Raw genomic sequence first — 268,296 nt, forward strand, 5'->3', positions numbered from 1 at the left:
CACCAACACACACCCGCTTAGCTGACGGTGACAGAGAATCTAACGAGATTAAATGAGTTCCACATAGAAACAGCTCAGAACAGTGCCCAGCAAGTAGTAGGGGCTTTTAGTATCTTATAAGTGTCAGGTACTGTACTATTATTGTTAATCAAACATCCCTTTTTACTGCTCTGCAATCAGCCGAGGGAAGGCCTGCATTTCTGGGGTGGGTGGGAAGGGAGGAGGTGGTTTCTACCTGAAAGATGGATCCCACCCCTGGATCCGCCGCATCACCACCCCACTGGCCAAGGAATCCTCCCAGCCACACACCCACCGCCAGTCACATCCCTCGTATCGAGGTCCGTGTCCACATCTTTCCATATCTGCACACCCGCCCTGCGCCCAGGTACCGTCTCTGAGGGCAGGGAAATGAAAGGCAGTCTGTGAGACTGAGAACTTCAACTTGAGCTATCAGGTCTGTACCTAAATGGACACTTGCTGACTGGACTGAATCTCATTGTTATCACTTCCTCAATTAATAGGAAAATTTTTTAACTACATATTTTCTGCTAATAAACAAAAAAGTCCCAATGCCCAGGCTCTACCGCAGAGCAATTAAACCAGAATCTCTAAGGGTGGCGCCCAAACAGCAGTCGTTTCTAAAGCTTTCCAGGCGACCCAGCGGGAACCAAGGCTGAGAGCCTTGTAAAGGATGATCTCCAGTAAATGTAAATATTCAATTTCCAATCTGGGAATGAGCATCAAAAGCCTCCCTCAGAAAGTTCTGTTAGCCTTTGGGCCAGCAATTTCACCCTCCAGAGTTTACCTCAGGAAAATAACAATGATTAATGTGGAAGGACGTTTATCACAGTATCATTTATGTGTAAGAGCAAATTTATAATATTGCAAAGGAACCGTGCGTGGGAAGGACTCCTAACCGCTGAGGCGGGGGGAGGCACAGAGTACGCACAGAGGTTTCAGCTGTGTCTGAAAGGACGAGGAAGCGTGTGCCTGGACAACGTGGGGGATGGCGTGGGCAGCAAAGGCCTGCCCCGGGGTTAGGACAGGGAGGAACCTACTGGTGTTTTTAGCCCAGATGCAGGGATCCAGCTTGTCCAGAGAGTGCCAGCCAGAGACCAGGACCAGGAGGGCAACCACAGCAGTTCAGGCCCCCAAATGGTAGATGGGAGCAGGGCAGGCTAGGTGAGACGCTTCTCAGACGCGTTGGAAGCGCAGACCCTACCCTGGCTGGTGTGGCTCCATCCCACTCAGGGCACAGGCCTGGGCTGTGGGCCAGGTCCCCAGTCAGGGGCCTGAGAGACTCAGCCCATCCAACTGATCGATGTTTCTCTCACAGACTGATGTTTCTCTCCCTCTCTTTCTCCCCCCCTTCCCCTCTCTCTACAAAAATTAAAAATAAAAAATCTTTTTTGTAAAAGTGCAGATCCTGAGTAGGTAGGTCTGGGGATGGGGCGGGGGAACCTGACATCCTGCGTTTCTAACAAGTTCCTAGATGCTGCCGCTGCTACTGGTCCTCAACCCCACCTTGAGTGGCAAGGGCCTGGAATTAATACAAAGAAACCATTCCCACCCACCTCCCACCCCAGAAAAGGTTCTCAGGCTAATGGAGAATCAGGGAATGGGTTTCCTAGGGGGAAAGCAAAGCAAACCTGAAGTCTAAAGTCAGGGCTACAGGACATCGAATGCTACAGATCCTCTGCCCTAATAAGGCCAACCGTTGTCTCAAGGAACAAGATCAGAAACCCTCGGCCTGGGCAATCACACATACCCAATTTGGTTCCCCGAATACCTGATAAGCACCTTCCAGGCCAGGCACTGGGAATACAAAGACCTTCCAGTGTAAAATTTAAGTGCTGACTCGGAATAAAAATATCCTCAGAACAAGGCACCTGGGAGATGATTTGGGACTTTGGGGAGTGTGAGAGAACAGGTCAGAGCCGTAAAGCCAGGAGTTTGTTTCAGCAGGGGGCATTCTCAGGAAAGCAGTAATCAACAAAGTAATTCAAGCCAGGGCTCTAATTTTTGGAAACTGCAACATAAGTATGATAGGTGTGTAATGACATCCTGCAGTATGGAGAAAATTAATTAGAAAGGGCTGAAAATGATAAACTGTTACATATTACTTTCAATTGCTTTTAGCTAAACAAATGCAAATGAGACTTTTTTTTAACAGCTCCATGCCTTCTTCAGGTAACCACAAAATGATGCAGAAGAACAAATCCAGACCCCATTCCCCTTTCTTTCAAAGTTAACCACTGAATCAGATCCAGGCCCAGATGCCAAAGTCTCCACATTTTTTCCTGTAACTCATGTAACTTGTGTCAAAATGAAACCTGAAGTGTGTTTATCTCATTCTAAGCACGTGAGCACGCTCCCAGAGGTTGTACCAGATTGTGCCTGGAGAGTGGCCTTCGCCTGGGTAGCTGTCATTAGAGCCATGCCTACAGACAACCCAGAACCTCTATGGCCCAGGCTGGGTTCCCTCATATGGCGACAGAACAAGCTAGCAAGAATCTGTGTTTCTCCAGAGGCCCTTGAAAGAAAGGGTGTGCTATAGAACCAGCACAATGAACCCCATGAGGGCGACAGGCTGTCCCTCTAGAGAAGGTGGCTCTTTGGGGCTACCTGCTGCTCTCTGAGGAATTATAGATACAGGAGGACTGGTGTGCCCCCAACTGAGAGCACTGATACCTACAGGGAGGGATGTGGGGTAGTGTGAGCTCTGTCAAGGGCACTTTCATTACTCGGTTGGTATCATATAAATTTTTTATAACAAAAATATATTCAAACATTACTTGCATAACTAAAAATAATTCTTTAAAAGCATAAACAAAGCAAACCATTCCAAAGCTCCCTTTGCATTTATCCCCTATATCAAACACACCTGCCTAATTCTTCTGGCAGGAGGAGAGGCATGGAGCATCCAGTCCGCTTGGATGTTTACAGTAAAAATGAATGAAGTGCACAGTGGGGCACCATCTCTGAGGAATACGGTCCCTCTGACTCCAGTCTCTCCTGGACAGATCCCTCTCTTACCCCGCCACCATGGGGGTCTTTCAGAAGTACATCCTGGATCTCACCAATGCTACCCTCTGACCAACGACACAATCTACACACCTCGGCAGGACATGACAAGCCCTGTACGCTCCGGCTGGCCTCCTTTTCCTGCTCTCCATAAGAGCCACACTAGAATACAGACTTGTTCTTCTCAGTGAGCTCCTGGAGTCTGCCCGTCCTTGCTGCTCCTCCTAGCATGTCCCTGGTTAGTATCCCCTCACCCCAGCTCAGTGCCAAGGGCTGGGGTCCCTGCTCTGGGCTTCTCCATTGTATATACAGGCATACTTCATTTTATTGCACTTCACAGACACTGCATCTTTTACAAATTGACCAGCAAAAAGATTACAACTACTTTATTTCAGCACTCTGGAACCGAACCTGCAATATCTCTGCGGTACACCTGTACAGGTATTACACCACAGTACAGCTGAGCACATTGTTAACCTTGCCACGGGTCTTTCTGTATCCTCAGCACCTGGCCCTCAGCAATGCTCCATTAACATCTATTGACAAAAAGGTAGGGTCGTCCCCAAAGCCCCAATACCACAAGCTCACAAAACTGAACACCTGAATTTACAGAACAAGTTGTAGGGAAAGTCAGTTGGTTTGTCTTTCTCTGACCTCCCACTCCCTGTACCCTGAAACACCTGTGCATGCTGGTCTAGGCCTGAGGTACCCTCCACACATCCCTAGCCTGGGCTGCAGTGGACCAGGTGGGGGCCAGGCCACTGGGCCTTTGTCCTTTGACCTCCTGGAAGTAAAACCAAGGAGGGAAACCAACACTGACCACCTCATCAGAGATCATTCTAAACATCTCCTTTAATCTGTTCATGTGGTTCATAACACTGATTGATTTTCAAAGGTTGAACTCATTTTGCATTTCTGGGATAAACCCAACCTGTCAATGAGGAATTACTCTTTTTATACATTGATTCAGGGTTCTAATATTTTACAGAGGACCTCCACATTTACATTCATGAGTGGCATTGGCCTGTAATTTTCTTATATCATCCTTATCAAATTTAGGTTATACTAACCACTTTTCAGTATTGTGAAAGAATTTATGTCCGGCTGAAGTTATTCCCTCAGTGACTGTTAGAGCTCACCAAAGAAACCAGCTAGGCCTGGAGTTTTCTTTGAGTAAATTACTAATTCAATGTCTTTAATGATTATAGAATACTTCCATTTTCTATTTCTTATAGAATCGATTTTGGAAAATAATATTTTGCTAGGTAATGCCAAACATTTGGATTACAAAGATAACTGATACCTGGAATGCTAAACCTGAAGTGAACGCTGCAAGAAATTAAGTGCTTTGTGAATCATTGCAGAAATAACAGCTCACAGGTGTACTGTATGTTATAATTTATAACAGCACTGCCCATATATTACCTCATTTGAAGATCAAGGTGTAAGTGGGGCTTTGGTTATTTTTGGTGTCTTGAGTATTTGCAAAGGGTTGTTAACTTCCTATTTGGTGAGTCAGCTGATTCAGATCAACACCCTGCTGCTGGCCACACTGGGAAATCTTGTGGAGGCTTCTGTAGCTATTTAATTCCCCACTTCACTCTTGGAAGTCACTTGTCATTAACAAGAGGAAGCAGCCACAAAGTGCCTTGGTAGTTTGACATTAAGGCGTGAGTGTGTGTGTGTGTGTGTGTGTGTGTGTGGTGGTGGTGGTGGCAGGTGTTCTTAGCTCAGGGAAACCTTTCCCAAGGCCAGGTTGGGGGCTGGCATGGTTACTAACACGGGTTCCACAGGACACGTGGCATGGGAAGCAGTGGACAGCTCCGAGGAAGGAAAACACACTCACCAGGGCCTCAAAGTCCTTGCAGTCATGGCGGGTATAGGATGCGGGAAAAGGCCGCAGCGCGGAGTCCCGCTTGTAGCTCTGCAGGGCCGAAGTGAACAGACTGCACCGCAGATCGGCGGCCAGCGAGTCGCGGGCCACCGCCTCCCTGACGGCCGCCCTGCCTGCCGGCTGCATCCTGGGTCGCGGCGAGTTGCCGGGGTGGGGAGGGGCTGGGGGGTTGGGGTGACGCAGCGGTTCCAGAGCGAGCGGGAGCCTGCGGTCAGCGCGGGGCTGGGACCGGGGACAAAGGGCCAGAGGGGACAGGGCCTAGGGTGGAGCTAGGCAGAGGGATAAGATGACCCGAGTGAGAACGTGCTGACGAGTGTCTTCTACGTGGGTCTCGGCCCGGGCGCTCGCTGCCCGGGGAGACGGACCGGTGGAGGAGAGGGACAGGACAGGGAGCTCGGGTCAGCACGACGTGGGGCTGAGAGGTGGACTGGGAATAACGGGGCCGGAGCAGCGGGGCGGGGGTCCCAGGCCTGGGGGAGGGGCTATGACAGGGGATGAGACGACAGCGGCAGGGACGTGCTGAAACGTGTCCTCTGGAGGGGCCTGGGGCTGGGGGCACACCCAGGGGGGACCGTGGGCAGAACCCCCTCCCCGCGCGGCCCGAGGCTGCTGCGCCACCGGTGCCTTCCTGTCCCGCCTCCGGCCGGGCGCCGCCAAAGCCCCGGCGCTCGCCCGGCTGTCCTCGGCGCCGCCGGAGTTCGCCAGCTGTGCAGGTCCCCTCACCGTGCCCGGCCCGCGGGAGGGACTCCGCGTCCCGCGCGCACACCGGCCTACCTCCCCTCTACGCGCCGCGCTCCCGAGGCTGCTCCGCGCTCCTCCCAGCCCGGCGAGACCCCACCCCTTCCCGCGGCCGTTCCCCGCCCCGCGCAGGGTGTGCCCGCCCTTCGCGACCGGAATGGCTCCCTGCTGCTCGGTGTGCGGTACTAGCGGAGTGCTCCACGCTGCTGCGTTTGGTTCTCACAGAAGCCCAGAGTAGAAGCTGACCCAGGCGCCCTTTTGATCCGCCCTTGGACTTGCCTTTGTCCCAGTTCCGCGGACTGTGATTAATCTCACCTGGCGAATCGCTACTACCTACTACCTCCCTCTTAAATAATTTCCTAAACTTGCTGCGCAGACATTCACCACTCAGGGAAACTGAGTCTCAGGGCGCTGCAGTGCTTGCCCAGGGTCCCACATCAGGTTAATCTGGTAGTCACACCCAGATCTGAAAACCAAAAGACCTTCCCTCTGCCTTTCACCCTCCAGAATTCTCTTCATTGCTTAAGTTTATGGCCTCTCATGCCAAGATCCTCCTTGGGGGCCCTCTCTGAAAGGGAGCCCGGGGGAGCTGACCTAACTGCAGGAGGCGAGGGCCTAGACTCCCATCCCCTCTTCCAACTCACAACCCCATTAGAGAGAAAACCCCAAAGTTTGCTCTGGTGGTCACACGGAAATTTAAGCCCAGGATCTCCCTAATATCTCGACCAAGAAGCCCCTCAATCCCTGCCCACACTGGCACACCGCATCATCTTCAAAGGGAAGAACTTCCCCTCCTTCTGTATCCAGGCTGAGCTGGGCCCAGGGCTCAGAGGAAAGGTGGTCTATACCATTGGATTGTATGACCTTGGAGGAAGAGCAACGCTTGACCCCTGACACCACAAGGCTTCCCAGGCCAGGCAGCGAGTGCTGGCTGCTCCCAGGAGTCCAAGTCAGACCTCTGGTTTCTCTGAGGCCTGGACTGGTCCAGAAAAAGTGTCCCATTGTACCCAAAGTCCTGGGGTCCTCATGGCACCCAGGAACTTGAACATGGCTGCTGAAGGTCAGGCCTGGAAAGGCAGAGCCTACAGCAGCGAGGCAGGAGGCCTGGGAACCCTCCCTCGTTTCACCTCATCTTCTCCATGGGCCCTCATTCCTGGCCTCAAGGGTTGTTTGTTGGATGCATAGTGAAAGTTGCTTCCCTGAAGCACACAGACAATAGCATGTTAGTGATGGGGCACTGGGTGCAGGGTGTGCATGAACTCGGTGCTAGCTTCACAACTTTCCCATAAATCTAAAACTTTTCCAAAACACAAAATCTATTTTAACTACATTATGGCCAAGTTGAGGTTAGGCTATAAATGCTGGGATTTATATATTATAAATTTATAATCTATGAATATAATCTTCCACATTGTTAAAGAGGAAACCACAGGCCCAACAGGGCATCACTTGTGCTAAAATCCTATGATGCCATCCCTAGATTTAACATCTTACCTAACTGCAGTTTCAACCTCTCCCAAAAGTGGATGTCCTTATTTTTAAAATTGTTAAATATTGTATTTATTTTTCAACGGGAGAGGAAAGGAGGGAGAAGGAGAGGGGGTGAAACATTGACGTGAGAGAGAAACATCAATTGGCTGCCTTCTGTACACACATGGACCAGGAATTGAACCCGCATCCTAGGCACGTGTCCTGACCAGGAACCAAGCCTGCAATCTGTCAGTTTGCAGGATGACGCCCAGCCAACCGAGCCACGCTGGCCAGGGCTAATGCTGTTTTAATTGTTAGTGATTTTTTTAGAGAGAAGAGAGAGAGAGAGGTAGAAGGCAAACATCAACTTGTTGTTCCACTTATTTATGCCTTCATTGGTTGATTCTTGTGTGTGCCCTGACTGGAGATCACACAACCTTTGTATATGGGGACGATGCTCTAACCAATTGTTTAATTTTGGGCCAGGGCCCCAAAGTGGAATTTTAAACGAATCAGTCTGGAATTTCCTGATCCACATCACTGAGGTAATCTACCTGTTAAGACCCTCTGCCTCCCCCTAAGGAAGGTGTCCCTGCCTGGAACAATCCACTCTCAACTTTGTCGTCCTGCCTTCTTTCTGCCTATAAAAACCTTCTATTTTGTACACCCCTTGGGAGCACCCTTCTAGTTAGTTGCTAGAGGGTATGTTTTTGATTCATGCATCACTTAACAAACCCAATTAGATCTTAAAATTTACTCAGTTGAATTTTGTCTTTTAACAACATTAATTGATGAAAAGGGGAAATTCATGATGCTCTCAATACCTACCTATGCTATTAGAAAAACATATATCTATACATCAAAGCAAACTAGGACTAGACTTGGGGTGGCGAACACACAGTACAATATTCACATGGTGTATTATAGAACTGTACACCTGAAACCTGTATAATCTTATGAACCAGTGTTACCACAATGAATTCATTTTTTAAAAAAGGAAACTAGGAATAAAATGGGACTAGCTTAATCAAGAGTGTCTACCAAAACCCTGTTGAGACCCAGTACAAAATAAAGATATAGAACCTTTGTTCAAGAATTATTAAGAATTTTAGCCCTGGCTGGCGTAGCTCAGTGGATTGAGTGCAGGCTGCGAACCAAAGTGTCGCAGGTTCGATTCCCAGTCAGGGTACATGCCTGGGTTGCAGGCCATAACCCCCAGCAACCCCACATTGATGTTTCTCTCCCTCTCTCCCTCTCTCTCTCTCTCTCTCTCCCTCCCTTCCCTCTCTAAAAATAAATAAATAAAATCTTTAAAAAAAAAAGAATTTCATGAAGAGTCATAGCGGAGCTGAAGCCCAACGAGCACAGGACCCAGTGCAACTGGGTGTGCGACCTTTTTGCACCTGGAGAGGTCTGATGACACAGCTGCAAAGACTCTTTGCCCACATAGCCCACCTGTCTCCAGCAAACTTACCGTGGCAATCCTTTCTTGCCTTTCTTTTTCCCCCTTCCATCCTTCCTCAGAGAATTTAACAGAAGAGCCACTCTAGTAGTTAGGATTCTGCAGAGAAACAGACCAGGCTGGAGAAGGAACAGAACCAATAGGTTATATACAGATATATAGGGAGACTCATCATACAACTCTGGAGGCTGAAAGGTCAGTCCCATGATCTCCTGTCTTCAAACTGGAGGCCCAGGAAAGCTGGTGGCACCGTTCTAGCCAAACCTGAGAACCAGGGGAGACAACGGCCTAAGTTTGGTTCCGAGGCCCCGAGGCTCAAGAGCCAGGGGTGCCAGGGTCCTTGGACAGAAGATGAAGGTCCCAGCTCACACAGAGAGTAAATTTACCCTTCCTCCACCTTTTCGTTCTAGCTGGACCCTCCAAGGATTAGATGATGCCCATTGCATTGGTGAGGGTGATGTCAATGCTACTGATTCAAGTGCTAATCTCTTCCAGAACCACTTTCACAAGCACACCCAGAAATAATGTTTCACCAGATCCTTGGGCATCTCTTAGTCCGTCAAGTTGACACATGTAATTAATCGTCACAGCCACCCTCATCTCTGAGTTTCATCCTCATAACTACCCCATGTGGAAGCAACTTGGTTCTCTCTTTACCGCTCTCAGACCCAGAGCAGCCTGCACTGCTTCTGTCCGGAACCGCAGGTTCAGTTTGCTTGTTTCTCCTTGAACAAAAAATCCTGCCCAGTGTCTCCTTCTTGGGTGGTTTTGTAACCGGAAAAGACACCGGCGTTCAGGCTGCCTGTCACTACCAAATCCAATAAGCAATGACAGTGACTGAATCTTTTATAGGCGCTTTATTCAGATGTCGGGCGATCCGAGAAGATGGCGGGTTCATACCCTAACAAACCATCTCCCTCTTTCTTTCCCAGCCAGATCTTTTATAAGGGGGTTGGGGGAGGGCAAACAAGGTGTCAGCGAAAGCCTTTGAAATTCAACAGTTGCCTCCAAGGGGGAAGGGTAGTCGCTTGCTTCTTCCTGGTACAGACGTCTCCAAGAGGTCACCTGTTTATTCTTAGGCGCCAAGATAGGCCTTATCTGTAGTTACTGAAACGAAAACTTAACATACATATTACTTGCTAGATTTATGACTATTTACCTTAAGCTAAATTTTCCCAAGTCTTAAGCCCCTATCAGTTTCCCTCCAAGGCTGGTAGCCAGGCCAAAAGGGTCTGTTTACACCCAGGGAAACGGCTGCAGGGAGTGGTGCAGGCCACAGGGTCAGAAGGGTGGGCCTGGACCGCCATCTGCACTGCCTTTCAGCCCTAGGAATTCTTCACATTGCCTTAAGATTTTGCTCTCAGATGTCTCAAGATTTTCCTTTGGGGTCCTCTGTAATGGGGTTGGGATGAAGGCTAGGGATGAGGGATACTTTGACCTATCTTCAGAAGAGAAAGGCCCAGAGTCCCACCTCTTCTCCCTCTTAAGAGAAAACCCAACAGTCCAGTCCATTGGTCAAGTGCAAAACCCAAGCCAGGACATTGCTGAGATTCCCTAGCTCTGCGCCATCCAATATGGTAGCTGCTGGAATGTACTGGGACTTGAAGGATCTAAGCCACAGCCCTATGCAGGAACAAAGAGAGTTTTACCAGCTAAACACCCGACCTTGAGATTCCCTATTATCAGAAGCAACTGAGACACAGCCACCAGCTGAACCCTCACTTCCCGTCCCCTCTCCCTCAAGCTTTTTCCCAGAGGCAAGGCCCGTAAATCTCCAGGACTTTCTGTCCCCAATCAGCCATCTCTGAGCACAGGACATTGTCTTGCAAACGCCTGTGCCCAGGACACCTGGGGCAGATCAGCAGGGTGACCCACCCTCCCCCAGGGGTCTGCTATACACCCTTAAAAACCGGCCGTCCTTTCCCTTGCTACTACAGTCTGCTGGGACCCAGCCCACCCGATCAGCACTGTCCCTCCTCGAATAAAAGCCCTTAACTGCACCTTTTTGCCACCTTGGCTACCTAACAGTAGCCACTAGCCATATTGGCTGTTCAAATTTGATTAGTTTAACTTAATTAAAAATTCGGTTCCTTAGATGCACTGCTCACAGTTCAAGCGCTCAATGGTCACATGAATTGGTGGCTGCCATTCTGGACAGCCACAGAACACAATAATCTCCATCACTGCTACCCTAGGCCACGAAGCTCCCAACATTCCACACCCAGGACTAGAATCACTGAACAACCTCACCTCCACGGAGGGGCGGGGGCGGGGGGGTGCTGGGCTGGGCCTGGCCACACAGGGGAGGTGGCTGCGTGAATGCCCGACTTAGGGTGAGCTGGGGAGGACTGCTTTCCTGCTTCCGTTTCACTGATCACCCTTCTCCTGCTTCACAAAATAAAGGTTCTCCTGTCATCCACCCAATACCTTTCCCAGATGCAGCGCTGGAGGATCTGAACTTGTTCAGGGAGGGCACCCAATCAATGTCAATTTAAAATATCTTCAGTGGGGATGAGGGGTATAAGGAGACTAAATGTTAATGAAAAAATACAATACCAATTATTTTAATAAATAAAATATCTTCAGGCATTTTGAGGAAGTGAATGAGTCTGGATAGCAAATTATTTTGTAATTTAAAAGATTTCTAACTTTTTTTCTTTCAACAGAATTTAAGGAGGATTTAATTCGTTGTCACCTGATCATTCACTGAATGAACTCCTTCCATCTATTGATTTATGGCAACAAGGGTGTTTAGGTTAGCCATAAAAATGAAAAAAATAGCATTGGGACTAAAACCCTGTCTCCTCTGGCAAAAAGTAATATGTATATATCTACTTAAGAAATGCAATTCCAATAAAAATGATACTTTCATATTTAATAATTATAAAAATGTGTGGTATATTTATAGTGGATTAATAAAGCATGTACCACAAATAATTGTAACAATAAGTCAGTCCAGAAGAAAATCATTAATGCATAAAACTTTAAGTTCAAAGAATGTGGGAAAAATTTAAAAATTCAATTAATGTACTTATTTTGTCATAAAAATATGATTGAGTAATTAATAAAACACTTCCATGTACAAAAAATATATTTATATTCATATCTTGGATAAATGCAAGTGGTAAATAAGCTCAAGAACAAAAAAGAATTATGTAAAAAATTAAAATTAAGAAATTATGATGGTATCAACTCTCCTGGGTATTTACCTTCCATTGTTTACACTTAAAAGTGATGTAACCACTTAGAATGTCAATATTTACAATGCACAAAATATTCATCCTTCCCACCTACTCAAACGTATGCTATCAGCGCCTCAGCCCCTGGCCAAGTCCTGTGCGGTACAGCTATTACCATAGGGTAGGAACCTTGCTTCTCCACGGGTCTCTAACTTTCCATTACATTGTGAAATGTAGCAAGCATGCGAAAGAGTATCAAAACAAATGTTTGCATGAATGATCCTCACAAACATTATGCTAAGGAAAAGAGGCCAGTCACAAAGGTCAGCTTCCACTTAAGTAGGCCAACCAAACACTGATGGAAAATATTCAGGAAAAAATGTTACATTGTTGCTGATGTGCACAAAGTAGTTAGGCCTACAATGGTTGCACCTACACTAAACATGTACAGGCTTTTTTTCTGGTCATTATTCCCTAAACAATCAGTATAGCAGTTATTTAAATAGTATTTAACTTGAGCATCTGGGAACTTTGGTATCCATTGGGCACCTGGAACTAATCTGTGGACACAGAAATGACCAGATGTGAAATGTCCAGAGTAGCCACTTTAGAGACAAAAAATAGATTACTGATGGCCTGGGTGGGGTGTGGGGAGTAACTGGTAGTGAGTTCAGAGTTCCTTTTTGAGGTGACAAAAATGTTGTAAAATTGGATTGTGGTAATGATCACACAACTCTGTGAATATACTAAAAAACACTAAATTACACACTTTAAATGGGTAAATTGTAAGGCAAGTGGATCATATCCAATAAATTTTATCATATCCAATAAAATGTACTGTATTAGAAAAATTTAAATCAAGTATATGTCAAATATGATTGACTTGTTAGTAAAGGAACCAGCAAAATGTGCCAGCACAGGAAGTGTCAAAGTTGGGAAGCGGAATGTTTGCATAAGCAGCCAGAAGTAAACAAAAGAAAAAGAAAGAAACAAGAGTGCCACGTGATCACAGGGAAGCAAAAAAAAAAAAAAAAAAAAAAAAACAACAACAAGGAAATACGAGACCATAAAGCTATGGCAATGCTTAGTCTGAGAGATCAGAGGCTTAAAGAAAAGAATAGATTAAAACCTAAAAAGAAAAGAAAGAAAAGAGATCCCTATGCACTCAAGAAAAAAGAAGTCCCCCAATACTTTTCCTGCTTATTCTATCAATGTAACACACAACTGGGCCCACCTTACCACACCCTGGTTGATACCAACTTTTATCAACTTTTCCACTAAGGCTAAACTGGACTTTGTGCAGGCAATGATGGACTGTCTCTATGCCAAGTGTAACCTTTGTGTAACTGACTGGCAATGGCTGAAACTGAGAAGTTGTGGCAGAAGTATCGAGTGACTCTAAGGACCACCAAGGATCCAAAATTTGAGTGATTACCATGCACACACAAAGGAACCTGTGCAGATGACTGTTTAGTAGAGAGAGTAATTCAACACAAGTGTTAAGTTGTGGCCACAGTTGACTCAGACCTTAAACAGAGAAATCAGGAAGATTCCTGGAGTTCCCATCAGGTTCATGCCTAATCACAGGGACAACACTGAGCAGATGCCGGATGATTATGTAACCCCAAGGTTTTAATACTTAATAGACAAAGTTCCTCTGCTTTCCTTCAACTAACTTTCTCTGTTGCCAGTTTATTAAACATGCCACAGAATGAGAAAAAAGAAAAGAAAAGAAAAACAAACAACAAAAAAAGAGCTGCAGTTTCCCTTACCAAGGTTGTTCAGGTACCATGATGGACCTGCATCAATGAATTGTTAGGGAGGCCCATGTCGTCTGGTTGGATCTGGCAGCTGAGCGCCACAGAGGAGAGAACAGCGCGGTTGAAAAGCATAGGGTGAAAAGATGGGAGGTCTGAAACACGAGTACAAGATATCATTTGCAACATTAGCGTCCAGCTGGAAAGGAAACCTGAAACCGAGCAAGCAAGCTCCAATTTTAAGCAGGACACTGCCAGGAGTTTTTCTCAAATGGCAAAGATGCAAAATATTCCAGAGTGTATACCCTGGAGGTGCACGGTTTAAAAAAACAGCAAGCCAAGCACCCGTGCGCCCACCCTGCAGCTTAAGAAAAAAGAAATTGTCAAATTTTAAAACCCCTCGGTGCCCTTTCCCAGACACACCCCCAAATCCCCGCCGAAGGGAGGAACCACCGTCCTGAATTTTGTGTCAGCGGTTTATTTGCTATTTTTTTTCATTTTCAATTTAACATCAAAGTCCTTATTTAACAGACTCAAAATCAGGTGTGTAAATACGTAAAACACAAAAAAGAAGTCTCGTAGACAAACGCGGCGTTTAGATCCCATTCCTGGAATTCTCCGCTTCGCCCCCTAATGGTGACACAAGGCACCGTGTGAATAAGATATTTCCCGAAAGAACGGTGACTGTCCTTATTTACATACCCACAGTGCACTGCGCCACGTCCAGGTTTAAAACAGCAACACTTTAAATTTTCTTCCACTTATATTTTCTGAAAACTAGACTTTAACTTACAGAGTAACCCGTAAACTTTTATTCAGACACTGAATCTTGGCGTCAACTAACCACCGTCAGTGCAATAGAAGTTTCTTTTACTCGAGGTGTGGATTACAGAACACTAACCCATACTCTGGTTTCTCTTCAGATCGTATAAATCTTTCGCCTTTTACTAAAGATTTCCGTGGAGAGGAACAACTCTGAGTCTTAACCCAATTTTTTGAGGCCTTGTTTCGGCAAGGCTAATAACTGTGTCTTAAAAAAAAGAATGTTTAGTTTCCTAACAGTTTGATGTGTGAGAGTATATTTTCTCACACTACAAGTCAAATTTGCTGAACTTATCTGTCTGCAACGTTAGTCGTTAAAAACACACTAAATTTGTTTAAGCAGTTAAGCAAGAAAAGTGCTTTTCAGTTTATGGCATACGTAAATTTTTTCATTCTGAGTTTTACAAATCCAATGTATGCTTTGCACTTAGGTCATACCTAGCACTGAGCAGGCGCTGACGATCGAGGATGTCATTAGGAGAGCCGAACTCTACAGAACAGACTACAGTTCATAAGTCCATTTTCCCTTACCGGACGACTCACCCCACCCCACGTGCAGACGATGCTTATTAGAGTGATGTTAATCATGGTAAGCAAGTGCAAGATACTCTCTCTGAAGTGTGGGATGAAATCATTGCATCTAGAGAAGGCAGGTATAATAATTTTTCTCAAAGTTGAGTGTACCCATTTATGCTTCCACCAATGGCTTCCACCATTGCTTCTCATCCTCACATTCCCGTGGTATGGTGACTTTAATTTTTGTCCATCTGGTAGGCATCAGGTGATATCTTACAGTGGTTTTAAATGTACATTTTCCTAATTACTAATAAGGTTCAACTTTTCAAGGTTTTTTCGGACCATTCTTGATTTCTCTTTTGTGAAGTGCTTATATGTGTCTTTTGCCTGTTTTTTTCTTAGATTGAAAATCTTTTTCTCAGTGATTATAGGAGTTTTTCTTACACAGCCTCTAGTCTCCAGACTTTACATAGTAATTCTTTGTTGATTGTATGCCCCTTCTCCCACTTTGGGGGGGTCACAACCATTCAGTCTATTGCAAAACCTAGCTTGGTCATATTATATTTTTAAACATTGCTGGACTTTGCTAATATTATGATTAAATTCTTATGTCTAAATTCTCTAGTGGAATTGGCCTATAAAATATTACTTTACTATACTATCCTTGTTTTACTATCAATGATATAAAACTCATAAAATAAGCTGGAAAGTATTTTCTCTGCAGTTTAACTTTCATTGGCATATTGGCACACAGTTCTTAACATTTTTTAAGGTTATTAATTAATTTATTTATTTATAGAAAGAGGAGAAGAGAGAGAGAGAAACATTAATGTGTGATTGCCTCTCACGTGGCCCCCACTGGGGACCTGGCCCACAACTCAAGCATGTGCCCCTGACTGGGAATCAAACTGGTGACCCTTTGGTTTGCAGCCTGCACTCAGTCCACTGAGCCACACCAGCCAGGGCAGTCCTTAACATTCTTCATCATTTAGGGCTCTGCTGTATCCATATGTCCTCTTTTTCCCTCCCAGTATTATTTATTTCTTCTCTCTTTCTCTCTCTCCCTCTCTCTCACTCTCTCTCTCTCTCTTTTTTTTTTTTTTTGCTTATAAATCTTGTCAGAAGTTGTCTATTTTATGAGTTTTCTTTTTCAAGGAACCAAATTTGGAATTTGCCGGTCCTCTCTAGCATGTCTTTTTTTTCCCCACTGTTAATTTGTTACACTTCAATATACCCTCTGCTTACTTTCTTTGTATTTTTTATACTGTTTTAAGAGGAATTTCTGTAGCACTCAGCAAGCTGATTTTTAAATACATTTGGAAAGGGAAAAGATGTAGACTATCCCTTTCTGAACCCTCCTCACAGTGATATTTTAAGTCACCACACCCAGCTTCTCAGGTTCTGCTGGATGATATCCTTTCCTGCCAGCCCAGGTGCTCCGCCCAGCAGCCTCAGCCTCCCTCTCCTGGCACCTTTGGCCAAGGCCGCAGCAATGGTAGTAGCAGGTCCCAGAAATGTGGAAGGGAGCAGCAGGAAGAAAACAGTCTCTCTTGGGGTGCTCTCAGGAGGAGCCCATCCTCTCCATGAGAAACTGGAGGTTAAGCCTCGTCCTGTCAGCAGCATAGGGTATGGTGACAAGATGGGAGGTGGGTACCAAAGGGAAATGTGTAAAAGTGATATGCAGAATAAAACATTGCTCTAATCTTCCAGAACCAGACAGCAACACAGAGGCTTCCTGCAGAGCCCGTTCCTGTGTCTTCAGTCACAGGTGCGGCCTTCTCCAGAAAAGCAGAGGCCCTCCATTCAGTGACTGCCCCCTCGCTTTGGGTGTCTTCAAGGGGTGAAGGGACCCATGCTCACCTGCTGCAGAGCCAAGAAAGCAGCCCCAGCCAATCACACTGTTTCCTTGGGGCCTAAATCAGCACTGTTGGGGCTGGGAGGGTCACCGCTCAGCCAGGAACCTCTGCCCCCAGCCTTCCCAAGGGTCCCCCAGCAGCACGTACAGCTGCCTGTCCTTTCAGAGCTACCCCTCAAAGGACCCTTTGCCACCCAACCTTTCCAGGGGCAGCCCCGGGATGCTCTCCGAACACATAGGAATGCTAATTACACCCCCTTTCCAGAACAGTTGGGTTGTTGTCCGGGGGAGCCCCTTTCCTGTCATAGAAAAGCCTCTTCATCTCCTCAAAGATAATTTACCTCCTGAGGGGATGCAGAGGACTCCTCGGCCTTTTTTGTTTTGATGAAGGGACCAAAAACCACTCAAGTTCAATCTCTCCCAGGCTCCTCTTGATACTGTCAGCCTTCATTCCTCTGTTCCAAGACATTTCCAAGACTTTCATCAAAGATACCATTTGTAATTTTTTCTCATGAACCCCACCTATTGTAAGAGTTTTGCCCACTGCATTTATCAAATAAGAATTTATTCATTTTCTATTTGTAATGAATCAAAAGCATATCTGGCCACCAACTACAGTCCAGGGTGAGGAGGCCAGAATACTCTCCCAGAGCGGGTGTAAGCCTGGTCCCAGGTGGAAAGGGTGGGGGAAGGGCCCAGTGTGGACATACTGAAGCAGCTCCCGACTCCCAGACACCTTCTCTCGCGCAGAGCGTTCTCACCTGCAGCCTGCCTGGAACCGTTGCTCTGGCATTTGCAGACCGTGGAGCAGACACAAGTCCGGGCAGTGGGGTTGTGGTAGGAATGTGAAACTGGGTGCGGGGTGTATGGATTCTCATCCCAGCTCTGCCTCGGACTGGCTGGGTGACCTCCAGGCAGAGTGCCCTCCCCGTCAGGGGAGGGGCTGAGTTGGAGAATCTCCGGATTTCCCTCCAGGCTCTGACATTTTACAGGATAAACTCTGGGCTCAGGGGAGTGGAGATAGGAGCAGGAGGAAGACACACAGCACTGCCGGGGATCAGAGAGCTCTGCCATCAGTTACATAGCCGAGCCGTCAGGCCCCTCCCTGTGGGGATGAAGACTCAGCAAGGCCAAAGTAGGGCTGCCTGGTCGCACCAAGATGTCCAGGCTGGACACGCTGGCACACGCCCTCACAAACATGCACAAGCACAAATGCACATGGCACATGCATGCATATATGCACTCACACAGTGCACCCCACACATGTAAAGGTACACATGCAGAGACATGCATGTGCACATGCTCACACATACAAACATGCATGCACAAACACATCCATCCCAAGTGCTGTATACTACGCAGCACTACAGGGTCTTGTAGGCCTGCCCACTTCTCTGCCCTAGGTCACCAGCTGCCATTTCTTGGGATCTATGAGGCTGGTTAAGGGGCATTCTGCTGGCCCAGATGAGTCTGCCTCTGGGTGGGCTGGATCCACAGGACTGCAGCCTGGCTTTCCAGAGCAGACAGCGGGCCCGGAACGCAGCCTTCCTCTGCAAGCGTGCTGCCCTGGGTCTCTGCTGCTGCTTCCTGTTCGCTCCTGTCTCATGAGTCTTAACCCTGCTCTGGTGTCTGCCACAGGGTGATGGAGGCAGGCAGAAAAGGGGCTCTAGTTGCTAACTGGGGCGGGAGAAGGGACAGCGGGACTGAGAAGGGTGGATGGACAGGCACAGGCAGAGGGTAGGAGCTGACTTGGTGTTGGCCCTCCCAGGGGAGAATTCCAACATTCACATCTGTCCCCCTGGCACTGACCACAGAGGCTGGCACCTGCTGGGTTGGAAAAATGTTTCTTGAAAGCATGAATGGATACCTGACTAGGTAAGGGAGATAAGAAAGTAAGATGCTAGGGAGGAGGGAAGCAGGTGGGGAAGGGGAGATGAATAAACAGAAGTGAGTAGGGACAGGCCCAGGGGAGTTTTCCTTTGACGTCTTAATTAGAGAGGGGCTGGGCTGACACTGCAGAGTCTGGGAAGGGCATTAAACTGTGGACCAGGCGCTTCGTTTCCTTCCTCTTCCTTCTTGAGATAAAATCTGTCCCTGTCGTGCTGTGAGTCTGGGTGATCTCTCTCTGAGCCCTAGTCATCCCATCTCCAAGTCGGGCCTACCTGTCCCTCAAAGAGTCATTAAGAGGTTCAAATGAAAGAACAGACTAAGAACAGTGCTTTAGAAAACAGGTCTATAAATAAATAAATAAATAAATAAATATGGAGGTGTAGGTAGTAGGTAGATACACTTGCCTCCTTGCACAAACCCCCAAAAAAGGACAACAACAAATTTAAAAACAACAAAATAACCAGAACTGCAAAAAAATTGAACTGTATGGGAGTCCAACGACCAAGAAGTTAAAGAAGAAACATTCATCCAGACTGGCAGGAGGGGCGGAGACGGGCAGCTGGGGTGAAGATTCTCAGCAAGGCGGTGGCTGCAGGACCGAGGTGGGCGAAGCCACAGCAGCTGGCGGACTAGATGGTCCCACATTCTCGTGTAGGTAACCAGGAGGAACCACTGGGGAGCAAGACAGAGTGTGCAACCCAGGGTCCCAGCGTGGGAAAATAAAGCCTAAAAAACACTGACTGAAAACACCTGTGGGGGCTGTGGTGCCAGGAGAAACTCCCAGCCTCACAGGAGAGTTTGTTGGAGAGACCCACAGGGTCCTAGAACATATACAAACCCACCCACCCAGGAATCAGCACCAGAAGGGCCCAGTTTGCTTGTGGGAAGCGGCGGAAGTCACTGAAAGCTGGTAGAGAGCAGAGCAAGCCCCACTGTTCCCTCCCTGACTCCTGCTCCACATACAGCATTGCAATGCAGTGACGTGTTGCCCCACCCTGGTGAACACCTAAGACTCCGCCCCTTACTATGTAACAGCTGCCCAGGACAAAGAGATATGGCCCAAATGAAACAACAGATCAAAGCTCCAGAAAAAAAATACAGCTAAGCAATGAAGAGATAGCCAACCTATCAGATGCACGGTTCAAAACACTGGTAATTGGGATGTTCACAGAATTGGTTGAATATGGTCACAAAATAGAAGACAAAGTAAAGGCTATGAAAAGTGAAATAAAGAAAAATGCACAGGGAACCAAGAGTGAATGGAAGGAAACCAGGACTCAAATCAACAGTTTGGACCAGAAGGAAGAAAGAAACAGTCAAACAGAACAGAATGAAGAAACAAGAATTCAAAAATAATGAGGAAAGGCTTAGGAACCTCTGGGACAACTTTAAATATCCCAACATCTGAATCATAGGGGTGCCAGAAGGAGAAGAGGAAGAGCAAGAAATTGAAAATTTATTTGAAAACATAATGAGGAGAACTTCCCCAATCTGGCAAAGGAAATAGACTTCCAGGAAGTCCAGGAAGCTCAGAGAGCCCCAAAGAAGTTGGACCAAGGAAGCACACACCAAGACACATCATCATTAAGTTCCCCAAGATTAAAGAGAAGGAGAGAATCTTAAAAGCAGCAAGAGAAAACGAGACAGTTACCTACAAAGGAGTTCCCATTAGACTACTAGCTGATTCCTCAAAAGGAACCTTGCAGGCAAGAAGGGGATGGAAAGAAGTATTCCAAATCATGAAAGCCAAGGGCCTACATCCAAGATTACTCTACCCAGCAAAGCTATTATTCAGAATGGAAAGGCAGATAAAGTGCTTCCCAGACAAGGTCAAGTTCACCAAGCCAGTATTATATGAAGTGTTAAAGGGGCTTATCTAAGAAAAATATAGAAAATATGAACAGTAAAGTGACAACAGACTCACAGTTATCAACAACTGAACCTAAAAAAAAAACCAAAAAAACAAAAAGGAACTAAGGAAACAACTAGAACAAGAACAGATTCACAGAAATAGAGATCACATGGAGGGTTATCAGTGAAGAGGGGGCGGGGGGAGGATGGGGGCAAATGTACAGGGAATAAGAAGCACAAATTGTAAGTACAAAATAGAAGGGGGGAGGTTAAGAATAGTATGGGAAATGGAAAAGCCAAATAACTTACATGTATGACCCATGGACATGAACTAAGGGGGGGAATGATGGTGGGAGGAAGGTGCAGGGCAGAGGGGAAAAAAGAGGAGAAAAAAAAGGGACAACTATAATAGCACAATCAATAAAATATGTCTTTTTAAAAAGTAAAAAAGGAAAACAAATATATGTGCCTGATTGCTGTTTCTCTCCTTCTCTTTAGTCCTCCCTTCCCCTCTCTCTAAATTCAAAGTTAAAAAAACAAATATATGTGTTTAATTTAATTAATTAATTTATTTTTAGAGAGAGGAGAAGGATGGGAGTAAGAGAGGGAGGGAAACATCAATCGGCTGTCTCTCCCACGCCCCCACCTGGGGACCTGGCCTGTAACCCAGGCATGTACCCTGACTAGGAATCGAACCTGCGACTCCTTGGTTTGCAGGCCCACACTCAATCCACTGAGCCACACCAGCGAAAAACAATAATAATAATAAAATAAATTTTAAAAAGAACAAATATATGTGCCCAATGATGAGAGTGGTATGCCCACGTTAAAGCTTGAAAGGCAGCATGCACAGTGGTTACCCCGGAGCCACACTGCCTGCATTCTGATCCCAGTTTTCCTACCGTGTAACCTGGAGCCAGTTGCCTAAGTTCTCTGAGCCTCGATTACTTCATCTGTGAGGCAGACATGATGATAATAGTATCTACCTCATAGGTTTAGTGTTGAGTGTGTTAACGTGGGTACTTGGCCCCTCAGCTGTGCTGTATCAGGGAAGCTATTAAATCATTTCTAAAGCAGTTCAGATTGTTGGAATTGAACTAGCTGTCCACCAATGGGCAAAGCTCCTGGATCCTCTCTTTGGTCCTCAGAGCAGCCTTAGGAGATGCAGAAGCTGCCCGTGTGAGACCAAAACCATCCTGGTCCTCTGAGAGACTGGTGGTGGAGGGCACAAATGCATAGTCACTTACTGGGCTCACTCAGAGGTGGTCAGAGCCACAGCACACATGCCCCCGAGCCCAGCAAACCCTCTTGTCCCTTCTCTACAGAAACACAGGCTGATGAGCACAGGGAGCCGGTGTGAGGATGTCCCTTGTCGCACTGGAAGTTAGAAACACTTTGGAAATGTAAATGGCATTATTTACTATACCATGTATTTGATTTAGGTGTGTATGAAAGTGTGTAATTACATAGAAAAAGGCCTGGAAGGACATCATTAGCTCATAAAAATTACCCAGAGAAGAGACTGGGCTTGGAGTGGTTGCCAGAGGAAATAATGTAACATTTACTTTTTTTTTTTTAAGGAGAATGATTTTGTGTATTGCTTGTTTAACTTAAATTAATAAAAAAAAATTTAAGACATAGAGTTACTTGAAGAAGACCCAAATTGATCCTCATGGAAGAGGGATTTGGGCAATAATGAGAGAAAATCCAGGGTAGACTGGAGTTGGGGAGAAAAAGGGAGGTTTGAAGGTGCAGGAGGGGCCACAAGCCCCAGGGAGAAAGATGGGCAGAGAGCACTCAGGACTCTGGTGCATAACATCTGACGTAATTCATCCTCCTGTGCCTCTTCCAGGCTATTCAGCAAAGACTTAAACAGCTTTTCAATTCGTCTTTGGATGCTGGATTTTCTTTCAAATGTAAAACTGAGATTGATTACAAGGCAGCCTGGTTTTCTTTGAGTTACAACTTTTTTGGCAATATTTATGGAGAACCTTCTACGATGGGCACCGGGCTGGGACCTAGACAGACCTAAGGGAGCAGTAGGAGCCTCTATTACATTGAGACAAACCATGTGATGAGGCAGAAACTAAGGGTTATGGAAGCAGAGAGGAGGAAAATAAAGGAAATTGACTCTGCCTGAGAGTCACGAAGGTGACCGAGCGGGGCGCAAACCCCGTGAGAAGACACAGGAACGTGCATGGCAGGCTGTGCTGGGTGGATTTCCTCCCAAGGTTCTAGGTTGCAGCCGGTGGGGTTGGAAGAGTCCCGGAGAGCACGCGCCTCCGGCGGCTAAGGCTCAGGGCCCACCCACGCGAACCGTTCGCACTCCTCCCCGCCGCACCGCACCGGGCAGCCGCCAGGGGGCGGAAGAACAAGCACTGGCCTTTGGCTGGAAACCCGTCACAGAAACAGGGGCTTCATGGGCCTCCAGATAGGATGCCCTAAAATGTGCACCGTTCATGGCAAAAATATTACCTGCCTCCCTAGTCAGGAGGCCACATGAGACAAATCCACACTGTGGGTGACTCTGCAGGACAAATGACCTTGTCCCTTTAGAAATGTCAATATCAGGAAAAACAGAAGGCCGTGCTGTTCTGGAACGGGAAGAGGAAGGAGCTGTGACAACCAAGAGCCTGGCCGAGTCTGGGTTGGATCCTGAACGGAGACAAAAAAAGCTGAGATGAATGTTGTGGGACAACCAGGGACACTGGTTTATGGGCTCTATGTTACATAATAGTTTTCAACCATTTTTTCTTTTGACAATGGAAAAAAAATGTACAGTGTTGTTTCCCTGGGGTGAGAGGAGGCAGGGAAGAGGATCCACGGTTCGACCAGGAAAACAGAAGCCGGGACTCCAGTCCTGGCGTGCCGCTTCCCACCTGTGATGCCTGGGACCGCCGTGTGACCACTCAGAGCCCGCTTCGTCATCCAGGAAACTGGGGTTACAATAGTGTCCACCTCCCGTGGCTGCTGAGGGCCGACTGAGCACCCACAGGAGAAGCCATGGCCAGCGGGTCATCTCAATTCAGCCAGCAAGGAAGGCTTGCCGGGACTGGCCGAGGGGCAGCGCCCGCGGAGCCCGTCCCTCTGGGCGCCTGCCCCGCAGGTGGGAAGCAGACTCGGTGGGGAGGGGGTTGTGTCTCTTTTGTCCCTCCACCTACCCCACCCCACCCTGTTTCCCAGCCAGCCCTGTAATAGGTGCTCCCAGCAAGATTTCTCAGCCGCAGGGTGCTCAGATCCTCTGTGTTGGTTTCTAGCAAATTAAAATTTATCTCTCAGGGAGGAAATGAGGGGTCAGAAAGGGGGGGTGGGTTACTTCTTCTTAATGGGCCCTGATGAAGGAAATGAATGCAGGGAAGGGATCAGAAATCCGATCCACCACCAGCCTACTCGGAAAGGTCTGGGGGCTCCCTGCGCCCTCAGAGGGGCAGCTGGGCGCAGTGTGTTTTATTATGTAATTAACCTTGACCCTTCTGGGTTCAAAGAGAGAGTGTAGTTGGAAATAAATCAATAGTCTGGTCTGGTCACTTCAAAGGCTTCAGAACCCGCTGGAAAATTCCATGTTGATTCAGTGTGTAAATTAGAATAGGGTGTGCAATTCTTTCTGAAAGGTGGGTGGGGGGTGAGTCTCAAATTGAAATTAATTGTGTATCCGCTTCCTTTAATCAAGCAATCAGAAGTCTTTATTGTATGTCTTGTTGTGGGAGGAGGATGGGGAGGCCCAGGAGAAAACACCATGTGACCTCTGTGTAGCCCCCGGGCCAGGCACCAGGACAACGGACATCTCCCCGAGCTTAGGAGGCGCCTCCCCTCCCCGACAGTGGTCAGCTTCTCATGTCAGCACGTCTGGAATGCTTGGAATCACTGAGCCATCACCATCATGTCACAGCATTCACTGTGGACCAGGTGCCAAGGATTTTCCAGCTATTTTCTCATTCAGCCCTCACAACAACCCAATTAGATAAACACCATTATTATCTCCATTACAGATGAGGAAATTGGGCTTCAGAGAGGCTACATAAAGTCCAGAGCCACTTGGAGGTTTGCAAAGTCCGTTTCAATGCCACGGCTCAAGCAATGAAAATAAGGGCGTGGAAGAGCTGCCAATCATCCAACACCTCCAGTCTCCAGGTTCTTTCCCTGAAGTCGCTGGCAGGGCGATGGGGCCAGGGCTGCTTTCTCTTAAAGTCCCTCTTGGCATCATCTCTAATTCACCTTTCATCCTTCTCTCCCTTCTCTTCACCTTTCTTTCTCGCTCCTTCCCCCCTCCGCCTCTTTGTTTTCCTTGTTTCCTTTCCACAGGCATGTTCCGAGTGTTCAGCCCTGCTCCATGACAGCCCCAATGGGTCATACAGGGATGAGACACTGCGCCTGGCCTTGGGAGGCTCACATCCGAAGCTCTCGGAGCAGGGATGACGGAGTGCCTTCTGTGCCTATCGTGCTGCAGAAGGAGACCAAGGGCCAAGCCAGATGCAGAGGAAGGACCAAAGGAGAAGCGGTTCTAGCTGCAGAGAGGATCAGGAAGGGTCAGGCAGAGGTGATGTTTGGAAGGAGCTGGAAAGACGGATGGTGGAGCGCTGTCATTCCAGGGTGAAGGCACATCTTTCAGAAAGGCCCGGAGGGACACTGTGCACAGCATGTTCCAGAGAAGCCAGGATCCCAACTTGGAGGACTGGAGTCAATGACAGGAGCTGAAAATTAAACTCTGTTCCTAATAATAATAATAATAATAATAACAGCAGCAAGCATGATCCTAAGTGCTTTACATAACTGACTTGTTTACTGCTCAGAGCAACCCATAAGGTGGGTGCTACCTTTACCCACAGTTTATAAGAAGGAAATGTGCTCCAGAGGTGAAGGGATGTCCATTAGGTCACACAGCTGGACAGCGGCTGCGTGGCGGTTACAACCCCACGCTGCTACTTTTGACCACTGCGCCACACTGCCACCCCTGAATGGGCCCTGAATACCAGGCCGAAAGTTTTGACTGCTCTGGGGGCAGTGGGGAACTATGGCAGGTTCCTAATCCAGCCTGCATTTTAGGGCGTTCCCAAGCCTCCTACTCCAGGGTCAGGCATTCCTGGGTCTCTTCTCAATATTCAAAAAGAATATCTCTCTATTGGCCAATATAGACCAATCCCTCCCTCCTTCTCCTGCCCCCACATCCTCCTGCCCCTTCTCTTCTATACACAGATAAGTCATCAGAGAGCACGAGCTTAGAACAAGGAGGTCAGGTTCAAGCTCCAACTCCACCACGTCACTTCTCTGGGCCTCAGTTTGCTCATCTGCTAAATGGGAGGCTGACGGTAAGTCCAGCCCTGCCCAGCATAGGGCTGTGAGAAGACTCAGACAAGGTGACATGAAAGTATTCTCACACACCACGGGAAGGAGTGACAGAGGTGTCATCACTAACATGGGGGCACGAAGGACTCCCTAGAGGCTCTTTCCCTCCCCTGAGGAAGCTCTAGGCACTCTGACCCTCTTGCTGGGTTCCCTTTCCATCTGGTGAGCCCCAAACGGCTTTCCTCAGACACATCGCTCAGCAAAAAGCATATGCTCCGGAAATCCGGTCGTCATTCATGTATATCTGTGTTGAGCACCTACCGAGCGCCGGACCCCACGCAGCCAGTGACGCCTCCCGGCCGCTCCGTGACCTCACCATGCACGTCACACCTGCAAGCCTTTGCCCCTGCGGTGTCGTCAGCCTCGGACATCCTTTCCCCCTTCTCCACTCCCCTTCAGAGGCTTCCTCAATCCTGGACTTCAGGGAATCACGTTTTCTTTTGTTTCTACAGCTTATTGCTGGTAGTCAGACAAATAAGCATATAGATAGATTGCAGTTATTTTTTTTCAAGCCTCTTCTGTCAGTTGGCTGGGTCCGTCTGTCTCCTGTAAGGGGCAGAGCACATGTTCACTGCTAGCTTCAATCACCTATATTGGGTAGAGATCAGGCTGTTGTCCCTGTAGCTGTAATCTTCAACAATTCCACCGGGTGGCAGCAAAGCCCGCCAGTCACAGCCCTTCTCCCGGAAGCACAGAGCGGCCAGGCTCCCTCAGCCTGGGGCAGGGCAGGCCAGGCGGGGTGCAGAGTTCCCTTGGAGCGGACTTTCTACTTTCTCTCGCCCCCACCCTCCGCTTGGGTCACTGTGCCTTCCCCACCCCAGTTTCTCTACTTGTAATAATGGATCACTGGAACACTTAAATTGCATACTTCACTTATGAACTCAGTGAGTCCTCATTAGCAAGGGTTTTTTTTGATAGCTTTATCAAGATGTAATTCACATACCATACAATCCACCCATTAAAGTGTGCAATTCAGTGGTTTTTAGTCTATTCACATCATTCTGTAACCATCACCACAATTTTAGAACATTTTCATCACCCCGAAAGAAACCCTGTATCCATTAGCAGTCACCCCTCATTTCTCCCCAACCCCCAGCCTAGGCAACTAACTACTAATTACTTCAGTCTAAGGATTTGCCTATTCTGGACAATTCATGTAAATGGAATCACACAATATATGGTCCTTTGGGACTGGCTTTTATCACTTAACATAATGTTTTCAAGTTTCATCCATTTTTTTAAAAAAATATTTACTTATTTTTAGACAGAGTGGAAGGGAGGGAGAGAGAGAGGGAGAGAAACATCAGTGTGTGGTTGCCTCTCACATGCCCCCCACTGGGGCCCTGGCCAGCAACCTAGACATGTGCCCAGACTGGGAATCGAACCAGCGACCCTTTGGTTCACAGGCCAGCACTCAATCCACTGAGCCACACCAGCCAGGGCAAGGTTCATCCATTTTAATGTTAAAAAAAATTAATCTGTTGTATGGATATGCCACCAGCTGATGGACATTTAGGTATTTTACAATTTTCATCCATTATGGATAATGCAGTTGTGAATATTAGTGTACAAGTTTTTGTGTAAACATGTTCTTAGTGAATTCCTGGTGATGCTGAGTGGGCTAACTCGGGGATCCCAGGTCCACAGGGGAGGTGAGCCTGAGGTCCCCAAGACTGGCAGATGATGGCTGTTGCCACTGTGGGCAGCACTGATAATGCCAATGGCTTAGCTGATGCCAGGAGGAGCATGTAGCCCTTACAGGGGTTGCCTATCTAGGGCGTCTGGTTCGTGAGATTGGCTGGAAGTGCCAGGCAGTTACAGCCACTCCAGAGGAGAAGAGGAAGAAGTCCCAGATCTGTTCCCAGAGGATAAAACAGCCCATGAAGCTGTGGAAACAGGCCGAAAAGAATGTGGAGAAGAAAATTGAGATACACAGAGGTCCTCAAGGCTCCTGGACTCCTGGTCTGAGTCCAATAAAATTGACTGTTAATTCCTAAACAAACAAACAAACAAACAAGAAAAAAACAAAACCATGTTTTCATTTGTCTTGAATATATATCCAGGAATGGAACTGCTGGGTCTTGGGTCTTACAGTGACTGTATGTTCAGCCTTTTGAGGAACGGACAGGCTGTTTCTCACAGCAGCCGTCCCATTCTCTCATTCCTGCCAGCAGTGTGTGAGGGTTCTGATTTCCTCCACTTGCCTGCCAACACTTGCTATTATCTGACTCTTTGATTCTAGCCATCCTAGTGGGAGTGAAAGCCTGGGTTGTGGGCCAGGTCCCCAGATGGGGGCTCTTGAGATGCAATCACACATTGATGTTTCCCTTTCTCTTTCCCTCCCCTTCTTTCTGAAAATAATAAATAAAATGTTTAAAAAATATTTTATTTATTTACTTTTAGAGAGAGGGGAAGGGAGAGAGAGAGGGAGAGAGACATCAATGTGCTGGAGACACATGGGTCGGTTGCCTCTCGCTCGCTCCTTGCTCACGCCTAATGGGGGCCGGTGGTCAGTCCACAGAGCCACGCCTGCCAGGGCCACTTGTGAATATTCTTTAGAGAAATGTCTATTCAGACCCTTTGCCCATTTTTAAATTGGGTTACTTGTATATTTATTATGGAATTATTATCAAATTATAAGGGTTCTTTATATTTTCTAGATACAAGTTCCTTATCAGAGACATGACTGGCAATTACTTCCTCCCATTCTGTGGCTTTGCATTTTCTTGATGGTGTTACTTGACGCACAAAAGTTTTAAATTTTGATGGTATTCAATTTATCTATTTTTTTCCTTTTTTTAAAAAGATTTTATTTGTTTATTTTTAGAGAGGAAAGGGAGGGAGATAGAGAGAGAAACATCAATGTACGGTTGCTGGGGGTTATGGCCTGCAAACCCAGGCATGTGCCCTGGCTGGGAATCGAACCTGCGACATTTTGGTTCGCAGCCCGCACTCAATCCACTGAGCTACGCCAGCCAGGGCTATATTTTTCCTTTTTTGATTATGCTTTTGGCATCACATCAAGGAACTATTGCCTCACTGAGAGTCAAGCTGGGCTGTGGGCATTTTCGAGTGAGGGCCAGGGCCAGACCCTGCATCGGGCAGTGGGCACAGGCCCAGGGTGGCCAGCTGGAGGTCTGTGTACCCAGGAGCTCCTCCGGCCCACGCCCCTCCTGAGCTCAAGAAGCAAGGCACCTCCCAGCCTGGCTCTGCCCTCAGAGCCCTTCCCAGCCTCTGCTCTCCCCACGCCCTCCCTGCCCCGGGTGGCTCTTCGAGGCCGGCCGAGGCTGGGGGAGCAGCAGGACTCAGGACCAGTCCTTGTAACACCTCTTCATGGGAGGGCATGGGTTTTGATGTCCCCCTCCCTGACGCCAGCCTGAGTCCAGAGCTCAGGACAGTCCCTCTCATCCCTGGTGACTCCCACTCCATTTCCTGTCTCCAGCCCAGCTTCCCCAGACCTGGGCAGGGGGACTGCCCTCACTGCCCCTCCCAGTCCCCAGGTAATAAATGCCTGCCCTCCGTGTTTGAGCCGGCCCCATTCTCCCCCTCCCCTCCCTGTGGGCTCTGACTGGGCCCTGGCCAGGCTGAATGGAAAGGGCTCAGGTAGGGCGGGGGGGGTGTCCTGGGCTCCACCCCTTCTTAGCTCTGCCTCTAATACCCCTGTGACCCTCACAGATTCCTACCCCAAATGGGCCCTGTATTGCCTTGTCTGTCTCATGAGGGGTCCGTGGTCCCTTCTGGCACTGTCATTCTGGCATCTACCATTCTGGGAAGGCAGAGACCTTGGGCTTGCACCAGCTCCCCTTCCCTTGCCCCCCCCCACCCCCCCACTGTGTGAGGAGAGGGAGCAGGGAGCAGAGAGCAGAGAAGCCCCTGTCCAGGTGTTCGCAGGAGCCTGGTCCCCCTCCCTGTGGCCTCGGGGCTGGACCCCTGGGCCGATGGTCACTAATAATGGAGATGACCCACAAGCAGTAGTAGGAGTCGGAAGCATTCCCTGTGCTGCTGCTCCTCCTCCTCCTCCTCCTCCTCCTCCTCCTTCTCCTCCGCAGCCTCCGCAGCCCTTTCGGGCTGCACCTCCCCTCCCCTCACTGGGGCCTCTGGGGGGAGCTCTCCCCTGGGCCCAGCCTCCTCGCTGACACTCTCCACCTGTCCCTCCGGAGTCGTCCTGCGGTAAAACACGTCTGCTCCTCTTCTACTGTACTGCCATCAAGAAGGGGGATCTAATTCCCTCCCCTGGAATATGACCTCCTTGGTGGCTTGCTTCTAATGAATAGAACATGGCAGAGGTGACACTGTGTGACAACCAGGGCTTGAAACGATGACACAATTTCCACCTGGTGCGAGCACTCCCCTCCCGCCCCCCTCTCAGAACGCCTGTCCTTCCATCCCAGCCACTCTGCTGTGAAGATGCCCAGGCCACATGGAGAAGCCGCATGGAGGTGCTGGGCCTGGCAGCCGGCATCAGCTACCAGATATGCGAGCCAGGAGCCTTCGGATGAAGCCGGGCGTCAGGATGCCTTGCCGATGCCGATGCTGAGGGGAGCAGAGACAGCTGTCCTGCTAAGCCCCACCCAAACCGCAGAGTTGTGAGCAAAACACGTTAGGGTGAAGCGTGAACTTGCAGGTGGTTTGTTCTGCAGCAGCAGCTCGTTGCAGCGGGCCACTGTCGGTTTCTGCGCAAAGACAGTGTGCATGCATTCCTGTGTCTGCACATGTGCATGTGTGCCCGTGAACATGTGTGTGTGTGTATTGTGGGGGTCTTCGGCCTGAGGCCTGCAGATTATTTGAGATCTCAGGACCCAGTCTCCAGCTGGGCCTCTCAGCTTGGACATCCATTTCTGCTAAACTCCTAACTACAACCCTGCTTCTCCCTCTACTTCGGCCCAGTTCAGCGCCTTGTTAGAACAGGCCCTGCCTGCATTTGATATAACTTGTGTGCAGTTTGCATACACCTACATGAGTCATATTAGGTGGTTTCTAAATGTTTACCTGATGCCTCCAGGAGGGAGGTACTGGCATCTCGGACGCTTCGAGGGGACAGGGGTCCTGGAGGTTACCTGGTCTATTCTCCCACCTTTGCAGGGTCTGTTTGAACAAAGGACAAACCCACCACCTCCCCAGGCAGCCCTTGGATGGCTGGAGTTGTTGAAGAGTTCCTGTGCTTGTCCCTTCTGTGTAGAGATGGGTGACGTAATCTGTCCACATTTGTATTTAGCTCTTTCCTCAGGGAGAATCAGGCCAAGTCCACCATTCCTCTCCGGCCTCGGCACCCCCGCCCCCAGAGGTACAGGACAGGCAAGGTGGCCTCAGGCTCTCTTCCTTTGTCTAGTGTCCACAGCACCATCCGCTCTGGCCTGCCCTCAGCCCCAGCCACCCCAGCAGCCTCTCCCAGAAGCGCCAGACCAGGGGCTTTCCAAGTTCTTTCAGGAGCAGAGCCCTGTTTTCAAGTGAGATCTCACGACGAGGCCAACACAGAAGGCAGAGGAGCGTGGAGCTGCTCCGGGTGAGGGTAGGCAGGAAGAGCAACGCCCCCCAGACGAGGTCCCCAACACCCCTAGCCACAGCCAGGGAACCCAGCTTGCAAGCCATTGTCCTGGTCTGCTCCCCACCACAGGTCCTCTGGGGTGGTGAGCCCCGGCTCTCCCTATCTGCAGCAGGGGGGCATTGCCAGTCTGAGCAGTGGCCTTATAACATGCCACGCAGTAAGCCTGAGGCCTGCTGAGCCCCCAGACCCTGGTCAGCACAAGCACCTTTAGGCCAAGGCTCTCCACCTGTCCTAGGCCTCAGCAGCCCCAGACAGCTACCTTCAGGAGCCTGGGCTGAGGACTGCACAGGGAGGAATGGAGAGGCCTGGGCCGGGCTGTGGTTGTGTGCCCTGGAAAGAGTCACTCACTCAGGGCCCCAGTTTCCTTCACTGTGGGGAAGGAAAACAGCCCCTCCTCGCAGACAATGCAGGAGAAGCACACGGCCCTGCCCAGCGCCTGGCTCCATGCTGGCTGTCCATACAGAGCTGAGGGCCTGGCCTAGGGTTTCTCTCCGCTGGCTAAGGAGGCGTGGCACGCAGACGCTGGCCTGGAGGCCAAGCCTGATCCTGCCATCACTGGCTTATCCCTTCTGTAAAATGGAGACGATAATAACTAGAATATCTACCTCTTGGGGAGGTTGTGAAGATGCGGGAAGCATCCCCACCCATGGAAAAGACTCAGCATGCATGGTGCCTGTCGGTGGTGGCGGGCAGCCGCGACCCTTCAGGGACCTGGCCCCGTGAGGGTCCAGCCCAACCTGCACTCACACCCACTCCCCCAGGACCTGACACAGCCACCAAAAACCGCGAGCTTTACTTTGGCAACAGGACTTTTATTCAGTCAAAATGAGTAGCGTGACAAGCGCCAGGCCAAGTCAGGCCAGGTGGCGCCCCCGGACCCACCCTCCCCACAGGGGCGGGGCTAGATGATGAATCGGGGTGCAGAGAGGCCAGTGTGGCGTCCAGGGGCCATCTGGGAGCCTTGGGGAGCTCTGGGGAGCCCTGGGCCTGGGCCCAGCATTTGGGAGAAGGGGCGGACTTCCCTTCCGGGTCCGCTCGGACACGACTCCAGTCTTCTAGGAGAACATCACAAAGTCTACCTTCTTCAGCTAATCAACTAAGGTTCAGGTGAGGGGGTTCCTAGAGGGCTGGGGGTCAGGGGCGTCATTATAGTCTAATCTCACACTTCAGGAATACACTTAATCTTTTTTTTCATTTAAAAAGAAGTTTTCTTTCTGCTATTTAAAAAAATGTTTCTGAGTGTAACCAAAAATAGGTATTTGTTTCCTTGGTTTTCTTTTTTCTTCTTAACTAAGTATTTCAAAGAACAACACAACAGAAAAGAGAAACAAGAAGTCACAAGAACAAAAGAAGCGTTAAACACACCTCGTATAAAAATAGTTTCCGGCCACATTTGCTGACTGACAGTGGTCGTCCCACTGTCCAGGGGGTGGGCCGAGCTGGCTGCATCCCACGGCACAGAGGCCCAGGGCACCTCTGCGGGGGATCCCCCACCCCCGCCCCCATGCGCGTGCGCAGTACATTCCAGGGGGGCCAGCCTGCTCCGGGGCTCTGCGTCTGGGCGGGGCAGGAGGCAGGCTTCGGGGCGACGTCCCACCCTCCCGAGGCCCAGGAGAAGAGAAGGTCGCAGAGAGGGTCTTGGAGACCCCAGTCAGGGGTGAGCTGGCTGACAGGGTCAGAATGGGAGTGGACATACAAGACGAGACAAAACAGCACGGGCAGCGTGCTGGGAGGTGCCTAGTCCGGAGCAACAGCTTACATTTTCAAGGAACGGATTTTCCTCTCGTATTTGGCTTTTTTTTTTTTTTCACATTTTCTTTGACCAATTCCATCTTTATGTCTCTAGGCCCCGAGAGGCCTACCCTTGGTGACTCAGCCTGTGACCTCCTCTCCGGGGAGAGACACGGGCCTGGGCAGGAGGAGGGGCCAGGGGAGAGGGTCCAGTGATAACCGCGCAGGCCCGGGAGCCAGTGCGCCTTGAGGTAGATGGTTTCTTTCACACCTGGAAGTAGGGAAGTGCTTTTTTTTTTTGCCTTTTTTTTTTTTAAACTCTAGACAACAATGTGGGGAGGGGAGAGGGGCTGCCCATCAAGGGGCTTGAGGTAGGAGTGCATTCGGGGCTCTGTCGGGGAGGGGCCTAGGGCCAGGCCGCTCCCCCAAGGACATTCATTCCGGCTGAGGTAGGTGCTGAGAACCAAACAGCAAAATCCATCCTGAGAAAACAAGGTCAGTGGGGGTGACAGTGTCGGGGCCCGCCACAGCAGGGGCATGTTTTTGGAGTCTGATTCACCTTCCTCTCTCTTTTTTTCCATTTTAAGTTTTTTTAAAGAAAACATCAGTTCAGTTCCAAGTCATGTGGGCACCAGGCAGAGGTGAGGGGGCACTAGCCCAAGGAGGGACTCCTGCAGCGACCCCTCCAGGTGCCGGGGGTGGGGCGGGGGCGGGGCGGGGGGGGGGGGGGGAGAGCTCCCTGCTGAGGCTTCTTTAGGTCCCAACGACGTGCGGGGCAGTCAGAAACGCTGGGAAGCCCCCACCCGCGTCCCACATGACAGGAAAGTCTTGCCTTTGACCTGAGAATGAGGGGGGTCTCCCCCTCCAGAGCGGGTGAGACACTGGCTACTGCCCCGAGAGAGCGGACTGGGCAGTAGCCTGGGCAGTAGCTGGTGCCGAGCGAGTCGGGGCAGCGTGTCCTTCACTGAGGAGGCCGGAGCCTTGGTCCTGGGGTGGGGGCGCTGCTTCGGGGCCCACGCGGGGGGCCTTGGCCTCCGAAGTCCTCTCCTCCCGGAGGCCGAACCCCTGCAGGGGCAGCGTGGAGAGCTGGGTCTCCTCGCACAGGGCGGGGCCCACCAGATCCTGCTGGAAAACGGGCCAGACACACAGGCATCAACATGAGGGCCAGGGGCCCCCAAGCCCTCTGCCCAGAGGCTCAGGCTCTGGGTCCAGCCCCACTCAGGGCTTAGGGTCTTGTTTCGTGTCTGGAGAAGACCTGGAGTTGGGTGAAGGCCAATGGCCAAGGTAAAGAGAGGGCAGGATCGGGAGGTGGTCAGAGCCTCCCGGGAGGTAGGGACACTCACCGTGGGGCTGGGGCTGGGGCTGGGGCTGGGGTCGGGTTGGCCTGCGGCCCCACCCGGGGGGAACAGCTGCTCCAGTTCCTTCATGTCCACTCGTTTCTCGTCTTGGCTCAGGTGGCCTCGATCTCCTAGTCTGGCCCCATTCAGTGCCAGGACACCGGGGTCTCTCTGGCCCCGGGGGCCCTGAGGAGGGGACAGCTGGTTTTCTACGTCCTTACACAAGAGGACCCTAAGGGGTGAGCCAGGAGTTAGGGGAGGGATGTGGAGTGGGGAGGACAGAAGGACAGAGACAGTGAGCCCGAACTCACCTCTCCCCCCAAAGCTCCTCCTGCTCCAGGCCGCCCCACCCCAGGTCAGTGTAGCCCCTCTCCCAGGCCCAGCACCCACCTGCCCCTTTGGCCAAACAGGAGGAAGAGGACACAGAAGATGATGCAGGTGACCCCGATGTGGATGCCGATGACGATGCCTGTGGTGGACATCTGGTTGGTGGCTTCCTCCTTCCGGCAGTCACATGGTGGGCTCAGGGCTGTTTGCAGGGGGGGGGGGGGGGGGGGAGTGGGTTGTGGGCTGTGGTTCTGCTGGTTCTGGAGCAGCCCCAGATACCCAGTCTCTGGGGCTTCTTACCCCCACTTCCACTGCCATGTCCACTGATCTCTGCCCTTGCCCACGGGACCCCAGCCCAAATTTTCAGTTCTTGTCACCAGTTATTGAGCACTATGTGCCAGATACTGGGAATAACACTATACATCCTCGGCATGGCTTTTATAGAGTAGTTATTATTATCCTTCTTTTATAGAGGAGAAAACTGGGGCTCAGAGAGGTTAAGTAACTTGCCCGATGTCACACAGCTGGCATGCTGCACAGCCAAACTTCGAGCTCAAATCTAAGCCTATGTTCTCAGGGGCTGCATGCACTCTTCCACCCTCTTAACTTCCCTGGGTCCCTGCTCCCTTCTTCCCTCAGCCCTGGCCTCCCTTCCTGAGTGCCAATGACCCCACATCCCACCCCCAACCCTCACCTGTCCTCTCAGAAACTCCTCTCAAAGACACAAAGCGGACCGTGGCGTTGCCATCACCGTGCTGGTTGTAGGCGAGCAGCTTCACCTCGTACACCACAGAGGGGTCTGTGGGAAAAGCAGGGAGCGCTGCTGAGTGGCCAGCCCCCCACCGGCGGTGGCTCTATCCGAGCAGGAAAACAGAGGTGACTCCTGCGCCCCACCTCCTGGCCCGAGGCACGCACCCCTGCCGGGCTCCCCAGGCCCAGGCTGTGTCTGCCTCACCGAGCTGGCTGAGGTTGTAGGAGGAGACAGTCCCAGGCAGCAGGATGGGGCCAGTGAAGGAGGCCTTGCTGGCTGGGCGGTAAAACAGCTTGAAGCCGCCCTCATGCTGGGCTAGCCGGGGCCAGGGCTCCCACAGCAGCTGCAGGGTGGAGCCGCCCAGGACTCGCACTGACAGCGCAGGAGGGGCGGGCGCTGTGGGCAGAGAAGGAGGCCAAGACATGAGGACTTCTTCCACCTTCCACCCATGACCCACACCCCCCATGAGCTCGACAGCTCTCTGGCTTCTGACCCTAGCTTGCCCAAACAGCAGCTTCACATGAATTAGAAAAGACAGAACCAGCCCCACTGGGCCTATGCGGTACACGACCTGAACAAGCACACACGTGGTTCTGCTCTAATACCCCGGTGTCTGCAGATTGGTATGCACAGACAACCAGGCCTCACCTTCACCTGGGGTGCTGACCAGCGTGGGGGGCGAGGCCGAGCTGGCCCCCCGAGGCGTATAGGCCTTGATGTAGAAGCTGTAGGCTGTGGAGGGCTCCAGGTCGCTCACCAGGTGCTGAAAGGTGCTCTTGCTGACTGCTTCCTGATACTCCAGCTCTGGTGGGTCTGGGGAGGCAAAGGGCAGTGTGAGGGGCAGCAGGAGGCCTCCCAGCACCAGTGAAAGGAGGGTGGCCAGGGTGCAGGGGGAGAGAGAATGGAAGGTGTTGGGTCAGGACGCGCAGATGGAAGGGGACGAGAAGCAGTGGGTAAGGGAAGGGGCTGCCGAGCCCGCCTGGCCCCCCGCGGTCCCCGCGCACCAGCAGCCTTCCGGATGTGCAGGACGTAGCCGATGATCTCCTTGGTGTTGGCCAGGGGCTCACTCCAGGACACTCGGACCTCAGTGGATGACACGGAGACCGCTCGCACGTTGATCGGGGGCCCGGGCAGCCCCTCCGCCCACAGTACGGTCAGCCTCGCACTGGCCTGTGAGGAGCCAGCACTGTTCTCGGCCACACACTGGTAGATGGCCTCATCTTCGGGGCCGATTCCAGAAATGGTCAGGGTGCTGCAGGGGGAAGGAGAGCCTCAGGCCCCAGCCCCCTTCCAGAGGCCCCCTGCTGGTGGCCGAACCCCCCATTTGAGAGGTGAGGAAACCGAGCCCCTCCGGAAAGCAAACGACGCGCCTGGGGTCTCCCAGCAGGTCAGCGGCAGGCCTGAGACTTGAACCCAAGATTCCAACTCCCGGCTCGGTGCCCAACCCCAGCGCACAGCGCGCGCGCACACACACACACACACACACACACACGCGTGCCTGTTGTTATTCTTGAGCCTGACGTGGCCTCCGGGCCCCAGCACCTGTCCATTCTTCAGCCACGTGACGTGAGGGGGCGGCTCGCCCTGCGCTTGGCACGTGAACATGGCGGTGGTCCCAGCTGGCCTGGAGATGGACTGGGGGTGCTGGACAAACTCTGCTGGGGCTGGACGGGGGGCACAGCGAGGCAGGTGGGGCAGTGAGGGTCAGGGGAGGTGGGGTGAGACAGCTGTGAGTGCAGGGGTGAGGAAAGGGGACAGGGGGACAGGGTGGGCTCCCAACACACTCTCCTTGGAGGGTCCTCCAAGTGGGCCCCAGGCTACGAGATGGGGGCAGGCCCCTCTTCCCTCCACCCGAGGCAGACCCCAGAGAGGACTCCATTTTAATGACTGTTTAAAAGACTGACATTTGTATCCGAAAGCAATCAAGCTGAGCTCCCTGTTCAGGAAATTGTTAAATAAATAAATGTGCTAATAGGTTCGGCTGCACCTCCAAGGCTGTAATGAAGGGGAGATGGATGAGCCCGCAGTGCCAGCCCACCCCCGCCCCTGCATTCAATCCCGCTCTCCTCCAATCCCAGGCCCGGAGCCTCCATTAGCACCCGAGAAATGAAATGCTCCATCACTTTCATTTGGACAGATTAACGGCACATGGAATGCTAAACAAACGGGCATTTAAGTCCCTAGCACCCTCCTGCCACCCCTTCCCCAGCTCTGCAGGAGGGCACGAGTGCAGGCAAGCCCTGGGAAAGGGAGTCGCAGCCCGGTCCGGTCGAGCCTCAGGGCAGGAGGGTGGATGCAACGGCCCGGTCAGCTGCAGAGGCGCTGCAGTGGGAGTGGAGCCCAGCTGTGTGTGTGAGGTGGGAGCTGGGGTGTGCGTGTGAAAATGACAGACACGCTGAGAGCACACAGGCAGGTGTGGAAGTGTGGAAGTGCCGCACATGTGAATGAAAACAGCACGTGGTGCAAGGGACACATGTGAGTGACACAGGGGGGAAACCAGCTGAGGTTATAAAGTGGGGGTGACTGGGGAGGGTGTGCTGGCAGCTGGGGGGGCACATGGGGGCCCATGGCCAGCCCCCACACGCGTTCCTGAGGGGGAGGGGAGAGCTGTCCCTGCGGCCTGGCCTGGGGCCGGGAGGAACGGGGACTGGGTGGGAAACTGAGTGAGTCCAGGGTCCTGGGCTTGGGCCAGGGGTGTTGATGGGCCAAGGAACAGGGCAGGAGGAGGGGCTGCGTGGGAGCCCGGTGCCCCCTCGCCCGGGGGTGGGGGGGCAGGTACCTTGCACCACCAGCCGGCCCTGTGCCGTTCTTCTCACCCGGGTGCCGGGCCTGTTGGCCGCGCAGACGTAGACGCCCGAGTGCTGGACGGTCACGTCTGAGATGATGAGGTTCCCTGTGCCCAGCACCTGGATGCCCTCCACCCCGATGGGGCGGCCATCTGGGGAGGAAGGGGGCTGGAGATGAGGGGGGGGTCCAGGAGACGGTGCGGAAGAGGCGGCAGTATGGCGGGGGGACGCTCCAGGCTGCGAGCAGGCCCGCCAACCGTCCAGGGGCCCCAGTCTGCGACTCAGAGCCTTCCCTCCTCGGCATCACGTGGCGGCACCTCGGAGGCAGCGGGAGCCGCACACGAACCCCAGCGGTGGGGACCTGGCTCCTAATTCTGGCATTCTCACTGACACAGTGGTGGCCTTCAAGTCCCTCCCTCCAGTTGCCCAACCAGGGAATTAAGGGGGTTGATTAACTAGGCCTTTCCCAGCCTGACTCGTCCCTCTTGAAAAGAGGTCGGTGGTCAAACATCCATTCTGCTCCTGGCCTGTCGCAATGCCCATTACTACAAAGGCTCGGAGAGTCCTGCGGCAGAAGGACCTGGTTAACTCTGTTCCCTAAACTTGTTAGACTACCAAGCTATTCTTTCCCTCTGCAGAGCACGCTTTGGGAGATGTTGGGCCAGATGGCCCTTGCAGGGCCCATGGGCTCCTCCTAATGGTGAGGCCACTATTTCCAGTCTCTCCCAGGGACCAGGCCCTCCCCCCACCCCAGGATCAGATTAGCACAGTCAGAATGCAAGGAGACAGCTCCCCATTCAGTCCCTGAAGTGGTGAAATCTACTCCATTATCCTGCCTGCTGCCCCCTCCTTCCCCAATCACTCAGCTGCTACAATGTGGCGCAGTCTCCCTGTGAATGCCCACCCCACCCTGCCCCTCCAGACTCTGCTTCCCCCGTGACCTTTCTGCTTAGACAATGTGGGCCCATCTGCATCCTTTCATTTCTCTCCTTCAGCTGCCTAGGGATTTAGGCCTGGGATTTCGGGGGCCAGGCTAGAGACCAGGGAGCCCAGAGTAAGGGTGTGACAACCGGCCGATATTTTGAGGGGTCTGGGATCACAGAGCTGGGGTATATGGCCAGGGCGCAGAGGGCAGAGGTGAGCAAGAAGGAGAAGAGACCACAGTGCTGAGCGCTGCAGAGGGTTTCTGGGCAGGGTGGGGGTGCCCAGTGCTGAGGCTGGACGAGAAAGAGGTAACCCGGGGAGCTAAGCCATCCGGGCAGGGGGAGGGAGAATGCAGTGAGCAGGCGGACCTCCAGCAGACCTCCCTGGTACTGCCAAGGAGAGGGAACTAACCACCCCCCCCCCCCCCCGCCCTCCCCCAGGCCTTGCAGAGACAAGACCCCCGCGGAGAACAAACAGGATTCACAGTCCCCCAGAGCTGGGTGATGAGACTGGCCCTCCCAGGGGGTGGGACCGCAGTGGGAGAGGCAGGGGCTCTGGGACGAGGCTCACCCAGGCGGCTCCAGGACACAATGGGGCGCGGGTTGCCCGTGGCGACACACTCCAGCACCGCGGTCTGGTGCACGGTCAGGGTGAGGTTCTCAGGCCCCACGAGGATCATAGGCTCCTTGTAGGCCCCGGAGCCCGAGCCTGGGGTGAAGATGCCACATTTCTTCACTTCAGCTGGGACCCTTCCTAGCTCCTCCCCCACCTACAACACGGGATGTGGCGGCGGAGAACAAGCTCCAGCCCAGAAGCCGGGTCCTACAGGCGCAGGGGTGATGCCAGGGGCCCCGGGACGTCGCTCACACCCGTCTCTCTGCTCCTGTCCCCACAGCCTCCAGCGTCAGCAGGGGGCTGGGCTTCCCCAGGTGGAACCGAGCCAGGGTGCAGACCTTGGACTCCTGAACCCTCACTGCCAGGAGCCCACAGGGACAGACAGGTACCCTGTCTGCCCTCGGCTGACCAGTCTCCGGGGTGAGCTGAAGGGGGACTGATCTGAGGGTGGGGAGAATTCAGGAGGCTGGTCAGGAGAGGGACTAGGCAGGGCGAAGGACCCTCACCTGACACAGTGAGCCTGGCCCCGTGGCTGACACGGACACTGGCAATGTTCGAGGCCACACAATGGAAGACGCCACTGTCCTCTGCTCGAAGTCCCGTGATCTGCAGGACGCCCTTGGGCAGCAGTGTGTACCTGTTGAGGAGGGGGGCACAGCTGACCACCAGCACAGACACTGGCACCGTCGGCCACAGGAACACTGCGCATCACAGGCACACCAGGCACCAGGCGCTGTTCCATGTCACCGTCATCATTGCAGACACACTTGGACCCTTGCAGGTGGACACGCCCATAATTCCCGTCTCGACAACAGTCACACACGGTCCCCCTTATGGATATGTCCATGAGCATCAAATCCGGGCCCCACGAGCCATGCGGACACTCAGGCTCAACACAGCTGCAGAAGCCCCACGCCGGGGCAGGCGGGCGGTCCTTCCTCGAGGCCCAGACCTGGGCCCGCCTTGCCGTCCTCCCTCCAGCGTTCCCACACGGGGCTCACCTCTCGTTGTCCGTATCGATGGGGACTCTGTTCTTCTCCCACATGATCAGGGGCTTGGGGAGGCCATGGATCTGGCACTGGAAGCGGGCCACGCCGCCCTCCTCCCCCGAGACGGCCTGGGGATGCACGTGGAAGTCCGACATGGCTGGTGGGAGACAGGGAGGCGCGTGTGGGAGAGGCGCCCTGCCGAGGAGCAGAGGGCAGGGGCGGGGGCTCACAGGCTAGTGCCCTGGGACCCAGGAGCTCATCCCACCGGGGGCGGGGGTGGTCCTAGCACTGGCAGACGCACGGCATCAGCCCGGGACGCGTCGGCACTTATCCAGCCTCCCATCGTGGGAAACGTTTCCCCCCAAGGGGTTGTACAGGCTGGGCTGGCACAGTTAGAGAAAGATCTGGATAAATTCTTGGATGACGAACCTCTAACTGGGAAATCTTGGGCTGCTGACCCACAAAGGCTAGCCAGAGAAAGCCCTGCTTCTGAGTTCTGCTGCCTACTTTATCCACTGCTTCCTAATGTACTTTTATAAATTCCCCCTCGGCAAGGCCTCCGTGTTCTGCTGCATGTTTTACGGAATAGGAAACGTGGCCCAGAGAGGGAAGCAGGTAGTCCGGGTGCTGCCCAGCACCCAGCAGCCTTCTCCGCCCTTCCTCACCACCCCCCACCCCCTGTTCTTCTGCGGCTTTTAGAGGTACCCCAAGGGGGTGGTATTTCCACCCAAGGTGACAGAAGACTGTCAGACCTACCAATCTACATTTCAATGCATCATATATATTCAGGGGCCCCTTCCCCACCTTTTGGGAATCTGAATGCTTGAAGACTGGTCTGCAAAGGCCGGTGCAGTGGGGGCTGTGGCATACCCCCACCCCATTTTAGGCTGGTTAAGTGTTCCCTCCCACCCTCGTTCCCTCCCATCCCCAAATCTCACCCTGTAAAGCCTGGGGAAAGGGCCCCTCCCTCTCGGGTTCCCAGCTTCAGCACCAGGGCTGTGATTTCATTAAAATCCACTTTGCTTCAAGTGCGGGAAGGCAGCTCACCATCTGTCCAGGCAGGCAGCACCTCCCCTCCGGCACTCCATCAACTGGGACAGTCGTCCCCTCCCAGGGCCCCTCCCCCCACTGCAGCCGGGGTGCTGGCGCTGGTTCTGGCTCCTGCTCCCAGCTCCCTGGCATGGGTGGGCACGCCCTGTCTCAGACCCCCTCAATCCGCAAGCTTGTTCTGGACTCCAAGGCAGCCCCGAAAGGCGGAGCCTTTGTGCCCTTCTTCCCAGAGCCTCTGGGGACTGATTCTTTTGTGGCATGTTCTCCATCTCATTTGCATGTGGTTCATTAAATATAAACATGCATAAAAATTCCCTGCCCTGCCTCCTCTTCTTTCAGGGCCTCCAGGGAACCGGCTGATGGGTGTGAGCGCCTCCTTGCACATGAGTGTGGGGCCGTGTCTGGCAGGAGGATGTGGCTGTCCCTGTGTGCGTGGTCTGAGTGTCACAGCTGGATGTGAATGGGGGTCTGTATCCCCCAGCTCCTGTGACTGGTGTGTGATTCTGGTAATCAATCACATGTGTCCCCTTGTAGGTATGGTCCTTACAAACAGCACCTTGGGGCTCTCAGAGTAGGAGGTGGGGGCAAGTGCCCCAGCTGGTGTCTCCATCAGGCTTGCTCGAGGATTCCCCTGGGAGCCCCGGGGAGGTCAGCCTGCCCTGTCTCAGGCCATAGGCTGTTTGGCCAAGGGCCTGCAGGTCAGCCCAGGGACTTGGGGGTGGGGGCTGAGGCACTGCTGGGGCCCCTCTGTGGCCTCCAGGCCGCTGTGCCTCTCAACCTCCAGGGCATGGCTGAAAGTGGGCCTGCTGAGCAGAGAGGGCACCCAGGTTCCTGGGTGGGGGGTGGGGAGGTCTCTGCCCACTGGGCCCTGCCCATTCAGGAGCTGGGGAGCTGCCTGCCCCTCCTCACTCCAGCTGGAGAGGAGCTCACAGACCCCCAGGGTCCAGGGGCGGGGACTAATGGCTCTGCTGACTGCAGATGCCTTCTCATTAAGGAACTGAATCCTTTTGTGTTTCTAGCCCCTGTTCTGGGGTCCCTGGAGGCACCTGGAGCCAGGAACAGGCCTGAGGAGAGATACAAGGGATGTGGCTGCTTCCTTACTGAGAAGTGGGGGGCGCTGGGGATGGAGAAAGTCTGGCCTCTACCACTCAGCTCCTCCTTCTCCCCCCAAATGAAACAACAGCAGCAGCACGGATTAAATGCGACACTGGGGAGGAATGCTCGACGGGAGCAGGCAGGCGGTAGCTGCGGAGCCAGTCTGCGCCTCCTCACAGGCACAGCAGGACTCCCCAGGGTCCCCTGGGGCCCTTGGGTGCGGAGGAGCCCCTCCCTGCTCAGGGCCCCACGCTTCCCTCCCATCAGACAGCAGCGCCCTGCTGTGCCTCTCTGTCTGCGTTACTCAGCTGCAGTTCTGCCAAACATTTCATTTGAAGGGTAGCTTTGCCTTTAAAAGTGCTTGAAAACCACTCATCTAAAGCCAACCCCTTCATTTTATGAAGGGCGACCTGAGGCCCAGGCCCAGCTGGTGGCTCTGCCAGACCGGAATCAGAATTCCCATGTCCTAGGCCCTCTACTGGGATGTCCTTTCATTCTCCAGCAAGCTGTCCACTCTCCAAGGGCAGGTAAGTCCAGAGGGAACTGCAGGTTGGACTGGAGTCTTCTCACTGGTTGTGCTGGGAGGAGGACCGTGCTGGAAGTTGCAGGGAGGATTAAGAGCCCCGGAGATGGTTCTTCAGTCCCATCACTGTGTAAACAGCCCAGCTGGTTACACAGATGTGGTCCAGAGAAGGTGGGCACGATAGGGAGATGTAGTCCTCTGTATCAGAGGCTCCTTCCCTCCCCATCCTCACAGCCCGCCCACCCCTCTGATCTGCCCTGCACGTCCCTTGGGTGTCCTGGGGATGGCTGTGTCCGAGGGCCCGTCCTCTCATCTGTGAATGAAGAGGCGAGCCGGCAGGCGCTCTTCGGGGCCTTCCAGCTGCAACTCCTGCTGCGTTCACGAACGGGCCTTTGTCCACACGTGGCTGGGGTTTCTTGGAGTCTTCCACTCACTCCTAATTCACAGGTCACAGCACTTTTTTCTTTAGGAAGTCAGGGGACAGTTTTGGGGGGCCATTTAGGCCTTCTCCAGTCTTTCAGAGTGGGGCATGCTTGGTTTACAAATCTGCTTCTGCTCTGGCTTGTGCTAGCAGGACACAGAGCCTGGGGTGGGGCGCCTCCCCATCTCCGTCTCCCCGGGGGGCTGTGCCTCACCGCATCTCTCAGGGCAGAGGGCCCTTGGGCAAGTGTGGGGATGCGGGGCTGAGGGTCAGTCCCCTGAGCACCCTGAGCCCCGAACAAGTCATCCTGGAGGCCACGGTGGGGTTGATAATGGTGTGCACAGGTTACAGACACTAGCTGTGGCCGGTGTTGGTGGTATTTTGTCAGTGGCTGGTGGACATGAAGGCGGTGCTGTGGCTGTCGATGCTTTATGCTCCTGCTAACACCTCGGTCAGGTAGGGACAGTCTTTGGTCCCTCACTTGAGCTGGGTGATGAGAGGAAGTAATTTAGGTCAGTGGCTGGAAGGCCCTTCCAGTGTAAGGGCTGGAGTGAGCGACCGGGTAAACAAAGGCCTGCTTAGGGAGCAGTTGTGGAAAAAGAAGAAACACCTTCGTCCCCAAGCAATCTGGGAAGGAATCTCCTAGCCCCTCTCTACCTTGACCTTGGGTAGAGCCAGGCCATAGGGAAAGACAAGGGCAGAGAGTGAGCCCAGCAATCCACCGAGCTAGCTAGGAGAGAACAGAAACAGGCAGGAAAGGACTCCTGGACACCCCTATAAATCACCGAGAGGGGAGGGGTCTCCTAGAGTGAGATCTAGAGTGGCTCGGGGAGGGGAGGGAGGCTTTCTTCCTGGTGCAGGACCTCTGGCGAGGTCAGGCCTGGATCTGATTAGACAGGCTCCAGGGGGACGCTGAGGGGCAGCGAAGGGTCGAGGCAGAGCGCTGGGAAGGAAGCTGGCAGCTCCCCTGAGCCCAGCCTCCCACCCTGTGGCTACAGCCAGACTCTTATCCGGTGTGTGATGACAAAAAGATCAATGGGTGTGTTGGGACGCAGAGTTCAAAACAGCCTTTGCAAAAGCCGTGCCACTGGGGGTCCGAGGCACAGACTGTCTGCACTCACAGTCACTTGAGAGGAAGAACCACGAGCTCCACGCTCTTCCCAGGTCACCAAGGCCAGCCCCTCCTGGTGCCCATTCCTGCCAAGGACCAAGGACACGCAGCCTCCTGGGTGCTCAGCCCCTTCTCAGGCAGCTTGGGTCATCATACGTTTCTCCACACACCAGGGACGTGTCTGAAGCCCACATGCTTCTACCCACTGCTCCAACTTCCCCTCCAGAATCACATTTTCCAGCATAGTAGCAGCCAGCTGTGAAGCCCCTAAAATGTGGCAGTCCAACCTGCGATGGCTGTCAGGATAAAATATACCCTGGATGTCAAAGACTGTGCATAAATAAAAAGACACTAAATATTAGGGGAAAGCACATCAAAATCATAATGAGATGCTACCTCATTCCCATTAGGATGGCTACTATTAAAAAAAAAAAAAAAAGGAAAACCAGAAACAACAGAAGATAAGCACGTAGAGAAACTCACACCCCTGTGTATGGTCGGTGGGAATGTAAAATGCTACAGCCGCCGTGGAAAACAGGATGGTGGGTCCTCAAAACAAATAAATAGAATTACACATAACCCTGCAATCCTGCTTCTTGGTTTATACCTGGAGAATCAAAAGACACACACTGTGCGACTCCACTTGTACGAGGTACCCAGGACCGCCAGGCTCACAGAGACAGAACAGAGAAGGCTGCCGCCAGGGGCTGGGGGGGTGGTGACTCGGTGTCCCGGGGACAAGGGCAGGGACGGTTTTCACAACCACGCGAATGGGCTGATGCCACAGAACGGGGGGACGCTCAAGCACGGTCAGGGCAGTACATGTTCTGCTCTTGTGTGTTTTTACCAGAATAAGACAGTGCATGATTTAAGTTGATAATAATAAACAATTAAAATGTTGACTTTAAGTTGAAATAATATTTAAAATTTTAAAGACAGCCCTAAATTTATAAAAATATTATTAGTAATTACAAATAATGATTACAAATGGATAATACTTTGCATATATTAAGTCAAATAAAATTTACTATTAAAATGGACTTCATCTGTTTCTTTTTAAACATTTTTTTGTAACTGCGACTATCAGGAAATGTGAAATGCCCTGCGGTGGCTCACACTCCATTTGCACCACACGGTACTGCTCTCCGAGACACGGACAGCTCTGTTCTTCACACGAGAGCCCTTCAAACACTCGAGGTCTGGGCTGCTCCCTGAGAAGCACCTCCTGAGGTAAAACACCCTTTTCAGCCGCTTGTGATGCAAAATGACGTGCAGATGCCCCGGCCGCCAGCCCGGCTCCGAGCAGGCACGGCCCCTTATGACGAACGTGGCCCCTGCACATGGCAGGAGCCCCGTGGGGAGGTGCCCACAGGGCCGTGCCCACCAGAGAACTCTGAGCAGTTGTCAGCCACCAGCAGCGGTGGGCATCCCTTAGTGCTGTCCTACGTGGTAGCCACTAGCCACAGGTGGCCATTTGAATTAAAGTTAGGTAAAATTTAAAAAATTCCATCTCTCTGACTCACTAGCCACATTTCAAGTGCTCAACAGCCACAGGTGGCTACCGGCCACGCTGTGGGACGGCACCAGCAGCACCTTCCCATCATCACAGAAAGCCCTGCTGGGCAATGCTGGTCCAGGACCCAGGCCAGGCTCAGGCCCCAGGCCAGGCTCAGGCCCCAGCTGCCTTCTCTCTTGCCACCGCCCCCCCAGAGCTGCCCCCTCCTCCCCATCTTCCTCACCAGCCTGGCCTCGCCCTGACAGCTGCCTCCACACGACTGACGCCCAATGTCTGACACAGAGACCTCGGATGAGGCCCGCAGCCGATCAGCATCCCAGGGCTGTCCCCTGCAGGGCAGAGAGGGGCTTGTGGGGCAAGGATTCTGCTGCTAGCGGGGAAACGCCTGCCAAGAGCTCTTTGAAGTAGTGTCGCAGGGAGAGGTTAACAGTGCAGGCCCTGGAATCACGCTGAACGGGGCTCAAACTCAACACCACCACTGTCAGCTGTGTGACTGTGGGCCACTCAGCCTCCCAGACCTCTCTTCTCTCACTTCCACAAAGCAGGGAGAACAACAGGCCATGGCGCCAGAGCTGCGGCACCGGGAAGGTTCAATGAGCTGTATCTGCAAAGTGCTCAGCACAGTCCTCGGCAAGCAGCAACTACTTGCTGGCTACTGGTGAGAGAAAATGGTAGGATCTCGAGTGAAAAGGGAGCCAAGAGGTTATGAAAGGGTAGAGCTGGGGGTTGGAGGGGGTGGTAAGGGGGTAGCAGCTGCCTTCTCCAAGGGGGCATCCATCTCCCCTGAGAAAGGCTGAGGCTCACACAGTTACTGGTAGAGCCTTCCGCTCTCTGGAGATGTGAGTCAAGTTAGGATCTGCGAGATCTGAATGCTGAGGGGGTCGGTGGGGGGCTGGGGGCAGCTGGGTACAAACCAGAGCGGGGCTTCTTCTATTGCACTTCTGCCTGGGGGCTTCACAGAGGCCCCGGTACACCGAGCTGTCAGTGGGAAGGGGCCATTGGGTAATTGAGGCCTTGATTTCTCTAGTAAAATGTTTATGAAGCCCATAAACTCATGCCTTTATAGGCCAGGCTCATTCCAGGGGATGGATGTGGCTCTCTGAGGTGTAGTTAAAGCACCTGCTGAACTCAGGCACCCGGTGACGACTCTGGCCTCCACCCAGACCCACCAGGCAGAGCCACTGGTGGGCTGTGGCTGGGGCAGAGTGGCCCTCGGAGGGCAAGGAGGCCAGCTAAGGCGCACCTCACATGATCCTTAAACTCCTCAAGTCACTTGTAAATGTCCTCTTCCTAACTGTCTGTGGGAAAGAGGGAAGCAAGGGCAGAAAACCCTGAGTCCCGGGGAGGCTGGCGACTTGCCCATAGTCCCTAGAGGGGTATTGGCCTTGTTCTCAGGGTTCTCCAGCCCAGGGTCACCCTCTCCAACACTCTGTCTCTCTCCCATCACCTGGTCCTCACCTTGCCCTTGGATCTGTAAGGGAAGAACCCCCATACTGACTGGCTATAGGTTTTTGAGCTGTGTGAACTGAAAAGACCCACATTTACTTCCCTGGGCTTCCGGAGGGGAGTCTGAGAGCTGAATCCAGGTTCTGAGTCCAGAGTGTGTTTTGAGGAGGAAGGGAGGGGTGTGTGTAGGGTTTGGGTGTTACATGGATCTGGGCAGACAGTGTCTAGCACTTAGAAACGGCCCCAGAGGGCTTTGATGGCTCAGAGGCCCTGCTTAGCTTCCCCGGGTGGGGGGGTGTGGGTGATTGATTCATCTGGGCCTTTGCCGGGTGACCCTGCTCTGAGAAGCCTCTGGATGCCTTTGTCTGTCTCCTCAAGCCCCTCACCCCCTGCCTTGGGCTCCTGAACCCCAGCCCCTCCCTGCCACCCTCCCACTCCACCACCAGCTCACCACTCCCCCCACCGCCCCAATTCTAACACAAAAGACAACTTTGTCTTTCAAGTCAGCAGCCATAAATCCATGTCTCTCCCCTCCCTCCCAGCAGCCACCTCTGACAAATGGGGGCCTGGATGGGGGAGAGGTGGGAGGCAGTGGTGGGGGAGCTGGCCTTGGCTTGGGAAAGTCCCTGTATCCAGCTGTTGGCCCATGGCAGAACTGGGGAGCCTCGAACCTTTATGGCCTGATCTTTGATTCCAATGGACTATAAGGCCCGATGCAGGGCTGCAGGGGAGGCAATCTGGGGCTCTCTGCAGTCCCTGGGTTGGGCTTTTACAACCCAGGGAAAATAAAACCTCTCAAAGCCCTACTTTTAATTACTCAGCCCATAATTGGGAGGCTCCGGTTCTTCCTCCAGATCAAGCCATGAGCTCCTCCCCCTGCAGCCTCCAGTCTGCAGCGCAGTGTATAAAGTGTGCTCGGGGGCGTCTGCCTGAGGGACGTGGGCCTGCCAGCCTGCTTAAGCCACGGATTGGATGTGCCACTGGGTGGGTGTGCGCCCCACTGCTTTCAGTGGTGGCCTCTTGCCCATTCCGGGAACAGGAAACAGAGAGAAGCCCACCTACCCCATGTGACTGCCCTACCCACCCCACTGACAGGTTTGCAAAAGCAGTAACCATTTCAAAATATTTGTTTTCATCCCAGGTATCAGACAAAGAGTGAGAAGATGTGTCGTGGTTTTCGGTTTGGGAAATGTGGCCCTCTCTCCTATTTACACAGCAGACTCACTGAGTCGGCTCCAAGCCCTCATTCGACGGATAGTGACTGACCGCTAGTGTGTTGGGCGGGATGTTACAGCACCCCGAGAGCGAATTCTTTCCATCTCACAAGCCCTGTCCTTAGTGTTTCCACTCAAGCTCTTAAGAAATGTCAGAAGAGCCCTGGCTGGTGTGGCTCAGTGGCTTAAGCTCCGGCCTGCCAACCAAAAGGTCCCCAGTTGAATTCCCAGTCAGGGCACATGCCTGGGTGGTGAGCCAGGTCCCCAACTGGGGGCGCGAGAGAAGCAAACCGATCAATGTTTCTCTCACACATTGCTGTTTCTCTCCCTTTCTCCCTCCCTTCCCCTCTCTAAAAGATTTTATTTATTTATTTTTAGAGAGGGGAAGGGAGGGAGGGAGGGGGAGAGAGAGAGAGAGAGAGAGAAACATCAATGTGCGGTTGTTGGGGATCATGGCCTGCAACCTAGGCATGTGCCCTGACTGGGAATCGAACCTGCGATGCCTGGTTCAAAGCCCGCGCTCAATCCACTGAGCTACGCCAGCCAGGGCATAAATAAAATCTTTTTTTAAAAAGAAAGAAATGTCAGAAGAGGGGGTGGAGATATAAGGGGGCTACATGGTAATAGGAAAAAAATGCACACACACAAGAAAGGAAGGAAGGAAGGACGGAAGGCAGGAATGTCAGAAGGGCGAAAGCACCAAGGTCAGGGTCTTAGGTCTGCACTAACCTGCAGGAGCCATTGATTAATCAGTATACTTCTGGTAATAGGGATTACTAGCCCTTCTCAGGCTCAGAGAGGTTAAGTAACTTGCCCAAGGTCACAAAGCTAGTTAATGGTGTTAAGGTGGGCATTTGAACTTAGAGTGCTCTCCAAATCCAGTGGTTTTTTTCCCTGCACCACAGCCGCCCTGGGAGGTGGAGGAGACAAACGCTGCGCAAACGTCATCGATAACACCTAAGGACGTTCACACTGAGAAACACGGAGGCACACAATACCCTAGACCCTTATAAACACCACGCCTACTCACATTCAGGTACCCATGACACAGCAGGCTTCACTTTAATTGAACTCCCCCAGGGCCTGGGGTAGGTTTCATAGTGCAACTAAGGCAGCTAAGCACCAAGATAAGGTGGTGTTATCACCCCACTAGCAACCACTGAGCCAGGCACGCTTCCTAAATTCTATCAACGCAGGTGAATAAGTAACAAAGACCATTAGCCAAGGGCACTCTTCCCTGAGCACTTCCAATTTGGCAATTCAGGAAGTCCAAGCTACAGGGCTACTCCTCTTGGGGCCTTATAAAAGAAAGAAGCAATTTATTTTCCTGCTTTTGGTGGGGAGGGTAAAGCATTGTGAGATGCTAGTGGCTTCCGTGAAGTGAGTTGGGGGGAGGAGGTGGTGAATTGCTAAAAGGAAGGAGTAATGAGGGAACTGATTTAGTCCTTTTAATAACTGGATGTGTGATTTTTTAAAATTTATTTTTATTTTTTAAGTTGAGGTATAATTGGCATATTTTGTTCATTTCAGGGGTACAACATAATGATTTGACACTTGTATAGAATGTAAAATAATCACCACAATGTGTCAACATCCATCACCATAAACACAGTTATGAATTGTTTTTTTCTTGTAACGAGAACTTTCAAGATCTTTTCCCTTAGCAACTTTCAAAACTGCACTACAATATTATTAACTACAGTTGCCATGCTGTACATTACATCCCCGGGATGCTATGAGCTTATTTTTAGATTCCACATATGAGTGAATAGAATTTGTCTTTCTCTGACTCATTTCACTTAGCATAATACTTTCAAGGTCATTCGCATTGTTGCAAATCTGGATGTGTGATCTCGATAAAGCCAAAGCTCCTCTCCCGGCCTCTCCTTCCTTCTCTGGAAAATGGGGGAGTTGAGTTGGACAAGTGATAAAGTCTCCCCCAGTTGCAGCCTTTGAGGCACATCTGCGTCCAAGCGCCAGCCGAGGATGCAGGGTCAGGGGCTGGGAATCACTCTCTGCCTTAGACTTGAAAATGTCCAGGCCCAGCAGAGCCCCTCTCCACAGACTGCCTGTCTCCGCCCGTGTCAGGGTCACCAATCTTCCTTATGTAAACCTGCCCAAGCCCACAACATCCTTAACTTCCGTTGTTCTGGTCAGGACACCGGATCTCCCTCACCTCCCGGAAGGGCCTCTGGTTAGGGGGCTCAGGCTGGAGCTATTAAGTAAATTGCTTTCACATGACCATGAGGTTTACTCAACAAAAACAGATACTTCCCCCAAATTTCCAGAGCCATACACAGTATTAGGGTTTGTAAGGACTAATATAGTAGGCGTTAGGTTGTGCAGAGGCAACCTGGGGTCATGCTGGCCTCTGTCACAGACTCCTACATGACCCTTTAATTCCAATCTGTGAAACGGGAGTGGGGCAGAACAGACAGAATCATATCTAAGGTCCATCCCAACATTAAGACTCTAAGATAACACGGGCTAGAAAGGTCCCTCTCCACCCATCAGAGGACCTCTCCTGTTCTCGAACCTTGATCCGGCGCTGCGCTCCTGTTCATGGCTGTGCAGTCTCTGATGACTCAACACCAACCCCCACAAAAGAGTAGGGCCTGAAGTCCCTTTACCCCAACACCACTCCAGGATAAGCTTTATCTTTTAGGGGGAGATGGGGCCCTACACTCCATGGCAGGACCAGGGAGCCTCCAGGGGCCACCGCCCCATCCTCTCCCTTTACCTCTCCCACAACAGCTGACTGGTCACCGAAACCCAGTCTACCCTCCTTTTTCCATCCCATTGCCTTGGCTTAGGTTCTTATCCCTCTTAACTATTACTCTTTCTGTAACAGCTTCCCCTTTCTAGCCTTGTAGATCTCTTTCATCCTTTCTCCAGCTTGAACCCATAATCATGTTCCGGAACACCCACTACATTCATTAAACATCTTCGGTGGTTCTCCACTGCCTTGAATCAAGGTACTCTCCTTGGGATGACATCTAAGGTCTCGGTTATTAGGTCCCGCTTCATCTTTCCGCCTCAACTGCCAGCCAGTCCTCTCTCTGTGGGAACTGTCCTTTGACTGTGTGACATAAGTTTGCCTTCTCTGGACATGACATGGACGTTCATGATTGTATTTCTTCTGCTGTCTCCTCTGCCTCAAACTCTTCTGCTTCTTTCTGTGAGCACCTTCATCCTCCACATCCCCCAGAGGAGGCAGAGTGAACTCCTGCCTGGAACGTGTGGTCTCCTACTTCTGTCCTAGCATTTACAGACTGTGTTAGTCGGTTGTTCACAGGTCAATCCTTCCACTAGCCCTTAGGGGCAGAGAAGAGCCTAATTTACTTTTCTACTTTCCAGCACCTAGAACAAATAAATAATAAGGTGAATAAGAAGTCCTCACAAACTATTTCCTGAATCATGATGACCTTAAAGGTCATATAATCTCGGGGTGGGGGGCCATCTCTTCCACCCTACCCTGACACAATTCAATGTCTACCATTGGGTAAGTTACGTCCTCCAGCTGGGTCTCCACTTCAATAAAACACAGGAGTTGGACTAGGCTCCCCCATCAGCAAGCCTGGCTGCACCTCAGAAGAACCCTGGGAGCGGCGAGGCAGTGCAGCTGGATTCCACTGCCAGACAGTCAGATCTCGTGGTCTGGTGTGGTGCTCAGGAATCTCTGTTCCTATCAGAGCTCCGGGTGTGTACCGTGTGCATAATCGGGGCTGGGAACCCCTGTTCCCTCAGGTTCTTGAGATTCCTCACGGAGGGCTCCAGCGTCAGAAAAGGGCAGGCTCTGCGCCCGGCGCTCGCGCCCTGCGGGAGGCCGGCTGGCCCAGGCAGCCTGACCGCCGCGGCAGAGGCGCGGAGCGGGCCGCGCGGCGGGCGAGGCGCCTGCGGGCGGGAGCGCAGCCCCCGCGGGGCCCCAGTTCAGGCATTCGGACGGCGGGCGGGGTCGGGGCCCGGAGCCTGAGGCCCTGAGAGCCGCTCGCTCGGCGGCAGGAGTAAGTGGGACCATCTGCTCCGCTCCTCCGAGGTCAGCGCTTTGTGTCAAGCTCCCATCCCCCTGGCTCCTCCCGCTCCTTCCCCTCCTTGCCCTCTGACTCCCGGGACTCAAAAGAAAAAAAGCACTTGAGGTCCTGATGAAAGTGGGAGTGTGATGGGGGGCGACAGCGGCCGCGGGAGCTGGGGCCGAGCGGCCGGGGACGGCGGCGGGCGGCGGCGGGCCGGGCAGGACCGGCGGGTCCCCTCCGCGGCGGCCCGGCACCGCGACGGCGGCGGGGCGGCCCCGGGGCGGGGGCGGCGGGCAGCGCGGGTTCCCACAGCCGGCCCGCCCGCCCGGCCCCTTTGAAGTGGCCGCAGCTGCGCACCCCGGCCCGCGGCTAATCCCCCCGACGCGGGCGTCCTCGCCCCCCCGCATAGCAATAGTGTCCGCGCTGAATGGCGCTGGCTAATTACCTCGCTCGCACCGCCGCGGGTGAATGAGAGAATCCGGCATTGTGCGCGGCGAATGGAGAAAATAAGACAGCCATTGTCCTCGCACGCCAAACGAGGGTTTGATGTCGCTGGGGCGAGCGAGGCACCATTTCCCGCCACCCCCTCCCCTTCCCAGCGGTGCAAATTCCCCAGCTGGGCCTGGCCGGTCGGACTAGGCTGCGGCCCCGGGGAAACTGAGGAAGGGGCGCGCGTCTCCTTCCGTGCAAGACGGGCGGGCAGACACAAAACCGCTCTCCCACCCCCACCACCGGGCTCCTCACCAGGCTTTCTCCGCCAGCAGGTTCTTAGGGACACCTACTGAGCCCGCCCAGTGCTATCCTGGACTCAGAAAAACAGGCATGGCCCTGCATTCAGCAGACTAATTAGATTTCGTTCTGAACACATGAAACAAACGGGTGGAGTTGGGAATTTCATACCTCGGTGCCCAACTGCGTGCCGCCAACCGAAAGGGCTGGAGAAGTTCAAAGAATGGCTGGGAGAGATTTGAGCAGAGAAGGCAGGAGAGAAAGACTCAGAAAAGAAGGGGAAGGAAGGTGGGGCGTTGTGGGGAGCCTGGACTGAGGGAGGGACTGGAGCACTCAGGAAGGAAGAGGGCCATGACTGGAAAGGGGGACCCACGTTTCAGAGGAACTGCAAGCCGGTGTCAGGCTGGGGTGTACTGCTCGGAGCTCAGAGGCCACAGCTTTGATCCGGGAAGAGCGGTGGCTGATAGGTAGGACTGGGGTTCCATGGACCCTGGCTCACTGTCAGAAAGGGGACTGGCCCGGTGCATGTCACCCTCTTTACACGTAAGGATGTGAAAGAGCTCAGCTTAGAAATCAGGCCTGAAGAAAACCACACTGCAGAGGGACAAGCTGATTCTGCGCTGTCTCGGGCTGCCTTCTCTTCACCACCACCCAATAAGCTCGGTTTTTCTTTGGGGGCAGGGGAGGAGAAGGAGATGACATCCTTCAAGATCAGGAAGTATCTCATTTTCCTGTTCCCTCAGAGCAATTAGCTTAGAGGAAGGTAGGTACAGGATAGATGTTCTTGGAGACTCGTGTATTTGAGAACTGACCTGCTTTAATATCCCTCAATCCCACATAGCCTTTTCCCGGAAACACATACTTTCTACTCCCTTCTGATGGGCCCTTAGACCATTTCTGCCCAAAGAAGAATGCAACACACAGGCTCATCCAATGGTAAAAGGTCTGGTATGCTGCTCAGACCAACATTAAGCCACTGGTCTGAGCCAGCAGCCCTCAGGGACACCACACCTGTGATGCGGATCACAGAGCTCTTTCCGAGGCGACAGTCCTTTCCAATGCCCATGTCACCATAGCTGGACCACAAACCCTTTGTGGGCTGCCCATAGCCAGGCTCATAAACGAGACCATTTATCTACCCAGCCATCCATCCACTTATTTAAGAACAAAGCTAAAGAATGGACAATAATGTTGAGGGACTGAGTGACCAGCAGCCAAAACTGTTCCTTGCTCTGCCCCACCAACCATATTTAACATCACCAGGTGCTAGTCGTAAGAGCAATCGATGAGAAGCATGATTTCACGTTTTTTAAAAGATTTTATTTATTTTTAGAGAGAGGGAAAGGGAGGGAGAAAAAGAGGGTAAGAAACATCAGTGTGTGGTTGCCTCTCACTCCCTGCCCCCTCGTGCCATCCCCCCACTGGAAACCCTGCCAGCAACCCAGGCATGTGCCCTGACTGGTCTGCAGGCCAGTACTCAATCCACTGAGCCATACCAACCAGGATGAGAAGCATGATTTTAAAGAAGAAAAAATGTAAGTATAGCTCTTTGGTTTTTTGATCCAATCCTGAATCAACCCTGGTCATAACTTCAGATGTGATCCATAATGTTTTCCTTTATAATTCTCCTAAATCTTCATCTTAGCATCATATTTCTTCTGCTTAAGGCTCTGGCTGACATCACAGCACCTGCTGCTGCTGAAGTACTACTCTACTCAGGCCAATCAGCCTAGTTAACTGATCTGCTCTATTGGTTGGTTTAGAAACATCTGAAACAAAACGAAAAGATAAAGCAGCACTGCTGAGGATGGGAGAGATGTGGGAGGCCTGGAGCCCCACCAATCTAGCCTCCCCTTCCCCCCATTTCCAGCCCCTGAGCTCCCTCCACAGACCCAAGGACCCTGAGGAACGATGCTTAAAGTCTCCTGTTCTAGAAAAATAATATTATCCAAAGAAACAATGGCTAGTTGGCAGATCAGAGTTCCTTTCAATGCTATACAGACCACTAGCTTCATTTCACAAGACCAAAATGACCATTCAGGTTCTGGCTGGGTAGCTCAGTTGGTTAGAGCATCACCCTCCCCACCCTGGCCCGTATGCCAAGGTTGCAGATTCTACCCCCAATCAGGGCACACACGGGAATCAACCAATGAATTTATAAATAAGTGGAACAACAAATCAATGTCTCGCTCCAAAATCAATAAATAAAATAAATAAAATGACCATTCAAACAGGAACTACAAACATAATTGTTACTATCTATTACTCTATGTGTCTCTATGGTTTGCCCAGGTTTCAGCAAGAGTGCCTGAATGTCTAATCCCCAGATAAATTGTACTTTGGAAAATGATCCCCTATTCAAAAAGCAAGAGCTGCCTCCAGGCCTAAATTAGAGACTCAATACTTTTAACTGAAAAAGTGCTTTCAAAGGAAGCCTATTTCCGCTCACATCTCTTCTTTCTCCAAACCCAAGACCATAGTAACTTTAAAAATAATGCTCTGTGGGGGAGTATTCCAATAGGAAGATAATGAGTAAAATAATGAGAGTGTGTTTTCCTCTCCCTTTCCCATTTCCACAGCGACCTGCATTCACAGGATGCTTTGTCACCCAGTTCTGACTTTCCAAGATAACAGAAAGGTGGGCATGTGCGTGCAAGGCTAGTCTTCCGAAGAGGATGCACAAGTACTAGAGGGCGGACGGATGCTTCTTAGCATGGAACCTGGCCTATCAGCTCTTTGGTGGGTAAGGCCCGTGGTCTGGCATTCTGGGACGTTCACCAGCTTGCCTAGGAAGGTGTTCCACCCTGAGGTGACTAATTACCAGTAGCCACCCTCCTGGGGTGGCAAGACTGAGGTCTGAACTCACCAGGCCAAGTCCTTCCCACTTAGCACTGAATCATTGCCTTCCACTCAGTCTGACCCCTCTCCTCCCCGAGGTGGCCCTTGGGAGAAGGGCGTTTCAAAGGAACAGAACAGGAAGATAGGGGTGCCTTTTAATAGGGCACAGATGCACACATGCCCGTTCTCGGCTCCTGACATAGGGACTCAGGAGCCTGGGAGAATGGCTAGGTGAAACCACCCCATAGGCCCTTGGGGAGTAGTATCTGACTCAACTATCAGCCCTCCCCTCCAGCCCCAGGCTGTTAGCTCCAGGGGGTGAGGGATGCACTGCAAGCAGGAGGTGTTTACATACCCAGGCTCCCCATTCTCTCACCCTCTCCAGGTACAACTCCAAGCCGAGTCCCACCCTCAGCACTGAGGATGCAGAGGAGCGAGCCCCTCCAGTCGAGGAGTGTGCAGACCAGTGAGCGGGACAAGCTATATGCGCACTGCCTCCGGATAGACTAAGTCTTCCGATTCCTCCCACCCCCGGAAAGCGAAGCTGGGCACACAGACCGACGCATCTTTCTTGAACTGATGTAATGAAAGCTCTATTGCTTTATTTCAGGAAAGCCTTGATCTTATCAATATCACCGTTAGCAACTTGCTTGTAATTATCTTGATTTTTGTCACAGTTTGATGGGAAAATGACTGATTTGAGAAGCAAAATCAGAAACACAGGAGGGCAGGAATATCAAGCAGGCTCAATCCAGAGACTCATTCTATGTAATATCATTATTGGTAACCTGACATAATAGAAGGAAGAATATTCTAATCCAATCTGCAAGTGGGACTAAATTAGGGCTTCTCTAAGGTACTGGAGGTTTGGAATACCATTTTAAGAGATCTCCAAAAATGAGGGTGAAGGGAATTATTGCAGAAAGGGGGTGACATTCCATATAGCCAGGACGGAGGAGTCAAAACAAAAGTAACCGAACAAGGGGTGAGGATGACAGAAAAAGATCCAAGAATTGTTTATCACAAACCAGATACTGGGTTTCAATTCTTCAAGATCCTGGCTCTGAAGTTGGAGCCCAAATCCCATCCGGCCAATCAACCTGTTTGTTGGAAAGAGCACCTAGACCTTGCGCTCCCAGCCCTGTGCACCCAGGCCTCCCGGCAGCGCTCTCTCTCTGCCTCGGCTTCCAGGGCAGTGATAACAGAAACACGGGCAGGAGGCTGGCGAGAGGGGAGAGGAGGAGGGTCACCGCATCCTGGAAAGCTTTACCCCCTCCCCAATCCTGTCTTCCTGTTTGCCCGGAGCGACAAGCACCCACCCCTATGTTCAAGTCTGCTATTGGAAAAGGCTCTGAGACCTTTCTTTTCTTCCTTTTCCTCGCAGAGTTGGCCTGTAGAGAAAGGTCTGCCCACAAACTTTTGTCTGGCTCTAGCTCCTCCTCAGTAGTCCCTGGACTACACCCCAAGCCAATGAGGAGAAAGGGAGCTGCGAACCCAGTTCGGGCTCCTGGATGGGGGCGGGGCGGCGGGGCGTTGAATCCGGGAGTTAGCAAGTAATAGTCTCTTCCGGCCCTGGTCAAGGTAGGCCAGGGAAGTAGTGACCCTCAGGTGCCGAGCCCAGGACTCCAGGAAGCAAGACACACGTACATTCACAGACAACATATACTCACACACACTTGCACATGCACACCCATGTTCACAACCCACAGACACACGGGGGAGCGGAGACCTAGCACCTCCGCCTCGGCGCGGTGCGGGGTTAAATGCACGTAGTTCTGCTGCACATCTGGCCACCGAGCTCTACTAGGCCAGAAGCAGCCGCTTAGTGCCTGAAGGGAGGGTTCGTACTTCCTGTCCGCTGCAAGGGACAGAGGTCGTTCGTGGAGCCGGCTCCTCCCCGGCCACTCTCTGCCGACCTCGGCCCTGAGCGGTACGGGCTTCGCAGGAGACCCGGCTCCGGGAGCGCACGCGGGACGGGCGAGCTCACTGCAACATCCCAGGGGGGCACGGTCCCGCGAGCGCCAAGGACCCGCGCGCAGCTTTGGACACGTGAGCTGGCGAAAGTGAGAAGAGGGCTGCCCCCACGTAGGGGCAGCGAAAGAGGGTAGAATGATTAGAGCTTTTTCTGCAAAACTTTGATCTTGACATTTGCGAAAGGAGGAGGCCCACCCAGCTCAGTGCTCCAGGAGAGCTCGATATAGGGATTGAGGGACACAGGGATTGAGGGAGACGGAGGAGGGAACTGGAGCGAGCCTGGAGACAGACAGGGAGGGGCGGGACGGGGAGGAGGAATAACGCTAAAAAAAAAAAAAAACGGGCAGCGTCTCAGAATTGTAGAAGTGGGAAGGGCTTTAGGAATCTTTTCATGTGGTCCTCTCCACACCACCTGCTGCCTATGAGGAAACTGAGACTCCAGGAGGTGAACTTGGGTCCATAATCACAAAGGGATGAGTTGAATACATACATTTTAAAGCAGTTTCTGGCTGAAGTGGGAGTGAGGGAGGGCACAGAAGCACGATGCTGTCTGAGCCAAGGCTAAGTAAGCTCTTCTCATGACCCTCAGGCAGTAATGGTGGGATTCCAGGAGGTGTCCCCTCCCAGCCCAAGCCTGGCACTTCCTGTGGGGTCCTGTCTCTGCCCCGCTGAAACATAAACTGACGGTGCCTCTCTTAGTGGATGGGCGGCAGGATCCTACTCATCCTCTCCCCACCAGCAGACAGGTAGGACCATGCTCTCACCCATTTCCCACAAAGACAAACTGAGGCCTTTAAGGGAGAGAGAAAGTTTGAACCCAGAATCAGCCCTCGGTGCAAGTCTCTGTGCATCTTGCACAAGCTTCGGACCCTTGAGGGGGACCATAGTCCCCCATGGTCCCAGGCGAGAATGCTGGGGTTTCATGACAAGTAAAGTTTGGGGATGAATTCTGGGTTGTCCTGATTTCTCCCCACAAAAGTGTGTAGAGTCTGCAGACACAGTCCCTGGTGGGAAGGGGCTGGTTTGAGAGGGGGACATGGAGGGCTGCTGTGGCAGGCAGGGCCGCATGCCCTAGGAATTAGTGGTCCACTAAATCAAGGTCCTCTGGGCGAGGGGTGCGAGCTGGAAGCAAGGCCCTCACCAGAAGTCAGACTTCGGAGAAGCGCATGTGAAAGCCCCGAGTTTCCAGGGCTCCTACATGCCCTGGGAGGGTCTGGTTTGGTGCTCCCTGGAAGTAAGTCCCTTTATGGGTTCTCACCTCTGAGACCCAGCGCCTGCCCCTCTTCCAGGGACCCACAACCGCCCAGCTCCTCTTGTGAATAAGGACCCCTGCGCCACCCCTGGGGCTGCCCCTGCCTGCTGTGCCTCTCAGGTTACTGCGCCTTCGCCCAGCCCATTATTCGGTGGGGCCGAGAGGGCAGGGGACCCTCGGGTTGGGATGGGGCAGAGTCTCCCAGCCACCATGGCACGTAGGGACTGTGGCCTGGGGTGGCGGTGGGGGCACGTAACTCCAGGAGGCCCTAGGCCACCTCACCCAGGCAAGGACAATCAGCAAGCAGCCTGGCTCCTCCAGCCTAACTGTGGCTTTTCCTACTACCCCTCCCTGCCAACAGAACCCCTGGGGAGAAAGATCCTTCCCCGAGTCACACCAGTTCCTCTCCTGTGATTTGTTCTGAATTTTCAAACAAAGAGTAATTACGACAGATGTGGAGCAATCAGCATCATTATTCTGGGAAACTAGAAAGGGAAAGGGAGCTGAGGGGGCCCCAGGGGGAGGGTAACTAGTCTTCCCTCCTGGGAGAGAAGCAACTCCCACCTCCACCTCCAGCAGCCCCAGCACCCTCCCTCCCAATTTCCTTTCCTGCCAGCCTCACAGGTAGGGCAAGACTCCACAGCCCAGCATCCCAGCCCAGCTGGCCCTCCAGAGTCTCCAAGGGCCTCCAGCAGTGCCTGGGGATAATGGGGGGTGGGGCGGGGATAGCCCTGCCTGGCCTGCCCAGAAGTGGCTCCCACTTTGGCAGAGTCCTAAGCTGTTCTCTACTCCCAACACACCCCCACCCCAACCCTGCACGTACCCATGTACCTGCCTCTGTTTCTGAGGCATTAGTACTGATTATATTCTCAAAGGGCTCCAGCCCCTTCTCAGGAGCTCCAGACATTGAATTTTGGGTCAGGCAGACCTGGGTTTAAATCCCAGTTCATCTACGTACTCTGTACCCTTGGGCAAGTTAATTAATCATTCTGGGCTTCTGTTTACTCATCTGTAAAATAGGACTAGTAATACCTATTAGTGGAATTGTGGGAATTAACTAAATTAATACATAAAGATCTTAAGACAGTGTAGCTCCATAATAAATGCTAGGACGGCTTCTATAACTATGAGTTAGTCCACCACCAGCACCAACACACAGGTGGCCCTCACACCACTCAGCTCAGCACCCAGGGTGCCTGGGAAACTCAGAGACCCTCTGTCGTGGGTGACAGGAGCCCCCACCCAAGACTGGTTAAAACTCACACCCAGAACTGAAACCACTGACAAAGCCTGGGCACAGCAGGACCCAAGAAAAACAGAAATGTGCCTGCCAGCCTGCTCTGGGAAATACAAAAGGATACTCCCTTTTCCAACCAGAGAGAAGGGAAGCTCGAGGGGCCCAAGTGGCTCGCTTACCTGCCCAGGCTGGGAGACCAGCCGGGCTTCGGCAGGTTACCTTGTCAGGGCCTCAGTTTTTGAGTCTGTAAAATGAGAAGATCGGACCGTAAGAGCTCCAAGGTCTCTCTCACAGCTCTGGATGCCTGGGATTCGACCTGGAGGCTGGGAAGGCCTCCAAGGTCCTGCGAGGACTGGGAATTTCAGGATGCTTTTGTTGCAGCCTGCAATTCAGTGACAGGGCTAGAACTTGGTCCTCTCTGCCGGTGGTCTGTCCCCTCCTCCCCACTGAGGTGGTCTGGTCTCCATCTGCCCACCCCAAGTCCCTGGGGCCTCTTGCTTGTTCCCCCTCACATTCCAATGGCCTTGGGGGCAGCAGCCAGACCAGAAAGTCCAGTTCCTGCCCATTATCACTGCTCACATCTGCACTGCAACCCAACACCAGCATTCCAGAGAGCTGCCCCCACCACCCACTGTGGTCAGTGTCCAGGCTCAGAGACAGGCCCCAAGCAGGGGCCAGTGTTCTCAGATTCCTCTCGGTGAAGGTCTGCCCCCCGGGGAGGCTTCGACTTGCTGGGGAGGCCAGGGTCCCCTTCCTCTGGGGTCCTCTATGAACCTGACGCTCTCTGCCTTTTCCCTGTCTCTTTGCTCTGTGCTGAGGCCTGAGCTCACCTACTTTGCTCCTGAAACAGAAAGGTCTCCCTCCAAGCGCAGCAGAGGATGACGGACCCAGAAATCAGCACAAATGGAGAAAGAGGCAGGAAGAAGGAAAAGACAACAGAAAGAGAGGAGCTGGAGAAAGGAAGACAGTGGGCAAGAGAAACTAGGGATACAGGATGATAGTCAAAGACCCTAAACGTGGTCTCACAGGAAGGCAGAGGTGAGTAAGGGGCAGCGTATGTGGGGTGTCGAAGAGCACTGAGACCCAGATCAAGAGAAGAGATGGAGAAGGGTGAGTGGGAGGTAACGGCTGGGATGTGAGCCGTTGGCATGGAATTCTCCCACTGCCGGAATCAGGTGGCTGGCTGGCCTGCATTAAGCCCCCTCCACTTCCCTGTGAGCTGGCTGGGAGCCCCTCCTGGTCACCCCTCTTCAGGACTTTGTTTGGCCTCTGCCCTTTCCACATTCACTGGGTCCCAACATCACCTGTCCACTCATCCCCTCGGGAGGCCACTGGGACTGCTCCAGTCTGTAGAGATGGCTCTCTCCTCTGCCCTTGCCTTACATTTGAGGGCAGTCACAGAGGGTTAGCATTTCTCAGAAGTGGGTGAACAAAGTTAGGGGTAGGAGGAGGCAAGCTCAGAAATCAAAGAGCTGTCCTTTGGGGAGGACGGAGTGGCACAGGGCAGCAGGCTCAGACTGCAGCCAGACAGTCGGCACACGCCTCATGAATGAGAAAACTACGGCCTAGACTCCCCAGATACTGTGGCCACGCCTGCGTGCCCATCGTGGAAGCCCCCCACCCCACCCCAGCCCTCTACCAGTGACCTAGGACTCACCTCCCTCCTCCTCTCTCACTTCAGGGGGCTGGGTAGGTGTCAGCCCCCTGCTAGACCTAATACAACTATCTACCACTGCCTCTGGCCTGGCACCAGCTCTGTCCACTCTGGCTCTCTAGCCTGGCCACAAAGCTTATGGGGAGACGGATTCCCACAAGAAGACCTTTCAAGGAGAGCTGGACCCCAAACCCAGGTTCCATGCGCATCCTTCAGGTACGCACTAGTATGCTTAGGTCCCCACACAGGTACATGTGGCAATACGCAAGCACAGCTGCGCACTCGTACACACACGTACACCCCTGGTCTCAACCCTAGGTTCCTTGTTGCATCAAGACTATGGCCAGAGAATCCTAAGGAGCCATAGGTTAGTTACACAAGGCAGACATTTTTGGAATCACTCGGTCCAGTTTAAACAAAGACAGCAGTGAGCTGTTTGGTTTTCCATCCTGGGTGCCCTTCTGTTCCACCCTACTGTTATTGAAGACTGTGTAGAACAGCCTTCGGGCTGCTGTGAAAAGTCTCTCTCTCTTACACACACACACACACGCACACGCACACGCACACACACACTCGCGCCTGCAGGGACTCTATACAGGAGAGACAGGCAATACAAGAAGGCCAGGAGTGAAAAAGTCCTTTCTCCCTGGGGGTGGGGAGCGGACAGGGAATTGAGGGGGGCTGGGGGCCTGTTTCATTTGCAGGCTGCAAATGCCTCTCCTATTCACCGGCCTGCATTCCCAGCCAAGGCGCCTGGCCAGGGACAATGCCGGGAACAGGAACAGAGAAGATTTGCACATTGTGTTCAAGGGGCCAGCTGGCTGCCTGCGACAGTGGAGCCAAGGTGTGGGAACCAGAAGCATTCGACTTCCACACTCCAGTCCTGCGGGTGGAAGTGAGGGGGGCCCTTCCCCAACAATTGGGGGCCAATGGGCCTGGGGATATAGGCCTCATTCAGCTAGGGAATAAAGTCCAAGGCAGGAGACCCCAAGACCCAGCCATGAGGGACACCAAGCAATTTGGTCCCTGATTCACACCCCATCTGGCAAGGAAGAGTCTCAGTTCCTCCAGAGATAAACACGCAGCAGCAGCCGCCCCATGGCTGTGCGTGCCCCGAGAGTGTTATATTCTCCTGCCGATCCTCCCTGCTCACAAGCTTCTGCTCCTTTGAGCTATGCTATCAATTATGAGCCAGGGAGAGACAGACGGGGGGTGGGGGGTGGAGAGAGAGAGAGAGAGAAGGGAGACAGAGAGAGAGAGAGAGAGCACGCAAAACAGAAGCAGAAAGAGAAACAAGAGAGCCAGAGCTTTGCACCCGGAAGGCCACATGTCCATTTAGTTTTTACCAGGCTCCACAGGCAGGGGATGTGAGAAATACAAAAGAAAGAGAAGTGAGAAATACAAAAGAAACAGAAGCCCTTTAGGAGCTTAAAATCTAGTGGAGGAGACAGATGGAATATCCAGCCACAAAACAGTTACTTAGCAATGCAAGCAGCCATCTCTGAGAGGGAGGTTGAGCCTGAATGCCCCAGACCACAAATACTGCCTGCCTTAGCAGGGGGGCAGAAGAAATGACTGCAAACTAAGTGGTCTTTAGGGAAGGACTGGATAAGGAGAAGCAGACTTGAGAATAGACTGGGAAAAGGCCCAAAGAAGGTAGGCATATCCCGAGGGCTGGTGGATAACAAGGAAGCCTTAATACTCTAGGGCAGAGACAAACCTCAGTCCAACTGCCCAGTTTTACAATGAGAAAAGCAAAGCCCAGAGAGGGTGAGTGACTTGCCCAGATCTACTCAGGATGCCTGGTGTCCACGCAAGGGTCTTTCCTTCATACCTCATCGCCTCTCAGGAGTGTCAGAAGGGGCCTGTCTGTGGAGTGCTGACTGGAAGGTCAAAGGGCCTGAATCTCACCCATCTGCACCTACCTCTGTGCCATGGCGTATGTATGGGGAAGCCACCTGGGTATGGCCACTCACTCATCACACCAGTGACACTTCCACTGCAGGACCTGATTGCTGCCCTCGTGGGGAGGCAGATGTGTGTGTTTGAGGGCCAGAGGGGGAGGCTTCCTCAGGGCTCCCTCTGCTGAGCTGCTGTTCCGGGAGAAAGGAACCTGGGTCCCACATACCAGGTCTAAGCATACAACAGGTCTTTGCTCCAAGTGGCAAAGGTCTCCAGGGCCACCAGCCACTGCTCCAGAAACCACTTCCCCCCACAACCCACTGCGCTAGACAGAGGCCCTCCTCCAGGACCCCCTGCATCCAGTGAGCCCCTACACAAACTGCGCTGCCAGCCGCTCCAGCCCATAGTTTGCCCGACCCCACCTGGATCCCGTTCCACAGACCTGTGCCAGACTCTGCCCGCAGACGTGCACGGCCACGGGTCTTGCTGCCACGAGAGGATTTCAGAGTAGCTGGTTAAGCTGCCCTCCCTCGGGCAGGCTGAGAATGATCTAGACTTTAGAAGTGGGTACCCGAGAGCCTGAGAAGCAGTGACTTACTGATGTGGAGACAGCAGGGGACTAGAGCTGGACTGTCTCCGCTCTCACCCCACCCCACTGCCTCTCTCTAGGGGTCTGAGCTCACCAGGGGTCTTGCTGGAACCACCACAATCAACAGAGTTTAGCACTTCACATTTCTCCTCTTGAATACCTCCCCGGAATGATGACAGTTACTCTTTAAGGAACACCTTCGATGTGCCCAGTACCTGCTAAATTCTTTACTCCCATTATCCTAGGTGATCCTCACAAGACTTCTCCTTGGTAAGTACTATTTCTCCATTGTAAAGATGGTGAAACTGAGCCCTGGCTGGTGTGGTTCAGTGGACTGAGTGCCAGCCTGCAGACCAAAAGTTTGCCAGTTTGATTCCCAGTCGGGTCACAGGCCTGGACTGTGGACCAAATCCCCAGCTGGCGGCGTGAGAGAGGCAGCCGATCGCTGTTTCTCTCACACATCATGTTTCTCTCCTTCTCTTTCTCCCTCCTTTCTCCTCTCCCTGAAAATAAATAAATACACTCTTAAAAAAGGAACCGAGACTCAGAGAGGTTAAGTGACTTGGCCAAGCCCACCTAGCCAGAGTCTCCTGACCTCCATGCTCCATAGCCCACCCTCATAACCGCTATTGAGCATGCCCAGTTGGGATGGCTCCAGGCTCAGATGGAGGCACTGAAACAGGCTGGACCCCATCCTAAACTAGTGGTCAATACCTAACACTGACAATAGCACTCAATGAACATTTTCTAGATGCCAATCCTGTGCCAGATGCTTTACACCCAAGACCTCATTCAATCCTCCAACAGCCCTGATAGCCTGATGGGACATTATGCCAATTTTCATCAGAGGTTGAGAGGGTTAAGTAATTTATGCTGAGAACACACTACCAAGGTGTAGCAGAGATGGGTTCAAGCCTACCCACCTAGGCCTGGCCGTGGAGCCCACGTGTTTCAGACTGCGCTGTGCTGCCTACAGACCACACACCAGTGACTGTGGCCTGGGAGCGGGCTCTGCTCCAGCACCTGCAGGCCAGCAGCGTCAGCATCACTGGGGCTCCTGCGAGACATGCAGAAGCCCCCTTGGCCTGGCCCTGCAAATTCAAAATCTGAATTTCATCATGATCCTCAGGTAATTCCCAGGCACAGTCAGGTTTGAGAAGTCCTGCTCTGGATCCCATAGCTCTTCACTCCAGTCCCCCCGAGGGCCTCGCACTAAGACCTGAGGCCGCGACCCAAAGGGCAGGAACTGAGGGCTTCTGCCTGAGGGGAGCTGGGGGTGTCCTCCCGAGTATCGCCCTTCCTGGAGCTAGCCCATCCCTCTTTGGAGACATCCAGGCACTCAGACCTCAATAGGTATGAGTCAGGGCACGTGTTCCCCTGGGTCAGGTGACCCACAGGCTGCCCTGAGCCCCTCCAGAGGGACGGTAGAGGGTCTCAACAACCCAGCTTCAGCCGGTACCCAAAGGCTTGGGAGAATCCCCAGGCCCTCCCAGGAAGGGGCTAAAACAGAACAAGTCCCGCTGGGGCTCCAATAATTCCATTCCCTGAGAGATTTCCCTGCAGTGCACCCGAACTAAATCCCAGGGAGGGAGGAAGCCACAGGCCCAGGCAGTTTGCTTTTGTTAGTCAGTCAGTGGAGCCGCCTTTACGTGGAGATTAAAGTACTGGCTCCCACTGCTGAGTGCCCTCGGGCCAGGCAACGTGAGGGGTGTGCTGGTCCCTACACCCGTCTCATGAAGTAGGATGTCCATTTCACAGGTGAGGAAGCCGGGCCACGGAGAGGTGAGCGTGTCCAGGGTCTCCATGTCCAGCCCCCAAACAATAAGCACACGGAGTGGAGCAGCAAGGCAGAGAAACCAGACGTGCTGGAAGCCTGAGTACTCTGAGGACCTGACCCACTCCATCCTAAAGGGGGATACTTGGAACTGAAGTCCCCAGGCAATCAGCCCATAGTTTCGCCCACCCTGGTCAGGTCGTTTTCCAAAGGTGGCAGCCAAGCCCACTGGGATAGAAGGGGAGTACTCCCAGCAGTCAGGCCAGGTGCCCCCAAGGGCCTGCCCAGGCAGACCTGGATCCCCTGCCGCACTGGGTCAGTCCTCCGGGTGGCTTGTGTGTCTGTGAGGGGTGCTTAGCATGCCCCCTCCCCATCAGCCTCTGGGGAGCAGGCGGGAGAAGCACGGGGCTTCAGAGGGGCTCCTCACACCTTTCCAGCAAAGCACCCTCCCATGTCACACAACATCTGTAGTGCCTGCAGGCACCAGGCAGGCAGGGCATTATCACCGAAGGGGGAAACCTAGGCGACTAAGCAGCTTTGGAGGATTCTAGGGACGTCAGCCTGTGAAGTGAGAAAAGGGGTCCAGCCTCTTGGTTGGTTATCCCCTGGGGCCACCAGCCTTGTGGGGAGAGAGAGGCCATATCAGACTGCCAGTGTCTGATGGCAACATGCCCAGCTGTCGCCAGGACGCTAAAGGCTTAACTGGGCTGACCTTACCCACCACCGCTTCCCCCAGCCAGAGCCCTCAGTGTGAGTTTTTATACTGCTAGGAGTTTAAGGAAACCAAACATCTTGAAAGTATTACCATTTATAGAAAAGCACACTTACAATTAACTATATAGAAGCACCTGGGGATTTATCTCCCAGAATTCCGGGCTGGTGGGGCAGAGGTCATCTATCCCTTGGCACAGACGCGGGCCAGGCTGTGGGGTCATCTCCCACCCGCAGACTTCCTCAGGTCCCTACCCTCTGTCCATGCTTCTCTTCCTCACACCCAGCCATCTGCTCAGAGGCTGCACCAGCCGTCCGCTACACTTCCAGGAGGGCCAGGCGACGTGGGGTCGCTGAGCCAGAAGTGCTGCAGTCTCGAGGTCCAGAGCTGCCTCCCAGAGAGCTCCATATGGGGGCCTGCGTCAGCCTTCCTCAGAACAAAGGGGCATCTCAAACTCAACGAGAAGGCTCCTGCCTCAGAGCGATTCATCACTCACCAGCCGTTCAGAGCAACTGTGCAAATGCCCGCAGAGCCAGGAAGAAGCTTGCCAGTGATCAGACAGGAAAGAGGCAGCATGCCACAGGAGGGGGCAGGGGTCAGGCTGCCTGGGCTGCAGTCCCGACTCCTCTGCTTACCAGAATGTCCCCAAATCCCCCTAAGAGTCAGTGTTCTCATCTGTAAAAGGGGTTTCTGCCTTTCTTCCTGGGTCACTGTGATGACAAAATGGGATAATTCATGCTGAGTACTTAGGGTGCCCCTCATGCAGCAAGTGCTTAATAAGCGTCAGCTAGAATTATTGTCAGCCAAAGTTAAAGCGGCCTCTTTAAGGGAGCCCCTCCCGGAGCAGGACAGAGATAGAGGACAGAGACCGTATGCACCTGCCTCGACTTTTGTCATTTCTCAGGAGCAGTGGTTCTCGTCCATGCATCCCCGAAAGTAGCCTGCCATCTCCCCAAGATACAGAGCTAATTTTGGTTTACACAACACATTCCTGTGAGTATTCACAGATGACACTCGACAACAACAGAATTTTGCAGCACAGGGCAGCAAAGTACAGCCATGTCCCCACCACCCACAACCAGCACGGGCAGGGCGCAGCTCCAGAGCCGAGACACCTGGCCTGGCCTCTTGTCTCCCATTCCAAAAAGCACATCAGATATCAGGTCATCACAATGTACACTTTCAGTAGCTTATGAGTTTATTGTCAACTATACCTCGATAAAACTGAAATTTAAAAAAAAACACGTCTTCATGAAGGTGAGTGGGAGTAGTGTAACACTATTATTGTAATAACTCTGAAATCATTCTACCGAATTTTTTGCAAAGCAAATTTTTGACAAGTTTCAGAATGTCATTGCTGGTATCATGAGGATTTATCCTACCCAAAAGGTTTAAAGTCAGCACATAATTTAAAATTCCAGCCCTGGTTGGCGTAGCTCAGTGGATTGAACTCAGGCTGCGAACCAAAGTGTCGCAGGTTCGATTCCTAGTCAGGGTACATGCCTGGGTTGCAGGCCATGACCCCCAGCAACTGCACATTGATATTTCTCTCTCTCTCTCTTTCTCCCCCCATTCCCTCTCTAAAAATAAATAAATAAAATCTTTAAAAAATAAAATAAAATAAAATTCCATGTAGCCAAAAATTTCCCTTCAAAAATCTCTTAAATAACCCAAAGGTATGACAACCGTTTATCTTGAAACACCAGACTCCTCCGCAATGGACCAGGAAGCTCACAGCATCCGAGCACATGGGAATGAGGACACACAAAGCTGGATGAAGAGCTCACTCTCTCTCCCTCTTCCCCCTCCAGTGTTTGGCTATATTCTGGCCAAATCACATTCCAATCAGTTAAGTGAGCATATGATATAATTTCGCCACCATAAAATTACAGCTACATCCGTCTCAACTGACCCATGAGAAATTAGTCCTCCAGAAGGCCGCATAGGATGGAATGGTTCCCTTGCTCCCCATGCCCCCCCACTCCTGGTCTGGGAAAGAAAAGTAAAGGACGCCCACTTACTTGCAGCCTGGATGCGAGCCTTCCGGCTGACCACCAGCCCAAAGCGGTTCTGAGCCACACACTCATAGTCACCTTCATCTGAAGGGCTGCCTCCTCGATCCAGCAGGAAGTGATGAATCATCAAGGACCCATTGGCCAGCATGGTGGAGTGGGCACTCTCTGACAGCTCCACCCCATTCTTCCTCCAGGTGATTCGCACTGGAGGGGTCCCCTCCACCTTGCAGTCCAGCACTACAGGCTGCCCAGGGACAGCCACATCATCGCTTGGCTCCACAGCAAATGCCAGTTCGGCAGAGTGGTCAAGACCTGCATTGTGCAGGGGAGAGAAGGGAAAAAGGAGAGGTCAGTGTGGAGTGAGCAGACAGAAAAAACTCCACGCACGGGAGCTCTAAGTTCTCTGGATCTCTACATCCCCATCCCCATCTTTCTGTAATGTTAATAGGAATCTCTGTTAATATGTAGAACATTATGCATTATGAAGTGTCATCTCATGCAATATTTTACTTAATCAGCACACCATCTCAGAGAAATAGACGTTATTTACACTATTTCTTCTTTTACAAGGAAATTGAAGCCCAGAGATAATTAAGCAACTTGTCCACAGTCTCACAGTTAATAGTTGCACATCTGGGATCCCAAAGCAAGACTGATGCCAAGACAGCTGCTGCCACTTCTGTGGTCACCGTGGTTAAGTAATGAAGCATCACAGACTTTCAGAGTGTGACCTTAGGCAAAGTATTCAACCTGTCCTGGCTTCCCATTCCTCATCTGTTTAAATCAGGAACAACAACAATACAGCGTGAGTCACAGGGTTGTTGAATATGATGAACAGACTTACAGACACTACGAAAAGTGTCCCGGGTCAGGGCATACACAAGAATCAATGAATGAAAGAAGGAATAAGTGGAACAACAAATCAATGTTTTTCTCTCTCTAAAATCCATAAAAAATTCCAAAACGTTCTAGATGAATATAAAGTGAGATAGAAATAAAACTGCTTCTTTTTGCTTGCAAAACCATCTGACGCCTGGTGGCCACCTGGCAGGGAGCAGGGTTGGTGGGTCCAGTACCAAGTACAGGCTCCGCTAAGGCCCAACTCCATTGCCCCTCCCCTAGGATGTGCTGGGCATTCCCCCAGCCCACCTCCCCTGAGCTGGGTTTTTGTCTTAAGGAGAGATGAGGGGTACCAAACATCAACTCAGATTTCCCAAAGTTCAGAGAGACGGGGTTCCTAGAACCTTTACTCACAGCAACAGATTCATTCCTGCAGAACAGAGAAGAGCTGGAAGAAGAGGGGGAAGGAGGGAAGGGAGAAGAGTGAGTGTGGTGGAGAAATCAAGAAACGCTTTAAGGGAAAGAAGCAATCCAATCCCAGGCATGATGCCAAGTCGCCAACTTCTCCAACAAGCAGCTCACCAGACCAGTTACAATTTCACTGCAGGAGATACGAACCTACCTGGGCTGAAAGGGTGGCCACAGACCCCTCCTCACATTGGCAGAAAACTAGTGATCCTGGGGCTGTTCCTCCCTAACAGACCAGCGCCCTCTCGAGTGGAAAGAAAGAAGGAAGAGGGCTGGGATGATGGGCGGTCCCCACACCCTCGTGGATATGTAACATTTAAAGACACTTGAGGATCAAACCCCTTCAAACCCCTACCCATCTTTCCCGTGACCTGTGTTGCAACTGCTTCGCCCCCCAAACCAACCCTGTATAGCAACTGGGGAATAAAGTTTCTGCTAGATGCGGACCCGATGGCAGCTTCTCCGACCTGAGGGGAGAAAGAATTGGGCCCAGATGCGTGTCTGCTTAGAGTTTGTGGTGGGAGGAGAAAGGACAAGATTTTCACCCATTACAGCCACTGAGAGGGCAGAGTGTCGTTACGGAGCTCTGGGCAGCAAAGCCGGCAGATCCCGGAGCCTGGGGACAGGGCCGCCGTGCTTGTGCACACTCCGGGGAAGGGCGGGCACGTGGGCATCCCCGCGCTCGCTCCGTAGCTCTCGGTCAGCTGCCATCCCCCTTCCTCAACTCGCAGGGAGTCTCTCGGATGTCCTCCTCCCCTTGCGCGGCGGCCGGGAATCTTCTCTCTCTCTTCCTCCGTCCCTCCCGTGCACTCCTCGTCTGGGTCCTACCTCCAAATCCAGTCCTGGCAGCCCGCTGGGTCCCGGCCTCTGCCCCCAGGTCTGCTGTCTCCAGTCTCCGTCTCGGTCCTTCGGGCTACTCTGTGACCGCCGCCGAGCTCCGAGCACGCAGCTCGTCCTCTCCGACGGGACTCAGCCCAGCGCCCCAACCCCCCGGGCTGGATTCTCCCGCTCCCCAACTCTGGTCTGTCTGCCTAGCTCCCGCTTTGCCGCGCTCCTTGACCCTCGGTCCGGGGTCGCGTTGGTCCCCACGTCCTAGCGGCGCCGCGGGCTAAGCCCTGTCCCTCCCGAAGGGTTCCGTCCTCAGCATACCCCTGCCGCCCCCAGCAGCCCGGCGTTGGTGCCCTCGCCCGGGCTCCGCCCCGCCCGCCTCCGCTCCCCTTCTCGGGCAAGTCGCTCCTGCCGGGGCTGAGGTCCGCCCGCAGGTCCGCCCCTCGTGCCCGCTCACTCCTCCTTTCCCAGCCCGGGGCTCGGTCCGCAGCCGCACAGAAGCGGCGCCCTCGCTCACCAGCGCTCGGCGCGGGCGGCAGCAGCAGCAGCAGCAGCAGCAGCAGGAGCCGGGGCGGCAGCGGGAGCCGGGGCCGGCGCGGCGCGGGCGGGCTGCGCGGGGGCGCGGCGCGCGGAGCAGCCATGGGGCTCTCCGTCTGCTCCACTCGGCGCTGCGCGGCTCCGGGGCCTCTCGCGGCTCACAGCGTCCCGCGAGGCCGGCGCCGGGGCCGGGGCCGGGGCTCCGGCCGGGGCCGAGCCCGAGCGGCGGGGGGCTGGGGCCACATGTCTGCCTAGGAGCTCCGGGGGCGCCGGGGGAGCGCCGCTTGCGCCATCTTGCACCTACCCCGGCGATCTGTCAGCCTCGCCCGGGGTGCGCGCTCCGCACTCACACTGCCCGCGCCCGCCCCGCCCTCCTCCCGCCGCCCGCCGCCCCCCTTCCCTCCCCTCCGGTCCCCTCCCCCAGCCCCCTCTCCCCGGAGGCCGGGTCTGGGGAACAAAAGAGCCGGCGAGCGCTTTAAGCGGCCGGACATTCCCGGCTGCTAGGCGGACGCGCCCCCTGCGCTTTGAACTGTGGCTGGAGCGGCCGGCGCCGTCCCAGGCTGCAGTGCCGTACCCACCCCAGCTCCGGCCAGCCTGGGACTTGGGGGGCTGGAAATTGGAGACCCAGAGGACTGTGGAGTGGGTCCGGGCTGCGGAGAAACACTGAAAGCTGCGGAATTTGCTCTGACCACCTCTTTCATCTGCGCCCTCCTCCACCGTGTCCAAGTCTATATTTCGAGATAATTCCCTCAAAACTGCGTAAAGTTGTCATAGATTCGGTTTTCCATGGGTTTCGGGTCCTTCCCCTCAAAGGCTAGGACGTTTAGCTCTTCTCTAGACTGAAGCGTTCTGGCGCTTGGGTGAACGGGAGGTGAGAGGGGTGGGAAAGCAGTTTCCTCCAGGGCGAGGAGAGCCGGCCCAACAGGACGATGAGAACGTTAAAGTGACCGCGGTTCCGACCCAATTCTGCCTGCTGTGTAGCCCAGCCAACCCAGGCAGTCCCTCTCTGAGCTCACCTAAAAAATAATAATAATTACACCTCTCTTACTCACCCCTAGAGACCTTTAAACCACACGGGTCCTGACAAATGACCTGGGAACTGGAAAAGCAAATTGAAAGTTTAAATTCCCAGTAATACCTCTAGGCCCAAAGAAGAGTCAGAGTTTAACATCAGAGAAAAAATGAGACAACACAGGTCCTGTGCGGGAATGTTGTGGATGCAGGCACGCCTCCTAGGAGATCGCAGGCGCACGTTAGCCCTCAGAGGCCTTGAATCTTCCCCACTCGCTATCACATGACCTTCTGCTGTGTCCAGCATAATGGGCTAGTCCATCCAAATTATTGAGCGCCTACTAAGTTCTAGGAGCAGGAAATTTAAAGGGAGTAGTCTCTGCCTCACTCAGCTATTTGCTCCTCAGCTATCTGAAGAAGAATAACCAAATCTCTCTTTTGATAGCAACTCTGCAGTGTTGGGATCAGGAGTGTTACCCATACACAAAACGAATCTCTGTGCAGGTGAGTGAAGAAGTGCAGGCCTCCAGAAACCACACAAGTTTAGCAGTGATGGGGCTTGTGCAGCCCAGGGACTCCTGACTCTGCAGCAATGATTGGAATCTGCGTCTGAGATGCAAGCGCTTGAGGTGTGTGAACAGCGGGAGCAATGGAGAAATTCAGGGTCAGCGGACACCAACACACCAGAGCCCCAAGCTGATATTGTAGGGAAGGGTGGGAATGATGGGCCTCTACTGGCCATAGGACAGGGAGGGAAGGGGCCCCTCCTGGGCCCAAAGTCCTGGAACTCCTTCCCACAGGCTCGAATTCTCAACAACCCCTTCTAGGCTTGTGCTGGACTTGGAGAGGCCAAATTGGTGTCCTGAGTTGCTGTCATTTTAAATTCATTTTGACAAGTGTTTAATTCTTCTTTATCACAACCCTTGGTCTGAGAGTGATATGCAAATAACGGCTATTCTGCCGCATGCAAAATGTTCAGTATCTCTCCATATGATCTGTCAATTAACTCGGGTCTGGCCCACCAGCCACTTCAGGGGTGGTCCTAGGCAGGGCAGCCCCGGCTTTTGGTTCCCTTCAGTAGAAAAGCCTGCACTTTCTAGGCTGTCAAGATCTTAGCAGAGCAGCTGCCAACCGTGCTCCAGAGATGAGTGTGGAGTATTAGTATGGTTTTGTATGTGACCAGGTGCCATATTTGAGTTAATGGACACAAAGGTATTTCCGAACATAAGTGTGCAAACGCGGGTTTTGAGCACGCCTATATACATGTTAATATGCAGCCACGAGCAGTTTTGGAGACCAGACTGACACAGAAGAATAACAAAAAATCTTCTGGAGTTGTCTGTTCACTCCTCTCTTGCACCCAAGAAAGTTAAAACAAAATGCGTGTCCGGATGGAAAGAGATCCTCAGAGAATGTAAAAGAGTGCCATCGATGAACGCACCTTCCCTAAGTTTACATCCTTCTCCTAAGCGCCTGTGGAGGGAGGAAGGTGGTTCAGTTCTTTCCCCAAACCACCTGCTCAGGAAGAAACATTTCCCATCTGGTAGGAAATACGTTCTCTATTCAGAAAGGCTGAGGAAATTCTAGACATTGGTTCTGAAAGAGAATTCCACATTTCTGGAAAATAGTTTATTAATTCATTATAAGGACAGATACATGATCAATGCCTTGGTTTAACACTAAAAAAATGTCATATTTGGAAAGGGAACAAATGCTGGGAAAATAATTAAATAATACAGCGTAGACTCAATACAGACAGATAAATGAGCAGATACCGATTACGCTTGTCATGCATCGAAAAAAAGAAAGGTTTTAAAATGAGACTCAAAAAACGTAAGGCATCAATGGTAGGTGGCAATGGGATTAATACCCTGTAAAAGGCCAATAGACTCCTTTCTAATAAAATACTGCTACAAAGACACAAACCTAACACTTCCAAATTACCCAGAGCCCAAATCATATATAATACTAGTGAGTAATGGCCACTTGCTTATCAACTGTGAGTTATAGGCAGATACCAGATTTATTACTTATTTGCTTTTGAGAAACAATTTTCCACCCAACCTAATGGGTTATAAATTGTCTCATTTGCAGCTATTTAATTTAAACCAGAACCTCAGTGCCTGTTAAACAAGAACATGAAAAATGACTATGCGGTGTAATGCTAAGAGCCTACTGTTAAAACAGCCATTTAATTCAGGGCAGGTTTTTTTTCCCCTTTAGGAGAAAAAAATCAAACCGGCAAAATAAAACGAGGCTTTTGACCTTCAGAGTGATGATGAAACATACAGCGTGGTGTCAGCCACAGCAATGCTGAATGCTACAGAAATAGTACAAGTGACAATTCTGTGCTTAACAAGATACAAAAGCAACATTAATAATCTTTAGTGTTATCATAGGCTGGTTGAAGGAGGGGGAGGAGGAGGAAATGTAGGTGGGATGTCAAACGTGAGTGACACCCGAGTGTAATAAACACGATGCTGAAAGGGTCTGAGGAAGCTGCAACTCTGCTGAAAGACGCCTCACCATTTACAAAAGGGTGGTGGTGGTGGTGGAGGAGATAGACTAGTTATTTCTAATTTAGCCCAGAAGCCAGTGTTAACCCCTGATGTGCCAATCAGTTAGAACGATGCATTTGGCGAGAAAAGACCTGGCATTCTATGCTCCTATGAGAGGCTGAGGTGCAAAATCAAATAAATTACATTGTTTTCTGTACACGAGAAATAGAAGTCAAGCTTGTCCTTCTATGGTAGGTCAACAGAAAATGACCTCAGGACTGAATTAAAAACAAAACAAAATAAAACAAAATGCGCCAGTTGCCCTTGTCCTGGGCAAAGACCTCCCTTCCAGCACCCCAGAGGAATGAGATTCCTCTCACCCCTGCCCCATCAGCTCATGTCCAAGGCGCACAGTGGGAAGCTGCTGGGCTGCAGAGCCCCTGATTCCCATTCCCCCTTTTCCCCTTTAGCTTCAGCTGGAAAGGAAGGTCCCAAACCCCCTCCACCAGCAAACCGGCCTGCCTGCACAGAAGGCAAGGAAGAATTTTATACCGAACCTCTGGGTCGAGTTCTGCTTTCCCCATCTCAAAAGTCCCCTTGTGTGACTTGGATTCATCACCTCCAAGAAGAACCCTCCCACCTTCACCCCAGAAAGAAAGATGGGAAGCTGGAAGGTCCTTTCCAACCCTGCACTGGGGGCACTGAGCAGTCTGCCTGGGGAGGAGGCGTTCGGAGGCACAGAAAGAAGGGGTGGGAGGGTAATGGGGAAAGGGAATGGGCAGGTGGAGGAGTCATGCTACAGCCTTGAAGCAGACATGAGGTAGTCATGTTGTTGGGGAAGGAAAGCAGGAGAACTACATGACACAGTCTGGGAGAGGCGTGAGAGATGGGAGAGGCGCCGAAAGAGGAGACACCGAAACAGCAGAGAGGAAAGGAAGGCGCATGGTGGGGGGGGGGGGGGGGGGAGTGAAGGGCACTGGAAGTGGGGGAGCAAGCTGGCTGGGGGAGAGGCTACTGGAGTAGTGAAGGAGAAGGAAGGGGGTAGAGCAAGAAAAAGCAGGTGTTCAAAACCAGGCACTTCCCACATTACAAAATTAAATGCAGACTTGCTCTGAGGGGAACCAGAGCCACCCTCTCGATTTGGGCAATAGACTGTGGTGGGAGATGGGCAGCAACTAAAACGTCAGGTGTTCGGAGCCTACTTGCACTCAGCTCAGCCAGACAGGAAAATGGGCTGGGCTGTCTGTCAGACAGGGCACTGCAGACACTCTCAGAGTGTGTAATAAGAGGCTGGGTGACGGAGATGGGGCACCCACAGGGCTGGGGACTGACCGCCCTGGGGCACTGTCCTGACCTGGAGGATCAGTTAGGCTGCAGTGACTACTGCCTGGACCAAGGTTTCCCAGCTCACCAGCCAGCACACACACACGTGCTTCACATATGTGTACATCGCATATAGCCATGCCTCACTTATCTCTCACATGTCATATGTGTCACAGAGTATGGGGGGCATGAATAATCCATTTCTTCCTCTCCCTCCAGCCAAAGCACTCGAGGAGGCTCTCCAAATGGCTTGATGATCTTCAGTATCTGCAGGTACCCAGGCATCAAATCCCATGAGCCATAACAGCCTGCCCCAAACTGCGCCCTCCAGGGGAGCTAAGCAGAGGAGGAGACCTCAGCCCTGGGCAGGCCTGGGCTGGCTCCTAGGGGGCCAGCCTTTGATTGGCAGCTGTTCCTAGGGGCCTCCTCCAGAGCCTCCCTGGGCGGAAGGTCTGCGTAGGTGCGGGAAGGTGCCTCTGGCAAGCAGGTAAGTCTGTCTGGCCCAGCGGTCATCTGCTCACACCCTCCCAGCTCCACGTCCAGCCACTCTGCCCCTTGCCCTAGATCCAAAACGCTCGAAGTGAGGTCAGCGGCCTCTGAAGGCAGGAAATCCTCAGGTACCAAGTCTTGGAGGTGGAGGTCAGGGTTCCCTTTGGAGGCACCGAAATCAGAGTGAACAATAACTTCAGCCTCCACTTGGTTCCTGCAGACCGGGGGTGGTTTCTTCTTTCCGTTGCCCTAGTCAGAGCAGAGAACACAAAGACAGGTGACCACCACTGGGAGTGACCAGGAGACGAATGACTGATGTATCTGGGGTGGAGAGAGACTGACACCCACCTCCACCTCCAGTGCCCTAGAGCACACTGGGAGTTGGTAAAGGAAGCTGGCTGTCCTGCAAGAGGCGGTGACAGCCCATGGGGAGGCAGGGAAAGTGGAAAACTACTATTTGCCTGTGCCCGGGGGGTTCCAGAAGTACAGCACTCAGCCCAAGCCTCAGTGAGTGGAAAGAGAGGCTGAAGACACTCAGGCCCACTGTAACTCTGCTGTGGCTCACCTAGGTCTAAGCAGAACTGTCCCCCAATCAGCTGAAACACAGATGCCTGAGAAGGAGGCTCCAGTGATCTCCTGGCTAGACTTCTGTCCCCAGGGAAGTTACCGTCAGGGTCTCCAGAGAACTAACTACCTGCTCCTCATAAGCGTGGGGACCCTTCTCTCCTTTCCTCCCCTTTCCTCCCAGGACACTGACCTTTATGGCGTCATACACCAGAGCCTGCAGCAACAGCGTCTGCCCAGTTCCAGCAGGGGGCAGCAGGGCCCGGGTCAGAGAAGGCACCGGGCCTGGCTGGGGCAACTCACAGCCTGCCCAGGAACCTGCCCAGCTCGGCCCACAGGGCTGAGCCCATGAGATCTGCAAGGGGGAGGGGAGTGGGAGCATTGAGGGGCTGGCTGGGAGAGGGAGGGGATGGAGCCCTCTCCACAGACTCTGGCACCCCGTCTTCTCCCTCCCGAGGCAGTGTGGAGGAGCACAGAATGTAGGCTGAGTCTGGAGGGAACTGAGGATGAAGTCCTTCTGCAGAAAAGCTTAATATCACTGCTTTGGTAAAGCCCAGAGCTTTCCCAGCCAGGCACGGCCTCCTTCAGCAGAGGGGCAGGGAAGAGGGTGAGGAAGGACTCAGGTTTGAACAGGCTGGTCAGGAAAGAGTGGGATGAGCCCCCACTGCCAGCGCGGAGGGAGCCTGTCCTGTCCTGCATGGCCCACCACATCCAGGTCCCAGTCCCACTGGGCCACAGCCGAACTGACCACCCTCTTTTTCCCATTTTGGGGAGGGCTGGATCTTAGAGGTCTCCACAGCTCCCAGGATGAGGGGAGATCCGGGTGTTCTGGCTGCCCAGGGTCACCAGCAAACAGCCCCTCAGGGGCCCTTCCCTCCTTCCATAAGAGCCAGGCTGATCTATTCGGCTGCCCCACCCTGCCAACGTTTTCAGGGAGGGAGAGAGAGAGAGAGAGAGTGCCTTTTCTTCTGCATCTGGCCCAGAGGAAGGGAGGGGAGGAGGTGTGGTGATGGGGGGCGTCCGGGAGCAGGTTCTCTCACAGGGTCACCCGTTATGCTCTCGCGCCCCCTGGCGACCTATGTGGGAGTGCGCCGCGGTGTGGTGCTAACCTACGCAGGATGCAGGCTCACCTTTCTCTTGGAGTGACCCCGGCAGTCAGAAACTCCGCCACCCATGAGGCTGTGCACTTCAGCCCTGTCCTCGATGTCCGAGGGTGGTGGGGACCAGTCCTGGGGACGGGGGTGCACAAGGGACTCCAGCTCATGGGTAGCTGGGGGGATGGGGGTCCAAGGCGGGCTCGCGAGTACAGCGCAGGGTTCCCAGTGGCGGCGGTGGAAGACAGGCCTGGGAGGGCTTCCCTGGAAAGGAAGATGGACACAGTGGTGAAAAAGTGAGGGTGGAGGTGGGACTGGGGTCCAGTCTAGCCCACATCCCTGGGCAGGTTCCTGTCCCTCTCTGGGACTTGAGTAGGAACCTGTTCAAAAAAGCTGTGACACTGCAAATGGGTCCCTTCCTCCCCTGGCTCCAGGCACCTGGAGATCTGGGGTCCCTCTTTCCAAGATGTTAGCAGCTACAGGGGAAGTGGGAGACAGGCAGCTCTGCCTCTGTCTGCCCTTGTTGAGGGGGTATGCGGGGGGCTCCCCTAAAGTCACCCCCCACTCTCATGAGGACATTCCCCACAAACCCTTCACCCAGAGCCCCAGCTTTAAGGGGGTGGGTGGGGGTGCCTAGGGCAAGTCCTGGCCACTTTTCCCGTTTCTCTCATCTCAGCTCAGGCAGTAGCTTCTGCCTGTTCCTCCCCGAAACCCCCAGAAGCTCAGTGTCACTCTCGCTACCAATCCTTCTGGACAGCTCTCCTCTCTGCGGCCAGACTGGCCCCTTCGCCCACCTGTGGGGGCCACGGCGCAGGCCGGCACACATGCAGGCCAGGAGGCAGAGGAGGCCCAGGCAGACGCCCACGATGATGCCTGTGACTGAGTGCACGTCCAGGGAGTCTGGTTGGGGGGGAGACAGGACAGGTCAAGGACAGGAGGAGACCCAGGGTTCATACATAGATCAGAACTCTGTGGTTTCCTCAGGGGACCTCTGGCTTGAGTTTCACTCTTTGGACACCCAGAATCATCTGATGCAAGGAGAGCAGGGCCCCACAGCCTCACGGAGAGCACAGCTACCTCTCTCTCCAGTGGTCCTCCCCACTGGACACCTGGAAGTTCCAGTCCCTCCCCATCAACCTGCCGGCCAACCAGGGCTGGTTTCAGGGTGTGTGTGGGAAGCCCACGCTGAGAAGGGCCCCGTGCTTGGTTTAATGCTGTGCTGTCACCATCTTGAAATTCTTCCTAATTTTTTAGTAAGGAACCCCTCATTTTCATTGCACAGCAGGCCCTGCAAATTACATAGCCGGTCCTGCTGCTCACCAGCACCTCAGAAAGCTCCTCCCCTCTCCAAGCAAACCCTCCAATCAAAGCAATCTCCCAAAGAAACCAAGCCAGTCTCCCAAAAATATGCTCTCTCAGCCGAATCACCACTGAACCAACCCACACCTACTTCCCTTCAAGTCTGTCCTCTCTGCACCAAACTAGGGCAGCTGCCCCAAACAAGGCCCTGGCGGCTGGGCCTTGGAAGAGATGATGCTAGGGTTAGAAGTCAATTCCAGGGGCCTCTGGGGCCCTAGGGATGGACCCCATTCCTCCCTTCCTGCCTTCATACCTGAGAGCTTCTCCTGGAGAGTGATCACATCCTGCAGGCCCGAGAAGGGCCCGGGCCCCACCTCTGTGCGCGCCCCCATCTTGAAGAAATACCTGGTGTCGCTCTCGAGGCCACGCACCTCAGCACTGAAGATGTTTCCTGGCAGGCGGGGGAAGCAGGGAGAGCAGGGCTAGTGGGCTGAGCGGGGGGTGGGACACAGGACAGGCTGGACGGCAGGACTGAGAAAGTCCACTCCTCCTACTCAGGCAGTAGCTTCTGCCCGCCTCTCCCTGAAACCCTAGCACCTCAGCGGCACTCTCACCACTAACCCAGCCACTGGAGAGGCTGGAGCGGGGAAGCGGGTGGGGACGCTCTTGCTCCCGCAGCCTCAGGGGTAGGAGCCCTCACCCTCTGTGGTGAGCAGCGTCCACTGGTGCTCGGGCTGAGTGTGGTTGTTGCTGTACAGGATCAGGTACTCCACGATCTCCCCGTTGGGCTCCGTCGGGGGACACCAGTGCAGCAGGACAGTGGACGGCGTCAGGGAGCTCAGGCGCAGGTCAGATGGAGGCGTCGAGGGCCCTGGGGTGCAGGGGAGGAGAAAGGGAGAGGCGGGGTCACTGGGAGTCCCAGCACTGGGGGCAGTTGTGAGACAGGGCATGAGGACACGGCCTCTCTTCTTCCTCCTTCACGGGAACAAGCCACACAGCAAGACGAGGTCTGGTCTCCGATGGGGGATTTCTGGAAAATGGCTGGGGAGGGGGAATAGCTTCACCACCGTGCCTCCCCTCCCTGCAACTTTTCTCCACTCCTTGGGGCAGAGATCCCTAAACCCCCACACCCAGAGATGTCCTCATGCTGAGGAGACTGTCGGGTATTCTAGGGGCCTGGGGGCGGAGCTCAAAAGTTTTTGGAAGGCTTTTTGTATTTTATTTTAACTGTCACACTAAGTTTGCCAGCTATTCCATGGTAAAGTTTAGTATAAAAATAGTATTTAAAATTATTTAGCATTTAAAGTTCCGAACTCCCTTTGCCACCCAAGTCTTAAATAAACTTGGCTGATGCTCTCTGTAGCCAGCATCTGTACTCCCCGGTCCTCCACGGTCATGGGCACCCTGGCATGAGAAGTGCCACCTTGGCAGACTTGGTGGTTTGTTTCAGAGAGAAGCTGATCCCGGCAGGTGGGGGTGAATGAGGAAGGTTGAGCAGGAGGGGCACAAGGTGAGTGGTGAGTTGGGAAGGACAGAGATTTGGAGTTCAGGTCTTCAAGGCCTGACAGAGGGTAGGATGGGGACCCAGGCTGCTAAGGGGTAACAGAGCCACCTCTCGGACCCCACGTGACTCTCTGCTTCTCGGGCTCCAGTGTCCCCATCTGAAGGAGAGACCACCCGCCTCTGTAGCCTGGTCACTTGTGTGGCGGATCCAATGTCATAAAGTCAACTTCAAGAAAACACTGGGTCTCCCTGAATTCTGTATGCAATTTAAGACCATAATAACAGAGGTCATAGTCAGGTGAGGAACAATCTGAAAGCAGTTTCTTAAAAAGCAAATTCCTGAGAGCAGAGGGTCTCCACAGCCCAGCCTGCACACATCTTCCTGGTTCAGGTCCCGGGACAAAGGTCTTCTGTGGATGGGAAGGTGAGCAGCATTAGGGCAGGCAGGACCGTACAGCCTCTGCTGTGAGAACAACAGTCCTTTTGTCTTAAAATGCCATTTCCAGAAGGTTCCAGAGTCACAGGCTTGGAGGGTGGGGAAGGAACCTGCCCAAGTTTACCTGTGTGTGTACGGGTGGATGGGAACCCATCTGCAGAGTCCAGGACACTTGCCCCCTCCCCCTGGCCCTCTTCACCGGCTCCATGGGGCTTGGCATAGCCTCTCAAACGAAGCTGCTTCTCTAAATCCTAAGTTATGACCTTTAAGGAAAAATGGTTAGGACAGCACAGGACCGGCCTATGTCAATGCAAGCAAACGACACACCCTTGAGGGGTTCTCAGGGGCATTTCAGAGAGGAGGGTTTCTGGGCAAAAAGGAGGGTAAAAGAGGGGAGGTGGCAAGAGGGCTGAGGGGCCACTCACGGTCAGGCAGGGTGGAGCGCTCCACCACGGAGCCGAAGGGCCCATCCATGTCCACGCCGTGGGACTGCACCGCAAACTCGTATTTGGTGAATGGCTTCAGCCCGCCAATGAGGATGTCCTCTCCAGAGCTGCCAGGGCAAGAAACATGACTAGTGGTCTCAGGCACACCCTCCTAACCGGGTGGTTCCTCCAAACTTACTCCCCTACCTCCAGCCCTAGCCCCAGGCCCTGCCCTGGGAAGGGAGCCACTAACTCTAGCCTGAGAACCTACAGAGAGGTCTGGATGGATGTATGCTGCTCCTAGGGTGTGCTGCTCCAATCCCTAAGCCAGGCCTCCTCCTCCAGGATGCCTTCCTGGATTAATCCAAGTCATCCTTCACCGGAGGAACCATCTCTGATGCATCTTTTCCTTGACTTAATTCTACTTGAGCTGCAACATCTATTGCTTTTTATACAACGTTTCCTTTCCCAAACTGGCAGCTCCCAAGGACAGGGGCTCTGTCTCTCCCTCTGACTGGGGGCCCTCTCAGGACAGCAGCTGGGCTGTCTCTTCGCCATCATATTGGGAGCCCTCTGAGGTTACAGAAATAGGTCTCTCTGCATCATGTCACCAAGCGTTCAGCACAAGGCTCTGTTGTGAGGGGATGGGATTGCATGGTTTGTCCTTTTCTGCCACCAGCCCACCTGGCCCTCAGTGTTCCCTGGGCATAACACGTGACCCCGGAAGGTTTCTGAATCCCCCAGGCTCCCTCTCCTCATCACCACCTGCCGCCTCCCTCGCCTTACAGCCCCCGTTCCCACCTGGTGTAATAGGTGACCAGGGAGGCATTCCTGAGCCCCCAGGGGCTGAAGCGTACAGTGTAGTTGACAATCTTGACTGTGGTGAAGTCAGGCTTTTTCCACCGAAGCCAAATGGATGTGGAGCTGTTTGATTCCGCGTGAACGTGGGCGGGGGGTAAGGGTGGCCCCCTCTGGATGGGCAGGTCTGGAAGGTGAAATGAGAGTGTGGGGAAGGGTGGGACGCCAACCCGAAAGACGCACAGTGCTTTACAGTGCCCGGTCCACAGGCATCTTCTTCTGCCCTTCCCCCTCTGATCCTGTGGGCTGGGTAGCATCATTCCCACTTTGCAGAGGGGGAAACTGAGGCTCCCAAATATTTAAGTGATTTTTTTTTGCCAAGGTCATATATATAGCAGACTGTAAAAGAGAGAGGAAACAAACCATGGCAATTAGGAGCACAGATTCTAGAGTCAGGCTGCTCTGGTTCAAAACCAGCTCTGCCACTTGTATGCCGTGTGACCTTGGAGAAGTCACTTACCTCTCTCTGTCTCCATTCCCTACTCAGTTAGTGGGGCTTATCACAGTACCTGCTTCATAGTATTGTTGTAAGGCTTAAGTTAGCTAGTATTTGCAAAGTATTTAGAAAAGTGTCTGGCATATTTTATGTTTTGTTTTTGAGATATAATTCACATACGATAAAATTCAGTTTTTAAATGTACAATTCAGTGGTTTTTAGTACATTCATAAGGTTGTGCAGCCATCTGCACTAATTCCATAAAATTTTTATCACCCCAAAAAGAAACCCTGTTCCTTTTACCTGTGAGTCACCATTTCACCTTTCCTCCAGCCCCTGGCAACCACAAACCTACGTTATGTCTGTATGGATTTGCCTACTCTGGATATTTCGTATCAGTGGAATCACACAATGCATGGATTTTTTTTTGTGTCTGGCTTCTTTCACTTCTCACAATATTTTTAAGGTTCCTCCACATTGAAGATGTATCAGCACCGTGCTCCTTTTTGTGGTATATGGCATACTGTTAGGAACCAAATGTTTGTGTCCACCCCCCAAGTCCCCTAGTTTCATGTGCTAGAATTTGAACAAATGGTGGAGCTCTCATTAACGGTATTGGCGCCTGTGTTGGTCCACTCGGGCTGCCTTAACAAAGCGCCATAGACTGGCTGGCTTATGAACAACAGAAGTTTACTTTTCACAGCTCTGGAGGCAGGAGCCGGAGATCGGGCGCCAGCGGGGTGAAGCTCTGGCGAGCGCCCTCTCCTGGTTGCAGGTTGCAGGTTGCAGATGGCCGACTTTTCATGGCATAGTCACGTGGTGAAGAGTAGTGCGCGGACACTACTCTTCCATGGCTCTTATAAGGGAACTAATTCCATTCATGTGGGCTCCACACCAGGACCGCATCTAATTCCTGATTATCTCCTAACACATCATATCGGAGCGTAGGGTTTCAACATACGAAATCTGGGGGCCGCACACACTTTCCGCCCCTACCTTATGGAAGAGAGCCTCCACCCACAGCGAGAAGACACCGATGGCCTATGAGTCAGGAAGTGGGCTCTCACCAGAAACTGACTACCGGCATGTCGGTGCCTTGGTCTTGGACTTTCCGGCCTCCAGAATGTGAGAAATAAACGTTAGTGGTTTAAGTCTACGGTATTTTTGTTATAGCCACCTAAACTAAGACATATACAGCAAGCCCTCCACTATGAGTATATGAATGATGGGTTCATTACATAAACACAAACTAAAATGAACTGCACGAGAGCAGGTCCCTTCCTTGTGCTGTTTGCCGCTGAATTCCCAGAACAGCGGGCAAGCAGTAGGCACTCAGGAAAAGATTTGCTGAGCCAGCAAATGGGAATCAGAAGCCAGGTTTCTCAGCCCTGGTTGTGTTCTTTCCACTGACCACATGGTTAAAAACTGGCCTGGGAAGTTAGGGGTGAGGGGATGTTGTGATGGGCAACAGTACAGGGCCCCAGGCAGCACACCGCAGTGGAGAGGTTCCTGCCTGGGGGCCAGGGGTCTTGGTTCCCGTCCAGGCTCTGTGGGACCTTGGACAAGACCCTTTACGTCTCTGAGCCTCAGCTTCCCCGTGGGCCGCACAGGGATAATCCCCTGCCTGGAGTGGAGGGATGGACAATCCAACAGTGTAATGTAGCTGCACGTGTTTTAAAAACTGTCCGAAGGTCAAACTCGGGGTCTGGAGTCACTGACTAACCACAGGTTTCTCCGCCCATACCTTCCAGATTAGCCCTGCTCACACATGATGGAAATACAGCAGCACACCCAGAAGACGGTACGCAGGCTAAGCTGCTGTCTATGACAGAGGCCGTCTGCATCTAGAAGAGGACCCCTGAGCCTAGGAGAAGGGCTTTGGGGATGGCTGAGGCCACCAGAAAGCCTGACCACCAAGGCCCAGAGGAAAGAGAAAGGGAGCTGTACGCAGACGACCCCTCACCTGGGGTGGGAGCCTTCTCCGTCTTGCCCTTCCACACTGCTGCATAGCCATCCTCGTGTTTGTTGAATGCCACAAGCTTCACCTCGTACAGCCGGCCAGGGACTAGGGAGGAAGGTCACAGGGGTCACTCACTAGCTAGAGGAACCTGTGGGGTCACACTCTCCTCCCCAGAAAGGAGTCCATCTCCAGCTCTGCACCCAGCTTGTCCAGTCCCCCACCGAAGCTGCAGTGTCTCGCTCCCTCCCTGCAGCCCTCCTCACCTAGCTGGGTCAGCTCATACTGCTTCACTTTCTTCTTGAGCCGGACAGGCCCCACATCCCAAGCCTGGTCTCCACGGCCCCCTGGGGGGCTCTCACCATCAGCCTCCTCCTCAGCCCCCACCTCCCGCCAGTATAGTTTGTAGCCAGAGATCTGGGCGGGGTGAGGGGGTGGCTGCCAGGACACAACCAGGGACTCCATCCTGGCCCGTACCTTCAACTCTGCAGGGGCAAAAGGGACTGGGGAGCAGGATGAGGAAGAGGAGGAGGAGGGGGAAGTGAACGAGAAATGAGGAGAAGGAGGCCAGGGACAGGAGAGGGGGAAGAAGCAGGAGGAAGCAAAAAGGAGGAAGACGGTATTGAGTGGCAGCCTTGCCAGCCTTCTCCCAAGATCACCACTCACCACCACTCTACGTGCCAGGCCAGGGCTGCTCTAGAGGTGAGCTCACTGCTGCACAAGCCTAGAGTGCAGGCAATGGAGGGTATCTCCTGGGCACTGTGCAGGGTTAGCAAGGAGCACCTTTGTGGCAGGGCTGACGGTCCCAGCACAGTGAAGGTTCTGTAAGTTTTCCGAAGGAATGCACGCATGGGTACTGGCAAGGTGAGGGTGTCACAGGGGTTGCTGAGGCCAGGAAGGAGGGGTGGAGCCATTGGAGTGGGGACCCTATTTGGAGCCTAAATGTGGGGAGATTACTCTGTGTTAGACACTATTCTAAGCACCTCATAAATATATTTTAACTTTATTCTCCCAACCCTATAAAATAATGAAATACCATTACCCCCATTTTACAAGCAAGAAACTGAGGCTTGGAGAAGTAACTTGTCCAAGGTCACTCACATAGTATATGCACCATATACTATGTTGGATGTAGTCACCCTACTATTGGGCCTTTCAACAAAACCAGTAACAATCATAATCATGGAACAGCTGCTATTTACCAGCTATTGTGTACTAAACACTTTGTTTACAGTACACTCATTATCAATCTTCATGCCTGGCTTGCAAGTGAATGAAGCCTCAGAGCTGTGAATGGTTTGTAGGAGCGCACACAGCAGAAGGGGCACTCGAGCCCAGACGTGTCTGCAAAGGCCAGCTGTTCACCTCTACGCCCACCCTCCCTGTCTGGCATACAGGGGGCGCCATGGCAGGCCTCTGGTGGAGAGGGTGGCTGGGTTCCAGGGTCACACACACACACAGTCACGCACGCCCCCGGGGCCTGGCCCCTCCGAGCCCGCACCGTGGCTCTGGTCGTGCACACTGGGTGTCCTGTGCTGCATCCACTGGGAGGCTGCTCCATAGCCGGCGCCCGTGCCCGCTGAAATCCGGACTCGATACACCTTGTTGGGCAGAAGTGAGTTCAGCATAAGCTGCGTCTCATTCCCTGGCACTTCGGTGGAGAAAATCTGATCTGTGGGACAGAAAAGACAGGCTGCTGGGAGGCCACTTAAAGACAATGGCCCCTGAAGTCCCCTACACAGACTCTTCTGCCTCAGACCCTGGTTCCTCAGTGCCCATCAGAGCCCGAGGCGCCCTCAGCACTGGCTCCAAAGTGCTCAGATGAGCTCCATGGCTCCAGGGCCGACCCTGGGCCTCCTGCCCTGGCTGACACAGCCATCAGCCTCAGCTCCGAGTGGGGTGAACCATGGCATGCGACCCCCACTCCCCACAAGCAGTCATTGACACCCCCTCCAACACACACCAGGGCGCAAGCAAAGGGGTTGGCTGTGAGGGCCACAGGGCACCACCTGCCTTCCAGAGCCCCGACAACCACCCAAACCCCTGCCTCACCTTTTCCTCCCTCTGCACCCTCGCCTGGGCCCCCCAGCAACTCGCCTTCTCCTAACTCTTTCTCCCTTTCAGACTCCTGCCCTAGATTACAGACACCTGCCCTAACACACCTTCCCCGGTGCTCCATTCTCCCCATCCCACAAGCATCGCCCCCCACCCGCCGCCTCCCTATCCCTCATCTGCTCTTTGGGCTGGAAGGGACCCCAGGGATCACATAGGCCACCTGCCTGATCTCACAGATAGGGAAGCTGAGGAAGGGACTCAGCAGGATGACTTACTGCAGATGTAGAGGAGGCGGGGCCAGAACCCAGCCTTGAGCTAGCCCTCTTTTCAGTCCTGCCACCTCCACCCTCAGCCCACACTCCTCTTTTCCCGGCTCACCCTCCCCTACTTCCCTGCACCACCTAACTTCCTCAGACCCCTCACCCCCACCCCCGCCACTCTGCTCTGCTCCTCAGAAGCTCTGAGCAGCTCTTCGCAGACCCAATTCCCAGCCAGGTGGAGCCCGCACCCTGCCTCCACTCACCTTCCTTTCCCAAACTGTACTCTATCTTGTACTTCACCACCTGCCCATTGCTCAGGCTGGGAGGCAGGGGCAGCCACGCCGCCCTGATGTCCGAGGGGTTGGGGCTGGACAGGGAGAGCTGGGGCGCTGCACTGGGGACTGAGACAGAAGAACATCAGCATGAGCTCCGCTCCACCGACGTGGAAGGTGAGGCCCAGGAGCGGTCAGAGACTTGCCCAGGTCACACAGCAAGTCAGAAGTAGGCCCAGGACCAGGATCTGAGGGAGGAAAGGGAGCCTCTCAGGGGAGCCCCACGCTGGAGAGGAGGAGACACCCTTCCCACCCTGAGAACGGTTTGGGGCACAGTCTCCCACACCCAGTGGGCTGCAGTCACACTGGTCCCTGCCTGACTGGGCGGTACACAGGGGTCAGGATAAAGGGCCACGTGATGCAGGAAATCTCAAGCCGAGATCTCAAGTCCCAGTTGTCCTACTGACCCTGGGCAAGCCACTCTTATTTTCTGGGCCTCTGTTTCCCCAACTGTAAACTGGGGAGAAGAACCCCTGCCCACCCCTTTCAGGGTACAAAAGACGAGGCAGGGCAGGTAAAGGGGCCTGCTTGGCGTTCACTAGTAAGGAGAGGCCCAGCTACCACTGCTAGGGAATTCCCTGGACCCCATGGTGCCCGTTGCGGGTACGGAGGCCCTACCATCATCCAGCGTGTGGACCAGTGCCGGGGTGGAGGTGCGGCTGGCCCCCAGCTGAGAGTAGGCCACCACGTAGAACTCGTAATCTGTGTTGGGTTCCAGGTCCCGCACCTGCAGCTCTGTCGTGTCATTGTTCACTGCAAACTGGTACTCCACATTGTCCATGCCTGGGACGATGACACAGGGGACAGAGGGACTGTCACAGGAACACCACCAGGGGCCCACCAGCTGGAGGCTGTCATACAGTCCCAGTCTCGGGAACAGTCTGTTTGTAGCTAAATAATCCCAGATAATCTGCATTGGCGAGTATAAACTTCCCCGGCTTCTAGTTCCGCTGCATTAATTCTTCCACCTGGCTAGGAAGTTCTTTCTGGCATCTAACTGAAGCAACTCTTACTGCATTTAATAGCTGGCTCCAGGAATCCTTGGGAGGAGAAGCATCCTCTCCCTCTTCTCTGGCAAACCGTGAGGAGTAATGGGCCACGTCGACCCCTCGAGCACCAGGCCCACCCCATCTACACGGTGTCTCCTGTGGGCTCCCACCTCATCCTACCCTAACCCCAAAGGTAGCGACGGGCAATTCTTCAGTCACACAACTTGCCCCCGCCTCAGGGCGTTCCAGCTTGGACCTTTGCTTGGGCCTTTACTGGGATGTCTCCTCCCACTCCCCACCACCCCAACACCGCAGACGTACCCCGAGCCTTCTGGTAGTGGAGGGAGAAGCCAATGATCTGGTCGCTGTGCAGCTCAGGGCGCTCCCAGGCCACCAAGACAGTGGAGCTGCTCAGCGGTGTGGCCGTGACCCGCGTGGGGGCGCTGGGCAGCCCCTCGCGGACAACTACCGCCAGCGGCGCTGCGGCGCACGCTGTGCCGGCGCCGTTCTCGGCCACGCACTGGTAGTAGCCGGCGTCCTGCAGGCCGATCTGTGTGATGACCAGGCTGCCGCCGCCGCCCTGCACCTTCACACGCCCGTTGGGCCGCAGCGGCGCCCCATTGTGCAACCAGCGCAGCGCGGGCCGCGGCTCTCCGGACGCGCGGCACACGAAGCGCGCGGTGCTGGCCCGCGTCCGAGACAGGGCCTCGGGCGCCTGCGAGATGGCAGGGGCCGCTGGGGGCGAGCAGGAGGAAGCTGACAGCGCGCTCCGTCCACTGGGGACTGGGCCGCTCCCATGTCCCCTCCGATCTCTCTGACCTCTCTCTGGTTCATCCCTCTACCTTTACTTCCCCCCCACTTACCCCAGCCCCACGCTGGCCTCCTCGGCCTGCCCTCCTCGGCCTGCCCTCCTCCTGGGTCTAACCCATTCCTCATTTATCACCTCCTTCTCCCACACCAGATTTACTCCGGTCTACAGTTATCTCTGTCCGGAGCAACTTCGTCCCCTTGTTTTCTTAGTACCACTCCGAGTTCCACTATCCCCCTCCCCCACCCCACTAACCTCAGTCCTATGCCTCCCCCTTTACCTAAGTTCCACCCAGACCACCCCTTCCCACCCTCCAATCACCTGGGAGCTAACCACCCCTCCTCCTTTCCCTCTCCTCTTACGACCTAGTCCGTCCCCTCCAAGGCCCCGCCTCCGAAGAACTCCCACCAGCTCCACGCCCCCACCCCCAACCCTACCCGTTTCTCATGCTCCAGGATGTCTCTCAATCCCTCCAACACGCCCAATTGCCCACTCCCCAGTCTCGCCCCGCTCTGTTTTTCCCTCGGCCCCGACTAACCCACCCCACTCGCGCACGTCCACTCCCCCAGCCTCCCTGCTGCCTCACCCAGTATGCGAAGCTCAGCGGCAGCGGTGGCGAAGTCGCGAGTGCGGGGCTTGTTCGCGCGGCACACGTAGACGCCAGAGTGCCGGGGCTGCGCGCTGGTGATCAGCAGGTTGGTGCGGCCCAGGACGATGACATCGGTGGAGATGGGCTTCCCGTCTGGGGAAGAGAAGGGAGAGCGCTGGAGGGGGGAGGTGAGGATTGTCCTCCATCCACTCCCGGGACCTCGGGGCCTCTCTGCGCTGGGGTTATGAGGCCATAAGAGTCCCCGGTTCGAATCTCAGTTCTTCCACTTGCTGGCTAGTGACCCTCTCTAAATCTTAGTGTCCCCCTCTGTAATATGAGGAGAGAGCCTCTCACTGGAAGGACTGCTGTGGAAGTGGCATGAATAAGGTGTGTGAGAACCCCCGGCACAATGCAGGCACATAAACGAGTGCTCAGCACACTAGTCAGTGATTACTACATCCACTGCTGAAACTGATTTTCCCAAGGAGGACACATCCCTGTATGGCCCTGGCCCAGTCCCTGTGATGAAATATGGCTGGTGAGGTCTGACCAAAACCAAAGACTGGAATATGTGCAGAGACTTTCAACTTGATGTGAAATGGAAACCATTTTTAAAGTCCTTGCCTTATGGACACAAACATAAAATTCAGGGGGAAAAACAAAAATGGCCAAGAAACACACACACAAAAATTGTTCAACTTCATATACTCAAAGAAATGCACATCAATAAATACAGTTGTTTTTCACCAACCATAATGGGAAAGGGTTAAAAACAGTGAGTTGCAGTGCGGGAGAAAAGGTCAGGGCTAGTAGGGCTCCACCCGAACCTTGAGGTCAGGGATTCCACTATGGGTCCCGGGGAGGTGTGAACAGGGCTGGTCACTGTGGTGTCAACTGCAGTGGTGGACAACTGGAAAGACTTAAAAATTCAACAGTAGGACCTGGAAAATTACACTGCAGCTGTACTCAAATGATGGAATCTCATATAGTCATAAGGTCTGAAAAAATTGTAAAGATGGGGACATGCTTATGAGATACCTATGAATGAAAATGGGACCTGGGATTGTAAATTCAACAGGCTCTCAATTTCAGGGAGAAATGTGCAAGTGCATAGACAAAAATCTGGAGAAAATACATATGTTAGCAATTTTTACCTCTGAGTGGTGAGATATGTTGTTTCTGCCTCTCCCTAGCTCTCTACAATGAGCACACACAACTTCTGCAGTCAGAAGAAAAGGAAACACGAGGCCCTCCCCTGACTTAGTGGAGCAGGGGCAGGAATGAAGTCCCTCTATGGCCTTTCTCTTCCCAGCCTCCGTCCAGCCGTGTTATTAGCAGAGTTTCTCTAAGTGAGTTCCCGAAACTACTGGTGTCAGGATCCTCTGGGACAGCGCTTCTTAGATCCTTCTTGTGTACACAAATCGTGGGATTTCAGGGGACTCTAAGATGTGGAGGCCTAGGGCAGGGCCCAGATTCTGCACTCCTGACCAGGCCTCCAGGCAGTGGACGCGCAGACCGCTGGTTCAGTGCTCTCCTGGCGGGAAGGGAGGAAGTCTGCAGTTTTCTCTCTAATTGCCCAGGCACACGGTCAGTATTTGAGAAACACTGATATTAGAACTTCTGGGCAGCATCACAGCCTTACCCCAATAACAGTCTGAGGTCCCTGCTGCCCTGGGATCCCCCTAACTAGGCAAATGTCACACATCCAATGAGGCCATGCAGGTAAAGGAGGTGCAAAGATTTCAGAACTGTTCTGTCTCATCAGATCAGAGGAAGAAGGTATATAGTTGTTGGTTTATTATTTTTCTTTTCTTGTTTTTTTTTTTTTAATCCTCAGCTGAGGATATATTGATAGAGAAAGACATCGATGTGAGAGAGAAACATCGATCAGTTGCCTCCCACCCGAGCCCTGATTGGGGATCAAAGATCCCAGGGCACAAACTAGGTACGTGCCCTGACCAGGAACGAACCTGCAACCTTTAGGTGCACAGGATGACCCTCCAACCAACTGAGCCACCAGGGCAAGGCTAGTGTATTATTTTTCTTTAAACTCTATGCATTCATTATGTACTCTTGCATGTGAGATACAAACTTACAATAAGGAAGCAGTGTAGGGTAACAGACTGAGCCAGGAAAGAAGGGTAAAGAGGGCTAGGTTTAAGATTTACTTCTGCCATCAGCTTGGGACAAATCACTTCTTATCAACAAGTGGAAACAAAGATAATCCTTGCTTTTCTTCCGTACAGAACAGTAGGGAGCAGTAGGGAGGGGTATACCGGAAAGAGGACGGGCTCTACGGTTTGGGCCCTGGCTTTCGACTTGCCTCTCAGCCTCAGCTTCCTCACCTGCCCACTGGGAATAATAGTCCTGGCCTCTCCCCTCCTCCACGGGCTCTCGGAAGCTCAGGCGAGAGCCCAGTGAGTGTTCAGCGGACTGCAAGACGACGGTTGGCCCAGCGCCCTCATTACCCTGATAGCGTCTCCAGTAACACAGTCCCACTTGGCACTTGTCACTTGCTGTCTGATACCGTCAAGCCTCTCTTCACAGCTGTGGGTCTTATCTCCCTCACCCAGACCATGAGGGTCCTGTGTCTGTCATCTGGGTATTCTTTTCCCTGTGCTCAGCACGCAAAGGAGAGGCGCCCTGGGTAGAGGCAGCCTTGTGATAAACAGAGTGGCAGTGGGGGCCTGGTTCCACCTGACCTGCTGGCTGTGTGGCACCTTCCCAGCTCTCACACGCTTCTCTGCCACACTGTAGTGAGGAATGAAGCAAGGTAGAGAAGCCAGCCTGGGGCCCACACCGACTAAGGTCTCAATGACAATTTTGTGAGTGGCAAATTCCAAGCGCCTTGTAATGGGAAGGTGCTATGCAGATTGATGACTAAGGGTGTCCAGGTCCCCACCCATACTCAGCCCTGGGAGAGGAGCTCCTGCCACACCAAAGGTTGGTGACTATGAAGTGGTCACCGTGATAGCTTCCTGACTTGGGGACACATGAGATGCCACACCCCTCCTTTCCCACACCCTCCCAGTGCCCTCCCTCCACTTACCCTGCCGGACCCAGGACACGAAAGGGGTGGGATCAGCGGAAGCCACACATTCCATCACCACACTCTGGCCAGATACTACTGTGGTGTTCTCTGGAGCTGCCACAATGACCACATCCTGCTCCCTGGTGGACACCAGGGACCCTGGAGAGAGGGCAGACGAGCAGGCAGTCTTACCATTTGGCATCTTCACATGCGAACCTCCCCCCCCCCCCCACGCCCCTGGTGAGGCAGGTGGGGCAGGGAGCAGCCAGCTCCCACCTGACAGACAGGGAAAGCAGCTACATAGTTCCGCAGAGCTGGGACTGGGACTCAGAGCTCTTTCCCTCGGAGCCAGGAGAGGAATAACCTGGTCTCCAACACACCAGCCCCGCTCTTCCCTGCCAAACTGAACCCACGCTCCAGGTAGAGGACAGTCAGGGTCATGAGTAGACTTGAAGTCAACAGAGTTTCTAGTTTTAGCACTTATTAGCATCATCATCACCCTGCAGTGTGACCTTAGACAGGTCCCTTCCCCAAAGGGTCTCAGGTTTCCGAGCGCGAGAGGGAGGGGGTGGGCCCAGGTTTCTGCCGGCTTAGCAGCTCCCTGAGCACCAATTCCTGCCGAGTTCTCAGTGCAACCGGTGCCCTGGATCAGCATGGTGAATACCTAGTTTGTCCAGCAGGTGGAGGCAGAGACCCCAGGCGCTGGAGGGAGAGCAAACCAGAGTCTAGAGCAGCTCACTAGCTAGGCCCCCAGGAAGTAGAGTGGAATTGGAGGCCAGGGACTGGGAGGAGAGGTGCAGAGGGGCAGGGGTGTGGGGAGATGCCCATGGCAGAGAAAGGCAAGTGAGAGGCCTGAAGTAAGATCCGTGGACTGTTGCTAGGTGCCAGGCACTTTCTGTTCTCACGGCCTCCCAGAGCTGGACATTTGATAACCAGCTCATGGCCACACAGATGGTGAGTAAAGCAGCCAGGATTCAAATCAGGTCTTTCTGACCCCAAAGCCCGTGACCTTCCCACTGCATCACCCTGGGATGGGAGCTTTTCAGAGAAATACCGGACTGCAGGGAGCCAGACTTTCAGGGCACAGCAAGCAGCGAGGGGCAAATCCCTCAGTGCCCAGAGCCCCCGGGGCACACAGAGGGGCAGGGACCAAGGCTTCAGGTGCCTGACCTCCCCACCCATCTCCAGCCCTGGGTGCTCCAGCCGACCAAGGGAACACAGGGTCTCCACAGGAAGGGAGCGCTGCATGGGGAACCCAGCCCCAAGTCTCTTCCTGACTTGCTGGGTGGCCCTGCCTTCTCTGGGCTTCGTCACCTCACCTGTCCGACGGCAGTGATGCCCCACCACCTATATGAGGCACAGCTTGGACCTCACGGGACCCCTCCGAACTCGGAGGCTGCTCACTCCAGAAACACCCTGGTTTCCCCCACCTGCCAGCCCCCTTACCTCTGCGGGCCACGCTGAGGAGGGCCTCCTGGCTAAAGCGCTGCTGGGCTGAGTTGGTGGCCACGCAGCGGTAGGAGCCTGCGTCACTCTCCTGGACGTCCAGGATCTGGAGAACGCCGTTGGGAAGAGTGATGAGCCTTGGGAAGGGGAAGAGGGCACCTGTGAGGTGGGCAAGAGTTCTGCAGGGAGGGCGGCACACCCAAACAGGCTGCCTCCTCCAGCCTGAAATACCTGCAGTGTCTCACTTTCAAGCCTAATTCGTCATTTTAAAAATGCAAATTAGAACTACACCATCTTCATCTACCAGGTGGGCAAAGGTCAAAAGGTTTAAGGACAGCCTACTTGCATGAAGGAACGCGGGGAAGGCTCTCCTGCCTTGTCAGGAGCCATGCCAATCAACGCGGCCTTTCCAGGGCAGGCTGGCGACAGCGTAAACTCGCACGTGCTCGTGCACCCAGCAGCACCACTTTGAGGACTCTGTCCCACAGACATTCTCGGGCACGTACACAAAAATGTGTGTTTAACAACATTCACTCCAGCGTAGTCTTTAATAGCACAAGCCTGGAAACAATCCAGTGTCCATCTGTAGAGTGGGGACTGGCTACATTGGTGTGGGTCTGTTCGTACAATGGAATGCTAGGCAGCCGTTACAAAGGGGCAGGTCCACATGTGCCAGCATAGGGAGACCTCCAAAATGTGTGGGTGCAGAACAGCATGTGGGGGGGGATATGTGCATGGACACACTGGCACTGAATGTCCCTGGTGATGGTGGCTATCTCTAGGGAGGGGCCCTGGGATCCTGGGAGCTGGAAGTGAGAGAGAACTTCTTTTTACTATAGAGCTTTCTATGCCTCCTTCCTCCCCTGACAAAGTTCCTATTATTCACACTACTTTATCTGACCCTCAAAACAAGCCCAAGAAACAGAGGGAGTTACAACCTTTGTTATATTGGTGACGACACTAAGGCGCAGAGGGAGCAGAGGATTTTCCCAGGGTCTCACAGCTGGAGCAGAGTTAAAACTTGAATCCAGGTCTTCTGGTAACAAATCCTACATTCTTCCCGCCTGCCTGTCTCAGCAGCCCTTAGATGGCTGGGAATGACAAGGCAAGGGGGGTGGTCCCCAGCAAGCCCCGATCAACATGTACATTACTGAGGAGGAGCAGGATGGAGGAGGGTGGTGTTCTCTGCCCTCCTGGGCAGAGGGCTGGAATGTGGCTCGGGCTAGGGAAGGCACACAGAGCAACCCAGGGCGGGGAAGTGTCCATGGTGGTGGGCTCCGGCCCAAGTAGGGAGTGAGTGAGAGCTCCTGGATCCTTCGACTGTGATCCTGCAGGGTCAGTTCGTGGCTGAGAGTTCTCAGTTTCTCAAGAGAGCAAACAGTGCTGGCCCCTGGATTAGGTTGGACTAAGGTCAGAGAGGAAATAGGGCAGCTGTGTTCTTGGTGCAGGAATCCATGAGCTTGTGGGGAAACAGGGTATATAATAAAACCTAGACAGGGGAGAGCAGAACTAGCTCAAGGGCGTTGGGAGAGAATCCTGGCCATGGGTCTGGAAACCTACTGTGGCCCAAAGACTTTGGGAGAGAAACCTGCATCAGTCCCTTCCTCATCCCAAAAGCAAACCCACCCCTATCCCAGCGTCTTATCCCCGGCTCCAACAGCTGCCCACGCCCATGCTAGGCCGGTGGGGGAGAAGGGACAAGGAGGCAAAGTGTGACTGGAGGTAGAATTCTGGGCCACAGCCCAGACTGCAGCCACAGAAAGTTTAATGGGAAAGACCGAGCAGGGAAGGACAAGCAGGACTCGTCTGGGAAACAAAGCCCCTGGCCCCATTCAGGTCACGTCCACCTGAGATATTCTTCCTTCAAGACCCCTTGTCCTTCCTCGGTCCAGCTGGCTGGCTCTGCCTGCAGGTTCCTGCCAGGAGCGGCCCATGCTTCCTAACCCCAAAGGGCCTTCGTTTTTACAGGGAAATTGTGCTCCTAGTACCCGACAGCTAATACCTCCTTTGACAAGTAACATTTCCTTAATTATGTGTGTTGAATGATTGAATGAATGAATACCTTTCCTCAGATGTGTTGTGGCTACAGCTAACAGAGTGAAATAGAACTGCTGTTAGTGTTCACCTAAAATCTTTTCTGTTTTGTTAAAATGTGGTTTTTTTTAGCCCTGGCTGGTGTAGCTCAGTGGATTGAGTGCCAGCCTGTGAACCAAAGAGTCGGAACCAGTCGGAACCAGTTCGGTTCCTAGTCAGGGCACAAGCCTGGGTTGCAGGCCAGGTCCCCATTGGGGAAGTTCGAAACACAGCCACACAGTGATGTTCCTCTTCCTCTCTTTCTCCTTCCCTTCCCCCCTGTCTAAAAACAAATAAATACAATCTTCGGTTAGTGGGGAAAACAGTCACAAGACAGTGTCTGTGAAGCGATTCCATTTTTGGAACGTAAATACATCATATGTTAGGACATACACAAGAAAGTCAAGGGTGGTAAAGCTCCCATCAGTGACAGAGGTTTTCTCTGGAAGCAGGATTACTGGGGACTTCCTTGTTGTGTTTTTAAACATGTTTTTGCAGTGAGTACTTATTAGTTTAGAAACATAAAACTTTAAAAAATTTAAATCTCAAACAGTACGTGCTCTCGCACTTTGCTTTGTGGCTGCCCGTGCTGTGGGGAGAGCTGGTGCCGGAACGCGGCGGCGGCGCGTGTGGGCGTAGCGGGTGGCGTCGCACGTCGCTCGTCGCAGCCTCGGGTTCTCGCTCGAGCAGCGGGCGAGATAATTCCCGTCCTGCCTTCTTCGCAGCCCTGCCCCTTTTTATGTCTCAGGAGCCCACATTCGCTAATGGACACAAGCACCACGTACGAATCGCAAGCTCAAACACATCTGTACAATGGTGTAAACTGTGCACATATTTAAAAAGACTGGAAGGAATACTCAAAATGATAATAGTCGTCTGTGTTCAGGTGGTAGGTGACTTTTTCCCCTGTTAAGTTAGTATTTAAGTATTCCCCTGTTAAGTACCATTTAAGCACTTAATTCAAATTTCAAATCGAACAAAATAGCCACTTGTAGAATGAAAGGAAACTTCTATCCAAAAGGAAGGACTCATTCTCTCCAAGCCTGACCTTGAGCCTGCTCCCACTCTCCCAAAAGGCCACGAGGCCCCAGGGATTCAAGAGCACAGAAGAAATGACACAGCTGCTCTGAATTCCTGAGGGCCAAAGAGCCCCCACCCTAAGCCCTACAGAGACCCCCTGGGGGAAGAGGGACACTAGCTGGGGGCCACACAGGGTCCGCAGTCTCAATGGACACCGGGAGGAGGGTGGGGCCGAAGATGGGACGAGGGGGCCCACGGCATTTACGTCCATCAGGGCCGTGTTTTTTTAAAGTGTGAGCGGACGGCGATAACAAAGCAATTTCAAAGGGGTCTAGACACACACTTTCTTATTCCAGTGGTTATGTATTTATTTTTATGGCCACCTTCTATTTATGGTAAGTGTTGCTGGTTTTCCATTTTACTGCCGTGAGATAATGTTCCTTTTTAGTATGTGTTAAGTTACAAAAGAGAGAGTTGATTTAAAGAAATGAACTAAGTGAGTGATTGTATAAATGGTTTAGGGACAGCCGAAATTACAAAGGGGGTTTATGAATGCCCGGATTTGGGGGAACATTGCTCTCGTTGATGACTAATTCCCATGGAAGAAAAATGATCCCCTATCATTAGAAATTAGTATAAGTACCGGGGAATTGCCTCAGGGTCTAGTCTGCACCATCAGTTTCAAAACTGTGCACACACCCCCCGACAGAGTGTGTTTATTAACTGCACATGTGCGCACCCCACGCCAAGGCACATGGTCTCCCTCAAGCCACTGGCCAGGTCTATGAATAGCATATTTGTGCATGTGCTATATCTGGGCACGTGTGAAAGTGCATACCTTGGGCATAGTCAAGTTGCTGTTTTAAACATTTCTTTATTCCCCCCACACAATGTGCTGGGACATGTGAGCCCGGCTTATTTATAGATGAGGATCACTTTTCAGAGGACTTGGGGGCAAACCCTGCCAGAGCTCAGGAACTGGCAGCTCCAGGCTCCTGGGAGCGGCCTGTGGCTTCATGGAATGAGGCCTGAACGAGATGAGGGGAGGCGGGAGGCAAGGTCTGAATCCCACTGTTTGCTGAAGAACTTGGGGGAAGCAACCTCCCTGCCCTGAGCCACAGTTGGGCCACGCGACCTCTGAGCCCCCCTGCGACAGGGGCCTCCTCCGACCCAGCAGCTGGCCCACCCTGACCGCTGAAGCCCGAGAGGCCGGTGTGCTGTCCATGCCGGCGAAACGGCACCCAGCACTCTGAGCACCCTCTGTGTGGCCTGGACCAACAACGAGGCATCTCTGTCTATGATCTCCAGTTCCCTCGTTTAACCATCTGGACAATAATATCTGTCATAGGCATTTATTCTATGTTAAATGGAAGGATGTTTGTTCTATGTTAAGTGGAAAAAAGTAGAAGTTGAAATAGAACCCCATTTCTGTTTTGGAAAAAAGGTGACTGAACAACAACAACAAAAACCAGTGTGAACAATCCAATCCAAGTTTTCAAAGGGAATTTTTATGAGCGTACAGGGGAGAAGTCCAGCGGACAGACACTGAGACTAACAGTGACTTTCTATGGGTGGACAGGTTGACAGGTAATTCTTGTTCTTTTCTACTTATATGAATTTGAAAGATGCATTTCTAGGAGTATACACTAAAAGAGGACAATATGAAAAAATAAGAATGCCTACCTTGAAGGATGCTGGGAATCATTAAGTGAGAAGACGGCTCTCACTAAGTGGCACCAAGTTGTGACTTTGAACGTGGGGAGATTCCCCGTTCTCTCCTATTCTCCCTGGGTGCTGCCAGCAGGAGGCTCTCACTTGGGTCTTGCCCAGCAACTCCCAGGAAGCACCCACCCAAGAGCAGCGAGAAGCCACACATTTGGAAGGCACAGACCTTGAAGCGTCACTATCCCCATGGCCCGCCCCCAGCATGCTCACTCAGGGAACGCTGCAAGGGGGGCCTGGGGAGACGAGCCCAGGGAGCGTGCAGTTAAACAAGGCGAACGGGTTCTTCAGCACAGGCTTCTCCGCGCCCTGTCAGCTCCAAGAGGGAGACTCACAGGCAGCTTCCTGGCCTCGGCGACAGAATCGTTTTTTTTCAAAGAGCCCCTTCAGGGACTAATTTTTACAAAGAACACGCTTTGGGAAACCATGATCTAATCCAATCCATTCTTCTTTTCCCTTTAACTTTACAGATGGGGGAATGAAGCTGAGTGAGAAGTGACGTGCTGAGGACCAGTGGGGCTAACTGCTCACCCAAGTCAACAGGGTCATTTACATCTTGACCTCTCTCTCGCCCTTCTTCCTCCTTCACAACTGTTACAGAGATGTGTCCTGTGGCTCTTCTACCTAGAAGCTTCTCCTACACTTCCACCCCCAATGTGGACATGGGCAAAAGTCACAGAAGCTGGGACAACTCAACACACTCGAGACAGGTTAGTCCCGGTGCGGGGAGAACTGAATGAAAACCAGTGCTTCTGGGCCTGAGGAACCCTGCCTCCACCAGGAGAGAGTGAGGTGGTCAGCACAGCGGGAGGGGTGTAGGGGCAGGACCGTGGGGTGGCGGGGAAGGGCCCTCGGAGCCACATTCCCAAAGACGTAGGAAAGCAGGGAGGGGGAACCAAGTCACGAGATCGACTCAGAGGCCACAGATGTGAACGAGCCTCATGCTCACTGGCCACACTCAGGTCCATCTGGGCATGGCTGGGAGCGGGTCCAGCCTCTGCTTCTTTCCCACCTTAGAAACTCTGCCCTGGCACGGCTCCAGGGGCCCACAGACTTCGGGGGGAGGGAAGAGGGTGAAACAGGAAAGACCTCTGCAACCCATTCATCAGAGGCTACACCCTACAGGATGGACTGGAGAGAGGAAGAGAGGTAGAAGCTTCAGAAGAACCTTGTAAGGAGGATACCTTTCCAGCGGCCTTGGGACCCTGAACGAACAACAAACATTCCCCGGTGACTCATGGTCCGGCCTTGGATAAGCCACGGCGCCTCTCTGGCCCCCAGTCTCCCTCAGTAAAGCGAGTGGTGGGACCAGAGATGCTCTCAAGGACTCTGTCACTACTCCCTACCCAAGCTCCACAGCTTTGGAGGTGGCTTTCCTCCCAGGGAGCAAAGACTTCTTGCCTAACTTCTCTTTGGGGCCAGAAATGAGCTGAGAGTCAGGTAATGTTTGGCTCCTGAGTCAGTCTGAGCAAATGGAGCCACCCTGACCGTACAAATCCCTGCGCCCTCCCTGGCCTGCCCACGGGCACCCACTCTCTGCGCCCCTGCAGGGCACTCACCGAGGCTCCTTAGGCACTGTCACCTGGTCCTTCTCCCAAGTAATGATGGGTGCCGGCAGCCCTTCAATGTGGCACTCAAATCGAGCTGTCCCGTTCTCCTCCACTGTCTGAGACTCCGGGTGCAGAGAGAAGCCTGCGAGGGCTGAGGACGAGGACGGGGACACACAGGCAGGAGGGTGAGAATGGGACACACAGGCAGGGGCAGGAGAGGAGCAGGGGAAGGGAGGCCACCACGAGCACAGACAGTGAAGCACACCCGCCCAGAAACACAGGGTTTTAGAAACGCCAGCAGAGCACATCCAGACCAACAGAGACACAGCTGGAGAGAGGCCATCAGGGGAAAAGAGGGGGTCGTGACTGGCCAGATGCTGTGAATTCCAAAGTCCCCAGGCTTAACGTCAGCATCACAGTCAGACTAGAGTAAGATGCACATTCTTCTGGCCTGAAAATTATTTCTTGGTGATCTGTGCCTCCTGAGAGCCCCCCACAGAAGGTGGGCTGGCCAGTGGGGCTTGAGTCCACACACTCCACCTGCTGTAGGGTGGGGAGCTCCCTGGGGAGGCACCTCTGTGCCCCTGACACTCTTACGAGCCTCTCTGGCAGGCTTCCTGGAGGAGAGCACAATGCTAGACTCTCGAACTCCACGGGAAGCAAAGGAGAAAGAACAGATGGGTGGAGAGATGGGACTAACGAACGGTGAGGCAGACATACCAGGGAGGGACTCACTGAGCAGGACGGGAGGCAGGGACAGGGGGCCTGGGCTCAAGGGATGGGCCTTTGTGCAGGATTTCCACATCCTACACCACGGGCTTCCTGGGTCTTAGCCCAGACCCCAGATACGAGCACTTACTGGCGAGCTTGACCACTGCAGGCTGGCTGGCCACTACTCCGAGGGGCCCGTGGGCCAGGCAGGAATAGCTGCCCTCAATGACATCTGAGGCCCCAGGGGCTGCCTCCTCACTGCCATTGGGTGCTAGCGGCTGGGACAGCCACAGGGAGCCATTGGGTAGCAGGCGCAGGTGGTTGTGTTCCAGCAGGGCATCTCCGTCTTGCTCCATGTGACGCTGGTGGGGGGTCCGCCAGCAGCGGTCCCAGACTGCAGTCCAGCACCGCCACCTGTGCTGGGGCCAGAATCACTTGCACTGGCCCCGTTCCACAGCTCAGCTCCACGGTTGTCTCCTGGGGCAACGGCAGCTCCCCTGCATAGAGGAGAGGGTGCCAGGGCTATCAGTGTGTGTCCTCCCACTGCCACGGGCCCCAGCTCCCACTTCACCCACCCCCGTGCTGGGGCAAATCATGGAGAGAGCCCCCGAGAAAGACCCGAGTCTGGATCCCGGCTCTGTCCCTCGATGACTATGGTCTTGCGCAAACCGCCGTACTTCCCCATGCTCGCCTTCCCCAGCTGCCCGATGTCCCTACCCACTAAAACACACAGTTCTCAGCAACGTCTCTCATAACAGGCAATAAGTGGAAGTGACCCAAATGCCTGTCACTTGATGAATGGATAAATACATTACTCAGCCATTGAAAGGCACAAAGTACTGGTACATGTTTGCAATGTGGATGAAGCTTGAAAACTATATGGTGAGTATAAGAAGCCAGTCACAAATGCCATATGTTGTATGACCTCATTTCTGTGAAATAGGCAAGTCATAGAGACAGAAAGTAAATGAATGGCTGCCAGGGACTGGGGGGAGGGAAGGAGTGACAGTTAAGGGACATGAGGTTTCTTTGTGGGATGATGAAAATCCTCTAGAACTGGATAGTAGTGAGGTTGCACAACCTTGTGAATATCCTGTACTGACTTCTACTCCACTGACTTGTACTCTTTACACAGTGAATTTTGTGGTATGTGAATTGTATCTCAATAAAAAGACACAGCAATGGCTTCCTGCTGGGGCTGTTGCGAGCACTGAATGAGAGGAGGTGGGGAAAGGAGCACAGCCCAGTGCCTGACCTGGCACAGGACCCACGCTCAGCGATGTCACTCCCTCCCCGGGAACCGCACGGATCATCTGGACCCCTTCTGCCCTAGTGGCTGGAGGAGCAAGGCACTCCTCCCTGCAGCTGATTTCCCCAGGGCCACAGCAAACCGGAGCCAGCGCCCAGCCTCCTGCCAAAGCCAGGGATCTGTTCTCTGCAGAGGCCCCCGGAGAGCCTGCAACTCCAGCCCTGCCCTTGGCACACAGGGAAGAGGAGGGGAACAGTGGAGGGAGGAAATGCCACCCCACAGCCAAAACCAAAACACACAGAGGCCAATATATATATAATATACATTATATAAAATATATACTACAAACAATATAGTATATATTACATATGTAATATATGTACTATACAGTAGTGCTATACATATATAGTTCTATACGTACTATAGAACTATACAATATGCACTGTATATACATACAATAGAGTATATATTAGTTTAGTATATAGTATATATTATAATATTAAAATATATTATAATGCAATAATATACTATTATTGTAGCATACTATACTATTATTATACTATCATTATACTATACAATACACAATATACTATTATAAAAGATACTATATTACTTATGCAATATGTACTATATTGCATATATAACATATGTTATAGTACATGTGTAATGTGTACTGTATTGCACATATACTATATAATTATATTTGTAATATATGATGTATAATGTGAATATATATATATTATTATAAATATATAGTATGTATATATTTAAAGATTTTACTTCTTTAGTTTTAGAGATCAGGGGAGGGAGGGAGAGAAGCACTGATGTGTGAGACACATTACAATCGGTCGCCTCTCACACGACCCCTCCTGGCCTGCACCCCAGGCCTGTGTCCCGACTGGGAATGGAACAGACGGACTCACAGTTCGCAGGCCGGCACTCAGTCCACTATGCCACACCAGCCAGGGCACCGATTTTATTATTTTAACCAACATTTCAGCAGCGCCCAGGAACCATTGTTCCTCGAGAACGGTTGGTTCTCCTGCTGTGTCTCCCATTAGGTTGACCTGCTGCCTCCCGTCCCATGGAAGTGTCTCATCCCCTAACCTGACCCCTTCCTTCCAGGCACAGTGGGGTATCTGAGAGTGAACCAGGGACCACGGCCCATGCTCGTGACGAAGCAGGTCTGTGCGGACAGAGCCATGGGAGGCAAACGGAAAGCACAATGACTACAGAATCAGAGAACCTCAGTTCTAGACTCAGCTCTGTCAGTCCAGCCGTGTGGCCTGGGTCAGTCACTGCTCCTTCTCACCTTAGTTTTCTCAGATGTAGCAGGTGATGTCTGAAATTCTATGATTTTAGGATTATTAATGAACTAGACACACTATTGCTGAAGAAACACAGGGCATCATCTAGACATGCACACACTGCAGATAATACCTTCCACGCCTGCACACACGCACCCCAGTGTCTGCCACACTCATCAAAACCCGGTCACACGTGCCCACCCACACTTGGAACCCTGGTCTCTCCCCAGGCTCCCTTCTCACCACCCTCAGAGAAGATCAGGTCTGGGGGAGAAGTCCTGTCTGGCTAAGATAAGGGGCCAGGGCAGCAGCCGGGGCTCTGATGCTGTAGTGGGAAGGACAGACAGACAGACAGACGAGGCCTGAACCAGGTCTCCACCTTTGTTAATCTATGAGAAAAGCTCTGCTGGCACCCAGCTACACAGCTGGGCTCAGTGTCACCGGTAGGCGCAGGGAGCAGGAAGCAGCCCTTGCCCTCACCCAGTTTCCACCCCTAATCGGAGAAACCAAACAGGCATCCACGTCATGGTGAGCCATTTGTTGTGGTGAAAAGAGCATTTGTCCTTGGTACAGAAGATCAAGGTTCCAGCCCTTTCTTCTGCCTACCAGTGGTGTGACAGGACACTTAACCTCTCCGGGCCTCAGTTTCCACAGCTGTAACGTGAAGACGATCACCCCCAGGCTTGGGAGGGTTAGACCGGACGATGGAAGCCAGGGCTCCAGCCCAGAGCCTGGCCAGCCCTGGCCAAGGAGTGGGAGCGCATCACTTAACGGCACTGGAGGGGCTGCATAAATGCTAATCACTGTTCTCAACACCCAGTCCTCACTATCTGAGGCCCTAGATGCTAGGATTCAACGCAGGCAAGCCGGGGCTCTCAGCCCAGCAGCTTCCAATCTCCGGGTTCCAGCGGCCCAGCAGTCAGTTTGGGTTTCAGGGGAGAAAAGCCGCACATAAGAGGAATCCCTGCGCCCTCCGACAGCCTCCCTGCCCCCCAAAGCACGTCCGGGGCCTGGAAAATCCCTGCCGCGCTGAACAACAATGTGAACAGTTGGGGCCCGAGCAGGCTGCTGGGTATGTCAGCCGCCTGGGCTCTGGCAGGCAGGACGGCGGCCAGAGGGGCCGTGCGGCTGGCTGGGGAGCCCAGAGGAGGCTCCGGTTCCCGTTCTGAATATTCATGGATGAGCAGATGTCTGGCTTCCCCACCTCTGAGGAGCCCAGCAGCGCCCAATATGGCAGAACAGGGAGACAGCAGGGAGGTACATGCGGAGAGAGCACAGGAGAGGACAGGGCTGAGCCTGGGGCCTGAGCCGGCCCAGGCTGGGGAGCCTGAGATCCCTCTCTTTATAGATGGGAAACTGAGGCCCAGAAGGAGGGTCTTGTCTCTCTGCAAGGCAGTTGCTCCTGAAACGAGAGGCTTCTCTCTGCCTCAGTGCCCCACCCAGCCTCTGTGGTCAGGACCTTCGTCATCCTCAGGGGCTCAGCTCGGGCACCAGCCCACCCCCCGGGACTCCCTGAAGCTGCCCCTGTCTTCCCCAGTGAAGTCTTTTCTGAGTCGACATCACACAGCCAATTGGAAATCATCCTTCCTCTTGCCTAGATGGACGATGGGACTTGGTAGAACAGGCCTTGACCGAGATCAGAGTCCTGGGTCCATCATTTGTTGTATGACCTCGGGTCCACTACTTTCCTCCTTTCGGCCTGCATTTATGCAGGTTTAAAAATGAAGAATCTCCACATTTCTCATTTTCACCCAAACGCTCCCAGCAGCATCGAGGAGTGCACTCAGGAGGCTTGCGGGCTGCCTGAAGTGGTTTTATTTTAAACCTTTGGAACAGTTTGCATTCTGCGCCATCACACAGAAATGTTTGTTTTAAACAAAGTGGTTCCTATACCACCAATCTTTCGTCAAAGGGATGCTCTGGGGAGTGGGCCTTGTTTGTCCAGTGGCGTTTGTGGCCGCCCGCTTCCTGCAACCCCCAGACCACCCCCAAGACCCCTCCCACAAGCATTTCTCCGCGGTCCTTGTGAGGACTGGGGCAGATGCAGTGGACACTTGCTGCCTGCCAGCTCTCTGCCTCCAGGGGGCCTCCTCCCCCACAGTCCTCCTCAGTCTCCTCGAGGAGACCCTGCCACAGACACGGAGCTTCTATGCTTGGAGCCCCAAGGCCATCTCTCAATCTCCTTTTCTGACAGACTGCTGTACCCATTTACCGGATGAGTGAGATTTTATGAGACCCGTTAGAACCGAGGCAGAAAGGAGCTCCACTGCTGAGTCCCAGGGTCGGCTCAAGGGCTGTTTCGCAGGGTCTCCACGGGCCATGAACCAGGGTTCCATTTTTCAGTAAACGCTGAGGAAGGAGGTGCGTGAGGGGCAGGGAATAAAGCCGAGATGTCTCTGTAATTAGGCCAAGATCTTGCCACAAACATCAATGCCTTGTCACTTCTGAACTCTAGGGCCTGATATATTTACAACTTGTTTTTGATTTAGGGCAATTCTGTATGACACCATCAGCACTCTCTTTCCCAGGAGACGAAAGTCAGTTTTTTCCAGAAACCTCCCTCCCCGCCCCCCACCTTGGCCATCTCCCTAACCACACAACAAGCCTCTCTCACTAACAGCTTGGGATGGTTGCCTGGGACACAAGGAAAGCCGGAGCACCGCTTTGGCCAACTTGACAGCAGAGCCACCCTCAGCTGCCTACCTCCTGTTCCAAGACCTTCTGTCCCCCACCAGACCAAACCACCTCCAGTTCTCTGGAAGCTCGTTGCCATTCCGTGGGTTGCTCACGCCGCTCCCTCTCCCCGCAGCAGCTGGCATATGGGGTCTGATTCAGACACCTTTCCTTTCCCGCCCTAAAGGACCCTGGGCACCCTGATCCCTCCCTGCAGCCATCACCCACATTTTTGATTCGCCTTTCTCCCCAACTAGGCCACAAGCTCAAGATTACATCCTACTCAGCTTTCTAAATCCCCAGGTACCTAAAACAGTACCTGGCACATAGTAGGTGCTTAGTAAATATTCCTTGAACACATGAGTGCACATGGGGAACACACTCAGAAAAACACAGCCCAGAGCCTCATCATATTTTCCAAGCCTTGATTTCCTTATCTGCAAAAATCATAGGAACTCCCTTCAGGGCTAGAGACGATGTGATGTGAAAGTGCCTGGCATACTCTGTGGCACCTAGTAGACACCTAACAAAATGCTTACAAAGCACAGAAACAGAACAGCAAACGCACACTGAACAACTCTGTACTTCAACATTACCAGGGCTAGGGAGCTCACTACCGCCCCCTCCTGCCGTGTTATTTGAATGGTGAAGCATCTTCCTCCTGTGCCCACTGTTTTCTCCCTGTTTGCTCCACTCAATTGCCAGGGCTCTGTCCTCCACACTCCATGACTCCAGTGATGACCCCCTTATCGAACCATCCAGAAGGATTGTCTCTGCACTACTTTGTACCTGAGAGAGAGCGTACTGAACCTTTGCTTCCCTGACTCTGATGACCCCACAGCCCCTCAAATTCAAAGGATGCCGGATGCCTCAGCCTCAGCAGTAAGGCAGCATTAGCTGGCAGCCCCGCTAGACCAGAGACAAGAATTCCGTTTCTCTACATGTCAGGGCCCACAACATCCTCTCTGGTTTTCCTTCCCCTGCAGCTCCCATCACCCCCCTCTGACCAGGCTGGGGCTGGGGTCCTCCCAATTAGAGCTGCTCTTACTCTTCTCTCCCTCCACCCCAGGGAGCTGGGAGCCCCCAGGCAGGCCTGGCAATGACATCTGTTCTGCATCTGGAATTCTGTGTCAAATCTGGTTGCTGTACCTCAGAAACAGTGGAGGCTGAACAGGAGACAGTGCAGGGAGGGGAAGGGTGGAAAAGTGTGGATTCCAAGCCCAGCCCCACCAACGGAGGGAGGCCAAGCCCAGAGTGATACTTCTCATGTGAGGGGGAGGAGGTGCAGAGAGGTTAAACTGGGGTATGTGCGTACCAAACCCCAGGAAAGTTTGGCTGCTCCAAGAGCCAGGAGACTGGTTCCAACCCCCAGCTCCATCCCTATCCATGTAACTCGGGGGAGTAGCTCAGTTTTCGCATCTGTAAAATGGGTTCATGCTAAATTATTTCTAAGTTCCTTTTACTGCTGACATTAGCTGATGCTCTCAATTGTGAGGCCACTGAACTTGAAAGAGGTACCTGGAGGACAAAAAATGGAATGCTAATTTGTATGTTACGTGTGATTGACGGAGCCATGAGAGTACACACGGGATCAGGGAAAGTTTAGATAACTTTCTGGGCAAGAGTCACTGTTAAGAGAAAGCTGTTTCACCTGGTTCCTGAACTCCAAGAGGGGGTCAGAGAAGGCCACCCGACACTCTGATGGACAGGCTGGCCTCTGAGCCTCCAGACTGAGGGAGGGGAGGGAGGGTGGCGATTTCTGGGTAAGAAGGAAGGCAGTCCCTTTCATGTTCTTAGAGGCCTTCTATTATTGACTTCTGGCTTCTCCACCCCCCAAATTCTAATTGGGTGGGAGGGAGAGCCCCACTTTTTGCATGCCATGAAAACAGCACACTAAGCCTTCCAGCACCAGCCCCATCCCTAGAAACGTCCCCCCAGTTCCCCATCCCTGACTCAAGGGAAGTGTCAGAGGAGAGCGGGGCAGTCAGCATCCTGGCCCCAGCGCCAGCCCTTCCTTCTGCTGTGATGAGGTTGTTGAAGTGTCTGTTATTTTTTACTTCCCTTTCCCTCACCCCTGCAAACTCAATTTATTTTCAAGTCCTACTGATTCTACTTCCTAAATATCTCGGGAATCCAGCTACTACTCCGGCCACCCCTACTGCACTACACTAGTTGCCACCATCCTCTTCTGGATTACTGTGACAGCCTCCCAAGAAGCTGGAGCTACCCGCCTCAGCCCTGCCCAATCGATTCTCCACACTGGCTGGAGGGAGCTGACGCAGAGCTGATCTGAAAACCCACCAAGAGCTGTGAGGGCCTCAGAGACCCTGGTGGGGCTGACAGGGCCCTTCATGAGCAGGTCCAGGCCGACCCCCCTGTTCCCTTGACACTCCATGGCCCATCCCATCCTTCCCCACCCTGCACACTCTCACCCTTTGTGCTCTGAGCTCCAGCCAGATGGAGCTTCATTCAATGGTCCTCAGCTAAGTCACCTCAGCACTTGCACATGCTGTTGTCCCTGGAAAACTTTCCCATCCTCACTCTTCTTATACAGGGCGAACATGGGCTCTGCACTGAGGCTCCATAATTCATTGCTTCCTGAAGGCAGCCTTTCCAGAGGACCTGTCAGTACCCACCAACCCCATCCTGCCCCACCAGACCTGAAGTTTGGCACCAGGGACAGGTCTGCCTCCTTATTTACTTTAGTCTAGGCACCAGGTGCATTCTAGCCACACACACACACACACACACACACACACAAAGTGCTCAGTAAATATTTGTTGAATGAATGAGTGAGTGAATGAGTGACCTTGGTCCAGATAACTGTGGCTAGTCAAAACTCTGTAGGAGTGTCCCAGGCCTGGCTTGCTGAACTTTGCACAGGTTTGGGACTGAAGGCTGGTGGAGTAGTTGCTTTAGTTAAACATGCTGCTGTCAAGGAAGCCCCAGATCTGTCCCTGTCACTCACTGCCTCCTGCACTCCGGAGTGGACATAGGCCAGGTCTCTGAGGAGAACTGAGCCCCTTGCCAGAGGCCCCACCAGGATTCATAATGCTCCAGTGCACTTCCCAGCCCTGGTCCCGCTTTGTTGGGTGACACTGAGCCCTGTTTGGAGCTCCTGGAAAAACCAAGGAGAGGGGGAGGCACAACTATTCCTTAATCTCCTGAGTTTCAGGGGATGTGCTCTTGCCCTCCTCACCTGACAACCCTGAGCCCCCCACTCCCCTGCATCCCTTAGGGCCTTTCCCCCAGGCTTCCAGCCAGGTGGGCAGTCAGCCTAGAAAAGGGACGTGTCTTTGTAGCGAGAGAAGGGGTCCCAGCGGTTCCCCGCACTTTTCCACCCGCTGTTTGGGTTTCCTGGAAATGGGCCTAAGACCCGCTAAGCGAGGGCTCCTTCCCGCTCCGCCATCCCTGCTCTCTCCCACGTGGCCTGGCTGAATCTCTCTGGAAAGCCGCAGCAGCTGGAGAGAAATCCCCCTCCCCACCCCCACCTCCAAGTCCCTCCCCGACTCGCCCCGGACGTATCCTCAGCTCTCCCCTCAACAGGGAAGGCAAGAACTGGGCTAACAAGCGGGCAGCCCATCCCCCTCCCTAGCCCTTCTACCTATCTTCCCCTTTGGCCGTCCCCAAACGCTTATGGGACAGAAAGCGACAGGGCTGGAAGCGCAAGCAGGAGCCCTAGCCATCGAGACTCTGGACTCTGTCACCCCCCTCCCAGCCCTTTTTCCAGCGTGGGCAACTCTGGCTCCTTTCCAACCCCGAAATGAGGTTTGGGGGGGCGGTTTGGAGGAGGCCTTGCTGACCTCGTCCACGCTTCCCAGACCTGCCCCCGGGGTGGGGGGGGTGAGGAGTGACACGCGTCCCATCCCCACAACGACTGTTGGACACTTCCACAAAAGCAACTGGTTTCCTGCCCCTCCAGGCCACGGGTTTGGGGGAGCAACACTCCCTGCACATATACACCAGCCCTAGGGACCACACCCACCGGGCAAAGTCGAGTGTTGTACTACCACTAACCCGAGTCAATCAGAAATCTCCTGCTCTGTCGCTCCCCCACCACCGGCAAGGGCACTCCCCAAAAGCTAAGGCCAAATACTAGTTCAGCCCCATACACACAATTACACACGGTTGTGATACAGACGAAGGTGCGGGACACCCCCCCCCCCCCAACAACCCTCCTCTTTCACACACACACTCAACCCCAAGACACTAACGGGCAAGGCAAAGCCCGCCCCGCGCAAGGCACCAACACCGCAGCCACAGCCCCGCGTTGCCACGCGGAGACCGTGGCACGCACTGCGGACACGTCTGCCCGCAGGAGCCCCCTCCCTACCCGCGGCAAACGCGCGCGCGCGCACACACACACACACACACTCACTCAGTCCACTCCGGACTCCGTAAACCAAGGACACACACCCCCTGCGGACAAGTTAAGAGCCGCAAACGCCCCCGGTCACTGCTCGTAGACCCTTAAGCGCAGGCATCCCAGGGACCCAGACGCGCAGCCCACGCCCCACCGACACAGTACTCGTTCGGACGCGGGGTGCACGCCAGCCCCGCAGCCCCGCGCGGCCCCTGGCGCGGGCGCACCGACACACCGCAGCCGCTCCGGCTGCGGGCGCGGTGCCCGCCCTTACCGCGCGCGGCCAGCAGGCAGAAGGTCAGCGCGATTAGCCGCCGTGGCCAGCGTCCCCTGCGCCATGGGGCCGGCCCGGCCGCTGCCGCCGCCGCCGCCGCCGCCGCCCCGCGCCTCGGCTGCCGCCGCCGGGGGAGGGCGCGCCGGGCGTCAGTGGCACGGGGAGGCGCGGCGCCGCGGGCGGGGGCGCGGCCTCGGGGGCCCGGGCCCGAGCGGGGGCCTGCGCGGGGGCCGGGGCTGCGGCCGCCTCGCCCGCCCCTCCATCGCCATCTTGGGCGAACAGCCGAGGGCGGGGGCGGGGGGTGCCTCAGCGAGTGCGGCCGCCGGGGCCCGGGCACCGTGACCCTGCGGCGCGCTGGGCTCTGCCCTGCTGGGGTCTGCGCCACAGTGCCTGGCCCTCTCTGGGTTGCCTTGGGTCCCTGTTGGGCCACTTGTTTCTGAGTCTGTCACTTAGTCTCTCTGTCTCTGGGTCCACGGGTCTCTCTGCCTTGGTGTCTGCATTTCTTTTCACCGTCGCTGCCTTAGAGTCCCCCCCACCCACCCCCATCTCCGTTCCAGGCTAAAGGGAGGCAGATTCAAGGCCCCTGCTTCTGTCCCAATGGCCCATCTTGCCCTCGGAGCCCAGTCCATTCCAGCCCAGGTCCTGTCCTGAATCCTGGTTAGCTTCTCCGTTCGCTGCACCAACAGACCCACTGAGGACAGGACGGTTTCCCTCTTCATCCCCATTTCCATTGCCATTCCAAGCTGAGGGCTTCTCTTGGCCTCTTTCCCCTGCTCTTGCAATAACCAGCCCAGGTAGGGCATTTGCTCAACACTGAGCCCATTCAGACGTCTTTGCAACCCTGAAAGGGACAGAGAAAGCTCGACGGCTTTCATTTTACACATAGGGAAGCTGAGGCTGGAGGAGGTGAAGACTCACCTAAGGACCTGAGGCCGGGGAGCCGCGGATGCAGGACCAGAACTCTGGGTTTCTGACTCTCGAAGGTCATTTCCACTCATTCTTCAACTGTGCCTCCTCTGTCCTAGTCAGACTGGTTGCCTGATGAGTGTCCCACACATATTTCTTGCTCTAAAGCCGGGGATTCAATCTTCAGGCTATGGTGGGGAGAGGAGTACAGATGAAAGGACCTATGTGAAGTACCTCGCAAGACCAAGATGCCATGTTCTTTATTCCTAGTGCTTCCAGTGTTCCCATGACCCAGAGCCATTTTGTCTCTGTACCCAGGGGGTGCCTTACCTGTCTGTTGCTAGTCAGCCCTTAATAATGACCTGTACTGTGCCGATCTAATGGAACCAGGAATTTATTCGTTCATTGCCAGGCCCATCAGCAGCCTTTGACTTAGCCAGTCCCTCCCACTTGCTTCTCTTGGTGATGTCTGGCCACCAAGTCTTTAGGAGACATCTTTGTACGGAAGATGCCTGCATGTATAGCTCTGGGCTGCACCCTCTCCCCTGAAGCCCAGGCTTATCCAGCTCCCTGCTCAACATTTTCATTGGCATCTTGATTTTAACATGTCCAACGCGGAGCTCTGATGTTCCCTTTCAAACCTGCTCCTCCCAGTTTCCCCCATCAGTTCCGAGCCACTCCATCCTTCCCGTTGCTCAAGTGGAAAACACTGGAGTCATCCTGGACTCTTCATTTTCACGTCTGTCTGCTCTGTCTCCCGCTGCCACTGGGATCCGAGCACTTCTCACCAGGCCTGTTGCAGTAGCCTCCTCACGGGCCCCCTTATTCCTGTCCTTGGCCCTTTCACTCTTTTCTCAGTGCAGCATCAGAAGTGATTCTGTTAAAATGTGAGTAAGACTGTGTCACTTCCCAACTCAACACCTACCAGGGCCTCCTAGCTCAGAGCAAAAGCCAAAGTCCTTGTTACAGTGAGAAGCTCTGATCTGGAGGACCCTGTTACTTTTCTGATCTCGACTACTACACCACCCCCTCTGCTCACTACCTCTCCAGCCACACTAGCCTCCCGGTTGTAACCTGATCATGACCAGCCCCCTCCCTCCTGCCTCTAGACCTTTGCCCAGCTAGTGCAAGTCTGAAACTCCTGTGCCCCCACCCCTCCCGTCCTCACAACTTCCTCCACTTCCCTATCCACGCTTCTTGCTAACATGCTCTACATTTTACTTAGTTTATTTATAGTCTATCGCCCCTCAACCAGAATGAGGGCTTCCCGAAGACTGGGATTTTTGTCTGTTAGGTTCCCTGCTGAATCCTAAGTAGCTGGACCAGTAGCACTGTGTAGGTGCCAATAGCCAGGATAAAAGGTACCAGTCACTGCCCACAGGGACAACAGTATCTAGGTGGCATGGGGTAGCTGAGAGGATGGGAGCAGGAGAAGGAGGATTTGGGGCGGGGCTTATTGAGGAAGAGGGAGGGCTTCACAGAACTGTTGATTGTTGTACATGTTCATCCTGAGTCGTGATGGTTTCAGGAGGTGGAACCGCAGGGTTGAAAGGAATAAACACCCTCTGCAGAGGCCCTGCGGTGTGAGAGCACAGAAGGTACCCCGGGAACGGCAGCGCCAACAACTGACTGCACAGATACTTGTGGGTTGCCTGTCGTGGGTCAGGTCCGCTCCAGGCTCCGGGGATACCACAGTGAAGACGGTTCTTGCCAGCATGGCACCGGGTCCAGTGAGGGAAACAGACAAGGAGAAGAGCAATCGTAACACGGTGCGACAGAGGCTGGGGTGGGAGCAGGGAGGAGTGTCACCCTGCCCAGCCTCGGCGGGAGCTTCTGGAGAAAACTGAGTACCCGAACCCAGTGTAAGCAAAGTGTAAGTGTGGACTGGGCAGGAAGGAGGGCAGAGGTGGGAGAGGAAGCCAGACAGGGAAACTGGCACCTGATGGGGAAGGTCTTGAATGTCACCTAGAAAGCAGTTGATGATCTGGCTCTCAACTCAATGAATAAATGAAGGGACAGGGTATCGCCATGTAGTGTCACTGGTCCCACAAGGCACACACAAAAACCCAGTGCATGTCTGTCTTTGCACCTCAGCACACAGGGGTGGAGGAGACGTGCAGCGTGGCGAGTCCAGGCCCGTAAACCCCGTGTAAGGACTGAGAGGCCTGGTTCTGGTCCCACCTCTGCCCCCGGTTTGCTGTGTGACTGTGGGCGACTTCTTTCCTCTTCCTCGGCCTCAGCTTGGGCAGTGAGGAAAACGAGAGGCCTGGGGTGTGTATGATGCACTTTCTAACCAGCAATGCCCAAGAGTTCCACGCCGTTAAAAATGGATATGGCACTTTCCTTAATTTCTCTCTTTTTAAATCCATTCTTAAATTATTCTGTTACTTCCCCCCTTCAAATGGTGCTGTGGGGTGCCTCCAAACGTATGTGAGGTGTTCACGGGTGGAGGGCTGTGGAGGGCCAGCGAACACGCTCAGGTGAACATCACTAGCCACCGTCACAGGTTCTTACCATTAAAGAGCTTAAATTGTTTCCCATCTTAGCTATGTAGGTGTTGTTTAATTTATATCCTTGTGGGACCATGAGAAAGATAGGACAGGAAGTATAAAGAAGCACTGATGGCCAAACTACAACAATCTGATGCTGAGGAGAAAATGAAGATGTTGTCAACTTGCTTCAAATTGACAGAAAAGAATGTTATAAGTGTCCCAGGTTCGATTCCCAGCCAGGGTACATTCCTGGGTTGCAGGCCATAACCCCCAGCAACCGCACATTGATGTTTCTCTCTCTCTCTCTCTCTCTCTCTCTCTCTCTCCCTTCCCTCCCTAAAAATAAATAAATAAATAAATCTTAAAAAAAAGAATGTTATAGTCTTCTAATCAAGTCATTATTCACGAATATATAAAAAGACTTTTTTATTTTATTACTATTATGTTTTAGAGAGCTAGAGGAAAAGGGGGAGAAAGAGAGGGAGAGGAACACCCATTGGCATCCTCTCCTAAGTTCGCCAAACCTGCAGCCCGGGCATATGTGTGCCCTGACCAGGAATCGAGCCAACGACCTTTTGTTGTTGTTGTTGTTGTTGTTGTTGTTGTTGTTTAACAATATGATATCTTTTTTAAAATATTTTATTTATTTATTTTTAGAGAGGGAAGGGAGAGAAAGAGAGAGAGAAACATCAATGTGCGGTTGCTGCGGGTTATGGCCTGCAACCCAGGCATGTACCCTGGCTGGGAATCGAACCTGGGACACTTTGGTTCCCAGCCCGAGCTCCATCCACTGAGCTATGCCAGCCAGGTGGTGTTGTTTTTTTAAAAGATTTTATTTATTTATTTTTAGAGAGGGAAGGGAGGAAAAAAGAAAGAGAGAGAAACATCAATGTGCAGTTGCTGGGGACCATGGCCTGCAACCTAGGCATGTGCCCTGACTGAGAATCGAACCTACAATGCTTTGGTTCGCAGCCCACGTTCAATCCACTGAGCTACGCCAGCCAGGACCCAATGACCTTTTGGATTGTGGGATGATACCCGACCAACTGAGCCACACCAGCCAGGATGAAAAGACAATGTTTAAAAAAATAAAATCTAGTGATAATTCACTCTAATTTGGAGTTTTGTTTACCAGAAACCCAGACCTATTGTATCTAAATGTTTTTTTTTGTGTGTGTGTGTAGAAGTATTTACCAAATAGATATAAAATCTTTTATTTCACATTTCAGGAATAAAATGAAAATTTCTTAAAGATTTTTTGGTTGTAGCGCAAAATTGAATCACATCATGAAAGCAGTTTTTGTGTATTTTTGATCCTGTGGTTAAATTTCAATGTATATTTGGTCCCCAAATTTGATAGTTTTGTTTGTTGACAAATCATGTGGGATTTTTTGCAATTAACTTAAAATCAGTACACATCACTTCTTAAATGGGGAGGAGGGTTTTTTAACTCATCAACTGAAATGTATTTACTTTTCCTTCCATTAACAGTGTAGTGTCATACATTTTTGTTTTTGAGACAATTTTAAGACAGTAGTAACCTCTGGGGACAGCTCGGTGTGGGGGCTGGGAGACTAGGCAAAGGCTGGAGGTCTCCAGTTTTCATGGTCTTGACCAGGTGGGTGGGATGGGATTAAATACAGAGAATGTGGAGAGAGAGAGGCAGAGCAGAGGGGAGATAATTTGCTGTCTTAACACATTAAGGATGAGGTGCCTTCACGGCATCCCCGTGAAGATGTTAAAAGGACCAGAAACTCCTTTCTGATCTGAGCAGAGCGATCAGAACCAGAGAAGTGATTCTGTCAGCTGCTGTGTCTCCTATCAGAACATCTAATACACTTTATTACAACATTCTTTGTTAAACTGTCTGGCATCCTGCTGGGCAGTGCACTCCTGTGGCAGGGGCTGTGCGCATTCTTGCTGCCGCTGGTTTTCCTGGCATCTATGCGGCAGGTGGTAAAACCCCCAACGAGCGTTTTTGAAAAGGCTTCTCCTGTATCATATGCCATGCAAACATGATGAAAGTTCTAAATCACGGCAGGAGTTCTCGAGAGAGCCTGTTACTGTAAAAGGGGTTTGGGCAGAAACTGTCAGAAACTGCTGAGAGACACTTGCCTGAGGGATCTCCAGGACCTCGCTAGACTCTGTGACACCAAGTCAAGAATTTACAAACCACTTGTCCTGTAGGACCCGCAGAGGGGTCTGCAGCACTCATGTCAGTCTAGAACAGGTGCCGGAACGCACCAAGGTGGGGGCCAAGAAATATGTATACAAGCTCTTTGCTCCTCTCCCTGCAGTGAGTAGAGTCCACTTCCCTGCCCTTTGAATACAGGCTGGCTTCGGTGACTCATTTCTAAAGGACAGAATGTAGTGAAGGTGATACTGAGTGGCTTCTTAGGTTTGTCATAAAAGAAGACACGGCTCCCACCTGACTTTCTCTGGAGGGCATGTGCCTTTGGAGCCCTGAGCTGCTGGGTAGGAAGTCTGGCCACCCGGAGGCCACCATACTAGAGCCCAAGTGAGGAGGTCGCACGGAGAGGGAGATAGATGGCTGCTGTTCCAGCCCAGGAGCCAAACGTGTGAGTGCCGCCGTCCTGATGTCCAGCCCAGTTGCTGTCTGACTGTGACCACACAGAGACCCTGAGCCCGGTGAACCCCAGCCGTGCATAGGACAGGAAGAATAACAAATGGGGGTTGTTGCTTTGCACCACTGTCTTTGGGGTGGTTTGTGCTAGATAACCAGAACAACTGCTGGAATCTTTCTGTTTTTTATGTTTATTGATTTTAGAGCAAGAGGAAGGGTGTGTGTGTGTGTGTGTGTGTGTGTGTGAGAGAGAGAGAGAGAGAGAGAAAAGAGAGAGACATCTATCAGTTGCTTCCCATATGTGCCCTGACCAGGACTCGAACCCAAAACCTTTTGGCGTAGGGGACGACGCTCCAACCAACTGAGCCATCCAGCCAGGGCAACTGCTGGAGTCTTTACTGCACTGGGCTCACTATTAGACCCACTCACTGCCTCCCCCATTCATCCTCCTGTAAGGAAAATACAAAAAAATAGGTATGCTTTCATATCTTCAACCTTCCTCTTCAAAACTCTCTCTCACACTGTGCCTCAGCTCAAACTCTGAGCCCGTGGGATGGTTCTCTTCTCCCACTGGGACGCCTTCCCCCCCTTTCACACCATCAACTGCAGCCAATTCGTGGAAATGGGGATGTTTTTATTTTTGTCTTTGTGTTTTTCTATGTTTTCCTCCATATTATCTACAATAAACACATGTTATTTTTGTAATCAGAAATAGTAAATGTAACCAAGAGAAAAAAATACAGTCTTCAGTTTGGGATGATGAGAAAGTTCTGGAAATAGTGGTGATGGTTGCACAACGGTGTGAGTGCACTTAATGCCACTGAGCTGTACACTTAAAAATGGCTAAAATGACAAATACTATGCATGTTTTACCACAATAAGAAGAACGTATATAATCCCTTAAAACTCAGCTCAAATCCCTACTCCTTCAAGGTGATCATCCAGTCCTCACCCTCTGTCTGTACCACTTGATAGGCACTGGATTATTTCTGCCTCATACAGCGATTCCTTCATTTATGTAATTTATTTGTTTCAGTCTTGTATCTCAGATAACCCTGGCAGAAACTGGCACCAAACAGGTGGCCATGCCTACATACACTTAAAAATCAATTGCCTGGACCTGGCTGGTGTGGCTCAGTGGGTTGAGGGCCGGGCTGCAGACTGAAAGGTCGCCGGTTGGCTAGTCAGGGCACAGGCCTGGGTTATGGGTTCGGTCCCCAGTTAGGGGCATGTGAGAGACAACTGATGATGTTTCTCTCCCTCTCTTTCTCCTTCCCTTCTCCTCTCTCTAAAAATATTAATTAAATCTTAAAAAAAAATCAATTGCCAGCCCTGGCTGGCGTAGCTCAGTGGATTGAGTGCGGGCTGGGAACCAAAGTGTCCCAGGTTCGATTCCCAGCCAGGGTACATTCCTGGGTTGCAGGCCATAACCCGCAGCAACCGCACATTGATGTTTCTGTCTCTCTCTCTCTCTCTCTCTCTCTCCCTTTCTTCCCTCCCTAAAAATAAAAATAAAATAAAAAAATCTTAAAAAAATCCCCAAAACTGCCTTTAAAAATATATAACAGAAAAACTTTGGTAATAGTAGCAGTTAAAATAAAACAAAAATCTATAGAAAGGCAGACAAGTTTAGGATTGAATTAGTATTAAATACATAGACCAAAAAAAGAGAATTATTAGCCAGGTAAGACAAAGTTCTGCATGAATGAAAATGATTCAGTTTATTACATGACTCATCTCTGGATGCAGTTACACAGCATAATGATGTAAACCCTGAATATCAGCCTAAGTGAAGTTATGATGGAACTATACGGAAAAGGTGAGGGAGATGGGATGTGTGTGTGTTTGGTGGAAATGGAAGGAAAGGCAGACAAATATGAATCTTTCATTGTGGGATGTCACTAGATAATGCATAAAAAATAAAAAAACACAGAATAACATTACAAACACATTATTTAGAGATTTTAGAACTTGACTCCTCAAGCTTTGTGCCTATGTAACCATGATAATTAAAACTAAAAGAAAAAAAAGTGGCGCAGGTCTCTGCATTGTTCACATGGACGCCCCCTGCCCTGAGCCCTCCTTCCTCATCAGCTCTCCAGGCAGACGCTGTGCTTCCGTTCGCCCGGCTCCCACCACCACCTCGCTGCTCTGACAGCTCGCCCTGCCCAGGACCAGGACTGCTCAACACCCACCTCTGCTCAAGGCCAGCCTGCCCAGCCAGCCTGGGATTCAGAGGGCTGCTTTCTGGTCCCCATTTATGAGGGCCCCCATACACACATCCAGCACAACGGGCTGTGCGACCTCCTCTCCCCAGAGGTCTCTGGATGCTTTGACCGCAGTTGGGCGCACCTATCAGGGTGGGTGCACTACGTTCCACAGAACTGAAAGGTAGGTGATGCAGGTCACATTGTCCATTGTCTCTTTGGCAGCTGCACCCTCTCTACTGGAGGCCAGCATCCTCCCCTTAGGCCTGTTCTGCCCCATAGCCTTCTTCCTCCTCCATTTCCCCATCAAAGTGTGTCTATTCCAGGGCCTGCCCTCTCCTCTAGTCTCTCAGACTAACTAAGGTAGTCGAGGTGAAGCGAGACAAGCCGGGGGCAGATGCCTTGGCTCCCGTTATTCGAGGCCCTTTACATTCCATCCCCAGCACTTCCACCTTTCCCTATGATTGCCCCAACCCCTGCTCAGGATCCTGCCTCCCAGTATGCCAGCTCCCCCGCTGTATTCCTTCGTGTCTGTTTGTAAACTACTCTCTCTGCCTGGACTGACTTCCCCCCACCTGGGGAAACTCACTCCTTAACACCTAATTCAAACGCCACCTCCTTTGTGCAGCCTCCCCTGACCATCCCCTTTCCCACGACCAGAGAAAATAGTAGCTCAATTTTGTTGAGTGCTGCGTGTCAGATACTAGGTGCTCTGCAAGCATTTTCTCATATCAAAGCTCACAGCAACTCCACAAAGTATTACCATCATTAACTCTAGGTTAGAGAAGAGAAAACTGAAGCACAGAGAGGTTAAATAACTTGCTCAAGGTCACACAGCAGGAAGCGATTCAGGACAGCAGGCTCTCAGGGTCCCAGCCTGCACTCCTTCCTCACTGCTGTCCTGCTCTGCCTTCTGGGGACTCACACAGCACTCAACACCTCTGCGTTTGCACTCACCCTCTTGTTTGCATATCCACCTCCACTTCCGGACTGAGACTCCTGCGAGGGTAGAGAACGAGTCTGACACCCCCGAGCGTCCTCAGATCCCAGAAGCCCTCAGCCCGAGCCTCACCTGCCTGCGGCAGCTGCTCCTTTCCCACTGCTGCCGATGGGTGAGTAACACCAGGATTAGCATTCCATGTCTGCACTCTGACCTCGGGCAGGACACACAACCTCTCTGAGCTCTAGTTTTTTCTGGGATGGGGAGCTATTGGAGGAATAGTAATGCTACCTAACCGATGTCTCCTGGCCTATCGTGAAGATCGAATGAACATGACGCTGACATATGGAAACATTCTGTAGGAGGCAGGACACTCACCATACAAATGTTAGCAGGGTCAGAGGGAAATATGCCACCTGCTCAAAGGTTAAACATGTTACCCCTAACAAGTTAGTAACGCCTTTATCCAAACAATGTGAACACTGGAAGATAGGCCCTTGGTCAGGCAGGTGGGAGGTATCTGGGGCCAAGGCAGAGGCGGTCAGCCCCACAGGGCAGAGGCTTCTGCACCCACCCTTCTCGCTCACGTCCCAGAACCTGCTGTTCTCCCAAGGTCTCTGGGCTGAGTCACGCTCCTCTTCCCGCCCAGCATCCATCTTCTCAGCAGGGCTTGGGCCTGACAGCTCAGGTCCTGGAGAGCAGGTTGCTCCCACTGGCAGTCCTACATGCCCTGGAGGAAATGGCAGGGGTGCCAACTTGAACTTCGTAAATCACTTCCAAGCCCCCAACCCATGCGAGGCCTGTGCTTGGCACGCTGGCCTCGCTGCACTCTGAAGGAAGTGTTAGAATGCCATTTTAGGGTCCAAGTTTGGAGAAGCAAAAGGCTAGCTCCGAGTTATAACTGCTGGACTTGAACCCACCCGTCAGGTTCCAAATTTTCTAGTCTTTCCCATGGTCCCCTTTCCTCTCTGGGCAAGTTCGGGGAGAGTCCTATCCAAGACCCACCCCAGTACATGCTTTCTCAGCATGCACTCAGTCCCTGAAGGAACTCAGATTTCAGGCGAATACCGTATTTCCTTGATTCTGAGATGCGTTCTTACTCACAATTTTGTATTTCTGAATCCAGGATCTTACAAACAGTAGTATCTCATATTTTAGGAAATTTAGTAGGCAACCTAGAGACTGCATTCAAGTGTCTCTTTTCAGCTACCAACTAGTTTGTGACTCTGGGGAGGTCACTTTACCTGCCTGCACCTCAGAGAGCGCAGTCAGCCTGACCTGGTACCCCCTCTGCTACTTGACAGCTGTAAGGCTTTGCAGTCTTCTCTGGGCCTCAGTGTCCCCATCTGATGCAGGAGTCACTGATTTTTTGAGGGGTCACCCCTTTTTTGAAGCTGCCAAATATGTGCCCGGAGCCTCGCAGAAGCATAAAGAAAGCTGAGCAGCTCTGTGTGGAGTGAGGGCTGCGGGGGCTGGAGTCCCGCGGTTTCCTGGCAGCAGCCTCTGCTCGCTCACTGTGGCAAGGCCCTCTGCTGGGCTCTGGTTCGGGAGTGTGTGGCTCTGGGAGGCCAAGGCAGAGCTGGAAGACCTGCGCTCAAGCATGGACTCTCTTTAAACAGCTGGGATGGCTACAGTATCATCACTTTCTGGCTTTGGGCCCCCACTCCTCATCTGCAAAGTAAAGCAGCAGATGAGATGATTTCTAAGAATCTGTTCTCTTAAAATCTGGCTCTCACATTCTGTGAATACAGTCTTCCACGGCTCTGCCTCCCAGGCACTTTACTCTGATTACACATTAGGATCATCTAGGGTGCTTAGTGAAAAAATAAAAATAAAAGATGGCAGGCCTACTCCCTTCCCGCCCACCCCGGCCCCACGTTGATTAATTGATCCCAGGAGGGACTCAGATAACAACATTTTTAAAAGCTCCCCAGGTAACTATGATAGCAGCCAAGGCTCAGAAGCGCCTCTCCTCCAGACCTCAAGTTTCAAAGAACAGAAATTCCAATGACAGTTCAAAGAAGGAGTCTGAAAAGCTTAAATTAGGGAGAATTTGGTTTCTTTGGCAGTCTTTTTTAAGTTTTTGAAAATCATTTTTTAATTTTTATTTTGCAGTCTCACAAGTAAATTGGTAAGTGGGTACTTAAAAACCTATCACTTAGCAATCAGACAACCCTGAGGGAGGTCACAAGACTCCTTAGCTGAGCCCTGGCTGGTATGGCTCACTGGGTTGGCTGAGCGCCGGCCTGCAAACCAAAGGTCGCTGGTTTAATTCTGGGTCCCTGGTTGGGGGCATTTCAAGAGGCAACCGATCGATGTTTTCCCCTCTTTCTCCATCCCTTCCCTAAAAAATGATGACATCTTTAAATAAGAGATTTTTTCTCATCTGAAAAATTCTGGGTACTCGAGGATCTAGTAAGTGATTGCTACATAGCCGACTCGGTAGCAGGTACGATGGGGAGAATGAACCAAGTGTAATACAGTGCCCATCCTGCGTCTGCAATCTAACTGGAGAAATAAAACCAGAGGCAAACAGTACAGTATAAAATGAAGTGCTAAACCTGAGATAATGTTTATAGAGTACTTTTATTGCATGCCAGGCACCAAAGGCTTTATAGTGTGGTAAATGAACTTAATCCTCACAATAAACCATTAAGGGGAGTTCTGTTATGATTCCTATTTCACACCTAAGGAAACTGAGGGTCAGGATGTTACGTAAATATGCCTAAACTCATAAAGCCAGCCTGAGTCAAATGCAAGGGTTGAAGCCAGGCTCCAAAGCCAATGCTGGTACCATTCCCATGGCGCCTCTCCCAGGTGGAGCAGATTCCCATACAAGCTTGTTAGGATGCCAAAAGGAACCTGGGTCTGACCAAGATGTTCGTGGAAAAAAAAAGTCTGTTGTCCAACAAGACTTCAAGTCTCGATTCTCGGCCTGACAACCCTTTCAGGCTGATACCTGTATGATCAGTCACATGTTTCTCAGGCAACAAAGGAGATTCGATTTTTGAACAAATCGTTTCTTGAACAGTTTTCTCGAACAAATCAAGTTCGAGAACCAAGGTTCCACTGTATTTGCTGAGTGAAAAGTTGAGAACTGCTTCTTTGAAGTCACTTGGAATTCTTAACCTCCACCTCCAACTCCGGCTAGTGAAAGAGCTGCCACGGCAACCCAGCCTGCCACTGCCGCCCTGGACTCAGGCAGGAGGAGCAGCACAGGAGTGAGGAGTGGACAGTGCAGACGGCGCAAAGCAATGAACTGGCGTGGCAACGCATTAGTAAGTAGCCAGCTGAACTACAGCAGCAGCATTCACATGTGCTCTTAGGAGTGCAACTATGACAGTGTACATGGCCAGCAACCAAGCCAACATGGAGAGTTCATGTTACAGAAGGGCAGTATTTTCCAGAAACTAAATGGACAGTGGATCTTCCTGCAGAGAGGTATCACCTGGGACTACAATGTTAAAATAAACTATGCCCTTTCTGTAGGGTGCTTTTGCAGTAATGGTGCGGAGGGGTGAGAGGAATTCCTGGGAAAGGACAGCTATCCTGTTTGCCAAACCTCTACTTCAAGAACTCAAGTCTGGGAGCCAATTCAGAGAGCACCTTTCAGTAAGAAGCACTCAGCAAACGCAACTCCACTGTTTGTGTCGAAGCTCAATCCCATCCACTCCATGTCAATAGGAGCTCAGCTTCTCCCAGTGTGGCAGTGCCAGGGCACCAGGTCTGCGGACAGAACTGGGCTGATGAACACTTACACCCCGGTACGTCCCCGACCACTCAAAATCCCCAATAAAGTTACAGCTGGGTCTCATACTGCAGCTGTTTCCACTCTGCTCACCCAAACAAAACAGACCACGGGATGGAACGCTGTTTCCTCCTAACCACTGATGGGTGAGGTTAGGCCAAAGGGGAGGTCCCAAGGCTCCGATGCCACAGCTCTTGCTGTGATCTGACGGGGGCGCTGGAGTCCTAGAGACACAGGAAGTCTGCACCTCAGAAGTTTTTGCAGAATGCTTATGGCCAGGTTGAATCCTGATTTTTGATTAGCATTAAATCCAGGCTGAATTTGAGACCAAGGTAGCCTGTAAATTTCTCAGAATGCCATAGATTATGGGTATGCTGAAATATTTCTTTAGAGCTGGGTGGGCGTGGCTGGTTGTTTCTGGTTGCAGCAAAAGCAACAGGTTACTAGGTTAATCCAGTGTACCTCAGCTTGTCCCAGAGTGTCATACAAATGTTTTTTTTTTTTTGTCATGAGGTGAAAAGGTTAGGAAGCACTGCCATTTAAAGATTATCTTTATTCCTAATACTTTTGTATACAAATTAAAAGTTTAAGATCCAAATACATAATACAGCAGTGGTTCTTTAGCATTATTATCCTTTTGAGAATCTGATAAAGCCAAAGTCCTTCTTCCCAGAATGCACCTCCACTCATTAATGCAGTATTTTGCATACAAATTCAGAGGGTTATAGGATCCTGGTAAAGTGTCTGTTCTGGAAGGATTATCAGATGAGTCCACGTTTACTAATTTTAGAAGAGTTCATCTGTTTCTTTCCCCCCACTCTTTCTCTAGTAGCTTCAAAAGACCAGAGAATTGTCAAAGAAAATATCTGAAGACATGATTACACTGAACTCCTCCCTTCAAGGTTTCTGGGGAACATGCAGAAACCACTATCTAAGTGGTATTCCCAAGAAGCGCCCAGCTGCTCAGGGAGGATATACCAATTACTGGCTCTGAGCACCGCCTCCCTTGCCACACCAATTGCTGGGTACTAGGAACCACTGGCAGGCACAAGCAGCACTCTGCACACCCTTCTTTGGGTTGGGTGCAATTTTGGTTAGTGGGTATAGTACCAGGAGCCCCACGTCATCACCTTACAGTCTCCCTTCTCCACTGAGAGCACATGACCTTGCTCGTGTGTGTTCACCACTCCACCCTTGCCACTACTCAAGTCAGGACTGTTCAAATGGAGAACAGGGGGAAAGAAGAACATTTACATCAATTAATTTTAGCAGCATCTTTATTGCAACAAAGAACCTGTAATAAAATGCAACAAAACTAATGTTTTGCTTTACATGATTAAAAGCTATGAAGCTGAAAATGAGAAAACCCATAAACTTACTGGTGTGAGACATGCAATTCTTTTTATACAAGTCAATGCTTAAAGCAGCAGGCACTTTATGTCTAAAATTAAAGACCTGAACTCCAATTATGCTGAATACAACATAAATTTGTACTTGGGTTATTTAAAACAAACATACAAACACTACTTTTTCTGTCTTCGAGGGACTTCTGAAATGATTACCCAAAGCTGTCTCTTGCCAAACAAGCAGGAGCCAGCACCTTGCACTGACACGTCTCCACACTCCAGGCTGCGTGATGGCAGGTGAGGCTGGAGAGGCTGGGAAGGTGGGTGTCAGGCAGGTCTCCGTACTCCGTTGTGTCTGCTGGGGATGGACACTAACACCTCAGTTTCGATAGGGCCATGTCTCGTCTCTTACTTCGAGCAGCTCTCAGGCGGGCTCCCAGGCTTCAGCAAGCACTCTGCATCCCAGTCCCCAGTCCCTCCACTACACCAAGGACACATTCAGTACAGTTTTGATGAACTTCAGAATGTCATAAACTAATGAGAAGTACTGCTTCATTAATAAGCATGCTTAGCATTTACTTTAGAATGGAAAAATTAACCATTTTATGTTATCTTTAAAATGTTTCATAGGAATATATTAATAAATATTTCTTTAAAAATTTGCCTTTTCTACATATTTAACTACCATGAGTCAGGACATCTGAATGGAGTCTAGTACCGACTGAACACCGGCCATGGGTATACATTCTTCTCTCTCTAGATGTCGGTTCCTCTTCTAACAAAGAGTATTAGATTATATCAAAGATATACCAAATTGACACATGTATGATTCTATAATAAGGAGAGATCTCATGGGAATCATCCCACCCAAAGAGAGAATGATGTTACAGAGAGGTGGGGCACACCTTCCGTAAGGAATAAAACTGGGAGTAAAGAAGCAAGCCTCCTCACCTGTATCTCACTCATTCAGAAAGTAAGACATGCATTGTGACTTCGTCCTCTCGCATGAGGCTATGGAAACGACCCAGGAATGGCAGAGAGGGAGAGACCTTCATCCCAAAAGGACTCTCCAGACAAAAGGGATACATAGTTAATGACCCCTTCTGCTTCTTTTAGGGTGAGAAGGGACCAACAGCTATCACAGATGAGCAGCTGTCTTTATTGTTTTAGGTTCTTGTAAATGAGTCCAGTGTAAAAATCGCCAATTATTTTCCTAATCCAACTCCACTGTCTATAGAAAAGTTTCTTAAAGCAGCCCACGAATGCCTTGCAAAACTGGAAAACTTCTTAGAAATACAGATTCCTGGTCTCCATCCAAATAAACCGAATCTGAATTTGTAAGAGTGAGGTTAAAGACTGTATCTCTCTTAGTTAAGTGTCCCAGACGAATCTTTGATTTTGAGTCCCACTGGCTCAACAATGCACAAGCGACCCTGCCTGCCAGTGACTGAACAAGTGTGCCCATCCATCAAGCCTGCAAAAACGCCACTTCATGTTTAACCTCATGCCTTTTGGCTCTTGCCCAAACTGCTGCTACTTTTATATAATCTTGCCTTTCAAGTTGTTGTCTGTAGACAGGGGACCTACAGGTTTAGTGATATTTCTACTGACTGCTTGAATTGACTGTGTCTTACACAACAGTTTAAAAAGCCATATTCAGTCAAGCTGTCTTTCTGCAAGTGAATTCAGTCAGGTATTCCCCCTGCAGAAAGAGACTGGCATTTAAGTGACTGAGAATTACAGCAGAAGGATTCCTCGTGATAGCAGGAAAGGAAAAGGCAACATGCAAAAGGAAAATCTGTGAATTCCAGAGTGCATGAGGTTTTTTAAGGTTTGTTTTGATAAAATAAGAGATGCTATTTTAAAGGAACGGCCTCAGTGGGCGAAGGGCTTCAAATGCATGGTTAACAGCCACTGTCCAATCCATTTCTACTTGGCAGATCAGGTAAGGATGAGATTGTTGGGGCCAACCAGACCACAAAAACCACCCCTTTCAGCTGTCAAATATATGGTTAAATCATGTGGGAAAATACTTTCTTGGGGAAGAAGTTACCCAGATCAATTTAATTTAACGTTGAAAAAATAGAAACAAATCTTGGCATGGGAAAGTACCATAAACAAGAAAGTCAATACAAACACAGACCAAAGGGGCACGTGTGGCGCCTATTACACAGGACAAACATACAAACGGCAAAACTGAACCCCCTTCCCAAGGACAGAACCCCAGGTCACCCTGCCATTCTGGACGCCTCCCATCCCCCACCCGGCCCTCAGTGGGGACGCCCACCTCTGACGCATAGTCACTGTTCTGACTAACCAAGGCCGTGCCCTCTATGGGAGAAAGCTACTCTGTGCAGTGGTGAGAGAGAGAGAGAAGAACAATTTTCCCTGGAGCGTTGTTTAAAAGTACTAGTAACAACTTTCCAAACACTGAGGCTTGTGATAAAAGGGGTCAAATTCACAGCTGTGTTCTCTGCCCGAGGCTCCGTGACCCACCCCAGCCAGCACCCAAGACTCTAAGGGACAGACCCCAGTCAATCAGCACCTGAGCTCCGCCAGCTATCAAGCGCTAGAGCTACCCCCGGGACTGCCATGGCCGTTCAGGAACTTGTTCACGGGCTTTGAACACTGAAAAAGAGAGACGTGGCTTGCTGGGATCAGTTTATGCCAAAGAGGTTGTTCTGGAAATCTCTTTAAGCTCATAATACCGAAATTATGCTCAAATAATTTAAAAAGGATGAAGGCAGTTCAAATTTGTAATGTTTCTAAAACTAAAAGAAAATAAAAAATTAGAACTTAGAATTATGAAAGTAACTCTTAAGAACTTTTCCTCTCCTGAATAACATTCGTCTATAACCATGTTGGCAAGAGAGTAATTTTTAAAATCTGGTTTCCTAACATCCTAGGAATTTAAATTTCACCTTCCAAACCTTTCATGAGTACTTTTGGTCAAATTATACTTTGCTTAGTTCTCAGGCAGGCCCTCGCCTCCCCCCGCCCGCCCGCCACCCTCCACAGCCGGCTCTCCCTGAAGCCCTGGGACATTTTATTTAGAAAACACCCAATGGAAACTGGCACCACTATTTTCTGAAGAATACAAGTGAATGTGTACTTTTTTCCTTTTCCTAAAGGAAAAGAAATTGCCTATAAATATTCAAGCTCTAATAGTTTGATTAAAATTTTTCTGCCTGTAATTATCAGTATTGTAAGACTAATTAAACCCATGCTACATACAGTTACTCGCCTTTACGCGAAGGGAAAGCTCACTCTGTCATGTCGTCGAAGAGAACTGTTTATCCTAGATACAGTTACAACTGGCTCAAGACCTGTCAGAGCTTGAATGAAACAACGTAAGTGTCTTTAGGAGGCCACTACTTTTCCTTGAAAAATCATTAATGACTGGTTAAGTCATAGGTTTAATAGTGATTAATTCATAACATGCTGGATACACCCCAAGCAATGAAGCATAAACTATTCAATTACATTTAAGTGCTATCAAATCTGTAACTAGTCAGAGATTCTGGAATTGAACCAAACCAATCACTAATATCATCATATTTTAACAAACTCAGAAGTATACTGTAAAAATACACTAATTAAGTCCATGAGGTTTATAATGCTATTAAAAGTGAAAATACGGTAACAGGGATACATAGTGCTAATGTCTTACTTCTGTCAGTAATTCTCAAGGTATTGCTGGATCCCTCAGAAATATGTCATTCAATTTTCTGTGTGTATGGTTAAGGTGTTAGATTACTATCCACAACCTGTAGATGTCTGCATGGCACCAAATAAACTTCCGGAAGTAGATGTTATGTGGCAGGAATCAAAATGTGATGATCAACTCTATGCTCTCCATTGATTAAACCATCTCATTTGGTTAAACAGCCAGTGTACACCAGAGTTCTACACAGGTCAAAATTATATCACTTTCAGAGCAGCAATGCGTGATCCCAGGTTTTCTTGAAGGTAGTGCAAAAGATGCAGTTCATAATGTTCTCCAGATTCAGGAACTCTTATGCTGTGTCTCTCCTGAGGATAGATCTTAACAACAAAAAAAATTAAAATACAAGAAATACGAATTTAATAATACATCTCCTTCCAAAGCCTTCCAAAGATCTCCCACAGGATGAAGGACACAGAGCATACCCTCTCGGACATTACACACATGCATCCTGCCTAAAGGCCCCTCTCTTTTTAAATTAATTTTTTAATGGCATGTTATTTTGTATTAGTTTCAGATGTACAGCGTAGTGGTTAGACAATCATACACTTTAAGAAGTGGTCCCCTTGGTGTTTCAAGAACCCAGCTGGTACCTTACATTACATCCCGTGACTATTTTGCAGCTATCAATTTGTACTTCTCAATCCCTTCACCATTCTCGCCCAGCCCCACAACCCCTCCTTCGCTCTGGCAGCCACCAGTCTGATTTCTGTTTCTGTGAGTGTGCTTCCATTCTGCGTATTTCACTCTTTAGATTCCACATATAAGTGAAACCATACAGTATTCTGTCTGTCTGACTTAGTTCACTGAGCACGATATCCTCTAGGCCCATCCACGGTGTTGCAAGTGGTAAGATTTCATTCGTTTTTTATGGCCGAGTATATCTCACTGTATATATGCACCACAGCTTTTTTATCTACTTGTCTAGTGATGGCACTTGGGTTGCTTCCATATATTGGTTGTTGTAAATTTACAACACTGCAAGTGGAGTGTTGGAAAAACTAGACAGACACATGCAAACAAAATTAAACTAGACCACCTTCTTACACCATATAAAGAATGAACTCAAAATGGATTAAAGGCTTAAATGTAGACCCTGTCCTCTTTTTATAAGTCCCTATACACCATTAAGCTTACAGAAGGATTTGTGTGTAGACCAATGGTTCTTCCAGTTTAGTATGCAGACTTCTAGGGTCCTAAGAAACACTTTCAAGGGATGCACTAGGTCAAACTGCTTTCAGAACAATACTAAAACATTATCTGCATATATTCCCTGGGTTGGCATTCGTACTGGTAACGTGAAAGCAGTGGTAACAGTGCTGGTACCTTAGCATGAGTCAAGGCAATGGCATTAAATTGTAGTAGAAACTTGCAGTAAAAAGAAAGATGTTAATTTCACTTGTCTCAGTAAAAATTATAATTTAATTTTATCACATTGCAACTCCTGAGTAGACGTCTTTTTAATACCCTGTGGTGACGAAATGGGAGAGAAGGCATAAAGCGCTTCTGCTATGGGCTGTCTCAGGAAAAACAACTCGTGCAACGGAGTCACGAGCTGAGCTGACACTTCTAAGTGGAATTTAATTTTTAACTTGAAAGAAGGGCTGATGATTAATAGTTATTCAGACGTGGGTGTGAATGAAGCAAGCTGGTCACTTCAAGGACAACACTGGCAGTATTTGTTTGCGATGATAAAGTGTGAGCTTTTTAAGAGAAAATCAGAATTCTGGAAAACCTGCATCCAGCACTACTAGCTCGTGAGCTTCCCAATACCAACTTAAGAGACTTTTCTGATGAGATCAGCGGAATTTTCACGTGAGTTTTAAAACACTATATAATGAAGTGAGTCAACATTTAGAAGACTGGCATAACTCAGCAAACCAATATTTTCCAGCTGACGAATGCATGATAAAAGATCCATTTGAAATACAAGATCCAATAGGTTATAATGTAACAACACAGTACGAAAAACTAACAGATATGGCTCAGATTCCACGCAAAAACTAATCTTTAGGACACTAACATTTGTCCAGTTTTGTAGTATCAAAGAATATCCACAATTGTCTGAAACGGCTAAACCCTCCCAACTCTTCAATACATATTCCATGAGACTGAAAACAGCAATTCACAACAGACAGTGTCTGGAAGTAGCTGTAAGAATCCAGGTGTCTTCCTTATTACGCCAGAGATTACGGGGATTTACGAAAATGTAAAGCAGTGCTATTTTTCTGAGTAAATTCTGTTTTGTTTTGGAAAATAGCCTCCCTTCTCCATAAAAATGTGATTTTTATTAACATGTAATAGTTTATTATAGCTATTTTTAAATAAATAAGTATTTTAATAGTTTTAATGTCTTACACGAGAAATATGACAGCAATAACCCACACAAACAAAAGCTGTTTGGTATGTACGGGGGCCCAAAATGCTTAATAACTGCTGCCGTGGACAAATATCTCATAGTTTATCCACAGAAATGCCAAACGAAACAAAAAAGGAAAAAAGTAACATTTTTCATTTCTTAAGAGCATATAATCTATGTAAGAAGTAGAAAGGAGGAAGAGTTTCTCCTAAAATCTTTTTATTTGAGTAATGGAGCAATGAAATCAGGACCTAAAAATTCTCTTTACAACAATAAAATCAAGTAACACTTCCTCACCCTTGCAGGGGAAGAAGAAAAGCAGAGGACAGTAAATGGACCCCTGTAATCTTTTCCATGATTACAAACTGAAAGCAGATAGCAACACATAAGTCATGGAATCTAACAGGCAGGTTTCAGCCTAACTTCAACAGAATCTTAACTTTTATCCAATTGGAGGCACTACTCCCTGTGCCTATCACTTTAGTTCTCTTAAGCAAAGAATGTCCACAACCAAAAATTTGGCCTTACTCCATAGTTTATTGTATTTCAAAGTAATCAATTACTAATCACTATTTATTTTAAAAATGTAGACAACCAGCCCTGGCAGGTGTGGCTCAGTGGATTGAGTGCCAGCCGGCAAACCAAAGGGTAGCAGGTTCGATTCCCAGTCGTGGCACATGCCTGGGCTGCAGGCCAGGTTCCCAGTCAGGACCACGTGAGAGGCAACCACACATCGACGTTTCTCTCCTTATCTTTCTCCCTCCCTTCCCCTCTCTCTAAAAATGAATAAAATCTTAAAAAAGAAAAAAGTAGAAAACCTCACCTGTAAATCGTATGGCTTTCCAGCCCTCACTAAAAAACTCAGTAATATACTGGTGTGTGCAAAGTGGACATTCTCATCCAAGAATCCATGTAAGAGCAGTAATCGATTTGGTCTGGAGAAACGAATATCACAGGATTAGGCAAGACAGAGTATTCAGGAAAACCACTCACCACCTTGAAACTAATCACAATGAACTATGTTAAATTCCTTACGGTGTAATGTTAGAATAAGGATCCAAAATTTTCTATGTTGTATTTGTAACCTGTTAACCAGATGCTACATGTATAAAAGTTTAAAAAAATAAAAAGATTAGGTATAAATTTCCTATTAAAATATTAGCATGCATTGGTAGCATGTCCCCAGAAAAAGAAAAATCATGAACACTATTTGTAAAATAATGCGGAAATAATTTTTTCCATCTCAAGTAGTTCACATAAACTTCTTTTAGCACAAGTGAATTGCCTCAAATATAATTTGTAGAAAAAAACAACACAAGAACTATCCTATAGTTCAGTTTTGAGAAACATCCATGCCATTCTAGTATTCTATAAAGTATTAGTCTTGGCTATAGTGTTTGTAGTTTCCATAATTATTATTAAAGATAACTTTCAAATATACAATTTTAAATTTATAATCTTATTTTTAAAGCCTGAACTTACTCAGAGGGGAACTTTTCTGCTTGCATGGCCACAGATCCTAAGTAATAGCCCTGTTCATTCTGGTCAGGGTGGCCCATGTAACGTTCCGTGTAGCCTGTGTCATAGAAGATCCACAGGGTGACTGGGGCCCCGGCAATAGCAACCTGCACAAGGCAACAGTGATAATCAAGTGTGGTCCAGAAAAGAATGGCTAGCAATGAGAATCTGTAACTGCAAATTCACAACCTAAAATTATCCTTAGGCTTTAGCTCCAGGACTAGAGCTACATGGTCTCACACCACTCAAAAAATCAAGGCGGAGTGCCAAGGTCAATAACTTGATACTTTGTGAGTCAGTTAGTGTTTTCTTCCATAGGCACGCTGTACACTAAACCCTTAGCCTGGGCTAGTTGAAATATAAACATGTTTGTTAAAAGGGTAGATGAACTAGAACATATGAATGAATGCCTCAGTGTAAACTCATTCCTGCTCCTGGGGAAAAACTGTGTAAGAAGGGTCTGTCAGCTTTATATACATAGGAAAAACAGTCATTTTTTAAAAGGCTTCTATTGGCAGTACAGGATTTAAAACAATGAATGAAACATATTTAAACACTAAATAACTAAACAGTTACCTCATTCTAAGGTTCCCACACAGTTTTATTTTAAATGTTACAATTACATTCCCGACAGCTATAAGCATGGACCAATTATGACAGTTTTCAAAGTTCCCTTTGTGGATATTTTATTAAAGGTTATCTGAATATATATGAAAGAACAAAAACCCTATTGTTTTTATTCTTAAAAATAATCTTTCACTGTGTAAAATAAAATCATGTTATTGAAATACAGGGTGGGGCAAAAGTAGGTCTACAGTTGCGAGTACACAAAACAGTTTATTCTTATATTATTATTTATTAATTACTGTATTATTTTCCATACGAATAACTGTAAACCTACTTTCCCTCATCTTATATAAAAAAGAAAACCACTACTCATAGTTCCCACTCTCTTAACACGTTAGCATTTTTATATATTTTCTTCTAGCACATTTTTCTAAGAAGTTGTTTATAGAACTGTAACTATCATCTGTAGATTTAATAATTTGTTCATCTAATATAGATTTAATTCAGACCTATTATGTGTCAAGCACTGCACTTAGCTGCTGAGGATACAGTGATCCAGTGTACCTGAGTGACAGGTCCCTTGGAGCTCGAAGTCCAACAATGAAACACGTAATTACAATCTAGTGTGTATGTGTGCATGTTTTCACTAATCATAACTAAATCTCATAACCTTTGGCATCTGTCTACAAATAACCAACAACTGGTCACCAAGTTGACAAGCAGTTTTTAAAAAAAATCTATTTAATACTACCAAGTCTGTAAACCTTTAGAAAAATCAGCATCATCCTCATGTCCTCGCCATGCAGAAAACTCTATCCTTATGACCAAAATAAGTACAAGGGAAATCACATACCCTGAAGACATCTGATCGCTGGATTAAAGCCATCAGGGAGAGGTATCCACCATAGGACCAGCCGTGGATGCCCACGCGATCTAAGTCGATGAAGTCATATCGGGAGGCCAGGTACTGGAGCCCTTCCACCTGGTCGTCGATCTCTATCTGTCCCTGTCAAGAAAGGGGGAGTATTTCACTGGCTCCGATGAATGGGAGTCTCAGTGTAAGACTGCTTTTAAAGCTAATAAATGTTTCTTACTGAAAATACCTGTGGTTTTTAGATTACAATTCATGATCAATCGAGATTCTGTCGCCCGAAAAACTTTTCTAAACTCTATTTAGAGATAGGAGTCTATAGCTTCTGTTGCTAGCCTGTCCTGGAGTTTAGTCCTAAAGTTCTTTCCTGTGGCAACCCAAACTGCCCCTGGCCATCTGGGTCATTCCCCGTTTCCATTTGTTCTGTTGTCTGCTAAGAGCCAGCATCTTCCTTGTAACAAGCCTTCCCATACCCAAAGGTGAAAAATTAGCCCCCTGAAGCGGGTGACTAAATTTCATTTCTCCTTTTTAAAACGTAATGCAGTATAGCAGGAGGAATCACTCGTGAGGCCTTATCCTCCTATTTCCCCACAGTATACCTCTAGGAACTAAACATACTGTTTCTTTAAAGTCCTATTAAGTTTTAATTCCTACCACCACCACCCTGTCTGTATTACTAGGCCTGCCAGTGCACACAATCTCACTTCACTGAGCGAAATAAAAATAAAAACAAAAAAAACTTACATGAGAATACAACATAAGGTCAAAGAACTGGCTGTGGGAGAAAATCCCCATGTCTTACTCAGCATGTCCAATACACTGGCAAACACAGTAACTGCCTTACTGTGCAAAAGGAACATCGGATTCTCATCATTTCCCAAAGCAGCAGAAAGGACATGGGGCATCTCTAAAAGGTAGCATTTAAAGCTTCCTGTAGAGAGAAAGAGGCTTGTCACAAGGAAGGCACTAACCAGTTGGTTTCTCTCTTCACAGAGGACAGAACAAACCTCAATTATTCCTCTCAATAGTGTACAGGATGCCGAAAGCTAAACGGTGCTGCTGTCCGGCTAAGCTGGACGTACAAAAAGCAAACAGAGGCTATTTCTACAAAAAAGTGGTTCTGTCTCAGCTCCCCAAAGTTACATGTAAGTAAACATGAGCTAGCCTCGTGAATATGAAGTTGCATCTTCCCTCCCACCCCCAAACTCTAACACACACACACACGCACACTCTCTCTCTTTCTCATTCACTCAGAGCCCCTTCCCCTGACTCTCTCTCTGGGATTTCACCCCAAACAATGCACAAGAAATTGTGTCTTTAAAAGAATGTTTGTATGTTCACACACCATTTTATATTTAAAGGCGCCTTCAAATTTAAGCCCTCGGTGACAGGATCCCCTGTTGTCTATCACTACAACCACATAACCCAGAGAGGCTAGTGTGTTCAAACGGAAATACTTGACTCCTTTAAACCGATTATTCACCAGCTGCACCTGAGGAAGAAATACAACTTCAGTGAAATTTATTTCATGGCGGCATACAAAAGCATAAGAGAGGCAGGATGCTGCAAAGAGTAGAAAGCTTAAATTTTCAATATCATTTTTGCTTTTGAAAAGACATTTCCTTTTTCTTGTGGACAAAAACATTTAACATGAGATTGACCCTCTTAACAAAAATTCAAGTACACAATATGTTACCACTAATCACAGGACAACGTTGCGCAGCAGATTTCTAGAACTTAACTCATCTTGTGTGACTGGGACTTTATGCCCATTGATTAGTAACCACACACCCCCAATTTATTTTTAAATTAACTTAAACTTTTTCATGTTTATGGTGCTGCTGCTGCTGCTTTTTCATTCTGTGTGGGACGGCTGATGTCGAGCCTGCAGGGAGCAGGCCACTCCGGACTTCCCCAAGTCCACACATCTTCGCCTCCGGTTCTTACACGTCCAGACGCAGGGAACCATGGACGCCCCTCTGTAGGAGGGTGCTTCTTTTCTTTTTCAAATTTTTAAAATTTTATTTTTATTGTATTTTTTCCATTACCATTTATTGCCCCTTTCTTTCATAACTTCACACGTAATTCAGGGTAATTACTGAACAACTAATGACTTTAAAACTATAACCTACATATTAATTACATACAAGAGATTTAATCTGTCCCACAGAAAAAGTTACTAGAATGATTACTTCTCCCCTGAAGAACCGTGTCATTCAAATGATACAGACGAGAATAACCAATCGCTTTTCTTCCCTACCCCTCTCTTCTGGAACTGTCTCTGACCAGTAGCAGGAAAGCTTAGTATTTTAATAAAACACTGTAACCAGTTCAGCTTCTTTTCTCCCATTACACAAATCAGTGCAAAAGATAGAATAATTCTTAAATACCTTTATCTCCCAAGAACCTACTTCAAAGTGACTCGGAAATTAAATGTAGTTTAGTGTTTCACCAGAAATAAACTGTCTAGTGAAAAGAGAACTTTAATTATTGGGCAGAAAGTTACATAAGTTTGGTGAACACTAAAATAGATATTAAATAACAACAAAATGAACATTCTTTCACGTGAGAAAGAAGTTTTCTCTGACTGAAACCAGTGGAAAAAACCAAGTCAGCCAGGACTTAAACAGGAATCAACACTGGCCCTTGCCAGGCAGGTCAGACAGTTAGAGCATCGCCAAGGTTGCGGGAATGATCTCTGGGCAGGGCATATTCAAGAATCAACCAATGAATGCATAAATAAGTGGAACAACAAATTGACATTTCTCTATCTCTCTCTGTAAAAGAATCAATCAATTAAAAAATTAAAATAAATAAATAAATAAATCAGTAAGAATCAATACTATCTTTACTCAATAGCTACTGAGCATTTATTGGGCTAGATCTGGAGAAAGGGGTAGAGAATCTTCTCTCTGACATTTGGATGTTAGTATCACTGGTCTTCCTGTTTCTATTCTTGTCCTCCTATACTATAGGACCTACAGCTTGTTCACACGGTAGCAGAGCAATGTTTTAAAATTGTAAATCGGTTATGATTTTGTAGCTTAGCTCTTGCCACCGGTAAGGAGTTTAGATCTATACTCCTTACCACTGTCTCTTGAGACCCTATATTATCTGGCCTTTGGCAATCTCTCTAACCTCGTCTCATACTATTTCCTTACTTACGCAGTGTCCTCTAACTGTATTACCAATGACTGATTCTAACCACAGGATCTCGACCTTGAAACACTATTTTCCCTCTGTCTGGAATACTCTCCCCTCAGATCTTTAATGTGGCTCATTCCTTCTCATCCTCTGCAGAGACCTTTCCTGTATCAGAACTTCCATCTTAGTCATGTTGCCATCCTTCTTTTGAACAATTATTCATAGCATTTCCATTTATGAAATTTTTTTGTCTACTTAGTATTTTCTGAATTAAGCTCTGTAAGGGTGGAACATTAGTCTGACTTGTGAGACTAGTACTTTGTGCATAATGGGAACTTAAAACTCTTTACAGATAGAGATAGAAGAATGATGTTTTCCCTTCCTACCAGGAGAGGAGAGGTTTGATGGGCAGGAGTTTTTCTTTTCTGTTTCTTCTCTCTCTTCCTCTCTCAGGGAGTTGAAATAAGAAGTACTATGTATAGAACACAAATATGAGGATTTAAAGAAAATTACCTCATTTCATTGCCTGTAGTCATACAAAGATGGCCCAAATGGTAAAAAAAAATCCCCCCAAAGCCAGTGTTTCTGCCTTGGCAACCTGGAGGCCTCTGCTACTTCTGGAAGGAGGTGCTTAAACATTATGCCCTTTGACACTGAGAATTCACGAGTGCCTTCAGAATCAGCTCTTCCAAACCCGTGTCCTGCTATCTCCGACTCTGCTCTTCCGTGCATTTACATTTGCACAGAGTGTCTGGCACATAGGAAGCATCATAAATGTTTGTTAAATAGACATTTTTAAACATAGTACTATTACCAATGAAGAGTGTAAAGAACCAAGTCTTGATGACCTTAATGAGAAGTATTTGTTGCTTTACTTTAGATTTTACTTTTGTTCGACTACAGACATGGTTGTATTTAGTGACAAAGTAATTCAACTCATGTTATGAACTGTGGGATTTTGACCTGAATATATACCAAGAAAGAACAAGGAACACTCATATCATTTCACCAAACTTCAGAAGGCTATTAGAAAGACTTGTCTCACATTACGGAGCCTCTTCGTAATGATCTCACACGGAGCTATCCAACAAGAGGATGAGTGCTCTGCTCTCCCCCCCACCCCGCCCCCGTGGGTGCCGTACCAGAGGCACTCTATCCTGTGAAGTCTCCTAGGGACATCTCCCTGTCAACCGAATGCCAGATTCTCTAAGGCCTCACCAAATTTGAATGTTTCCAGAAAACACTTTGAAAAAGGAATTGTTTCTACAAGTATAAGAAAGTACGGTTATGTTCATCAAGTATTCCAAATAACTAAACAATTTTGTTTCCATTGCAGTGACTACGATTTTTTCATTATGGTAAAACACACATGACATAAAATTTATCATTTCAATCCTTTTAAGTGTACAGTTCAGGGGCACTAAGTACATTCACACTGTTGTGCAATCATCACTTCTATCCAGTTCCAGAATTTTTTTTATCATCTCAAACAGAAACTCCATACCTATTAAACAGTAATCTCCTATTTCTCCCTCAGCCTCTGGCAACATCTATTCTACTTCCTGTTTCTATGAATTTGCTTATTCTAAGTACCTCTTACAAGTGGAATAATACAGTATCTGTCCTTTTCTGTCTGGCTTATTTCACTCAGCACAATGTCCTCCTCAAGGTCATCCATGCTGTATTTTCTCCTTTTTAAGGCTACATAATATTTCACTATATACCACATTTTGTTTACCCATTCATCTGTCAATGGGCACTTGATTTGCTTCTACCTTTTAGCTACTGTGACTAATACGGCAATGACCACTGGAGTACAAGAGTCTGTTCAAGCCTCTGCTTTGGGTACACACCCAGGAACGGAACTGCTGGATCAGGTTGCAATTCTGTTTAACTTTAAAAAAACTGCATATTGTTTTCCATAGAAGAGTTCTAATTTCGCCACACCCTTGCCAACTTTTATTCTCCCCTCCTTTTTCCCTGAAAATAGCTCTCCAGATAGGTATGATGTGGTATCTCACTGTGGTTTTGATTTGCATTTCCCTAATGACTAGTGATGTGGAGTATCTTTTCATGATTCAGACTTTTAAACTTAATTACTGATATAAGGTGTCTCTTAGTCTTAAAATCTAGATAACCAGATAGTTTTTATAGTATGTTTTTCACATATTTCATATATCATTTTTTCATTGGAAAGAAAAAACACTTCTTACTTAGCCTTAATATCAAAATATAACAAAACATGCAAAGCTTCTGAGAGTGCCCTGTAATTTTCTTTTGAATTTCCTTGTATTAAGTTTTTTTTAAAGTTTATAAAGATTTGGCCTCAAGTTTTTAATGGAAGTCTAATTTAACCTTTTCATGATTTTTATGTGTAGATAACTATAATACAAATGCAAATCACATTTCTTTGTAAAAATACTTCATGATGGCAAAGTGAGTTAACTTGATATATTGAATAGCTCACCACTGAGATTTTATGGCTTATGCAGTTATTTTACTTTCATTTTTTTGGATGGCTTAGAATCTAGATATATTTTCAGATACTAAATAATAGGGTATAACTATAAAGGATATTTACTGAGCCCAAGAGTTAACAGTGTAAAAACAGTGCAATTATATTCTAATCTCTTCAATGGTTCAATGTAAGATATGTAATCAATAATAAAAATTTAACAAAAATTCCAATTAACAAACTCACCTACTCTAAACACTTTACTTTGACAGACAATAGAATTTACTTAATACTCACAAGCTATTATTTTAATAAAGGAAAAAGAAAATCAAGGTTAAATTTCTTATAGTGCTAAATAGTAGTATAACAGTTGCCTTAACTAGGTAATAAAAGTATTCTAGTTTGTTTAAGAGGTATAGCCTTAGAATGAAGAGGACAGAATTCATCAAGCCACCACAGCTTTCTAAAAATAGCTATTAAGATCCTTTTTATTTACCAAGAAATTTAATTACTTAATTTCATTTCCCAAACAAATTTCTGTAGATAGAAAACATGTTTACCTACAGACACGAATATTCCCTTCCCCATGAGTTACAGTCCTTGTTGTAAACTAAGAAACTGACCATGATTTACAAATTAGATATCTAACAAACCCAGCTTCCTGAACTGGATAATCAGAACATAAGCCAGAGTCAGTAACAGCAGAGGCTCAACAATGCTCAAATCTTAACTTAAACAATTGACTAGACATTCAAAAAATAAATAACCTTAAAAATTATATATACATATATGAATGTGTGTGTGTGTGTATGTATATACATAATAAAAGGTACCCACCTGGGGACCACCATATATGAACAGCACAGTGGGGTACTTCTTTCCAGGTTGTAGATCATGAGGTTTGTAAAGCATCCCATACAATGTAAATCCAGTAGTACTTTCAAAAGAGAAAATTTCTGGAGGGGTATAGTCAGGAAGAGGACCTGCAAGGAAATAACATTCAGAGTGTGTAAGAGGAGTTGTTATTGGGAGCTCTACAACCTGAGCAAGGAAAGGTAAATCTACAACCTCAACCTCACACACAAATAACTGACCATCTTCCCTTCAGGTGACAGGCAAAAAATTAAGCAACAACACTTATACTTTAAAAAGAGAACCCAATGAACACATTAAGTTATCTATTTCAGAAATAAACACAGTGTTCTGAATAATCCTTGGCGCCTCCGTGCAGTACTATACAAATACTTTGTGCTTGGGTCAGTGTAACTTATGGATTAGAACTGGAAGCACAAATTTAACTTAGTCAATTTAAGTTGCTCAAGGCAGGTGCTCAATAAAATTTGTTTCTGATTATTAGAGAATAAGCTTAACCAGAAGCCAGAAATAAAAGGAAGTCATCACCCTAGTCAGGTGGCTCAGCTGAAAGGTGCTGATGTTTCCTTCCCTCTTCCCCTCTCTGTAAAATCAATAAATATATCCTTAGGTGAAGATTAATGTGTATGTGTGTGTGTATATGTGAGAGAGAGAGAAAATAAAGCCATGAACAGTCTTTGGTTTACCAAAGCTATACAAACCTATCCTAAGTCTATATATTGGATGAGGTTGCTGTTTAAGCAGAAACCATCACCACATTACAAATTCTACTTGCTCCCATTAGAACAATTTATACTAATTCTTAATCCCTTGCAAATATTAATGCATGAAAATACCTAACAGGAAAAAAATTGGGGATATAGTAGATTAAAAGATACATAAAAGCAGTCAATATTTTATGTTTAAGAAATTAAGCATTTTGCCCTGGCTGGTGTGGCTCAGTGGACTGAGTGCCGGCCTGCAAATCAGAAGGCTGCTGGTTTGATTCCCAGTCACAGTACATGCCTGGGTTGCAGGCCAGGTAAGGTCCCCAGTAGGGGGTATGCAAGAGGCAATCACATATTGATGTTTCTCTTCCTCCCTTCTCCTCTATCTAAAATATATAAAAAAATAAATTAAAAAAAAAAAGAAATTAAGCATTTTAAAAATAAATAATTCACATTGCTCTTCACTCCCATACAGGACAAGTTTCTATCTTTAATAAAGATGGCCACTGCAAGTGTTTTAGAAGTGGGTTTTTTTTTTAGACTTTATTTATTTATTTTTAGAGCAGGAAGGGAGGGAGATAGAGAGAGACAGAGAGAAACATCCATGTGTGGTTGCTGGGGGCCATGGCCTGCAACCCAGGCATGTGCCCTGATTGGGAATCGAACCTGCGACACTTTGGTTCACAGCCCGTGCTCAATCCACTGAGCTACGCCAGCCAGGGCTGTTTTAGAAGTTTAAGAAAGCTACCAGCTAGTTATTCCCTAAAGACGCAGCTTCACTGCTCAAGAGTATCACTAGTTCAGGGTACGTTATCCTCAAGGTCACTTGTTTATCTGGGAAATCATCCCAACGTGTGAATAAATGGTTTCCTGACTGATATACTATTTTAATCCCACTTTCAAAAAGGCCTTCCAGCCCTAGCTGGTTGGGCAGCACCCCGCAAAGCAAACGGTTGCTGGTTTGATTCCTGGTCAGGGCACAGGCCTAGGTTTTGGGTTGGGTCCTCAGCAGGGGCATATAAAGAGGCAACTGATCGCTGTTTCCCTCCATCTCTTTCTCCCTCCCCCTGCCTCTAAATCAATCAATCAATTGAAAAGGGGTACCCAGCCTAGCTGAGGGTCCTAAAATAAAAAATAGAAATAAAAATAAAAACAACACCCATATTACTTGGTAGTTGATCGACTAGGAGGGGTGGGATGAATCGGAAACCCAGCAGCTCGGGGACAGGCAGTGGTGAAGACAGAGATGGGACAGAGATAGGAAGACTCTGCCCAGGAAACGTAAATGCACACACAGGCTTCAGAGCACTAATGTACTAATCTTATTTAAGATCAGGTTTAGAGAAATGAGTACCTGCTGAGTCCAAAATGGTGGCCCAAAATTCCTTTGTTTTGCAAGTTGAGTCATCCTCAGGACTTGAGAGCTTATAGAGGGTCACAGAGTGTGGATTCTTCTGGTTACTGTACTTACTTATAAAGAAGTCACAATGCTAAAGAAAGGAGAAACAGTTACATTTTCCCCAGGAACACTAACAAAGGTTATCTGCTACTACATCTGCACTGATGCTATAGAAGGAATATAAGAGTCTGGCCATTTACGTACATACACAATACTGAAGTTAAGGCTAATCTTTTCAAAGTCTTTCCTAAAAGAATCAAACTTCTGTAGGCCAATTCTGCCAATTTTCATATTACTCCAAAGGACTATTACATGAGTAGAGATTTTTTCATATGACAGGAAAGTCTTTTCAAACAGGGATTTAATACCTGGCTGATGCAGCAAGAGTGGGAATAGCCACGGTCGGTTAGCCTTGTCACTTCTCCAGGATTTACATAACTGACCACATACAGGTGATGTTCTAAAGGAGAATCTTTGGTGCCTTCAAAATATACCAGTTTTCTGATTTCATCAACCTGGATCTGCCAAAATGACAACAACATGAAAATCAGTGCTCGCATGACCTTGGCAAGGTCAGTAACTCAACCAACAATCCCCAATTTTGTTCAGAATCATTTGAGTCACCCTTTGATTTGTGCCTCTTTAAAAAAAAAATTTCCAGCCTTGGCTGGTATAGCTCAGTGGATTGATCTCCGGCTGTGAACCAAAGGGTCGCAGGTTTGACTCCCAGTCAGGGCACATGAAAGGCAACCACACATTGATGTTTCTCTCCCTCTCTTCCCCCCAACCCCACCCTCTAAAATAAATAAAAAACCTTTAAAAAATATCTACAGATGTTAATAAACTTGTTGGTTTTGTTTATGACTTATAGCTAAGAATAAAATTTACCCAGAAGAGAAAAGGACACAAGAGTTGCACACTATTAGTAGAGCTTCCTATATGGCCAGAATGTGTGCTTTTCTTAAAATACAAGAATTATCCCATTAAAGACAACCTTCTACTGAAAAAAAAAATAGCCATATTTCAGCTTAGGTCAACCATTCAGGCACACTTAACAGAGTCTAACTTTGGCATCCTGTATATTTCTCAGTTAGTGCAGTACTATCTTAGCACTTTTTGGTCTTCTGCACAAATTTACAAAAATGTTTTATCTGTTGGGTTGGGGAACAGTTGAACTCAATCACAGTTTCAATACTGTTATAGTTTATAAACAAGTATCGATAACATCTGCACCAGTCCGTGAACCAAAGGGTTGCTGGTTCGATTTCCAGTCAGGGCACATGCATGGGTTGCAGGCCAGGTTCCCCAGTGAGGGGTGTGCAAGAGGCAACCACACATTGATGTTTCTCTCCCCCTCTTTCTCCCTCCCTTCCCCTCTATCTAAAAATAAATAAATAAAATCTTTTTAAAAATGCAGTAAATTCACAGATGAATTCACTTAATATTTTCCCCAAATCACAAGACTCTAAATAAATGCCTTCTACCGTTTCTTTTAAAAATCTTCAAAAAAATTTTCTTACAGATTTTATATATTTATTTTTTATGAGGGGCAGGGAGGGAGAAACAAAGGGAGGGAAACATCCATGTGTGGTTGCCTCCTGCACACCCCATACTGGGGACCTGGCCCACATCCCAGGCATGTGCCCTGGACTGGGAATTGAACCGATGACCTTTTGATCACAGACCAGCACTCAACCACTGAGCTATACCAGCCAGGGCTCTTTTAAAAATCTTTTATCAGACTATTCAAACAAGTTTAATAAAATTTAAAAAACTTTTTTACAAACCAAAGAAAACACAGATACATTTCTAAAAGCAAGTATTTTTAACTGTCACATTTTCTCCAGGAAGCTTCTTCAATAAACACAATTGATGTATACAGAAAGGATACAAGTGATAAGAAATGGAAGAACAAATATTCATGAAGCTTCAAAGGTATGTGTTAATCTGTGCAAAAAGTTGGGATTGGTTCTACTCTTGTCCTAACAGTTGGGAGTCAGGTCTTTCAAAATTGAAAAAAATAACTGGTTAATTCCTCACCCCCTGACTTTATTCAACAGAAGTATTAGGATTACCAGAGGGGTTGTTAAACAGCTTGCAGAGTCCCACTACCAGAGATTCTGATTTAGGAGGTCTGGAATGGGCCCAAGAATTTGCATTTCTAACAAGCTCCCAGGTGCTGCTGATGTGCTGCTGCTGGTCCAGGGACCACACTTTGAGAACCACTGCTAACAGTCAAGGGGCACAAAGGCTTACCAGTTTCAAATTCTTACTCAATTATAGCCATTAAAAATCTTTGGGTGGGAACAAGGACACTGGCAAAAGTAGAGAGAAAAAAGTAACTTAAAAAAAAAAAAGCAGTCCTGGCAGGTGTAGCTCAATGGATTGAGCATCAGCCTACAAACTAAAGGGCCGTTGGTTCCATTCCCAGTCAGGGCACAGGCCTGGGTTGTGGGCCAGGTCTCCAGCAGGGGGTGCGTGAGAGGCAAACACACAATGATGTTTCTCTCCCTCTCTCTCTCCTTCCCTTCCCCTCTCTCTTTAAATAAATAAAATCTTTTAAAAAATATTTTATTTATTTATTTTTAGAGAGAGAAGGGAGGGAGATAGGGATATATATATATATATAGAGAGAGAGAGAGAGAGAGAGAGAGAGAGAGAAAGAGAAAGAGAGAGAGAGAGAGAGAGAGAGAGAGAGAGAGAGAGTGAGAGAGAGAAAGGAACATCAATGTGTGGTTGCTGGGGGTTATGGCCTGCAACCCAGACATGTACCCTGGCTGGGAATCGAACCTGGGACACTTTGGTTCCCAGCCCGCACTCAATCCATTGCTACACCGCGCTCAACTGAGCTACACCAGCCAGGGTAAATAAATAAAATCTTTTAAAATATAAAGCAAAAATAGAAAAGAGAGACAAACACATTACACAAATAAATGTGACATAAACAAAGAAGAAAGGTGATGCACATAATGGTTTAAGTTGACCAAATAAAGTTCAGGTCAATGTAAATATAACTTTGGGGGTTCCTTAGGTATTACCCAACCATTATACTGCATGAAGTTTACATTAGCGTCATTTTTTGTTATTAAAACTTAGAATTTCACAAAAAAGATTTTTCTCAGTTGACAATAACATCCAAGGTCCCTAAACAGGAAAAAAAAATGGATATATAACCAGAAGGCCATCTGAGACTCTAACCAAGAGGACTTTCTGAATGAAAATTAACTTTAAAGGTTGCCTACAATATTCTACAAGTTTTTACCAATGGAAACAAACGTGGGACCTGAATCTTCATTCTCTCTCCTTAGTCACCTTGGGGACTATGAGTGACTTTTCTCAGTAACCAGTATTCACAATTCTTCAAATAAACCTCCAAATCTATTTGAGGAAATCACAGGCCTTCACTAAATCCTAGTATACATCAACTTAACTGTATGGATCACACATATAAAGGATGGAGTTCTTAAGAGAGTTCATGAAACTGACACATAACGGAAGGTTGAAACAAATATAAAGTGCTATTAAAGGCAAAAGAAAAAAATTACAATTCATTAAATAACCACAGAAAGCTATATGCTAAGAGTGAACAGAGGGTGGACTTCCCTCCTTTCCCCTATCAATCTATGCTGCCTGTATAACATCACTCTTTGCAGATGGTGGATGAAACTGAATTTGTGAGATAAGATAAATAGGTGAATGAAAGAGAATCATGACCTCAAAAGTAGTAATGTAATTTCTAATGTAGAAATGACACAAGTAGTTTGTTAAGAGATTTAGAAGTAATTTTCAAACCATATCTTAATTTACAATTTTTGCTAGACTTTTCCTTCCCTTATTAAGCAGCAACAGTATACTTGAAAATGGTGATCTGTAATAACCAGTACAGATCTAATACCAGGGCTATAAAAAGTGGGTGAGATTTGTAATTTAAGATTTTTTTCCCCAACAACTTGAGTTCTTTTAGGCCTAAACTTAATTTTTCAAAACACTGGGGTTATACAAAGTTGTACTACTGATTTTCAGTAGCAGACATTGACCAAACACCAGCAGAATAAAGGAACATACGTTAGATCCATGCCGGCCAAGAACTTCCCATTCACCGCTGGTAATTGCTAGTTCTTCTTTGATAGGACACTTGAAATCACCTACAGATAAATAGAGTTATAATTCAGCACTTCATACTAGACTATAAGCAAATGAAACAATAAAGAATATTGTCCAAAAGGGTGCATTTAAAATGTCAAGTTATGTCTGGGGTAATGAAGATGTTTTGAAACCAGCTCTGGACAGGTAGGTAGCTTGGTTGGTTAGAGTATCATCCTAATACTCCAAGGTTGTGCACCGGTCAGGGCACACACAGGGGTCACCTGGTGAATGCCCAAATGGGTGGAATGACTAATCAATGTTGTTCTCTCTTTCTCTCCAACCCCTCTGAAGGCAAGAAATAAAAATTAAAAAAAAAAAAAAGGAAAATGTTTTGGAACTAGTTAGAGGTAGTGGTTACACAACACTGTGAATATACTAACTGCCACTGTTCATTTTAAAATGGTTTATTTAATGTTATGAGAATTTCACCTTAATTAAAAAAAAAACCTACAATAAAAATCTCCAAATTATGAGTCTTCACAATACTTTGGAGTAAAAATGGAATGATACATGTAAATAAAGTGAAAACTGCAAAATAGATTCTCACGGCAAAGCCAGAAAAGAACTCAAAAGCACTTGCATTCGTAGACCTTTGGTTAGACAAAGTCTAATGGGTCAAACAAGGCATTTTTTTCTAGAAATGCAACAAACTACTTTAAAAGCCACAGGAAGAAAATTTTAATGAAATTGTTCATCATTTGCCAAAAACAAATTGGTTATTACCATATTAAATGCCAACATGCCCCACTCGCCTTTATGAAATTCTGTCCTGGTAGACGAAGCTCTCTCAGTGGTTTGAGGAGGAAACTGAGAAATGGGAACTATTTCTCACTGCCTATCTGCTGCTAACTCCAGCCACGGAAGTGACCGCTGCAGGAAAGCCGAGATGCTGAGAAGGCACTGGGTCTTAGCTAGTACCACTCAACTTAGACACAAAAATTCAACCTAGTACTTTACATTTGATGGCCAGAAAATAAATTATTATTTTATATACACATATACAAAACAAGTACTAATTGTTTTCACATTATAGCCACTTAAGGAAGAAAAGAGAAAGGAGGAGGAAAATAAAGTGGACATTAAAGAAAAGGAGAAAAACATGGAGAAAGACAGACTAAGAAAGAAGGAGGGAACCAGATGAAAGAGGTGGACAAACAGAAGGGCCCAGAAACAGATGCTGAGAAGGGACAGTGGCCAGGTGTTCTGAGATGAGTACTAACTGAGTAACAGCTCTTCTTCTAAATTATCATCTTTTTATTATTGTCCCCTAAGTATTTTAGCTAATTAACTACTATTCACAGCTCTCTGACCAGTCTTTATTGCTACACTATCTAGAATTCCATAAATGAAGTTCATTTCTGCAAAACAGAAGATTTGGCAGCATGATTTCACACTAAGAGCCACATTAAACCAAGGCTCTCAGGGAAGAAACTCTCCATCTTAAATATGTAAGATCTTGCCTGTTTTTAAAATAATTAGGGATAGGAAAGGCATGGAATTATAGGTAGTATTTACTATACTAGTCCTAGATACAGCTGTTTACCAAATAACAATATTTAAAAGGTCATGCTGAGTGCTAGCTGGTGTGGTTCAGTGGATTGAGCACCGACCTACAAACTAAAAGGCTGCCGGTTCAATTCCTGGTCAGGGCACAGGCCTGGGTTGCAGGGGCCCTGTGTTGGATTAGGGGAGTGCAAGAGGTGGGTAATTGATGTTTCTCTCCCTCCCCTTCTATAAACAAACAAACAAACAAACAAACAAAGCCTCAAAAAATTCCTTTGTCCCCCTTTTTTTAAAGGCCATATTGAAAAAACAAACAACCCACACTTCTCCAAAGAAGATATTCAAATGGCCTATAAGCACATAAAATGATGCAATGTCGCTTGTCACTAGGGAAATGCAAGCCCAAACCATAATGACATACTACTTCATACCCATTATGATAGCTATTAAGAAAAAACAAAAACACAGGAAATAACAAGTGTTGGCAAAGATGTGGAGAAATTGGAACACTTGTTCACCGCTAATAGGAATAGAAAATGGTGCAGCCACTATGGAAAAGAGTATGATGATTCCTCAAAAAACTAAAAATACAATTACCATAAAATCCAGCAATTTCCCTTCTGGGTATATACCCAAAAGAACTGAAAGCAGGGTGTCAAACAAACGTGTGAACACACATGCTCACAGCAGCATCATTCACAGCAGCCAAAAGAAGGAAGCAGCCCAAGGGTCTGCGGACAGATGACTGGATGAGAAAAATGTGGTATACACACAGAATGGAATATTATTAAGCCTTAAAAAGACTTTCTGACACATGCTACATGGATGAACCTTGAGAACATTATGCTAAGTAAAATAAGCCAATCATAAAAGGATAAATACTGTATGATTCTACTTGAATGAGGTGTCTAGAACAGTCAAATTCACAGATACAGAAAGTGGCTGCCAGGGGCTGAGGGGAAGGAAGGAATGAGGAGTTATTTTTCACTAAATTGTGTATTTATTGGGTGGTTTCAGTTTTGGAAGATGAAAAAAGTTCTGGAGATAGACAGTGGTGAAGGTTGCATAAAAATATTAATACCTTAATGCCATGAAACTGTGCACTTAAAAATGATTAAAATAGTGAAATTTTAAAAATATTTGATTTATTTTTAGAGACACGGGAAGGGAGGGAGAAAGAGAGGGAGAGAAACATCAATTGGTTGCCTCTTGCACACAGCCCCAACAGGGGACTGAACCTGCAACCCAGGTATGTGCCCTGACTAGGAATCTAAGTAGCCGAGTCTTCTGCTTTGCAATATGATGGCCAACCAACTGAGCAACAGGGGGAAAGAGTAGATTTTGCTATGTATATTTTACTACAATTTTTTCTTAAATGGCTACATTGAGTCTGTTAAATTATAAGTAACAGTTAAGCATATAACGTAACATCATAAAGTGCCTACCATTCCAAAACAAACTATTATTAAAGTAGAAAACTATAACTCAATTTTTTAAAAACACAGAAGGATTCAATGTACCATTTCATTTTTCCAAGGCTTATACATCCACTCTGTATTACATTTTCCAGAACGAAAACCATCACTCTTTTTAAAGACCGAGTGATGGTTAACTTCAGCTGACACAATATTTAATTTCACTTTGGGCAACATAATTATACCAATCTGAAGCTCTATAACTATAAATAAACTTCAGTGTAGATAAAACAGTATTAAAAAATCTAATATGTAAAAATAACTAATAACTATGTATTTTAAAAATATCTTTTTAAATCTAAAAATGACATGGCCTCACTTTAAGCAAATTAAAAATTATAGTTAAGGCAAAAGTAGGAAGTAAAAATAAGTAATCCCACTACTCAGAGATTATCTACTATTAATTGTTTAGTATATATCTATCAAGAACTGTGTCCTACAGGGCACAGTCAAGATGGTAGAGAGGATGCCAATTCAACCCCTGGAATGCAATTTTCCAGCTAGGGTTTGCAAATATTAAAATGAACACACTCATAAAAACAAAGCAAAATGTCTTTGTCTTCTATATTTTTACACATGTACATAGTTATATTTTAGTTTCTACTGGGTTTAATGAAGTAGTACTGATGCTTATGAAGTATACAAAGAGACGATACATTACCCCTGCCCCTCTGACCTTCTCCCCCCAACATTTTTCTGTTTTAAATAAAAATTATTTCTTACTTGGGGCAGGTAGTCCACCACTGGATCGTTTATATTTGCTCTCCTTTAAAATGGATGTAATTTTATATAAATGACGAAAACCTGTTTTGCATTCAGAGGCAAAAATAAATTCAATCTCATCTTCATGACTTTGGGGAAAAACATGAAAGATGTCATGGATCTGTAAAATGAAAAGCTCAGTTTACTATACACATTAATGAAATACTATATAAACAATTCAATTAAGCTAGAGAAAGACCTGATAAACATATTCTGAGGTATAAATAATTGTTGGTGCTAGGGGCTATTATATATTTACAATTATAGATTTTGCCTGGGCCTTTCAGATTTGTCTTACTTTAGTCAAAGACTTTATCCATTGAGAAGTGAATGTTCCTGAATGGAGAAGAAAATGCCAGAAGTTTTTTCTTACTCACCATTTCTGTAATCTTTTGAAACATGGCATAAGGCTTATTAAGAATATAAATATTACTATGGAAATGATGAGGGAAAAAAATTTTTTTTACATTTTTTCCCCAAAGGGAAATAGTCTAACAGTTGAAGGGAAAACAGATGTTTGTTTTAGGTGAATCTTATAAAGCTTATATTTAGCAAGGGAGTGAGCTGGCTTTATTCATTTTGTATTTTAATTTTTTCCTACTACATTGGAAAATGCAAAATTCAACCCCAAAGTGTTATATTTTAATATAGTTTGCAAACAAAAGGAGAAACTCTTTTTCTATACAGGACTCTTATGGCCCTCTAAGAGGCACTGATGAGGCTGTGTTTTTAGCATCGGATGAGTCCAGGACCGCAGGTAAATCTGCAGCCACAGAGATGTCGTTTCCATGGCATCTACTTTCCACCCACACCCTTTCATTATTCTAAATAGAACCATCATTCCAATTTGAAATGTTAGAGCTTAGCAAATAATATTCACGGTTACTTTGAACTTAAAACTTCATTCTGACAGTCTGCTGTAAAGCCTCATTTGCTTTAGCACCCCAAGAAAACATTTCACCAAGCACAGGAGGACAGGCATACATTTATCCAGATGTCTGTTGTTTCTTCATAGATAATCAGTGGTGTCACAGAGTCAGGCACTGACTCGATGAGCCTCTGTCTTTCCATGGCATCGTCTTCTACTGGGATAAATAATTCGGGTGAGATCAACACTATCTGTAGGCGAGTTTGGGAGCGATCTAGCAGGATGGACCAAGCACTATTTAAACAAATAAAAGAAAAGCACCAAAAATAAAGCAAGCTCTCAGAAAATGAATATTCCCCTACTCTCTCCCCTAGTACCCACCACTTATTTCTATAATTATAATGAAAAAATTGCTTTAGTATATGTTAAATCATCTCTTACAGATGGCTAATTAAAAGTATGTATTTATTCTACATTTATTTTTAAAAGCTAAGCTTGAATAGAGGTTTTAAAGTGCTTTTCTTTAAATTCCCAAAATCACAAACGGCCTTTGAAATTTTCTCCCTGTAGTGTCACCAAATACCAGCCTCGTAGAACTCCTGAGGTCTCCATTAGACACAGAACTGTATGTAAGCAGGTTCACATAAGGCTCTACAAATATTTCTGCTTAGATTATACAATGAAAAAATACACACATGTTGAGCCTTAAAGTCACACTATTTTTAACCACAAATAATGGAAACCCTGACTGGCTGAGTAAAAGTCCATTAACATGTAATGCACCTATGCTTATAGGGTTACACACCAAAAGTCCATCTAGTTTTAAAAAAGTCTTTGTGTATAAATAACTACACTGCAGATTTACATGTGAAGGCAGCTCCAAATGAAAGGCAAACCTAATAGCACAGACATTTCTAAAGTTCTGGATCCTAAATTATTTGTAAAGAAGTGACAATTTAACATACGTACTATTTTCCCTCTGGAGTCCAGCCAGCTCTGGCAATATATTCAACACCTTCAAAGAGAATCTCAAAAGGCTGAATTAGTTCCTTATCTATGACATCTATAATCTATTAAAAAAGAAAAAAGAAATCTAGTTACAAAAGACTCAGATAAATAATTATTTTACTAGTCTACTTAAATCATCTTTATTAGTGTGATACCTTTTCCAGACTTAGGCATTTAAAAAGGCACTCAGGGTATAGCAAAACCAGAAATTGTAGGTTACCTATGCAGGTGCTCTTTGTGCCTAAAAAAAGTTCTAATCACAAGAATTAGCAATAGTCTATGATAATTCTTAGAGGGGAGGAGGGACGGCTAGGGAGCTGGGTGAAGAGGGTGAAGGAATTAAGAAGTCCAGATTGGCAGTTACAAAGTAGTCACAGGGATGTAAAGTACAGCACAGGCAATATAGACAATAATACTGTAATAACTGTAATAACTATATACTGTAATATAACTATATACAGTGCCAGATGGGTACTTGAAATATCAGGGGAACTGCTTTGTAAAGTATACAATTGGCTAACCATTATGCTGTACATCTGAAACTAACACAAAATAATATTGAATATAAACTGTAATTGAAAAATAAAATTAGCCCTGGCCAGTGTGGCTCAGTTGGTTAGAGCAGTGTCCCATAGACCGAAAGGTCACAGGTTCAATTCCTGGTCAGGGCACATACCCAGGTTATAGGTTCCATCCCCATACTGGGCATGAATGAAAAGGCAACCAGTCAATGTTTTTCCCTCTCTTTCTCTCTCTCTCAAAGCAGTTAAAAATGTCCTCTGGTAAAGATAAAAAATTAAATTAAAAAAATAAATTTTTAAAAATTAGCACAGTCTAAGTGTTTTCCCATGAGTTTATATTAATAGAACCCTTGATACATGGGTTAAAAAAAGTTCTAATCTGGGGCAAGATGGAGGCATAGGTGGACACACTGTACCTCCACGCACAACCAAGACTGGAACAACAACAATTCTAGAAGCAGCAAGAGATAAGGGGACAGTCACCTACAAAGGAGTTCCCATCAGACTGTCAGCTGATTTCTCCAAAGAGACCTTACAGGCAAGAAGGGGCTGGAAAGAAATATTCCAAGTGATGAAAGACAAGGACCCACATCCCAGATTACTCTATCCAGAAAAGCTCTCATTTAGAATGGAAGGGCAGATAAAGTGCTTCTCAGATAAGGTCAAGTTAAAGGAGTTCATCATCACCAAGCCCTTATTTTATGAAATGTTAAAGGGACTTATCTAAGAAAAGAGACAGAAAAAACATGTATAGTAAAAGGACAGCAAACTCACAATTAACAACCATACCTAAAGCAAAACCAAAAGAAACTAAGCAAACAACTAGAACAGGAACAGAACCACAGAAATGGAGATCATATGGAGAGTTAGCAACAGGGGAGTGGGAGGAGGAGAGAGGAGAAAAGGTACAGAGAATAAGTAGCACAGATTGTAGGTAGGAAATAGACAGGGGGAGGGTAAGAATAGTATGAGAAATGTAGAAGCTGAAGAACTTATAAGTGTGACACATGGACATGAACTAAAGGGGGGGGAAGTGGGTGGGAGAGGGTGTACAGGGTGGAGGGGAGTGAAGGGGGCAAATGGGACAACGGTAATAGCATAATCAATAAAATATATTTTAAAAAAGTTCTGATCTGTTTAGACTCTAGAATCCATGAAAAGTAATAGTTCCTAGTTCCCTATATTTTAATTTTTTACTTTGTAACACTTTTATTAAGAGTGAACGGAAATCAATATTCCTAAACTGTAAACAATGGGTAACTGAAGTATCAAAGGAAACACGTTAGAGATCATATATAATAGACAAAACCCCTTAAATTTTCTTATTGCCTTAATACATCAATGTGTAATGTTTAAACATAACTGAATTTCTTATTAAGCAAACGTTTTTGCATACACTGCCTTCTCTTTGTCTTTCTGTGCCTTTATCTTCTGTTTGACTTTCAGAAGTTGTGCCTGGATGGCTTTCTCTTCCTGTGCTATCTCCTGAGCTTTCTTAATATCAGCCGATGTTTGGTCATATTCTTTCAGTCATTGCGATCCTGGAGCTCTACAGTACAGTACTTTGGTATTTGATGGGTCTATTTCAAGAACCTCCAATAAAAACTGCCAACTGCTCCCTGTGAATTTGATATCCTTAGTTTACAAGGGCCAATATTCAGCAAGCAGCTTAAAGCTACAGGTTGCAGCCTCAATCTATCTGCCTTCTCAATAACAGCCTTTGAACCTTCCACATATCTTAAAACCTCTGATATATATATATATTTTTTTAAATTACTTTACTGTTGTTCAATTACAGTTGTCTGCATTTTCTCCCCACCACTCCACCATCTGTATATTTTTTAATGGCCATCTCCCAGTTTTGGGATTTGAAAAAAAGTATTTTCAATGTTTTTTAAGTCTTCTGTTATTTATAATATTTTATCTACATCTTTTTACTTATTTATTTTTAGAGAGAGGGGAAGGGAAGGAGAAAGAGAGGGAGAGAAACATCAATGTGTGGTTATGCGCCCCTTCCTGGGAGCCAAACCTGGCCCTGCAACTTAGGCATGTGCCCTGACTGGGAATCGAACCGGCGACCCTTTGAGTCTCAGGCCAGCGCCACACTAGCCAGGGCTGGTCTACATCTTTTAAATCTGTATCTGCATCCTTGAGGAAATCTGGGTAACTATCACCGGATCCATCTATTGGAAAAATTCCCTAATCATCCCCTTCCTTCAATACTCCACATTCTGCAATAACGCACAATTTGGCAGGTTCTTCACCTTTCACTTCTACATTTCCAGAATTCTTGCCATACCCATTCCTTTAATCATTTGGTCAAATACCACATTTTTCCCATCCAAATGAGTAGTTAGAACTATTGCAATGAAGAACGAAGAACCATTTGTATTGCAGTCTGCATTTGCCATACCCAATAAACCCCTCCTGGTTATGGTTATAATAGAATTTTTCATCTTCAAACTTTTCACCATAAATATTTTGTTCACTTGTCCCATTTTGATTTGAGAACTCTCCACCCTGAATCAGAAATTTCTTAATAATTCTATGGAATGGGCATCCTTTGAAATGGAGAGGTTGCCCAGGGGTGGATCCAATGCCTTTTTCTCCAGTACACAATGCACAGAAATCTTCTTCAGTTTTGGGTACAATATCTGCAAACCATTCTAAGACAACTGGACCAACTCACTCGCCTCTGATATCATGCCAAAGAAAACTCAGGGGTTCCTGGAGTTGGAGGGCTTAGCACGGGTGGACCGGTGTGACATTTTGACGTGCAGATGTGTTTGGAGGTGGGTTTGGAGCACCTTGTGGCCACCTGGCAGCTGAAACCCAAACCTAGTTTCCTATATTTTAGCCTAAAATATTATTTTTTATAACATATTAGTGAAATAGTCCTGGGCTAGCAAGCTTTTCTTCTTTAGAAGTCTACCCAATGCAAATTTTTAAAAAAGATTTTATTTATTTATTTTTAGAGAGGGGAAGGAAGGGAGAAAGAGAGGGAGAGAAATATCGATGTGTGGTTACCTCTCATGTGGCCCTGACTGGGGACCTGGCCTGCAACCCAAGCATGTGTCCGGACTGGGAATCGAACTGGCGACTCTTTGGTTCACAGTCCATACTCAATCCACTGAGCTACACCAGCCAGGTAGCCAGTGCAATTTTCAAAAGTTTTTTTTTAATGGGCAAAGATCTGATTAGACAGTTCTTCAAAGAAGACATACGAATGGCCAATAAGCAGATGAAGAAATGCACAATATCATTCAGCCATCAGGAAAATGTAAATCAAAACCACAAGTAGCCCTGGCTGGGTGGCTCAGTGGATTGAGCGCCAGCCTTTGAGCCTAAAGGCTGCTGGTTGATTTACAGTCAGGGCACATGCCTGCATTGTGGGCCAGGTCCCCCTTGGGACCTGGTGTGATAGGCAACCAGTCAATGTGAGAGAAACACTGGTGTTACTCTCTCCTTCCTGTTCTTTTCCCCTCCCTCTCAAAAAACACACAAACAAAAAAAAGAACCCACCCAATGAGATACAACTTCAAGCCCACTAGAATGGCTGTAATAAGTAAGATGAACAATAACAAGTGTTGATGAGGATGTGGAGAAATTAGAAAACTTATCCACTACTGGTAGGAATATAAAGTAATGCAGCCACATTAGAAAAGTTTGGTAGTTCCTCAAAAGGTAAAACAGAGTTATCTTATGACCCAACAATTCTATTCCTGGGGATCTAGCCAAGAGAAATAAAACCATATGCCCACATAAAAATTTATACAAACACATTCATGACAGCATTATTCATAATTGCCAAAAGGTGGAAACAACCCAAATGTCCATACTGATGAGTCGATAAATAAAATGTACTATATCCATGCAATAGACCATTAGGTGATAAAAAGTCATAAAGTACTAACACATGATGCAACATGGGTAGAGCTTCGAAATGTGATGCTGCCCTGGCAGGGTAGCTCAGTGGGTTCGAGTATTGTCCCGATACACCAAGTCTGTGGCTTTGATCCCCAGTCAGGGCACAAATAAGAATCAACCAATAAATGCTAAATATGTGGAACAACAAATTGATGTTTCTGTCTGTCTCTCTCAAAATCAATAAATAAAAAATTAAAATTAAAAAACATGATGCTAAGTAAAATAAAGCAGACTAGATACTGTATGATTCCATTTATAGGAAATGCCCAGAACTAGCAAATCTATAGGATGAAAGTAGATGAGTGGTTCCCCAGAGCAGGGGCACGGGGAGGTTGGGGGATAACAATTAAGGGAAGTGGGGTTTCTTTTTGGGGATGATGAATACATTCTAAAATTGACTATGGTGATGGTTGCAGAACTCTGTGAATGTACTAAAAGCAATTATAAACTTTAAATGAGTAAATTGTATTGTACATGAATCAGATCTCAATAAAGCTTTTTTAATAAGTCTTTTTTTAAAAGATTTTATTTATTTATTTATTTTTAGAGAGGGAAGGGAGGGAGGGGGAGAGAGAGAGAGGGAGGGGGGAGAGAGAGAGAGAGAGAGAGAGAGAGAGAGAGAGAGAGAGAAACATTAATGTGCGGTTGCTGGGGGTCATGGCCTGCAACCCAGGCATGTACCCTGACTGGGAATCGAACCTGTGACACTTTGGTTCGCAGCCCGCGCTCAATCCACTGAGCTGTGCCAGCCAGGGCAATAAGTCTTAATTAAGTCTATAATTAATCCTGTGTGCATTCAGCTTATAAGTCTTTGACTGCCCAAATGGAAAGCAGCACTACAAGAGAAATGTGGAATATTAATATATCAAAGACATATATCCAACACAGAAGGTAATTTACCAGTCAATAACCAATATTTTAAAAATACTGATCTGGAGATTAAAAAAAGCAAAGAAGAGAAACTATTGGAAAGCAGTGGTATATGTGCATATCCCCAAATTCCTATGGGGATATCTTTGGGAACCAGCAGGAAGTTTTGAAAATGGAAAATAAGGTCAAACTGAAATCATGACCAACAAGCCCCCCAAATGATTGTGTACCTAAGATCTACACTAGACCGACCAGTCACATGACACATGCAAAAACCAACTCAACATTTTCTACTTACCCTTCCTTCAGGATCAATCATTATCTCTGACATCTTAAAAGTGACTTTTGGATTTGCTGTGCCTTTAGGAAGAGATATAAATGAATAAAAATGCATATCCAAAATTACTGAAATTTTACCAGATCGATTCTCTTTACACTTCAAGTTAACTCAGACTACTACAGAGTCAGAGCTTCATTGCATAAGAATTTTAGAACTCCATTGCAAAATCTTAGTTTTTATATTATTTAAAAAAAAAAAAAAAAAAGGAGGTTGCCTGGCTGGGTAGTTCAGTTGGTTAAAGTACCATCCCAATGTGCCAAGATTGCAGGCTTGATCCCCGGTCAGTGCACATGTAAGACCCAACCAATGAATGCATAAATAAGTAGAACAACAAATTAATGCTTTTCTCTCTCACTCTCTCTTCCTCTCTCTCTAAAAAGCAATACAAAAAAAAAGAAAACTAAAAATAAATAATTTAAAAAGAAGCTGAAAACATCAACAGTTAGTATGAAATAAAGGGAGATTTTGTATCATTTTGAAATGCTATAAACAGCAAAATGGGGGGAAAACTACCAATTTATTAAGAACTTAATCCCTTAAAAAAATCTTAATTTTCTAGCAAAGACACCTTTCTATTCCCTCCTTGAAATGATCAGTTTTGTGCACTTCTCAACCTTGAAAATAATTTAAAAGGACCAGTCTGTGATTAAAAAATCTACCCAGTGACACTTAACCACCCACCCGTCCTTACCAAGGGCACAAACAACCAATGTTGACTGTAACTCTGGATGGCTGCGGAGAGACTCTTGTCTGGAAAGCAGAAACGAGTGAATATAAAATGCCAGTGGGATACAGTACCTGTTTTAGGATAACGAAACGAATCTGCCCTTCTCGTTTCCAACATAGGGGATGTAACATGAATAACTTCCACCTCAGACTCATCATTTTCTTCATACAAAATTCTAAGAATTTTGTTGCCACTGGGAGCTTAAAAGGAATTTAAATATCGAAAATTTAGAATTATGCCAGAAAGCAATCATAACTGACCATTCCCTCTAGTATTATATTTCCCAAGGTAAAAATAATTTATATATAAAGTACACTACCTTTTATATATAAAATATTACTAGTCTTTGCAGTGGCAAGGTGAATTTCTGCTAAGTCATTCTTACTAGTTAATAAATGTTAACGCCTTTTGGAGGAAAAAAACTGAAGCTAATTACGTATAGATATATAGTTAAAACTGGAAAACACCAGTGAAACACTCTGGTTCTTGTATACATTAACATGCACTGCTTATTAAAAAATGAATTAATTACATTTGTAATACTTCCTATAACAAGATAAATGCTACTTTAGAATAGAGTCCAGTTTTTTGAACAGTTTCTCTAATTCATGACAAAATCTTGCCCTAAAAAGTACAATTATAGAAAAACACTTTATATCTTCAAATAAAATGTCCAAATCTAAGACATGGCTTAAAAATAATTTTATTTTCACGGTCCCTTAGAGAAGTGTTCAAATGCTAGCTGTAATCCATTAGTGGATTATAGTCCACTAATGAAATCTATTGATGAGGCATAACCAGTTAAAAACAACAACAGGAATAACTTCTGGTCAAGAAGGCGGTGCAGGCAGACATGGTTCACCTCTTCACACAACCATATCAAAATTACAACTATGATATAGAACAACCACCACTCAGAACAGTTAAAAAATACAACAGAAAAAAAAACACACATAAGTATGTTACACATAAGTATAAGTATTACTTCGTAACATTTATTTTCTAGTTTCATATGATAGTATATTGTACAATGTATTAGAATGCAAAGCAAATTTCTCATTGGGTCATGCTCAGCCACTGCTTTAGACAGCTGTTTCTCAGGCAGTAAGAGTTGTAAATTCACCAAGAAAAATGAGGAATTTGTGCCTTTTTCTGATCCATTCAAACACTAATTGGGCCATTTGTACATAAAGATTCCCTAGTCAATCCTACAACTAATTAAGGTATGGTATTTTTGTATTTTGCCACAAATATTACTAAGACAAGCTTCTAGATGAAAAATTGGCAAGGGAAGTTGAAGGGCCTAAATCAATGAACCACAGCACCAGTGTTTTTGCTGGAATTCACTATGGTGGAATACAGCCTACACATTCTAAATAACCACTAGTAGATTCTAATCTTCATCACTTCAGAATCTACACATCAGGATTTAGAATCTGTGTACTTAAGTAATTGGCAATTGAATCTCCTAAAGCTTTTAGTGAACTATAATGTATAATTTTGAACCCGCTTACTTGTTTCAGCTTCTGGACACCACCAATAGCCAGAGTACCTATCAAATTCTTCTTGAAGAACAAAGGTAGCAACCCCAGCTGATCTGGGATCCTCTTCCATGTTGGCCAGCTCTAGATAAACAGAAAAGGCAAAATTATCACAGGACGTTCTCTGTCTTTTCATGGGTACAAAGCAGAACGATTCAGTTAATTTTCAAAGGCAGTTGTGGTACAGTGGTGAACTCTGGAGCCAAATAGGCTGAATTCAAATCTGGACTCCATCACTGACTGACTGACCTTGGGCAAATCACCTAATCTCATTCCACTAAAGTATCCCATCTGTAATGGGAATAAGAACCTACCTTTTAAGGCTGTTATGAGGATTAAATGAATTAATTCACATAAAGCAGTTAGAACAAAGTCTGAACCACAGTATATGCTCCATGAATGTTATTATTTTCCAATGTAGCTAGAATCATGGAAAACACATGTAAAGGGTCACATTGCTTATAACTCTTCTATACAGAGAGGTACATCTTTAGACCTACAATGGGTCTTACAAATCATATAATTCATGATTCCTCCTCCCTCTCCTTCAACCAGAGCAGCTCAGTTTTGGTCTGTTTTATACTTAAAATTTCCAGCAAATAGTTAGAAGAGAACTTGTGCTTTAAAAGCAAAAACAATAGACTTCCAGCCAAGATGGAGGTGTAGGTGGATACACTTTGCCTCCTCACACAACCAAAAGGACAAAAAATTTAAAAACAAAAAATAACCAGAACTGCCAGAAAATCAAACTGTATGGAAACTGGACAACCAAGGAGTAAAAGAAACAGCCATCCAGATGGGCAAGAGGGGCGGAGACAGGCAGCTGGGGTGGAGAGGACACAAGACAAGGCAGCAGACAGTGAGGGCAAGGCCGCAGCTGGCAGGAACAATTGGGGGGTGACGCAAACAGTGCAACCTGGGTTCCAGCACAAGGAAATAAAGCCTCGAAACCTCTAACTGTAAACACTTGTAGGGTTGTGGTGGCGGGAGAAACTCCCAGCCTCATAAGAAAGTTCATTGGCGAGACCCACAGGGTCCTAGAACATACACAAGTCCAGAATCAGCACCAGAAGGGCCCATTTTGCTTAGGGATAGCTGGAGAGGTGACTGAAAGCCAGCCTAGAGCCAAGCAAGCTGAATTGTTGCCTCTCATAACCCTCCCTCACATACAGCACCACAACACAGCAAAGTGGGTTGCCCCACCCTAGGGAATACCTAAGGCTCTTCATCTTACTATGCAATAGGCATGCTGAGACAAAAATATATGGCTCAAGAGAAAGAACAGATCAAAGCTCCCGAAAAAATACAACTAAGCAATGAAGAAAGAGCCAACCTTCTCTTATGTAGAGTTCAAAATACTGGTAATCAGTATGCTCTCAGAAAGGATTGAATATGGTCACAAAATAGAGGAAAAATTGAAGGCTATGCAAAGTGAAATAAAGAAAAATATACATGGAACCAATAGTGAAGGGAAGGAAACTGGGACTCAAATCAACAATTTGGAGAAGGAAGAAATAAACATTCAACCAGAACAGAATGAAGAAACAAGAATTCAGAAAAATGTGGAGAGGATTAGGAACCTCTGGGGCAACTTTAAACATTCCAACATCCAAATCATAGGGGTGCCAGAAGGAGAAGAGGAAGAGCAAGAAATGGAAAGCTTATTTGAACAAATACTGAAGGAAAATTTCCCCAGTGGTGAAGGAACTAGGCATGCAAGTCCAGGAAGCTCAGAGTCCCAAAGAAGTTGGATCCAAGGAGAAACACACCAAGACACATCATAATTACACTACCCAGGATTAAAGAGGAGAAAATCTTAAAAGCAGCAAGAGAAAAGAAGAGTTACCTACAAAGGAGTGCCCATAAGACTATCAGCCAATTTCTCAAATGAAACCTTGCAGGCAAGAAGGGGCTAGAAAGAAGTATTCCAAGTCATGAAAGGCAAGGACCTGCATCTAAGATTACTCTACCCAGCAAAGCTATCATTTAGAATGGAAGGGCAGATAAAGTGCTTCCCAGAGAAGATCAAATTCAAGGAGTTCCTAATCACCAAGCCCTTATTATATGAAACGTTAAAGGGACTTATCTAAGAAAAAGAAGATCGAAACTATGAACATTAAATGACGACAAATGCACAACTACCAATAACTGAATCTAAAAACAAAAACAAAAACAGAAACAATGTTTCTAGCAAAACAACTAGAACAGGAACAGAATCACAGAAATGGAGATCACAAGGATGGTTATCAGTGGGGAGGGCGAGAGGGGAGAATGGGGGAAAAGGTACAAGGAATAAGAAGCATAAATGGTAAGTACAAAATAGACAGGGGGAGGTTAAGAATAATATAGGAAATGGAAAAGCCAAAGATAAGTACAACCCATGAACGTGAACTAATGGGGGGAATGCTGGTGGAAGGAAGGGTGCAGGGCAGTTGGGAATAAAGGGGAGAAAAAAACAGGACATCTGTAATAGCATGATTGATAAAACATATTTAAAAAATAAAAAAAACAAAAGCAATAAAACCACAAAGCCGTAATTACGTAAGATTTTGTGACATGAGGAAATGTTTACAATATAACAAAAAAGCATGTAATTCCACTTATAAAAATGTTACACAAACATGTATTTTAAAATGTGTTGGCATTTAAACCAAAATGTGGTTTTCTCTAAATAGTGAGACTATGGACAGGCTTTTTTAAAAAACTGGTTTATAATTTATAAAATCTTGAGTGTACTTTTTATTTCTGGGAAATGCATATACTTGTATAACCAAACCCTAACAAGGTACAGAATACTCCCAACACTCCAGAATGCTTTCTCATGCCCGTTGCCAGTCAATGGACATTCCTGCCCAGAAGCAATTGTTGATTGATCTCCATCATCATGAGTCAGTTTTGCATATTCTAGAACAGCACATAAATGAAATTATACACTATCTATTTTGTGCCTGTCTGCTCGAGATCAATCAATGTTGCATCAACACGATGTGATATCAATGTACCAGTAATTCCCTCCTGTTTATTGCTAAGTGTTATTCCACTGTATACCACAGTTCTTTTCTCCAGTTATCCGTTAATTGGCATCTGGGCTGCTTCCAATTTTTGGTTATTATGAAAAAAGGTGCCATGATCATTCTTGTATAAGAATCATTGTGGCTCTTTGAGGAAGACGTTGTGGCAGCTGTAGCAGAGCTGTTCCGCCTGCTCCTGCTTCTGATGCACCACTGACTGCTCTCACTGAGAACGGGTCAGTCAGGCAGCAACGCCACAGCTATGCCTTTTAAAGATACTGGAAAAACACCAATGGAACCAGAGGTGGTGATTCACTGACTTACAATTACTCTAACCAGCTGCAATGTAAAATCTCTGGAGCACATGCATGTTGACTTGCTCAGAGATGCAAAGGATAAGAACTGGGAAGTGAAAAGACCAGTTTGGATGCCTACCAAGACTCTGAAAATCACTACGAGAAAAACTCTCTGTGGGGAAAGTCTTAGACTCGGGATCGTTTTCAGATGAGGATCCACTTCCACAGTCCTTCTGAGATTAAGCAGATTACTTCCATCAGCATTGAGCCAGGAATCAGGGTTGAAATAACCACTGCAAGATGCTTAAATTAACCTTTTGAATAATTGACCATCAGTTGCTAAGAAAAAAAAATCTTTGAGGATATATCTTTTTATTTCTCTTAAATAATGACTTAGGAGTGGAATGGCTGCATAGTATGGTGAGTATATGTTTAACTATTAAGAAACTGCCACAGTTTTCCAAAGTATTTGTATTATGTCATCTGCTCAGTGGAAATGTGTGACGAAAGGGCCTCTCCAACCTTTGATGTTATCTTTTTTTTTAAAGATTTTATCTATTTATTTTTAGAGAGGGAAGGGAGGGAGATAGAGAGAGAGAGAGAGAGAAACATTAATGTGTGGTTGCTGGGGGCTGTGGCCTGCAACCCAGGAATGTACCCTGACTGGGAATCGAACCTGGGACACTTTGGTTCCCAGCCCGTGCTCAATCCACTGAGCTACACCAGCCAGGGCTTGATGTTATCTTTTTGACTTTAGCCAGTCTAATGGGTATATAGAGTAATATCTCATAGTGATTTTAATTTTACCTATTATTTTTGTCTGTATTTTCTATATATTGTCTGAAATAAATATGTAGTATAAACCAATAATCCCTTACCCAAAATTTTTGAGTTCAGAAGTGTTTGGAGCACTGGCTGGTATTGCTCAGTGGGTTGGGCATCGCCCTAGTTTGATTTCTGGTAGGGGCACATGTCCAGCTTGCAGGCCAGGTCCCCAGTCGGGGGCACGCAAGGGGAAACCGATTCATGTTTCTTTCCCTTTCTCGCTCCCTCACTTACCCTCTCTCTGGAAAGAAACAAAATCTTAAAAAAAAAAAAAAAAAAAAGGGAACTCAGAATTTGGGGGATTTTTCATGTACTACTTGTGGACTGTGTTATTATGTAACATCGCCAGCAGGGTAATCAAATACCCTGTAATCTAATACACCAATATTCATTCCTGCAGCAAATACGTGAATACACACACTAAGTAGGATTAAGATTATAAATAGCTTCAGGTCAGGTTAGGTCAGGTTTTGCTACCAAATAAGTTTTAGCACCAAGCTAATGAAAACTAATCTGAGTTTTTAAAGCTTTTTAAATCTTGGAATTTAATGATATAGCCAAAACCAGTGATCAGTTTTCTTGGATCTTTCAACTACCCCAAAGTTATGCCCCCAAAACTGTTTTATATTTTGTTCTCCTTTATAAAATAAGTACCACTCATTTATATTTCCCTATTACTTATTTCGGATCTTAATTATTAACTTATTTTTTTATAAAGTAATTTTTAAAAGATTTTATTTATTTATTTTTAGAGAGGAGAAGGGAGGCAGAAAGATAGAGAGAGTAACATCAATGTATGGTTGCTTCTCACGTGGCCCCCACTGGGGACCTGGCCTGCAACCCAGGCATGTGCCCTGACTGGGAATTGAACCTGCGATGCTTTGGTTTGCAGCCCGCGCTCAAGCCACTGAGCTATGCCAGCCAGGGCTTATTAAGTTACTTATTAAATGAATAAATGGCATCGTCTTGTTCTCTCAGCGAGACACATCATTTGATAGTAGAGGGTGGCATGAATATGACTTTTAAGTTCCTCTAATACACTGCACGGAGCGCAAACACAAACACACTGCCCGCTGACTGCCTGAACCGGTCTGAAGGCAGACTTTCACATGAAAAGCTGCTGTGAATAAGGGGAGTAATGATGATGCTCCCTCTCTACTTACCTTTCTGTCTAAACAAACACAAAGCACTTACTATGCTTCAGACGATGTCCTAAACACTTCACAAATATTGCCTCATTAAGACCTCATGAAAACCCTATGGTGACATGTTATTAATTAACCTTTCTTTACAGATATAGAAACAAAGAGATAGGTTACATAACTTAAAGCCACAGACCTAAAAAATGGTAGATCTGGGACTTAAATCTAGATAGTCTGGTTCTAGGTTGTATTTTTAACTACTATACTAATCCTGAAAATTAATAAATATACCACATACCTACATGTACACAAAAGAAAAAATAGAAACACTATAAGGAACTCTGCAGTGTTTCAATGCTGTCTACTTTGAATTCTGCCAGTCTTCACAATAATGCTATGTGGAAAACAATTCTACAGAAGAAAAAAAATAGACTAAAGCATGTCTTAATTCTACAGTTTCCTGAGGGCCTGAACTATATTTTATTCAATTCTGTACCCTTAGTTTCTGCCCCATTGCCTGGCACACAGGCACTTAATGTTGATTTTTGTTTGACTGAGTAGTTAGAACAGATTTCTTGACTTCTAATTAATTTGTTATCATTAAGACTTTGCAGCCCCAGGCTCAAGTACAATAACTAGGACATAATAAGTGTTCAAAGTTTATTCAAAGCATAAAAAAAATGCAAAGATTTCCAATCTAGATTTACTAACTACCAACCTAATCTTTCTATTGCCATTGGTAGCTGTTCTAATTCCCTCCAAGTGGAGAACCGTTAAACACCAAAAATATACTTTTTACTTAAAAATTTCCCTACTCTACCCCTTCTCTCTATCCTATGCTCTAGTTTCAGGCCATAAAACCTAAATAATTTCAAGTCAAACTTGGGTGTCCCTGTCTCTAGTCATGTGCTTCTCAAATATAACTTTCACAAAGTACTCTAAAAAGTTACATAATCTACGTATGACCCTGACCATACCACTCCACTGCCAGAACTATTCAACGGTCCCCTATATCATAACAAAGACCATGTCCATTTACATGAGCTAGAGTCTACCCTTGTCCTGGCTTTTTTCACCTGCCAGTTTTACCTATCCCCACTTCTTGACTCAGACCCTGTGCTTTAGGATCATCACATTGCTTCTAACTCCTTACACACACCACGGTACCTTCTGCATCAAGACCGTTCTCATCCCGTCTCCGCACCTGTAGTGTACTAGCTACTGTGCAGTTATTTAAGATCAGTTCAGGTGCCCTCTCTTCTGGGAATCCTTTCCCGATTGCTACCCCTCCATGGTGCTCTCACGACACCCTGCATTTGACTCTCATCATTCTGTTTTGCTGTCATTTGTTTATATGGTTTCCTTGAGGGCCAGATCTATGTCTTATTCAATTCTGCACCATTAGTTCCTGCCACAATGTTTGGCACATAGGAGCTTAATGTATTTTGGTGGATTGACTAATAGAACAGGTTTTTGGACTCCTAATTCAGTGGTCTTTTTATCAATTGTTCAGGAAAAGGCTTCTTCTATAATACTGATTATTCTACTGAAGAAAATGTTTGCTGTCAATACATTATTATATTCTTAAATAACTTAAGGAAGATGCCCAATAAATCAACTTTGTGAACATTAAGCAAAAGTTGGACAAATAAACTATCAGAGTGACCATTCTTCATTATGGAGTTCATCTTGAAGCTCTGTTTCATATGTTCAAAGAAAAAGCAATACATTATTTCCCATCTTTCATTTGCATGAAAGCTTCAGAGGAAAACGCCTACATCTTTTCTGTGCTTTGAGTAGTGCTTAGGACTATTACAGTTACTTCAATAAAAATTAAGTATTCCCACAATACACGTAGTTCTACAAAGTCCTGTTTTTCCTATTACGACAATATAACTAAGTAGCTTCTCCAAAAAGGGGAGATAAATCTTCAGGTAGTTCTTACAGTATTAGTTTTTCTGTTTAAAATTTTATTTTACTGAGAACAGGTGGGGAAATTCTGGCAGTCTCACTTGGCTAAGAGAACAATCACACCAGGGGTGCCACTGCTGTGCTGTCCGGGAGTGAACATTAACACAAGGCAGCACTGCACAGGTAATACGTAAGTAATATCTCCAATATTACTTACTGTCTGCACTGTTTTCTTTTTCAGTTTTAGAGATCTGAATAGAAAATATAAAGATTATCCACCTTGCTTCATTTTCAAAATGTAAGCAAAAGCAAATTACATTTTAAAAATACTTTTCAGAAAAGGGGGTTTTAAGAACTGTCATTACCATTGTGCACATAGGTGAGCCTTCTCTCTTCTCTGGTTACAATGTTGGAGATCCAAATGTCATTGCTATGTATAAAAGCAATCCAGTCTGGGTCAGCTGGGCATAGTTTTGGATCCATCCTAATGTTGGGACAACTAGTCTCCACTAAATTGGGCCGTAAGGGTTGTTGCTAGAAAAGTAAACATTTTAAGGCAAGAATCAGGTTAATACACACATACTCATTTGCCAGTACTCTTCCTAGAAAACAATAATTCCAAGTAAAATGTCAACTATACATTTTGGGATAACTGCACTCCAGAAAAAATATTTTCGTATTCCTTAACTTATAAGAAAGGACTCATTTTTTAAAATATGATTAGAAAGCTAAGCATAACAGGAGAGGAAATAAAGATGATATAATAACACTTCATAAATTTTGTTGCCCAAACCTATTTAATAGAATAGTTTTTATGAAATACTTTTATTAAACACTTATTTTATTTATTAAACACTTCAAATTCATTTTACCAATATAAAATAGTTGGCTCATAAAAATCTCACAAAAGCCAGAGTCATCACAATTCTATCAAAAGAATAGTTCTAGTAGCACACAAAAAATTGCCTGGAACAAAACCGCACATTTAAACCATTTATTAAGATGAATTAAGCTTTTAAGGATACCAAAAATGGACTGCCTTGCGATAATGCCCTCCCAGATGTCCCTCAGCACTGGAAAAGTGGGCACCGATGCCCTTTACTACATCTTTACTACACAGCAAGTGTTTTTAGCATTTAAAAACTGTATATTAGTGTCACTGGAAAAATGAACTCTTAAAATTGAAAATTAACACCCAAATTTCTTGTTTTCTTTACTACTAAATTTCTTAGTTGATGGGTAAACAGAGTATTTTGGTTTGTTTAATTAACTTTCTGATTTGGGTGCAAATAACCTTTAGGACCCCAAAAATATGTTTAATGAGTAATACTGCCAACTCACAGTGAACCCCTGCGGCCCTCCATCTTTGACATGATATATTCCACTGCCAGCCTGAAAGAGGAACGTTCCACTTCCTTGGTGATAATCATAAGAAGCAATTCCAACTGTTCCAATACGCTTTCTTTCTCTTAACAGTTCTTCTTCTCGAGAATACATTCCGTAATCCAGTGTTGCCTAATGCAAAAGAAAAGAGAAATCACCTGTTTCAGACTTCTGAAACTTGATTTTGCTTTTAGCACTGAAATTCTAGCATCTCCAATATTAAGTCCACAGTTTCAGTGACCCCAGAATTTGCCAGCAACTTTAAGTAGATTATTCATTTGAGGGAGTCTGCTGAAAGATATCTTGGTAAAGGGTCTCTAGATGATCGCTATATACATTTGAGAACAAGAACTACATCTCATTACCTTGGCTTGGCATTCACGATCTTCTACATTACTGAAATGGTACTTAGCAGTTTTACATGCAGTTAAGATGTCTGAATCTAGGCTTTGGCCCTCACTAGAAGTCTGACTTTGAGCAAGTAGCCTAATTTCTTCAAAAAGGGCAATATAAGAAATCAACTAATGAATGCATAATAAGTACAACAACAAATCATGTTTCTCTCTCTCTCCCTCTCTCTTGGGGGGGGGGGGGAGAGAGAGACAGAGAGAGATAGGTCAAGGTATAGATAAGCTTCTTAGAAGGAATATACCACTCCGAAATTAAGTCTGCACACTGAAAATAAAGTGTTTTCAAAGATGGCAAATACAGATGTGTACTTGCAAACCTGAAATAATGTTAGATGAGATTAAAAAAGGAACAACCTTGGAATCCTGGTAAAAGCTCCCCTAGTTTCTTGTATTTATTGTACCACTTTTTAAATATATTTTTAAAAATTTTTCATTTATTTATTTTAGACAGAGGGGAAGGGGGAAGAAAGAGGGGGAGAGAAACATCAGTGTGTGGTTGCACTTACATGCCCCCAGATGGTGACCTGGCCCACAACCCAAGGCATGTGCCCGACTAGGAATCGAACCAGAGACCTTTTGGTTCTCAGACCAGCACTCAATTCACTGAGCCACACCAGCCAGGGCCACTGTACCACTTTTTAAAAATATATATTTTTTAAAATCCTCACCTGAGGATATGTTTGTTGATTTTAGAGAGAAAGAAAAGGGGTTGCGGGGGAGAGAGAAAGAATAAATGTGAGAGAGAAACATCGATCAGTTGCCTCCTGTGTGCGCCCTGACCAGGGATCAAACCTGCAACCTAACTATGTGCCCTGACCAGGAATCAAACTTGTGACTTTTCGGTTTATAGGTCAACACTTCAACCAACTGAGCCACACTGGCCAGAGCTCTTACTGTAACTAATTTATAAATTAAACTTTATCAGAAGTATACATAAACTGTATTACATGTATAGGAAAACACATAGTATATATAAGGCTCAGTACTATCTGTGCTTTCAGGCATCCACTGGGGGTCTTGGAACATATCCCCAACAAATAAGTGTGTGTGGGGGGGCTACTGTACAGCCATACAATGGAATATTAGTCAGCCATAAAAATAAATGAAGTATTGCTATTTGCTACAAAGTAGATCAATCCAGGAAACAGTGTTTAAGTGAAACTAGTCATGGAAGCCCACATATTGTAGAGGCAAATCTACAGTGACTCGAAGATTAGTGTTGCTCAGGCCTGGGGTAGGGAGTGGAAGGAGATGGGGAGTGCCTACTAATGGGTTTCTTTTGGGGATGATGAAGTGTTCTAAAATTAGATTTGAGGATAGCTGCATAACTTCGTGAATACACTAAAAACCACTGAACTGGGTATACTTTAAGTGAGCTGCATGGTATGTGAATTGTATCTCAGTAAAGCTGGTTAAAAAAAGAGAAGAATGCAAAACCCTAACCCTGTTAACATTAATAAAAAGAAAGCTGGAATGGCTGTATAAATATTAAAGTAAATTTCACAGTAAAGAATATTGCTAGAAACAAAGGTCATTTCCTAAAATAAAGGATTCAATTTATCAGGAGGACACAATAATTCTACCTTCTTATACACCTAACCAGTTTCAAAAGAATAAAGCAAAAACTAATGGAACCACAAAGAAAAATGGTCAATTCTACAATTACGGTTGAAGATTTCAACGTTCTCTTTCAATAACTGATAGAACAAACAGAAAGTCAGTAAGGACATGGAAGATTCTAACAGTATAATAAACCAATTTGATCTAATGATCATTTATAGACCCAACAACAGCAGAACACATAATCTCTTCAAGTAAACACAGACCATTTACCAAGATGAATCATATTCTGGGTCATAAAGCAAGACTCAATAATATGCAAAAGATTCAGGTAATCAAAGTATGCTCTCTGATTCACATCTACTTCAAATATAAAAGCCCATTTGAAATTCTGCCTCTAAATAAATGCTAAAAACATATACCAAATCTCAGGAATAACGATGTCTAATCCTACCTGAAAAAGATCCAATAGAGGCTTCCACGAAAGCATTAAGACTGCTGCTTTGTTGATGGTTTTGGGAATTTCAGAATAAAACAGTGTATTTTCTCTGTTCTCACCAGACATAGCTATAAGAGAAAACAATCTTTTTTAAAATCATTTTTTAAAATAGCGATCTACTGCAATCATAGTAAGTACCAAATGTCTTCTGTATCTGCAAATGTTTGTTCTCTATGGGATCTATAATAAACATTAACAAGTAGGAGGTGCACACGCCACATGCATGGGAATCTGCTGCAATAAAACTCAGACTTCACAGAAGAATGCTCATGTTTCATTCTGATATTCAGATCTTAGTCCCTCTCAAAACAAACACAAAAGTATATAAAATGATATATGGACAAATATCATTTTATATTTTTTGAAAATTGTTAGTCTCTTACAAGTTGGCAAAAGATTCATGAGATTCCAAATGAGCATGCTTTGTAACAAATTCAGATGACTAAATCTCTTTTTTTGCTGTGCCAATATATATAGGTCTAACTAAATTCTAGTTTTTCTTCAGTACAAATGTAATCACTAATAAGTTTCAAATTAAAGTGTACTCATATTAAAACAACACCAAACTGCTCTCTGATTTGCTAAAAATCTCTTAGTCTTCTATTGGGGAAGGGTGAAGGAAAGTGGTCTGTATTAAGTAGAAGCCAACCAAGTCTATCATGCAATAACTGAATGGGAAGATGACAGCTGTGTACAATGACCTATCTACAAAAGAGAACAGAAATACTGGTACACTTTGGTTTTGAAGATGTGAACCAAAGAAAACTCAAAGTAAAAAAAAGCCCTTGAACCCTAAATGGCATTAGAAATGTATCACCTCCAAAAAGCTAGGAGCGAGTGAAGGAAGGAGAAAATAAATCTCATAGTCAGAGCAAGAAACTCTTGGGTGGAACGCAGTCTCAGCCTGGACCTTCAGACAAAGGCAGCGCAGTCGGTCTGCGGAAGGGCAGGGCAACCTCCACACACCCCATGCAAGGTTCCAGATGAGCCCTGAAATATCCGTATCTTCCTTTGCCCTTATTTTCCTAAACTTTTCTTAAACCTTCCTTAGTTTGTGTTGCCTTTTGGAGTAAAAAGTTAAATACAAGCTGGCATTTACTTCAGCACATGCTCTTGCTGTAAATCTATTTTGTATATTCCAGAGTTACTTTGTTATAGAATGCTTAAGATTGCAGTCACCAATCTATACCATTTATAATTTTACTACAATAAATGTGATCATATCCTCCTTAAGCCCTATGAGTCTTCAGCCCTCAAATATGAAAAAAATTGGTTCTCAGCTATCCTCAAATGTGAGACATTTCCCATTACCATTTCAGTTGCCCCTCTTAAAACTTCTCCTTATTCTATCATATTTTCCTTGGCTTCGTCCATGACCAATACGAATTTCCAAGTCATGGGTGGGGAATCACTTCTTAAGTTATATAAGTGCCTAACCACTATGCTGTACACCTGAAACTAATATAATACTGAATGTCAACTGTAACTTTAAAATTCTTTAAAATTTCCAAGGCATTCTATGTACATAACACACCATCTGTATAAGCACAAAATGGGCTTTTCCTGCTGTTTATTTTCTGATAATACACTAGTTATTGTTTGATGTATATTAAAACAATTTAAAACAATATATTTATATTGAGAAAAAATTTTAAATTCAAATGGATATAAGACTTGAACGAATGAAAAGGCATACAAATTTTTAAAAATCTCAACATTCTAAAGACTGCCATTTTCCCCTAACTTTATCTATAAATATAGTATAATCTTAAACTGTATAAACAGAATTTGGGGAAAGGCACTATACAAACCAATTTTAAGTTCTCACAGAAAAACAAGCAAACAAAAATAGTAAAAAAAGTATGAAAAAGAGTGATGAAGAGTGACTAGTGCTATCAAACAGTAAAACATACAGAGCTATAATTGCAGCAGCACAGTATTGTCATGACAGATAAATGGAACAAAACAGAATGTCCAAAATATATCAAGATTTCTTGCCCTGGCTGGTGTGGCTCAGTGGACTGAGTGCCAGCCTGCAAAGTGACAGGCCAATGGTCCGATTCCCAACTGGTGCCCATTCCCAACTGGTGCACGTACCTGGGTTTTGGGCCAGGTCCCCAGACGGGGGGTGTGCGAGAGGCAATTGATCAATGGATCTCTTGAACGTAAGATATTTCTCTCCCTCTCTTCCTCCCCCTTCTCCCCCTCTCTAAAATAAAATCTTAGAAAATATATACATAAAGATTTCTTTAAAAATATAATGTTGGAGTTTGGAAAACCTCTCTAAATGATGCAAAACTACATAAAAATAAAAATTTAACTCCAAAAGAAAAGAGTCTTTACATGGCAAAAACCAAATTAAACCTCGAAGGAAAATATCACAATGGATTAATTACCTCATCATATCAAAAAATGCTTTAAGTCAATAAGAAAAACACCCACAACACAATAAGACACAGACAACGACTATAAATGGGTTAAAGAAACAAGAAATACAAATGTCTTTTAAATATGTGAAAAGATGCTTGACCTCACCCCTAAGAGAATGTGACTGCACACTGCGAGGGGACATGGGGATGGGGGCTGTAGCTCCTAATACTGTATGTAGTGCCTATGTGACAGCTGCTAAGAGAGTAGATCTGAAAAATCCTCATCACAAGAAAAGTTTTTTTGTTAACCATGTAAGAAATTAATGTTAACTAGATTTACTGTGGTGATTATTTTGCAGTACACACAAATATTGAGTCATTATGTTGTACACCTGAAACTAGTATGTTACTTATACCTCAATTTAAAAAATGATAATTAAAAAAACCTATACTGAGACTGTTGTTCACTAAACAGATTGAAAAAGATAAAACATTTTGATTACTCACTGTTGAAACAGGTGTGGAGAAATAGATACTTAGATACAATACTGATAGGAATATAAACTCTATAAGCTCACTGGAGAGGCAATTCTGCAATACAATAAAAATTCAGAATATATGCACTTTTGTTCCAGCAATTCCACTCTTTGGAATTAGTTCTGTAAGTAAATTCACACATATACAAAATGATCTAATACTGTGATGTTCGCTACCTCATTTTTTTAAGAGGGAGGGGGAGGGAAACACTGACGTGAGAGAAACATACCATCGGCTACCCCTCGAACGTGCCAGCTGGGGACTGAACCCAACTGAGGCCGTGTGTCCCAACCAGAAATTGAGCCCACGACCTTTTGGTTCACAAGATGATACTCCAGCTGTGCCTGACCTGGACTCTACTTCAGCTTTTGTAATAGCAAAACAGGAGAACCTAAATACCCATTATTGGAGGTCCGGTTAAGTAAAATACGGCACAATTATACAATGGAATACTCTAGAGTTGTTTAAAAGAAAAAGAATGAATCTATAATTACCAGTATGGATTCCTCCAGAGAATATCTGTTAAAACACACACACACACGAGAAAGAGGAGGAAACCCATTTAAAAATTTAATAAACAAAAAATTTAATCAGTGGTATGATATATTTAATTAAGATAGACTTTAAATCTGGACTGAATGGACTCTGGAAGAAGAGACCAAAACCAGTCATGGTTTAAAAAAAATGAAAGCAGCAGATGTTAAAAGTGGGAATAAACTAATGGTGTCAGAGTTTGTGCTCCTAAGTTGACCATTATTAAGGAGAGGAATTTTATTTTAAGATTTCTTTATTTATTTTTAGAGAGGGAAGAGAGGGAGAAAGAGAGGGAGAGAGAGGGAAACATGAGTGTGCGGTTGCTGGGGGCCATGGCCTGCAACCCTGGCACTTTGGTTCGCAGCCTGCACTCAATCCACTGAGCTACGCCAGCCAGGGCTAGGGAGAGGAATTTTGAACCAGCTATAGGAAGGTAATTTCTGGCATCTTTAACTTGACACTGAAAATAAGATTGTGATCAATCCATGATTTGTTACCTTAAAGTAAAATAAAGTTAACAGGACAAACCAAAATTAAAACAGCACCAAAACTGAAGTTCTTCAAAGAAGCTTTTTTTCCTTTAATAGTATCACTGACACATTTTTAATTCACCAATTGTATCTAGCTTCTAAGTTTGAATTAATAAAGCATTTCTGCTCAGAAACTGACTTCATACTCACCAAGGTAATAGATCCTGTCTGAATGAGGCCCATCTGGATCATTCCTCTTCACAAACATAAAATCATGCGGTGCCTTAGCCATCATGTAGCCATGGTATTTTCTGGTATCAGCAAGCAGCTTTTTAAGCTGACTCCAGGAATACCGCTCAACATAAAACGGCTCCAATTTGGGCCGATCCCCTGATTCAATATTCTCCTCACACTCTGCAGTTTCAAAGATCTCAACACCCAGCTGTTCTGTTTCCATAGCTGCTGCCATGTTGCATTTTCCTAGAAAAACAAAACACATGGAGCAGTGTCAGAATGACAGTGTGATGGGGACCCCAGCCCTATCAGAATGAACACAGTGGGAAGACTCTCTGGGGTTGCAGTCTGAAACTTTCAAATGTCATACTGAACAGCAACAGGTCTGCTGAGATGTGTTTGATCGGCTGACATCAAGCCTGCTGACTCGGTACAGATTGTGTGAAATTCATTTGTAAGGGCTATCAGCATACTCACAAATGTCGAGACTTTCAGAAGCTCTACCAGTTTTTTGTACCCATCCCCTCAAAAAGAGGCAAGGAAAAAATGCTTTTCAGCAGTTGCAATGAAACCTAGTAAGAAAAGCAACAGCTCCCCCTTCTCTATATTCAGTTTAAAATTGAGATTTAAAAAAAAATTGAGGTCATGTCTTTCACAGTGACTATAAATCCCTTTGGGAACCTTTCTAAAAGGCTCTCCTTAGGTATCTCTTGCCAAAATTCCTTCTTTCTTTCCCACACTGGAAGGAAACAGGCCACATGCCAGTTGGCTGTTAAGCTCCATCCAAGAGCATGTCAACAGTGAAGCTGAATGTGCCACGGGAGTTAAGTGCTTCTGCACCTTAAGAAATAACACATTTATAAATGTGGACTTCTTTAGCTAAGAAAAATAATCATGACCAATTAGAAAAGTGATAAAATTGTCACAAACAACATGCTTTTAATAATTTTCCTCGGGCACTTACCCAAGATAACCTAAATACTGTTTCCTTTTAATTGGAACTCCAAGAAATAAAAGAGCAAAAGACTTAACTGGCTGGTAAGTTTTTGTCTTCTGCTCTTTCCTAGATATCACTATCTTAAGATCATTTGTGGGACTCTAGACTACAAGGAATTTATGTATTATTACAGATTATACAAGTGTTACTCCCCCAATTAGATGAGAGGAAAAAACTTCCTATCTTTAAGTGGCTTTAACAGTTGAAGTAGTTGATGTTCAGAGACTTCCAGACAAGATGGAGGCATAGGTAGATATGCCTTGCTTCCTTGCACAACCAAAAGAAGGATAACAACCAATTCAAAAACAAAAAAACAACCAGAAGTGCCAGAAATTCAAACTGTATGGAAGTCTGACAACCAAGGAGTTAAAGAAACATTCATCCAGACTGGTAGGAGGGGCAGACACAGGAAGCTGGGGCAGAGAAGATGCATAATAAGGTGGTGGCTGGCGGACTGGGACATCTCACATTCACATGCGGGTAAGCTGAGAGGAGTAACTGGGGAGTGAGAAAGACTCTGCAACCCAGGGTTCCAGTGCAGGGAAACTAAAGCCTCAAAACCACTGGCTATAAAAATCAGTGGGGGTTACGGTGCCAGGAGAAACTCCCTGTCTCACATGAGAGTCCACTGGAGAGGCCCACAGGATCTTAGAACGTACACAAGCCTGCCTACCCACCCACCCAGGAATCAGCACCTGAAAGGGCATAATCCACTTGTGGGAAGCAAGGGAAGTGACTGAAAGCAGGGCAAGAGCCCAGAAAATTGCATTGTTCCCTCTCTGACCCCTGCCCAACTTGCAGCACCACAATGCAGCAATGTGGTTCACCCTGTCATGGTGAATACCTAAGGCTCTGCCCCTTACAACATAACAGGTGTGCCAAGACAAAGAAATATGGCCCAAATGAAAAAAACAGATCAAAGCTCCAGAAAAAGAATTAAGCAGTGAGGAGATAGCTAACCTATCAGATGCAGAGTTCAAAAAACTGGTAATTGGGATGCTCACAGAAATGGTTGAGTATGGTTGCAAAAGAGAGGAAAAAGTGAAGGCCATGCAAAGTGAAACAAAGAAAAATATACAGGGAACCAAGAGTGAAGGGAAGGAAACTGGGGCTCAAATCAACAATTTGGAGCAGAAGGAAGAAATAAATTCAACCAGAACAGAATGAAGAAATAAGAATTCAAAAAAATGAGGAGAGGCTTAGAAATTTCTGGGGCAACTTTAAACATTCCAACATCCAAATCATAGGGGTGCCAGAAGGAGAAGAGGAAGAGCAAGAAATGGAAAGCTTATTTGAACAAATACTGAAGGAAAATTTCCCCAGTGGTGAAGGAACTAGGCATGCAAGTCCAGGAAGCTCAGAGTCCCAAAGAAGTTGGATCCAAGGAGAAACACACCAAGACACATAATAATTACACTACCCAGGATTAAACAGAAGGAGAGAATCTTAAAAGCAGTAAGAGAAAAGGAGACAGTTACCTACAAAGGAGTGCCCATAAGACTATCATATCAGCCAATTTCTCAAATGAAACTTTGCAGGCAAGAAGGGGCTGGAAAGAAGTATTCCAAGTCATGAAAGGCAAGGACTTGCATCCAAGATTACTCTATCCAGCAAAGCTTTTATTTAGAATAGAAGGGCAGATGAAGTGCTTCCCAGATAACGTCAAGTTCAAGGAGTTCCTAATCACCAAGCCCTTATTATATGAAATGTTAAAGGGACTTATCTAAGAAAAAGAAGATCAAAACTATAAACACTAAATGCCGACAAACTCACAACTATCAATAACTGAATCTAAAAACACAATAAATGCCGACAAACTCACAACTATCAATAACTGAATCTAAAAACACAAACAAAAAAACAGAAACAGAAACAATATTTTAGCAAAACAACTAGAACAGGAACAGAATCACAGAAATGGAGATCACATGGACCACAGCAGGGAGGGAGAAGGAGGGAAAAGGTACAGGGAATTAAGAAGCATAAATGGTAGGTACAAAATAGACAGGCGGAGGTTAAAAACAGTATGGGAAATGGAGAAGCCAGGGAACTTACATGTATGACCCTCGGACATGAACTAAGGTAGGGGAAATGCTGGTGGGAGGGGGTGTGCAGGGGAGAGGGGAATAAAGGGGAGAAACATGGGATAATTCTAATAGCATGATCAATAAAATATATGTATTTTTTAAAAAGTGCATTATGATAGGGGCCCCCAACCTCCCTCCTCCTGGCGGGCGATGCCACTCTAATTACCACTTAAGCTCCACCTCCTGTCTCCCCTCCATCCCACCCCAGTTTGTGGAAAAACTGTCTTCCATGAAACTGGTCCCTGGTGCCAAAAAATTTGGCAATGCAAATGAACTAAACTGTGTAGCCGTTTAGTTCATTTAACACTGTGTCTTTTTTTATGTTACAACAAACTGTACTACCATTTGCAATGTGATAGTACCAAAAGTGGCCAGAAACGCCACTGCAGGGTTATATAAGGTATACAACATATAACATCATTACAACTTTATATATATTACAACCGGGCATTTACCACCAATGACTAAAATCCACATGGCACAGTTGTGTGGACAAAATGTCATTTAGTTCAACTGGTATTCAGCACATTGATATTAAGTGGCTGTAACTGACAAAAGTGGTTGTTTGCCCACCTAAAAGCTAGTGTAGGTCTACGTTCTATCAAATGGCAGTGATTTTCAACCAGTGTACCACAAGAATATTTAAAACATGCAATACCTGACTATTTAGTTAGGGGCACTGACCTCTTTTTGCTTAGGCCATCAAAAAAATGGCAATGGCAACAGCCAATACAATAGTTTTCCAGTGTGAATAAATAAAAATCACACCTTTTTTGGGTCAGATCAGCAAAAAATAGAATATATTTTTTGGTGTGCCATAGAATTTTAGTAATTAGTTTAGGTGTGCCATGAGATGAAAAAGGTTGAAAATTGTTGCAATATGTCAAAGTATCTAACTTTGTGTTTAATGGGATGAGAGAAGCAGCTACAAAAACTGGGCTCATTTTCCTCAACTTCCCCTGTGTTAAATTTGGAATTTCACCTGCAAGAACAGGGCTAGGGAACAGAACAGGGAACAAAGCACACAAACTGCTGAAGTCTTCCTGCCCAGCTTCTGGAGTTATCATTCATTTGACTGACATCTCTCCTATATACAAGTTGCATTAGCTTGCACTTAAGCAAATTTATTGGTATTCCTAAATTGTACAAGGTCCCTGGATTACTTCTCTGTCTTTCTATACACACACACACACACACACACATTTTATAGTTCAAATGACACTACCACTTCATGCTTATGGTGAATGTACATCCTGCATTTTCTAGGTAAGACCATATATATATTCTAATTAATTTATACAACTGGGAAACACAGTGATTTAATTTCAAGGTTTCCATAACATCTACATACAGATACATTCTCAAAATAGGAGACTCAAGTTTTCTCGTTTCAAAATTTGGAACACAGGGTTAGCACACATTGTCAGAACGGCACCAGCATCTCACTGCCCCACCTGCCTCCTCCCTTAAGGACCTCCCCTGGTGCTTACCTGATTGTATTTTCATCTGCTCAGATCTCTTCCACATTCAAAGAGATCTTTTTCAAGGGACTCAACTTCAAGCATAGATCCCTCCACTCATCCTGCTCTCTTCTCACAGGGGTCTTCCTTTTGTTACCATCCAAACCTGTTCACCAAAATGATGACATAAGCTATAAGGCTGCTGATCATTATTAAAGTGAATCCGATGTGGCCAAAAAGGTTAAATTTTAAACGTCTCAAATAGTATTTAAAACTGATACAGAAATATTCTATTTAATTGAAATATAATGCCTGAATTATTTTGTATGTGCATTTTAGATTAAAATTATAAAATTATTTCAGAAATGTATAGCCAATTTACTCAAAACAGTATCTTAATATCCAGACATACATTAAAAGTTATAGAAAAGCTTTAAAAACTATAAAACGCATATAGATAGATGTGAGGCTACTCTTAGCAATTGCAAATCCTCAAAAATAACATGATTAACAAAATTAATTTCTATGGTACTGTTCCTACCTTACATAATACAACTGTATAATTTTACATAATACACATTGAGCTGGTTGGAGACAGAGGACAGTCCATAGAATAACCATAGAGAATTACAGAATAGGCTCTGGCTGAGAAGCTCAGTTGGTTAGAGCATGGTCCTAATAACCAAGGTTGCAGACTCCATCCGTGGTCAGGGCACGTACAAGAATCGACCAGTGAATGCATAAATTAGTGGATCAACAAATCAATCTTTCTCTCTCTAAAATCAACAAATATGTTTTAAGGAAGAATTATAGAACAGGCCTATATTCCTGAGGAAAGGAAACTAATTGCATTGAATAATTTAAGATTTTCACAAGATACAGAATGTACTATCGATTTTAAGTGCATTCCACTTATGCTTCTTTCCTTTCCATTACACTCTGAAAATAACTGAGTTAGGTAACTTTTCTGGAAAAGAAAGCATTCAGATTGTTGAAATGATGGCTTAGTAAGAGAAAAAGAGGGTCTGTGATTACATCTGTTACTTTATCATTTTTAATTCTGGGCTCTGCCCAGCCCAAGCTGGTGGTGGTGGAGAGACGTGGTGAAAAAAGTTCGCGGGCCGGTGAAGGGAAAATGGTGAAGTTATGACAGCACCGCAACAACGTACAAGGTCAGGACACCTTCCCATGCACTGTAAGCCCCTCAGAGAAGAGCATTCTGAATTAGAAAACAGCTTCGGTCAGGACTCTTGAATTTGGACCCACTGAAATATTCACTATTTTTAATCCAAGGGCCAAATCATCGTCCATTTAAACACCTCAAGCCTCACTGAAGCTCAGCTCTTTTTTTCAGGGTTTCCAGGTAGTTGAGAGGTAATTATCAGAGAGTGGGCAAAGATTTTGGAGGCTATGAATGAGACATGTCAAGGAAAGGGACTGGGGAGAGGCCAAATCTTAGAAGTCTTAGAAGAAAACTGTGTCGCAAGAAAAACTTAAGAAAGGAAAGTACCCTGCCCCAGATGGGTGAAATAGAATGCGAGGGGGCTAGTGAGCAGGGGAAGGAGGGAATCGATCCAGAGTGAGGCAGCATCAAGAAAAGACAACCGGCAGAGAAACTAGAACGTCTCGGTCCAAATCCGATCTATCACAGTCGGGCTTTAGGCAAATCCCTTCGGCTCCGTGGGCTTCCGTTCCGTTTCCTCATCTGTAAACCCCGCCAGTACCCGACTCCCAAACCCAGCGAGGCTCAATTAAGATAACGAACGTGGAGGTCCGAAGGCCAGCACCCAGCGCTCAGGGGGTGCCCAGTGAACGTTGGCTGACTCGGAATTTCAGAGTCTCAGCTTCCTCTTCCGGCAAGGGGGGGCCCGCCGCGGTCTCCGGCCCGCGCAGGGCAGGGCGCCGGTAAACCGCGGGGCGGGCCAACCAGAAGAATGCGGAGCGCCCCCACGGGGAAGCGGGGAGGGCCCAGGTGGGCTGGGGCACAAGCCTCGCGAGCGAAGAGTAAGGAGAGGGGGCGGATACAGCACCTTCTCCCCCGACCCGGCCCCGCCCGGACGGTCCCGACGCGCGCGTTACGGAGCGGGCCTACGCCGCTTCATGCCGCTCGGTCTCCTCTCCAGACCCGGCTGCAGCTTCCTCCGCGCCGACACCAGCGCCGGCGGTAACTCAGACGGAACGCGGTACTTAAAGGCAGCGGCGGGGACGGCTCGAGGGGCTCCCGCGGCTCCGGCACTTCCGGTTCCTCGCGACCCGCCCTTCGACCAGCGATGGTGTAGCGGGGCCAAGAAGGCCGCAGCTCCTTGCGAGGTGGGGTCGGTTCCGACAGTGCCTTCTTGTGGCCGGAGGAGCGAACGGGGCGTGGGAAGAAGACTGAGTTGGGGTGGGGGGCGGAGATGAAATCCCGAAGCCGACACAGGACAAGTAGTGGCGCGTCTTTACTAATCCATTTTCTTCACTCAAACATATATTGAGTGCCTACTCTGTGCCTGGCAGAATTGTAGGTGCTCAGATTACAGCAAGGAGCAAACCAGGTAAAAACCCTGCCCCTTCAAGGAGATTACATAAAGAGGGAGGTTCCAGGGCCTTGGGGATCTTCCAAGCGTCCCATTGTTGCGATGAAGAGAAACTTGAACTTGGAGTCAGAGAGCTTGGCCCTGGTACTAATTAGTGGCCTCCAGCAGATCTCACAATGTCTTTAGGCTTTTTATCTGTAAAAGAGATACAATAACATGTCACTTAGTTGCAATTAAGGGAAACCATGTGTGTCACACTAACACATAAAAATGGGGAAACGGGCTCAGGGCAGACAAATGAGTGACACATGCTATAATCAGAACCAGAGGCAGGTCCCTGGGCCTACAATTTCTTTCTTAGTGTACGGCATCATTGGTTGAGGGAAGGAGGAAAAGGGAGCCTGGGAAGATGGCCGAGGAAGTGGTAAGCTAGAACGAAACAGTGGCGAAGCTGGGCCTCCGCTATTTTTTTTTATTACAAGGAACCGTGTGTCAGAGGTGTGTGTCATTAGGGTTTATTATAATAGCACTAATAAAAGATACACTGGAGTGCCATTTCCATTCCTCAGTATGTAATAATTCACTCTGAGGTTAAATGAGTCTTCCCTGAGATTTTTTTTTTAGTTGAGCTCCCCTAAAAGAAAGGTACAATCATTTGCACAGGAATTCCTCCGAATTTGCTGCACATGACCCAAAAGTAGGTTTTAAGGCTTTGAATGCACATACTGACAAAATACAGTGAAATATCCTGCACTTCATTTCATTCATCCAACAAGTATTTGTTGAATGTCTGCCACATGCCTGACCCTGTTCTACGCAATGAGACTACAATAGTGACCAAAGTAGGCAAAACAACTGTCTTTGTGCAGTTTATATTCTAATAAGAGGGAAAAGACCTCCTAAAAAACAAACAAAAAATATATGATTTTATGATCTTTAAAAATCAAGCCCTGAGGAGGTAAAGGACTTGCTTAAATCACACGGCTAATTTTTGATTGAACTAGATTTGAGTTCAGATTTCATGGTTTTCAGTCTTACTACCTTTCTGCATGGCAGGCTTAAAAAGCCTCAAACCCTGAAAACGCTACGGGGGAACATCTCCGCCAGGCACCTGGCAACCTTGCATGTGTCCATACGGGCCTCACAGGCAAAGGCTTCAACCAAAGCATATCTGAGTCTTAGCAGAATGCCTTATGATCTTTGCAGAACCAGAGAGGATGGGAGGCTTGTGAGGACCTGGATCAATCAGCAGCACAGACTAATATCTTCCTCCTGGATTTAGAGCATGACTGAGTCAAAGGAAGAGAAAACTCTGGGAACCTTGGTTTCCCAGAAGGGCACACCGAAAACCTTATTGGACAGCACTACCTGCGCCACGTCCACCCAGCAGCAAGCATCATTCTTTCAATTTGAATTGAGTGTAGACACAACTTTTTGACGTCATTAAAGAAGTATCCACTAATAATCCTACTATCCTACCATAACTTTTATTTTGTATAGATATTTTACCTATGTAGGAGGAGCAACATTTTCAAGCCACATACAAATGTACACATACATTTAATATCCTTACTTTTTCTATCATTCAACCCAACCTGTATTTATATGACCATTTCACTACAGAGTGAAAAGTATAATCTTGATTAATTCCAGCCAAACCCAGTCACACAATTCAGGATCTTCCCTGGTGGAGGGGATGATGACCAGTCTCTGGTCTATACCAGGATCAGAGCACATACAAGAATCAACCAATGAATGCATAAATAAGTAGAAAAACAAATTGATGTTCTCTCTCTAAAACCAATAAAATGAAATGATTTTTTAAAAAGAAGGCCATATGAACACTTAGGGACCGACACACGCATTCACAGAGAAGGCCTTGTGACAACAGAGGTGGAGATTGGAATGACGCTGGTACAGTCAAAGGACACCAAGGATTGCCAGCAGCCGCCAGAACCTAGGAAGAGGCAGGAAGGATTCTTCTCTAGACCCTTCAGAGCATGGCCCTGCTGATGCCTTGTCTTTGGACTTCTAGCCTCCAGAACTGAGAGAATACATTTCTACCAATTTAAGCCACTTGGTTTGTAGTACTTCGTTTTGGCAGTCCCAGAAAACAAATATGCCAGCTAATCCTCAGGTGCAAACTTGCCCCCCATTACGCACCCCCCATTAAGTATATGTTATCCATTAGTTTCCAGTTGTCAGTTCACAGTCTCTGTTCCTTTTCACCTCAACTGCTTGCCCATCTCAAATGCTCTCCCAAACCTACACCCACACCCAGGAGCCTGAGACCCTCCCTTGCCAGCCCCTCAACCTCCATTTCCACTGCCTACTGGTATACTAGGGTGGTCTTCTCTAGGGCCTTGCACTAAACTTGTCATCAGGAGTGGGGATCTATCAACACGATGCCCCTCCACCTTGGGGAAACCCTTAAGGGGAGGTGAGGGCAAGACTCGAGCTTTCTCAAGGGTACTCCCTTACTTCTCTCTTGACTTTCTCCTCCCTCCTCTACTTGGAAAATTTTTATTTAGTCTACATGTTATTCCAAATATTTCCTGTCTTGCATGTGTAGCTGGGCTTAAAAAGAGAAGAACTTGATTGTTCTCTGGTCCTACCATTACAAATCCCAGAACACAATGGTTGCTCCGTGTTAGCTCGCTAAATTAGGAAGGCTCAAGGGTTATAAAGGAGGAAAACAAAAACAGAAGTTACTTCCTAGTATTCACCACTATATAAAGTTGTCATCGGAATTATAAAATTTCTAAATCATAAACATTTTTAATATTGCTAGTTTCTAATTCATCATGTTTCATAGCCATATAGTTTTTCCATTGAGTAGTTATGCTACAATTCAATTGGTCATTCTCATTTAATTTCCATTGTTGCACCATGTAACAGCATAAATGTTTTCACATATACATCTTTCTTCCTTGAAATTATTTTATTAGAATAAAATCTCAAGAGGGAAGTTACTAGGCCAATTAGCATAAACATCTCCACTTTTCTTGCTAGGTATTGCAAAACTGCCTTCCAGAGTGGTTCTGTGGATTCATTTCTCCCATACCTACATTCAGCATGTGTGGTGATTTCACTAAACGTTTTTTAGCGCTGGGCATGATCATTGATCTATTTTAAGCATCAACTTTATGGAACACATTGTGGTGGGTGCTACAGGACCCCAGAAGGAGGCAATCTGTGCTCTCGGGAGATTTATAATTTAGCTGAGGAAACAGATCATAAGCATATAATGCACACACTAATAGCAGTTGACTACAGAAGACAGTGAGTTAGAGTTTGTTTTTCCACTTCCCCCAATTTTTTGGTCCTTTTGGGAGGCATAGTACAAACAAAGCTGTAACAATAAAAAAGGGCATTTTACCTTTATTTTTTCATATTTAAGTCTTTAAATAGGTAATACTATCACATGGTTCAAAATTTTTGAAGTATAACCCTGGCAGATGAGGCTTAGGGGGTTGAACACTTCAAACCAAAGGGCTGCAGGTTTGATTCCCAGTCAGGGCACATGCCTGGTTTGCAGGCCAGGTCCCCAGTAGGGGATGCATGAGATGCAACATTGATGTTTCTCTCCCTCTCTTCTTCCCTTTTCCTCTCTCTTTAAATAAATAAATAAATAAGTAAGTAAAATCTTAACAAAATTTTTTTTTGAAGTATAAAAGTTTATATAGTAAAAAACGTTCTCCCATCCTGGTCCTCCAATCACCCAGTTTCCTTGTCCACAAGGAACTTATGTTACTGGTTCCTTGCATATATGCTTTCTTGTAATATTTTATGATATATAAACATGCATGAGTGTGTATACCTATATATATCTGTAGGAGACCATTCTGCGTGGTGTGGGTCCAGCTCCCATTTGGAGATGCACAGGACCCACGCCCACGAATAGGTTCTCCCATGGGGAATCAGGCCTGCAATGTGCCTAGGCCACTTTGAGTCTTGCTCTTGCTAAAAAACTCCCTCACCTTGAAATGAGGACATTTACTACAAAGTAACTTTCTAAAACCCATGCTAAACCTTCCAAGGATAAGTGTAATGGGTTCAACCCCTTTTGCCTTTTCATTTGCAAATATCCCTCTTCTGTGATGGGATTAACAGCATTGGCTCCTTTGTTTTCTGTAAAAGGTAACCACCTAAGGCAAACCTGTGCATAGTAAATGAGGACCATCATGTAATGTGGGAGAAGCCCAATAAAGCCTGGCACGGCAAGGGCCAAGGCTTTTGCTCCCCTTGAGAGAAAAGCCATGCTGTCCCTTTTCCTCCACCGGACTTGGTAGTCCATGTGAATGTCTCATTTCATCCATAATGACTTGGACACTGTGGGCCGGTGCCTGCATCATATATCTATATAAAGATATATGTATTATTCCTCAAACTGATCCAGTATTTTTATACAAATGGTAGTATACTTACCCACTGTCTGCACCTAGCAACCACATGGGCAGCACAGAGAGCCAGGAAGTATCAGGTAGGTCAAACTGAATGAGGTTGAAGGGGTCTTTATTCTCACCAACAGTTGAGCCTGGGGTGGTGGGGGAGGGGTGGGGAAGGTTGGCATCTCTGCACCTGCTTCTGAACTGTGGCTTGACAGGCTGTGGATGATGGCTGCAATCCCACCCTCCTGGCATAGTTAGGGGATGACAGGGCTCTGAGCTGGATGCCCACCATTTTGCAGTAGATGCCTGAGCTTATCCAGTCAGTCTCCTTTTCCACTCTTAGCTTTGTGCTGTCTAGATAGAGAAACCTCATTTAGGTTAAGGGTATCTGACTGGGTGACTCTGGGTGAGGCACAAAGAGCCAAATTCTACAGCTCATTTTCTATAACATCTGCCAGGGATAAAAACATTCTGTAAAAAGATGAACAGCATGTACTTGATCATTTGCCAAAGGTAGAAAAGTAACCTGAAGCACTGAGCTTATGCGTCTGAGACAGGAGACAGTCAGGAAGGAGGAAACTGTGGAGATGCCCCAGAGCTAAGATAGAGGCTATGGATACAGGACAGAGACCCTGTTCTAAGACCCGCTGTTACCCCTCTCTGGAAAAGTGCTGAATCATGGTGAATCATGAATGCACCTGCATGAAAGATGCTACATGACCCCTGCTTCATTATAATAGCATTATAATACACTAACATTGTGTGAACCCGTTCCCTGATGGCCAATCAGGGACAATCATGGGAGACCACATGTGCAGTAGCTTTAAAGTAATATAACTACTTGTACATGCACAATAAAAGCCCACCAAAACTAGCCAAGAAATATCTACCCTATAAGAAAGAACAGAATCCCTCCAGGCCCTGAGGTGAATCTCTGTTCAGAGTTGGCCTGCTCCCATGTTCTGTGGAGTGTACTGTTGCTGAATAAATCTGCTTTCCCTCTTTATGCTATAAACTCTCTCTGTGTTTGCTTCAAATCTTTGTCCACAATCACCAAGAGCCTAGTTACCTGGGCCCGCCTGTGACAAAGGTCTACTGACATTAGAGAACTTTTGGGATGCTGGGAATGTTCCAAATCTTGATCTGGATGGTAACTAATTACACAGGTATAAAAGTATATAAAAATTCAGCTTAAGAATTGAACATTGAACATTGTTCAATGGAACATTGAAAATTTGCCCATTTCCTATATGTAAGTTCAAATTTTAAAAAGTACCCTATATTTCATCTGCATTGTAGTAAAGGTAATGCAATAAAAATACTTTTATCATTTTAAAAATGTTTTATTTTTACCAACCCTGGCTAGGTAGCTTGGTTGGTTAGAGTGTCATCCTGATATGCCAAGGTTTCAAGTTTGATGCCTAGTCGGGACACATACAAGAAGCAGCCGATGAAGGCATAAATAAGTAGAACAATAAATTGACATTTTCTCTTCCCCCTTCTCTCTCTTCCTCTCTCTATAAAAATACACATTTAACAATATATTTTATTTTTAAAATTCAAGGCTATCTAGTTTACTGCTTTCATTATCTCATACCTGGCAGATTCTATCACCTTCAACTGGTATGAGTACTACCAATTCCTCCTCACTGACAGGTCCTTCTGCTGAGCACATATTTGATTTTGCTAATCTGTTTAACAAACGTCCTTGGCTCCCACATGTCTGTGGGATACAGAACAAACACCTCACTGAAGCAAATACTTTCCTAATCCACTCCCTAACTGTGTTTCCAGATCTAGGGCAACCTCTCTTCTCTATGCCCTTAACCCCAGCAGTCAGAACCTTCCTCTTCTTTTGCTCTGTGCTTCCACTGCCTTACCTGGCTTCCTCTTAACAAGTTCCTCCTCACACATCATTGTCCCGCTCTCAGGGATTTGCTCTCAAAAGGCCGCCATGGTTTCTACAACTCTCAGTTCCTACCTTCCTACTTTTATGGGAACTCAGCACGTTCCCCATATTGAAACCCTCTGTATGTTATACAATCCACGCCCTGAGCTAAATGTTTCTTGAAAGCTAGCTTCATTTCTCTTTCATCTTTGTGTCCCTGTACTCAGCATTTTGGTAATAAGTAAGTGAGCACTAACAGAACTGAAGGATAAATTCCATTTTTTTTTTGGTCCCAGACTTCTAGTTTTCATAGTAATTTTACTTTTTCACTGTGGCAGGCTTGAAGATGAAAGTGGATACATATGAGATAGTTTAAATTAGACTTAAATTAGTGTTTTCTCTAGTTTGTGTTTCTTATTTTAGGAAGGCAGATCTCCTGCTCTATCCAATAGGATAGCACCAATATGTGGATATTTCAACTAATTAGAAGTATATAAAATTAAAAATTCAGTTTCTCATTCTCACTAGCCACATTTCAAGTACGCAAGAGCTTCATGTGGCTACTGGCTACTGTACTGGGCAGCTTAGAATGGAATATTTCCATCAGTGCTCTAAGTCTCTGACCTTTACTCTTAACTGTCCCCTCTGAGCTCACTCTTCCACCTCTTCCTACGCCACTTCCCTTATAACCATCATCATCCTTATTGTCTGTAATCACCTGAGTCTTTGTTTTTTTTTTTAAACTTCATAAATGCAACAAGTACTTGTTGAGAACCTACTATGAAGTGTGCCAGATATGATATTAGGATGCTCGGGTAAATTTGAATTTTTTTATTGTTGACACTATTATGGTCGTCTCCCACCTGTGTCTTTGAATAGACTGAGGGCTCCAGTTGTGAGGAACTGTTTCTTACGGTTTTATCGATAGCTCTTGGGCTTTGCAGCCCAGGCAGTAAGTAGGCGGTCAGTAAATGTTTAATTACTAAGTGACAGATGGGAGAGATCTTCCAGATACACCAGTTTCAAGTTCTTTTCCCATACCGACCGGTTCCTCTGAAGTCTCCGCGTTTCTGGTTTTTAAGCTTGCTTATAGGTATCGCCCCAAAGAGCTGAGCGAAGCGCTGTGCACCTGCTGGGATTGCGACTTTCCAGGCTACCGCAGCCAGCTGGGTGGTCCTACGCTCTTGGGCCCCGCCCCTTGCCGCCTACGCCTCGCCCCGCCCCGCCCCGCCCTCACGCGGCTCTCGCTAAGTCCCTGATCCCGCGCCGCCACCGCCGGCTTGTCACTGCGCAAGTGCGGCGGGAGAGCGTGGGGCGTCTTGAGGCTGCGGGCTGCGGACCCTTAGGAACGCGGGGGTTTGCGGCCTGTGTCCCCGCAGTCTCCAGCCGCGCACTTCCAGAGGCAGCAAGGCGTAGCGAGTAGATTCTCCCTGCGCCCTGGGCTGTGTGGCCATGGAGAATCAGGTGCTGACGCCGCACGTCTACTGGGCTCAGCGACACCGAGAGCTGTATCTGCGCGTGGAGCTGAGTGACGTGCAGGTAAAGGCCGGGTCCCGGCGGCGGGACCAGCGCAGGGTCGGGGGCTCCCAGGACTCACCGGGACCAACCCGGATCCCCTGGTCCTTTGTCCGGGTGCCTGCAGGAGAGCCTGCTGTGCGCCGACGGGGTCTGGGACGGGGTGTACTCACGGCGCCCAGAGTCGAGTAGGAGCTAGCCCTTGTCGAGGAGAACCCGCAGGCCCGAGCCACGACCCCTGAGGACAACAAGTACCTTCGGGTGCTGCGTGAGTCTCGCGGGGGCTTCGGAGTCTGCCCTGGGCCTCTTCTTTGTTCGGAGTCTTCGGCCTGATGGAGCCGGAGCCCGGTCCTGGAGGCCTGGCGGTCAGAGTTGGGGTTTGCCGAGGCCGTAGCAGGCGCAGGATGAACTCATGGGGTGCAGTGTGACAGTGGCTTGCTGGACCGTGGTTAGAGGTCTAGCACTGGTCTGACAGGTCTAAACGGTCCCTTCCGACCTCAGGAGGCCTGCCACTGCCTCAGAGGGGCCACACCCACCCACTCCCCCCTCAACCGTTCAGTAATGCAAATCATTCTTGTTCATTTTCAAATTCACAGGACCTCGAAGAAATGGGCTTTACCCCTTATTCCGAAGCTTGTGAGCTCAGGTTTGCTGAGTTGCATAGAGAACTTAAAAATTATCTTAATTACATTGAGCATTTATGTTTGATCTCATTGGCTCCCTCTGTGAGCAAGCTGAGGCCTCCGCAGTGGTGGAGAGCTCTGGACTGGAGTACTCCCCTATTTCTGTCCAAACCGTCCAGGATTCCAGTCTTTGAGGAACTGGAGTTTTCGATCTGGAATGTTCTTTCTACAGTCATCCTTAGTCCCTACTCTCCTTGACATCCACGGTACTTTGCAACCTCCTTCATTCTACTTACACTCTCTGAATTTATGTCTGGACCTGTCAGGCATATTGTCTTGCACAGCGTAGGTGCACTTTGAGTGTGGACTTGAATTTGTTGAATTTAATCTTTACATGTGGAATATAAACCTGTTTTCCCATTGAAAGATAAAAGACACTACTGGCCAGAATGCCTTTAAGCAGGCTGTCTCATTGCACAGTGTGTCATTTAATATATTAAACCAGGCTGAATTATACTTTTGCCTATGAGATCGAATTAGTGTTTTGTGTTGCCTGTCTCTTCTCTGCCTCAGGGTGTGTTAATAAAAAACAGAGAATACAAAAATTTTGTAGGCAGGGGCCAAAGCCTCCATCTAGAGAGGGCGTTTTTTTAGCAATTGATAAGGAAAGTCTGGTGTGTTAGGACAATCTCTCTCTCTTTAAGTGTTTAGCACTATGTGGACTAGCGATTTTCAACCTGTGTGCCGCAAGGATTTTAAACATGTAATATCTGACTATTTAATTGGGCACTGACCTCTTTTCCCTTAGATTATAAAGAAAATGACAATAGACAACATAGCAAACAATATCTGTCCAGTGTGAACGAATCAAAATTATACCTATTTTTTGGTCAGATCAGCAAAAAATAGAATATATATTTTGGTGTGTCACAGGATTTTGGTAATTAGTTTATGTGTGCCACGAGATGAAAAAGGTTGAAAATCACTGATGTATACCAATTAAACAAACTTAGACTCTGCCCTCTCTACATGTCTGTCACGGGATAAGGATGCAATATTCTGGGTACTTTTGAAGCTACAAACAGAAAAGTTGTTTTTAGGGGGGAAAGAAGTGGTGGTGGTGGGAAGAAGTGGAAGTTAGTTGGACAAATGAAAGAATGCATTATACTGACATTTTTTCCTAAGAGATTTAACCTTTACTTAGGAAACATGACCACATGTCAATCCTATTTGGTATATTTAAAAATATAAATTTATATGTTTAAAATATAGTTAAAGTAAAGAAATGTAAAGGTGAAGGAAAATGGAGTTTTCTTGTGGAGAGGGAAATCCATTTTTTAACTTTTGGGAAAAAAATTAATCTTTTTTTCTGCAATTGAGTTTCCCCCCCCCCCCCCATATTATTTCCTATGTGTAACTCTGAGGCATCCATTTCAGCTACCATTATTTTAAAAGCAACAAATTCATACCATTCTTAAAAGAAATTTACCACATGTGAGATACTGCAGTTACAAAGATGAGTTAGACAGATTCAGATTTCTAAAGGCTTACTATCTAGAAGGAAGTATAGTATATACCAACAAAACATTTTGTGCATGAGTATGTTTATTGATAAAATTAGACTTGAATATTGACCCAGGTTCCTGGTGTTAAAAGGAATTTGTTCCTTTTGTTTTGTTTAGTTAGAGATGACTTCCAGAAATAAAGTGAATTCTTGTCAAACTGAGATTGGGAGAAATTTCCAGAGAGAGAAAGGCATAGATTTAGGTAATCTGACTTGTACCATGTGAATGCCCTGCAGCCAAGGACTGCCAGGAGCACACCATTTAAACAAATTGGGTTTATTACCTTTTCAGCAAGGAAAGGCATGGAGAACTATAGGGTGTTTAAAAAGGGTATTTGAAAGAACTGTTGTAGGATGTGGACTTCGGTGATTCAGGGATGGTCTAAGGGAGCAGGATTTGCTTTATATGCTGTTATGAAATGGAGGCAATTCTATGGTTGGTCATCTGAATAAATCTTATCTACAGGGAAGAGATTAGCACAAGAATAAAACTTTTCATGATTGGTAGGGAAGTAGAGTGGAAGGAATGGTGTCTGGTACCTTATGGGTGATATAGTGGCCATATTTCTGTCTGTGCTTACACAAAATTATGAAACGGCCTGTGTCTCATTTTCTCAAGGTTTCAGAATAACCTTGTCTCAGGCTGGTATTCTCTGAGATTGTTTATGTCCAGTAGGAGAACAATATGCTTTAGCAGTGAGTGCCAAGCCACCTTTTGAATGTCAGGGCTGCTTTTTATTTTATTATTAAAAACTTTTTTTTAAATTTTACTGGTCTGTGTAGGACCTGTGAAACTGGTGGTAACTGCCTCAGGATGAAGCAATTCATGTATTCGGTCAGTGGAAACATTTGTGGAATACCTTCTCTTGTCTCTCATTCTGCTAGGTGCCGGGTTGTTGGACAGCTTTCCGTTGCCCCCTGCTCTGTAGCTTATGTGTGAGTTTTAGCATTGAATTCCAGTTTGGGGGCATCAGCTTTGCTTCCCTCCCTTTCTGAGACAGATAACTTTGTTTAAAAATGCAACTTACAGAAACTCACATCTCTGTTTATTCTGTCTTTGGAGGGTTAGTGGCTGATGAGAAACCATGCTGATGTGAGGAGAAATGAATGGTGCACAATAAAGATATCAACAGCTGCCTTGTCTGTGTTTGAGGTGAGCGGCAGCGAAGAGGCTAGCTGGGATCCGGGGGCTAGGACAAGGTTAATTTCAGAGTGGAGTTTATTTTCCAGATAAGCATAATGGGCAGATTTGTGTCAGCAAACATAGTTGGTAAAGCATTTGTTCCCTTATCAGGGCTTTTGTTTGTTTGTTCTGGTGGTGTGTGGACAAAGTGCATAGCCCTGAGACAGCTCTTGTCCTTATCCAGCAGAGCCTGGTGCAAAGAGTGGTAACTGAAGACGTTAGGCGGGGTCCTTGCTCGTCTTCTTACTATCTGGTGGCCATGGATAATTCACTTAACCTTTATGGACCTTGGCCTCTTCATCCAAATAAGTGGGAATAATAACACCTAATTAACAGGATTGTTTTGAGGTTTGAATTGGATATTGGATTTGGAAGTGCTTTGCGAATTCTGGTGTACTCTTCAAGTGTAAGGGATTATTCTTGTGATGTTAAACCTTAAATGAGAGAAATACAAAGAGCAATAGAACAGAATAAATCTTCTATTAGAAGATTTATCCATAGATGTAAACTTACCGTATGACAGTGTGGCTTTTCAAATGAATATGGGAAAGGATGAGCCATTCAGGAAATTGTATTGGGGCAATTGGTAATCCAAATGGCAAAAAGATAAAATAAGATTGCCTACATACAAAGCAGTCAATTCCAGTTAGGTTAATAACCTAAACGCATAAAGCAAGTGAAACTAATGAAAGAAAACACAGGAGACTGGATGGTATTGGAACAGGGAAGAATGCGTTAATCAAGACACAGAAAACAAAAACCTTGAAAAAGATTGACAAATTTAAGACACGCTTGAAGCAGATATTGTGGCACTAATTATAACTAGTACTTGATGAGTACTAATTACTCATCTAATGAGTAACTAGTACTTGAATATGTAGAGACCTACCTACGGATCAATAAGAAAAAGACGTATTAGCCAATAGAAAAAAGGGTAAATAACAAAAGCAGTTTAGAGTAAAAGGAAACAGGAATGGCTAATAAACTTGGCCTCACTTATAATGAGGGACGTTTAAATGCAAATGATAGGACATTACTTCTCACATTAGATTGTGAAAAATGAAAAGTCTAACATTACCAGCTATTGGCAAGGATGTTCAACAACGGGACGTTTCTGTGCAGTTGGCGGTGGGAGTGCTAACTGGTGCAGCTGGTTTGGAGAGCAGTTCGGCACCATGTAGTCAAGCTCAGCATGTGCATATCCTTATGACTTCGTTTTGCTCTTTAGAGAAGCTCTTCCATTCATGTACAAGGAGACAGAGTGTTCATTGCAACAAAAAGAATTTTTTTTCAGAGAGGGGAAGGAAGGGAGAAAGAGGAAGAGAAACATCCAAGTGGGAGAGCAACATTGAGTGGTTGCCTCTCGGCACGCCCCCAACGGGGGACCTGGCTGGATACAGAACCGGTGGTGACCTTTACGTTTGTAGGCTGGTGCTCAACCTACTGAGCCCCACCAGCCAGGGTTGCAGCAAAAAGTTTCAAAGCCATCTTGATTCTTATCAACAGGAGAATGGATAGGTTGTGGTGTATTAACAATGGCACACTGTTGCAACAGCTAAAATAAATGAAACAGAACAGCTCATATCTAGAACGATAAAGCTCAGAAATATAAACTAGAAAGCAAATTGAAGAATTCTATTATAGATACTATGAAACCATGTGTGTCGCATGTAACATAAAACTTTGTGTAATAAAGAATGCCCAACACGTTGTAAGTGAATGAAGAGCTATGGCTGGGGTGATAAGCTCCAGTTTTGGAATGGTGGGTACCCGTGGGATGGGTGTGTCTGAGAGAAAGCGAGGGCAGTGGGATTGGGGAATTGTGAAATTGTGCCCGTATCTGTTTCATTTCTTTGGGGGAAAAACCTGATGCAGGTAAAGCAAAATGCTGATAGATGATAGGTGCAGTGGTGCTTGCTCAGCTTTTCTGTGTGACCAATTGCCTGAAATATTTTATAACAAAAATTAAATAAGCCTAAGCTGTTCAGAACCACAGTGCAAGAACACTCATAAAGCAGTTAAGTCATCAAATGATTGGATCTCTGTTGAGTCCCCACGATGGTACAGGCACAGTGCCAGGTACCAGGGAGTTCAGCGAGTCTCACACTCACTTTGTAAGTCTTTTCTGCATAAATGTTAATCACACATGCCAGCAAAGATAAATACTAACGATTTGAACTAGAAAGGAAACCACTGTCTAAAGAGTTAGGTAGCAGATAGTTCATGGGATTCTTGTTCTGTCTGAAATTGTGAAAATGGAGTGAATTGACTTAATTTCATTTTATTAAATAGTAATTGAGGCATTAGGGATTCAGAGATTAGTAAGACACAGTCCCTACCATCAGAGAACTCAATTCTAGAGGAGCAGATAAAGCAATGAACAGTAATTACAGCACAGTGTGATAAGTATTATAGTAAAAGTGAAGACAAGGTAGTAAGAATGCTATTAATTTTGATGTTGGAAGTGAGTAGGTGGGAAGAGCAATTAACATTTTGTTAGTGTAGGTAGCTAGATATTAACAAAGGAAGGAAGCAAAGGGAATCAGACATTATTATGTACAATAAACTAGGGAGCTGCAGCTTCACAACTCCCCAGGGTACTACAGCATTTCCCCCCACCTTCCTGCCAAGTGGATTAACAACGGAAAGACTGGCTTTCCAATCTCCCCAGGGTACAACTGGTCCACTGGCCCACATGGTGAGTTGGGGGGAGGAATAAAACAGTAAAGGGGAAATTCCTCTGCTGGGCACATGCCTGGTAGAAGCCACAATGGTGCAGGGGGAGGTCCTTCTACTTTGAGGCTTGCGCAGTAGGAGCCAAAGTGGTGACCATAGAGGCCTGTCTGTGCAGCCTATGAAAAGGATTGGTAAGGGACCCACAACACCCCTCTACCCCAAGGTCTAGGATATGGTTTCGTTAGGGGGAGGACCCAACAGCAGCCCTCAAAGGATTGGGAAGTTGATTGGTTAGTTTAAAAGAGTGCCTGGTCCTTCCCAAGCCCAAGATAATATAATCAGCTTAATAAAGGCAAGATCTCTCCCTCCCTCTCTCTCTGTCTCCCCCTCCCCTCCCTTCCCATATGTATTGGTTCGTAGGCTCATGCATTGTCTCTCCATAGCAGCCATGTGGGCCTAGCAACCTCCTGCGGCCCGGCAGCTGGGCAGACTCCAAGTGCAGGCTTCAAGCGCTGGCCAGAGTGCAGCCGGGAACAGAGACTTGCATCAGCCAGACAGGAACAAAGGCTGCACTGGACTAAGCTTTGGCATGGAACAAAATTTCTGGACACTGGCCCTGTTTCTGGGCCTGATGAAGACAAGGCAGGACTTTTTCCATGGTGGGATAGACAGAGATGAGACACTGGGAACCTGGGGGCAGCTTTCCATTTCTGTTCCAATACACCTCACCACTGCACCTCATTCTCTTGTGTGTGAGTCTCCCAAATGCTTTTCTTGCGACTGCAAAAGGACCCCATGCCCACTGGCAACAATTTGATCTGGACTTTGAAAGGTGAATAGAGATGGGAGCTTAGAAGAGCATTCTAGTCAGAGGGGAAAAAAGCAACCATGACGTGAGTGCTTACTAGATGCCAGACTGTATGTGTTATTATAGTTGTCACAACGATCTTGTGAAATAAGGGGGTTTATTGTTTCTCTAAAAAATGATGACAGTTGCCATGGATTTGAAAGGGAACGAAGGGAATAAGTATGATACGACTAGGATTTGTACCAAGTCCATTTGACTTCAGACACCTTTTACTCTTTCCTTATTCACTTCTCTTTTCATAAGCAAAAGCACAATTAAACTTCTAGTAAAACATGGGCTAAGTTGAGCAAATCAGCTTTTCTGCTAAAAATAACTAGAAGTGTTCAATATAAATCTAAAAATCATCATGGAGTCAACAAATTAGAAAATAAAGTGGGAACTCACAGAGGTAGGCTGAATTCTGAAATTGTTTTTGCCATGAGAACATTTACTCAACTGCATGAACTTGAACTTTGGTTTCGACAGCCTGACAGAGTGCAGGGGGCAGAAGTAAGATCCAGTCCCACCAGAGATGCACTGTGTAATAGGAAACCCTTCTTTCCCCACTAACTGTACTTCAGAGGGCCACGCACCTGTAGAAGAAGGGGGAATTAGAGGTAAAACCACACCACCTTCCTACCCCCATATACACCGGCACTGAACAAAGTAGCGGAAAAGGTCCTCCAGGACTTAAAACTGTTAGTTGGCTCTCAAAAGATTCTGCAGCCCAGATTTACACAACTTTGGAGACCCAAAAACCCTCAAGCCATGAATTTAGTTGAAAGTAGTCTAAACTGATAGGGCGTCTAGGTGCCTGGCAGACGAAAATGCAGATCCTTGTGCTGTAGCCACGTTGATTGATCAGATAAGAGTCCTAAGCAAACATGTGTTTTTAGAGCTGACAAGGTATGGGAAGTTTATAATGATTGAAGTTTCAATTCACCAGGATGGCATAACAATATTAAACTTATATATAACTAGTAACATGGCCTCTATAATATGGAAATTAACAGAAGTACAAGGAGAAATAGACAAGTTTAAAATAGTGTGATTTTTCAGTAATTGATAGAATAAGACAAAATTCCATAAAAACAGATTACATGAACAAATAATTATCAGTAAACCCAATAAGTATATATAGAACATCCCATCTAATAATTCCAAAATATGCATTCTTTTTAAGTTTACTCAGAACATCACAGAATTTTACTATATACTGCTTCCTCAAGCAAGTATCCAGATATGAAAGGATTCAAATCATACAGAGCATTAATGTTCTTTGACCACTGTGTACTTGAGGTAGAAATTAATAACATAACTAGAAAATCCTGTGTTTGGCAGTTAAGAAACACTTCTCAGTACCCATGTTTCAGGGAAAAAATCAATGGTGGAAATCAGAAAATATTTTAGAGTGAGTGATGAAGCAACTACTACATTCAGAGCTTGAGGGATGCAGCCAAAGTAGGAGTTGGCAGGAAATTTATATTTTTAAATGGTTATATTTACATTATTAATTAAAAGAAAAGAATGAAGCCTGAAGGTTAATGGTCTCTGAGTCAGTTTCAAGAAGTTAGAAAAAAAGGCAAATTCTCTCAAAGTTGGAGGAAATAAAAAGCAGAAAGTTCTTGAAAAAACAATGAAAACCTCTTGATAAGATTAAGACAAACCATATCAGTAATGAAAAAGACTTAACCATAGAAGCTAGAAACACTACAAAGCAAAGAGAATACAGAATTTATGTCAGATAAAATGGATAAATTCCTAGAAAGTAAAGATGGTTTCTACCAAAGAGATGGAAAACCTAAATAGCACAATGACAAATTAATCAGTAGTAAAAAACATCTTCCCACAAAAGGAAATTCCCAGGTTTGAATGGCTTCACAATTGACTCTACCAAACATTTATAGAAGTAATTTTGTTAGTTATCTATTGCTGCATAACAAATCGCCCCAAAATGTAGTGGTTTAAAACAACAACAGTCAGTTATCATCTCCTGGTTTCTGTGGGTCCCTCAAGAAGGACAGGGTGGTGGTGGCTCAGGATCTCTCCGCGCCGGCTGTAGTCAGAGGTGCGTCGTGTGACAGCCCGGGATGCTCACCTCAAGGCTGTCTCCCTCACCTTGGCGGCAGATTGACGTCCACAAGTTAGTTTTCCAGGTGGGCCTCCACACAGGTCTGCTTGAGTCTCCTCATGGCGTGGGCCCAGAGCGAACGGTCCAAGGGGCCTGGATGGAAGCTTCAGTGACTTACGACCTGCCCTCAGAAGTCACACTGTTGTCTCCACTGTGTTTTGTCAGTTACTCAGATTACATCTGACGTCAGTTAGGAGAAGGGGACTACACGGGGTGTAAATACCAGGGGCCGAGGCTCACTGAGGGGTCGTCTTGAAGGCTGACTGCCCCCCAGACTTGTACTTACATTTCCAGCGGGGGCCGGGGGAGAGGAAAAGTAGAGATAGAGAGACAGAGAGAGGTAACACTCTCTAATTCATGAGGCAGATAAAGAAAGAGAGTATAGGCCAATCGTTCTTATAAATGTAGGTGTTAATTTTTTAATCCTCATCCCAGGGGATTTTTATTATTGCTTTGTTAGAGAGGGAGGGAGGGAGAGAGATTCTTCGATGTGAGAGAGAAACATCGATTGGTTGCCTCCTGTATGTGCCAGGACCAGGCATCAAACCCGCAACCTAGGTATGTGCCCTGACGGGAAATTGAACCCGTAACCTTTCGGTTATAGGCTGATGCTCCAACCAACTGAGCCACACTGGCCAGGGCAAAATGTTAGTTTTTTGTTGCTTCAGGGTCTCATTCCAATTTTGAACTTGTTTCTGGCATAAGCATTTTTAACTGAAATACCCTCCACTGCCACCACCTTCAGAGGAGCTGAACCCGAAATGCCCAGTGCCCTGCTGGGTAGGAGCTGCCCTTCTTGCTGACTTGGCATCTGAGGTCTGGCTCCTAAAAGTGCTGAGTGCACTCCGGGACCTGTGCTGTGGCTAGCCCCTCAGGCCTTGGTTGCACACATTTGTCTGTCCGAGGAGAGTAAACTGGGCCTCCAACCTCCACGTTTCCTTCCACATGAATTAGGGTATGGGAGACGGAGTTGGGGAAGAAGTGACCTAGGTAGGGAACTTACTTCCAAGACATCCCAGAACTCCAGCTTTCACAATAATATTGACATCAAAACCCTGTTTCCCCGTGCTGAGGAACCGTATCCCTGGAAGTGTAGCCTTTTTTGATTTGGTTCCCTAATTCCCACTTCCTGCCACAGAGATCACCTAGATTATTACCCTCTTTGGGTGAGCTTCTCAGCCCAAAATCTACACGCCCACTGGGGAGGGTCTCACCGTAAAGCTTGGCTCCAATGCTCCCCAAAGCCCAAGTCCTTGTTATTTCCCTTTTCCGAACGCGCTTGGCTCTGAATAGAACATGCCGGCCCCCACCGCAGGGTGGTATGCTCCGTCTCCAGCCTGTCGTCTGTCCTGTTGGTTTCCTTTGACGTGTGATGGAGCTCAGAGAGCGGAGCCTACAGGAGATTTAAATGAACTAATTATGGCACTGAAAACATGCTGCTTTTCTTTCTTACTCACTTTGAGCTGGGAGGTAGGAGGTGAGTTGTTTCTCATCCACTGGACAAAGAGTTAAGTAGTTTGACTTTAAATTATTCTGCTAAATTTAATGCTCTGGGAACAAAGAAATGAACAATTTAGAGAATTTCAGTCTTTTTTAGTCTTCCTTTGGATGGAGGTTGAGTGTGGAGCCTGAGGTTAAGGCACTGCATGTTTCGTTTTCATCCACAGCCCTTCCCTCTGCCTGCTGGAGTTAATTTGTTCTTCATGTTGGAACACAGGTCTTACGTTTGGTGCAGCTTTCCCCACCCATTCTGTTCCCATTGTGCGTGTGGACTGAACTGTAACACTTAGTGCTGGTTACAACTCTTTTGGTCTTGAGTGTATGTTATTTGATGCTATTTGATGTCTTCTCACTGGAAATGACTCATCTGTTCCACTAGATTCCCTGCCTCCACGGCTCAGGGACTGAGTCTTAGAGATCTGTGTATTTCCCTATAACACCCCTCCCCCGCACCTTGCACTGTTTGCAGTTATCAGAATGGATTGGCTTAGTGTCTGATGCTTCTGCACCGTTAGAGCAGTTCAGGGCCCTTCTTGAAGTAGGCTACGATCTCAGATGGGTGCAGATAGACAGAGAGAAATCCTACACACAGATGTGAGTAAATGACTAAATGTATGTTCTGGGGGCGGCACAGGTTAGGAGGTTGAGTCCCCAAGGGGGAAGGATAGAGGGAAGTAAGCCCCTGGTTTTATTTCCATTTTTCTCCTCATTAAAATCCCCTTCTCGCATCCTTGGTCTCTTTTCACAGAATCCTGCCATCAGCATCACTGAAAATGTACTGCATTTCAAAGGTCAGTATCCGGGCAGATGCTCCCAGCCCCCTACACAGTTGAAGAAGCATAGTGGTGGTTTCTTTTTATTTTTATGTATTTGTCTTATTCATTTTCTATTTATGCATACCTCTCTGATACTCTTGGGGTAAACTAGATTGTTTTGAAATACGTGGTTAAAAAAGTCAAAGAATTTGTTTAAAATCCTGCTCTCCCCTTGGAGAGACAGTAGATATAGCAAAAAAGAATCCTGGGCTAGAAATAAGGAGTTCTGTCTTTTAGCTCTTGTTCTGCTACTACCTCAGACAACTTTTTGACTTCTCTGGACCTATGAATATAAAATAGGGTGTTGGGTTTAAGCTGTGTTTCTCAAACTTGAGGACCCACAGACATTTGAGATTATGTCCTCAGCGTCCTCCAGGGTTACAGCCCCAGGTTGAGACACATGTTAGGAGTTAAATATGGTCACTTAAAGTGATACTTGGCTTCATCGAAGCTGCAAACAGATGCAGACATGGCCACTGAACTTGTGTGGTAGTGCTTGCTTATAAGGTGGCTATCTAGATCAAGGCCCTGACTGCTGGGCTGTAGTCCGTGGCTGTTAGGAGCTGGACCCGTATGGCAGGTGAGGGGCGAGGCGAGTGAAGCTGCACTCTCATTACTGTGTGAGATTTGCCTCTTGTCCTCCCGCCCCCTGGGAAAAATTGTCTTCCTTCAAATTGGTCCCCGGTGCCAAAAAGGTTGGGAGCCGCTGATCTAAATGATTTTTTTTGAAAGCATATAATGAAATTAAAAAAAAACACACAGAAATTTTCTCAATGAGTCTGTGTGGCTCCCTGATATTACACTTACAGACCAGTTTGAGAAAGCTTACTCTAGGTGACATGTAAAGCTTTTCCAGCTGACGGTCTTGATTCTGTGAATCTGCCTCCCTCTCCTGTCTCCTCAGTTCATCAGCACACTTGGTGCTTTGCCTCAGGGTAGGTCTGGATTCATTGTTAACCCAACGGGTGTGATTCTCCTTATTCTCTTTGTACTAGTGTCTTGGAATGTCATTGCTAAGTGACTGGGGTTATGGAACATTGACTAATTTCTGTTTTACATGAGATTCCATCTGCCTTAATGTACTCACCTGATTTTTGTATCTACTTTTCAAGATGAGAGCAGTGGTGGCAGCAGCTCAGGTATTTTATTTTTTATTTTATTTTATTTTGTTTTGTTTTATTATTTTTAGGAGTTACACATTTGAAAGGAAGTCAGAGTGATGAAAGTGTATCTTGCCACTCGGAGCTCATAGACTATCCTATTTTCAGGAATTTATGGTCTTAGGGGACGACAGCTACCTGCAGCAAATATCAGGCAGGTTTTACTGCGTGTGGCTAGATGAGGGAAGAGAGCCGAACTGACAGACAAGTCAGTCGGAGGGGCAGGGTGTCCGCAGGCACCGGCACTGGGCACGGCTTGCTTGGGGGAGGGAGCCCTGTCAGGGCCCAGGGACGGCGGAATGGCCAACCCCAGCCCTTTGCTCCCACTGCCATTTGTCCTTAGGAATGAGCTGAGAAGATTGTTCATCTCCTTTTTGTTGCATTTGGGATGTGCTAAGGGAGAAGTCAGCATCTCCATTTTCTCCCCCTGGTTGGGAGGTGTTAGGTCCAGAGTCTTTGAGACAATCCAGCATTTCTGTATCCTGCAACTGCCCTTAACCTGCTTCTTCTCTGCTTTGGACTCAGTACCAAAGTAAATGTTAGACTTATATCTATGTGATACCTCGGGCCATGCTTTCAGTATTCTTTTTCCTGCCTGTTATTTGCATTGGGTGTCGCCAGGGCCATGTGGAAGATTGAGTAAACATCCTGGAACTGACCGTCAGAAGGACAAATGGAGATCAGTGTTTGTCCAGCTTCCCCTTAGCTGGCTGTGGAGTAGCTCTTCTCACAGGTGCTCACCCATTCCGGCAGGACCTGTTCATATTTGCATACTTGTGAAAGAGCTGCAGGGAGCTTTTGGATGGCCTTTTCTGCTGAGCTTTGCAGTAACCCGAGTTTCTTTCCTTATAGCTCAGGGACATGGCGCCAAAGGAGACAACGTCTATGAGTTTTACCTGGAGTTCTTAGAACTTGTGAAGCCAGAGGTATGTTCTTCCCTTCCTATTTTAGGAAACAAACATTAGCCCTTTAGTGAAATGGGGAGCAGGGGTGGTAGGAAAGAAGACAAAAACCAAAGGAAAATGTAATTCTTTCATTTGGAACATGTTTTAGCTGTAAAGCGATGTGGAAGTCCTCTGCCACTTATTAGCAGTTTGCACAAGTCCCTTCACTTCCTTGACTTCCAGTTTCCTCATGTGTTAAATGAAAGATTGGGTTAGTGATCCCTAGGGTGTTTTCCAGCTCTGATACTCAGTTTTTTCAGCGATGACAGAGAGGAGTGTGGCACCTGTGGAGAGCAGAGCTACACAGGGCAGGTGAAGCCGAGCCAGGGGGCTGCTTTCATTAGAAATCAGAAAAGGCTGAGACAGTTGATCTTTAGAAAGAATGCTGAACATACACTGCAGTTTCCTGTCTCTCAGAGCTTGAGGAAGCTTCTGGAATAGGAGGGGAGAGAATCTAACACACGGCGTAGGTCGGTTTCTGGAATTACACTCTGATTTCTGCGCACATTGACCTCTGTTTGCAGGGGGTTTCAGTTGTTTTGGTTGTTTCAATAGTCAGCCGTTGTTCAAGCGGTGGAGAACTTGTCAGGGGTCTTGCTTTGGAGGCAAAGGGAGAGGCCATGGAGAAGAATAATGAACTGGAACAGCCTCTAAGAATTTGAGTTTAGCTTGGGAAGACTCCCTAGGCCGACTGTTGTGAAAAAGTCATATCTTCTCTGGGGCAGGTCTGGCCCTGATCAGACCTTTCTAAAACAAGGACTGTCTGTGCCAGGGACCACCGATCGTTTGAATTCAGTTGTCCTTATGGGAGGAAAGGTGAGGATGCCCTTGACAGTGATTGGATGTAGTGTCTTGCATGTCGTAGATCTGGCAGGAGATTCGTCTAGTTTCATCTGGGATGACCAGGACCATCTGCCTTTCTCATCTCGATCTCCTCCTGTGTCATTCATTGGCAGAATCAGAAAGACAGTGATGTTCTTCCCAGATATTCCCTGTACCAGTCCTTGGTCTGGACTCCAGATGTTCTCTTGGTGTCAGGACTAGTAGGAACAGAGAAGGAAGGGGAGTAAGCCCACCCTGCCGCTTCTTTGTGTACTCACACTGGCTTGGGACAGTTTCAGGGGCAGGACTGGGGGGTGGGAAGGAGAAGGCATCCTCACATTCTCATTTCTCTCTCAGCCTGTTTACAAACTGACCCAGAGGCAGGTAAACATTACGGTACAGAAGAAGGTGAGTCAGTGGTGGGAGCGGCTCACCAAGCAGGAGAAGCGTCCACTATTTCTGGCCCCCGACTTTGACCGCTGGCTGGACGAGTCTGATGCGGAAATGGAGCTCAGAGCCAAGGTCAGTAAGCACCCCGGGATCTGGACAGAAATCATGAGGAACTCGAGTTATTTCAGCCACCTCAGATACTTATCAGGATCTGATAGAATTAATAACAGAGTTATAAATTCAGTTAATGACCTGGTGACGTGGTCATCCGTTTTATACACTGAACCTCCAAGGGATTTGTTTGGTTTTTCCTCCCCCGTGATTAGACTTGGGTGATTGGTTTGGGGGGAGGAAGACTTGAGAGGTGTCATTCGTACATGCCATGTCACGGTACGTTCTGTGACGTGTCACTGTTGATACTGGCCTTGCTCGTGTGGCTGAGGTAGTGTGTGTCAGGTTTCTTCACTGTGACGCCACTCCCCCCTTTCCATACTGCACTCTTCGGGGGACGTCACTATGCACTGCCCACGCTCGAGGCGTGGGGAGTTATGCTTCCCATTCAGGGTGGAGTATCTGCACACTCTATTAGGAATTATTCTGCATTCGAGATTATTCTCTCCCATTTATTTAGTCATTTAAAAAATACCAGTGTGGACATGAATATTTATTTTATAGTTTGGTTATAATTCCATACTATGTTATTTATTTTGTTGCTCAGATTGTTCCAGCTTTGGCCATTAGAACTCTTTCAGCTGGCTCTCACGTCCCTTTGACAAAGCTCAAGGCTCCATCATTTAGGGGCTCGTTCCCCCTCTCGCCCTCCTGTCCTCCCTCCCTCCTGCTCCACTTCCACTCCTCCTTAATTTCTGGCAGTATGAACTGCTCCAGGCTTATTTTGTATATTCTCTGCTCCAGTCCTAGAATCAGCCATTTTTCAAGGAACTCTGTTTTTTTTTAAGATTTTTAAAAAAGATTTTATTTATTTATTTTTAGAGAGGGAAGGGAGGGAGAAAGAGAGAGAGAGAGACAGAAACATCAATATGTGGTTGCTGTGGGCCGTGGCCTGCAGCCCAGGCATGTGCCCTGACTGGGAATCGAACCTGTGATGCTTTGGTTCGCAGCCTACGCTCAATCCACTGAGCTACGCCAGCCAGGGAACTCTGTTCTTTTATTAGGGAAAAACGGTAGTGGAAACCGAGATCTGGGCTCAGGTATGCTTACTGCTACGAGGTACTGCCCTCGCGGCTGGGCCCTCGCGGCTGGGCCCTCGCAGCTGACAGAACGACGAGCTGTGTGTGTGCATACCAGCGGTGCCCAGCCATATGTCATAAATGTTTCTACGTGCAACCATCTATATATTAACCATCTATATATATTAATATGAGCTCATACTGAGGTGGAGACATGATTTTGGATTCTGGAAAAATTATTCCAAAAATCTAGGGGTGTTAAAAAATAAAATAAAAATCTGCTTTCTGCCTTAAATTTCTGTTTTGTTCCTATGGCAGTGACAATTCTGGATGTCTTTCCAGCTCTAAGATTTCAAGCTTACCCGCTTTGTAGATGGAAGCCAGCTGATCGGCCTAGTCTGTGAGCCTTCAATGGGCGTTCTGTGATGCTAACACTACTTAGGTAGTTAGGAGGAGTCAGGCATTTTGACTCCACGAACTAAGACATTTTCCCAAAGAAGCATGAAGGCAGCTGGAGGAGGTAGCTTTCAGGGGGTCAGATCACTTCTCCAGCATGTGGACTTTGGCAAGCATCTGGAAGTTCTAACTTGTGTTCTTGGAAAACTTTTGTCCAAATTCTAGGAAGAAGAACACCTGAATAAACTCAGAATTGAAAGCGAAGGCTCCCCTGAAAGTAAGTTGCCTGCGCTGCTGTGGTAGTTACCAGTTAACTTGTGGCAGAGGTGGGTGTGGGTGAGTGTGATGTGGTAGGAGAGCTGATGCGGTGTAGGTGAGTCGATGGGCAAGCCTCAGTGTCCAGGGCTTACACTGTGCACACCCACGTTAGAAGCCCTACTTTTATTGTTTCCCTAGGGTTCGGAGCCTAACATCATCTGAGAATACCAGGTTGGTGTAGCAGTGCGGCAGAACCTTCATCTCTTGGACTAGCCTAGTGTTAGGGGGCAGCATGTGTGTGCTGCATGGACATGGGAAAATATCACCTAGGACCATGGCTCTCCTCCCTCCAGCCTGGTGTTTTTCTCCCACCCAAAATCTTAAGGATTGTGACACAGATAGGTGTGATTGTCAGCCTTAACAAATCCATTGCTATTTCTGTCTGTCCAGCCACTTATAAACAAGAATTTCTGTAAGTGTATTATCTTCTGGGTGACACAGATTACCTTTGACAGCTAGCCATTGAACTCTTGCTGCAGCGCAAGCATTGTGCTGGTCCCCTGAGTGTGGAGCCGATGAATTTGTCCTAACACCTGCGCTCTGAGAGCTTACATTCGAGGGAGGGCTGTGAAAGCCTGTAAGTTAACACTAATGCTGAAAAACAATAAAAGACGGCTCCTCATTTGTTCATACTCTTTCAGGTTCTAGTGGTGCTTATTCGGCCTGCCATAAATGGGGAAGTGGGCAGTTGCGGAGCAGTGGTTTTCAGACTTTGTTTCAGGATGCCCCAGCAGTGCCCAGAGATGCTTCAGACGCGTAGGCCAACTGAGCAGTTGGACTTTAGTCACAGCAACTCTGCTTTTGTGTTTTACATATTGGTGTTGTCAATCAAGTTTCCCTTGAAAAGGAGGTTTCATTGCTCTCTAAACAGATATGAATAGCTACTAATTTAGAGAAATATTTCTTAGAAAAATAAAGGAGGGGAAACAGTGGAGGTAAAGAATAACAACATGAAAGTCCACCTAAAATTTATCTATTTATCTTTTGTATTATATTTCTTTGTTTTTGGAGAGAGGGGAAAGGAGGGAGAAAGAGAGGGAGAGAAATGTCAATGTGTGGTTGTCTCTTGCACACCCCCTACTAGGGATCTGGCCCACAATCCAGGCATGTGCCCTGACTGGGAATTGAACCAGTGACCCTTTGGTTCGCAGGCCTGCACTCAATCCATTGAGCTATATCAGCTAGGGTGCCATCTGACATTTAAATTAATTTTTGGTTTCAGAGGGATAAACTTAAAAAAAATGCTTATATGTGGATTTTTAGGTTGTTAGATAAAGCTTTAATTGTTTTATCTAAATTCATAAATTTTCCTGATGAAAGAAGTTCTTTAGGATAGGGAAGTATAATAAACCTTTATAGTTTTAAAGAAAAAAATTAGTGAAATGTTAAAAGTCTGGCTTTTTGGCCCCTTAGAATAAGACTGATTTTGCTAGCACACCACTATTCAGTGTGTTTATCTGAGCATCGGCCGAGTGTGAAAGCAGTGTGTGGTGTAGAGGTGTATCTGTGGCAGCAGGGTCTGAACCCCATAGCTCTTGTCTTAAGAATGATCCTTTCCTGTATCCTTCCCCTTTGACTCAACCATGACTTTAAGTTCCTCATTCCTTCTCTCACTCTCATCAGCCGAGTCTTCACAAACCTTAGGCTGAAGACAAAATGAATGTCCCTTATTCTCTTGCCTTTCAGTTTGTAATTTTCCTCCTTTAGTATATCCTCATCCTACCCATCTCCAAAGCCCAGATCAGAGACTTGCCAGATTCCCACTTCCCCCAGCCTAATGTCATTTCCTCACCTTGAAATTTCACAAGACATTACCTGTCACTCTATCTTGTATTATGGGTTTTAGATTATAAGTCTTTGAATCCAGTAGTGCTCCTTCAGAACTTGGACATTGTAGGTGTTCAATTAATGCTTGTTGAGTGATATATGATCGAATATCAGAATTCTTTCATTATTCTTTCTCTCTCTGACCTGGTTTGTCCTGTATGACCTTAAAAATTCCAGAGAAGTAACTGTAGATTATATTAACCTGACAGGACCTGAGTAGCTTTCCCCCACTACCTTAATTGCCTCCTAAGATATATTCTCCTTTTGGGATTTATGTCTGTATACTTATCCCTCAAGGCTCTAAGGGGAAAGACCACTGAAAACATGCCTTGGAGTACAGTGTTCCTCATAATTTTTCCTTATCTGTGGGACCAGGAGCCAGACTGGTGCAGACTGGGGCCAGGTCTTGATGTGGGATCTTGGGGCACCCAAGTAGGAAAGGGGTGGAGTGACAGACACCACTGTGTCCTGCACACCCCTCTCCTGCTGTGACTGTGACTCCTGATTGTAACATGCTGCCTTGCTTCGCTTTTCAGCTCTTGTAAGCTTGAAGAAAGGGTACCTGTTCATGTATAATCTTGTGCAGTCTTGGGATACTCCTGGATGTTTGTCAACATGACTGTGCGGTTCTTAATCTTCGGAAAAGGCAAGTACCCAATTTAACGCTAGTTTTCGTTTTTTAGTAGATTGGCCCACTGCTCGTCAAAGCTGATACCTCTCTGCCTTTGGAGTTAGTAATAACCCCCCGTATTTGCGTAGCTCTTCATGCTCTTCATTGTACTTTCACACCTGTTACTTCCCATGGCCACGGAAATAGGCGGGCTGATCTCCGGTCTGTTTCACAGGTGAGGAAATGGGTGTAGAGATGGCCAAGAAATGGTCTGTGTCCACACAGCCCACCAGGGACATATCTTGGGCTAGCATCCCTTTCTCTATTCACTAACTGAGCATTTATTTATTTATTATTTATTTATTTAAAGACCTTATTCATTATCTTTACAGAGAGAAAGAGAGGGAGAGAAACATCAATGTGTGGTTGCTTCTCACACCCCCCACCCCACCCACTGGGGACCTGGCCTACAACCCAGACACGTGCCCTGACTGGGAACTGAACTGGTGACCCTTCAGTTCACATGCTAGTGCTCAGTCCACTGAGCCACAACCAGCCAGTGCAGGACTCTGACTCTTCTTCCTCATACTGTATACAAAAATAAATTCCGCCAAAGGATTTAAGAATTATGAAAAGTTTAACCATAATAGGAGATACAAATAAATGTTATAAAAATCTCATGTGGAAGATTAGGCTTTTCTAAGAAGTGTTGGAAGAATCATTAAAGGAAAATGTCAATATATTGTGACTATAATAAAAGTATTTAAGTTCCGTATAATCTAAAAACACCCCAGCCAAGAGAGCATTAAAGATTAAAAGTATTTTTGAAGTTAGCAGTGGGGGATGAGGGTTGGTGGAAAATTGCAACAACTACCAGAAGGAAGGGTTGATTTCTTTACGTAAAGAGAACTTGCACAATTGATTTAAAAATGTGAAACTGCCCTGGCTGGTGTGGCTCAGTGGATGAGTGCCGGCCTGCGAACTGAAAGGTCTCTGGTTCACTTCCCAGTCAGGCACATGCCTGGGTTGTGGGCTGGGTTCCCAGTTGGGGATGTGTGAGAGGCAACCATACACGATGTTTCTCTCCCCTCTTTCTTCCTCCTTCCCCTATCTAAAAGTAAAGAAATAAAGTCTTTAAAAAATGTGAAAACTCCACCAAATAGCTCAATAAACAAAATTATCTATAGGAAATTCATAAGAGGAAATAAAACTAATTTAATATATTGAAAAAATATTTAACTCAGTAATGATGAAGAAAATAAAAAATAAAATGAGGCATTTTTGTTATCAATTTTGCAAAGTTAAAAAAGATACCTAAGTCAGTAGGACATATGTTAAAATAGTCACACCAGTGGCTACTGTGAGGGTACAGCTCTTGGGAAATCATTTGGCAGAGTCTAGAACCTTAACTGTTTATGTCCTTGAACCTGGTAATCTCATTTCTGGAACCATCTTCTAAAGAAAGAATTGAAACTACACGAGCAGCTTTTTAAAAAGATAGACATTATGGCATTATTTATATAATAACAAAGTAGAAGCTACCTAAATGTCCACTGAGGGACTGATTTGGAGTATTCTGTCAGTGGCATGTTGTCAAACACATAAAGCATTTAAAGAGTTTGTTGGAACACAGAAGAATACTGATGATAGGCTAAAGAAGTAACATACACATTTGTTCTTCCAGTTTGCTCACACCTGGCAAAAAGGAGAAAATGAACCAATACATGTAAAAGGAAATGCACCATTTCAAATGGTTTGTGTGGAATTAATATTTTTTCCTGTATTTTGTGAAATAAATATGAGGAAAAACATAAGTATAGTGGAAAATATAAACTATTTAAAGAGAGGGAAAAAATTCTGTGGACTGTTTTATTCTTCACTCCTAAGTTTTTCCATCCTAGGTTTGTAGGAGGTGAATTGTAGTTAGCTCTAGAATCATTTGAAAGACATGCACGTTTTTTCCAGCCTTCTTAACACCTTGAAATTATGCAAATCACAGTTTAAACCTACGCCGCCGCCGTTAGACTGATTCTGTGTGTTGTCACGCAAGCCTGCTGGGTGTTAGGTGGTGCAGCCCAAAAGCTGCCAAGTTGTCTGGGTCACGTGTTGAAAGTAAGCTGCCCGGATTTGTAATTGCTGTTTTGGCTCAGAGCCCCTTCCTAACCACCTACTGGAGTGGAGCTGCTGGTTTAATTCTTCTCTTATCAGTCCTCAGAGAGTGGTTGGGGCTTGGTACCCAGGGTCACAGTTTGACCTTAGCAGTTTTCTCCTTTTGAATAAAGGATGTTGCCAAATGGCAGATTCGACACATGTACTTGTTTTCTCATATAAACATGTATTTGCTGAACTTCGTATGCGAAGGAAAAAGCAGCAGACTCTTGGGTTTATATAGAAACTCTTGTTTGAGCTTGTTTAGGTCTCTATTAAGTAATACCTTTTTATTAATTTTGAATTTTTTCCTAACTATAAAATGTGTTACAGAAAAAAATCAGAAAATAAAGACTTAAAACAAAAAACTCTACCATAATCACAACTCTGAGAGCAACAGATTCTTGGTCCCTGGCGTCTTTCCCACGTAACTAACTTCCCTGAGAACAGTTCCTAAAGTGGAATTGTGAGATTGGAGGACAGATTTTTTTTAAGGGTTTTGGTGTATACTGCCCAGGGAGAGTATGTGCTACTACCACAATTTAAATCCATGTTCCATTCACATATGAGTGCCTTCTCCTAGTTTCAAATTTTTTTTTCAAATCATAAACTTAAATGTAGCAATTTAAGAAAGTTTGTGACATGGGGAAATGGGTGGGGGTGTGGAAGAAGGAGGAGGGGTGAATCAGCCACTGTCCGTCACTATAATCTGTACATTGCCTGTTAGTTTTGTTCTCCTACCATTAAAAATTATTATCATACTCTACGTGCAATTTTACATCTTGTTTTTAAAACAATATATAGCAGTTCAATGTTACTAATATTCTTTATAACTGTCACTTTAGAAATCAGATTAATATTCCTGAATTGGAACAAGGATCAATTTCCTGTAAAATTAGAGGCAAAGACCACAAGATCTAATTTTTGTTTACTGTGTGCCACACCCTAAGTTACAGCTCTCTAGTATGAGAGGTCCTCACTTTTTAAAGGAGAAATGCCACTTACAGTGAGTTCCCCTTGAAAGGGTACCAAAAGTCATTGTAAATGATAATAAAAAGGTTGGATTGGTTTTTTATCTTGAAAGGAGGGCATGAAACTTTATGAACTTTATTTTTAATTTTTTAATTTTATTTATTTTTAGTTTTATAGAGAGGAGAAGGGAAGGACAGGGAGAGAAACATCAATGTGTGGCTGTGTCTCACACATCCCCTACTGGGGATCTGGCCTACAACCCGGCATGTGCCCTGACTGGGAATCGAACCAGCAACCTTTTGGTTTGCAGGCCCACGCTCAATCCACTGAGATGCACCAGCCAGGGCTGAACTTTATTTTATACATAGCAAAATTTAAATTGTAATTTTGCATTAGTTTGTATAAAGAAAGTAGTTAGTTAAATTTTGAGCTACTTATTGGTGGGATTTTTCTGGTAAAATTATACGTTAGCAGTATATACGATTCTTCTTTTCACGTTTGACTTTATAACAGAACTATAAAATGAATCATTTCCGCAAAAATACTTTAGAGGGTTTCTTCAGTTTTTGCAGGGGCGTCTCTGATTCATCTGGTATTTAAACTGTACTCTTTGAGGCTCCTGCAGCACCTGTTCGTTGGTAACTGTCCTGACTCTGCCAGATGCTTGGAAGCACTGCTTGGATTTAGCAGGCAGCCGAGAGTCCTGCACTTTCTGCGATGTGCAGGACAGGCATTGCCCTAGCCCAAGTGCCAGTGGTGTCCTGGTTGAGAAACACTGCAAAGAGGAATGTAGGGATTCAGGAGGTCAGGTGGGATCAGTGTGGAAAATAAAGGATTTTACATTATGGACCACTTGGAATTGATGCCACATTTGCTGACCTCATGTAAGCAATAACTGTTATTTCAAATTGTTATGTAATACCCATGAAGTGGATATACTGTAGTTTTCTCAAACTTCCCATGCCCTTGGACATTTAGACAGTTCCTACTTTAATGCATTGAGAAGTGTTGCAGAGAGCAGTCTTGTTTCTTGAGTTCTTCTTCATTTTAGATTTTTTTTAGTTTGGGTAGATTCTCAGAATAAGGATAATCGGGATTACATATATAAGCACAATTAAGGCTTTTGAAAGTTAATTTCATTCAGTACTTTTGTACCTCTCTATTGGTGGATGGTTGTACAATTTTTGAGATTGTGAAAGGCTAGATTGCATTCAGTATATGGGATACAGTTCTAGCTTTAAATTAAATGAGGTAATGGAGCTGAAAGGCATTATCGCTTTGCGCGACACATAGGTTTTTCAGCACGTAATAACTGAATGGAGCTGAGGGTGCTTTCTTCCTCGCCCTGTACGGTGAGAGGTGCACGCAGGGTTTGTGTGTTAACTTTCTGGTAACCAGTGGGGTTGAGGGCTCATGATCCTGCAGTCCTGCTTTCCTCCAGCTGGTTGGTTAGTAAACTTGAATCTAACTGGGTAGTTATTTACCTTTCTTAAAATTTCTTTCATGTAACGAGTTACATAGTTTGAGAAAGAATTCTGTTGGAATTTGCCAATTTGTTTACCTCAATGTACCTTTGTCCCACAGAGTCCTTCTATGACACTTTCCACACCATGGCTGACATGATGTATTTCTGCCAGATGCTGTCGGTGGTGGAAACTATCAATGCAGCGATCGGAGTCACTAAGTCCCCAGTGGTGCCCTCTCTTACCCAGGTACTGGATAGTTGACCTCGAGGGTGGAGAATGAAAGATGTCAGTGTTATTTTGGAGGTGTGCCACAACTTGATGAGAAGTCTCAGTTAGTAAAAATACCTATCTATCAGCACAGGAAAAGCACTGTTTTATCTGAACGAGGAGGATATATTTAAGCCTCAGAAATATTTTCTGAAGTAAACTGTCGCCCCTTCAGGTTGATTTCATTATAACATCTTTATGAAATCAGTTATACTAGTAAAGCTAGGGACACTTGATTCCCAGGCAGGAGAAACTCCCACCTCAATCTTCTTAGAGAGACCTTGGTCTCCTCCCATCTTGGGTAGATGAAGGCAGTATCATAACTAGTGACTCTGTCTACTGTGGGACTTTCGTATATGAAGCAGGATGTTCTGGCTCCTGTGGGGACCCCTCCCCCCAGCGCATCTCCGTCTTTCCCTAGTATTTGGAAGGTTGTTAGCAGGAATGGGGCGTCAAAGCCTTGCATCCTCCTTTCCTTTCCCAGCTGTATGATTACACGCCATTAAATATTGCCTACGCAGACACGGGGGAGCCAGGTGATTGATTACTGGTTAGTCTTTCAGGAGTAGTGTTGATCATTTTACCCTTTTGTGGTATACCAGTGCTGACATGCCAGTAGTATCAGTTGCCTGGTAAAGGGTGTTAATACAATAGCTTTGTTATATCCAGCTTTTCTGCCCTGGGAAGCGGCTACTTTGTTTAAAGAATAAAAAGGGAGTAGTGAGTGACCTACTAATATGGAGTAATATATATATATATTTTTTAAATTTTTTTTATTTTTATTTATTTTTTAGAGAGGGAAGGGAGGGAGATAGAGAGAGAGAGAGAAACATCAATGTGCAGTTGCTGGGGGTTATGGCCTGCAACCCAGGAATGTACCCTGGCTGGGAATCGAACCTGGGACACTTTGGTTCCCAGCCTGCGCTCAATCCACTGAGCTACGCCAGCCAGGCTAGTAATATATATTTTTTATGTCAATGACTAGTACAGATAAGAAGTAGGGTAGAATTTCTAGGGCCAGGATTCCTAGGTTCAGCATCATGTTGCAAGGCTCCAGCGAGTGCCATGCATGTAGAAATCGGTGTGAAGGCAGCCCCAGGAGTGGGACAGTGCCACGAGATTCCTGGGGGTGAGTCTTGGGAACCTCACATTGAGTAAGAAGTCACAGAACGGTACACACAGTATGATTTCAGCACATGTAAAAACAGGCCAAGTGAAACACTCTACTGTTTAGAAATACATACATAAGCAGAACAGAATGGTTAACATAAGATAGTAGTTATGTACATGGTGGGGGTGGGTGTCTTACAAAATGTTCTACTTCTTAACTTGGGTTATGCAAACACAAATGTTCATTTGGCAGTATCCTTGAAACAGTGTTGGAATGTGTGTATATTTTTAAAAAATATACTATTTATGATTATGTATTTATACACACACACATTCTTATCCAGAAAGACTGGCTTGGGTATTAACTTGTTTCAAAACTAGGGCAGAGGATTAAACCATTTGAGCTAGTTTTTTTCTGTTTACCTTGAATCTAGCTGGGTTAGGTTTCAGATGACACATATATATGGTTTTAAACATATATTTTTAAACTTTTTTCTCTCTCTCGGGTCCTTTTAACAGCTTTTAGGAAGAAATTTCATTTTGTTTATCATCTTTGGCACCCTGGAAGAAATGCAGAACAAAGCTGTGTTTTCTTTGTGTTTTACATATGGAGCACAGTTGAAATTTTCAGGTGGGTAGAAACGCTAGGATGCTGTTTGAATGCGTCTCCTTTGGATCAGCTTTCTTTTCAGAGAGCTGCTGTCTCATCCAGAGTCTCATTTGGTTTGGGGTGCAGGTTCCATCTGTGGAGAGTGGTAACTGGATGTGTGTGCTCCTCAAAAGTGAGGCAGAGTGTTTTTTTAAGCAGTCTTTGGATCGTAACACTGGCCACTGTGAGCAGAGGGAGGGCTCCAGGGAAATGAAAGACCTGTTTTACCCTTCAGGCTCTTGCTGTCTGGTTGGGAAGAAAGGGCTCATTGCACACAGAAGAATTCATGAAGGGCTGAAGGAATGTGGGGCTGAAGGAGGAGTCCAGGTTGTGGGGGTTAGTGAAGACCAGCCTTCTAGAAGGGATGGTAGAAATGGATCTTTTACTACAAGATTTTTGAAGTTTAAATTGATCTCTTATCTGATTCTTCCATTCTTAGTTGTCAATAAAGTAAACGTCTTTAAAAAAATTCAATTAAAGTAGATGTATTCTTCTCTACCAGACCATATATTCCTATGTATGATTCAAGGTTAAAGGTCTTCGGTATACTTAACTATACTTTTGTATACGTATCTCGATGGCATTCATTTGTCCAGAGATAGTGTCTGTCATCCTTATCTACCCTATTTTTCGGACTGTAAGATGCACCTAGGTTTTAGAGGAGGAAAATAGGAAAAAAAATTTTGAAGCAAAAAATGTAGTAAAATATCTAATAACAAAAATAATATAATACTTCACCAATGTAAATGTAAACAGAACTCAACAGCAGCAGTAACAACCATTATTCCTCCCAAATTTGGGGCGGGGCAGGAGGGTGCGTCTTATAGTCCAAAAAATGCAGTACTTGGAATTTTGATGGGAACTAGGAATGAAGCCAAAAAGCTTCTGAGCATCCATTCCACATACTCAACTATTCCAAAGAGGGTTCCTTTGAGACATACACTTGGTATCTCATTCAAGAGAGTTCACATGCTTTGAAGATTGGGGGAGGAGCATGATGGGAATTTATGGGTAGATAGCTCAGGGTTACACTACTGTTCGGAAGAAGAAGCGTGTGGCGAGTTGTGAAATGGTTCTGTTTGAATGGTGTTGTAGAGCTGCCTTCAGAACCCAAAGTGGCTTTTCACACTGAATCCTTATTTTCAACAGGTACCCCTTCTACATGCTCTGCTGCATTGACATGGATTGGAAGGTGCTCACGTGGCTTCGTTACACTGTGTGGATTCCTTTGTATCCTCTGGGATGTTTGACAGAAGGTACTTTCAGGAACTCAGGTTTAATAGCTTAGCTCCAAGGGACAGCTAAGCCAATAGGCCAGTTAGTTCTTGCTCCCTCTGCCAGCTTTAGCCAATATGTGGATGTTGGACTTTTCAAGATTTTCTTTCTAGTGGTTTCCTTCCACAATACTCCTGGCATCCCGACTATTCCAGGGAGACACCTCATTGGAAGCTTATGTGTCACGTGCTTCCTATTTATACGGTAGTTTTAGTTTTCCAAAGCAGGTTCATACTGATGACTTCATTTTATTTCTGACAGACAACTAGTGGGTGAGTCAGGTAGGGATTTTCTCTCCATGTTATAGAATAGGAAACGGAAGCCCAGTGTCACCAAGTGATTGTTCCTCACTCCTCTTCTGTTGTCAGTTGGGAGGTTCATGTGGAAAACTGGGGGGGGGGGGGGCGGGGAGAAGAGGCATAAGTCCTCTGTCCGGAGGGAGGAGGCATTTTCAGCAAACCCATGACTGAAACTCGGAGGGGTCAGAAGGCGCTGTCACTAGACGTGACTCCATTTTATTTGCTTCTAACAAGTTCTTGTTTCTGCTTTCAGCTGTCTCAGTGATCCAGTCCATGCCAATATTCAACGAGACAGGAAGATTCAGTTTCACATTGCCGTACCCAATGAAAATCAAAGTCAGATTTTCCTTCTTTCTTCAGATTTATCTCATAATCTTGTTTTTAGGTAAGCATTGGCTCTGCAACAGACTATTTCCTTTCACTTCTTTAGAGGTAGAGTAAAATGACTCCAAGTTTTCAAAGTCTTCAGGAACCATATTTCCAAAGGAGTCGTGTAGAGTTAAGAGGAAGAGGACTGCTGAGAATAGACCGTCTAGCAGAAACGCTGTGTGGGCAGTAGTTCCTCCCAGACCCCTAGTGGTCGAGTTAGCTTTCTTGAAGTGCTCTTGGCCATTGGGAACTCATCATAATATAGTTCATGTTTAAAATGATTCAAGAAGTTCTTTTAAAGTAGAAAAAGAAGCTCATTTTCCTTTTACTAATTTCAGGAGCACATTCCTTACCCAGAGCTTACAGGGCTGGGGGACGGGCAGTCCAACTAGCAGCAAAGAAGGGGGAGCCCCGAGCCATCACAAAGCCTTCTGCCTAACCATTCCTCACGTGCAACCTGCTTGCTTATTTATTAATTTACTTTCATAGAAAATAGAAATTCTTGCCTTAATTCATAGAAACTATAAGGGAAAAGTATGTAAACCTAGATGATTGCAAATAGAGAGACTTACAAGCCTTCCTAACTATAAGGACTGTTGACTTTGGATAAAGTTCTCATACATTTTACTATAATTTATGTGTTTATCCCTGCTTTAGTTCACAAAAGCCTTGAGGTGGCCCTAAATAAGCATGGCTGTCTGGTCTCCTAGCAACACAGGATGTGACAGCAGATAGTATATTAATCTATTGCTGTGCAACAAACGACCCCAAAATTTAGCAGTGTGGGACAACAAACATTTATTATCTCACATGGTTTCTGACGGTCAGGACGCAGTGTGGTTTGGTGGCCCTGGTTTAGGCTCCCTCATGAGGTTCTGGTGAAGCTGTCAGCTCAGCCGGGGCTACCGTTTCTGCAGACCTGACTGGGGGCTCTGGTCCCAGCCCACTCGCGTGGTTGTGGCCAGGAGGCTTCAGTTCCTGGCCGCAGTACTTGTTCACGTGCTGCTCGTTCGTGACATTACTTCTCCCTGAGCAAGTGATCTGAGAGAGCCAGAAGCCACACTGCCTCTTAAAAGTTTTAACCATTTAATTTTTAATTGTAATATACTTGAAATATAACATTGTATAGGTAGGTATACAACATGTTGATCTTATACATTGATGTATGTAATATGACTGCCACAGTAGCAACAATTAGCACCTCTGTCATGTCCACACTGCCTTTTCTAACCTGATATCAGGAGTGCCTCTGTCATTTTTCTCATATTCTGTTGGTCACATAGACCAACCTAGTCCAGTGTAGGAGGGGACCACACCGGGGTATGAAATACCAGGCGGTAGGATTGCCGGGGACCGTCTTGGAGGCTGGCTGCCCAGACAGTGAGAGGAAGACCACAGAAAGTAAACCCTGGAAGCCAGAAAGGCCGTGGTCTTGGTGACTCAGACTGGGGAGGAGGAGCCCGCACTCTGGGTGCCAGCACACGGTGGAGGCATGGATAATGGTTAAACAGTATCCGTTATGGGTGCAGATCATTGCCAAAGGCTACACTTTACTCCACTTCTTATTTTCTATTTCCGAAAAGGTATAATACATTACAGAAAGATTTCTAACCAGCAGTGTTAAAATGGTCGTTGAAGGGAGTGAGCTTCAGTTTGGAAAATGCACTCATTAAAAGAACTATTTACCTCTGTTACTGGATAAACTTCCTGTTACTGTGGTCAGGCTCCATGAGGTGGGCATGCTGAAAGTGTTAAGAAGGAATAAGCATTGGAAAGACCCTTAAAATGTTTTACTAATAAAGAAAGTAGTAAAGAAGGAATAGCATTGGAAAGACCCTTAGTTTACTAGAAAGGTAGTAGAAGTATTTTGATGTGCATGCACCCCAGCGGCCCTTCTTCGTGTTGCGTATGTTGTCACACACTCTAATTTTCAAGGTTTCATGCAAATACATAGTTTGCCTACAATGAATATGTAGTTGTTCTTATTCTTCAGAATGAAATAAGTTCTAGATTTGCATAATTAGCAGTATAACAACCAGTTACCTCTGTGCATAGATCAAGTTGCTCTTCTAAACCTACATGTTCTCACAAAAAGCTTATAAAAGAAGTGTTTTTAACTGCTGTGCAATGAGGAAGTTGAGGTGAGGCCAAGCCACAGACTAGCCCGTGGTCAAGTAGAATTGAAATTTGCTTTTTTGGCTCTGAAGTCCTATGTTTTCTAATTCACTAGATTGTGCTTCCTAGAAAAGTGTCATATCTTGTAAACTGTTGCTTAAACAGGTTATTACATAGCCTTGAATTAAAAATTGGGTTGTTTCTACACTGTAGATTTGTGTATTTTATGTCTTTAAAAGAAAATGAACAAAAAGAACATTGTGAACTCCAATTAAGGAAGTGTTTAGGGATACATTCCCTAATGTCTAACTTTCATTGAAAAACATAAAAAATGAGATGGGAATGGGCATGTGATAAAGTAAATGTAATGAATAAAGTTTAAATCTAGGTGGTATTTACTGTACAGTGATTTAGTCTTTTTTTTTTTTTTTAAAGATTTCATTTTTATTTTTAGAGAGAGGGGAAGGGAAGGAGAAAGAGAGGAGAGAAACATCAATGTGTGGTTTTCTCTTGTGTACCCCTACTGGGAACCTGGCCCAAAACCCAGGCATGTGCCCTGACTGGGAATCAAACCAGCAAACCTTTGGGTCACAGGCTGGAGCTCAATCCATTGAGCCACACCAGCCAGGACTGATTTAATCATTTTTATGTTTGAAAATTTTCATAATATGGGAGAAAATGAAATTGTAAACCCACTGGGAAAAAACTGAGCTGTCTCCAGTGCATTGTAATAATTTTTAATAACTTCTTACTAAGTTGTACTTCCTGAGCAGCTGTGGTAAGTACAGAGAGGTATGAAAAACAGACAACTGGAGACCGTCCCTACCCTCGGAGCTTTTGGTTATAAACAAGGACAAAGAGTCTCCTTCCTAACTGGCCTCTTTTCTTTTTCAGGGGTATACATCAATTTCCGTCACCTTTATAAACAGCGCAGGCGGCTCTATGGACAGAAAAGAAAAAGATCCACTGAAAAGAAATTAGATGACTTCTTGCCATTTAGACTTTTGAGCCTAATCTATAATTCTTAAAGTTTTACCTTCTTGTACTGATGTAAAAGTTTTTTAAAGTTAAATGATTAAATTCTCAGTAAGGCTATCTTCCATTTCCCCCAGTAACATCCTGAATTTGTTGTATTATCTTCCTGTAGTTCTTGCATGACATCCAAGACAGGTTCGTCCTTCTGTGTTCTGCTAGTGACAGCAGACTCAGCCTGCTCCCGCCCGCTCCGGGTCCAGTCGGTCTGCTCCATGCAAGCCAGAGAGGCTTCTTCAGTGTCCTGAAGCTACTCGGTACTGGCCATGCTTACAGCTGGAATTTGTTCTTTTCAGCTATTGATTGTGGAGGGAAAAATCACCCTTTTGCTCTATAGGGGGCTGAAAAGTGACCCAGGGAGGACCTAATATATTCTATACCCAAGGGTTACTTGTTAAGTAGGGTGGCACTGAGTTTTTTGAAAATCAATCCCATTTGCTAGGACATGTCTGAGTCCAAGTGGGCCTAGAGAACACACATTACCTCTGAACTCTTGGGCCTTTCCCGCACTGTGTTACCAGACAGTGCTTACCTGTGTGGGCACAGAGTGCTTTGAGAGAAACCAGTCAGAACCTCGAAACACCGTGATCACTTCATTCCAAGATAAATCAGAACTGTTTTCAACACTAAAGGAAGATGAAACACTAGTTAGGCAATAATGAGATCATAAGAATTCCAAACCCAGATGGCTATGGGGATCAAAAGGGTCAAACTGGCGATAAGATGACCGCTGGCAGTGCGGCCTGTGGCAACCTGGAAATATGAGAGTAGGCCAGGACAAACATGCCTACAAAACAGTTAGGCTGTGTGTGAACATAAAAACTCAATCTTCCTTCCCCTACACTGGCTAAGTCCGTTTACCTGCATACCTGTCAGAGTGAGTGGTGGGATCGTGTTTTGAACAGACCTAAAAACACCTGCTTTCATTCTGCCATTGTCCCACCGTCCTGCAGTAGGCCGGTGAGCAGAGAACCTGGGCGGGAGAACAGCCAGCTCGTCCTCTAACAAAGATTCCTGGCGGGAAACCCACCAACAGAGGAACGGGGGAAAAGTCGAGCATTGTGAAGTACGGCCATTGTCAAAAACATCAGTTTCTTCTACTACATTCCAAGTAAACGAAATAAAATGGGTTAGAAGTAATGCTTGTATAAAGAATTTAAGGTGCGATTGCTCTTTCTGTTTTCCATTCCCGTTGTTCCTGGGGGGAAGGGGCTGGAATGAGTTCTACGGTTTCTCTGAGCCCAAAATGGAGACTTGGTTTGACCTAAAAACATATGAGTAGCACAGGCAGGGTGATTTTTTACAAGTTCATTGCATTGAAAGGTATTTTGCATGTCTAACTTCTGTCGATACTCGTTTGTGTTAACTTCTGACGTTCTCTCACCTGACTTTGTGTGTGTAATTGGGCAGGTCAGCTTTGCAGGAGATTATGCTGCATCTGTGGCGGAATCTTATATTCTTATAAGCCCTTTTGTTGCTGTCTGAGAAAGCAAAAGATTGTGTATTTCTATTAAACATTTACAGTCAAAATCCTAATAACTTGTGTTTAAAGATCATTTGTGTATGTGAATGGTTTTGAAATTGTTAGTGATCAAAGTCCTTTGTTCATACAAAATAGTGTATAGCCCTTCAGCATGTTAAACCAAAAGTGGCTGCTCGGGTTGAGGCTGGCAGGAGTAACACCTTAGGCAGCCCACAGAACAATTTGAAAAGCACTGATGATGTAAATAACACCTGGGGAAGCTACCAGACTTGCCCAGCGTTGTGAAGCTGGCTGATGGATTGGAAGGGTAGCTGACTGCAGACACCTGTCAGAATCTAGCCTAGGCAGTGTCAGAAACAGGTCGACTTCTGGCCAAGATGGAGGTGTAGGTAGATCCACTTTGCCTCCTTGTACACCTAAAAGGAGGACAGTAACACAGTTAAAAATAAAAAATAGCCAGAAGTGCCAAAATTGAACTGTTTGGAAGTCCGACAGCCAAGGAGTTAAAGAAACATTCATCCAGACTGGTAGGAGGGGCAGAGATGGGCAGCTGGGGCGGAGAGGACACGTGGCAAGCCAGCAGCTAGAGGAACCAGGGGATCCCATATCCGTGTGCGGATAAAACAGGAGGAACAACTGGGGGGTGAGACCACACAACCCAGGGTTCCAGTGCAGGGAAATAAAGCCTCAAAACCTCTGGCTATAAAAACCTACAGGAATTGAGGAGAGCTCTTTGGATAGGCCCACAGGGTCCTAGAATGGACACAAGCCCACACACCTGGGAATCAGCACCAGAAGGGCCCGATTTGCTTGTGGGAAGGTGGGGGGAAGTGACTGAAAGCCTGCCAAGAGCCGAGCAAACAGCATTGTTACCTTTTGGGCCCCTCCCTGCCACACAGCGCCACAACACAGCAACATGGGTTGCTTCACCCTGGCGAATACTTAAGGCTCAGCACCTTAGAATGTAACAGGTGCGCCTAGACAAAAAATGGCCTTCCCCTCTGGGTGGTCAATGAAAAAACAGATTAAAGCTCAAAAATAGAACTAAGCAATAAAGAGAGAGCCAACCTGTCAGATGCACAGTTCAAAACACTGGTAATCAGGATGCTCACAGAAATGGTTCAGTATGGTCACCGTAAAATAGAGGTAAAAGTGAAGGCTATGCAATGTGGAATAAAGGAAAATGTACAGGGAACCAACAGTGAAGGGAAGGAAACTGGGACTCAAATCAAAGATATGGACCAGAAGGAAGAAGTAAACATTCATCTAGAACAGAATAAAGAAATAATTCAAAAAAAAAAATGAGGAGAGGCTTAGGAACCCCTGAGACAACTTTAAATATTCCAACATCCGAATCATAGAGGTGCCAGAAGGAGAAGAAGAGTTAGAAATGGAAAACTTATTTGAAAAAATAATGGAGAACTTTCTCTATGTGGCAAAGGAAACAGATTTCCAGGAAGTCCAGGAAGCTCAGAGTCCCAAAGAAGTTGGACCCAAGGAAGCACACACCAAGGCACATCATAATTACATTATCTGAGATTAAAGATAAGGAGAGAATCCTAGAAGCAGCAAGAGAAAAGGAGACAGTCACCTACAAAGGAGTTCCCATTAGACTGTCAGCTGATTTCTCAAAAGAGACCTTGTAGGCAAGAAGGGGCTGGAAAGAAGTATTCAGAGTCATGAAAGGCAAGGACCTACATCCAAGATTACTGTATCCAGCAAAGCTGTCATTTAGAATGGAAGGACAGATAAAGCGCTTCTCAGATACAGTCAAGTTAAAGGAGTTCATCATCACCAAGCCCTTATTATATGAAATGTTAAAGGGACTTACCTAAGAAAAAGAAGATCAAAACTATGGACAGTTAAATGACAACAAACTCACAGCTATTAACTGAATCTAAAAAAATAAAGCAACAAACAAACTAAGCAAACAACTGGAACAGGAACAGAATCACAGAAATGGAGATCACATAGAGGATTATCAGAGGGGAAGGGGAAAGGGGATGGGGTAAAATGTACAGGAATAAGTAGCATAGATGGCAGGTACAAAATAGACAGGGAAATTAAAAATAGTATGGGAACATAGAAGCCAAAGAACTTATATGTACGACTCATGGACATGAACTAAGGGGGCAGAATGCAGGTGGGATGGGGATTACAGGGCAGAAGGGAATAAAGGGGGGAATGGGAAAACTGTAATAGCATAATCAATAAAATACATTTAAAACCAAAAAAAACCCCAGGGAAGTCAATATGAAACCCAAGGAACACTCATGATTTATGAATCTGTTTCACATAGGAAGCAGGATTTATATCAGATAGGACAGAACAAAAGGCAAAGACATTAGTTTCCCAGTGAAACCATTTTATAGAAAATCAAATTTTTTATTTTAAAAATTGAAGAAACGGGACTAATTTTATACATTTATGGTTGTTATTTAAAAGTATGTATCTCAAGACATACCAAAGGCACCTAAGGGTCACCACCAAGTTTTGCCCAAGTTCTAAGAAAAGTTCTGAAACTTAGTGGTGTAGGGCTTGTACTTAGAAAGTCCCAGACAGCCTGTGTTGGTCAGTCCAAGGCCAGAAGCTTGAAACTGTCCTTACGATCGAGCGAAGACAATATGCCCTTCAGAAAGCCAGAGGACCCTTGCAGGTCAGGTTTCCTGAGGAACAGGGACAGCCCTGTGCCCACCAAAGCTTCAAGCTTCTCAGTAACGTACCCGTCGTGGCAGCCACAGGTGTCTTTTGGGCTGGAAGACTCTAAGCCTTAGAAAGTTAAAGCCCAAGCAGCCAACCACCCTTCAGAGCCCTTCTGAGACGGTAGCACTCATTCAAGCCAGCAAGTGGGGCTTCTGAGGCAGCTGCTGGGAGCTCTCTGGGTGGTCACTGCAGAGGGGAACACTCTGAAAAAGTGTTTACCCTTACGCATATTCAGTTGAATGAAAAAGAAGGAAGGCTCCAAAGTCAGCTTCACATTCTTTCAGCGCTGCTCCCAGAGAAGTCTGTCTGCAAAGGCGTGATGTTGTGGTCATAGCCGGCATACTCAGAGGTGCCGGTGCTGGCCAGCTTGAGCTGCTGGGCAGCGTGGGTCAGCTGGAAGGCGGCATCAGGGTGGGCGTGTCGGGCAGCAGCGTGCACTCCCTTTCCAGCATGTCCGCCACGCCCTTGAGCAGGTCCAGGAAACCGAAGGCCAGGGCAGCCTTTCGTAAACGGTTCAGCTCCTGCAACCATGGCAACAAAACAATGTTCCTAAATGCATTTTCCTTGTCACATACTTTTTTTTTTACAATAAATGGGGTTTTTAAAAAAGATTTTATTTATTTATTTTTAGAGGGAAGGGAGGGAGAAAGAGAGAGAGAGAACATCAATGTGCGATTGCTGGGGGCCATGGCCTGCAACCAAGGAATGTGCCCTGACTGGGAATTGAACCTGCGATGCTTTGGTTCACAGCCCACGCTCAATCCACTGAAGCTATGCAAGCCAGGGCTAAATGAGGTTTTAATTCAAAGGTATACGGATAAGTAGATTTTGTTGCGACTATTAATGTGAAATGCTTTTTTAAGAAAATACAACCAACTTCTCTGCAAATGGCAGACATATACCTCAACTATGATGAACTAATTTTTGGTGGATAATGTATATAATTTGGCAGAAAGAATAGGTAAGCTCACTTTGGTAGATTAACTATTAAATTCTTGCTTAAAACCCCATTTAAATTCTCATTTCTGTGAGAATTTGTGATTCTCACTTCTTGGTTGATCTCTATTTCCATTTGTCTTCTACATCTTGTTGACTTCCTGACCAACTGCCAGGGGACTCTGTCTACCTGATCAGCTAGTCCAGCCACTTGACCAGGCACTCCATACCTGGAATTGTCACATACTTCTCAAGTGCTCAGCTCAGAATAAGTTTTCCTTGACCCCGAACTTAAGTGAATGTTTTCTATAAGCACAAAGGCTTGTATAGAGATGCCTGTGACGAGGGCATGAGGACGTGTCTGAGAAGCGGTTCCTCCCCAGGCGAGGAGGAAGTTGGGTAAGAAACACAGTTGACCAAAGCACAGGTCATCACCACTGCAGGGAAGGAGCATGTCGGCCAAACGCAGTGAGGCACTTTGCATACATCACTTCATTTTACTCCTAACTAAGGAAGGTAACTTTTCCTCTGTACTTGGCTACGGAAAGGCTCATCCCCAATCTCAGAGGGCTCTTAAACCTCAGGTGCCTCTCAGGCTGGATGCCAGTGAGCATGTTTGAAAGAGACTCTGGAGGGGTCAGGAAGTCTGACCTGAAACCCCGCCACAAAAAGAAAGGTAGGGTGGTGAACTGGAGCAGAGAAGTAGGAAGTGCCCCATCAACCCCGTAGCAGCATGATCTGGGCAAGTGTGTAGCCTCTCTGGGTCTCAGTGGCTTCATTTACAAAAAGGAGGAAACCTGCTCCCTGCCCACTGCTGGGGCTTATGCAGTCGCCTGGCAGAGGCCCTTTCCAGCTTTGATATGTGAGATTACATTAAAACCAGAATAGGAAATGGGCTTCCTGACCACTTGTCAACATGTGAAAGTTCAAAAGGCCAATGTACAAGTGTGTCAGCTTGACTAGATGGCTGATGAGTGTGAGGAGAAAGCTCTGCAGGGAGGAGGACCACAGCCACAGAGTGGCCAAGGCCTGTGTGAGTTACAGGTGTCAGTCAGAAGGCCTGGGGCTGATCGTCTGTTTGAACTCTGACTAAGGTCGTTCTTGCCTGGTTTCACCAGCCCACTACATAATTACGTTTGAACACAGCAGTGATATAAGGCAATGAAATAACATCCAGCCAAAGTAGCATGTATGTTCTCTGGGAGAAATGCTAGCCTGGGGCAGGCCATGTACCCACCTTTTCAGATTAGCAAGCTAGGACGAAACCGACAGCACAGCACACCTCACAATGCCACTTACGTAATTTGGTCTCACCCAAACACCAGAAGGACTCGAGAAATGGTGAGCTTAAGTGCCCCACACTCCACCTCAGCCCTTGTCACTTGGTTCCCTCCACCGTGGTGCTGGGTTGGCTAGGCAGGGTTCCTGAGGGCCATCTGTTTGCAATTCATAAATGTGCAATTTGAGAAGTCATTCTGGAAGCAGCTTTTCTGGTACAGTGAGAATGTTCTGGGCAATCACCGTCCCAGGAGCCACATACAACGGTGGCCCGAGGTCAGGCTGGACGGATGCCCATGTGGGATGGTGAGAAGGGCTAAGGCCTATGAGGGTGAAGGCCCTTTCGCCCCTTCCCTTAGCCTGTCACAGCTGCACCAACACTGAGGGGCCCTTCAGCACAAAACCAGGCTGTTTAATTCTTGGGTTTTAGAGCAAAAATGGACCTATCGCTCATACTGACTTACTGATGAAAACACTGAGGTGGAGGCCATGCACTTCTAATCCCTGTCCATGTCCACCTCTGCTACTCCACACGGGCGATGGTGAACCATTTATATTTTTGGCAAACTTCTCAGGGCCCGCCCTCTCCCACTACAATTCTAATGGTCTCACCTTATAGAATGTCTGTGTTTTTTCAGGGTAGCTTCCTTGCATTTCTTAAAATCTTCTGTACATCTGTCTATCAAGGGTAAAAATAGTTCCACATTAGAATTCTATGGTAAAGGGGAAGGAATACAAAAGGATGGCTCGAAACATTTACAGCAATGGAAACAGGAACAGAGCGACGGTGTCAAAATGAGGATCCTCCTGAGTTAGCGCCACTGTTCTGCTCAGCGTCAGTACAGCACCTCCCTCCTTCCAAGTGCTTGATCCTAAATCCCTTGGTGACAGAAATGAACTTGTCTCACAAAAACACACCCACAATCATGTACATATACCTAGCTGCTTTTTAACGAGGTGCCAAGACCATTCAATGGGGGTAAGAACAGTTTCTTCAACAAATGGTACTGAAGAGCCACATGTATAAAAGAATGAAGTAGGACCCTTACTTCATGTCATATATAGAAAAGTAAATTAAAATTTGTCAGAGCTAAAACTCTAAAATTCTTAGAATAAACATAGGGGCAAATCTTTATGTCCCTGGATTTGGCCATGATTTCTTTTTTTTTTTTAATTTTATTTATTTATCTTTAGAGAGGGAAGGGAGGGAGGGGGAGAGAGAGAGAGAGAGAAACATCAATGTGCGGTTGCTGGGGGTTCTGGCCTGCAACCCAGGAATGTACCCTGGCTGGGGATTGGCCATGATTCCTTAGTTACAATATCACAGCAACAAAGAAAAATTAATCTGATGAATGTTCACAGCCGCATCATTCAGAACAGCAAGGATGCAGGAACAATCCAAACGCTCATCACCCGAGCGATGGGGTGAACACAGCGTGGCATCGTCAGAAAACAGAGTCTCTCTCAGCCGTGGCGGCAAGTGACGCATGGACACAGGCTGCCGCGTGGATGAGCACTGAAAGCATTATGCCCAGTGGGGGCCCAACAAAAAGGCCACACATTCTACGACGCATTTATAGAAAATATCCAGAATAGGCAATCCACACAGACAGAAAGCAGATTAGTGGTTGCCAAGGACTGAAGGATGATGGGAAAAAAAAGTGACTTGCTTAATGGGTACAGGGTTTCCTTTTGGTGATAAGATGTTCTGGAACTAGACAGCAGTGATGGTTTTTAACATGATTATACTAAATGCCACTGAATTGCATATTTTAAAGTGGTTTGAAATGGTGTTATGTGTATTTTACCACAATAAAAAAATACACCCAGACTAAAATACAAATTTTAAAATAATTTTAGAAAAACCCAAATAAGAAAAAGAAAAATCCAGCCATCCTTCCAATAGGGAAATGGTGGGGTCAGGGATGGCAGAGAAGGGACAGAACCCAATTTTCCGACAGAGAGAGAGACCCCGTCCCCATGACAAGGGGGCCAGGAGAGACCATGCCACCAACGGGAGCCACTTCTGTGGTCAGATGGCCCGATGCCACCTCCTTTGCCTGAGGCTGAACTCATCTTAGGAACAAAGGAAAAACAGGTACTCAAAAGAGAAACAAGGCTCAAAAGTGATTTAAAAATAGGAAGAACAGATGTCACCGAGTGCCCTGTGTGAAGTACCATGCCTTGGTCATAGTACACGCTTAGCTTCCCAGGAAAGTGTTTTTGTGGAATTGCAGTGTAAAAGCTATGGTTGGGGCTCTACTGCGGGGGTGGAATAACCACATGAAGGTTTTTACATCTTTCTCAAATTGATTTAGAGGATGACACCCGTTACATCAGTCAATGCCTCAAAAGTCCACGCCAGGAAAACGGGTCTCCCTGGAAGAACTGGCCTGCTTCCTCTATCAGACACATAACCCTACACGACAGAAAATCCTCCGTGTTTCTTTTCTGACCTTGGTAAGAAAGCTCAGAGCCAAATTGCTCAAATACAATCATCATTTTGCCTTGGCTTCCTGGCACAATTGTCTCTCCTCTTCTTCTAGGTTTTGTATTGCTCTAAATTTTGTAAAAAATGATTTTGGCTGTATATGTTTTTTTACTGTAGGCTACCTCAAATCCTTTTTGGAAATAATGACAAACATTAGAAGTAATGAATTACTAAGTATCAAAGAAAAGGAAAATCAAATCAAATGTCTGCTGGCCTGCCAGAATCCCCCCTCCTGTCCCCGGGGGAAAGCGATGTGACGGCGACATTACCTGCAGGCCACTGGGTTTGATCCAGACAGTTACATTCTGGGCGTAACTGCGTTTGTTTTTGGGCTGCAGGGGGAATGGGCTCTTATTGTCATCCTCACCATAAGGATTTTCTTTAGCATCTTAAAAGAAAAAGACATTCTTGAAATGACATCTGGCAAACACAATCAATTACATTTCCAATTAGGCTAGAAGCTCTTTCAGTCATTCAATCTTCTATATCCTGTTACTTCTCTAATTAAGAAAATCCATTAGGTTAGGTTGGGGGACTTGTTCTCAATAAAAAGCCACAGATGGAAGAGATCAAACAATCAACTAAGGCTCATGTAAGTGAAAAACAGGTTCATGTTTTTAAAGAAACAAGCTTCAGTTATTTGCTTTATAAATTAAAAGTGAGAAAAGTTAAAACTAATACACTGTTAAAAAAATAAACATGCATACTGAAATTCTGTAAGTTTAGTCTGGCTCTCTCCTACAGAACTTTCTGAGACGACAGAGCAGCAGCCACTAGCCCACGTGGCCACTGAACACTTCTGTGTAGCTAGTGTGGGGTACTGAATTTTAAATTTTGTTTATTTTAATTAAATAGCCTCAGGTGGCAACTGGATTGACAGCATAGGCACAGGTATTGAAATAATTTAAAAGGAAAATTATATGTAGCCAAATTAAGAAAAAGGACAAGGGAAGAAATACTTGTTGGTGAAACATACCCCACCGTATTATGGCTTATTGGTTTATCGTTTTCAAGGAATGAAAGCCGTATTAGTCATGTGGATAAACGAGGGTTCCTGTTTTCCTGCCTGCTTCCTGAGCCAGTGACACTCTGCCACAAATTTACAAAGCATATTTACATCTACTGTTGTACTTCATCATTATTACCTCCTTCTGGGGTAGACAGAGCAGGAATCATTTCCCAACCACCCAGGGGCTGCATCCTTGCCCAAATGTTCACATTGCAAACTGGAATTAGCCCAGTTTCTCTAACTGAGTAGGAAGCTTTCTAACCCCGATTTGGTCACTGATTTAAACACTTCACACTGGCCCCAAACTACCGCTGTCAGTCCTCCCTCCGACCCCTCCAAAGAGTACCGACCCAGTTTTCCAGAGATGGTCCCATGAACACCTTCTCTGTATAAACCTTTCGAGTCAGGCCAGACTCCAGCAGTCCATTCCCACGCAACATGCTCACTTCCAGCATCCTGGCCACTGTTTCTGTTATCTCCCCTTTTGGATGCTGTCCTCCCTCATCCATTTATTCCCTCGCTCTTGTACTCCTTTATTATCTGCAGTAAGACCCCACTATGTAGCAGGTGCTATGCCAATAAGTGTGGCTAGAAAAGATATTTTTCTGAATCTTATAAAAATGTTTATTAAATCCTAACTAGATACCATACGCTATACATACACAACTTCTCTCTTTACAGCAGTGGTGGAGGGTAGGTATTGTTAGTCCCATTAAAGAGGAGGAAACTGAGGCTCAGAGAGGTTGGACCTCCCAGGTTTTCACAGTGACTCAGCTGGGCCTGGTGTCAGTGCCAACACTTTCTCTACCACATAGCACGGCTGCTCCTCACCCACCCAAATTTACTTACGTTCCAGGCAGATCCTATTCTGCCTTCAACATGAAGTTTGTCCCAGGTTTTTCTGGCAGGCAGTGATTTGTCTAAACCCTTCTATTGTACAGCACTCGGTACTGGTACCAAACATTCCAACATCTAATCACTGCCCATCGTGTACTGTCTCTGAATGTTTAGAACCTACGTGTGGAAACTGGCTTAGCAGACAGAAAATACTGCATTTATGAAAAAAAACAAAAACAAACCAGGAGACTCTTAGAAATACAAAATATAACAGAAATTTAAAAATAAACAGTTGTAAGATAAAAGTTGAAAATACTTCCCAGAAGGTAGAATAAAAAGAAAACAATAGAAAAAGGGGGAGGAGTAGATAAAATTCACACATACACACAAACACAAATCATAAATATATGTTCTGGAAAGGAAGAGGAGAGAGTACAGAGAGGGGAAATTGGAAGGCACAATTCATACCCCAAGACTGAAGAGCACGAATTGCCAGATGGGAGGGCCCCCTGAGTGCCCATCGCAGTGGACGAAGAGATGGACAGGTAGGTACATCATGCTCATAGTCCAGAACAGCGGGGACACAAAGAAGAGCCCCAAGGAGCACAGAGGAAATACAGGTCAGGCCAACGCCCAGGAGTCAGCATGACACTGCCTCCCAGGAGCAGCACCGGAAGCCAGAAAAGACAACAGAGCGACACTTCCATGCTCCGGGGAAGAACGATTCCCAACCTAGAACTCCGTATCGGACCAAACTGTCAATCATGTGTCAGGGATGAAACATAGACATTTCCAAATACTCGAGATTTCGAACAGTCACTTCCCAGGTACCCTTTTCTCAGGACGATTCATGAATCAGGAGAGCCACAGGACAGATGTGAAGGGAAGACACAGAATGACAACTAGGCAACGGGCTGACAGAACAACCAGTCCGTTTTATGAGACAAGAGGAAGAAAGGTGACTTTAAGGAAAAAAAAAAACCTGACAAAATCCCTGAAGAATGTATCTTAGTTAGGTGGAAATTAGTGATAGGTACACAGAAAACAGCAAAGAAAAAAGAAGAGAGAGCAGAGGAGGTAGGGAGGCAGCCCGAGAGGAGGGCCACACTTGTCTGCTGCGGGCTCCGCCAGCCTGGCCGCCCAGCTCTTTCCTAAAAGTCTTGGAGGAACCTCAGTGTCTTCCCAATACGGCCTTCTTTCTAATTGAGGTTAGAATACATTTATCTTTCCTATTAGAAAGAAAGAAAGAAACTAATTTTAAAAAGTAACCCTGGAACAGGGGACAAAGAGTTGCAAAACAAAAGAAATGTAACTGGTATACCACATGGCTTGGTTGTAAATAACATTTACATTATCTTACAAGGACAGTACTGATTTAACCAAAAAGAGTGCTACAACCACACTGAGAGGATAGAAGGAAAAAATGTGCTTTTTTGGTGGTTGGTGGGTAAAAATGGTAGTAAGAAAGCTAAGTAGTAATCCTTAAGTTAAAAACGGCATTTGAAATGAAAAGTCAAGAAACAGCTGTACAGTTACTTAGAAATGTAAGTAAATACAAAAGAAACAAAAGCTGAAAGCGGCTGTCTCCAGGAACAGAGTCAGGATTCCGAGGGACAGGTGAAAACAGCAGTGTTGCACGCTTTGCTTTGATGAACAGAAACAGCGGGTTCTACCATTATGATGCGTTTCCAGTGTCAGGCACGTTATACTTATTCCCTCAATAAAGTCTCTCAATAGCCCTCTCAGGCAGGGTTTTTTTTTTTTATCAGTCATTACTTGTCACTGTAAGGACAACCCTGGTCTTGTACGACTACCGTGAGGTTCAGGGAGGCGACTCACTCCAGTGTGCCCAGCACAACCTCCGCTCAGTAAGAAGCTCTGACAGCAGACTCAGATTACGATCACCTGGAAGTGCGTGTGCGCACTCCAGTAAGCGTAGGTACGTATGGAGAGACAGAGTAAAGGAGAATTCTGAGAGCGAGACTCTCTGAAAGCTGCCATAAGATGACAACTGTGCTCCCCGAGACCGCGGGTGGGGACCCAGCACCTCTACAGCAGCCTGACACCCGACTCAGTGACGGGGGCTTTGGGTGCTGCTCAAGGTCAAAACGGACCCTTTCCCTGAAATATTTTCCAGCTCTAGGCAAATACTAACATGTATGCTAGAGAAATTAGTTTTTCTTACCCAAATGAACTGATTATAACGTATTTGAAACACTGGAAGCAGAACTTTTTAACAGATTGCTCTGAGGAAAAAAAGACTCAGAAACTTGTTTAAAAAAGTACACTTGCTAAAGCAAATGAGATATCTAATTTTTAAATTAGGCACTTGAGGTAAAATGACTTTAGACAGAAGTACTATTTTCTAAGCTACCATCTCTTTCCATCACTTTGTAAAATTCGTCTTCTTTGCAGATAAGCTGCAAAGGATATCTATATAAAAAGACATGAAAAACATAAAATAAGTTTTTTTTTAACCAAAAATTCTGGTATATTTTTCAAGAAGGAACTTGACAATAGCATCCTTAATAAGATAGCAGATCCACACTCTTTAAAAATCAGTAACTGCAAAATAACACATTTGAATGCATGACATCTGGGCTAGCGTACGGAACTATACTGAACCTAGTGATTGCTACTGCTCTGAGGTTGATCAGAAACCAAAAAAAGGGGAAAGCTTGAGGTAAAACTCAAGGTAACACCTTTAATAAACTTTTTAAATTAAAAAATCACTTGGGGGGAACTGAATGTGGAAGAGGGTGGGCAGGGCAGACGAGAGTAATGGGGAAAATATGGAGACAACTGGAATTGAACAACAATAGAAAAAGTGAGCTATTACCTTCATTGAAAAGAAAAACAGACCTAGAGGGAGGGGAAGAAAAATATAAATATAAGACAGAACAAACAGCAGTTCAATCTTAATGAAGAGTGCCTACAACAAGTCAAGCACTAGTGGTTGGAAGCCAGCTCAGAAAGAAATTTGAATGCTTCTAACTTCGATTACGGACTGGCATCTGTGGTGAAAACTATCACAACAGTCTAGGTCAGGGGTGGCCAAACTTCTTCTGTAAAGGGCCCGACTGTAAGTATTTTAGGCTTTGTGGGTGATGTGGCATCATTATAACTATTCACCTTTCCACTGGAGCCGGAGAGCGGCCACAGACCACGTGAAAAGGAATGAGTGAGCCTGTGTAATAACACTTTATCTACACGACAGACAGGGGGCCACTCTGACCTGCAGGCCAGGCTCAGCTGACCTCTGATCTAAGTGAAAGGTAAGGAAGGCTGTAACAAGGCAAGAGCAGTGAGCGTGAAAATGGACAGTGAACGTGAGAATGCCACACAGAGACCAGAGGAAGGAGGTGAGGAACCCTTCCATCCTCACACACATGCACACCTACTTCCTCTGCCATCCTGTTCTCCTTCAATTACTGCCTTATTTCTTTCCTCCTGGTGGTCAAACCGTCCTCTTCATTTCCTCCTACTTAATTCATTCCTCAGCCTATGTCCTGGACAACCATCTGCAGAAGCTACTTTTATGAAGCCACCAATAATCTCCTAACTGCCAAGATCAAATGACTCTGGGTGCATGGTGTCCTCTTCTTTCCTTTTGGTTCCTAGCCCTTCCTGACTCTTCAATCTTTAAAACACTCATTCCACAGTCTCTTTCTGATTAAGTTCTCAAGGCACTCATCCTTCTGTTGGTGTTCCTACAAAGGAGCTAAAACCCTCCCATGATTTGGAAACTTTTTTAGATCATGAACCCATCTTCAGGGGGGATTTGTTTTTTCCGGAGAAGTCCTTTGCCCTGGGCTGTGAGGTGTTCCCACAGAGCCACCGCATCAGCTTCTGGAGGAGGCCCTGAGGGTGTCTCGGCTTCAGAACCAGGTTTGTGTTCTGAAGCAATGGTTTTAGAGGCGCCCACTCCAGAGCGAGCAGTGTCAGTCCGCATGGTGCAGGACTTGGGCTTCAGTTTCTCATAGGAGATGCTTACATTTCTTCATTCCTAGAAAAGTCGGTAGAAAAAAATGGGCAGAATTTTTGTCATCTTCTCATGGAGGGGGTAGACTTTCTACATTCTCCGCTTTCCTCACAGATGTCAGTTCTTTGTCTTGTTTGGAACCAAAGTCATGTCTCTTGTCCCGGTGGGACCATGAAAACCCCAGCCCCTGGATCCTGGCTTACCAGTGGGCAAACTATGGCCTATTGCCCATTTTTGGCTTAAAGAATGGTTTTTGTATTTTTAAATGATTGGGAAAAATATCAAAAGATATTTTGATATTTCGTGTATATTTCATGAAATATACATGAAAATTATATGAATTCAAGTTTTGATGTCCATAAATAAAAGTTTTTGTAACAGTCACTATCATTTATTTACATATTGTGCTATGATGGCAGAGTTCAGTAGTTATGACAGAGGCCGTGTGGTCTGCAAAGCCTAAATATTTACTATCTCGTCCTTTTTCTGAGCAAGTTTGCTGAACCTTGGCCTAGCTTCTAAGGCTTATATTCAGTCAGAATCTTCTCTGGGCTTCAAAGCAAAAGGCATCCTCAGACCTTAACTGGCACACATGCGCTTGTGTATGAGACACTGTACTTTCTTCTTGAATCTCTTTATGCTCTTGGCTTCTGCGACGTCTCTTCTGTTGACACTTTTCCTCTTTCATATCTGCCTATTGCTTCTCAATCTCCTTTACTAGCGCCCTTTGCATCGTCCCCAGTAGTTGGTCCTTCCTAGGGGTTTGGTCCTTGTCTTTCTTTTCTTTTCTTAATCTGTGTAATTTCCTAGGGAAAGCTAGGGCTCTCCCTAGCTAGGGCTCTTAAAGTGTGGTATGGATCACCTGGATTATAATCATGCAGGCAACGGTAAAACTTCAAGTTCCTGGGCCTGAATCCAGCCCTACTGAATCAGAATCTCTGTAGGTGGGGTCCAGGAAACAGAATTTTTACACAGGTTTTCCATGTACACATTTTTGTACACAGAAACTCAAATTTCCTTAAGTAATCTCCTTCATTCTCACCATTTTAACTATCAGCAATAGGCTTATAATGAAAAATTATATTTCCAATTCTGCCCTCTCTCCTGAACTGCAGACTCACGTAGGAATTGTCTCCAGGCACCTCCCCCTAAATCTCATAGGTATAAACTCAGCATGCACAAAAGATGCTCTTCCAAATCTACCCTTCCTCCTCTGTTTTGTTTTCATTAACAGCACCACCTTCTACCCTGCAGCCCAGGTCAGACACCTGGGATCATTCTCAGTTCTTCTCTTCCCTTTATTCTACCTCGTAAACATGTTTCGCATGGATCCCGTCCTCTCTGTCACTGTCCCTTATTCTGGCTCTCACCTTCACATCTCCAGGCGACACCGGCAGAGTCACCTTCAGACTGCAGGGTGCCTTTCCCTTTTCAAGCCCACAACCCACAGCTATCTTTCTAAATGCAAACTTATTACCACTCACTTGGAGCTCAGTCATACTGCACCACACCAGGGGGACACCAGCACCTAGAACACAGAGTCTCTAAACTGGTATCTCAACTGTTCTCGTTATAGCCAGAAGGAACTATCACTCCCCTTCAGTGGCTTCCCAGTATCTACAGAACAAAGTCTTGGCTCTTCACATGTCAGAAGAAGCCTCCCCCACTCCAGCCACCGCCAACCTGACACCTACGAGCTGGCCCTCCAACCCCCACCCTTATACCATGTGCTCCAGGGCTCCTTGCTTTTCTGCATGTGCACATTTGTCCTTCATTGGCTCATCAAATTCCTCTGTCTTCCTTTAAAAGTCGACTAGGGTACCTGTCCTCTGTGAAGATTTTCCTGAGTCCTCCAGGCAGAGGTGATCACCCTCTCCTGCAGGCCAGCTCGGACCTTGTGTTGGTCTGTGCTGATTATTCGACTTTCCACTAGACCTACAGCAACTACTGCTAACTCTTGTATCTCCTAGACCTGGCACAAAATAGGCGGTAGACAAATGTTCCTGAAACTGAAATGGACCCAGATGAGTCGATGACTCTACAGTTGGAACCTGTGTACCTAGGAGTACAAAGGCCTCCATCAGGAGTAGGAAAATCAGAAGGAACAGGTTAAAAGGCAAGGGGTGAGACAATGGTTCCTATAACTAACATCCTGAGCATGGGACTGTGGCAGCATATCCAGTGGCGAGGCCCAACGGGGAAGTGGAAATGCAATATGCAATTCCAGGGAGCAACCTCACAGGACCGGAGTTACAGATTTGGGGGAGTCATGAGGAAAGAAGAAAAGACAACGAGGAAAAGAAAAGTTGCCAACAAAAAAAGGTGAAGTACCGGAAAATCAATGTCAGGAAAGCCAAGAACAAACACTTTAAGATGGAAGAGGGTTAAATTGTCTAGGAGTAACTGGGAATTACCTGGGTTGAAAATTACACTAAGGAAAATTTACATTAAGAAAAAATAAGTGTATGGAGAGTTGCTTTTCACTATTAAGCAGTTAGAGCATTTATACATATTTAAAGCAACCGAAATGCTGGTCTCCCCTGAGCTACACAGTTACAAGTTTAAACATCAAACTCTCTAGGGCTCTCCATCCAGCATCAGAGACCACAGCACACCCATAAGGGAGATCACGCAGCTCTCTGACTACACAGTCAGAGCTCAGGACAGCAGAGAGAAGACAAAGTCAAGATAAAAAAAATCTGATCTGGGTTATACCTGAAATAGGACCCAGCTGTGCCATTTTCCCTAGCCATGGGAGAGGTTCTGGGCCAGGCTCAAAGAGAGACATCATGAGGTTTGATTTCTTCTTGCTGTCAGCTTGGGAGTAGAGCATTCCATGCCACTCAGGACTAGACGGAGAGAAGATGGAAGATCAGAAGAATATCAAGCCTGTGACCATCATGTTAAATAAGTCTAACCTGTGTTTTTCTCTTGAGCAACAGGGGTTTCAGCTCTGAAATTAGGTGCTTTACTTTTACTAAAGTCAAATCCTAAACCTGAAAGTGCATACTGTTGCCCCCTAATATTACCATTCCTCTGGGACAGGTATTTTATTCAATTATGTAGGCATGGCACTCAAAAGCAATCTTAAAGGAGAAAAAAACCACAAAGGAGGAGGTAGCTGCAGGGGGTGGTGAGGAGTAAGGGCTGCGATTTGTAGGTCTTTCCAGCTGCCTTCCTGAGTCATTCACAGCAGCACCAACACAGAGAAGACCTCGTAACAAAGGGCACAAAGCCATCACCTAGCTCTGCTCCTACTTTTCAAAGGGCCCCGGTAGTTCTCATATTCAGAACCAGTACAAGTAGCTTGGGTACCAAGAAATGCACCAAACTGATACCTGAACAAAAGCTGCATTCCTCTTTTTAGACCAGCTGATTTTAACTCAAGCAGAAATTGAGCCATGCTCCCTCTGATTACTCCTAAACTCTTGATATCTTATACCAGTCTACCCCAGGTAATGGCCAGAAAATGTTGAATCCCCTCTTGTTTTCTAACAACAGGTGTTATAGAAAGTAAAGCAGGTAGTCTTGCACATTTCAAGACTGCCGTGAATGTGGAAGCCAGAAGGCCTTCCCCCATAGGCAAAGAATACAGCAGAGTGGTTCCGAGCTTGGGCTCTGGAGCCAGAATGCATAGGTAAGAATCCTGGTGCTGTCAGTTACTCGCTGTGTGACCTTGAGCTAGTTCCTTTACCTCTCTAAGCCTCAGTTTCTCACCTATAAAATGGGGAATATCAATACCTCCCGTACAGTGTTTTCGAGGGATTAAGTTAATATATTTAAAGTGCCTGGAGGAATGTTTGTTATATGGTAAAATGTTCAATCAATTTTATCAGCATCTTTTTTCATTTATTTCTACCTCCTCGTTTTATAGCCAAGTTTGTGAATACTGCATAAGATTCTACAGCAAGTTAGCAGCATTGCTATAACTAAATCTAGGTTTCCTAGGTAGAAAAGAGGAAAACTTAGGATATAATCTAAAACCAATATAGTTAAAAGGTTCATTTTTTACTTATTCTGGGGGATGATTTGAAGAGCAGTTTAGAAGGTGATGGCAGGAGGGAAGGGTATGCCAGGGAGAAAGGAAGAATGACAAGGACCTTCCTATTTCTTTCAGAAAAGTGTGGAAAATACTTCATTTTGTAAATTGATTCTCCCTTTCACTCAACCAAAGGTAAACAAAATTCCTTACCCTAGCTGAACTATCGCTACCATGCCTTCCACTTTTAGGCTGCCATGGAGCAGGACACAAAAGTTGGGTATTTTCCCTGCAATCTGATTGGCTGAATTTTCATCTTCATTATCATCAGTTATGCCAGTACCCACCTCATCACCTTCTGTGAAAAGAAGAGAAAACAGGTCAGGTTGAGATTTGCTACAAAACCCCCAAATCCCCATGATACTGCTGGCTGTTTCTAGCCTTCGAAGGAAAGGATATGGAGTTATAAAAGGAATACATAACAAGTAGGAAAAACACATATTCTGGTTTTCCTATGTCCATATAAAAATCAGTTTTCACATGTTATATGAATTCCATTGATATGAAACATCCAGAAGAGCCAAATCTATGGACACAGAGAGGACATTAGTGGTCACCTGGGAAGGAGGGAGATGAAGGGCTAGGGGTTTTAAAATTTTGATTCTAAAATGGACTGTGGTGATGGTTGCACAATTTTGTAAATATACGAAAATTTACTGAATTGTATAATTTTTTTAAAGATTTTATTTATTCATTTTTAGAGAGAGGGGAAGAGAGGGAGAAAGAGAAGGAAAGAAACATCAATGTGTGATAGATACATCGACTGGTGCCTCTCAAATGCCACCAACCGCGGGCCTGGCCTATAACCCAGGTATGTACCCCGATTGGAATTGAACCTACAACCTTCCGGTTCACAGGGTGGCACTCAGTCCCCTGAGCCACACCAGCTGGGGCATGAATTGTATGCTTTAAATGGGTGAAGTGTATGGTATGTGAATTACATTTTAGTGAAACTGCTACATTTAAAAAATCAGCTTTCCAGTTTCTACTGGGATTCTCAGCTAGGTGTTCTCTGGGGCTTTCCAGTGCCATCCAAACAGAGCCACAGATTCAGAGTCGAGAGTATTCTTAACTGAAAACCTCAGCCAGGACGTGGATGGGCGCCCCCCAAAGGTGAGCAGTGTTACTTCATAAATTTCTTTTCTTTTTTAAGATGTTATTTATTTATTTTTTAGAGAGGGGAAGGGAGGGAGAGAAACATCAATGTGTGGTTGCCTCTCATGTGCCCTAGACTGGGGATCGAATAAGCAATCCTTTGATTCACAGGCCAGTACTCAACCACTGACTACAATAGCCAGGGCATAAGTCCCTTGATCGGAGTCTCCAAGTCCAAGTCCTCTCATACACTCTGCTGACAAATGGATCTTCCTACAACTAACTTCCCTCTAGAACTGTCTGCTCAATCTCATTCAAAGACTTTCTAATCCAATAGGAAGGATTTGCCCAGTTTAGCTTCACATTCAACAGCCCTTAAAACATAGCCCAATTCTGCCTTCCCACACTTTTCTTTCCATCATTCCCCTACCCAAACTCTTCATTTGTCCACTTTCTTTCTTGGCAATTTATATAGGCATGCAGAATTCCCCTCCCCCCAAGACCTCAGCAATAAGGGAAACCTGGTTATCAACATTAACATCAAGAATAACAAAGTAAGAGGGTCAATTATAAACGATAATCACAATAAGTCACCTGTGGGCACATATCAAGATTCTGTCTGTGAATGTGTGATGGAGGGTTATGGGACACCCCAATTCTACAGCTGAGATAACCAGCATAAATGGAATGTGATCTGACTCGGTGTGTAGAAACCTGATTGACTATATACACTTCTTACAGAAAGCTGGTGAATATAAAGTAGATGGTCAGCCTAGAACAGAGAAAAGAAGTTTAAGGTGCTAGAGACTAACATTCTCTAGAGAGAAACTGAATTTGGGTTCATGACTTTACAGTTCCTGGAGAGCTTTATTCTCAGTAATGAAGCCTCACAAGGGGCTGGATTCTTCCATCCATTCAACCGTTTTTACTGTGAATCTACTGTGTGCTGGGCACTGGTAGAGAACAGATGTTGTTTCTCCCCTTATGAAGCTATACTTGACCCCACATTTATCAGGCAACCTCTGAGATTAACTGGCTTGCTCACCATGCTCCTACCAGGAAAGGCAGAGCCCTGGATTAGTGACAAAGCATTCTCATCTTAAAGAGGACTTCCACTGCAAATTAACAAAATATACATATGTGTCAATATGCGTTCCACAATGTTCCACAATGTATGCGTTCCACAACGCAGAAACAGTTTTCTAGTATATTAGGTATATTCCATTTTAAAAATTCAATACAATTCAGTAACCATTCCTTCCCCTCAAATTCTGCAAAATGAGCTACTGTATTATTTAACATTTAAAAGTAACTTTAAGCCCTGGTAGTGTGGCTCAGTGGATTGTGCGCATTAGCCTATGAACCAAAGGGTAATGGTTTCAATTCCCAGTCAGGGCACATGACTGGGTTGCAGGCCAGATCCCCAGTAAAGGGCGCACAAGAGGCAACCACACATTGATGTTTCTCTCTCTTTCTCCTTCCCTTCCCCTCTCTGTAAATATAAATAAAATATTTAAAAAATAATTTTAATATATTATTATTTTAATCCTCACTCCAGGATATGTTTTTTATTGATTTTACAGAGAGAAAAAGTGGACGTGAGAGAGAGAAACTTTGATCTGAGAGAGAAATATTGTTCAGCTGCCTCCTGTACATGCCCTGACCGGGGACTAAACCTGTAACTTAGATACGTGCCCTGATCGGGGATTGAATCTGCAACCTTTTTGGTGCATGGGATGACATTCCAACAAAGTCGCCAAGCCAGGGCAAAAGAATAACTTTAGTTAATAAGATAAACTTAAGATACTTCATATGTATCACTGAAGAGGAAGAGAACTCACCTTTGTTAAGTGCTATAGGTAGGACGAGATGTCTGGACAGAACAGGGGGGCTTGAAATATCAGCTATATCAATAAATCCCACTATTTCCAAATCTGAAAAGAAGGAATAAACATAGAATTAATTAGTTCTACAGGAAAGTACGCTATCTTCTATGCACTAAATTTCATAAACACAATATTTAATTTAGGTAGGGAATTCAAATATGATGACTAGGAAGGTTATTAGAAGTTTTTTGGATATCTCTAATAAATTTTCATTTAAGTAGCTCAGAAAATAAGAATAATGGTCTTTATTTAGTGAATTTAAGTTATATGACAAATCAGCTAAACTTTTATTTTTATGAGGCTAGATCCCCAGCTAAGGCAAAAGCTTAAAGGTCAAATCCCTCTGTATCATCAGGATTGTTCAAGCCACAGGGGGCATTGTAGCCAAACATTTCCACAACCATTCCAAGCAACCATCCTTGCAGGGTAAAGCTATTCCAAGAAAAAAAAATACTTTCTCGACAAAACCAAGGTAGCAGTCTAAATATGACAATGATTTCTTTTTTATAGAGGCCTATTAAAGACCCCAAGTATTTTCTGGAAACATAAAATAAGTAACCCTAAAATAAGTAAAACCTAAAATAAAAGTTGTAACCCAAGGAACTTTTTGAAAGTTTTTTTTTTCTGATTATATAAATAGTATAAAAGCACCTAGTTTGGGAGCTCAGTTGGTTGGAGCATTGTTCCAACGTGTCAAGGTTGTGGGTTCGATCCCTAGACAGGACACATACAAGAGGCAACCAGTGCATGCATAAATAAATAGAACAACAAATAAATGTTTTTTTCTCTCTCTCTCTCCCTTCCTTTCTCTCTCTAAAATAATAATTTAAAAAACTGAAAAAAGGAAATAGTATAAAAGCTTGGAAAGCACTAAAAATTGTAAAGAAGCCAGCAAGATGGAGGAATAGGTGGACGCACTGTACCTCCTCGCACAACCAAGATTAGAACAACAATAATTTACATATAGAATAACACTCAGAACTGACAGAGGATTTATCTGAATGGAAGTCAGACAGCCAAGAAGTTGAAGTGGACCCGCACATCCAGACTGGTAGGGGACGACGAGCTGGGTGGGTGCGGGGCTGGCGCGGGTCAGCAGCGCGCAGAGGTTGGGGGAAGTTTGGCGCGAAATAGGCGCGACAGCCATCCGGTGCGCAAGAATGCAGCGGTGATCCCTGAGTACGCAAGCTGCGACTGGGGGAACCAGTGGGGCAGCAATTGTGGACCAGGGCAGAGCTCGCAGCCCGGGATCCCAGAGAAGGGTCTGAGCCCAGGAGAACGGAACTACCGCCATTGTTCCCTCCTGTCCCTGCTCCCGCCCCCGCCCCCACATATAATGTCACAATCTAGCGACTGGGGTGCCAGCCCCAGTGAACACCTAAGGCTCTGCCCCCCACCGTAACAAGAGCGACCAGACCGAAAAAAAAAAAAAAGGAGAGATAGGGAAAGACATAAGACATGTTTCCAACAGAACAGATCAGTCCCCCAGGACTCATCCTTTTGAGCAACCAAGAAATAGCCAATCTATCAGATGCACAGTTCAAAACACTGGTGATCAGAAAGCTCAAGGAATTGGTTGATTTTGGGCGCAAATTACATGAAAGGATGCAGGTTACCATAAAAAAGATGCAGGAAGATACACGGAGGAGAGCCAATAGTGAAAGGAAGGAATGTGAGTTTCAAAACAATACAGTGGACCAGAAGGAAGATAGAATCAACCAAGCAGGAAAGCATGATGAAATAAGAATTCAAAAAAACGAGGAAAAGCTTAAGAGCATCCAGGACACCTTTAAACGTTCCAACATCTGAATTATAGGGGTACCAGAATGGGGAAGGGAAAAGCAACAAATTGAGCACGTATTTGAACAAATAATAAAGGAGAACTTCCCCAATCTGGCAAAGGGAACAGTCTTCCAAGAAATCCAAGAAGCTCAGAGAGCCCCAAAGAAGTTGGACCCAAGAAGAAACACACCAAGGCACATCATAATTACATTAGCCAAGGTAAAAATGAAGGAGAGAATCCTAGAAGCAGCAAGAGATAAGGGGACAGTAACTTACAAAGGAGTTCCCATCAAGCTGTCAGCTGATTTCTCCAAAGAGACCTTACAGGCAAGAAGGGGCTGGAAAGAAATATTCCAAGTCATGAAAGACAAGGACCCACATCCCAGATTGCTCTATCCAGCAAAGCTCTCATTTAGAATGGAAGGGCAGATAAAGTGCTTCTCAGATAAGGTCAAGTTAAAGGAGTTCATCATCACCAAGCCCTTATTTTATGAAATGCTAAAGGGACTTATCTAAGAAAAGAAGATAAAGAAAAGACATGTATAGTAAAAGGACAGCAAACTCACGATTATTAACAACCACACCTAAAGCAAAACCAAAAGAAACTAAGTAAACAACTAGAACAGGAACAGAACCACAGAAATGGAGGGCACATGGAGGGCTAGCAGCAGGGGGTGGGAGGAGGAGAGAGGGGGGAAAAGGTATGGAGAATAAGTAGCATAGAATGTATGTTGAAAATAGATAGGGGGAGGGCAAGAATAGTATGGGAAATGTAGAAGCTAAAGAACTCATAAGTATGACACATGGACATGAACTAAAGGGGGGGAACGTGGGTGGGAGAGGGGGTACAGGGTGGAGGGGAGAGAAGGGGGAAATGGGACAACTGTAATAGCATAATCAATAAAATATATTTAAAAAATTGTAAAGAAGAAAAATAAAGGCACTCATTGCTAAGCATCAAAGGAAACTTCTATTAATATTTTATTGAATTGCTTTTCAGTCTTCTAGGCATATATACACACTCATATTTTCAAAGCAATTTTTAAAAAATAAAGCTCATGGCACCACCACCCTGCCCCTGCACAGCCGATCCTCCATGGAGGGTGGAGGTTGGTGGTCAGTGGTCACAGCCCATCCTTGCAGCTGACTGGCCTGGGTAAATCCTTCCCATTGATCTGCCAACAGCAACCAAGGCTCAACTACAAGAGGAGGGCATACTAAGGGTACACCTCAGTACTTGAAGGGAGGTTGTGCCACTGGACCCTACAGGACACCTTCTACATTAGGCCACACTACCAAGATGCAGAGTCAAAGCAGCTCTACCTAATACATAGAAACAAACACAGGGAGGCTGCTAAAATGAGGACACAAAGAAACATGGACCAAAGGAAAGAGAAGATCAAAACTCCAGAAAAGGAGCTAAATGAAATGGAGATAAGCAATCTCTCAGATGCAGAGTTCAAAACACTGGTTATAAGGATGCTCAAGGAACTTAGTGGAGACTCTAACAGAATAAAAAAAAGATCCAGTCAGAAACGAAGGATACACTAATTGAAGTAAAGAACAATTTACAGGGAAACAACGGTAGAGTGGATGAAGCCGAGAATCAAATCAATGATTTGGAACATAAGGAAGCAAAAAACAACCAATCAGAACAAGAAGAAAAGAGAATCCAAAAAAAGCAAGGATAGTGTAAGCAGCCTGTGGGAAAACTTTAAGCAATCCAACATTCACATTATAGGGGTGCCAGAAGGTGAAGAGAAAAAAGTAAGAAATTAGAACTCTATTTGAAAAAATAATGAAAGAAAACTTCCCTAATTTGGTGAAGGAACTACACATGCAAGTCCAGGAAGCATAGAGTCACAAACAAGATGGATGCAAAGAGGCCCACTCCAAGACGCATCATGATTAAAATGCCAAAAGTTAAAGAGGAGGTAGGAGGGTGGATATGGAAGAATGGGTGAGAGGTGAAGGGATTAAAGGAGGTGCAAATAGTTACAGAATAGCCATGGGGATGTAAAGTACAGCTTAGGAAAAGGAGCAGCCAAAGAACTTACACGCATGACCCATGGACATGAACAAGGGTGCGGGGACTGCCTGAGGAAGTGCGGTTGAAAGGTGGTGGGGGGCAAAGAGGGAAAAATCAGGACAACTGTAATAGCCTAATCAGTAAAATATAATTTAAATAAAAGCCTTAAAAATCAAGCTCATGGTAAGTTCATGATACTTCTAAGACATCAGCAAATCTGCTTCTCTGGAGTTTGCCTTCATTACCTTCTTTAGCTGAGTAACAAGTGAATCAGCATAAGCAGCTATATATTTTTCATTTGAGTAGAAAATGGTTTAAATATAAGCTATAACAGGGATCTTGGACTAAAAGAAAAAAGTTTTCCTAGACATGAAAAGATGTATTCAAAGTTACTCGTCAAAAAAGGATGGGAGGGAAGTGGACTCTAACTGGTTTGAAGACACCAAAACATTTGACATAGCTTAATGCACTTCTGCCTAGGCTCTGTGAAAGAGAGAGATGCCCTACTTCCACACAGCCAGGAGCTAAAGGCACAAAAATATAAAAAGGCTGTGCTTACCCCTTCTCTCTAAGACTCCTAAAAACTGTACACCCAAGAATGAAATGAACATTTACTGTGCACTGAATTTTAATCATCTGTTGATTGGATGATTAACTAGTCAACATCTGCTGAGCATCAGACAGCATGCTGAGCACTGAGGGTGCAAGGGTGACTGACACAGTGATGGTTTAACGTGTATCCACAACTCAAGGAGTCACTTTCCGACAGAGAACAACTCTTCTCCCCACTGTTCCTTGTTACTTTTGACTCTTCCCTTTGCCAATCTTAGCTAAGCACAGCACTGGGAATATGAACCAAGTAAAGGCAGTGGCACACCACTTTTAGTCATAATATAAGCAGCAGGGTTAGAGAGATACAGTAAATCAGAGCTGAGACTTTACAGGCCATCACTCACCTACAGATTCCACTCTCCTAGCCAATAAGAACTAGAGGATGTCTTCCGGCCAAGATGGAGGTGCAGGTAGACACACTGTGCCTCCTCGCACAACCAAAATAAGGTCAGCAACAAGTTAGAAACGAGATAACCACCAGATCTGACAGAAAACTGAACTGTAAGGAAGTTGGACAACCAAGGAGTTAAAATATACACATTCATCCAGACTGGTAGGTAGGGCAGAGTCAGGCAGCGATGTGGACAGGGGTCGAGACACAAAAGTGGTGGTACTGGATGCGTAAAGCATCCTGGGCACATAAGGCATCCTGAGTGCGAGACCACAGCAGGCGAATCCTGGGCACACAGGTGACTGTGAAGCGAGGCACTGTGCACAGGGCGCCTGACCAGGAGATCCCACATTCGTGCACAGATAGACCAGGCGAAATTGGGCAGTGGGACAGACCACGCAGCCCAGGGTCCCAGTGCCAGGAAATAGAACCTCGAGTCACTGACTGAAAACACCTGTGGGGGTTGAGGTTCCAGGAGAGACTCCCAGCCTCACAGGAGAGTGCACTGGGGAGACCCATGGGGTCCTGGAGTGTGCACAGGCCCATCCACATGGGAATCAGCACCAGAAGGGCCCGACTGGCTTGGGGGAAGTGGCGGAGGGGACTGGAATCCAACGGAGAGAGGAGCAAGCGCCATAGTTCCCTCTTGGACCCCGCCCCCACATACAACGTCACAACCCAGTGACTGGGTTGCCCCACCTGGTGAACAACTAAGGCTCCAACCCTCATGTGAAACAGGCACCACAAGACAAAACAAAACAAAACAAAATGGCCCAAATGGAAGAGCAGATCACAGCTCCACAGCAAATACAACTAAGCGACCAAGCAAACCAACCTATCAGATGCACAGTTCAAAGCACTGGTGATCAGGACGCTCACAGAATTGGTTGAATTTGGTCGCAAATTAGATGAACAAATGAAGACTATGATAAGTGAAATAAAGGAAAATGTACAGGGAACCAATAGTGATGGGAAGGAAACTGGGACTCAAATTAATAAAGTGGACCAGAAGGAAGAAAGAAACAACCAAACAGAAAAGAAGAGAGAAAGAAGAATTCAAAAAAATGAGGAGAAGCTTATGAACCTCCAGGACATCTTTAAATGTTCCAACATCCAAATTATAGGGGTACCAGAAGGGGAAGAGAAAGAGCAAGTAGAAAAGTTATTTGAACAAATAATAAAGGAGAATTTCCCCAATCTGGCAAAGGAAATAGATTTTCAGGAAATCCAGGAAGCTCAGAGAGTCCCAAAGCAGTTGGACCCAAGCAGGAACACACCAAGGCACATCATAATTACATTAGCCATGGTAAAAATGAAGGAGAGAATCTTAGCAAGAGATAAGGAGATAGTCACCTACAAAGGAGTTCCCATCAGGCTGTCAGCTGATTTCTCAAAAGAGACCTTGCAAGCAAGAAGGGGCTGGAAAGAAGTATTCCAAGTCATAAAAGGCAAGGACCTACATCCAAGATTGCTCTATCCAGCAAGCTTTCATTTAGAATGGAAGGGCAGATAAAGTGCTTCCCAGATAAGGTCAAGTTAGAAGAGTTCATCACCAAGCCCTTATTTTATGAAATGTTAAAGGGACTTACTAAGAAAAAGAAGATAAGAAAAAGAAGATAAAAAAACATGTATAGTAAAATGACAGCAAACTCACAATTATTAATAATCACACCTAAAACAAAAAAAACAAACTAAGCAATCAACTAGAACAGGAACAGAACCACAGAAATGGAGATCACATGGAGGGTTAGCAACAGCAGAGTGGGAGAGGAAGAGGGGGGAAAAAGGTACAGAGAATAAGTAGCATAGATGGTAGGTAGAAAACAGACAGGGGGAGGGCAAGAATAGTATGGGAAATGTAGAAGCTAAAGAACTTATGACACATGGACATGAACTAAAGGGGGGAATGTGGGTGGGAGAGAGTGTGGAGGGGAGAGAAGGGGGGAAATGGGACAACTGTAATAGCATAAGCAATAAAATATATTTAAAAAAAAAGAACTAGAGGACATGGCTTGTCCAGGATCATGCAGGAAGAGTCACTCAGCCAAGTCTAGAAGCCAGCCCTTCATATCTGACCTCAGTTACGATGCAAATCAACCTTAATTACTGCAAGGATTTCAATGCTAGTGAATCTGGCCATGATTTCCAACTCCAGTGATTTGTGGTTGTAATTATCTAGGGTTGGAAGTTAGTTCATGACCTCACCATCATCACGCAGGACCCCTTATCTGCCACCCCTTAGGCAAGGTGTCCTGTCTGAAGTGTGTAACTGATCACAATGGTGCCCTGGTATCAGAATTTACATTTCTCTTCAACTCTCCTGGATAGAGAGGAATAAGAGTCAGAAGTCAGGAGAAAGCCAGGATAATAGGAAGTTTTCAGAAGAGTTACCTGTGTTAATGACTTTAGGGATCGGGTCGATCTCCTCATCTATAACAAAAGGTTCTGGCCTGGGGAAGACCTGCACATCGGCAGTCAAGTGGCCGCACTTGAGAACAGCATGGAAAGGCGTATATGCCAGATCTATCAGCTTCCTAGAACGTGAAGATTCACTGTTATAGGAAGAGTAATGTACATGTAATATTTTTCAAGTAATACAAGATGCTAAGTTTTTTTCCTTTTGAACTGATTCCAAAACAATGTGACTATTTTGAAATACAACAAAATCTGACATTTTGGTGAGGCAATTTCAATTCTGAAAAGCCCAAAAGCAAGTTAACCTTTGAAACTGCTGAGTCACTGCAGGGAAGTCAGTATCTATGGGCATTATAGACTTACTCATACTTAAAAGGAATGAACTTTTTAAAATCACTACTACCAAGTGTTTTAGCTGGAAAATCTGAAACTTGGGGAAAATTAAATGACACAATTAGAAATAGTAAAATACATATTATTGCTGGATATCAAATTATAATGGATTGTATGTAAGAAGGCAAAAAAAACTCTAAGTACATACTCACCCAAACATAGACTGTACATTTTTCAAGCACAGGGGGCCATCAATAGTGAAAATCTGCCCCTCACCGTTGTTTAAATCTATGAGACGTTCGAGGCAATCCAAGGAATCAGTGCTCTGAAGCTGCAAAGCAAAACCGAGGACTCGTTTAAAGTGGTACAAAATGCCAGACTCTTATCAGCACAGGAAAGTCACGCCTATTGCAATAACATAGGTAACAAGTATAACAAAGATGATTTTTTAACAAAGTGAGAAGGAAAATAACTATTAACAATTTTGATTCATGGTTACCAAAGAGGAAATGTCATGTAAAATGATACCAGTAGAGCTATTTCACTTGGATGTCATTTCGCAAAGATTCTCAGAGGTGACCACAGTTGGTATCTGCACAGTATCTTTCCTCCAAAGTGTTTCTAATATCTTTTGGTAAGTACCATTATTATCTACATTTTACAGATAAAAAACAAACAAGCTGAGATGAAGATTAGGTTAAATAACTTTCCTGAGTAAATGGGAAAACCAGGAAGTAGAATTTAATAAAACATGCATCAGAGTAATGTTACTTTACCAAAAAATCAAAGCACACTTCTGTCAACATTTCTGGTGGATTGGACTTCCTATGAGGGAAATATCCAAAACCAAAAAGAACATTTCAGCATCTGAACACTCTTTGGGAAGTAAGATGAATAACAACTCTAGCTACATTTCCCAAACTGGGCAATACTTTGAACGTTCAAAGAGCATTTGAGCTCTAGAATCTTTTCAAAGATAATTAGTGACCAGCCTCAGCTGAAACCAGTGCACTCAATGTCAATGTCGTAGTATCTGCAATACTACACTTATGCAATATACACACTAAAAAATAAACAGTCCTAAAATGTATCTAACCAAACTAAAAAAAAACGTACTAAAAAGCATTACCTCCTCCAAATTGGCCATGCACATGATGTACAACTTGGATGGGAAAGGAAAAGGTAGTGGGAACCTGTTGCTCTCACTCCGTTGACTGTGAGTAGCTAGGGAATGCCTCAGTGACCCTCTACCAATGCCAAGACAGCCATCGGTCACCAGAACAACCTGTTTGAAAAAAGGGAGGGAAGGTTTCTATGTAAAATAACACAGTCATTTAAAGCAGTCTCACCGAGCAATTTCATTTCTCCACTTCTCCCTAGTTGCATTTACACCCCAAAACCTACCTCTGCAGAGATACAATCGACAATGTGAATACATCTCAAAACATTCTGTCCAGTGAAAGATGACAGGTACATTGTGTAATTATATTGACATGAAGTTCTAGAACAGGTAAAACAAGGCTAAGACAAACCAAACAGAGGCTGTGGGCATGGGGGATACTGACCAAAAGGGACGCAGGAACCTTTGCGGGGTAATGGCAATGCTCTGTGTCCTAGCTGGGGCAGTGGTTGCACAGGTGTATGCCCTGTCAACACTCAGTGAGCTCTGTACTTAAGATCTATCCATTTACTGAATTTTATCTAATTAAACCTTTAAAATACACCTACCAATGAACACTTAAAAAAAGGACAAAAATATTTGTAACTAATTCTTAAGTTAATTGTATTAAAACTAGACTCCTATCTCTTAGATAAGGAGGCGACAACCTCAGGAACCAATGTGAAAATAGCACAGGGGCTGATCTTACGTGTCCCTAGAAAGTGCCAGCACAGAAATCTGAACCTTGACACTTTATTTTCAAAGATGACAAACTCTGCCCCTGGTCAACTGGAATAACTACTGCTTTACAAATATATTTATAAATGCCATTTAATTACATTTGCACAAGACCTTTAAAATGCATTCTTAATCAACCTGTAATTTGAAAAAGCCTTCAAAATATTCTAACAATAGACCACAATTACCAATCATTTTCCTTTTCTTCACTGTTTCAAAACAATCCTGCAGGGGGCAGACTTTTCCAAGCATTCCAGGGGAGGATTACTGTGGCTTTCCCTAGCCTATCCAGGTAACCTGACAGTAACAGGCCAGTAAGGCAGTATTAGGTGGTTGCACTGTGTGAAGTATCAAGACTGGCACCTACTTCTAAAATCCAAGAATGCTTAATAGAGGTCCCCTGGTGCAATGTCATCATTTGGGAAAATAGTCAATTGACTACAAGGTAATTTCCTCTTCTAGGTACCAATAATTGCTATATAATGATTTACTTCTGCCACTAGCTTCTTCAGATACCATAAGATAATGAAATATTTCATGTAATGTCAAAATGAGAAAGATTTCACTCAAATAATAAAGACATAGTCCAGCTGTCTCACAGGGTAGATTCAAACATTCCACATTAGACTTCTGGTCAAGATGGAGGTATAGGTAGACACACTTTGCCTCCTTGCATGACCATAAGAAGGATCACAATGACCCTCAAAACAAAAAACACCCAGAACTGCCAGAAAATCAAACTGTATGGAAGTCCCACAACCAAGGATTTAAAGAAGCCATATTCCTCCAGATGGGTAGGAGGGGTAGAGGTGGGGAGCCGGGGCAGGGGCAGTGGGGAGAGGATGCGGCACGGCAGTGGCCAGCAGAAAGGGTGATCCCACCTTTGTGTGTGATGGATAAAAATCAGGAGAGATTCCTGGTGAGCGATCCCAAGCCCAGGCCACACCACACAGCCCAGGGTTCCAGTGCTTGGAAAATAAAGCATCACACTTCTGGCTATAGAAACCAGTGGGCATTGGGATAGTGGAAGAAACCACGGGTCTCTCAGGAGAGTCCATTTAAAGGGCCCATACAGGCCTAGAACAGATTTGAACCCACCCACTCCGGGAACTGCCACCAGGGCAACAGCTAGATGGGTGCCACCCACATCTGGGAAGTGGGTGAAGTGACTGGAAATGGAGTGAGTGCCAAGTAAGTCTCCAGCAGCCAGGCAGTGGCACTGTCCCCTCTCCAACCTCCCACATACAGAGCCACAAAGTGGTGAAGCGGGTTGCCTCACCCTGGTGATTACCTAAAGCTTTGCTCCACGCAACGTAGCAGATGCACCAAGACAGGGAGTCATAGCAGCTCTACCTAAAACACAGAAACAAACACAGGGAGGCTCCCGAATTCAAAAGACAAAGAAACATGGCTCAAATGAAAGAACAGAACAAAACCCCAGAAAAAGAACTAAACAAAATGGAGATAGCCAATCCATCAGATAAAGAGTTCAAAACACTGGTGGTAAGGATGCTCAGAGATCTCACTGACTACAGCAAATGCATAAAGGAAGAAATGAAGGCTACACTAATGAAATAAAGAAAAATCCACAGGAAACCAACAGTGAAAGGAAGGAAGCCAGGGTTCAAATCAACAATTTGGAACATAAGGAATAGTCAACCAGTACAGAATGAAGAAACAAGAATTCAAAAAAACGAGGAGAGTATAAGGAGACTCTGGGACATCTCCAAAAGTGCTGACATCCGACTCATAGGGATGCCAGAAAGAGAAGAGGAAGAGCAAGAAATTGAAAACTTATATGAAATAATGAAGGAAAACTTCCCTAATTTGGCAAAGGAAATAGACATACAAGTCCAGGAAGTACAAAGTCCCATACAAGCTGGACCCAAAGAGGACCACACCAAGAACACCATAATTAAATGTCAAAGGTTAAAGATAAAGAGAGAATCTTAAAAGCAGCAAGAGAAAAGCAGAGAGTTATCTACAAAGGAGTTCCCATGAGACTATCAACTGATTCCTCAAAAGAAACTTCGTAGGCAAAAGGGACTGACAAGTATTCAAATGGATGAAAAACAAGGACCTACAACCAAGATCCCTCTATCCAGCAAAGCTGTAATTTAGAATGGAAGGGCAGAAAAAGTGCTTCCCAGACAAGATAAAGCTAAAGGAGTTCCTCATCACCAAGCCCTTCTTATATGAAATGTTAAAGGGACTTATTTAAGAAAAAAAGATCAAAACTATGAACATTAAAATGACAACAAACTTACAACTACCAACAACTGAATCTAAAAAAACAAAAACAAACTAAGCAAACAACCAGAACAAGAACAGAATCATAGGTATGGAGATCATTTGGAGGGTTATCAGTGGGGAGGGGAAGGGAAGAGAATGGGGGAAAAGATACAGGGATTAAGAAGCAAACCTGGTAGGTAGAAAATAGACAGGGGGATGTTAGGAACAGTATAGGAAATGAAGAAGCCAAAGAACTTATATGCATGACCCATGGACATGAACTAAGGGGGATGGATTGCTTGAGAGAAGAGGGGTACCAGGCAGAGGGGTGCAAAGGGGGAAAAATTGGGACAACTGTAATAGCATAATCAAGAAAATATACTTAAAAAATTCCACATTAAAACAAATGTTTGACAGTAATTGATTATAAAAATAATCATTAATCACTTCCACCTGTAGTCCAGTGTTTGGACTATTCACCCCAAAAGTCATCAAGTCAGCCGTCCAAGTAGATGCAGGCCCAGCCCCTTTCCCACAGGGCACAACACATCCCAAATTCAGATTCTGCCTTTTGGTAAGGGCGGAAAAACCATGGAAAGGCAGAAGTTTTTCATCTCTAAAACTCTGAAGACTATGGTGATAGAAGATTTAACTTTGGGTGGTGGGCCCACAATGCAATTTACAGATGAGGTATCACAGAATTGTGCACTTGAAACCCATATAATTTTATTTACCAATGATACCCCAATACATTTAACTTAAAATAAAACTACTGAAGAAATAGCAAATGAAATTGTGCTACTTGCTAGTTTCCAGTTCAGAGGTTATTGGCAACAAAACTTCATTTATTTACTATACTGTCATGAAATTAGATATTCTGTGTGCCTAGATTTACCAAATAAATAGTGTTTATGAAGCAAGGTGCCAAATATTTTTATTTCTGCAAAGAAATTAATCAAAAGCATTTACTGGCTTTTTTTTTAGCAAGTACCCATTAAAGTGATCTGATTTAACCTTTGGTAGGAGTTCAGAATCTTCATTAACTCTCGATTCATTTTCTATAAAATAGAGTGGTTGTACAGTAAGAAAACACAACTTTTAAAAAGTTGGGTTTGTTGAAATATAATTTACTTGCAATAAAATTTGCCCTTTTTAGTATATAGTTCTGAGTCCTGAAAACTGCTTTCAGTGATATAACCACGTCTGCAATGAAGAGAAAGACCAGTTCCATCACTTCCCATGTTTCCTGGTCCTTCCTTTGAGTAAGCCCCTACCCTTCCCTTGCCCAGGCACAAATACCAGTAATGCCAGAACGCTACCTCAGGTTTTTGTAGAAAAAGTGTTACTGGAACACAGCCATGCCCATGTATTTACTTGTTATCTACAGCTGCTTTCATGCTGTGACAGCAAAGTTGAGGAGTTGCCACAGACGCAAAGCCTAAAACAGAAAGTTTGCTGACTTCTGTTGTAGACTACAATATGATGATTTTCCTTTTAACAACCTTTTTTGTTCTTAAAATATGCTACCACTTCTTAAAGCACCTGTGTATAACAAACTTCCAATTCTCTTTTTCAGCTATGACTCTGATCTGATGCTAATGTGGACATACTGTGGACTCTAAGCAAAGAGCAGCTGATTTTATGACATTCATACCCCTCGCTTTTTAGATAACTTAGATAGTTGAGATGGTTAAAAGTTTGCTGAATAAATGCTACACTGAGTTACACTGAGATAGCAAAGACAGAGTACATTGTCTGATGTTTACAATTCTATCATTCAAAAAATTAAAATCACTCCTAGGGAGTATTGTAAAATTCCACTGTGAGCCCTTTGTATTTTATAAAAATAATGCTACTTTGCAAGCAGTCAACTTATTAGGAGGACGCTTTCCTTCAGGCATAATTGTGCTGCTTTCTGAGTAATTAGTGTTGATTTAGTGACTTCTTTTTAAAAGATACCAATAGTGTATAACGTAGTTTGTAGAAATGATAATGCATGCTGTGTTAGAGCTTGAAGAAAATTGAAGCACCTCAGTGGTTAGTGGTTTTAAGTTAGGGCAATGCAAAGGAATTGATAATTACCTGGCAAGGAATTGCACCACCCCATTCTTGCTGAACGATATTGCAAACACCAGCTAATGCAGACTCCAAGCAGGTTTTATCATAATCATCCATATTACTTAGTGCTTCCTAATTGAATAAAAGATAAAATTGCTCATTTTAATTTATCAGAAAACAACATAAACTGTTAAAAGCATGAATGTTACACAGGGGACATTGTTACTGAGAGTCCCAAAGCATAAGTTCCTAAAAACAGTAAAATAGACTTCTTCAGCTGTAAAGGATCATTAAAAGAGCTCCCCCTTACTCTGTCCTCTGATCAGTTGAGACTGAACAGCTCATCAAGTTCTTATGTTTATAAGTAGGCCTTGAAGGAAATAATCAAAATTAAGCACTTTTAAATACAGCACAAAAATGCCAAAATTTATGGAGGACTAACTATATCCTAAACACCATTGTAGGCACTTCACATTCAGCTAGTCGTCACAACACCCCATACATCATTAACCTACTTTTATTTTTTAAGTATATTTTATTGATTATGCTATTACAGTTGTCCCATTTCTTTCTCCACTTTATCCCTCTCTTCTCTGCACCCTCCCTCCCACCAGCATTGGTTCATGTTCATAGGTCATATGTAAAAGTTCTCTGGCCTCTCCATTTCCTATACTATTCTGAACCTCCCCCTGTCTATTTTGTACCTACCAACTATGCTTCTTATTCCCTGTACCTTTTCCCCCATTCTCCATACCCTGTCCCCCCATAACCCTCCATGTGATCTCCTTTTCTGTGATTCTGTTCCTGTTCTAGTTGTTTGTTTAGCATGTTGTTTTTGTCTTTGTTTTTTTTTAGGTTTAGTTGTTGGTAGTTTTAAGTTTGTTGTCATTTCACTGTTCATAGTTTTGATCTTCTTTTTCTTGGATAAGTCCTTTTAACATTTCATATAATAAGGGCTTGGTGATGATGAACTCCTTTAACTTTCCTTTTTCTGGGAAGCACTTTATCTTTTTCCCTTTCTAAATGACAGCTTTGCTGGATAGAGTCATCTTGGATATAGGTTCTTGCTTTTCATGACTTCAAATACTTCTTTCCAGCCCCTTCTTGCCTGCAAGGTTTCTCTTGACAAATCAGCTGATAGTCTTAAGGGAACTCCTTTGTAGGTAACTATCTCCTTTCCTCTTCCTGCTTTTAAGATTTTCTCCTTATCTTTAATCTTGGGTAATGTGATTATGATGTGCCTTGGTGTGTGCTTCCTTGGGTTTGATTTCTTTGGGATTCTCTGAGCTTCCTGGACTTCCTGGAAATCTGTTTCCTTTGCCAGATTGGAGTTCTTCTTCATTGTTTTTTTAAATAAGTTTTCAATTTCTTAATTTTCTTCTTCTCCTTCTGGCACCCCTATGATTTGGATGTTGGAATGTTTAAAGTTGTCCCAGAGGTTTCTAAGCCTTGCCTCATTTTTTTGAATTCTTGTTTCTTCATTCTGTTCTGCTTGAATGTTTATTTCTTCCTTCTGTTCCAAATCATTTGAGTCCTGGTTTCCATTCCTTCACCATTTGTTCCCTGTATATTTTTCTTTATTTTACTTTGCATAGCCTTCACTTCTTCCTCTATTTTGCATCTGCATTCTATCATTTCTGTGATCATGATTACCAGTGTTCTGAACTCTGCATCTGATAGGCTGGCTATCTTTTCATCTCTTAGTTGTATTTTTTTCTGGAGCTTTGATCTGTTCTTTCATTTGGGCCATTTTTTTTTTGTCTCGATGCACCTGTAATACTATAAGGGGCAGAGCCTTAGGAATTTGCCAGGGTGGGGCAACTCATATAGTCACTGGTGCTGTATGTGGGGGAGGGGTCAGAGAGGGAAGAATGTTGCTTGCTTGGCTCTCAGCAGGCTTTCAGTCACTTCCCCTGCTACCCACAAGCAAATTGGGCCGTTCTGGTGCTGATTTCAGGATGGGTGGGTTTGTGTACATTCTAGGACCCTGTGGGTCTCTCCAATGAACTCTCCTGTGAGGCTGGGAGTTTCTGCTGCTGCCCAACCCCCACAGGTTTTTTTAGGCAGAGGTTTTGAGGCTTCATTTCCCTGCGCTAAAGCCCTGGGTTGCAGGTCTGTCTTGCTCCCTAGTTGTTCCTCCTGGCTTATCTGCACTCGAATGTGGGACTGACCCGTCCTCCAGCTACTGTGTCCTCTCCACCCAGCTGCCTGTCTTCACCCCTTCCACCAGTCTGGATGAATGTTTCTTCTTTAACTCCTTGGTTGTCGGAATTCATACAGTTTGATTTTCTGGCAGTTCTCATTGTTTTTTGGTTTTAACTTTGTTGTCCTTTTTTGGTTGTGCGAGGAGGCAAAGTGTATCTACACCTCCATCTTTATTATTAACCTATTTTTAAAATGAGGAAACTAAGGTAGAATAATTAGGTAACCTTCCCAGCTCTCATCCCCAGAGGCAGCAGGATTTAGATTTGAATCCAGCTGGCCTGACTTCAGGCCTCCTGGTATTAACAATTACTATGCACCACTTATATAACAATTCTCTAAATTTCAGAACTGCCGAACATCCAAAATCCTTAGTTTACTCACTTGTAAGAAATCTGGTGCAATTAAAAAAAAAAGCTTTTGAGTCATTTTTAAAAAGCGAGATAATAAGAATGATTTAACAAAACTGTACTACTTATATTTTAAAAATGAAACTACATTGATCCTGGATTTCTAAACTGCCTAGCAATTATTAAACTATTCAATTTAATATCACACTTATTGACTGCTCACTATGGGTAGGACACTGTGCTAGGCACTGTTGGAAATACTAGTGATTTAGAGATGTTCTCAGAAAGTAAGTTCTCGAGTATGTCATAGACAATGCCTTTGGAAGATAACACCTCTCAATTGAGGTTAAAAAATTACAATTTCTTGGCATCTATAAATTGGAGGCTATTTGTTGGAGAGGTAATAGAATTTGAATTACTGCAAAGTAAAAGTTATTATGAGGAAGGGCTATTTTTCATCTCTTCAAGTTTCATAGGAAAAGAAGTAAAGTGTTGAACCTAAAGATCCTGAACTTGAGGGAACAGGGCACTATCTCCTGAGAGAATGCCAGAAAACCAAGAGAAGAAATAGGGCAACAACCCACGTCTCTAATCCATAGCTCTACCAAAGGCATAAAACCTACTGGCTGTGAATCCTTGTTTTATAGTTACACTCAGCTATCACACCCATAGACTTATGAAATAATTCCAAGTTCTAAATATTCAGTTCAATATGGTAACACTTTTGCTCCCTATAAATCTGGACCTTGTACATACAATAACTCATTCTTTTTTGTACCTGTAGAGTGTTATAATCTCTAGTGAAGGGAACCATCAGCTCCCAGAGTGATGAAAAAACCACCAGGGCTGTAAACTCAAGCTTGTAATTTGTGGCCATGTGTTCAAACAGCATTGTCAAACCATGGGCTGCGAGGTGCTTTCGCTGATATTCTTCAGACCCCTCGATGGACACAGGCCGGGTCATGGAAAGGGACACATCCATCACCACCACTGTTGGCATGATGACGGTGATCCCCGTGTTCCCGGTCAGAATGCAACAGCTCTACGTAGGAAAATGCTGTAGAAAATTAATGCAGTTAGACTTATGTCATGGAAAGTAAAAAGTATTTTTTCACCATAATTTGAACCCAGCTTTCCAGAAACGAGTGAAGGCAAACCCATTTAAGTTGAGGTGTGGGCAAGTCTGCAGAAAATTCAGTGGGAGGGAAGCAAGCAAGAAACCTATTAAAATCACCTACTAAAGAGCCATAAATCAAGGACAATCTTAAGTATTTCTATTTTTAAAAAAACATTAAATTCAGGTAGTCTTTGACATTCACAGTTCCCAATTTTGTACAACAAACACCCCTGCATCACCTCTCCAGCACTTAATCTACTAGAGAACATTTCTAGCTGTCAGATGGTGGTGCTTTTGACAACCAGTCTCAGGCACCATCACTGTAGTAATCAATACAATGGTATTTGTGCAAGCGTTTAATTATCTTGTTGTGTGGCACCCTCCCTTTTTTTAATTAAGATGAATACAAAATGTAAAAATGAAAGGGCGAGTAAAATCATAATCCAAATTAGACAAAGTTGGAAATCATTAAGTATGACAAAAGCAACAGACTGCTAGCCTCAGGAGGACTCACAGAATGTAACCAGGCAACAGGCCTTTGACTGTGAGGGAAGAGAATGAAGGTAAAGAATATGTCTGACAGCTAGCATTATCTCTTGAAATGGTGTTAAAAGTCAAAATGTAGAAGAAATGAAGAAAACAAAGCGTTCTTTAAAAGTATGGACTGAGAATTAACATGAAGAAACATTTCTGTGCTCAAAAATAAAGAAAAACATTCACAGACCTGCTCTTGGGAACACGGCTTGCTGCTGCCCTACCATTAAGCAAACTATAGTCTAGTGACACAATGAAATATCATAGGGATAACTGACACATGTAGATATCAGAAATACTTACATAAAGTATTAGTAACTGAGAAAAGCAGGTCACAGGATGGTATGTATACACTGATTACAACTTCATAAAAATCATATTGTATATGTAAAATTAGGAGAGACTGAATGGACATAAATAGGTTAGAAATTTAAGGTCACTACTTTCTTTTTGGGGGACTTCAAAACACTTAACAGTGGTCAGACTGCTTGTCTTGGTACAATTTCCAACTTCAAATGTGTGATATTGTAAAATTCCATGTGTGACGAGGCTGTGAGGAACTAGAACATATTGGTTCATGGAAACAATGTTATAAAGAAGGGCCAGGGACTGGAGTCAGGTAACAAAACCCTTTCTAGTACGTAATGGCCTGAGATACATTTCAAATACAATAATGCCTCATGTATCCAACATCATTACAGATTAAACTACAGATATAAGTTAACTTTTCCAGACTCCTTAGAATTCCAAAACGTTTAACTATTTTGATAGGAAAAATTAAAATGTGTAGCCCTCTTCTCTCTTAAACACCCTGTATTAAACATAATTCATGCTCCTATGTTGACTCGACAGAACCCCTCTAAATACCAATACTGCCCAGCACACTGCCACCCTGATGTTCTACATGTACTAGCATTCTCTCAAGTGTGTGCTGCAGAACACTGTTCTGGAGGGATCCTTCAAGAAAAATGAGTGCAGGCCTTATTATAGATGTTGAGTTCGATGGCAAACAATCCATTTTAAACTCTGTGTTTCTCACTTAATCCGTCTTTACTTAATCAGTGTTAAGGTCCCATTGAATAAATATAGTATAGAACATACATGTAAACAATACTTTGCATTTAATAAGTCTAGACTGTTGTGTTCTGTTTTGGTGGCATCTTTTTATAATTAATTTTTAGACCATCAGCTTACATTCCACTTTTTCTCAGTAATCTTCTGTAATTGTCCTCCCTCGAATTTGCTGTTGTGTGGCTCAAAGGATTGAGCTCGGGCCAGCAAACCAAAGGGTAGCTGGTTCAGTTCCCAATCCAGGGCACATGCCTGGGATGCAGGCCAGGTCCCCAGTAGGGGGCGCACGAGAGGCAACCACACATTGATATTTCTCTTTCTCCCTCCCCTTCCATCTCTAAAAATAAATAAATAAAACCTTAAAAACCAACCAAACAAACAAAAAATGTGTCCTAAATCAAAGTTAAAAGGTCTGAAAACCTGTGCATTTCTTCTATTGTCCAATGCATCGGTTTAGGTGTATCACCTTGGTACTATTTCATTTAATCAGTCTTTTTTTCTCTTCTTTCTGGGTCTTAGCTGTGTTGTTCAAGTGAAGTCCTACACTATATTGGTTCAATTACACTGCATTCGATAATATGCCCAGTAAGGGTAGGGACCATGTCAGATTTTGCCCACCGATGTCTCCTCAGAGACTATCACAATAAGGAGCACATAGTAAGTGCTTGACAAATGTTTGATAACTAATGAACCATCCCTAATTACCATAATAACATTAATTCTTTGGTAGAACACCTGATGAATTTTAACTCTGGACTCCAGAAACACATTTCCTTCTCTCCTTCTCATGCAAGCCGAGACACCTGCGGCTCTTGTGCCTCCGCCCATGTGCAGAGTTTATGTGACTCCATGGTAGTCCCATTCATGCACAGAGGCTTTTACGTCATTGAAAGTCGAGATCATAGGAAGTACTGCCCTTGCTTCTAAGGAGACTGGGAGACAGGGCAGATTTAGATCAGGTATAAGAAGGCACTCCTGGTCCATGAAATCTGCTCTAACACTGGAATGGGTGACCACAGCAGGTAGTCTTGCCTCTCTGCACACACCTCTAAAGATGGCTTTCTTCTGACTGATGCATTTGTGTCTACCCGCGAACACACCTCCTCGACAATGGCAAAGTCATGGGAAACCATTTTAGTAACTCAGGTTTTAAGTATTGGAGTAAAAGAAGGAACTGAGTGCTGTTGCAGTACGGATGGTTCACTCAAGCAGTCTAGGCCTGATAAAAGAAAATCCCTGCCCACCACAGTGCTGCAATTGTGTGAGAGCATGATGGATCTCTCACTTGGGTGGATTCTCATCCGCAAGTCTCCCACCCCACATCTACAACTTTCCCATAACTACTGTTTACATACAGCGCCTAAAACAACTAGGGGTCTACTTCTCAAGAAGAGTCTGCTCCTGAGAATAAACCCTAGCCGTCTGTTTGACCTAATGCCAAGCCTCCATCAGTACATATTATAATTCTTCCCTTAAGGTGACAATTAGTTCATTCATAAAGATTCGATTCTCGACAGTTTCGTTCTCAAAGCGTGCTAGAGAAAGAAAGACAGAGAAGGATCTAGTAACTTCTTATGCGGAAATGGCAAGACGGGGCCAGAGGCCTGGGCAGGGGACCGAAATCGTGTGTTTATGCAGAGTCCGCGACCCCCGAGCCCTAGAGAAAGGGGGAGACCGGGCGCAGGGCCCCGGAACTGGCGTAGCAGAGACCGCGCGGAGCGGCAGCCGCAGTGGCGGGGAGGCCGGGCGCTGGCTCCCTGTTCTTCCCCACCCTTGACCCCTGCTCCTACAGGTCCAACAAGCAACCAAACACAACCCCAGGCCCCCGGCTTCCCCCACTCACCCGGCGTCCAACGCCGGCACAGTCCGTCCGCATAAACTTTCCGCCCCGCGCGCCACAGCCGGAACTAAAGGGCCGCGCCACAGAGGAACGCCGGCGCTAGGACTGCGCGCGGGGCTGGGGCTGGGGCGGGGCTTTCAGGACCGCATGCGGCTGGGCTTAGCCTCGGCTGGGGCGCTAGGGGTTCGTCTTTGTCGGCACCACTGTTGGTAGTGGTTTGGCTGCGACGACTCCTCTCTTCACAAATCTCCAATTTCGCTGAGCCTGAGCTGTGCCTGCCCCTTCCTTTCCTCCGTCGCCATCCCCGGGCTCTTCTCCCATTTACCTCTGGCCTCTTGCCCACTTTCCCCTCGTTCCTGAACTCTGACTCCACGCTTTTGTCTCCTATTCACCTGGGCCCGTTGGTGCCGCCAGTCCAGCCTTCTCTGACATTTGCCCCTCTTCTCCGTCCCGCTGTTTCTCTTCAGATCCCTCGCTCATATTCTCTGAACCAGTTGACAGAATCCTCTTCACTCTCTTCTTGAACTATAATTCCTACCTGAGGAGTGCTGTAAGCACGCTGTATATTTTTCTTATCCGGCCTGAGCCAATTTGCATGGCAAGGCTTTTCCTCCTGATCCCCCACCATGTTGCTCAATTTATTCCCCACTCCTCCTTTCAAGGAAGCAGAGGGAATGTTCCGTCCGTTCCCCTACCCTGGCCAAGGTGCATTGCTGAGGGATTTGCACTCACACTTTCCTGACTTTCCTATGAGGCCTCATGGGCCCTCACCCACTTGCCTTTGAATACCTGGTGTCTCCACCGCAGCCTGTGCTTCAGGGAGGTGCTGGAAGGGACAAGAAGCAACTTTCTCTGTAACCATGTAGGGAGTCATGCCAGCTAGGGAAGTAGGCCTGAATGGATGGATGCCAGCAGGCCCTGAGTAGTTGTGGTTCAAAGAACCATGTTGTACTATAGAGATTACAAGTGGGAACAGGGAGGCCCTCTAGAAGGCCTAAAACCGTTGTCGCTTTTTCTTTTAGTTGGTGGGATGGGCTGACACTGAGGGTGAGTCAAGGAGGGAGAATGCTGTGAACTGAACAACTGAGTCTGACATTTCACAGCTTGTTCTGTGGGACAGTGTGGGCTACCAGCTGCTGGTAGTTCTTTCTTGTCTCCTTATATCAGAGACCTCAGAGGAAAACAAATTAGTCCCTGGGAATGTTCCTGCCAGCATCAGGGCCCAGGGGCCTGCAGACTGCCCCATTTATTTCAGAACTTCTCTCCCCAACTTGGCTGGGCTCACCATCTTAAGCGTGCATTATGCTTGAGCAGGCACTGGGATCTAGGTAAGTAAGGTGTCATCCTGGTTACTTGGTTTATAACTTCTAATTCTTTCCCTAATGGAAGGGATGTGGCCAAGAATGTGTGGGCAAGGGAGTTGTCTAACTTACCCCTAATGTGATGGTGATTCAACCATAGGGTCACTGTTCTGGTAGTTCCAGCTCAGTTCCATGGACTGATTTGTTATCTTAGTCTTAAAGCTTAAGTTTACTAGTTTGCTGATGGGTGATGAGATCTTGGTGACCTAATTCTTCTGAATATAGGCTTTCAGGAGACTAGGGAAGTAAAAAAGCAATTTATTAAAATTGACAATAAAAGGTAAAACTACCAAGATGATGGCATCACTTAAGGCAAGTGGCAAGTGCTTTTTTTTTTTTTTAAGATTTTATTTATTTTTAGAGAGAGGGGGAGGGAGGGAGAAAGAGAGGGAGAGAAACATCAGTGTGTGGTTGCCTCTCATGCACCCCCCCATTGGAGACATGGCCTGCAACCCAGGCATGTGCTCTGACTGGGAATTGACCTGGCAACCTTTTGGTTCGTAGGCTGGCACTCAATCCACTGAGCCACACCAGCCAGGGCTGTTTTTGTCTTTTAATTCTTAGTAGAGTCCCATTAAAATCAGAAGGTTGTTCAGTGAATATAAAATCACTGAGAATGATTGACATGTTGAAAATGCAGACTTCCAGGCTGTGCCAACTGAATTGGCATTCCATGGTCCTGTGCCTGGAATCTTCATTGTCAAGTCCCAAGATGACTTTCCATCCACAGAGATGAAGAGTAAGGAGTGTGAGTGAAGAAAATAGGAAGAAAGAGGGTCGGGGAGAGCAGTGAGCGCAGATCCCTTTTCTGTTCTCTCCCTTTTGCTCTCCTCTGCTGCCCTTTGTCCTGTGTCTCCCTTCCTGCCTTCTCTATTCTGGACCTTGTCCACGCCCAAATCATACTTCCAACGTGCAGGCTATCCCCTCTCCTCCATCCCCAGTCCTCATTCCACTGTTTTCACCAAAGTGGATGTCCAAAGAAATCATAGTCATGACCTATCTCTCTTCTTAAAACATTTTATTACTGAAAAATTTCAAACATAAACAAAGATAGAAGAAATAACATGATAAATCCTCAGGTACTCCCTTCCCCCACAACATATTTTGATGCAGATTCTAGATTGGATAACATTTTGTCCATAAAGTTTTCTGTAGTATCTGTAAAAGATACGTACTTTTTTTA

General features: G+C 46.5%; 6 protein-coding genes, 3 non-coding genes and 3 pseudogenes across 19 annotated transcripts in view; 5 read left to right on the forward strand and 7 right to left on the reverse strand.

Annotated features, from left to right (window-relative positions):
• Positions 1 to 5,732, reverse strand: part of PARP16 (poly(ADP-ribose) polymerase family member 16) — a 21,336-nt gene extending 15,604 nt beyond the window's left edge. The window contains exon 1 of one of the 3 annotated variants that reach the window (XM_036009251.1): positions 4,871 to 5,732. In XM_036009251.1, coding sequence (XP_035865144.1) covers positions 4,871 to 5,044 — 174 coding nt within the window. In that variant the 5' untranslated portion in view covers positions 5,045 to 5,732. The remainder of the gene's footprint in view (positions 1 to 4,870) is intronic. The other 2 variants (XM_028508054.2, XM_028508055.2) reach the window with 2 other exon arrangements.
• Positions 5,733 to 12,847: 7,115 nt separating this feature from the next.
• LOC114491347 lies at positions 12,848 to 13,761 on the forward strand (annotated as a pseudogene).
• A 666-nt stretch (positions 13,762 to 14,427) lies between these two features.
• Positions 14,428 to 14,543, forward strand: LOC114493524. Its single transcript, XR_003684162.1, has one exon. It is a non-coding gene; the product is annotated as a U5 spliceosomal RNA (small nuclear RNA).
• Positions 14,544 to 27,476: 12,933 nt separating this feature from the next.
• On the forward strand, positions 27,477 to 27,543 carry LOC114493656. The gene has a single exon (XR_003684269.1). It is a non-coding gene; the product is annotated as a small nucleolar RNA SNORD35 (small nucleolar RNA).
• Positions 27,544 to 33,811: 6,268 nt separating this feature from the next.
• Positions 33,812 to 72,672, reverse strand: IGDCC3 (immunoglobulin superfamily DCC subclass member 3). 3 transcript variants are annotated; one of them, XM_036009265.1, is made up of 14 exons: positions 72,525 to 72,672; positions 69,878 to 70,183; positions 40,819 to 40,963; positions 40,324 to 40,454; positions 39,773 to 39,910; positions 38,272 to 38,430; positions 36,991 to 37,156; positions 36,497 to 36,744; positions 36,141 to 36,305; positions 35,697 to 35,888; positions 35,436 to 35,540; positions 34,805 to 34,943; positions 34,421 to 34,646; positions 33,812 to 34,199 (listed from the first exon to the last, which is right to left on the reverse strand). In XM_036009265.1, the coding sequence occupies exons 1-14, from the start codon at positions 72,646 to 72,648 to the stop codon at positions 33,963 to 33,965; spliced, it is 2,481 nt and encodes an 826-aa protein (XP_035865158.1). In that variant the 5' UTR covers positions 72,649 to 72,672; the 3' UTR covers positions 33,812 to 33,962. The 3 variants fall into 3 exon arrangements, with proteins under 3 accessions (XP_035865158.1, XP_028362156.1, XP_035865162.1); XM_028506355.2 differs by having other exon boundaries at positions 33,812 to 34,202; XM_036009269.1 differs by lacking the exon at positions 72,525 to 72,672 and adding an exon at positions 72,008 to 72,085 and having other exon boundaries at positions 33,813 to 34,202.
• A 2,490-nt stretch (positions 72,673 to 75,162) lies between these two features.
• On the reverse strand, positions 75,163 to 113,877 carry IGDCC4 (immunoglobulin superfamily DCC subclass member 4). The gene is given in 24 exon segments (XM_028506354.2): positions 75,163 to 78,114; positions 78,623 to 78,784; positions 79,560 to 79,708; positions 79,711 to 79,787; positions 80,318 to 80,423; positions 81,136 to 81,273; positions 81,523 to 81,693; positions 83,187 to 83,314; positions 83,988 to 84,171; positions 86,444 to 86,545; positions 86,704 to 86,940; positions 87,939 to 88,109; positions 89,016 to 89,153; positions 89,703 to 89,867; positions 90,395 to 90,808; positions 91,468 to 91,623; positions 94,520 to 94,660; positions 95,948 to 96,084; positions 102,322 to 102,463; positions 103,172 to 103,372; positions 103,375 to 103,410; positions 103,413 to 103,520; positions 112,890 to 113,108; positions 113,808 to 113,877. Coding segments are annotated over 24 exon segments (3,954 nt in total). The 3' UTR covers positions 75,163 to 77,712.
• A 13,148-nt stretch (positions 113,878 to 127,025) lies between these two features.
• On the reverse strand, positions 127,026 to 184,398 carry DPP8 (dipeptidyl peptidase 8). 7 transcript variants are annotated; one of them, XM_028505484.2, is made up of 21 exons: positions 184,173 to 184,398; positions 182,173 to 182,308; positions 177,575 to 177,844; positions 173,410 to 173,522; positions 170,944 to 171,117; positions 169,968 to 170,136; positions 162,391 to 162,501; positions 160,948 to 161,076; positions 160,108 to 160,169; positions 154,453 to 154,553; positions 153,600 to 153,777; positions 152,577 to 152,736; positions 148,795 to 148,874; positions 145,098 to 145,250; positions 144,685 to 144,820; positions 142,588 to 142,733; positions 137,497 to 137,643; positions 136,134 to 136,286; positions 134,678 to 134,820; positions 134,019 to 134,130; positions 127,026 to 131,156 (listed from the first exon to the last, which is right to left on the reverse strand). In XM_028505484.2, the coding sequence occupies exons 2-21, from the start codon at positions 182,207 to 182,209 to the stop codon at positions 131,034 to 131,036; spliced, it is 2,697 nt and encodes an 898-aa protein (XP_028361285.1). In that variant the 5' UTR covers positions 182,210 to 182,308; positions 184,173 to 184,398; the 3' UTR covers positions 127,026 to 131,033. The 7 variants fall into 7 exon arrangements, 6 of the variants coding, with proteins under 6 accessions (XP_028361285.1, XP_028361286.1, XP_035865194.1 ...); XM_028505485.2 differs by lacking the exon at positions 184,173 to 184,398 and adding an exon at positions 183,908 to 184,149; XM_036009301.1 differs by lacking the exons at positions 134,019 to 134,130; positions 184,173 to 184,398 and adding an exon at positions 183,908 to 184,150.
• Positions 138,012 to 138,141, reverse strand: LOC114493693. The gene has a single exon (XR_003684302.1). It is a non-coding gene; the product is annotated as a small nucleolar RNA SNORA38 (small nucleolar RNA).
• Positions 156,147 to 158,011, reverse strand: LOC114491425 (annotated as a pseudogene).
• On the forward strand, positions 165,525 to 166,262 carry LOC114491500 (annotated as a pseudogene).
• A 7,775-nt stretch (positions 184,399 to 192,173) lies between the features above and the next one.
• HACD3 (3-hydroxyacyl-CoA dehydratase 3) lies at positions 192,174 to 224,196 on the forward strand. The gene is given in 13 exon segments (XM_028507782.2): positions 192,174 to 192,476; positions 203,725 to 203,767; positions 205,804 to 205,877; positions 207,075 to 207,239; positions 208,919 to 208,970; positions 211,375 to 211,422; positions 211,425 to 211,484; positions 216,153 to 216,280; positions 217,931 to 217,994; positions 217,997 to 218,042; positions 219,210 to 219,316; positions 219,888 to 220,019; positions 223,013 to 224,196. Coding segments are annotated over 13 exon segments (1,140 nt in total). The 5' UTR covers positions 192,174 to 192,389; the 3' UTR covers positions 223,147 to 224,196.
• Positions 224,197 to 226,981: 2,785 nt separating this feature from the next.
• Positions 226,982 to 265,866, reverse strand: INTS14 (integrator complex subunit 14). The gene is given in 14 exon segments (XM_028507733.2): positions 226,982 to 227,752; positions 227,755 to 227,857; positions 230,163 to 230,189; positions 230,191 to 230,229; positions 232,311 to 232,429; positions 240,585 to 240,718; positions 242,062 to 242,206; positions 244,845 to 244,937; positions 252,095 to 252,237; positions 252,664 to 252,782; positions 253,581 to 253,736; positions 258,663 to 258,770; positions 261,969 to 262,247; positions 265,756 to 265,866. Coding segments are annotated over 13 exon segments (1,554 nt in total). The 5' UTR covers positions 262,191 to 262,247; positions 265,756 to 265,866; the 3' UTR covers positions 226,982 to 227,606.
• Between the last annotated feature and the right edge of the window lie 2,430 nt (positions 265,867 to 268,296).

Source organism: Phyllostomus discolor, chromosome 1 (assembly GCF_004126475.2).
Source record: "Phyllostomus discolor isolate MPI-MPIP mPhyDis1 chromosome 1, mPhyDis1.pri.v3, whole genome shotgun sequence".
Taxonomy (NCBI): Eukaryota; Metazoa; Chordata; class Mammalia; order Chiroptera; family Phyllostomidae; genus Phyllostomus; species Phyllostomus discolor.

Bases quoted from the DNA above. Each gene is read 5' to 3' on its own strand.
- IGDCC3 (XM_028506355.2), bottom strand. From the start codon at position 72,648: ATGGCTGCTCCGCGCGCCGCGCCCCCGCGCAGCCCGCCCGCGCCGCGC. The intron at 35,541-35,696 runs GTGAGGCAGACA...CTTTTCCCACAG, and splicing joins CTACAACCTCAGCCAGCTCG to ACCCCTCTGTGGTGTACGAG. The intron at 34,203-34,420 runs GTGAGTGTCCCT...CCCGTTTTCCAG, and splicing joins GCCCCAGCCCCAGCCCCACG to CAGGATCTGGTGGGCCCCGC.
- DPP8 (XM_028505484.2), bottom strand. From the start codon at position 182,209: ATGTGGAAGAGATCTGAGCAGATGAAAATACAATCAG. The intron at 154,554-160,107 runs GTAAGTAGAAAA...CTTTTTTAATAG, and splicing joins TGATTGATCCTGAAGGAAGG to ATTATAGATGTCATAGATAA. The intron at 137,644-142,587 runs GTGGGTACCTTT...TTTCTTCCTCAG, and splicing joins TCATATATGGTGGTCCCCAG to GTGCAGCTGGTGAATAATCG.